This window comes from Lethenteron reissneri, chromosome 21 (genome assembly GCF_015708825.2).
Source record: "Lethenteron reissneri isolate LAM-NWPU_2019-01 chromosome 21, ASM1570882v1, whole genome shotgun sequence".
NCBI lineage: Eukaryota > Metazoa > Chordata > Hyperoartia > Petromyzontiformes > Petromyzontidae > Lethenteron > Lethenteron reissneri.
In genome coordinates, this window is record NC_083799.1 from 9890984 (window position 1) to 10132834 (window position 241851).

At 47.5% G+C, this 241851-nt stretch overlaps 6 protein-coding genes across 7 annotated transcripts; 4 read left to right on the forward strand and 2 right to left on the reverse strand.

Moving 5' to 3' along the window:
• Positions 1-2057: 2057 nt before the first annotated feature.
• LOC133345200 (uncharacterized) lies at positions 2058-27374 on the forward strand. The gene is made up of 6 exons (XM_061555745.1): positions 2058-2309; positions 3048-3246; positions 11951-12085; positions 16782-17270; positions 21541-21704; positions 24648-27374. Exons 2-6 carry the CDS (start codon positions 3213-3215, stop codon positions 24726-24728), a joined length of 903 nt encoding a protein of 300 aa, XP_061411729.1. The 5' UTR covers positions 2058-2309; positions 3048-3212; the 3' UTR covers positions 24729-27374.
• Positions 27375-31280: 3906 nt separating this feature from the next.
• GARS1 (glycyl-tRNA synthetase 1) lies at positions 31281-49419 on the forward strand. Its single transcript, XM_061555747.1, has 17 exons — positions 31281-31613; positions 34550-34651; positions 35612-35714; positions 36077-36218; positions 37225-37313; positions 37844-37920; positions 38697-38842; positions 39600-39749; positions 40443-40605; positions 41308-41472; positions 42096-42202; positions 42557-42703; positions 43676-43761; positions 44419-44528; positions 45132-45225; positions 46131-46321; positions 47992-49419. Exons 1-17 carry the CDS (start codon positions 31296-31298, stop codon positions 48112-48114), a joined length of 2313 nt encoding a protein of 770 aa, XP_061411731.1. The 5' UTR covers positions 31281-31295; the 3' UTR covers positions 48115-49419.
• A 5878-nt stretch (positions 49420-55297) lies between these two features.
• LOC133344979 (uncharacterized protein C21orf58-like) lies at positions 55298-85098 on the reverse strand. Of its 2 annotated transcripts, none has more exons than XM_061555310.1 (10): positions 85018-85098; positions 83958-84102; positions 81018-81090; positions 79973-80043; positions 68881-69132; positions 63398-63518; positions 60736-60857; positions 59181-59422; positions 57978-58054; positions 55298-57358 (listed from the first exon to the last, which is right to left on the reverse strand). In XM_061555310.1, exons 2-10 carry the CDS (start codon positions 84018-84020, stop codon positions 57333-57335), a joined length of 1047 nt encoding a protein of 348 aa, XP_061411294.1. In that variant the 5' UTR covers positions 84021-84102; positions 85018-85098; the 3' UTR covers positions 55298-57332. The 2 variants fall into 2 exon arrangements, with proteins under 2 accessions (XP_061411294.1, XP_061411295.1); XM_061555311.1 differs by having other exon boundaries at positions 57978-58059.
• Positions 85099-92176: 7078 nt separating this feature from the next.
• On the forward strand, positions 92177-157997 carry DNHD1 (dynein heavy chain domain 1). The gene is given in 46 exon segments (XM_061555748.1): positions 92177-92440; positions 95149-95234; positions 96906-97158; positions 97767-97925; positions 98558-98761; positions 99366-99476; positions 100047-100203; positions 100609-100860; positions 102318-102461; positions 103243-103348; positions 104885-105051; positions 106076-106310; positions 106825-106982; positions 107920-108045; positions 108372-108648; positions 108973-109100; positions 109656-109854; positions 110445-110536; positions 111249-111441; positions 112437-112562; positions 113916-114013; positions 114247-117303; positions 117648-117918; positions 119275-119380; positions 120391-120580; positions 121782-121793; positions 121795-122128; positions 122558-123891; positions 123893-124272; positions 124770-124984; positions 127660-127858; positions 128511-128613; positions 130344-130493; positions 130952-131143; positions 133333-134296; positions 134876-134980; positions 135650-135850; positions 136910-137091; positions 137528-138565; positions 143706-143886; positions 144702-144797; positions 145421-145691; positions 146715-146806; positions 150879-151031; positions 151813-152507; positions 154921-157997. Coding segments are annotated over 45 exon segments (14463 nt in total). The 5' UTR covers positions 92177-92440; positions 95149-95152; the 3' UTR covers positions 155596-157997.
• Positions 157998-158369: 372 nt separating this feature from the next.
• ANAPC15 (anaphase promoting complex subunit 15) lies at positions 158370-162370 on the reverse strand. The gene is made up of 4 exons (XM_061555749.1): positions 162111-162370; positions 160518-160577; positions 159919-160053; positions 158370-159014 (listed from the first exon to the last, which is right to left on the reverse strand). The coding sequence occupies exons 1-4, from the start codon at positions 162228-162230 to the stop codon at positions 158970-158972; spliced, it is 360 nt and encodes a 119-aa protein (XP_061411733.1). The 5' UTR covers positions 162231-162370; the 3' UTR covers positions 158370-158969.
• A 50995-nt stretch (positions 162371-213365) lies between these two features.
• BORCS8 (BLOC-1 related complex subunit 8) lies at positions 213366-224157 on the forward strand. The gene is made up of 5 exons (XM_061555750.1): positions 213366-213733; positions 217470-217582; positions 217733-217797; positions 220162-220269; positions 223994-224157. The coding sequence occupies exons 1-5, from the start codon at positions 213697-213699 to the stop codon at positions 224049-224051; spliced, it is 381 nt and encodes a 126-aa protein (XP_061411734.1). The 5' UTR covers positions 213366-213696; the 3' UTR covers positions 224052-224157.
• Positions 224158-241851: the final 17694 nt, after the last annotated feature.

A 241851-nucleotide genomic window follows, 5' to 3' on the forward strand; every position in this document is an offset into this window, starting at 1 on the left:
GGTGATGATACCACCCAGCTGCTGCACGGGTGCACGGTTCGAATCTTGCGGCCACCCTGGTTACTTCTGCGGTGTGTGTAATAACCATTCAACAAAACAAAAACATGCCACCCGTTGCACAGTGGACGTTAAAGATGCCGTGGCGTAATTCGCAAGAGTAGGCCACTGCTGGTGCCATGGTCCGTATTCGAAAATTATCTGCAAATTCTAATTTGAATCTACGCCGCGGCAATTATCGCCCCTTGTTGCCAAAACTTGACAGGATCCACCCCCACCTTGAAAAAGACATGGTGAGGCTTTCTTGGCAAAACAAGTGTTATAATAACGAATCTACTGCTTACTGTTGTGTGACTCAAACTCGGGTCGCCGGGTTCATAGCGCAGTGCGCGCTAACCACTGCGCCACCGCTCTCCACACACTTCACACAAAACTCACGATGCCTCGTGAAAGACCCTACGCATGAGATCTTTCGGCTTTGATCTTCCACGAAGCTCATGGAAGATCAAACTATGGCAGATGCGGAAACATGATGCACAAATGGAAAATAAAATAAAAACTCTAGTATACGACTGTTCATCCAGAGCAGACCGTATACAACATATAACGGTTCAATGCCAGAGCCACAAATACGAAGAAGACAGCGAGGATGCAACTCTGCTGCTCCTGGAAGCGGTTATCTGGGCTCCGCCACCTGAATGTGACATTGTAGTCATTGCACTGCATCTACATCGGCCTAAAGTCCTAAACGAAAGAAGAAGTCGAAGATTGCACACATCCTGCAAAAGCCTTCAAGCACGAACTCAAAAGAAGAAGTGCTCACGTCAACAACCGCGCGCGCCTGTGCCTCGTTTTAAACGAGACACCTTGAAGCTCGGAGATGAGTCACCACTGTCCATAGTTCCAACCCCCCTCTTGTGTTGCTGCTTTACAAGGCTCTGACTGCGGTTTGACCCATGAGTTGTGCCCGGAATGTCTCTTCACAGGCAACACAACACGACGGAGAGACAGAAACACAAATTTATACTGGTAGGAACCTCTTGGCTACACCAGCCCACAGGGGATTATTGTGTCCGTCCGTCCGTCGTGCAGGGAGGGGCTGGGTGGGGAGGGAGGGGCTGGGTGGGGAGGGTGGGGAGGGGCTGGGTGGGGAGGGTGGGGAGGGGCTGGTTGGGGAGGGTGGGGAGGGGCAGGGTGGGGAGGGTGGGGAGGGGCTGGGTGGGGAGGGTGGGGAGGGGCTGGGTGGGGAGGGTGGGGAGGGGCTGGGTGTGGAGGGGCTGGGTGGGGAGAGGCTGGGTGGGGAGGGTGGGGTGGGGCTGGGTGGGGAGGGGCTGGTCACCCCGTGGTGCCCTTGTAAAACTCAACGTTTAACCTACTCACGCCGGCTTGTGCCCGCCCTCAGTCGGGCATATTTGCGGAATACACCACGCCGCCGTTGACCCTGGCCATTGACAGAACCATCCGCAGGAATGTGTTTGGCCCATTATCCCCTAAGCATGACCCCCCCACACACCTACCTCCGCTGAAATTGAGGGGTTCGGCACAAATCGCATTTTCTGAGTAGATAATTATTCTAGAGTTCTGTGGTGTGTGTATTGTGGGGGGTTATACTATGATGTGGTGAGCGCTCTGTGCTACGAGCCCGGCGACCCGAGTTCGATTTCCGCTCACGGTCAACACCAGTGACGGTTATCTAAACCGGTCCTGAGCCCCCCCCACCCCCTAGGTCGACTCAGCCTCAACTCAGTGACCTAATGCGATGCGTAAACATTCGTCACGAGGGAAAAGACAAAGGCGTTCGGACGTGGTTCTGTCCAGCCCCACCCCTTCGTGTGCCGTGCCAAGCCTTCATAGGGCGGCGCTCTCCACGCTCACCCAAGGAGAGTATTTCTCAAGGCTATCCGGGGAGATCTTCGTCTTTTGTGTGGTCCCCGTGTGTGGCGTGAGACAAAACTGAAAACCCGTTCCTCCGCACGGCGTGGGGCTCGGCGTGATTGGCGAAGTGACCGAGATGGATGAATGGATGGAGGTGATGGTGGTGGTGGGGGCGATGGGGAGGGACCGTGAGTCGGAGCGCAGGTGAAGAAGCCCCGACGCTGATCCAATTATCGCAGCGGTCGTGACGAGGAGGAGGAGGGTCCCAAGGGCGGCAGTCAACGAGAGAGCACTCGGGGAAGACGGCACAGCCGAGCGAACGGCGGGGTGGTGGGGGAAGATGGGTAGAACGGCAGCAAAGGCGTCCATGTGACGGCGAGCAGGTGACGTGAACGCGCGAGAGAAGCCTGCACGAGAGAGAGAGAGAGAGCTCAAAGGTGAGAGCGCAAAGTTGAGAAGGCTGCAGGTTGGTTGTGCAGGTGTTTAGCGCGCAGGTAAAGTGTGAGGACACACAGGGTGGAATGTACAGGTGAGAATACACATAGTGTGATGTGCAGGTGTGAACACACAGGGTGTACAGGTGAAAATACACATTGAATGTACAGGTGAGAATACACATGGGCTCACGTACAGGTGAGAATACACAGGTGGAGTGTACAGGTAAAAAAACACACATGGTGCATTGTACAAGTAAAACACAAGTTCGAGTGTATAGATGAAAAAAACACACAGGGTGGAATGTACGGGTGAGAATACACAGATAAGAACCCGCATGTCAAATCAAGCATCGGCCCAGCGTTAGTTGTAGGGTTGCAGTTCCTGGAAGATGTATTCGATCACTGAACATATGAGTGAGTGTGTGTTTGAGTGAGCGTAGTGCTGTCTCAGCGGTTTGCATTGCGTATGCACACCACGCATTGGTTTAGTTGTGAGTTCAGTTCGACGCCACTTGGAGGAAGGAGGCAGGCAGTGAGCTCAGTGCAGACGCCACGAGCTATAGCCGCTGCACACGCAGCCCAGGGCCAACACAGACTCTACTGGAGCCACACACAGGCTACTTTATACATCAACCATTCTGTACAAACAATCGCTACACCCAGGCTATGTGGTAGAGGAGCTGCCGGGCTACTGATGCCAATCATGGGCTAACTTCTCTCCGCATTGCCTTGATACAGATGCAGAACCAGATCCAGCCCAGGTACTGAAGAAACGGACACGGTTCGATTCCAGTTCAAGACTCGGTGCTGGAGGGGGAAGTAACCAGTTGAAGAGCGGGTGCTGGAAAGACGGACCAGGTGCCGGACCATTTGGGAGATAAAGCGACCAGGGGCGGTCCCGTCATGCGCACCGCAAACTCCTTACCACATCCTGCAGGTAATGCCACAACCTCGATGTGGATGAATTTTGACTTTAAACTTTCGTGACTGCAGGAATTAATATTCTTGGTTCTTTCGGTAAAGTCACGTAGATAGAAAAGTATCATTTTCAATTTATTATTTGATATGTAAAATTATTTTTTATTTTTGTATTTTATTTTCTACGTGACTTTACCGAAAGAACCAAGAATATCGATGGCGGATGAGTTCATAGTTTTGTGATAAAGCTAAGTAAACTCTGTGACAGAGAGTCATTTGAGTTCTTGGTGGAAGTGCGCTTGCTTGAGAAGTTTTAACGAATTCCAAAGTGCTCGTTTGATCACCAGACAAGGCGGGACCATATTCGCGGTTGCGAACGCACAGCGGTAATTACATAACGACCTACTTTACTGTACGGTGATGCGTGCCCATCCATGCCTCGAGTCTTTTAGTCACAGCCCACGAATCTGACCTCGATTATAGGAAACATTTGACAGCGCTTTTGTCAATCCACTGTTGGATGAAATGCATTACCCAAGGCCAGGCAAGACCGGTTCTAACTTATAATGTCACTCGCCGCTGCTGCCACTGAGCCGTGGTCGGGAGTTGAACTCGGGCTGGTGGGTTCACGGCGCTGTTGTTTGACCAGGAAACAAAATGTACATCGAGTCTGCGCCGAACTTGTTTTGTGAAACGTGACAATTGGAATGGTGGTGTGCTGCTGCTGCGTGCTGTGTATGTGTGTAAGTCACGTTGTGTTGTTGTGTCTGGAGGAGAGGTGTGCGGAGTGGTAGTCTAGCGGTTAGCCACTGGGGAGACAAAGGCGGCCGGGCGTGGCGCTGGCCACCCACCCCTTGGCCTTAATTGGTTCTCGCTAACAGCACTTGCCCCAACAGTCTGTTAAGGCTATACGGGGCATCTTGGTCTTCGGAGGGGAGATGTGATGCTGTGTTTCGGGATGTGTGGGGGTGTGATGCTGCGTCTGATTCACGGATGAGCCGCAGTGCCCCTCTGTAACGATGGGTGGGGTAGGGTGTCGGGTGGTGGTGGTGGCGTGGGTTGCATTGTGCATTGCGCAGAGACAAGAGTCATCCCGACCAAAACACAACAACCGCCATTCACAACTAAGTGACGGTGACATCACCACGACGCTTGTGCCAGGCCATGTGCACCTTGAGGCCACGTGAAGTGTCGAACGCCCGCTGGCAGGAGGTCACGGGCAGACCCAGCAGGTGCCACGGCTCGACTGACTGAGATGACCTAGATGACTGACTCATGCACCACCTGTGCCCCCCCACCCCTACTGTGCCAACTTGCTGTGCTTTAGCCACCCGGCGCTCCAAACACAGCACACACACACAGAGACACACGCCTTCCCCGGTCACGGCGTGCCGACTTCCCCGGTCACGGCGTTCCGCCACCGTCGGGCTCGCTATTCCCTTTGTGCAACATTGTTCTCAGGAAACGTGTCACCTCCTCTCGCCAGTACTGTTCGCTTCACAGCCGCGACAGTGGAGGCCCCAACGCTGCCAAGCTTTCAAGGGATAGCTGTGTACGTGCGATCTCCGTAGGGCGTGCACAGGGGCATAAAAGGTCCAGCACTGATGCACAAATGGAAAATGGAAACTTTTCAGTTGGTAGCGTGCGACTGTGGTCATCCAGAACAGACCGTACAGCGTTCAATGACGGAACCCCCGATCCTGACGCGGTTCTTGTCTGGCTTGACCGCCTCAATGTGAAATCGTAGTTGTTGCTCTGCATCTCCATCAGCAGCCGTACGAAGTGCAGCCCTGCAATGGCACGCTTCACGCCACCGCTTGTGAAAGGTACTCCACACTCCAGGTAGCTGTAGAGGGTATTTTGGCCAACTCTTCCATGCTGTTCCAGACTTCTCGGAAGAGATGGGAGTACCCATACAGAGGCATTGTGTGTGAACTACCGCTCCGGGAGATCGAATCGAACTGTCGATCTCTGGATTTGCAAGTTTAGAGAGCTCACAATTTCACTCCACCGCGGTAGCGTCGCCGTAAAAAGAGCAAATGTAAATACTGTTCAGGTTTCCCTCGCTTTATGCGATAGTAGTCGTCGTAGTAGATGCATTCAAAGAAGAGGGCGCACAAAACGAAACCAACCGCACGATAAAACAGCTGCCTGCTGAGTAGCGCACACAGTACACACTCATAGTACACATAGTACATACACAGGACACAAAGATCCCCCATATAGCCTGAACCGACTGTAGGGGCAAGTGCTGTTAGCGAGCATCTATGAAGGCTGGAACGGTACACGACGGGGTGGGTGACCAGCACCACGCCCGACGACCTTTGTCTCCCCAGTGGCGATGGTTACACACCGCACCAGGTACTCATTTGAGACTGAGTCGACCTAGGGGAGGCCCAGGACCGGTTCAGATAATCGTCACTGGTGTTGGTGACCGTGAGCGAGAATCGAATCCGTGTCGCCGGGATCGTAGCGCAGCGCGCTAACCGCTACACTACCGCTCCCCACACACACACACACACAGCCGCATCTGAGCGGATTTTGGGTGGAAATAGGTCGAACAGATATATGCGAAATCCCACAAACCCGCATAAAGCGAGGGAAACCTGCTTATTGTTCGTTCATTGTCCACTTCAAAGGCCACACAGTTAAAATGCAGGGTTAATATTAACGTTTCAAGATAAGTGACCGTAAAAAAATTGATTGATCGCTTGCTTCACGTCACGTATTCCCAAAAATTTTGCGGAGGACAGAGTGGCAGCAACATATGGCAAAAAAACACTCGCGCTAACAGCCAGGTCGCGTTGCGCTGGAGAGAGCCGTTCTCTTGCGGCGTTTACGGTCAAGGCAAAGCATCCAATAAAATAGAAATGTTTAACAAGATGTTGGTTGTAAAGAGACTAGGCTCGATACTCTTTGGTTCTTTCGGTAAAGTCACGTAGGTATAAAATTAAATAACTAAAATCACGACGTTTCGGGCGTAACACAAGCGTCCGTCATAAGGTGGGACAACCACAGCAAGAAACAATTGCTGAAGTGGGCAAAAGGGCTGCTTGATGTAGGCCAATCGGTTTCAAATACAATTCCACGTATTATCAAAGCGTGTTCGTTTGCATGTTCACCACAGGTACCGTGTGTGATTAATGCAATACTTTATTTCTTGCAAAAGGTTTCTATTTGGTGTTTGAACATCTTAACACATCCTGTTTTATTGCCAGAAAGGATAAAACGTTATTCTAATTTTACTGGTAGGAACCAACTGGTTCCACCAGCCCACAGGGGATTATTGTGTCCGTCCGTCCGTCGTGAATCCAAAAATTGGAGGGGTGGGGCTGGGTGGAGAGGGGAGGGTGGGGAGGGGCTGGATGGGGAGGGGCTGGGTGGGGAGGGGCTGGGTGGGGAGGGTGGGGCTGGGTGGGGAGGGGCTGGTCACCCCGTGAGTGCCCTTATAAAATTCAACGTTTAACCTGCCGTGTCTCACTGACACTGTGACTCATCACATTACCTACAGGGTGATACTGGTAGGAACCTCCTGGTTACACCAGCCCACAGGGGATTATTGTGTCCGTCCGTCGTGCAGGGAGGGGCTGGGTGGGGAGGGGAGGGTGGGGGGGGGGCTGGGTGGGGAGAGTGGGGCTGGGTGGGGGGGGAGGGGTGGGGCTGGGTGGGGAGGGGCTGGTCACCCCGTGGTGCCCTTATAAAACTCAACGTTTAACCTACTCACGCCGGCTTGTGCCCGCCGTCACAGTCGGGCATACTTGCGGAATACACCACGCCGCCGTTGACCCTGGCCATTGACCGAGCAACCCAACGTTCCTACCAGCTCCCTCCGCAGGAATGTGTTTTTTTACAAGTTCTTGGTTACCTGTCGAGTTTTATGATGCATGTTTGTCACGCACAAGTAACGTATGAGTGTGGCGAGCAGTTAGTTGAACTGGGAATGCGAGTCGCTAATGACAATTTTTAAAAAAATTGTAAGGAAGACGTGCGGGAGAGATGTACGGCATAATATTTGTCGGTATTGTGTGATTCTTTATGTACGTGCATAAACGGACAACACATTTCCCGACCTTATTTAATATATCCTCAAATAACGAAAACATGTTAAACAGCTTAATTAATGTCCTCATTTTATGGACAGCATTCAATAATTTTAAAGAATTACAAGTATTTAGTTTGTTGCACACGTAAAAATAACTAAGAAATTATAGGTTTTATAATCGCGGACACATTAAATCAACAGATATTAAACATGTAAAATCATCAACCATTTTTTATAAACATTCTGCATTTAAATATATTTTCGATTATCAAACACAAATACCGTATGTTGCATTTAGATATAATAGCAACAGATGTCCTAAAATGGCTATGTACAAAGTGGTCCAGATATCTTGTGACTGCCAATCAATTGACCCTTAAAAACATTTCTCTTTGCGTATTTATTTATGTTTTAAATAAATCTTACTTTTAAAAAAAGTTTTAGATGATTAAATACGGGTCACGAGACATCTGGACCAATCTGTTGTACATTTACCTAAAAGGATTATGACTTTCACACCGAGTGCGATAAACGCCTATGCGTAGCACGGCAATCAGGTACGGTTTAATGCGATGCACAAACAGAGGTGAGATTCGTCCAACCGAAGGTACAAGTTAACTGCGGGATTATCCTCGCACGATGCTGATCACGTGCACCAGTGCCAGGTGGTATCTTATTCTGGCCAGCCCTTCATTTCTGTTCCGCTCGGCATTCACGACGTTGCAACGCTTACAATCCCTCTCTCGCACCTGCACACGAGCCGATATCATTGCTCCATCTCCGCTGTGAATGCATTTTCTAACGCGCTCCCTCCACTGGTCGACATTCCATTGTTTGTCTCGACCAGCTGATCAGCGTGCCTTCAGGCGGCACGTCCCGTTGGGCCCAAGCCCACTTACTCTTCTTAACATTCAATTCGAAAGGAATTTGTCTTGAAATCAAGATGGACAGAGCAATGAGGAATCCTGTCCGACCGCCTCATCGGGAGTCGCCATTCCTTTGTTATGCTCTCAAAGATGGCAATGGGTGGATCCCTCGGGTAGTTTTGAAAGTCGAGACTTGCAGTGGCAATCTCTTTCAATCGCCGCCTGGCAATCCAGAACTAGTTTGCTTTGTCCTTGTCCAGGGGCAAGTGGGCCCGCTTCCAACTCCATAGAGAAGCACGTACGTAGTAACCAAGGCACGTAAGAATAACAATAATACAAATGGTATGATTATTATAATTCATATACGTTGGATTTACGTAAGGGGAGCAGAGTGGTGGCGCGTTGGTTAACAAGAATGATTTGTTTTTGATAGAGCGTCCTATACGCTGGGACATCTCGGACCCCTCTGTGGTAGCTGACCCTTTGTGGGACAAGGCGAACACATCACCTATAGACTATTTTTTTTATCCTACCAGGTAAGGCCGACTGAGCTATGTAGCTCTTTTTCAGAAGCGATCTGGCCACAAATAATAGGTCAACGAAGTGGCTTATCACGTGCAAATTTACAGCAGTCATGTACTTTCAACGCATGTTTCTAAATGTGGAGGGAAATCCCGGAGGACCCGGAGAAATTTTGACGCTATTTACGGGGAAAACATGCACACTCCAAATATACAGGCGTCAGGGGAGGGCTCGAACCCACGACCGCCATACCGATGGGTACGAGCAAAGGTGCAGCCCTGAAAATGCTTGATAACGCGACTGTTGGCAGAAGGGTCTCCATGAGAGGAAACTCCATAGAGAACTCCTCTAGAAGAATAGGTTTGCCTACTCTTTCACGCTTGGTGAAACATCACACGTGACCTTCAAATCGACTCCCGCTGCCTCCACTAAATATGTAGTATTCATCTACTGCCCGTGATATCAATGCATGTTAGGGATTGATCATTTATAATTATCAGTGTGCATGTGGTTATATTGTTTCGGAAATGTATGGAGTTCTTTTAAGGATAATACTGTAATTACTATATAACAATTTGCAGGACTCTGTCAATCCACTGCGAGATAAGGGTTTCTCCACACCGTGTCAGTCGTAGGCGTTGTTGTAACCATGCTTGACCACGTTGGTCATTGCGTGTTGATGAAAGGGGTGGTGGGTCCAGGACCAATTCAGGTATCACTCGCCGCTCATGTTAACTGTGGCCGGGAATCTAACTTTAGTCACTCGCTTGTTAGTGCAGCGTGATAACCACTCAGCTGCTGCTCCATCCCCTTTTTGAGGATTAGCGTTTGTATCAGAAGCGTGCTCGACAATTGCACAACACAAGGACTGGATAACAACAATAATAATGGATTTGAGAGAGGGGAAAATACAACGCGTTAAAAATTAACAACACTGGAACTCCGCGCATCATCTTCTCAATCCATGGGAACGAAAGGGCTAGGTCATGATTCAAGTTTCATGTTTGTTTTGTTGAACGTGGTAAGAACTCAGGAGACTAGGATGAGTTGCATGTGGAAGAGTTGTCTCAGAGTCGCCAAAATGGCAAAGTAAAAGCAAATACAAATAAAGTACAGCAAAGAAGAAATGTTTTTTAAACAAATTGGTTTCTCAGAAGAAAAAAGAAGTATCAGAAATGAGATCGTAATGACACATTTTAGGGTCGTACTTTAATCGTTGTGAATGTCTGCATCAATGAGCTGGTTAATATTTAACAGGCGCTGTAGCGTTGTCTCCTAGAACCAAGCTTGTCTGGTCGAGACGACCTCCCCGCCCATCTCTTCTGCACTGATCATTTGTTTTATAATATAATTTACAATGTGAATCTTTATCCTGAAGATAACGCGGCGCGATGCCTCTGTCTAAGTGGCATTTCGTGTTTGGCCGTGTGAGAATTCCGAGAATGCTAAAATGGTTGCACCTCTTATCTCGTATGTGGACACTTGTAATACATCACAACGAGAAACGGGACCCCAATAAATAACTAATCGGAATCGTCAATAATTAAGCGCGAAAAACCAAGCGATCAATAATGACTGTGGGATCTCACGGGACTGTCAATTGAATCACCGATCTCACTTTCAGACACGTCCCGGCATTTCTCACAATGCTCTCAATTGTCGTCCCTCTGTGCTCTTCGCGACGAATCGTTTTGTCCGAAACGCTTTGTAGTGCGGTATCTCGCCACGGGTGCTGTTGGCCTTGGCGTACGAAGGGCACACGAGGGAGGGGGAAGGGACTGGCGCGCGAGTTTGTCTCGGCGTGAGGCTCGCGGAGGAGGGAGGGATGCTGGCTCAGCATTTTCCATCAGAAAAACCAAGGGGAGGTAACGAAGTGCATTTTTTGTACCGAGTGGACCTTTGATCCATCGGGAGGGAGGGGGGAAAGCATTGCTGCCACTGAGATGATCTTTGTGTGGCAATTGGTGAATGAAAATGAGTTTTGCTTACCGATGATGTTGTGTTATTTTCACAGTCGTCAGTTGATATTCTTGGTTCTTTCGGTGAAGTCACGTAGAAGGGAAATAATAAAACAATACAAATATAAAACAATAAAACATTTCTTGCTGTGGATTTCACACCTGATGATGATTGCTTGTGTTGCAGTCGAAGCGTCGTGAGAATTTTTATTGATTTGTATTATGTTATTATTTCCCTTCAACGTGACTTTACCGAAAGAACCAAGAATATGAATCCCTGCAGTCACGAAAGCTTTGAATAAAAATTTAAAGTCGGCAGTTGCTTAAACAATTACACTCATGTAAGTCAATAATTACAGTACTCTATATTTTTTCGTGATAAAATCCAGAGGGGAGGAATAATTGTGGTGGGAATTCCCCTTCACAAAGGAAGGCCGGGCCAGAAATTATATTGTTTTACTTTTTTATTTTTTTATCTGATGGGAATAATTTGCGTTGACAGTGCAATATTTTGAAGGCAATCCCATAAGTGACACTTAACTGCGGCCTATATTGACGGAATCCAGCCCGGGTGGAAGTGTGAGAGCACCTGTCTCACAATGGAAGAGTTACAAAGTTAAAATGATGCTCAACTTGAATCCATCATCCAACCAGTTGTTCAATGAATACACTTGCCCTTGTCCAATTTGAATGTGCAATTGTATTGAGGGACGACTGTGTGTTGTTGTCTTGGTGTGGTCTGGTACCGTTCTTGCTGTTGTTTTGCTGTCTTGATCAAGCTTGGCAATTGGTGTACTTATGCAATATGAACTTATTATATACTTTATCCATTGTACGTATTTATTTTTAGTGATTTCCTTACTTTTTCTATACTTTGCATTCCTAACGTTTATTGTATCATTTGTTGATGTAACGTTCTGACCCCATCCCCCTACTGGACCTCTGTGAAAAAGAGCATCACAGCTCATCGGATTTCTCCAGGATAAATAAAGATTTTGATTCTAAGAATGTGGAAATTCCACCGCTGGTGCAGGATCACCAAACACACGTAACTGTTTTTTTTAAAACAATTACGGTGATTATGTAAGTGACCATCGTTATGTTTCATCAGATATATCCCTTGACCGATTGATCACTGACGTAGCTATCGAGTGCGCAGGCGGTCCAACTACACCGTGGCACCAGAAGTCAGAAGGGGCCCAGGCTCTGAGGCTACGAAGACGTCCGTGGGGGGGATTGGGCCGGGAGCCCCAATTCCTTGTAGCAGGGCCCATGCCAACCGCCACTACGCCACCGCTATCGTCTGTTTGATGTATTGGTTTGCCTGGACCGCAGGATTGCTTGGCGGGACAGAGGGGCTTGTGACCGGCAAGCTGTTTCTGCTGTTGTGCACGTTCCTGCTGGAGGCGATGTACGTGGCGGGGCTGCTGGTGTTCCGCGTCACCAGGCTGCACGGCAAGCACTCGGAGGGTGAGCACAAAATCGTCGGAGGCTAAAACTAGACTCTTTTCTCTTTTACCAGGTAAGGCCCACTGAGCTGTATAGCTCAAACGAAGTGGCTTGTCATCGTGTGGAAATTTACAGCAGCCGAATACTCTAAATGTGTGTTGATTCTGAATGTGGAAGGAAAAACCGAAGGAATTGGAGAAAAATCCATGCAACCACGGGGAGAACATGCAAACTCCAAATATACAGGCACTGTCAGGGTCTGTATCGAACCCCTGACCTCCTGCATACTAGACGAAGTAATTAACATCTCGCCACCATGGAGATTCTCCAAACAAACCAAGCAAATGCATAGAGTCCCAAGCAGCTCAGGACCCCTCCCCAAATTCATGAAAAAATATGGGCACATCAAATATCAACTTAGATACCTCATACACATACCAAGCTAATAACAGTATCATAAATAGCCATTTAATCTTTCTCACACCTCTCTTGCATGATCTGGCTTCTCTCATCTCACCGCATTTCTACATTTGTGTCTACAATTCTCTCATCCAAATCGGTAATAGACGAGCAAAGTAAACAGAACAGTGAGTGCAAGGCCCGAAAATTAAACGTTTCAACAGCACAGACAAACGTGCAGTGAGGCAGCCTTGGCAGCAGTGAGCATTGGTGACTGTGTAGTACTGGTGAGTCCTCATTAGTACGAAACCAGTATACGGGCAATATTTTCGTCTCACTGCTATCTGTTGGTCTGTCACATTTGCTCAATTTGTTGATGGTGACTGAAGACAAGATCACCACAATGCAGTTCTTCAGGAACTGGTGGTTTTGCATAGTAATCGTTAAGATTGTGAGAGCTTTTTTGTTCACAGAGTGCAACGTGTTGTGTCGTTGTGACATGTGGGAGGAGGGAGGGGGGGGGGGTCGGGCAGTTTTGAGAGGAGGGTCCTTCGTTTGATAATCACGGATACAGCTTTCTACCAGGCCTCTGCGAAGAGGGAACAGTTTTGGCAAATACTCTGCGGAAATGTGGAGGAATGAGAACCCTTGACGGGTTCGCCGCAGGGCGGTGTGTTTGGGAGAACCGGTTACCATACTCTTAGGTTTTTTCGGTAAAGTCACGTAGGTAAAAAATATAATTAAAATTAATAAAAGTAATAATAGAAAAAAAAATTACGACGTTTCGGAGGCAACACAAGTCTCCGTCATCAGGTGGGACCCTTAGGGAGCTGGGCCTCAGAATCTAGCTGTGACGGTCCCCCCTGATGACGGAGACTTGTGTTGCCGACGAAACGTCGTGATTTATTATTTTATTTCTATTATTACTTTTATTAATTTTAATTTTACGTGACTTTACCGAAAAAACCTAAGAGTATGAATCCTTGCAGTCACGAAAGCTTCAAATCTGGAAGAACCGGTTACCGCCATCTTGCCACCACGTGACTGCGTCAAGATGTCTGTGTTGCAGTGTCCATGCATGTGTGAATCTGTCAGTTCAACCCGCAACACCTGTGGTCTGTCCAGACACCTCCTCCTGCCAGTGAGTTATCGACACTTTACCTGGCCTCAAAGTGCACCTAGCCTGGCACAACCCACTCTGGCTGACGTCAGCATTACTGGGTGGTGAATGGTAGCTGTTGTTGTTGCGCAGGTGGATTGGTGGCACAATGGTTAAGGAGCTGGGCCTCAGAATCCGGTGGCCTAAGTTTGATTTCTGGCCATAGCTCACATCAGCGGCAAGTTATAACGAATTTTGGGATTCCCCTAGGTTTGCTCGGCCTTAAATAATAAGTGTCCGGTGTGGTGTATTAACATCAGCACTGGGAAGACAAAGGCGGCCGGGCATGGCACTGCCCACAACCACCCCCTCGTGCAATATGTCGACCTTCATAGGTGCTCACCAATTCATTGCTGGATAAGAGTTTCCTCAAGCTTTGCCGGTCATGAGGACTTGTTGACCATACTTCACCATGTTGGTCAGTGCGCGTGGGTTAAGGGTTGGGCGGTCGACCAAGACCGGATCAGATATCACCCGGGAATCAAGCTCACCGGGTTCAGAGTGCATCGTGCTAACCACTGGTGCACCGCTCCAACTCTCGTCAGCACAATCACAATGACACCCACCCTCACTTCTATTCCCCGCACAACAATGAACGTCGATTGATCTTTAAGGGAGGGTCATTTCCAAGATATTTATAATTGCATACACCTTGGTGAATACGTGCCCCTGCCAACAATTTATTCGTCATATTTACTCTTTAAAAAAATATTTAAAAGCCAACACTTATAACTGAGGGGGACATGGCAAACTGGGTTTCTATTTTTACTTGTTTGTGAAAATGTATTTTTGTATAAAATATAATATGGATGATCAGTGGTTTCGTGAACTGCATTAAGCCTTGGCTACCCGAGTTCGATTCCTGCTCGTGGTTGACATCACTGGCGAGCCACATCTGAAACAGTCTTGAAAACTCTCCCCTCCCTTCAGCAACCTTGCACCGACCAGCAAACAACGCTTGTGACACAACATGGCGAGGCCTTCATCCAACAGCGGATTTGCAAAGTGCTGTAAAAATATGAATTAAAATTATTATTAATAATATATATGAATTGCTGCTGGTAGAACAGCTTATTTCTTTAATCTATTTATGGTTCATGGCCTTTACACAAGTGTAGTGAGTCGTTCAGAGACACTATTTAGGAGGCAACAACGTTAATTCTACACTTTACGCAACACCGTTACACACGGGACTAAATACACCTATTTTCACTCTTGTTACGCATAGGACCACAATACACCTATTTGTATGTTCGTGTGTGCCAATCCATGCGTGCGTCACTAAAATTCCACTGGAAACGATAAACGGTTCTCTACTTTGCTACGGTCATTTATCAATAAATACTTTAATACGCAGTCGCTAAGTGTTACTGCGCTAGAGAGCTCATCACGATCAGAAGGTTGTGAATTCAGTGTCTGAGAAACTTAACCCAACACCCATTTGGGGTCAATGATACTAGTACCACTTCATGGGAGTCCAATTGTTGATGATTTGTGGCACTGTAATGTAGACACGGACATCGTCTCTGACCCAATCACCCAGAATGCACCCGATTTAGTCAGATTCCGTCAGCTAAGCAGGATAGGGCCTGGAAATAGTCCTTTGGCGGGTGTCCACAATGCTTAACAGGTGTCGTAGGCTGCTGCTAGACTCTATTATTAACAAAGGGCAGTGCAATAACATCTTATTTGTATCATTATGACATGCTTTTTATTAACTCACTCTCTCTGTCTGTTGTTGTATCCTCAAATCTCCTAACTCAATTTTAACCCACTTCCCAATGTGGTATCGACTGCAAACTTGGTATACTTATATCATACTGATGACAATACTATATTCTATCATAAAAAAACATATATTTTAAAACATTATTTTTCATATGTTATGTTTTGGCTTCGCTATAATTGTCCACGATAAACTGACATTGGCTGTAATTGGCCACGGCCCCCTTACGTTATGGCAAGCTTCGGGGCCATTTCCTAGAGTCGTGGAGTACTTCCATTGCTAGTACGGTACATTTCATTAAAGCGTGTTTAAAAAAAAAAAGGTTTTTTAAATATCCCCACCTTCACCAACCTGCACTGACCGGTGTGGTGAAGTTTTTAAAAAAAAATTATTTTAATCAAATAACCCCAACGACCCGGCGGTGGAATATCAACAAGGGGCTCTGTACGTACCCATGTACAATTAGACTGCCCCACACCATAGAGGAGCGCCACAAACCGGTGTCCACACAGAGCCAGTGAAGTGGAGCCGGTGTACGAGTCAGCTGCCGTGCAGTGACGCCCACGTGGCCCTGGCACGAGCAGGGGGACCCCAGAGATCTCGGCGGTCGGTCACGGTAGAGGTAGAAGCTGAAACACACATTCCTGCGGAAGGAGCTGGTAGGAACGTTGGGTTGCTCGGTCAGTGGCCAGGGTCAACGGCGGCGTGGTGTATTCCGCAAATATGGCCCGACTGTGAGGGCGGGGGCACAAGCCGGCGTGAGTAGGTTAAACGTTGAGTTTTATAAGGGCACCACGGGGTGACCAGCCACTCCCCACCCAGCCAGCCTCACCCCTCCCCCCCCCCACCCAGCCCCTCTCCACCCTCTCCACCCTCTCCACCCTCCCCACCCAGCCCCACCTTCCCCTCCCCACCCAGCCCCTCCCCACCCTCCCCTCTCCACCCAGCCCCACCCCTCCCATTTTTGGATGCACGACGGACGGACGGACACAATAATCGCCTGTGGGCTGGTGGAACCAGGTGGTTCCTACCAGTATAATGTACAGCCCTGCGGTCCCTGGCTGCCCGAAGGGCCCTCCACTCGACGGGGCTCACGACTGGCATGGCACGGACGTAACTTTCACCCAACAGTGCACTGACAAGGGCATTTAATTGAATATCGCCGCTATTATCATTTTGTTTCTTTCATATGGTTGACATAGATGCAGATCGACGACTACAATTTCACGTTCAGGTGGTCAAGCCAGATAGCCGTGTCAGGAGCAGTGGAGTGTATCCCCCGTGATGTCTCCTTCACATTTGTGGAGTGGGCATTGCGTTGTTATGTGCTGTTTGGTCTGTATAATTACACCAACAATTGTCGTCCGCTCCACTCAAGCCCTCCGCCCCGTCTGCCTGCCCGTGTCGCCCGCCCCACCGTGTGTGCACAACAGCGTGGCTGTCTCTGCTCGTGTGGTCCGGCATCTGCTGCGTTTACTGCGGCGCGTGCGGCATCACCGCGCTGGTGGCCGCGCTCGACGCCCCGCTGCCCCCACCCCCGCTCTCCCGGCTACAGCCGCCACCGCCGGCACCACCACTACCGCCACCGTCGTCGCCGCTGCCGCATCCACCGCCAGTGCCGCTGGCCGCCCTCGGAATGCAACCCGGCCTCCCGGAGCCCATGCCGCAGCAGGGCCTCCCTGAGCTCGCACCGCACCGGAGCCTCCCGGAATCCGCGGCACACCCCGGCCACCCGGGTCCCACGCTGGCTCTCGCCCTGCACGTGCTACCCGTGCTGACCAAGACGTTGGCGGCACTGGCCGGGTGCCGCATGTGCGCCGAGTTCTGGTTCGTGCGAACTAAGCTGAGGCTGCCGACGAGGCGAAACAGGGTGCGCTACCCCGGCGAGGACCCCTTTGTCATCGACGCCGCCACCTACACAGGTGTCGCCCCTCACCCCCCACCCGTCACTGAAGTTAGCGAGACTTCGTTAGGCCTCGCGTGTGCCTAGCCCTGCCACATTCCATCGTTTTGCCAAATATGTGCACGCGTGTGTGTTACGGGGAGAAGTAGCACACCGGTTAGCGCGCTACGCTACGAAGCCGGCGACCCGAGTTCGATTCCTGCTCACGGCCAACACCAGTGACGATTATCTGAGCCTCCCATAGGTCGACTCGGCCTCAAATGAGTACCTGCGGCAATGTGTAAACATTACCGGTAGGGAGACAAAGGCGGCCGGGCGTGGTGCTGTGCGGCCTTCATAGGTGCTCGCTAACAGCGCTTGCCCAAACAGTCTGTTCAGGCGATACGGAGGATCTTTGTCTTTGTTGAACTTCTTCCACACTGTACGTAGCCAACCATGCTAATCGGAGGTGTGTGTGTGTGTCCGTCTTGATGTTACGCTTTACAACTAAGGTTGAAAGCGTCCATAACGTCGGGGTTTGGGGGCGCTGTAAAGACGATCCAATATGAATGAAACATGAGTATGACGCAGTGCTGCTAATATGAACTTCCCAGAGAGAGTGGAAACTGGCCAAATCTATCAAAGAGTTTTGCAACCCTTGGAGGGCATTAACCAGAGGCAAAAGATATTTGCAAATATGAAAGCGCGTGTTTCCATGACAGCTACCCTCAGTACTACAAATATAAGGACAAATGCGCCTTGTAAAGTGTTACATAATCCATGCCAATGTTAGATTTTTTTGGTCACTTTTATTCAAACGGCTGTTGCCATAACGTCACGTGACAAAGTGTCCATTTGAAATTTTCACAGCGAGCAGTGCATCAACCCCGTGCCTTTGAGAATGGTCAGCGGAAGGATTTATCACAGAACTACTTTTGAGATTAATGAAATTGGACAAATGTCCCAACGCAGGATCCTTCTGAAAAAGAATCTTCATATTTATTTTGCCTTCCCTCGATTAATAAATCTCACATTTTAACTCTAACCTCCAAACCCCTGTTCACAACCCTAACCCTTATAATAGCTTCCACTTTAATGCCTTACCATTGCACGTTCGCAAAACCACAAGGCAAACCATCACTCCACTGAAAATATAGCAGTAATATTAAATGTAACGTGACCATTCGTTATATCCTTCATGCAAACGCTTGCTCTTAAAATACCAGCCCAAATATGTCGACCCCTGAACTTGCCCTCAAATTCGCCATTAAACTACAAAACTTGAAAGTATTGCTTCATTTTCTCGGAAACACGTAGCAAGCGTGTATTTTTACCTGAGTTTAAAGGCAATGATGCACATGGTCGTAGCATCGGGTCATCGTGTGGCTTTAGGCAAACTTTGGCCTTAAAGCAATTTGCTAAATCTTAAAGACGACATTGGAAATTTAGCTCTGGATGGGCAATTGAGTATGCGACAGCATTCGTGGTGATGTATGGTAATTGAGCTTGGATTGCAATTGATCCAGGGTTGAGCCTGACCGTACTTGGATGGGTGACCATCACAAAACAAATTCCTGTGGAGGGAGCTGCTGGTAGGAACGTTGGGTTGCTCGGTCAATGGCCTGCAGGGTCAACGGCGGCGTGGTGTATTCCGCAAATATGCCCGACTGTGAGGGCGGGCACAAGCCGGCGTGAGTAGGTTAAACGTTGAGTTTTATAAGGGCACCACGGGGTGACCAGCCCCTCCCCACTCAGCCCCACCCTTCCCACCCCCCACCCAGCCCCACCCTCCCCACCCAGCCCCTCCACACCCTCCCCACCCAGCCCCTCCCCACCCAGCCCCACCCTCCCCACCCAGCCCCTCCCCACCCTCCCCTCCCCACCCAGCCCCTCCCTGCACGACGGACACAATAATCCCCTGTGAGCTGGTGTAACCAGGAGGCTCCTACCAGTACTATCAGTACGCTGTAGGCTGTGCAGCTCTCTGGTGGGCAGCAAGAGGGCAGTGCAGTAGAATGTACACATGTATGTATGTCGAACTTCTTTCGCACCGTACGTATCCAACCATGCTCATCGGAGGTGCGGAAAAAACATTGTTATAATGACCATCTGTGCTCCTGCATCTATGCTCCCCACCTTCAACCTGCGCTCACACCACCGTGGTGCGAAACGCAATCAAAATAACTCGCGTGACCCGCACGGCATGGGGAGACCCACGTCCAGCAGTGGATTGGCAATAGGGCTGCACGAGTAGGTGCCTTGTAATTGTCGCATTCGCAAGGCGAGCACAGTCTTCAAGTCAGCATCTTGCCCGTCCAACACCCGCCTGCCCAGAATCCACACGTAAAAATATTAGAGGCTGAACCAAAAGCCGACCGCAACATTGGGCCGTTGTGCACTGACGTACAAACAGGGCTTCTCTCGCCGGAGGGGTACTCCCCGTGCTTGCCCTTGATAAATTACATGGTTACCGACCGGGTGACGTGATGCAGATTTATCGAGAGCTGAATGACTTCTCTGTGACAGGTGTGAGCGATTCCAACCGGTGGTGAAAATGTCAAATGAAGCAGAGTAATTCACACTGGCAAAGAAGGCAAAAGGTCCCCCGTGTAACCTTTAAAGACTGCTGGGGCAAGTGTTGTTAGCATGCACCTATGAAGGCCGGCACGGCATACAAGGGGGTGGGCGGCCATCAATGACAAATAAGACAAAGATCCCCCGTATAGCCTAAACAGACTATTGAGACAAGTGCTGTTAGCAAGCACTTATTCAGGCCGGCACAGCACACAAGGGGGTGTTTGGCCAGCACCACGCCCGGCTGCCTTTATCTCCCAAGTGGCGATGTTTACACAGTGCACCAGGTACTCATTAGAGTTGACCTAGGGGAGGCCCAGAACCATTTCAGATAATCGTCACTTGTATTGACCGTGAGCAGTAATCGAACCCTGGTCGCTGGATTCGTAGCGCAGCGCACTAATTCTGCACTACCACTCGCCATAAATGACACACAAACATACACAAACACACTTAGGCAAATAATTCACACGTAGTTATTTACGGATACACGACAAAATGCACGCTGTTAAACCCGATTCGAGTTTCAACTGTGAACGGTGTCGCCGTGCAGCATCGTGCAGTGTCGTGCGTGGTTCTTGCCTGGACCAGAAAGGTCAAAAATGTTTTTAATTTTTTAATCTCGAAATCGTCCAATTTTTTTTTTCAATCAGTAAAAAAAAAGCAGGCCTATTCAGCAAGAATATTAGTTAGACATTTTATGATTCAATTCATGAATGGGAGAATGTAAACTTCTACGTGAAGATGATTTTAGAATGGCTTCATGAACTTGAATTCAGCGTTTCTCCTGTTCGTGAATACAATAAGAGGAGCCTATTTAGGGATTTAAATGTTTGACTTAACAGCTGTGTGTGTTAAAATAGTTAGCTGTTTATTTACCGATAGGAAGCCTCATTGTGGACTAATCTATGGGAAGTTCCCGATTGAGATTGTTTGGGCAGTTGCATATTGCAGTCCTATTTTTCCACGGTGAGAGAAAACCATAATGCTCAGAGAAAACCCATACATATATTCTTACATACAACAATACAAAGAAAAAATATTACCACCGGTGGCGTAGTGTGGTTGACATGGGTCCGAGTGCATTCCCCCCCCCCCCCCACTCAATGCCTATGCCACCAAAAAACACTCGACGTGAGAACAAACGTAGTATACTTAGAAATATTATGTAATACAACACAGAGAGTCGACTAACATAACAGTCAACACCCTACCTGGTTGATTACGTTCTTCCAAAGATTGCTACATTTGAGAGAGACAAAACACGGACACTATCTGCTTGTGTGTCTGTCTGTGTCTCCGTGTCTGTGTTTTGTCTCTCTCTCTCTCTCAAATGTAGCACTCTTTGGAAGAACGTAATCAACCAGGTGGGGTGTTGACTGTTGTGTTCGCCGACTCTCTGTGTGGTATTGCATAATATTTCTAAGTTAACTATGTTTGTTTTCTCTTTGATTTATACCTGATGATGATTGCTGGTGTTGCAATCGAAACGTCGTATGCTATTATTTAATTTATTATTTTCTCTTTATACGTGACTTTACCGAAAGAACCAAAGAGTAATTCCTGCAGTCATGAAAGCTCCAAATAACACTCGACGTGAGGGCCGGCACCCCATTTGCGCCGCTGCCTTTAACACGAACAGCATCTTGACCTGAACGGTTGAGCTGATCAGTGGCGCCGTGGCGCCGCGCGTGTTGTCGAGACCACTTGTGCATCTCTCGCTGGGTGCCCCGCAGCCGGAATCGCGGGCAGCTGCGGCTACTCGGCGCTGGCCTTCACGGCGTACACGGCCGGCGGGCTGGTGATGGCCGGACGCGGCGCCGGCGACACCGTGTACCTGTGCACCCTCACGCTGCTGCTGCTGTGCCGAGCCATCCTCCTCGTCCAGATATTCATGCAGGTTGGCGCACGCACGCGGACACGCACACACGTTTTCGTACGCACGCGCGCACGAGCGCCACTGACGCTTATGTGCGCACGGGTGCAAAACAAAGGCAACGGTCGCCCTGTATAGTCTTCCACAGCCTGTTGGGGAAAGTGCTGTTAGCAAGCACCAATGAAGGCCAGGATGCTACACGAAGGGATCGGTAGCCAAGACCACTCCCAGCCGGCTTTGCCTCCCCAGTGCTGATGTTTTACACACTGCACCAGGTACTCATTTAAGGTTGAGTCGACCTTGGGGAAGCCCAGGACTGGTTCGGATAATTGTCACTGGTGTTGGCCGTCAGCAGGAATCTAAATCGGGTCACCAGATTCGTAGCGCAGTGCGCTAACCACTGTCCCACCGCCCCGCACATGCACTCACATGCACGCATGTATACACATTTTGACACACACTTATGTGTAAAGGCACATAGGCAAGCATCACTACACACGTGCGCGCACACATGTGTGCCCACGAGCTCACGTGCGTATGCGCTCGCACGTACGCACGCACAATTACAACATCAGCTCCTCTTTTGTAAGAAATAAACATTAAGCCATGGACATGCTAAGGCCAAGTTCAAATTCCAGTTGCCTATAGTCTTCTGCGTGGCCCGAAGTTCAAGCTTGGTCACTGGGATCACAAGTGCGGGTCTACTTTCCCCAGGTAGCTCCCTCACTTCTCCCACCTCACGAGACGACTGATGACGATGGATGTGGCATTGGTTACGCCAGCGGGGCTGCTGCACACTTGCTGACCTGCAAAATTCTTTAAATGTTTTCCATCACGGTCGGCTACATATCTGCTTGTGTTTTTTTGGCCCTGTCGGCATTGTTTTTGTTGAATCGGAGGCTCTGCCCCCTGGAATTATTTCCATGTCTGCTGCAGGAGACCATACTGGAAACCCCCCATGCCCTTCCCCGCTCCGTTTCATTCTACGAAGATGCTTGAAGCACTGCACGACTGTGTTGTTTTTGTACAAAAAAAGTGCTGAAATAAAACACGTACGCGTCAGGGATTTTTCTCACGTTGAGATTAGATTAAGATCTGCAATCTCGTCGTTGTGCGAGCGTGCTGTCTTTCGCGGTACATTACCCGTTTTGTCAGCTGTTCCATTTTTTCTCGTTGCAGAACTGATGGCAAAGCACAATTTAAGCGTGGCTAAAACAAACTCTCTGCCAAGGATGCATTGAATTCATACTTCGAGGCTCTTGTGAACTTGGCATCAACAATCGATATAAGTTGATCGTTTAAATAAATCCCAAGCATGATTTTCGGATTCATATTCTTGGTTCTTTCGGTAAAGTCACATAGAAGGGAAATAATAAAAATAAAACAATAACATTCTCACGACGTTTCGATTGCAACACAAGCAATCATCATTTTCTTGCTGTGGTTTTCACAGCTGATGATGATTGATTGTGTTGCAATCGAAGCGTCGTGAGAATTTTATTGTTTAATTTGTCTTTTTATTATTTTATTATTTCCCTTCGACGTGACTTTACCGAACGAACCAAGAATATGAATCCCTGCAGCCACGAAAGCTTTAAATAAAAAAAATGGTTTTCGGACTTCAACAGGTTTCTGCTCATAAGTATTAACTACTCTGCTTGTTCACCCAGGAAAGCCTCACTGAGCCTCAAGATCCTTGTTCAGGAGGGTCCTGCCAGGTTTTACACAGGAGGGGGCGATGTTGCTGCGTGTAATCCCAATTAAGTAATTTGCAGACATATCATTTTTCAGTATTGGGATGTTTTGGCCAATACCAGTTGCATTGTATGTATATTGTAGCTATGGGATGGCACCGGAGGAAACCCATACAGAACATGGGGGAGCACAAGCTAACGCAGAAAGGCACCGAGTTGGGAATAGAACCCAGGCGCCTCTTCCTGTGAGGCACACACGTTACCACTGCGCCACCTCTGCTCCTGTATTGTGTACAGTGCCGCACAGGCCGTGACACGAACTTATTTCCACGACAAATCGGTTGCACGTGCGCATAGGCCCCAGGCTTAGACTGGTGCGTGGCTATGTACGTATGTTCAACCTTTTTCCGCATCGTACATAGCCAACCGTGCGGGGGAAGGACAACAAACCAAACACAATAAGCAGTTGTAAATAAATTGGCTTCAATGCAGATTATAAAGATTAAAAAGGTTATGGTTGATTTGGCCCACTGATTTGCTAACCCGTCCGTAATAAAGGTTTTTTTGTGTTAGATCGCTTAAATATAAATGTGTCTTCCTGGTTCTTTCGGTAAAGTCACGTAGAAGGAAAATAATAAAATAATAAAAGTAAAACATAATAAAATAATTCTCATGTTTCGGCCACAACGCAAGCAGCCGTCTTCAGGTGGAGAACAGGTCTGTCGAGAAGGCAGAGTCTGACAGACCTGTTCTCCACCGAAAGACGGCTGCTTGCGTTGTGGCCGAAACGTCGTGAGAATTATTTGATTATGTTTTATTTGTATTATTTTCCTTCTACTGTACGTGACTTTACCGAAAGAACCAGGAAGATGAATCCCTGCAGTCACGAAAGCTTTAAATCGAAATATAAATGTGTCGTTCAACCTGCCACCACCTGACACAGCCTATTAGTAAGCTTTGTCACGTAAACAAAACGTGCCAATTAGTTACTACTTCAGCGACCAATATCATTTATTATGGATAATATTGGTCGCGAAAGCCTATGTGTTCAACCTACTACACATGGCTGCGGTGCTGCCCACCCAAACAGCCGTCCACTTTGTTGAGGTCTGCCCCTTGGCGGTGGCGACGGCTCGAAGCTGGACTTGGCAGGTGTGATTGAACTCTACGACGTGCCAATCGAGTGATCGAGTGACATCGGACAGCAAAATGCTGGAATTAAGAGTTGCCCTGTTCACAGAACTCTCCGTCGGCTCTCTGCGCGTGCTCGCAGGCGGCGAGGATACACCACGTGAGGAAAAAACGAGGACTCGACGTCCCCAAGGTGAAGCTCGTAGGGGACTCTGTGCCATAGCGGCGGCCTCTCCGCTGGGGCCGGCTGCCTTGCGGGAGGCGGTGCGGGTGCGGCACCATCAGCCGGGGCGTAGCGGCGCTCCGCTTGTGTGTCTGCGGCGCGTTGCGGCGGCAACAGCTCGCCGGAAACGAACTTTGTGTTGCACTCGAATTCTTGAGTTTTTGTAAATATATATTTTTTCAATCTCAGATCTAATGCGTGTTCAAAGACAGTAAGATGCTGTGGACAGATTCTGCACTGACTTAAAATGGCTCGTTTGTTTGGATTTCTTAAAATATATATATGAATGAGCGTGATGGTTGCACTGCCAGGCGGCTTAGATGTGAAGTTGATGTTGAATTGATCGACCTTCAGTGAGCGATGGCCGCACACCAGCCATCCATAAGGTAACCAATGGTGGAGGGGTTCAACACAATGATTCTGAGTTACAAATGAGATTTTTAGGTGCAATGTTGCCGTGATGAGCGGTAAAGACATGACGTCGCAAAAGGAGGCATGGAGATGACACCGGGAGCTGAACATACGGTACCTCCGTCTAGGGTTGCCATCTCCAGGGCTTCAAAAGAACAATACATATCACGGCAAGAAGAATATTTCACAGTATCGGCAGCGAGGTGATCGACATGTAAGTGTGAGTTGTGTATTTTCTATGCAATTTACAAAACTGGATTTCTCAGGACGGGTAGTTCACAACGAGGACGATACTGGGACAACCGGCACAGGTGGCAAGAGCCTCCTTCCATCCCCTTTGACTGAAATGGTGAAAGGTTCCAGACCTGGGCGTCTGCCTAAGCGAAAACTGGTTTTAAATGTATATGGCGTCATGAACGCCGTGTCTTAATCTACAAAACCGATATCGGCCAGTAACGACCTGAAACAGGAGCACCAAAAGTTCGTGTTATTCTGAGTTTCCAAAATAGTTCACCTCGACAAAACCGGAGTAAGAGTTAGAAAATGCAATGGCCAGCTGTGGGGGATGAGGGTGAACCAGTGGACACTTCACTCCGCATTCGCTCCAGTGGTTTTTGTTGTGAAACTTTCCCGATGAAAGGCATTTAAGTATTCAACAATTAGTGGATGCAGAATATAAACACATCCAGGGCTTGCTTAAGATATCTTTGCCCACAGGACACCAGCGAAGAAACCCCCCCCCCCCCGGCCCCCTCCCTTACACAAATCCCTAACCCTTGCTGCTGGAACACACTCCAATGCAATATGTGGCAGATGGGAAAAAATTGAGGATTCAATTAAAATAGCCTAATCAAGGTAGCATTACGGTAGTATTGTTTGTATTGTTCATCTTAAAATTATAATATTAATAAAGAGTCTGACTTTTTTTATTATTATAATAAATAAAATGTTTTATTTCTCTTTTTGGGCCTCTGGTAATTTGTGCCCTCTACGAATGTATCCCCCCCCCCCCCCCCCCACTAAATCCGGGCTCACTGCCATGTATGGAAAGCTGTGTGCACTGCTAACCCGGTCGGACATATGAATCGCCAATTTGTATGCGGAGGTCAGTGTAATGGGCATTCTGCTAATTGGGATGTGTGGGGCGGTGTGCTCCCCCTGCCCTGTGCACATTGTTTCCCCCTATACTGGTGTGTAAAATGACATTAAAAAATAACGTTCTCAAACGTTGATTTTGCAGTTCAGAGTTTTTTTCAGACATGGTATGCTTTTTGGAGAGATGTAGAGTGCAAAACACTGCATAGCGGTGCTATTGCGGTCAATATAAGTGCTTTGAATAGCACTAATTTACGAAGTATTTTAATACTCAACGCAGAGTCACCCAATTATATTTTTTACTTCTCTGTCTTTGTGAGTGAACCCAGCCCCAGGTGAAAAGCTGCCTTGACAATTAACATGGTTACACCCCACTCGCCAAACCCTGGTCTGACAATTATTCTCATGCGATTCGGGTTCTCATTCTCATGCGATTCGACTTCTAAAATACTCTTTGATTTTTTTCGGTAAAGTCACGTAGGTAAAAATTTTAATGAAAAAACAACTAAATTAAATTGCGAAGTTTCAGAGGCAACACAAGCTTCCGTCTTCAGGTGGAACCGTCACAGCAAAATTACTGTATCAATTTAGTTGTTTTTTCATTAAATGTTTTACCTACATGACTTTACCGAAAAAACCAAAGAGTATGAATCCTTGCAGTCACAAAAACTTCAAATCTAGGCTTCTAAAATGCTTTTCAACGTGCTTCTGTCATTTAAAGTATGAATGAAAGTATAATGATGAATTTTGTACTACCTGCTCTGACATGGATCAGAAACGTTGACATTAATGAAATGTAAAAGTGTGCAAATATTGGAAAGTCGAGAGAGAGAGAGTGCAAGATGTGTGGAGAGGGGTATGCACACTCTTTGGTTCTTTCGGTAAAGTCACCTAGGTATAGCAGCAGGCCATGCTTTCCCACCTGATGACGGACGCTTGTGTTGCGCCCGAAACGTCGTGATTTATTTTATTTTTATACCTACGTGACTTTACCGAAAGATCCAAAGAGTATAGATTCCTGCAGTCACGAAAGCTTCAAATCAAGATCGAGAGGGGTATGGTTGGAATTACATGGCGAAACAGAAAGAGGAACCCATGGATTCGAAGACATACCCAGATTAAAGACATTCTTTTGATTTGTAATAAAGGACTCTCTCTCAGATGTCGATCTCCGTTGTCCTTTATTGGGTTCGTAGAATCTCGATACCACGGCGTCTCGCTCAGGCCCGCGTCCCGCTCGACGACCTCTCCACAGCCTCGGCTGCTCCGATATGCAGTCTCCCTGCTCCTCCAATGTGCAGTCTCCCTGCTCCTCCGATATGCAGTCTCCCTGCGGCTCCGTTAGGCAATCCTTGCAGCCACACCGCTGCGCCGCTATCTAGCGTCACTGCTGCCCTTACACAGCTAGCCTCTCACTGCCCCGCTAGCTCTCCCTCCGTCTGACACCGTTGGCCGACGGTGTCGACGTCTCCCAGCTCGTGGCGACCACGCCACTCTCCCCGTCTTGCCCAGCGTGGCCTCCTCCCGTTTCACTCCGTCTCAACTCCCCCTTCCCCTTCTGGTGCTCTCCCTAAGTCCTCTCGCCCACGTGACCCTAACTCCACCCACTCCCCACGTGACCCAGACTCTGCCCCCCCCTCAATCCTTGCTCGCATTACAGATTGATCAGTAAAATAAGTGGGCTTGTGCAGGACACATCGCTGTAAGAGATGATGAGCGATGGTCGGACATTGACGGAGTGGCAGCCAAGAGATGGAACACATCCAAGAGGGAATTCATGACGGAGACGGAGTGATTAAATGAGTTCATGCAGCTAATCGGTGAATCGTTACATTGCAGAATCCGAGGGGATGGCGGCAGCTTAGAGATGTATTTATACTATTTATATTACTGGAAAGTTCAAGAATGTTCGAGAAGTTACTTCAAGTTACTCAGCACTGAATATATCTGGAATGTTCTAGAAAATAGGTACATTTCTAAATATCATTCTCGTGGTCACAAAAGCAAAGTTTGTGGGGAATAATAGCCATTTCCTGTACTTTTGAGGTCTAAGCAATGAGGAAATAACACTTACTACCAAGGAACAACATTTTTTTTGTTACACAGTGTTTTCAATTTGAACGATAAACTGTATCTTCCCACAGACCTTAATTAGCACACGATTCGAACATCTCTATTGTCAATCCACTGCTGGATGTGGACCTCTCCATGCGGTGTACGTTGAAGTTGAGAAGCATAAATGCAAAATTCGGATCTTGTAATGTTATGCATGAGTAAGGTGTGAAGCGATAGTCCATTCTTTACTGTGCAAAAGGAGATTCTGTCATGTGATCTTTTGTTTTCTCATCATTCCGCATTGATCTGTCCACTGCTGGATGCAGGCCTCTCCAAATCGTCGCCATCTCTTATTTTGTCCTGCGATGTAACGCTCCGTCTAGCTCCTGCACGTGAGCTACGCGAGCTGATGTCAATACTCCATGTCTGCTGTGGACGTCACTCAGACCCATGAGCCCCAGTGCAGTTGCACCGCCTGCACACTCGATAGCCACACCAACTGTTTGATCCTTATCGGCTTTATCGCTCAGGCTCTGCTGCCAGCACCCCCCAATACCCCATACCCAGCAGGCACTCATCTCCACTCTGTAATTGTGCAAAAGATAATTAAATCTAAGGCCCTTCTGAATGCGGCCTCCTCCCTCTACCGCAGGCTCAGATAAGTAAGGAATGCTGCTGCTGAGGAATCTGTGAGCCTCATGCAAAACACCACCAACAATTCCTGAATAACTGCATTGTGGTCTTCTTTGTCTTAGGTCATGAAATACATATATTTCATGGTGACCTTAGACAATAAACAAAAATACTACAATACAATTATTATTCAGGAACTGATGATAGTTTCTGTATAATCCACAGAGGTCGAGTGCGTTATGTACAGTTTAACGAGATGTTAACTACCTCGCCTGGTATCCAGGAGGTCGTGGGTTTGATCCCGACTCTGACGCCTGCTATAAATTTGTAGTTTGCATGTTTTATCCGTCGTCGCATGGATTTTTCTCCAGATTTTTCCTTCTACATTTAGAATCAACGTGAATTTGGCGGCTATACATTTCCACGTGACAAGCCACTTCGTTGAGCTATCATTTGTGGCCAGGTCGTTTCTGAACACGAGCTACACAATAGCTCAGTAGTGGGCCTTACCTGGTAAAATAAAAAAAGTGTTTAGTATGGTTTTCCGGCATGTACCATGACTGCTGCTGCTCTATATAAGAACGGGAGACAGAGCAGAGCCTCACCATTCTGGCGAATTGCCCGATGATGCTGGATGCAATTGCCAGCGAAACGTCGTACTCAAATTGTAAATTGTTGTGGTTTCACGCTTCAACACACCGGTGAGCTAAAGCAGTGAACTAATTGTCCTTTGTCAACGTGACACTTTTTTACTGATTGGCCGTGTCAGGTGGTGGAGGGTTACGACACATTTGTAAATAACGCGATCTAAACCCAAAAACGTTGATTATGAATGTACCACGACTGCTTGGTGATTTTCGAAAAGTTTTTTGGTTTGGCCATGTTTGTTTGTTGTAGTACAGAGTTAGACTGATGGCCTTAATCTAAGTTATCTTGTGGTTGTTGTTGTTGTTTGACTTGCATCCCAATGGGATTTTTGCACATAGCGTTGGTGTACGGTGCTTTTTCTGCAATATTTTGCTGTCTTTTCTTGGATTTTCTGTTTGCACATAGTCACATAGTCACTTTAAGATGTTTTCTTGTTCATGTTTTTTGTTTGTTGTGGTTGCACCCGATTCAAGAGCCGAATGGCTCACAGGGCTCTACCTAATCAATGAAACTTGAGCTGCTGTGATGGGAGATGTCTCGTCATGTCCAGATTTAAATCTTGGGAGTCTATCTTCCCCTTGTGTTCAGCACATAAATAACATCTCCCTGCAGTCGTAAATGTCACTGGCGCCGCCTCGTGGCAACACCATCGGCATCATCAGCTCAATGTCCACTCCCCTGCAAATAAGACACCAGCTCGTACGTCACTTTGCCACGTGCTTTACAATTGTTTTGCACTTTATTCGTTCACTCCCTGGAGCGAAACGTCGGACATCGTGCCGGCACAACCCGAAACGCATAGGAAGAGCCGTACAGGTCAACCGTGGTGCCACCAAAGCAGCTTTATCGATTTATTTGCATTGCAAATAAGAGCGAATTATTCGATTAACCCACTCATTTCAGATGGCAATCACTTAACTATTGGCAACGTAAATGTAAAGTGGGACCACGACAGTTTTGTCGCCTTAGGTGGTGCCGACAATGGAACGAACTCCAGTGGTCGTGCATTTATTCATTTCTAAAGGCGTTTAATGGAACCTCCCACCGCAAATGATATGAAAATAATTAAGGGAATTAAAAAAACGAAATACTGCGCGTACCGCATAGAAGAAAAACATCAATCTCTGCTAATCAACACAAATGTCTGAACGGCATTGTTTAAAACTATCCTTTTTTTTAAACATCACTAAAGACAACACGTGCCAAAGTAATTTAAAGCATCGAGTAAACGCCAACTCATCAATTTCTCATTTCGCAAGCGTGCACATTCGGCCTTTTATAATAATTGACAATTTAAATTCCCCCCACCCGCCCCCTTACAAAAATTATAATCCTATAAAATCACCGACATTTTTTTAAACCAATATGACTTTTATTCATTTGAATCGTAGAATTTTTTTCAAAGATATCTACTTTTTCTACTAAAACCACGATTCACAGTATCCGCCGATAAAATAAAAACAACTGCCGCGTTGACCACGGGGATTTCATCAGCCGCTGCTTCCGCCGAGCGTCTCGTGAGCCGATGCGAAGCTCGCGCCGCCATCTTGCTCAGGGAGGGGGGGGGCGGGGCGAGAAAGCCCCCGGCAACGTTGGAGGGGGGCGCAGGAGAAGGGGCGGGGCGAACGGAGGAGAACTCATTGACACGACCCCCACCAAAGATGGCGGCCGAGTAGCCAAGCCCCGTGACGCGCACAGGCGACCTGGCCATACAGACGAGCGCACATGTTGCTACCCAGGCTGAGCTGCTGCTGCTGCTGCCGCCGCCGCCCTCGGCTGCCGCTGTTGTTGTTGCCGCTGCTGCCGCCACGACCTCCCTCGCTGTCTTCTCTCGCCACTCGCTCGCACGTCAGATTCCGAGCGGCGCAGGCGGCAGGGCGGAGGCTCACGGCGACGCTCGAGGTCAAGCGGTGGTCGTCGTCGTTGTTGTCGGCGTCGTTGTCGGCGGCGAGGGGTGGAGGCGAAGGAGCGGCGCGCGAGATGGGAGACGAAGAGGCGAGGGAAGCCGTGTTGGCCCCGCTCAGGGCGGCGGTGAAGGAGCAGGTGAGGAGGAGGAGAGGGGGGTGGTTAGGTGATGGTGTCTGCTTTGTGTTGAGCTACGAGACTTGTGACTAAAACGTTCTACCGAGGGGCACTGTAATTCGGCTGGCGTATGCACCATGTCAGACTCGTCTGCAGTCTGCACAGGAGACGTGCAGCATCGCACTCTGCATACCGACCACGCCGACATCACATTTGTTTACTTCACCAGCCAGCCATGCCATGCCACGTCGGGTCAAATCACTCGCGTTCGTATTCACCGCACCGGCCATTCCAGATTGCATCAGCCACATCGTATCACGCTCGCCATAGCGTGGTGGGCAGTAGAGGGCAGTGCAGCGAAAGCCATCGTTGGACTGTGCTTCTAATGCCTCCTCCTCTCTTACCTTCACGATTGACCAGTGTGAAGTATGACCAAATAACCCCCCCCCCCCAACTAGCACGGCGTCAAGAGCCCCTCATATATGGGTGGTTTGGAAAATCAGAGGCTGCACATATACACACCAACCACAGCGCCTTAATCGTACCCGCCGAGCTAAATCACTATACAGGGTGTTTCAAAACGATGGATCAAATTTAAAAGCAGTATATTTCACAATGGCAACATGTTACAATTACACGAAAAGTTACAAACGGTTTAATGAGTTATCAAGTTTTACTAACCATTTTATAAATGCTCTATGTGCCCTACACCTGCTGTACGGACAACATCGAGACGATAGTTGAATTCGTCCCAAACGCCTCTCTTCTCACGTTTTCCTCTGAGGTGCGTGGTCGCCCTGTGCTCTTCCCCTTACATAAACAGCAGCCACGCTTCCTCAAATCGTCGGTACCAACGACGAAAGCTCTTTGACATTGGCGGATCAATGCCAAAACGCCGTCGAAACGCACCCTGCACCGCAATTACGGATTCAGTCTTGCTGAACTGCAGAACACACAACGCCCCTTGAGTGTTGAGGGGTCACCGTCTTGCGAATGACTGAGGCAAGGGGCTGTTTGTGCGCTGGGAGAGGCATCTGGCAGTAATCATTTGAAACTCCATGCCACGCCATTTCAAGTGGTTAGAGTTTCATTCATGGGCGGTTCGTGGTGGCAAAGATATAGCGATTTCAAATCGGGTCCATCTTTCTGAAACCTAGGCGGACACCATATGAATCGCCACATCCAATGTACTGTATGGTGGGTGACGAGCTTGTTAACTACTTTCGCTGCCGCCGCGACCCTGACTCCTGCTGTATATTTGGAGTTTGCGAGGTCTCCCCGTCGTCGCGTGGATTTTTCCCCTCCACATTTAGAATCGTGTTGCGTTTTTGGCTGCTGCTGCTGCTATAGCTATACATTTGCACGTGACAAGCCACGTCGTCGAGTTATCATTTGTGATAGCGAGGTCACTTCTTAACTTAGTGGGCCTTACCTGGTAAAATAAAAAATAATGTTTTAGTTTCAGATGGTTTTGTTTTCTGTATAATGACCCACAGCGACCATACTTGCACCGCCCATGCCACATCACCAAACACATCACACACGCACCCTTCTGACCCTGTACTCCCAACTACACTTTCCATGCATATACGGTGTGCCTGGTCGCACAGCGGCCTTGACAACTACGCCCTCTGACCCCACCATCACACGCCGAGGTGACCTTCTTGGTTTCAGTTTTAATGCACGTGTGGACATCGTTGGAATTTAGCACAAACTCGCACAGACCGGCGATGACGCTTGTCAATATCTTTGGAATGTAGCACACCACGTGCACAGACCGGTGAGATCAAATTAGGTCAAATCGGTCCAGTGACCCATACCAGGTGGGTAGGCCCTCATCCAGAACTGGATTGGCAAAGAAGGCTATACGTGTCGTGCATATTTTAGTGGAATAAACTGTTGTTAAATCTCAAACATCAAATTGCGACGATGCAATTATGTAATTAGATGATAAATCAAATTGCCCAAGCCAATTAAAGTTATTTACTGAGATACGTATTGTGTGTGATGTTCATGCCAGTATTTCATACAGTGGAAATAGGACAGTTCCCAAGCGTTTGCTAGACTTGGTGATCCGGGATGAACCATTCGCTTTTTTAAATGACACAGCTTGGGACAAATTAAGACAGAAAGAAGAAAGGAGCGCTTTTGATGTAATCCAGGCCGACTCACTGGCATCTGTGTTTGTCGATAACTGTTGTGTGTGTGTTTTTAGATTATTTTGTTGTGTGGATATCGGCCGCCGCAGCTGTGATTAGGAAATTGCCGTACGAATCTGGCGCCCTGAGTGTGATTCCACGACGTGGCTAACGTCAGTCGAGAGCACCATCAGAACTACCGTAGTCTTAGGTCTTCTCGACCTTAAATGAGTTTCAGCTGCTGTGTTGTAAACAGTGCTGGCGAAATAGATGGCTGGGCGTGGTTCTAGCAGCTCTTGCACCAACGGTCTGTTAAAAGCTACACGGGTTATCATTTTTACATTTTGTGTATGGCGACATAATATACGGTGCTTTCTATGTGAGAGTGCAACGCTTATATGTGGTAATTTAGTCTGGGTTGCATTTTCAGTGATTTATATGCCACTATCTTTGACGTGAAATGTGAATTTAATTACATCGCTGAGCGTGGTCCAAGTAGCTCTGGACCAGATGTAGTTTGCATTTCTCATAGTGTACCTCTGGGAGCCCCATTTCTGCAAGGTCGGTATTGTGACTTCATCAACATTGGCCATTGTCATTCCACTGCTGAATGAAGGTCTCCTAAAGTAAACGCCATCCCTCAAGATTTCCGCGATTTAATAATCCGCCAAGCACCTCAACACAAACTTATTTTATCGCTCCACTCCCGTGGGGGTGGTGGAGAGGCCCTCATTCAGCAGTGGTTTGACAAGAGCGCTGTATATTTCAAATACATAACAGAACATGGTTACTTGTAAACCTACACATTTGTGTGTGCAGGGTGAGCTGGTGAGAAATTTAAAGACGGATGGGGCCCCCAAGGTGGACGTGGATAAAGCCGTGACAGAACTGAAGAATCGCAAGAGGATATTGGAGGCTAAGGTGAGAGAAGGCCATTTTGTCCTGGAACAGTGTTCTTCACTAAATTTCAGACGGAGGGCCACTTTCGCCAATAAGACATTGGTGTGAGATCCGCCATACAGTCTGCAAGGGGTGTTTTCACAGCTGTGTATTATCAGGGGCCGCACGTCAGGGGCCGCACTAAAGGCCACCAGGGGCCGCTAGTGACACGCGGGCCTTGCAATGGAAAACACTGTCCTGGAACATAATCGGTTGAAGGTTTGCAGCGCTCACTATAAATGCATCAAATTTTGCGTGCCATTTTTTTACATTATTATTTTGGTAATTGTATAAAATGTAGAAGCGAATGTGAGATTTTGGCAAATGGAGTGAACAAACTGTACAAATTATACAAATAAGAATGTATTCTTGAATATAAATAAAACATCCCACATAGGACCCACAGAGCTTGGGAAAATGTTTGCACTGTTTCTAGGTGTTCTCCTTGCTGGTCTGTGGTTCCCCCGCCTCCAAATCAATCTCTATTTCTGAGAATGCATGTAACATACTGAATAATAAATTAATTTAATTGTAGGGTTTGAACCAAGATCAAACACATTATAAAGTAGTACACAAGTACTTGAAGTGGTGTCATCTTCCAAGCACATTTTGGCGTGCAGTGCTTCATGGAAAATACAAAAAAACAGTTAACAACCGTGCTTGCGAGGAGTGGTGCACAACCACAAATAAAAAAAAATCAATACATTCATGAATAACACTACCTAAAGAGGAAAAATATATAATGTGATGGTTTCAGTCAATTGCCCTTCTTGATGTGCTGTGAAGAAGGACCATAGCCAAAAATGTTGTCTATTACATATACGCACACACATATAAGTCCTTTTAACGCAGTGTTTTGATGAACATGAGTGTTTTGCCACTTGCGAGCGTATCGCACGTTTTCTCTCTGATGTGCACAATGGTGACGTGGCCTCCACACAGGTTCTTGCCTTGGAGCCAAAGGATGACATCATCGACCGGGCCAAGATGGAGGACACCCTTAAGAGGCGGTTCTTCTACGACCAGGCCTTCGCCATCTATGGAGGTGGGCTCAACTCCGCGGGCCCCGTTTAATTGGTCATTCCGAATTTGGTCTCTCTGTGGGGCTGTATGGTAGTCGGTCTTGGTAGGGGGTGTGGTTTTGCCACTGCTGTTTCACACTGAGGTCGGCAGTGTCAAGCAATTGGTTAGGGACAAGAACGAGAGTTGAGACTCATTTTCCAAGTAAGCCCTTAATCTCAAGAACTGAAACCGAATACAAACGTAATACAAAAGGAAGAGGAACTAATTGAAACATGTGCTTTGAATGACTACATAACCTTGATGTGTGTAGCATTGCCACCATCACAATGGCTCAAATCTGTAGGTACTGAAGACCTGACAGGGCTCCAATCATTTGTGCTGCAGGTGTGAGTGGCCTCTTTGACTTTGGGCCGGTGGGCTGCGCCCTCAAAAACAACATAATCCAGCAGTGGAGGCAGCACTTCATCCAGGAGGAGCAGATCCTGGAGATTGACTGTACCATGCTCACGCCTGAGCCCGTCCTCAAGTAAGTCACAGTGACGAGGAGGTGTTAACTCCCTCGCCTGGTATACAGGAGGTCGTGAGTTCGATCCTGACCCTGACGTGTGTATATTTGGAATTGTGTATAATCTCTCCCCATGGTCGCGTGGATTTTTCTCTGGGTCCTCCGGTTTTTCCGTTCAGATTTAGAATCAACCTGCGTTTTAGAGTATTGGCTGCTATACATTTCCACATGATAAGCCACTTTGTTGAGCTATCATTTGTGGTCAGGTCGCTTCTATAAAAGAGCTGTATAGCTGGGTGAGCTTAATAAAATAAAAAATAGTTTAGTTAGAGAGTGCATGCTGCTCCGAAATCCGTGCTTGCTAAGAAAAATGTGGTGCCATGTCTTAGTGTTTTTATGCTCTCCCAATACGGTTCAAAGCGTTTTTGCGTTAGTTTATTTTTAATCGGGTGAGAACTCAAGAGACCTAGGTTCGTCTCATTTGCAAGCATGATCCTGGGTCACTAAAATGACAAAAAATTACAGCAAAAAAGTGAATAATGAAAAAAATACACAAAAAGCTCCATCACTTAATCAAGCTCATATAAAACATAAATCAATGCTAAATCAATGTGTAAATATAAAATTCCCTGCAGGGCAAATCATGCAAATCGGCTCTGTCCATCAATCTACTCTCGTAAAGATGATTCGGTGTGAATGAACCTGCAGTATAAAGTTGCATTGCTATTCTCGGTACCGTCCAAATTTATCAAAGGATTACCTAGAGCATTGGAGCCGCATCCACTTAAAACAACTGTATGAAAATGCACAAGCGTTTTTTTTTTTTTACTGCCAGCTAGTTATCTGGGGCTTTCATACTGATTAATTATCAATACACTACTTCCGAAGACAATCCCGTGTAGGAGTGTTGCATCTTCCACGCGTATGCAGGATTTTTTCCTCACGCGTTTGATAAAGAATTCGCAGTTCAGCAACATTTAATTTAAATGTGTTGAATACGCTTCGGTTTGTGTGTGTATACCTTTAGAGCATCAGGGCACGTGGACAAGTTTGCTGACTTCATGGTGAAGGACCTCAAAAATGGGGAGTGCTTCCGTGCTGACCACCTACTCAAAGGTGGGTTATCGCATTGCAAACCAGGGCTTAGTTTTTATCAAGTAGTGCTGTGTGTTTGTACACCTTTATTCTAATATGAAGGACCATTGATCCAAAATATATACCAAATCTTTAAAAATATGTTTTATTCTTTTCAAAAAAGTTAATGGTTTCCTGCTCAAATGAGCATTGAGGCTGTGCCCAAATGAGAATTGAGGCAGTGGAAATTCCACATTCCTGTGACAGGAACGTGTATATCCATAAGACAACCACTCTTTGACTTGCCCACAAAAGTGATGCTAATTATGGCACTGTGAACGACTAACGTGTTGAGTTCTTTGCATGCTTGTGCACCATTTCCAACTACAGTATCACACATTATGTTTTGGTTAATTGGGCAACACTTTAGTCCCTGTGAAATCGGTCAATGCACAGTTCAAGTTGATGGAGTCTTCCAGCATCAGCCTTTCAAGACGGAGGAAAGGGAGTGTCTGTAACGTGGTCCTGAATGGTGGTGAGGGTGATGGGGTGGTACTTTGATTGTCCTTTAGCTCATCTGGAGAAGCTCATGTCCGATAAGAAGTGCTCGGAGGAGAAGAAGGCTGAGATGAAGAACGTCATCACACAGGTGTGTGTCCCTCGCGTGCGCAAACAGGGCTCAATTTCACTCCCCGGCGCGTGCCTGTCCGTACCGCTGGCATCGTTCTTAGTATGGGGGCCATGCAGTGGGGGTGTGTAGTGTTGGTTAGCAAGCTTTGACAGAGTTAGGAGCCGGGTGAATTCCTTGAGCACTTGAGTGCATACCGTTAGCATGCTGGGCATATGTATGTATTTTGAACTTCTTTCGCACCGTACGTAGCCAACCGTGATAATCGGAGGTGCGGGAGAAGGGTAGGCTAAAGGTGGAACAGATTTTTACCATTCAGAAAGCTGTTGTCCCCCAAGCAGAAATTTCACTTAGGCCCATGTTCCTCTAGTTGATAAAAGAAACGTAATCCGCTCCTCTAATGATGTGCGCACGCTCAAACGCGGCCCCACTTTTAAATCCACCACCGGATGAGAGCCTCCCCGTGCATTGCCGTCTTTCATAGCAGTTATTTTGCCATACTTCACACTGATCAGTGCGGGTTGGAAAAGGTGGGGAGCATAGATGTTGGAGCAGAGTAGAATAAAATTGATTTTACTGCAATGACCCATACTGGTAAAGTCGCCTTGCAGCAGCCTCTAACACCCGTACAATACATTATGACCTAAACAAATATCGTGTTATTCAATTTTTCACTTTTGATTTTGACTCGGGCCTTTTGACTCAGAAATGGTAGCATCCCATCTGAAAACCCCATGCAATGCAGTATTTAGGATGATTCGTTGACCGCTTCCTACCTTCGACCCTTTGCCCCCTAGATGGACAATTACCAACAGTCGCAGCTGGCAGATCTGTTCACCGACTATGCCGTGAAGTCGCCCGTCACAGGAAACGACCTCTCGCCTCCCCTGGCCTTCAACCTCATGTTCCAGACGTCCATTGGGCCGGGCGGGCAGACTCCCGGGTGAGGCGGCGGGCGGGAGCCCCGGAGTGACCGAGCGTTGCGACGTTGCAAATTTTCCCCCTGCTAGCGCGGCTAAGGATGCTGTTGTGGGCCCGTTACCGATGCGGTAGGCCTTATGTGGCCATGAGCCGTAGGAAATGTCGTGTTGTGAAGTTCTTCATTGTTCATTTTCACTGGGGCCTTTCGACTCGGAAATGTTAGCATCCCATCTGAAAACCCCATGCCATGCAGTATTTAGAATGATTCGCTGACTGCTACCTGGCTTTGACCCTTTGCCCCGAGAAGGACAATTGCCAACGGTCGCAGCTGTTGGTAATACATTCCCAGTTGATAAGCCACTTTGTTGAGCTATCATTTGTTGCCAGGTCGCTTCTGAAAAAGAAATGAATACCTCGTTGAGCTTTACCTGGTAAAATCAAGAATTGTTGAGTTTTATTTGTATATTTTTTAGTGATTCGTTTACCTTTTCTATACGTTGCACTCCTATCGTGTTTTTGTATCGTTTGTTTTTGTAATGTCCTGACCCCATGCCCCTATTGGACACCTGTGACAAAAGAGCTTTATATCTCATCGTATTCCTTCAGTATAAATAAATATTCTGATTCTGAAATGAAGTCGCGCCACCGAGGTTTCCCCGCGACTCGCTCTAACCTGTAAGAGTGACGACCCGTCGACTAATGAGGCACAGCGACGACGAGGGAGACCCCCATTGCACGCCGTGCGAGTGACGCCAACGTGTGGCGCGTTCCACCCATAGGTACCTGCGGCCCGAGACGGCCCAGGGCATCTTCCTCAACTACAAGCGGCTGCTGGAGTTCAACCAGGGCAAGCTGCCCTTCGCTGCCGCGCAGATCGGGAACTCCTTCCGCAACGAGATCTCTCCACGCTCCGGGCTCATCCGTGTCAGGTGCGGTGCCCACGCCACTCTCCGAGCACGCAAACCGCAACCCGACTTGAATGCTGCCATGGTCGCCTAGCAACGCGCGGAGAGATGGTTCTGCAGTTTACCGAGCCCGTTCAGTTTGTCGCCCTGTACCTCCGATGAGCACGGTTGGCTACGTACGGTGTGAAAAGATGTTCAGCATGCGTGCATACATAAGGGGTGAGGGAACCTGTCTTAGAAGACTTTATCGCGGAGATGGGGCTACGAAATCGGATCGTGGGCAGGAGCTAAGTAGATCATTGTGTCACTGGCGACAGCATCGGGAGACCGGCAGTGGATAGGTCATGGCTGATGTAAGGGTTGGTGTTGGGCAACTCGGTGGAGGTTTGTAACTAAAGACGGTTGAACTGAGCATGCATAGAGCTTGGCCAGGGGTGGTCCTAGCCTCTGCTCGCATGGAGGTTTTGTGACACGTGTGTTGTGTAACCTGACAGAGCCATGCTGACGAAAGTAGGGCTGTGTACGAGTTCTTCTAATGCGTCATCGCGACACAACTGTTTCTTTAGGTTGACTTGCAGTCCGATGCTGCGTCTTTCAACTGAGAGCTTCTAGTCAGACCGTGGCCTTCCTTCCCGAACCGCCCCCCCCCTCCCCCTCCCCCTCCCTGAGTTACAATTGCCGCCGCGGCTTCATCGAGAGTCGCTGTGGTTTGCGCAGGGAGTTCACGATGGCAGAGATCGAGCACTTTGTGGACCCCACCGAGAAGCATCACCCCAAGTTTGAGAACATGGCTGACTTGGAGCTGTCCCTCTACTCGGGCCAAGCGCAGACGAGCGGGCGCTCGCCGCAGCGCATGCGCCTCGGCGACGCCGTGCAGCAGGTGCCAATTGTTGTGCCGTAGTGACGAGGAAAATCGCACGCACCGCACCTCATGCACTGTGCTACTCGGTGCGGCGCGAGTACTGAACGGCACTCGTCGCCGGTGTTGTGATTGCCGACGAGAACTGGAACGCGTGCCGGAATCTTTACGTTTTGTCAACGGGAGCTAGAAGGGGAAAGACGTGTGTTTTGGCGGAACTATAGTTGAAGTGGAATGGTGGGAAGTCTACCCATGTGTGGTGAATGGGATGGGAACATAATACAAAATCAGTCCAGAGTCGAGGTTAACTTAACCTTGTACTGTACAAAGTCCTTACAATTTGTCTGACTTTTTTGTATTGGCAAATATTTTTAAAAACGCCTCCATACTGTCTTGCACTAAATTTAGGCCAGGCTTCCTCAACCTTTATTATAAATAAATCTGTTTAGAAATAGGTTGAACTCCTTTTGATTGCTTGCTCAAAGAACTGAACTTGTGATACATTCTTTCATATGAAGAATAGAACACGAACTGGATGTATCCTATTATAATTACGACGCAATTCACGTAAACGCTTGCCCCATCGCCTCCAACGTGCTCCGTCCGAGCACGGCTTGCACGTGACGGCAAGCAAGTGCGGTCGCGTGTCGACACGAGGAGTTGTCGTGCAAATGCAGCTTGATCCCCCTTGACAAGCGTGCGCTCGTGCGTGCACCTGTGCAGGGCATCATAAACAACACGGTGCTCGGGTACTTCATCGGCCGCATCTACCAGTTCCTGGTGAAGGTCGGCGTCAAGGACGAGCACCTCCGCTTCCGCCAGCATATGGACAATGAGATGGCGCACTATGCCTGCGACTGCTGGGACGCTGAGACGAAGACCTCATACGTGCGTGTGCCCAGACTTGCGTAACGCACGCGCTTTCTAAATGACGTGCGGGTGTAGAGCCCCGAATCGGTATGACCAGGGGTGAGGGGTGTCCGGCCTGTGGGCCCGATATGGCCCATGGCTTAATTTCATACTGCCTAAAGCCGCACGAGGTGTTACCGCTTCGAAACGGCCGGCATGCTTTTGTCCATCACTGAAACATTAGCTGCACTAATGGAGTACTAGAGGGGGAACATTTTTTGATCTGACCAGACTCTGTTTCAAGTTTTAACGCACTCAAGTCACTTCTGCCACCGCAAGGAGCTCTTCGCACTTGGTCGACACACCCATTCATTTTTTTTTCATTTTTGGACGACGCTAAGGTGTCAATGCGGTTCCCGCCAAAAGTATTTGAAAGTCCTTTTTAAGCCCACGGTTGGGAAAGGGATTCCCCACCCCTGGTATAAACACTCAACACGGTGACTCCGGATGGACAGGTGGACTGCGGCATAACTCTACGTGTGTCGACACACACTTCTTCGGTGGGTGTTTTAGTAAATGTAATGGCGCGTGTGTGGCTGGCCGATTGACGGCACGCGCTGGCGGTGCGGTGACGCCGCGCGCTGCGTGTGCTGTCTCACCAGGGATGGATCGAGGTGGTGGGCTGCGCCGACCGCTCCTGCTTTGACCTCCAGTGCCACTCCCGTGCTACCAAAGTGCCACTGGTGGCCGAGAAGCCTCTCAAAGAGCCCATATCCTTCACGGCGCTGGTGGTGGGGGGGGGGAGGTGCGGGGGTTGTTATTGTATGAGAGGTCAACTTTACGTTCCATTGGAAAACATCTCTCCGATGCGTTTTTTGGTTCGGCGTGATGTCTGACGTTTAGCTTCATGTGCTGGGAGCGGTAGAGCACAATCGCGACAATCCTATTTAAGGGGGATGTTAACTTTGTGAAGCCGTCCTTGATATGAACGCGTGGTTAGGTCCGCTTTGACAGGCTTACTCGCATTTAACACAGCACGTAGAGTGACCCCCATTGAGAGAAGCCCATGATGGGAGAGGCCGTGTTGAAGGGTAGGAATTGCTGTCCTTGACCGATCAGCTCACAAGGTGGTGGAGGTGGTGCAGCTGGAAGCTAACAAGGGCATCGTTGGAAAGGCCTTCAAGAAAGATGCACGGCTGGTGAACAAGTTTCTGGAAGATTGCGACAGCTTCTATATCGAATCGGTGGAGAAGCAGCTTGCAGAGAAGGGGTAAGAGCAGTTGCTCGGTGAGCAAAGTTCATCAACGGCCAAGTAATGTGTATAACATAGCATTAATAAGTATCGGATGCTAACTAATAACAGGATCACAGAATGCATCGCGAGGTGTGATCATCTTGCGGAGTATACATGTTCTGTTGTCTGGCTGTGCTGCCTATTGATATGTATTGGCGAACACTTGTGATCCAGCGCTTTGGTGGCAAAGGTTAGTGAATCGCCTAAATATGAGAAACATCAAAATCTATTGGGATGAAAAGTGGCCACTGGCAGACCAGCAAAAACCCATCTGCGTGGGCCTTTAAGTGTTACCCCCTTTATAACTCCAAGAATTCCTTTTTGCTCCCACGTTCTAAAAACACGTTCAAGGAATTGGCCAAACATCCTGGTATAGGACAATCCTGAAAAATCGTTGTTGATGCTTTTTAGAACAAATATTGTATAATAATCCAGACAATCCCCTACCACTGGACACAGCACGGGGAGGCTTTCATCCAAACGAATACATTTTAACGTCACACTCATTTTACACAAAGTGCTTGCTACAAATTAACCAAAATACCTCGATGATCTTGTCAAGGAGCATAAACCATCACACAAACTCCGGTCATCCTCGCAGTGGCTTTTGACTTACCATCGAATAAAGACGGTCACTGCATCGAGCGCTTTCAGATGCACTTCTGCGGCCGTCTGGAACGCTCTTCCGATATTAGGAAGTCACTGGAGCTATGCACTTTAAAATCATCTAGTTTTAAAAATAATTTCTCTAGAACTGCTGTTTGTGTTTAGTTTGGTGTCCTTCCCCCGCACCTCCGTTGAGCACGGTTGGCTTTGTACAATGCAATACTATCTTTGTTCGATGGCTAGCCAAAAATAAAAACCGGAAACGCATCGCAGGGCCATACAACAATAACAACCACTTGCATATTAAATAATCGTGAATGCCTGATCTCCCCGTTCTCGCAGAGAGTTCAGCTTTGAGGTGGAAGGGAAGAGCTTCACTCTGTCCAAGGACATGGTGACTGTCAAGCGTTTTCAGAAGACACTCTTCGGTGAGTGGTGGCAGTGAGGTTCTTGTGTGCGTCTCTGGCTGGCGTTGTAATCCGTCCGATGTCAGCGTCCTTGGTTGGGGAAGTGAAGTTGCGGGGTTCTGACGTGAGAGGCATGTTCGGTCACAGTCGCCGTGACGAAATCAGCCAGAATGCTCCTGATGTCATCAGATCCGAAGCCAAGCAGGATTTTGCCTGCATAAATGCTCGGATGGGAGACCACCATGCACCACACCGGGTTGTCATGAGCAGCTGTGTGGCGATCAGCAGAGGGCAGTGCAGTCCATTGTTGTACTGTGCTTCTGTGCTCCCGTATATCTATGCTCCCCACCTTCAATCCAAACTGATAAACATAGTAAAGCATTTCAAAATAACCCCCATAACCCACAAATTTCCTCAGTGGGTGAAGCCACAGGACAATCGTCGCCACCTACTGTGAAACCCCTGCAGACTATAGTGCTTGAAACATGGCACCTTTGTGATCCCGCATCTCCGATTAGCATGGTTGTCTATGTACGGTTTGAAAGAAGTTCAACATACATGACAGGAATGGCACAAATACCAAATGTTCTCATGATTTGATGTTTTGTTGAAAATGCGCCATGGGCAGCGGTTTTTAAAGGGCACGCATCTAACCTCGTTGCTGCTTTCTTCCCCCAGTGGAGGAGGTGGTGCCCAACGTGATTGAGCCATCGTTTGGAATCGGCCGCATCATGTACACCATCCTGGAGCACAGCTTCCGCGTGCGGGAGGGTGACGAACAGAGGACGGTACGCGTCTCCGATTCGCACGGTTGGCTACGTACTGTGGCGAAAGAAGTTAAACATGCATAAGTGTGCATGCATACATCAAATATAACCGGAAATTGCGAAGAGTACAAAGCCTCATAGACCAATGACTGTGACGATAGCTTCGAACCTTATGAAGCTGGAAATGTATCACTTGGTGACGTTGCAGCCAAGAATAGAAGTGCTGAACGAGTTTCCGTTCCACCAGAGCTGCAGACAGAGCTGGGGTGGTACCGCGGTCGGCGAGATGTTAACTTTATCACCTGGTATGCAGTAGGTCGTGGGTTCGATCCTGACCCTGACGCCTGCATAATTGGAGTTTGCTTGTTCTCCCCGTGGTCGCGTGGATTTTTCCCTCCACATTTAGAATCGACGTGCATTAGTATTTGGCTGCTGTCAATTTCTACATGATAAGCCACTTGATTAAGCTATCATTTGTGGCCAGGTCGCTTCTAAATAAGAGCTATTTCGCTCAGTGGGCCTTACCTGGTGAAAAAAATGACGTCGTTTAATAGTTACATTTTGTAATAGTTTGATATTGCCCACCCCCCAACCAACCCCATGTGCCCTCCTTGTTCCTTGCAGTATTTCTCCTTCCCGCCCACCGTCGCTCCCTACAAGTGCTCCGTGCTGCCTCTCAGCCAGAACCCGGAGTTTGCGCCCTTCGTCAAGATGCTGTGTGAGTGGGCGTGTGCCGCGCCGCGCGGGCCTGGTCATGTGGGTGGCCGCCCCGAGCACACAGGCACCATCGCGCTGGATTGCACGCACGCACGCCTGCGCATTTGTGTTGTGAGCGATGCCGCGCCTGCGCATGTGGCGTTGATAGCCTGCAGGTGGCTCTCATGTCCATGTAAACAATTCACTTTGGCATCGTACATACAGAGGAATGAAGTTGTATTAAACCGAATTAATAAACGTCACTAGGGTGGGACGGTGGCGCAGTGTTTTTGCGCACTGCGCTATGAACCTGGTGACCTGAGTTCAGTTCCCAGCCACGGCTAACATCAGTGGCGAGTGATAGCGGGACCGGTCCTTCGCCTCCATCCCGATACCAATTGGCACCGACCAGCCTGGTAAAGTACGAGCAACAAACCCCCGCAACTGACGCCGCGTGGGGAGGCCGTCATCCAGCAGTGGATTGACCAAAGGCTTGTCATTATTATTAAGATACTTGATGGTAATTTGGAAAGAATAAGATCAGAATTTAAATGTTTTTTCATAAAGTAATAACCCTTTACAGGAACCATTATTAGTGGGCCATTCGTAGACCAAACGTTCACTCAAATTGCAGTCCCTTTGCCGCACCTGCAGTGCTTTAATTACAGTCGTTACCTAATGACTGTTTAATCAGCAGGGGGAAAGAGGGGGGGAGGACAGTGTATGTATGTATTTATTTTTAAGTTCAGATCATCGTCACTGGTGTTGGCCGTGAGTGGGAATTAAACTCGGCTCACCGGATTCGTCACACAGCACGCTGTAACTGCTATACTACCGCTCCCCAAACGCGTGACACACCATACGTGACACGCACCATGCGTGACGCACACCCCTTCACGCGTGATGCGCGTGCCGTCTTGCCCGCAGCGGAGGCGCTGACGCGGAACGGAGTGTCGCACAAGGTGGACGACTCGTCGGGGTCGATCGGGCGCCGCTACGCGCGCACCGACGAGATCGGAATCTCGTTCGGCATCACCGTCGACTTCGATACCGTCAACCGGCAGCCCCACACCGCCACGCTGCGCGAGCGGGACTCCATGCGCCAGATTCGCGCCGAGGTGAGTGCGTGGTCAGGGGCTCCTCATTTTGTCAAAGGAAGGCAAGCGATGAAGGATAAATGGTTCTTGTCGTCATTATCTTAAGCCATCGTCGATCGTCGCCGGCTATGGATGAAGAATTCTCCAATTTTTTAATCCTTTATATTAAGTTCGCGTGCTTGCTTGCTTGCGTGCTTGCTTGCTTGCGTGCTTGCTTGCTTAGGACCGTGCAAATCTTTCGGTCGTTTTTTAACCCACTTCCTGTGATCCAATCGAGCTGACATTTTCCACACATACTCGTTGTGCCAGACAATTATTGTTCGTGAAAAAATTCCCAAAATTTTACACTTTTTAGGCAAAAAAAAATTATTTTACATATATTCAAATAGAACGCATTCATGGCTTTGGCTGAACGTCAGAGTGTAAGAGCCCAGAGCGTAACCCCTCCACAGGCCGTGGCGGAGTAGCGCAGTTGGTAGCGCCCTCGCTTCCCATGCCAAAGGTCGCGGGATCGATCCCCGCGTCCTCCACAGGCGAATATATTTTTTAATCCTTTATATTAAGTTCGCTTGCTTGCTTAGGACCGTGCAAATCTTTCGCTCGTTTTTTAACCCACTTCCCGTGATCCAATCGAGCTGACATTTTCCACACAGACTCGTTGTGTGTGACAATTAATTTTCGTGAAAAAAATCCAAAATTTTACACTGTTTCGGGAAAACAAATTAAATATTTAATTACCAATTGCTTAATGGTGGCAGACAATCATCTGACCCATAGGTGGCAGCCATCTCAAGCCAGAGGACGAGAGGACTCGAGCCGCCACGCATATAAAGGATTTATAGTGAAAAACTTTGTTTTTTACGGGTTTACTTGTTTGTCTTTCCGACAGCTCTGTTCTTCACCTGAGGACGGTTGCTTGTGTTGTGGCCGAAACGTCGTGAGAATTTTATTATGGTTTATTTTTATTATTTTATTTCCCTTCTACGTCACTTTACCGAAAGATCCAAGAATAAAATTCTCCAATTTGTTGCCCGCTTTTTTTTTACAGTCTTATAACCCGAGAAGTTATTCACCATCTGAGATTTGCTGATGTCTTGGTCGTTATAGCGTCCACTGGAAATCAACCGCACGAAATGATACTTTGTTCGAAGGCTGCAGAATGAGACAAATTGGTCTACCTTGTACAAAACTAATAATGCGTTGTTGCTGGCAATTACTTAAGCGTGATAAATTAATAGACCAGAGTGTTTCGCCACGTTAAAAAGACATTCACTCCATAGTTCTTGTACATTCCCGGGCTGTGCGACAAGTTTTAGCTTCATTGATACAAATAAGGGTCTTTAAAGTTACTATCGGTCTTTTATTGAACAAGTTGCAATGTTGCGTATGACACAAGTGGGCATTGTATCGGGTCGTCTGGGCCATGTTACTCCACCCGTGCCGCTCACCTCTCCTTGTCCCGTTACACACCCCACTCATGTTGACTTCGCACTTATCTAAACGATGTCGTCAAACTGCCAAACCCTTCACCACCTCATGTCCACCTGTTCCTACTTCCGTGACAAAAAAAAAAAAATACCTACGACTGACCCTGCATCCACCTCCTCTGGAGCTCCACTCACATCTTCCCCCCCACCCCCCCCCCCCCCCCCCCGTCATCTCTGTGTCCTCCTACCCCTCTCCTGGATCAGGTGGACGAGCTGCCGGGCCTGGTTCGGGACCTGTCCAACGGTGTACTCGCGTGGGCCGAGGTGGAGGCCCGCCACCCGCTTTTCGAGGGCCAGGAGACGGGCAAGAAGGACGTGGAGGAGTGAGAGGGCATGGGGAGGGGGGGCACAGCAGAAGCTTCCTCCTCGGGCACCCGCTCGTTGTCACGTTCAGCCACTCCGCCGCCCCCCCCCCCCCCCGCGCTTCCTCTCGCCCCAGCCCCGTAGCGTGACCTTGTTTACAAGGGATGGCCGATAAACAACTCAGGGGGACGCACGACACGGTCAACGTTAAACAAACTTCAAACGATTGAGCGCCGAACGCATTGAGTAATGACGTTTATCTGCCTTTGTCTATCATGCACATTGTGTTCTCTTACTCATGTGTATGAAAAAGTCGACTTTTAATTTTGCTCAATTGCGTCGCCTATTGCAAGCCATCACATCTGCATTGACGACGCAGAATTGTGGTAACGTGCAAACAAATATGCTTCCGTTGTCAGCATTTTTACAGTTGTGGCACCACGGTGGCACAAGGTATGCAGGAGGTGGAACAAGGTATGCAGGAGGTCGTGGATTCGATCCTGACCCTGGCAATGCCTGTTGTGGTATGTTTGGAGTTAGCATGTTTTACCCGTGGCAGCATGTTTCTTTCTCTGGTTCGCCCAGTTTTTCCCTCCACGTTTAGAATGGACGTGCATTTCGAGTGTTTGGCTGCTTCTATGAATTTCCACATGATGAATAGTCACTTTGTTGAGCTATCATTTGTGGCCAGGTCGCTTCTAAAAAGAGCTAATAGCTCAGTGGGCCTTACCTGGTAAAATAAAAAGTGTTAGTAAATGATTGTTCAACTGTGTCCCTGCTGTTGTGCCATCAGCAGGGGGGGGGGTGGGCTTAGTCCGCTCTAGCCCCCACACCCAACGCTTGCGTGGCTGTCTCGCACTTTTGTGGACGTGACCGTGGTTTTCCTGCCAGGACCTTGGCCAACCGCGGGTGCAAAGCGACCTTTCTCGTGTGTTCCGTCGCCACGTGAAATTCCCTTGGTGAAAAAATCCCCCGTCCCGCCTCTCGCGCGAATTTCAAAATAATACTTTTACGTTATTCTTTTTAGTGGAGTGGGGGGGGGGGGGGAATTATGCCATCAACAATTCCCTTCACGTTTGTGCATCGCATTGTTAATTTGCGTTTAAATGACTGTTTTTAGGGAGGAAATTGATTGGTGTCTCGTGGGGAGATGGTTGAAAGTGCAATGTCGACGGGTCTGTGTGCTGCCATTTTTGACCTCCGCCTCTTTGCTCCGTGTATCAAAGCGCTCCGTTTCCTGCTGGTTCAAATCTCGGGCACGCACAATTATTTGGGCTCATTCCATTTTATGCCGATTGTTCATAAATAAACGGCACGTGGTTTGCTCGGGCTGCTGTCGCCGTGTTTGAGAATCGATCGTTTTCGTGAACACAAGTCCTGCCGTCCATGTCAGAAATTCAGTAATTTTGGATCTAATTCTGCACCGGGTTGTCAAACGTCTTGTCAAATAGGGAAACCTTTACATTTGAATGGTAGAAGGCTGATGACCCTCTTTCTTGGCAACTGCCACCCTGTGCATATTCTAACATTGCTGGTTTAGAGGGCCGGTTTGCATGTCCTGTTGTGTAGACTGCTCATGGCTTTTAACACACTGGTCAGAATCGCTGGTGATTGCATTTACTCTGAACTTGAGTTCACTTGGATTTTTCGAAGCGATCGCATCCACAAGCCGAGTGGGACGCTACAGCCGTTTAGGGGTCATGCAACTCGCCCTCAGGTCACAAGGTCCACTGCAGAATCGAGGGTATTTTTTGACGCTTCATGATTAAGATTGTAAACATTAGTTCTGTCTGCCCAGAACAGAGGAACGTAACGCATGAAGATGATGCAATACTATTGAGACGTCGTATAAAGCAGTGTTGCCAATAAGAGCTCTGCAGAAAACTGCCCAAACTAATCAAAGAGATGCCCTCACACTCCCTGGCAGAGGCTCCATTTGAGGCCCGTTAGCTCATGGGGGGGGGGGGGGGGTGTCTGAATGGATTGCGACCTTCACCTGTAGCGTGAGCGCGATCATTCGTATCTGTAAATACTTCTAAGGACAAAGGATGTTGTAAAGCATTGAAGAACCCATGCATATGCATGGTTTTTCTTCACTGTTACAATATTAGTAACTAGGGCTCGGCAAGGTAAATTACCCTTTTCACCGGATAAAAGGGTAAAGGTGTCTACATGCCAAGGGGTAAGGTAAAGGGTAGGTAAAGGTAGCTCGGAAAAATTACCTGGTAGGGTAAAGGTAGTGCGAAGTATTACCCGGTAAATACGGTACCTTGTTTACTGCTAAAAGCTCCGTGGCACAGTCCGTGGCCTCCATTTAATAAGTAATATTAAAACAAACGTTATTAAAAACACGCTTTTATGAAATGTACTAGTAATGGAATTACTCCACGACTCCAGGAAGTGGCCCCGAAACTTGCCATAACGTAAGGGGGTCGTGGCCAATTACAGCCAACGTCAGTTGAGCGTGGACAATTAGACCCAAGCCGAAACAACATTTACAAAAGGATGTTTAAAAATATATATTTTTTTATGATAGAATATAGTATTGCCATCAGTATGACCTAGGTATACCGAGTTTGCAGTCGATACCACATTAGGAAGTGGGTACAAATTGAGTTTTAAGATTTGCGGATATAACAATAATAACGACAACAACAGACAGTGAGTTAAAAGAAAGCATGTAAAATTATAATCATCGAGAGTATTCTCTATGATTAAAGCGCTCTACCTATAGCATTTACCATTATAAACCTTGTTCATGTGTAGTAGTTCCCTAGTAATTACCCTATAATCGGGTAATTTGTATGGGGTAAGGGTAAAAGGTAGGGTAAAGAAGGTAAGCTCGTTGCTTTTTTACCTTACCTGCTAACGGGTAAAAGGTAGGGTAGAGTGATTGTATTGTGGTAAGGTAAAAGGTAGGGTAAAGGTAGGCTCGTCGTTTTTACCTTAACCTTACCTTGCCGAGGCCAATTAGTAACTCACCACACACCCTGCGAGCTTTTGAAGCATGCATCAAAAAACGCTTAAAATGTTAAATATCTCGGCCTCGCTGTGCGCTGCGTTGCACCGCTAGTCGAGTAGATAACCTTGCGTTCAATAAACACTCGGAGCCAGGATGAACGTCCGACTCCAATCATTTATTGATTTTAACAAGGTAAAACTGGTGAGAAAACACAGATACAGCATCTGTTATAACCCGGAAACACCAACACAATGAACACCACAGCATCAGAACATTGTCTTAGATAACAATAGATCCTGGACGGACCAGGCCCCTACATTACCACTGAACAACTACACAAGAGCACGAGCCAGTGCGTTGCATAAAGGCACATCGTGTATTCATCCCACTGCACCCTAAATGTACAGCATTACACATAACACTAAACTGTGGATGAGATACTTCGTCATCTTTGCTCTCAGGATCGCAACATAGCCACCTGGGCACAAGTTTGACTCGACCTACTAAATCACAAGTAACATCCACAATAAGGAAAGTTGCAGGCTTCGTTGCTAACTAGGCCTCGTATTTACCACAACAACTTAACGGCACCATAAAGGCATTTACATCACTATAACGGTCATTCCAACATTACAACAGCATTGCCAATATAAAAATATAAACAAACTTACAGACAATGCTTCTCAAAGTCCCACGATGGACAACTGTGTCTGGCTTCACTAAGACGTGATGTGTGCCGCCATTTTGACTTATCTGTGTAATGGCCGACGCCCGCGTGGTTCAGTGGAAATCTAAAATCGTAACTTCCTGGTCACGTGACCAAAATTAGCAACAAAAACAGGAAATTCCTGTGTAAATACGCCCCCCCCCCCCATCTGCCGTGAGGCAAAACATTTAACCTATTGCCTACAACATTTTCTGCACTCCAATAATTCGAATAATATACCTTCTTGGTTCTTTCGGTAAAGTCACGTAGAAGGGAAATAATAAAGTGATAAAAATACAACAATAAAATTTTCACGACGTTTCGGCCACAACACAAGCAGCCGTCCTCAGGTGAAGAAACAGAGCTGTCGGAAAGACAGCGTCCTAATGAACACTGCTAAGCTTGGCAGCGTATTTAAGCTGGGTGGGAGGAGGAGAGCGGCGCATCTGGAAGCGCGCGATGCAGTGATCATCTTTGTTCGATGGTCAGCAAAAAAACGCTGCTGTGAAGATGACCGGAGTTTGCGTCATGGTTTAGGGGCCGTCCATAAATGACGTCACGCACCTGGGGGAGGGGGGGTCAGACATTTGTGACGAGGGGGGGGATTTGAGAAATGTGACGTCACATCAAAATGCGCAACTTTAAATAAATATCGAATTGCTATAACAACACTAATTGTTATAACAACACTCCTACAACATCAGAGTGCAGCGCTACATTAAATACGCACTACAATAGTTTAAAGCGATTTGAAGCATGTTTTATCCTCAAAATGTAAATATGGTTTGGGGGGGAGCTTTGTGACGTCATATTTGAGGGGGGTGGTCTGACTTTTTGTGACGCCGCGTGACAAGGGGGGGGGGGGAGATCGTCCAAAATCGCGTGATGTCATTTATGGACGGCCCCTTGAGATAGGCAAGGTAGTGTGTGGTTCAATTGTGGCTTGGGAGAATTTAATATGACCATTCCAGTTTTCCTACAGAATGCAAAAGGTAACTAGCGCAAGGCATCTTCTTGGTTCTTTCGGTAAAGTCACGTAGAAGGGAAATAATAAAATAATAAAAATAAAACATAATAAAATACAATTCTCACGACGTTTCGGCCACAACGCAAGCAGCCGTCCTCAGGCGAAGAACAGGGTTGTCGGAAAGACAGCGTCTGAATGAACACCACCAAGCTTGGCAGCGTATATTTAAGCTGGGTTAGGGGAGGAAGGGCGACTTATTATTTCCCTTCTACGTGACTTTACCGAAAGAACCAAGAAGATGAATCCCTGCAGTCACGAAAGCTTTAAATCGAAATTTAGCGCAAGGCAGTAACTTGGAAGTGAGGAATAACGAGGGAGGGGGGGGGGGTCATCGTCACCGTGGAAACGCAGCTTTTTGTTAAGACAATTAGGCTTTGTGAAGATTCCTCATCGATCTCTTTGGCGTTTGTCACTTTCTGTGAAGTAGCACTGCACAATACAAGCGTGCGCGCGTGCGTCGAAATTAAATATCTTGCCAGACTCTTAAATGGCATTCGTGTATCGATGTGTTAATGCTTACACTGGTGGCTGCCCCCCCCCCTTCCCTAATGTAGAACTTGCAGTTAAGCGATTGGTATAAACACATTTCTAAGCCCAACAAGTTTGTAGAAGCTGCATCGGTTGTCCTCCCAACGTTTTGTTTTCTCGGTTGGGCCATAGACGTCATGCGCTTGCAACGTCTGTTGTCAAGGGAGTGGATTATTATATTTCTTTGAATCAACAGCGGTGACTGCTCACGGTGAAAAGACAACGTCTGTGGTGCACGAACATCCCCGGAGCACATCGACTCCTCGTTTCCCGGTGCCGTGACGACGTTTGGAGGGGGGGGCAGTGCGTTTGTCGAGTTGGGGAGGGGGTGAAGTAACTTTAACTTCAATTGTGCCTGGAACATCCGGAAGCTGATAATTGCTGACCTTTAACCCCACAGATCCATACAACCGCCCCGGGTTCCCGCAGCTCCAATGTATGCGTTCACCACCGACTAATGGCGCGTTGAACGTGTGAAACACATTCCTGCGGAGGGAGCTGGAAGGAACGTTGGGTTGCTCGGTCAATGGCCAGGGTCAACGGCGGCGTGGTGTATTCCGCAAATATGGCCCGACTGTGAGGGTGGGCACAAGCCGGCGTGAGTAGGTTAAACGTTGAGTTTTATAAGGGCACCACGGGGTGACCAGCCCCTCCCCACCCAGCTCCACCCCCCACCCAGCCCCACCCTCCCCACCCAGCCCCTCCCTCCCCACCCAGCCCCTCCCTGCACGACGGACGGACACAATAATCCCCTGTGGGCTGGTGGAACCAGTGGGTTCCTACCAGTACACAACCCAGTAGTCATACCTTGTTTTTCACCGACAATATTTGATTCTCGTATATGAATTGCATAACAATTATAATCATACCGCAACACCACTGACGCTTCTTGTTTGATTCTCCCTCTTGAGACCAGTGATAATTCATGATCTTAATCACTCTGCTCATCAATTACAATGGGAGTGATTTCAATAACTGTCTGCATTTGCACAATTGGAACCTCCTTTGCCAGTAGCAAAATATAATAATTGTTTTTTTAATCTTTTATCTGGCAATACAACTGACACCTATTTTTACAAGGAGTCATGTTTGCATTGACCACAATACCTGCGGTCGAAATGCAAAAAAAAACATAACTCTGATCATGTATGTACTGTCCTTGAAATTGATTGGTCCACACCCGAGACAGCTTTTCTTAGAACCTAGTCTCACATGGTGTTGTACCAGATGACGCCAAAAGGCGCATTTGGCCAAGTGGCTCGAGGAGACAGAATCCTGTCTGATAGGTGAACGTAATGGCCACTGCTGCGGTGTCAGTCAAAGAGAAAACGGCAATAAAAATCATAATTATTTTAATGAAAGTGCACACTTTTACATAATGCACACTCGTACAGCGGACACCAGCGAAATACCGGGCCATTCAAATTGAGAGCAGATAACCACTTACCGAAGGGTTGTTGGAGGGTCCCTTGGTGGGGTGGGTCGTGTGCCAAATGAACATGAGGCCACAGCGATCGTGTATTTCACGTGTTAAGCCATAGTAACCGTGCACGAACGTCCTTTATAGTAACCCTGTATGGATGTCGATTAAGTCAGTTTAACACGCAGGCTTTCACGACCAATATCCATAATAAAGGGTTTTTTTTGTTAGATCGCGTAAATATAAATGCGTCGTTAAACCCGCAACCATCCTACACAGACAATTTGTAAGGTGTATCATCTTGGTTCTTTCTGTAAAGTCACGTAGAAGGGAAATAATAAAATAATGAAAATAAAACATAATAAAATACAATTCTCACGACGTTTCGGCCACAACACAAGCAGCCGTCCTCAGGTGAAGAACAGGTCTGTCTGAAAGACAACGTCTGATTTAACAGGTCTGTCTTTCCGACAGACCTGTTCTTCACCGAAGGGCGGCTGCTTGCGTTGTGGCCGAAACGTCGTGAGAATTGTATTTTATTACGTTTAATTTTTATTATTTTATTATCTACGTGACTTTACCGAAAGAACCAAGAAGATGAATCCCTGCAGTCACGAAAGCTTTAAATCGAAAAAGGTGTATCACTTAAACAAAATGTGCCAATTAGTACTTTAGCACTAACTGGTGTGTTGGAGAGCAAACCCGCAACATATACATGCCGATTAAGTGGTTGGGTAATTTCCGGAGCAATTGAAAAGTCAGAGTCGACAATCCACCCTATTGCAAAAAAAGTTCCGTTCCCTGAAGTGATCTTTTTTTTATGGAAAAAGTTGCATCGGTTGGTAACCACACGGTTTTTGAATATTTTCACGATATAAAAACCCGACAAGGGTTATTTTCAGATGCGTTTTTTTCCCAGACGCACCGCGTGCTGTTTGGCATTGTCTGCCATATTGCTGCACGTGCATTAGGAGCGAAACGTCACAGGCACCGTGCTAAACAACACACAGCGCTACAGCCCGGACAACACATTAGAGAGTCGTAACAGCACAACCGAGAAAACGTGCGCAGTCGGTGTGATTCTTGGCAAATGTGTGATGCAGCCGACGCCGCGCGTCACTACCGCCAGACAGCAGCGTTCTGTTCTCAGCTCATCCGAGGTAGGTCGTTAGATATCATGATTATACCGGTAGGAACCACCTGGTTCTACCAGCCCACAGGGGATTATTGTGTCCGTCCGTCGTGCATCCAAAAATGGGAGGGGTGGGTGGAGAGGGGTGGGTGGGGAAGGGCTGGGTGGGGAGGGGCTGGGTGGGGAGAGTGGGGAGGGGCTGGGTGGGGAGGGGCTGGGTGGAGCTGGGTGGGGGGTGGGAGGTGGTGGGGCTGGGTGGGGAGGGGCTGATCACCCCGTGGTGCCCTTATAAAACTCAACGTTTAACCTACTCACGCCGGCTTGTGCCCACCCTCACAGTCGGCCATATTTGCGGAATACACCACGCCGCCGTTGACCCTGGCCATTGCCCGAGCAACCCAACGTTCCTACCAGCTCCCTCTGCAGGAATGTGTTTCGAGCGAGTGAGCCTAGCAAAATTGTGTTCCATACAAATATAGCGACCGATATAATAAGAGGCGAGTGTGAGTAATAAGGGATAACGGGCAGGCGTGTCGGCAAATCACGGAGAGTTGTAGGGCGCGTGGAAGAAAAAAAAGTGTCGAATGTACGCATGTTGAACTTCTTTCGCACCATGCGTAGCCAACCGTGTTAATCGGAGGTGCGTAATGATGGGTGACGGGGATAAATAATAACTGCACGGATGTACGTTGTCAATTAACGGAGAGGTACCAGGTGGGGAAGAACAACAATAATACTGGGGCAAATTGAGGAGGGTTATAAAAATGAGAAGAAAATACAGCTGAACGGGAATGTGTGGAGCCGAGCAGCTGGCGGAAGGCCCAGGGAAGAGCTGCACGTTGTTGGCATGTGTAAAGTCTGCGCACGCGCATGCAGGCGCGCACAGCGCGGGCACGTTTTGACATTGTTTTACTCGCGCCAAGGTGGAATAAAAAAAAAGGTGTCAGTTTTGTTGCCAGATAGAAGGGTCAAAAACAACAATTATCATATTTTTGACTGGCAAATGCGGTTCCAATGGTGTAAATGCTTACCCCGAGCTCTCATACTCTGATGGTGCATTGTCTTTGAGTTGTGCGCCTTTTGGCGTCATCTGGTCCAACACCATGTGAGACTAGGCTCTAAGGAAAGCTGTCTCGGGTGTGGACCAATCAACTTCAAGGACAGTGCATACATTATCAGAGTTATGTTTTTTGTTTGCATTATGACTGCAGGTATTGTGGTCTATGCAAACATGACTCCTTGTAAAAAAGGTGTCGGTTTTGTTGCCAGATAGAAGGGTAAAAAAACTATTATCAAGGTGGAATGTGTGTTTGACAACAAGGGTAAGACGGAGATTATGTTCGGCTGTCGAGTGTCCCGCTGCACGTGGGGCGGCCACTGAGCCAGCGTGCGTCGCTGTTGCATCGTCGCCCTGTCGCAGGCTTGAGGCAACTCTGGGCTTGGTGATTTGGGCTGCTGTTGCTGCTGTCAATCTTGCGAGAAGTCGTAATATTCTGAAATGGCAGAAAAAAAAAGAAAAAAAACAAATCTACGTGTGTGGGTACACATGTGGTCATTTATCTAATCTGGTGTTGTGCATCAGGGGTGTCTCTGCTGCGTGCAGGGGATGTGTGACAGGTTAACATGTGCAGCTTGCATATATTATTTGCCAGATGTATGTCCTCAGGGAGTTCGTTTCCGTTGTATCGCTGGTGGTGTTCGCGATGTATGGCTGTGTGGCCAGGCATTGGTTGTGTATGGCTAAGGCGAGCTAATTGTCTTTGTGTCCACCGGCTGTATATCGCTGCGTGTGGCGGTGGTGCGGTGGTTCGCATACTGCACTAAGAACCCGGTGATCCCCGTTCGAGTCCCGCTCATAAGCACCATCACTGGTTAGAAACTGAGCCAGTCCTGGGCTTCTCCTAGGTCGACTCGGCCTTAACAGGAGTACATGGTGCAGTGTGTAAACATCAGCGGCTGGGCGTGGTGCTGGCCACCGACCCCCCATCGTGTGCAGTACCGGCCTTTATTGGTGCTCGCTACAACACTTTGCCTCAATAGTCTGCTAAGGCTATACGGGGGATCTTTGTCTTGTCTTTATCCTGGCTGTGTTGCTCGTAACTTGTCACTCACCTTGTGCTGGCAAGACGTTGGCGCCTACAGTCCCAGTGGCGCTTGGTGGTGGAGGTGGTGGGATGGCCTGGCGTCTACTACACTTAAAAACAACACACGCACGTGTAAAGCTCTGCCAAGACCAGCCATTGAGCGAACGGTGACTTCTACCGCAGGAGTCCATCCTGTACAGCTGGCTTGTGCCCTCATGGGCACTCGCCAGGGATCGCCACACACCCTGGACGCGTTGGTTTGGAGCATGAAGGGCAAAAGCAAACATTATAAATGTAATGTGTGTACAAATGTTGAACTTATTTTGCACCATAGGTAGCCAACCGTGCTAATCGGAGGTGATGGGGTTGGGGGACGACAACAAACTAAACCCAAAAATAAGCAAATGTGTTTTTAAAGCCCATCAGCCTATTGGCTTTCCAGAGCAATATCCCCGGCAGCATTTGTTTAACAAGCCTGCGTTCTTGTTTGGTTTCTGGGCAGCGAAGGGACTGTAAACACAGCTGACGCTTTGATGCGCTGTGATGGTGAGCTTTGATAAGCGGGTGTCTTGTATAATCACTCGTGACAACACCGGCACTGGCTTGTCAGGGACGTCAACACTTTTGTTCCATGAACCAAATGCCGGTACGTACGGCCACTGGTACAACATAGTACATTCCGTCAAGTCAATGGCACGGTGCGGTTGACATGGGCCCTGGTTCAAATAATAAAATGGGACCCCCTGTCCAATTCCCTCCCCCAGTGTGTAGCCTGGGACCCTCTGGCCCATGAGGGCCCGGTGCAGTTGCACCACGTGCGCACTCGATAGTTACACCACTGGATGCAGTGCAAAGGGCACACAAGGCATACGCATGCATTGCTATCCAATTTGAATCAACCGGATTTGGAATTAATCGTTATCCCTCGTCTACAGCTCTTTCATCTCTATATACCCATGACTCTGCAAGCAATGAGTCGACTGGTCATAGCTCGGCAGCCCAATCCAAGAGCCTTTGGCGGGCCATATTTTAGCCCGTGGGCCACCAGGTCAAGAATCCCGAATTGCGCCATCGCTCCAACAAACGTGCCGACTGTTTGGGCGGCTGTGATGGCCCACACCTGTCGTCTCCAGGCACGAGGGCCAGGGGTCGGGGATGGTCCCCTCCGTCCTCCCCACTCTGGGCTAGCGGGGCTTGTGCGCCCGCGCCCCGGTTGCAGTGCGGTGCTTACGTATGCGTCGGAGCCACATTGCGCGTCGCGCCCATCGTGTGGTGGATTATCGGTGGGAGATTCGCCGACGGAGGCCGGGGCGGTGGCTGCGGTGGCGGCGGTAGTGGGGCCATGGGTGGCGCCGGCCACATGGGCATCGGAGGCATCGCGGGCAGGGGCGGCAGCATCGGCGGCGGGTAGTGGTGGTGGTGGACCGACGACTGCCTCTGCTTGTCGAACCTCATTGCCGGCACGGTGGGCTCCTGCGCATCGATGGCAGAAGGGACGACACGAGGAAGCGATCGCTTATGAATGTCTGTGTCCTGGTGAACGATTGTGCAAATCTACAGCGGCGCAGCATGGGTGGCACGTGCCCTGGTGCACGGAATGAAAAGAGGGCACTCCCCTCTCCAACATCCCATCCCGTCTTTGTAGCCCAACGCCTGTGGCCTGTGTGTCCTGGTGCTGTGCCAAAGCCGGCTCAGTGGATAGCGATGCCACAGCTTTTCTAGTATGTTTAGTGAAATCTGGGATGTCACTGTATGGTGCCGACCTGAGAGGGCCGTGGCGTGCGATGCATCGTCATCGCGTACACCCCGTGAGTGGGTGTGGTACCAGCCCTAGCGGGGCTTGGTGAGCGCTGGGATAGCGCGGGCACCATGCATAGCGTGTAGTGTGGGCTCCCACAGGGGGAGTGGGAGAGTGTCAGCCCAGGGGCAGGGTTGCCCCGGGCCATGGCACTCTAGTTGACCCTGTAGACACGTGATCCGGAGTGTCCACAGAGAGGCCCCCAGGTGGGGGGGGGGGGGGGGGGGGCTAGGGGGTGATCACGTGTCCGGGGAGAGCTCTCGAGGGGGATCGAGAGGAAGCTAGAAGGCTCCAGAAGGTGGGCGGGGCCAAGGGCGGAGCGGCCCCGACCCGGGGGGGATATAAGGTGGGTCCCTGAGAGGGACCGGGACCACTGCATTCTTCAAGCTGGAAGCTCAACATCTACAAGCTGGAAGCTCTATGTCTACAAGCTGGAAGCTCCACGTCTACAAGCTGGAAGCTCCACGTCTACAAGCTGGAAGCTCCACGTCTACAAGCTGGAAACTCTACATCCTACGAGGCATCAACACGTGGTCGGAGACCTGAGTGAGGGTCTGACCCTTCGTAGCTGTAACTCCGACGTATAGAGTAGTTAGCTGGGTGGTCACCACCCTAGGCTGCATCTGGGGAAGGGGCAGTTACCCCCTCGTGTTAGCGGGTTGATGTTACAATAAAAGTGTTGCCTCTAAAGAACAACGCCTGCGACTCAGTTGGACTCACTACATGTGTATGTTTGTTGAACTTTTGCACAGTACGTAGCTAACCGTGCTAATCGGAGGTGCGGGGAAACGATGATAAAAACGAAACACAAAAAGCAGTTCTAAAGAAATACGTTTTCAGCCATGCCAGGGAGGGCGCCATCTCGCAGAGGACCTCTCGCTAGCATGTAAGTTTTTCCCACTCGAGGCGAGCGAGTTTTGAACCTCGCAGACGCGGCAGCACGGTCGGGCGAGCGAGTAGATCCACGTCCGTGCTCCGGCCGTCTTACCTGCGCGGCAGCCGGTGTCGAAGGGGGGCCCAGACCGTGCGGCTGAAAGGCGTTGAGCATCATGTTGTGCATGATTATCTGGTGCATCTGCACGTTCTGGAACATCATCATCTCCACCATGTCTGCGGCACAAGGAGGGAAGAATAAGGAAGTGAAGGAGGAGGTTCACGCTGTGTGTGATTCAGTGGAGCCCCGTGTATCGAGGGCACTTCTTACCATTACACCGCATTCAAGGAATGAACACAGGGGATCTTGGCCATAAACAGACCCAACAGGAATCCCCGATGGGCTTTGTGCTGACGACCACCACAACAAAAGCGCTTAAGCTCCCTTGCAGGGAGAGAGCGATGTGCTTCCTACTGAAGAGCAGAGTTGCGCAAGGCGCCACGACTCCACGCACGTTTTTTTTCTGCTGCTCAGCAACGGAGTGTTTGTGTGCCTCTATGCGCGCGCAGTGCGGCCATCCACGATGATAACGAATAATAATAATATTACCGTAGTGATAATCATCATTGCACGTGATTGTTACGGAACTGGGCTGGGGAACCTTTTCTTTACCCAGGGCCAAAAATTATTTTAGAATATCTATAAATTGCACACGACAAGCCACTTTGTTGAGCCTGGTTGTTTCTAAAAAATAAGTGAATACCTCCAGTGGGCTTTACCTGGTAAAAAAATGTTTTAAAGTTCAGTTTACATTTTTATATATTTTAAAGTGCGTTGTTTACCTTTCCTATACTTTGCACTCATAGCTCATCGAATTCCTTCAGTATAAGTACATATTCTGATTGGTGGACCACACGTTAACATAGTTGCTTATCAGGCATGAGTGGTTAGAAAATACATCTTGCTATTGAGTAACAAGGAAAGTTTTGTTTCTCTCAGTTATGTTTCTTGGTTTGTTCCTATGGCATCATTCCAGAGGCTCTGTTTTTATTCGCAGGAAATGCAGAGATGCTGGCGTGTGCACGATCGTATAAAATACACCCTGCGAGCATTGACTGAATCTCTCCTTTAGTGAAAATATCCACTCCTGTGCACATGTACGTGCATGTAAACATCTACATGTGCATAGGCACAAAACGTATACCTATAAATATAAAAAAAAATGAATCCACTTTACACTCGTCTAGAAATACTGAGTAGACACAATGACCAACTCGAACAAAGATCCCCCGTATAGCCTTAACACATTTTTGGGGCAAGTCCTGTTAGTGAGCACCTATGAAAGCCGGGACGCCCTGCCACCTTCATCTCCCTCATGGCGATGTTTACACTTCGCACCAGGTACTAATTTGAGGCTGAGTCGACCTAGGGATGGCCCAGGACCGGTTACGATAATCGCCACTGGTGTTGGCCGTTTGCGGGAATCGAAATCGGCTCACCTGGTTCGTAGCGCGGCGCACTAACCGCTACCCTACCGATCCCCAGGCACATTTACACACGCGCACACTAACGCCTTGCACAAACATCCCGTTCGTAGTGAGGAACCGCCTGTCTCCACAGCAGTCTCAGTATTTGCAGCCTATTTGCCCTCTTATAAACGAGATGCCTCGCTATTATCCAGACGGGAGGTTTGCCATTCAGAAGCTCAAGAGCGGTGAACACAATAGCCTGAAGGGGAAGCTCTCGTGAGCGCCCATGCGTACAACCGGCATGATTCCTAACAATGCGCGGTGAGTGTCTGCACACGTTTTGGGGTCGAAAAAAAATAATCCGGCATCGTTGTCCGCCTGATCTCACTTGTCTGTACCGCCACCCGAACCGGGAAAAAAACTTCGGTGGTGCCGATTTCTTTTCCGGCCAATGCATGCGAATGGTGCAGTCACCCTCTTCACGCGGATTTGTTGTCACAGAGCTGAAGGTGGAGCCCTGAAATTGCTCGCTCCACACCATTGCTGACGGAAGGGCCTCCGCTATAGGGAGATTTAGAGAACTCCTCTACTGGAGACGATTGTCTAGCCTAGGGGTCGGCAACCAAAATAACAAGAAGATTAAAAAAAAATCTAATTCGGTAAAAAAACCGCAATATTTCAAGAGACACAATGCATGAGAATAACATCACGAAGCAGTCCTTAAAGAGCCACATGCGGCTCCAGAGCCGCAGTTGCCGACCACTGGTATCACCTAACCCTAAATCTGCCACGCTAGCCTGCAAACGTTTTTGGAAGGAGTGCGATTACCTACATATTACCCGACCGCGCGTGACCTGTGGTTTAAACACATTCCTGCGGAGGGAGCTAGTAGGAACGTTGGGTTGCTCCGTCAATAGCCAGGGTCAACGGCGGCGTGGTGTATTCCGCAAATATGGCCGACTGTGAGGGCGGGCACAAGCCGGCGTGAGTAGGTTAAACGTTGAGTTTTATAAGGGCACCACGGGGTGACCAGCCCCTCCCCACCCAGCCCCACCCCTCCCACCCCCCACCCAGCCCCACCCTCCCCACCCAGCCCCACCCTCCCCTCCCCACCCAGACCCTCCCTCCCCACCCAGCCCCTCCCTGCACGACGGACAGACGGACACAATAATCCCCTGTGGGCTGGTGTAACCAGGAGGTTCCTACCAGTATAACCCCCCCTTACATCCTGGGCGAATAGCGGCAGGGGTGGGGGCAGGTGGGGGCAGGGGGTGGAATAACGACGCGATGGTGCTGCTTGCCGCTACCTTCCTTGATGCTGCCGCGCTGTTGTGGCGGGGCCTGTGCCGGCAAGGCGGCTGCGATGTGGTGGATGAGCGGCTGCTGCGGTGGGAGCTGCTGGATGATTGTGGCTGGAGGTCCGGGCATCTGCGGGCATCGACCACAAACGTGCAATGTACAATTACGACAGTGTGTGCGTTAACAAATAGCAGCATCTACATGCGACCACATCTCAAGACGATGTCTAGAAAAGGTAGCAAAAAATCGGTAACTCTTCATGTCTTTCACAAAGAGAGGGGAAGAGAATAGTCACTTTTTTCTTCTTGGTTCCTTCGGTAAAGTCACGTAGAAGGGATATAATAAAATAATAATAAAACATAATTAAATAAAAATTCTAACGACGTTTCGGCCACAACACAAGCAGCCGTCCTCAGGTGAAGAAACAGAGCTGTCGAAAAGACAGCATCCCAATGAACACCCTGCAGTGACGAAAGCTTTATATCGAAAAGAATAGTCACTCTTCCGCTAATGTAGTGCATAGTGTATGCACAGTTTTACACCGGTGCACATGGAATAATTGACAAACCCCTAACAAGTCAAGTTTATCTGTATACGGTATGTCCACACCTGTACTCGTCTCAAACATTTCCTAAACATTTCGTATGTGCCATCGTCTCATCACGCCTCACAAATGTGAAAAACTTTCCCAGCTCTCTCACAGCCCCTCGGTGTGAAGTGCAATCTCCAACTATGAGTCTGTCCCATCTCTCTTTCTCTGCGATGAAGGACGGCCGTTCCCACAAACATCGACCTGATATATTTATCTGTTAAGGGGCGGTGTTTGTAACGATTTAAAATATATATATTGATACCCGTGAGCCCCTTACAACGTTAAAACAAATATTTGCAGTCCTCTGTCAATCCACTGCTGTATGAAGGCCTCCACACAATGTGAGTGGTGAGGACCGTTGGTCCATACTTCACCACCCTGCTCAGCGAGGGTTGATGAAGGTGGAGTGGGGCGCCCAGTTCAAATGTCACCCAGCGTTGATGTTAGCCACGACCAGGTATTGAATTCGGGACGCAAGGTTGGTTGCGCGCAATCCACCTGTCACTACCGTCAGACATGACGTGGTTGTCTGGCTTGACCACCTGAATGTGAAATGTAGTTGTTGCTCTGCATCTATATTCTTAGGTTTTTTCAGTAAAGTCACGTACGTAAAAAATTTAAAACTAAAATTAATAAAAGTAAAATAAAAATACAATAAAAATAAAAATCACGACGTTTCGGAGGCAACACAAGCTTCCATCTTCAGTTGAAACCGTCACAGCACGACTGCTGCATCAAGTGAGAGAAATTCCAAGAAAACAGTCCTGCATCTACTTCAGCCGTAGAAAAGTAGAAGACTACCGTCACTGGCTCACCACCATTCTCTTCAGGTATTGTTTTGACTCCCTAGCACAGTGTAAGTAGGCACCCGCCCACACACAGATATCCACGCATAAAGTCTCGATTAAGCTTCACCGCATGACTAAGTTAACATCTCGTCACCGCGTGGGCACTGGGGTGGCGACATCTTAACTCCCTGGCCTGGTATGCAGGAGGTCGTGGGTTCGATCCGGACTCTGATGATGACTGTATATTTGGTGTTTGCATGTTCTCCCCGTGGTTGCGTGGATTTTTCTCCGGTTCCTCCAGTCTTTCCCTCCACATTTAGAATCAACATGCGTTTAGAGTATTCGGCTGCTATACATTTCCAACGTAATAAGCCACTTAGTTGAGATATAATGTGTGGCCTCTGAAAAACAGCTACATAGCTCAGTGGGCCATTCCTGGTAAAGGTAAAAAAAAAAAGTTAAATTGCACATTCAGTCACACAGCTGAGTGGCTCCAGATCAAAGCCCTTCTCAGCTCTTTGCTGGGCCAAGCAAATACTGGCCACGCACAAGAGCTCTCTCCTTCACAGTGCTCGGGAGTGAATTCCAAGCACTTTCTGAGTACCTTTCTTGACCCAGATCTCTTAAGCAACAGACCGTGAACTCTGTTGCTCTGCGCAGAGCTGGCTCCCCCACACCTAAGCGGACTTGCGTTCTCCAAGGACGAAATGTGGCGGGCGAACGTGAGGAAATGTGGCGGGCGAACGTGAGCGGGTGTGTGTCGGTGCTGCGTGCAAACTGTGGCAGCCTCGGTCAGTTTGGTTGTACATATATGGGAGCCAGCGTTTTTGAGTAACTGTTAAGGGCCAAAGATTTTTGACATTTTATAAACGTGACAATCTTGTTGGGTGCTTGAGGATATTTTTTTCCCATAAAATCACCATGTGGCCTAAATAGAAAAATAATTATACGGATCATGGACCAAGTGGTTTGTCTATAAGTAGAGAACATAAATTGTACTCTTCCCAGCAACACTTTCGCTATTTTACCTCAAATAATGTATCGGGAATGTCTCACTCAGAATGCTTGGCCAATTTTTTTTTACCAAAGACATTTGTTAAATGTATTAGATTCTGCTTTAAAATGTGTATTTATTCTGAGGAAAGACGTTTGGCTCAAAGACAATAAAGTAAAATATTCCTCTGTTCATTCCCAATCTTTCCCCGTGGGGGAGAAAGTCACCTGAGCGGCACTAACAGAATTTAATCATTCCATTTACCGAGAAAATATTAGGACCCAAATATTAAAAATTGCTGATTGACCATAAAACCCATCATTCCCCTTCATCCACTTCTGGATGAAGGCTTTCCCACGCCGCCACCATCTCTCACCATCCCGCGTTGTTACAATCCACCCAGCGCCTGCACACGAGCCGACTTCATCGCTAAAAGCACGAACAATCTAATTTTCAGCCCACGGGGAATAAACCTGACATCTGGGACAAAACACCATTTCCCGCAGGGCTGCGCACCGTCCGGCAGGTTTCATGGGACTATAAGCAAAACCCCCAGGGTAGCTCTCCCATGTGTTTTTGTGTTGGACACCACGTGTTGGACGCCACGTGTTATTCAACAACAAACCCAGAACATCACCCACATTAACATGGCTTCTCTCAACTCCGTGTGCTTATTTTGTTGTCTGGGATTAAACATGACCCAGCTCAGGCCGCTCGGCTTGCGTGCAACTGCCTTCACAAAGGATATCGGTGGGATACATGTCGGTGGGATGGCACAGGTATACGAGCCCCTTCCACCCACCCGTCCCACCCCACACCCTCCGCTCCGCCAAGCGCCGTTCTCCTAGGCAACGCCAGGGTGTGAAAACACCTTTTGAGTGCTGAAGCCACAAGCCGCGGGGAGTTCTTTTTCAAACTGAGCCCCATAACCCACACCCGACTCTGAGTCTGTTCACCAGCACCAAGCCGCTCACTTCACGGAGATTCCGTCGTTGTGTTCCTATCTTAAGGAATGTATATTCATCTTCTTGGTTCTTTCGGTGACTTTACCGAAAGAACCAAGAAGATGAATCCCTGCAGTCACGAAAGCTTTAAATCGGAATGTATATTCCTTTGTGCTGCTTTGTTTAGATGTAAAGCTTTGTATTGTTGAACGCTTTCATGGTACATGCCCCAATTTGTATTCCTTATGAAATTTCTCGCAGCTATTATTTTGGCGTGCAATTATTGTGGACTATGAGATCTGAAAGTGTGTACCTGGAGGGATAGTGTCGTGTCGTGGTTAGCGTGCTGGGCTACGAACCCGGCGCCCTGAGTTTGATTCCCACTCACGGCCGATACCAGTGACGATTATCTGAACCAGTCATGGGCCTCCCCTAGGTCGACTCAACCTCAAATAAATACCTGGTATGGTGTTAAAAAATATATATGTATAAAAATTTTATGAGACCTGTTGCAAACGTGTTTTTAATTTTACAGTTTTCTGTTTTGTTGATGAAACCCGAATCAAGCTTCTTAGCTCACAGGGCAATTCTAAGTAAACTGTTCAAACTGTGTATAAACATCGCCGCTACGGAGACAAAGGCGGCCAGACGTGGTGCTGGCCAGCCCAAAAGTCTGTTACGGCTATACGGGGGATCTCTATCTTTTCACAATACCTGTTGAAGGGGAGCTGGGACAATTGGTCCCTCAAGTCGATTAAATCACAACATTTTAATCGACTACTTTTTGTTCTCGATTACAACACATGCTCTTCCTTCCGATATGAGGAAGTCACTGGAGCTATGCACTTTTAAATAATTTAGATTGAAAAGAATTTCTTCATAACTCCTTTCTTGTGTTGAGTTTGCTGTCCTTCCCTCGCACTTCCGATTAGCACTGTTGGCTATGCACGGTGCGAAAGTTGTTCAACATACACATATACATCCTGCCTTCAAAGGCAAGAACCCTCCCTACAAGCCACGACTGGCATGCCATTGTTGATTATGCCAATGAAGTTGTGAAGCCTGCCAAATGCCTTTTTGTTATACTATCAGTCGAGTGATTGAGCCGACAGAATAAATAAATTGATATCCCAGCTCTACACACGTTTATCAATTCGCCAATTACTTGCTGTGCGTTAGTGTTGGGCACCACGTTGGTGAGATGTTAACTACCTGGCCTGGTATGAAGGAGATCGTGGGTTCGATCCAGACCCTGATGCCTGTATATTTGGAGTTTGCGTGTCTCTTTCCCCGTGGTTACATGGATTTTTCTCTGGGTCCTCTGGTCTCTCCCTCCAAATTGAGAATCAACATGTGTTTTAGAGCATTTGGCTGCTATAAATTTCCACATGATAAGCCACTTCGTTGAGATATCATTTGTGGCCAGGTCGCTTCTGAAAAAGAGCTATATAGCTCAGTGGGCCATACCTGGATGAATAAAAAAAAATTTAGTTTACAGTTAGTAGTGTAAAACGGGCAAATACGCAATGCAAACTGCGAGAAATACAGGAATACAGTAATAGCAACACATCCATTGCTTGCTCAGGAAGGCCTCACTGACTCTTAAGCCTGTTTTGGAGTTTCTACGCCAGGTCTTTGAAGATGTTTTACAAATCGGGATTAGGGAACCAGAGCACCTCACGATAACTGATGCATACGAGCGGATACGCCTCAAACTATCCCACATGTACAGCCCTCTATCAATCCACTTCTCGTGAAGACCTCCCCTACGCCATGCCGGTGGGGTGGATTATTTGACCATACTTCACAACTCTGCTTAGCGTGGGTTGGCAAAGTTGGGAGCATGGTTGCTTTATCGCCCTCTGTTACCCAGCAGCTCACAACACCTGCTTTTTTTATATGTGGCAGTCGCCCATCCAAGCACATATCCAGGCTCAACTCCACTTAGCTTCTGAGATCGAGTGCATCCCAAGTGATTTGCTCAAAGGCCCCATCCCTATTATGTCACTTCTTGTAAGCCTGGTCTTCAATCAAATATATTAGACACAGCTACCACAGGCTCAACTCCACTTAGCTTCTGAGATCGGATGAGATTGTGTGCATTCCAAGTGATTTGGTCAGCCGGGGCACGCTCGCCACCGAGACCGTGGCACAAGCCGGCGGAGGCACTCACCGTTTGGTGGATGATGCGTGGCTGCTGATGCTCAGGAGGCATCGACTCCTGCGTGTGATGGTACAGGATCTGCTGCTGCTGCGGCTGCTGCTGCTGCTGCGGCGGAGGGTGGTAGCCCATATGCTCGTGAGCCTCCATCGGATGGAACTGGGAGTAGGGCATCTCCAGCGGCTCCAGGCTGCGGTAGCGCCGGTAGCCGGAGCCTCCGCCCCACGTGCGTGGCCGGGGCATCTCCCGCAGCATCTCGTGATCCTGTACAGCAAGCGCACGTACAAACAAGCGCACGCACGAACAAACGCGCGCACACACGTGGATTACTTCAAACTCCAGGCCTCGCGCCCAGCTCCACAGAGGGCCTTGGGTCGTGTGCAGGGATCATTGCAGGTTATTTAAGCTCACCAAGTCCTGAGTGATCTCGGGATTGACACGTCTGCTTTTTTGTGTTAAGTTTGTTGTCCTTCCCCCCCGGTTGGCTGGGTACAATGCGAAAGAAGTTCAACAGCATACATACATACGTAGAAGTCAGCGTTTATATATCGTTTATAAAGCCCCTATACTTAGAGACAGGAAAGGGAGACAGTGCCAGCAGAAGGAGGGAACACGCCTGAGCAGATGCCCACCGCGGAGATGACACGATGGATTCGGCTGGTATGCAGGGGCGAGGTGAAAGTGATGTATGGCGAGGCTGTGAGATGGCAATAGCTTGGGGAAACCTTCATCCATCAATTCATAGATTATGACTGGTGAATGAGAAGATGGTGATTTAGACAAACCACTTGGTCTGTGATTCATATTTGTGTTTATCTTAGGTCACGTGGTGGTTTTATGGAGATAAATAAAATCCTGTCATTGAGCCTCAACCACCCTGACAAGATCGTCACGTTTACAGAGATATTAATTAGAGCGTGCCAATGTGTTGATTAAAATCATGACCGGTAAAGTCCACCGGTGACTTAAAACTTTTAATGATCGAGTTTATCATCAGCATACAACATTTCACTCAAACTACGTTCATTACCTGATGAAGGTGGAAGTTTTTGATTATTGTATAAGTTGAATGTGTATTCACAATAGAGACACCGTACTTATTAATTTACGTCAATGTTACGTCGCCACGTGTTTATCAAAATGTCAAGCCGCATTTAGCAAATTGTTTGCCCTCGTTATTTTCACACATTTGAGGACAATCTATGATCCTGTATATAATAAAAACTGGTCTTTATTCACGCATCAAAATGTTTAGTTTGTTGTCCTTCCCCCGCACCTCAGATTAGCACGCTTTGCTACGTACGGTGTGAAAAAAGTTCAACATACATACATCTCTCCATGCTTCGCTGAAAATATTTTATTTTAAATTAACGGTTATTAATCTAAAAAAATATGTATTATTAACACCATGTAAATGAAAAGTCATACTCTTTCTTGATCTAATTATAATATTACGTAGCAGCAAAAAGCAATGGATAAGCACGCGATTGTTTCTTTGCGAGTTCAATGCCAGAGCACTGTTCCTCTATTCGCTGTGATAGAAATTTGACGCAATTTATGTTTTCTTGGGTTGCGAAATTGTGTGAATCTATAACTGTTGACCTTTAGGCCTACGGATTGGATCGTAAGAAGAGCTCACCGTTATCGCAAGTTACATCCATAAACAATGAAAGAGGAAAACACTGCATCGTACAAAATGTTGTTCTTTTCGCGTGCAATTTGCTCTAAATACTTCTCCGTACGCAGCCCAGCCACGCAAAAAACACTGACGCGCATTTCGATTGCCGAGAAAAAAAAAGAACACTGTTTGCATTAAAAGCATATCTTTTAAGAATATTAACGTCAATACGGGCCACACGTAGCCAACGATGGCAATTCGACAAGACAGGGGAAGGCACCCATATCAAAGCCGCAGACATGACAGAGGTGCCGTCAGGATGTACCTGGAATGACGACCTCTCGCGGCGCACGAACGCTTGACTCAACCCCAGGGTCACCGCGAACCCTCTGATCTTTGTGGTCGTGGCTCCACGTCGAGGGAATGTTAATTGATGCGCGCGCGCGCGACCCGGTCCACGCACCGCCTCCACAACGATCGCAGCGTTGATCGGTTACCAGAGGGCACCCGGGTTTGCGTGGAGCAGCAGTGCGACAAAACGACACGCGTGTTTCGTTCGCTCGGCGGTGCGTGTTTCTTTCTTTTTTTCTGGTCGGGCTGTACCGCGTTGTTGTTGTTTAGTGATAATTATTTCATTATGTTTTATTTTTATTATTTTATTATTTCCATTCTACGTGACTTTACCGAAAGAACCAAGAAGATGAATCCCTGCAGTCACGAAAGCTTTAAATCGAAAGTTGTTGTTGTTGTTCGGCAGGAATTTCGCTCCCAAACAAAGCTCCCAGCACGTGGAGCGAAACGTCGGACATCGTACCGAACAACACCACGTAGCGACACAAGCCGAACACACATCGGAGAGCCATACAATCGCGAAAACATACTTAAGGAGTTAAGAGCGTATATGTCCGTCCGTACACAGAAGACGGGCAGTAAAACAACGTGAGAAGGATAAACTAATAAGCGAATGTGCATTAAACCGTGCTTGGCATTCTGCTGCTGGATGAGAGCCTCCCCACGGCGTGTAGGCCATACGCCACGGCGAGTGTGTTGAGTGTTTTGTTGTTGTTGTTGTAAATTGTGCTTCTTTACCGCTAACGCAGCAGCACATAATTAGTTTAGATTTGAAGGCAAAGCTAACCAGTGCGGGTCGGTGAAAGCGGGAAGCGCAGACGTAGGAGCATAGATTTGCAGTACAGCAATGCACTCTGCTGCGCTACGAAGCCCCGACACAGCCGATAACACCTGCTTTATGTGTGGTTTCCAATTCAAGCGCGATTGGAATGGCTCCTCGTACGACGAATAAATTAGCCCCCCACCCCCTGTTCAATTTTCCTACCTTCGTAGCCCCGTGCCAGGGGCCCCCTCCATCCGGTGGGCGCCGGTGCAGTTGCACGGCCTGCGCACTCGATTAGCCACAACGCCACCACGTGCGCCTGCACCATTTCAATCGCAGCCCTTTCGCTTTTCTTTTTCGAGAATTCTTCCAAAAACGACAGCTCCTCTACCGCTTGCTTCGATATCTCCCACTCAGTTGGGGACCCCCTTCCGTCGGATACATTTCTTCACCAGAACACTTCTCCAAAGCCTCAATTAAAAGATGAAAACTAGGACCCTTCGATTTAAAACCGAGTACCGTGGCAGGAACACCCGTCAATAGCAGAAGTGATGCGAGGCGCTGCATTCATGAATCGATGACGGTCGTTTTTTAACGAGCCAGCCGACTTGAGAGGAAAAAGGAGACTTTTGGGGGAGGGGGGAATTTACAGCGAGGTCCTTGCAATCTTCACAAAACTACAGCTGTTCTACTACCCATTCTATAACACTAATTATAATTTAAGTTTTATAGTGTCATTCGTGTTCATTGCATCTCACGAAACGGCTCAATAATTATGAAAGGCGTAATCACTTGAAGGTTTCGATGTGTTTCCTATGTACTCGTTATACACTGCGAGTGTGACCGTAGCGAGTCGCAGTTCGATATCTGTCAGACTCTTGAGTTATTGTTTTATAATGTCCATTACTTGTCATCAAATATCAGAGCCCATCACGACAGCCTGCCGCCACATGGCGCGTTGCATGCCCGATCTTGGAGACTGCGAACCACGAGCAAAAACACGCGTGAACATGTTTCTCTATAAGCCTCATCATCAGCAGCCACGATGAATCCACTGATGTACGAAGACCTCCATAAGTCTTATTAAAAAATTTCATTCCTTGAACTAAACTCAACCGTTTTTTTTTTTACCAGGTAAGGCCCACCTAGCCACAAATTAAAGGTCAACGAAGTGGCTCATCGTGTAGAAATTTAGGGTAGCCAAATGCTCTGAACACATTTTGATTCTACATGTGGAGAGAAAAACCGGAGGACCCGGAGAAAAATCCACGTGACCAAGGGGAGAGAGAATAAGCAAACTCAAAATATACAATGATTATAATTATATAAAAACATGGCTTTTGTAACATTTGCCAGATGAAAGCATTCTGAGATTACGTATTTTGAAAAGAGGGCAGCTTATTCAACCGTAGTTACCATACATATACGTATCCGTTATTCATGTTAAATCGTTGGGAAAGGACTGATTTTATTACGACAGTAAACACGCATGCTGGCCTAGTTTTAAATGTTTAGGTCTCATTAACATGCCGCGTGTTGAATCAAATATAGGAAACTTACTGCAGCCGAAATATTTCGCAGTAAAACACATAGAGTGCTGTACTGCTAATAACAATTTACAATTCTCTCTTGCGTCGCCTCTTGGCCTCGTAACGTCTACATTCCACGTCTCATCTTAAACCTCAAACTCCTCCGGTAGCTCGGCCTTTGAGACTATCTTCACTACTCTTTGGTTTTTTTCAGTAAAACCACGTAGGTAAAAAGGAAAATAAATTAAATTAAATCACGACGTTTCGGAGGCAACACAAGCTTCCTTCTTCAGGTGGAACCGTCACAGCAAAATTACTGTATCAAAAAAACGTCGTGATTAAATTTAATTTATTTATTTTCTTTTTTACCTACGTGACTTTATCGAAAAAATAAAGAGTATGGACCCTTGCAGTCACGAAAACTTCAAATCTAGAACTATCTTCACTATCCTCGCCCCCCCACCCCTCTGCAGAACGTACTTAAAATCACTCCCTCGGAAGGCATCACGAAGGCAGTAGGATCAGCACAAGTAAGGGAGAAACCTCTCTTGCATACTCACCTACTGTGTGGTTCCGCGCGGTTTTGATTGTCCTTGTGCAGTGGTGGAAAAATAATACCGAATAAAAGGGTTTTTAAAGTGATATAAATTAAAGAAAAAAATCGCATGCAAAAATGTTGAGTCGTATTCAATGACTGGAACGCTTCAGTTGAATCATCGGCTCGGTGAAAAATATCATTGGCGATGTGATTGATTAGATAATATGGCGATCGATTGTCTTATCGACAGACCTGACGAAGGGTCGCAGCAACGAATGTGTTGCCTGCCAAGACATGACGACACAAGTGCGACCACCTAGACCCACGCGGAATCCACCCACTCGTACCCTGCGCCCACCTACCCACGCCTACCAATCACCTACCCGCGCCCAGCCACCCACCAATAGACAATACCGAGCCTCCCACCTACACTGACCCTCAATCACCTGTGTACACACTACATACATACATCTGCAGAAAGACAACGATCCCCCCGTATATGCAACCAGCTTGTTTGGGCAAGTGCTGTTAGCAAGTGCCTCTTAACGCCGCGGCGAGAGTACGAGGGAGTGAGGTGGCCAGAATAACTTCGCCCGCGGGCAAACTTTTGACCTTTTCAGTGGTGATGTTTACACACCACACCAAGTATTCGTTCTGATATCGCCACTGATTGTTAACCACCGCTCCACTCTGCCTGTGCAGTGATATCATATACACATATACACCTCAACGCACATCCAGCACCCACTTCAATCAGTCAGCGGCGCGCACACCTACCTACCTATGCACACACAAAATAAAAAATATTCCCTTGTATAGCCTTACCAGACTTATTGTGGAAAGTGTTGTTCGCGAACGCCTAGAGAAGGTCTTTATCTCCCTAGTGGCGATTTTCACACACCACACCAGGTACTCATTTGATGCTGAGTCGACTTCGGGGAAGCCCACCGGACCGTTTCAAATAATCGAACTCGGGTCGCCGGGGATCGTAGCAAAGCGAGCTAATCACTCCGCCACCGCTCTCCACGCGCACGCGCGCACGCGTACACCTCCACCTACGCACGCGTCACCGTGGTGTTTGCACGAGTTGCCAGGCGTTCCGACACAAGCTGGCAAACACATCGCCAACTATTGTCTATGCTTATACATACACGGCGGCTTCAATAGGTACTCGTCAACATCACTTTAACTTTGTCTGATACGTATCGCGTGTGACTGGTGTAACTGGCTATCAATCTGGAATTTGGCCCGCGCTATAAAACACACACACACACACAGTCGTTGCTTTGATTTTGACACGACAAACATAAAGTACTCATGTTCTTGTCTGATATTTACGAGCGTGAGTCAACTGATTGAAATTCGAGCGTTATTTGAGAAGGTATAGAAATCTGGCACAAGTCCATCTATAAAACAGAAATTATTTGAAAACCAGCATTTTGGAAGTTGGGAACGGTTTCACTTATGGGGCAGGCGCATTCAAAAGTTATAATATTACGTAGCTTGATTTTTGTATACTCTAAGCTTACAAAGTCAGTCGACTACGTAATTCGCATCCTGTGGAGTGCGACGCTAAAGCAGTGTTCTCTATTGCAAGGGCCCCTGGTGGGCCCTGGCTGGTGGCCCCTGGCTGGTGGCCCCTGGTGGCCTTTAGCGCGGGCCCCCGACAATACACAAATGTGATAACACACCTTGCAGGCGGTGTGGCGGTGAAAGTGCACTGCGCTAAATGCAGTATAAATCACTATATCATTATATTCTTAGTTTTGGAGCTTTCGTGACTGCAGGAATTATTCTTTGGTTCTTTCGGTAAAGTCACGTATAAAAGATAAAATAATAAATTAAATAATAGCATACGACGTTTCGATTGCAACACAAGCAATCATCATCAGGTATAAATGAAATAGCAACAAAAAATCTGACCAGAAAACTATAGACAGACATATGAGTAGACAGATATCACCAAGATACATAGAGAGAGTAACACAGGTACACAGGTACAGAGAGGGTTATCTGTCTGCTCATATGTCTGTCTATAGTGTTCTGGTTAGATTTTTTTGTTGCTATTTCATTTGTACCTGATGATGATTGCTTGTGTTGCAATCGAAACGTCGTATGCTATTATTTAATTTATTATTTTATCTTTATACGTGACTTTACCGAAAGAACCAAAGAATATCATTATATTATTTGGGTCTTTCGGTAAAGCCACAAGACCCAAAGAATATTAATTCCTGCAGTCATGAAAGCTTTAAGTCAAGATTTATATCATGATACTTGTTTACTCAAGGAAGCCTCATAAAACCTATTCTCGGGAGAGTCCTGCCGAATTTCCGCAGTAGTGGGCGATGTTGCTGCTGTGTAACATCATGTAGTTGAGTGAATTGCTGGTATTTGTTTCAGTATTGGGGGTGGCTTGGCCAATGCCAGTTACGTTGTGTGTATGTGTGTGTGTGCTTTTTGTTAGCTATGGTATGAAACCAGGAGGAAACTCATGCAGAACGTGGGGGAGAATACACAAACTCCACACAGAAATGTATCCGAGTCGGGAATCGAACCGAGGTGGTTCTTGCTATGAGACACACGTTTTATCGCTTTACTAACCTTCTACCCTACAGCGATAAACGCCCAACATCGGATACTAAGTTTTAGCACATTACGGATAGTGTTACCAACTTTTAAAACCACCTGTGTTATTGCATCAAGATTAACATACCACGCACTGTAATATATTTATCCTTCACTTGCTTTGGTAATGTTAGCACCGTACATGCAGTCTTGTAATCCGAGAAACTATCAAGATAACTGATTAGATGTTCGATAACTTCATTTCACATGTAAACTTGATCAAAGACCGCGTAACAAACACCAGTATTAGAGTTTCAGGGTCATTTTGTTGAGCCAGGTGACAACTCAGAGACGCGACATTTTATAGCAAAAGCTTGACACCAACGTAACTGATATAGGATCTGTTCTTTTACAGCAACACGTGGGGGCAGTGAGTGGTTATACTGGTAGGAACCTCCTGGTTACAGCAGCCCACAGGGGATTATTGTGTCCGTCGTGCAGGGAGGGACTGGGTGGGGAGGGTGGGGCTGGGTGGGGGGTGGGAGGGGTGGGGCTGGTTGGGGAGGGGCTGGTCACCCTGTGGTGCCCTTATACAACTCAACGTTTAACCTACTCACGCCGGCTTGTGCCCGCCCTCACAGTCGGGCATATTTGCAGAATACACCACGCCGCCGTTGACCCTGGCCATTGACCGAGCAATCCAACGTTCCTACCAGCTCCCTCCGCAGGAATGTTTTGTGTGAAACCGAGGTTCGATTCCCAGCCATGGCTTAACATCAGTGGTGAGTGATATCTGAACGAGCTTTCTTGCTCTCCTTTATCTTCTACTTTCGTACGGCTGATGTAGATGCAGAGCAACGACAACAATTTCACATTCAAGGCGGTCAAGCCAGATAACCGCGGCAGGAGCAGTGGAGTTGTATCGTCGCTGTGACGTCTCCTTCGTATTTGTGGATCAACCAGCAATGACCACCGTGGTGAAGTATGGTGCAACAAACCCTCCCCCACCATGATCGACACCGCGTGGTAGGGCACTCATCCAGCAGTGGATCGGCAACGGGTCGAATTATTTCACATTTGATGCCAATATCAAACTAATATCGAATGAGATTCAAACACGACATTCACGTATCCGACAGCTGACATTCGACGCACACGGCGAGTGTTTGTGTAACTAATAATTCCACATTTAGACTGGGGGGGGGGGAAACGTCCTGCGTAGAGATGGAAGGATGAAATCGGCTCGTGTACTGTACGGTATCTTCTTGGTTCTTTCGGTAAAGTCACGTAGAAGGGAAAAAAAATAAAACATAATAAAATACAATTCTCCGTGAGAATTGTATTTTATTATCTTTTTATTACTTCCCTTCTACGTAACTTTACCGAAAGAACCAAGAAGATGAATCCCTGCAGTCACGAAAGCTTTAAATCGAAATATGTACGGTATGTTGAACTTCTTTCGCACCGTACGTGACCAACCATGCTGGATCGTGAAGGATGGTGGCAACTCGGGAAGGCGTTCATCCAGCAGTGGATGGATCATTGCTGATTTTGATGATTAGGTGCCGGTGCGCACGTCACGATGAATCGACCGAGGCTGCCATAATGGTTCTGCGAGTATCGTAGACTCCACGCTGCTGCCGCGGCTGGATGTGTGATCAAGAGTCGCCCTCTACCGATCAGCCCCGGGGGTGGGCAGCTGTCGGGGGTACGTGATCAATATACTGGACGTGTCATTCGATGAATTGTCCAGATTCGTGTTGTGGCCATTCCATTTAAAGATCGATTCTGTTTAAAATGTTGTTAAACGTAACGCCGCGAGAGGTTGCAAGGTCCGCGTAAACCCGTTATACTTACATTGTTCGGTGATGCTGCTGCTGCACTGGCAGTTGTGCACACGCACAATGAATAATAACAACAAAAACACTTAAAATAAAAATATATATAATATGCAACGTTTCGGGCAATTACCCTTCTTTATAGTAAATAAGATGGGCCGCTGTGCGAAATGTGTTTTGAGGTAGCGTTATTTAATAATTTGTTGACTTTTTCATTGCATATAATATTTTACAATCACGGTTTGAAGCATGTATCCTGAGCATACGAATTGATTTGAATAAATTCGATTGCTTCATTGCAATTTTTTGCTCAAATCACTAACAGCAGAACGGGTGAAATCAAAGTGCCGTACCATACTACGAGAAATGGGTGGCACAGCGATGAGCGCACCGTTAACCCGGTGATGACTTGAGTTCGATTTCTTATCAAGGCTAGAACACCAGCGATGGGTATCCTAACCAGTTCTGTCCCCCCTCCCCAGCCCCTTAACCAAGCTGCCCTGACCAGTGTGGTGAAGTATGCTCAATCAACCCCCATGGCCGACACCAGCGTGGGGAGGACCTTCATCCAACAGTGGATTGATTCATTTACAAATACATATTTCTAGATTTGAAGCTTTCGTGAGTGCAGGAATCCATATTCTCTGGTTCTTTCAGTAAAGTCACGTAGGTATAAAATAAAAATAAATCACGACGTTTCGATTGCAACACAAGCATTCATCATCAGGTGGGAAAACCACAGCAAGATTTTTTTTTTTGCTGAAGTGGGAGAGAGATGCCGTAAAATTGTTCTTGCTGTGGTTTTCCCACCTGATGATGATTGCTTGTGTTGCAATCGAAACATCGTGATTTATTTTTAATTTATTTTATACCTACGTGACTTTACCGAAAGAACCAGAGAGTATGAAATACATATTTTTTTATTACACAACATGCGTTGCGACGTGATGTAGCGGTGAATTGTAACTAATACAGTAAAATCATTGACAATGGTCTATTTCTCCACGTAAAACGAAAATAACATTGAATCCATCAGCCAACATGCCTTCCAGATCGATTGCTTTCCAGTGGAGTTGGCTCAAGCATGCAAACTCGGGTTTAATCTAAACTTTGTGAGCCTCATCAGCAGCGTGTGACCAGTTTACATAAATATTCTGCCCGGCTGCCCGATGCTTAGTGTGTTGTCCTTCCCCCGTGCCTCCGATTAGTACGGTTGGCTACGTATGGTGCAAAAGAAGTTCAACATACGGTACATACATACACGTAAAAGTAATAGCTTCCCCAGGATAACATGGGGCACGGTGAGTGGTGAACGCATTACAGTACAGAAATATTAATGCCAACTCTTCCGCTGACCAGTCGAACCCATTTGCATGATACTCACATTTGGTCCTGAGTGACAGCACACTTACAACCTGTGTTACATTCACAAGCTCGTTAAAGTCTAAGCATTGTTCCCAGTGTCCCTGCGTGCTATGTGTGTATGTAGTAAAGTAGTATTGGCATTGGATCTGAGTAGCATTCTAGTTGTGCACGGGGCCTACTGCGTGACATGATTTTGTATTGTATGGGTAGCAGAGACGAATGTGAGATGGCATGTATGTATGGTCTGTCTTGTTTTGTGGAATTGTGTGCGAGGTTTTGAGTGATGTGATGTTTAAAGGAAGTTGCAGCTGTAATTGTATATAAGGTTTGCGTGCTATTGTATTGTGTATAAAATGTCCGGGTGCTATTGTGTTGTGCCTGTAACATGTGGTGTGATAGTGTAAGGTCTGGATAGTAATGCGTTTCGTATTCAAGGTCTGTGGAGCATTGTATTGCATGCGTAACGTCTGCGTGGTGTTGTGTTGCATGTGTAAAGTCTGGCTGGCATGCCAGTGGGGATGCACATGGGCTTACTCGCAAGTCACGGAGGAGCTCGGAGCGCCGCTGTAGTGCACTGTGCAGTGCCCTTCGTGCCACCGGAGCTCCTGCCCGAGTCATGGGCAACAACAGCACAAACCACATTGTCCTCATCGATAATAATCATTGCCACAAATCATCATCATCATCCTGCACCTCCGATTAGCACGGTTGGCTACGTACGGTGCGAAAGAAGTTCAACATACATACATAATCCTTTTCCTCTCCACTGCTATATCCAAGATTTTCACGGCATATTTTACAGACTGCTGGTAAACTTTAGAGTAGGCACGATACTAGTGTAGTGACTGACTTGGAGACATTAAGATCTTGGAGGCAATTATTTAATTAAACACCGAGTACCCTACACTGTTACACACTCTCTGTCTCTCGCTTTCCGCAACTCTACACTGGTTGCTAGCCTACAACACAACGCTAGCCGTCTGACACTGACAGCGCTGAACTAAGACAGCCAACTACGTCTAGCAGCGCAATTATCAAGTGAAGACGACAGCGGCGATGGCGACGATCTTCAGCAGCAACGATGACGACGAGGATCCCACTCCAAACGACAGCCCCGAGCTCCCGCTCGGAGTCCCCTTTTATCCTACCAGCGTGGCCTCGCTCCGCCCCAGCCACGCCCCCCTTCTGGAACCTACTAGTGGGCTCTCGACCTTTCCCCTAGATCCCTCTGGGGTCTATCACGTGGGCTGCTGTCAGTCAAGGCTGCTTCAAGCTGCAGATCTCCTTCCCTGCCAGCAGCCAGCGCTATGCAACATAGTGACCAATTCTATGTCACTACACTAGTCAGCCACAGTCATCTCGAGAGGTATACTGAACGTTGGAAATGTTTTCAGGGTCACCGGACCGGACATACTCAACTGAAAATAGGCCCTGACTTGTATCAAGGGCTATCACTCCTCTCTGACAGAACTTAACTCTGCTTCTGTTCAGCGACAATGACTCCAATGCCAAATAAGAAGTGCGGGATGTCTCTTGCACACATCGGCTCCGTTCATTGTCACAGGACAGACGTCAGTACCTGGCTCTGGGCTTTCGGGTCGACTTGAATCATCAGGAACATCGTCCTCATCTTGTGCTTCTTGCTCCAACCTCTTTACACACAGACATATACAAGAAATCCTCCATTTAGCCTTATAGGCCATTGGTGAAGATGATGTTATATTCTTGGTTCTTTCGGTAAAGTCACGTAGAAGGGAAATAATAAAATAATACAAATATAAAACAATAAAATTCTCACGACGTTTCGACTGCAACACGAGCAATCATCATCAGGTGTGAAATCCACAGCAAGAAATAGAAAAAACCGCCACTTTTTAAAAAAATTATTGCTGTGGATTTCACACCTGATGATGATTGCTTGTGTTGCAGTCGAAACGTCGTGATAATATTATTGTTTTATATTTTTATTATTTTATTATTTCCCTTCTACGTGACTTTACCTAAAGGACCAAGACTATTAATCCCTGCAGTCACGAAAGCTTTAAATCAAAATTGAAGATGATGTTATTTAGAACAATAATAGTTGTGTTATTTACACCAATAATTTACAGCTATTCGCGTAATACACTGCTGGATTAAGGTATCCCCACACAGTGCTGATCGTGAAAGCTACCTGGCCACACTGCACGTTGGTCAGTGTGGGCTGGTGCATTGGTGAAGAGGAACAGATAGGGTCAGGGAGCAGAACCAGTTCATGTAAAATGTTGAACTTCTTTCGCACCGTGCATAGCCAACCGTGTTAGTCGGAGTTCAGATATCACTCTTGCCACTGATGTGGGACGTGGGCCGGGTTCGAATCCAGCTGGTCAAGTTTTATTGCAGAATGTAAATTTTCATAATCGATCATATATTCGTAAAGGTAGTCATATTCTTTAGGTTCCGTCATGGAAAGCCTTCGTGTGTTCTGTGTGTTTGTATAGACCAAGACCAAATGGCAACACGCACAGCCCTCAACTATTTTCCATGATGTCAGAGAAGGGAGGGGCATGACTTGCATGGCTACAACTGACGTTGCAGTTTCGTGATTAACTTTCAAAATTGATGTCTGGATACGGACTGAAATAAAGTTGAGCATTGTTGGTTACTGTCATTTAAAGCCAGAACTAAGTTTTAGGTTCAATATTCAATCCTGCAATCTTGCCTTGACAACTGAATATCCTGCAAGGTACCTCGCCAAGAGTTGTCTCTGACTGCTGGGTAGCTGGGCTCTGACCAATAGGGCTCAGTCTGGCTCCCGGAGTTATCCTCATCCACCTTCTCCACCTCCTTACCTTCCTCCTCATCATAATCATCACCATTATCATCGTTATCACCGTTGTACCATCATTATGGTGAGAAATGGAGGGTAAGCTTGACCATGTTTTTTTCCTTTTCAGAAATTCGATTTCACGTCAGTTTCAGTTGACCGGTGGGGGGGGGGGGTGTTCAGATCTGTTCATTCAGGTCGAGTTAGGCAGACAGAGGAGTTTCGTAATTGGGTGAGGCTCTCGGGCTGAGCAGCCCTAAGTGTGCACCCACAAGGCCATGGATTTCCTGTGATCACAGTTACCGTGGTCACGCGCGACGACATCAATGGACGGAGCTGAGAGCAAACCATTGATCATAGCTCGAATTAGATGTTTGCTTTGATCGTGAGCCATTAGCCGCCAGGATTCGTAGGACTGAGAATGTGCGAACCAAAGGTCAACCATGCGACGATGGTTGCACTGGTCGATATGGCATGGCGCACTCCCTCAGGACCTCATTGAACTAATGACAAGTTATGTCAAACATTTTTCCCTCCTCCCTATCTCAGCTGGAGTAGCTCATATTAGTATCTTACCGATGCACTGCTGAGACCATTGGTTCGATCTGGGATGTGGCAGGTGACTCATCCACATTCTCGCTGTAGGAGCCGTGATGCATTTGTTAGCGCACCGCATGACGAACCTTGTTCGAGTTCGATCCCTAGCCATGGCTAACATCAGCGGTGAGTGACATCTTAACTCTACCAGGTCCACCCTGCCCTTCACCAACCCCCAATAACCAGTGAAGTATGGTCAAATAACCATCACGCCGTGCACGGCATGGGGAGGCCTGCATCTAGCAGTATATTGACTCAGGGCTGCATGTTTACTAACTATGGACTATGGTACTAGTACACGATGACTTTACTCTTGCACATGATCCTGTTTTGCAACAGTGTGTTCAATGTAAAGGATGAATCAATGGGTAATTATATAGAGTGTGTACGCAGTCATTTTCATTATCGATGCCAGCCTCTTGTTGCTAATGTCTGTACATTGTGTATTTCTCTACACCAGTACCTATGGACGGACCGCCCGGTCAAACCAGGAGAGGTAGCAACCCTAGTAGAGTATCCGCTGCCCCTATGCTTTTCGACAGTAAGTGGAAGCCACATGCTTGTATCTTTGAAAAATCCCGCAAGGGCCCACTTGGTTACGCAACATAGACCCACATTGGCTACATATCCTGCCAGTTTCAATATCATTCCCAATGACCTAGCCATACATGTGTGTGTGTGTGTCATGGAGGCTCAGTCAGGGCCATAGAGAGGAGGGCTGGTGGGGCATTTTGTTTCGGGCCTCAGGTCCAAGGGGACTTCAAAAATGGCCGGAAAGGCCGAGGATCGGGCCTCATCTGGCATTACCCCCGGGTCTCCAAAAACCTTTCGGCAGCTGTGACAAACGGTGCTCTTAAGACCGGACTAAAAACATTTATTTTATCTCCTGTTGTTTAGTCAAAAATGTATCTGTGCCACCCGCGTTTCCATCTCAGATTTTTTTTAAATATTTACGTGTTACAAATCTTGGATTGATTTATTGATGGGCAGCCCTGCTATCACATTAGACTCCTGATATTGATCTGTATTATTGTTGGTATGGCACCTACTTGACATTGGGAAACGCGAGGTAAGGTGAGGGTCTCCCTCACCTTACCTCGCGTTTCCCTCCCTCACCTTCTCGAGGAATCGGAGCTGCAGCCTCGCCATGTCGTCCAGCATCGAGCTTCCCACCTCCATGTCTCCCCTCAGCTTCAGCGTGCTTCCCAGGTCAGAGTGATGCCAGCTTTCCACAGGTGTGCCACCAACCAGGTGTATATACCTTTGCGACAGGTGTTTAACATGTAAGTGAGTAACGTTTTAATACAGTAATAATCGTTTACATAATAATGCCATGTATTTATCAAGGAAAGCCTGTGACTGAAAACTGTTATTCAGGAGCATCGTCCACATTGGATTGTTTGAGTGTTTAGTGTTTTCCATGTGTAAGGAAAGTTGAGCGGCTGAAGAAAATACATGCAAACGAAGACAACTGTCAAAGGTCCACACAGATGGGATCATTAATTCATTGTCTGTACTGCCATCTCCTGGTCAACTCATTTGCAATTGAATGTATGATCTGCAGCCAATTAACATGTCCACCAATGCGCTAGGTTTGCCGTGTGCAATTCATTATGGGATGTCCAGTAATTTAGCCAGAATTTCTATGCTCGTATAGGTGTGTTTAGATGTACACTAGGTTGAGCGCCATGTTTTTAAGACAGGTAAACATACCTATACACTGGTTGTAGTATATGCAATTTACCCAGGTGTACTGTAAGCCAGATATGACCACTAGTACATTGAGTAAGCCAGATGTGACCACTAGTACATTGACTGTGCCTTACATAGTTAGGCCAAGATTGTATGAGCCAGATGTACTGTAACATCACGTGTGTATTCCTGTACACTGGCTGAGTTATAAGTAATTGAGTCAGCCGTATTTTAAGTCAGGTGTGTTGTGATCCATGTCTACTGTGATAACTAGATGTGTGGTCAGCCAGGTGTGCTATGAACCAAATGTGATCACCTGGACACTGTGTGTTCCTCATGTAGTTTAGCCAGGTGTACTTGTAACAAGAGGTGTGCCTACCTGTACGATATACTAGGTGTATATAGGTTTACGTGCTTTAATCCACGTGTGCTGTGACCAGGTGTACTTCGAAAATCAGGTGTGCTGTAAGCCAGGTGTGCTTACCTGTACACTGGGTGTGTTGTATGCTGTTGAGCTGGGTGTGCTGTAAGCCAGGTGAGCGTGGTGTGTGTGTGTGGTAGCTGCTGGCAGAGCCGCTATGTTTTTCCTGGAGACGGTTGTTACCTGTGCGGCTGAAAATGGGGCGGGGGGGGGCATACCTGATCACGTGTCACATCTCATCTAGACCGGCCCCTATAATGTTCGGATGTTTCTGTTAAGCAACAAAACCACGGTTCGAACCATGGCACAGTCCAGTAGAGTATTTTGTGCTTGCTATTATAACTTTTATTTAACTTTGCAGTATTAGAGCATTAGCTGTAAATCTGAGTTTAAATCCGAGTCAGGCGTTTACTCAGCCCATCTGCCGTCGATAAAATGAGTATAATCTTGGGGGATAGACTTGGCTTAGGACTATAACGGAGATGAGCAAGCATTCTGCCTGCTATATAATAATGGACCTTTGCTGAAGATCATGTGTGTAATGATGTAATCATTATTATTCGTAAGAGTGTAATTGTGTACTGTACAAGTATCGTAACTTCCTCCAAATCACAAATATTTACTCACCTGGGAAATTGTAAACTTAACAGATGGGCTCAGAATTCTCTACCGTTATGGAATATAATCAATGAGCTTTCAGCTGGTCAGGTAAAGCTAGGTTAATGAACCCAATTTTTTTTATCATGAATAATATTGGTTGCGACAGCCTACGTGTTTAATAGTTTAATTGAAGCTTCAAAAATCCAGATTTTCACTTAGGCACTGAATTCAATCAACAACTATGGTATCACGTAGAAACCAATCGTCATGATTTAATTTATCAATTTCTGTTTTAAGTAAACCTTTGTTCAAAAATATAACGTTTCAAATCATGAAATGTGAGTCACAAGATATCTGGACTACCCTGTAAAATCCACTGCTTGATATGAAGCCCTACCCATGGCATGCGATGGGTTGGGGACGACGTAGCTGTCAACCCATACGGTTTACCCGTGTTCTTGTACAGGGAAATTCAGTTTTCAGGTCCATACGGCGTACAGCCGTTTCAATACGGGCAAAAAAAAATGTTCGTCTATTTGTGTTTCTCCCTTGTGATGGGGCTTTGTAGGATGTACGTTGTGATTTATAAGGGCACTGGGTGACCAAAAAGGTCTGAATTGGTCTGTAATAAGGTAGGCACTGATAAGGGGTTGACAACTATGGGATTAACCGACCATACTTCACCACGCTGATCAGTGTGGCTTGGTGATGACAAGGAGCTTAGACGCACAGTACAATGATGGATTTTGCTTCACGTTACTCTCTGATAACTACCGCTTAACATTATTACGCAGCACTAAAATCCTAAAACAAATAGCCTCTAATGAACCATGAACTCGCTTAGGGGTGAAACTTTAAGGCGGCTTATAGGGTTTACTGACTTTATTGACAAGAGTTGCAGGTGTATACTGTGTGCTGTCGGGGTGTTGCTGTGTGTTGTTAAAAAAAAGGCACATGACTTGGGAACTACGTCATTGTGTGATTTTATCAATCTAGATTATTCTAAAGCAGTAGTGCTTCTTCTTCTTCACCTGTGGTGCACGTTGCACCCCCTGGGGGTGCGAGACGTGGCCAGATTTGTTGTTTCGAAGGTAAATCATTGAAACACAAATTAAGCACGGGCAACGGAAATACAACTACTTTGTATCATCAAACCTTTATCTATTTATTCACATGTGTTTTTTACGATTGAGAACCAAAGGAGTGCAAGGGTGCAGTAAAGGTTAAGAATCACTGTTCTAGAACATGTGTGTGTGTACTATGTGCTATAGGTGTGTACTGTAGACTCGTGATGTATATTGCGTTGGTGTGTGATGTACGTGTGTGCTGTATACTGTAGCTGTGTACTGTGTAGTCTGTGTGTGCTGTGTGTATTCTGTGTATGTGCTGTGTAGTCTGTGTCAAGTGCTGCGTGTGCTGTGCTGTATAGACTGTATCAAGTGCTTTGTGTGGTCTGTGTGTGTGTGCTGTGTAGTCTGTGTGTGTGCTGTGTGTGTGTATGTGTGTATGTGTGTGTGCTGTGTGTGTGTAGTCTGTGGGTGTGTATGTGTGTGTGCTGTGTGTACTGTGTATGTGTGTGCTGTGTGTGCTGTGTGTGTGTGCTATGTGTATGTGTACTGTGTATGTGTGCTGTGTGTATGTGCTGTGTGTATGTGTGTGCTGTGTGTGTGTGCTGTGTATGTGTACTGTGTGTGTATGTGTGTGTGCTGTGTGTGTGCACTGTGTATGAGCTGTGTGTGTATGTGTATGTATGTGTGTGTATGTGTGTGTGTATGTGTATTTCCGTTGCCCGTGTGTTGTCCGGCAAAACAACCTCCTACCTCCTCGCGGTGCCGGACGGGCAACACTGTCGTGGGCAGTGCTGTGGGGGGAGGGCCAATGCCCATTGGCCTCTCCCCTCATGGCGTCTGTGACCACCACAGTGGCTAAACGGGGGCTCTGGACGGGTGTGAGGGGCTGGTAACCCCTCCACCTTCAATTCATTACCACTAAACCACGAATTAAACATAAACCTGTAACAAATAAGCTTGTGCCGGAGGCCCCGGGGGGTCAGGCTTTTATGACGTCTCCTGGCCAAACCCCATTTGGCGGAGCCAGGAGATTGAATTTTCACCCTCGGGGCTCCTCCAGAAACAACAAAAAACCATTGCGGATGGCCACGTGGAATGTTCGAACGCTCACTGCGGAGGAGAGGCTGCCACTCCTCTGTCGGGAGCTGGACCGGTACCGCCTGGATCTCTGTGGCATTCAGGAGGTCCGGTGGACCGGTTCTGGCTCCTGCCACCATGAGGGGTGGACAGTCCTCTACTCGGGGCAGGAGACTGCCAAACAACAGGGTGTGGCTCTTCTTCTGAACAAAAGAATGAAGGGGGCGTGGGAGCGTGGCGGTGAGGTGTGGGAAGCTGTAAGCCCCAGGCTACTTTGGGCTCGCCTTCCCATCAACCAGAGGCGAGGAGTGGTGGTCGTGGTTACTTATGCCCCCACCGAAGACGAACATCCGTGGAGGGATGCAAGCAAAGCCGATGAGTCAGACGCTTTCTATGACCTCCTGTCACAGGTGCTGGCTAAAGTGGCCACTCGGGACAGAGTCATCTTGTTGGGTGACTTCAATGCCCGAGTTGGTCATGATGCTGACACCTGGTCTGGAGTGATTGGAAGGCATGGGCCAGATCAGCTCAATAATAACGGTAGGAGGCTGCTAGATTTTTGTGCAGCCCATGGGCTTGTAATTACCAACACGCTCTTCCGGCATCGGCGCATCCACACAACATCATGGATACATGCCGGGTCCAAGCAAGAACATCTGCTGGACTACATAGTGACGGACCAGCGGATGCGAACCCATGTCCTTGACACCAGGACCTACCGTGGAGCTGATCTCTCCTCTGACCATCGACTAGTCATCTGTAAGATGCGCCTGCCTTTCTTCCACTCCGGTGGTGGGTGTACACCCAGGATCCCATTCCAACCAAAAGTGGCCTGGTCTCAGTTAGCTGATGAAAGTTGCAAGCGAGAATTTCATCATCGCTTGCAGCTGGGGTTGGCATCGTCCCCCACTCCACCTGATGTCGAGGGGAAATGGGCGAGGTTTAAGACTGTGACTCATGCAGCTGCAATGGCTGCTTTGGGTACGCGGTCCAGACCTCCCCAGAAACCCTGGCTGACAGAGGAGGTGTTCAGGTTAATTGAGAAAAAGCGTCAGGCCCACTCTCATCGCCTACAGCATCCCACGTCAGAGAATGAGGAGGTTTACCGCAGCCTTCGCTCAGAAGTTCGGAGAGCCGTAAGGCGCTGTAAGGATGGGTGGTGGTCGCGAGTTGCTGAGGAGATGGAGTCTGCCTCAGTGGCCCGTGATCACAAATCACTATTTAACTCCATCAAAAAAGTAACCTGCAGCGCCACACCTATTACCATCATTAGAGGAAAAAACGGTGATCCAATCTCCGACCCACAGGAACAGGTTTGCAGATTTGCTGAGCATTTCTGTGAGGTCCTGGGGGAGGGAAATTCTCTCAGCCAGGAAAACATCATGGCACAAAGTGGTGATAACCCTGCTGAGGCTGCGGTGCCTCAAATATTGGAAGAGGTCACCCCCTGTGAGTGGCTGGCTGAGGTGCCAGCTGTTGAGGAAGTACTGAGGGCGATCCGGAGTCTGAGACCAGGGAAGGCATCGGGCAGAGATGATCTCCCAAGCGAAATGCTGAGGGAGGGTGGCGTTTGTGCACAGACTGCCCTATATGACATCATAACAACAGTCTGGACCACTGGACGGGTTCCGCAGGACTGGAAGGATGCCCTGGTGGTTCCCCTCTTTAAGAAGGGGGACCGTACCGACTGTAACAACTACAGGGGCATCTCACTCCTCAGTGTGCCGGGTAAGGTCCTGGCAAGGATTATTCAACATCGCCTTGCTAGGCACGCTGAGGAGAGGCTTGCGGAGCCCCAATGCGGTTTCAGGAAAGGGCGGTCCTGCACAGATGCCATATTTTCTGTCCGTCTGCTACAGCAGAGGTGTAGGGAATTCCAAAAAGACCTACATCTCTGCTTTATTGACCTGGTCAAGGCCTATGATACCATCAGTAGGCCTGGGCTCTGGGTTGTTCTTCGTGCTTTCGGAGTCCCTGACCCTCTGCTCACGATCATTAAGGACCTTCATGATGGTGAGCGGGCCCGGGTAAAACTACGTGGCCGGGAGTCGGAGCCTTTCCCTGTACACCTTGGGGTGCGACAGGGATGTCCTCTGGCTCCCACATTATTTAACATCTATTTTGACCGCGTAGTTCGTGAAGCCTTCAATAGCTGTACCGGGGGAATTTCCATTTGGTACAGATATAATGGGAGGCTGATCGACGCCCGGGTGCGATCAAGGGATGGCTCCCTATTGGTCAACCACGTTATGTATGCCGATGATTTGGTAATAGCTGCTCACTCAGAGGAGGAGTTGGAGACGCTGCTGCTGAGACTGGAGCGTGCCACTAAGAGGTGGGGCCTTACCATCAGCCCCACCAAAACTAAGCACCTGCCTGGGTATTTTGTACCATCGGACACTCCACCCCCACAACTCCCAATTGGTGATGGGGCAGTTGTGGAGAGAGTGGAGAGTTTCCCATACCTGGGCAGTGTGCTTATGACCGGCTCCAGTCTATCAGCAGAGGTCTCACTCCGAATCAGTCGAGCGGCAATATCTTTTCATCGGTTGCGTAACGCTGTGTGGAAGCTACCTGGTCTGTCGCTCCGCACGAAGCTTCAGGTCTTCTCGGCCACGGTCATTCCCTCCCTTCTCTACGCTTGCGAGACGTGGACCCCCCTGGTGGAGCATCTTCGCCGGTTGGAAACATTTAGGCTGGCCTGCCTACGATCCATCCTGGGTTTAACCAGGCTGGATTGTGTGAGGAGCTCACAAATCCTTGAAAGATCTGGGCAAAGTCCCATCAGTGAGCTCCTCCGGCAGGCAAGGCTGCGTTGGCTGGGTCATGTAGCCCGCATGCCCAGCCACCGCATGCCTAAACAGCTTTTGTTCGGCCGGATCGAGGGGGCTAGACGGGCGCGGCACGGGCTGGAGAAGAGATGGAGTGATGTGGTACAGGAGGACGTGGAGCTGAGTGGACTTGCCGATGACTGGTACCAGCGGTGTCAAGATCGGCCTCAGTGGAGGAGGCTCGTGAAGGACGCTACTGGGCAGTTGGAGGCAGTCGCCCTCCAACAACAACGGAGGGCGGAGGAGCGACGCTCACAACAACGAGCGGAGCGCCGGGTGGCTAAAGCACAGCAAGTTGGCACAGTAGGGGGCACAGGTGGTGCATCAGCCAGTCATCTCGGTCATCTCGGTCAGTCGACCCGTGGCACCTGCTGGGTCTGCCCCGTGACCTCCTGCCAGCGGGCTTTCGACACTTCACGTGGCCTCAAGGTGCACTTGGCCTGGCACAAGCATCGTGGTGACGTCACCGCCACTTAGTGGCGAATGGCGGTTGTTGTTGTTGTTGTATGTGTGTGTGTGTATGTGTGTGTGTGCTGTGTGTGTGCTGTGTGTGTAGTCTGTGTATGTGCTGTGTGTGTGCAGTCTGTGTGTGTGCAGTCTGTGTGTGTGTGTGCTGTGTAGTCTGTGTGTGTGCTGTGTGTGTGTAGTGTCCCGCTCACGGCAAACACCAGTGACGATTATCTGAACCGGTCCCGGACCTCCCCTAGGTCGACTCAGCCTCAAATGAGTACCTGGTGCGGTGTGTAAACATCGCCACTAGGGAGACAAAGGCGGTCGGGCGTGGTGCTGGCCACCCACCCCCTCGTGTACCGTTCCGGCCTTCATAGGTGCTCGCTAACAGCACTTGCCCCTACAGTCTGTTCAGGCTATACGGGGGATCTTTGTCTTTGTCTTTGTATGTGTGTGTGTATGTGTGTGTATGTGTGTGTATGTGTGTGCTGTGTATGTATGTGTGTGTGCTGTGTGTGTGCACTGTGTATGAGCTGTGTGTGTGTGTGTATGTGTACTGTGTGTGTATGTGTGCACTGTGTATGAGCTGTGTGTGTATGTATGTGTATGTGTGTGTATGTGTGTATATGTGTATGTGTGCACTGTGTATGAGCTGTGTATGAGCTGTGTGTATGTGTGTGTATGTATATGTGTGTATGTATATGTGTGTATGTATGTGTGTGTATGTGTGTGTATGTGTGTGTATATGTGTGTGTGTGTATGTATATGTGTGTATGTATATGTGTGTATATGTATGTGTGTGTATGTGTGTATGTGTGTGTATGTGTGTGTATGTATGTGTGTGTATGTGTGTGTATGTATATGTGTGTATGTATATGTGTGTATATGTATGTGTGTATGTATATGTGTGTGTGTATGTGTGTGTGTGTATGTGTGTGTATGTATATGTGTGTATGTATATGTGTGTATATGTATGTGTGTATGTATATGTGTGTGTGTATGTGTGTGTGTGTATGTGTGTGTGTGTATATGTGTGTGTGTGTATATGTGTGTGTGTATGTATATGTGTGTATGTATATGTGTGTGTGTATGTGTGTATATGTGTGTGTGTATGTGTGTATGTGTGTGTGTGTATATGTGTGTGTGTATGTGTGTGTGTGCTCTGTGCTGTCACTCCGCGTCGCCTAGCAACGAAACGCGCGGAATCCATTGACCAGCGACTCGGCGTCTCCAGCCCTTCACCCTCTACCACACACAACATGCGACTCGCACACTGTAGCTTAAACACACTCGTACCGTGTGACACCGTACTACCAATGTACTCGTGACTCGTAGATTGAAGACTTTAATCTCCCTACATATCCTTTAACAGCGAATCGCAGCGGACGGAGACCACTTTCGTCGTCACCGTTGCGGTGTGCGTACGGCATTATACTTGGACGGACAGCAATTGCCAGAGTAAGTCGGTCTAATTACTCAGTACGATATAGGACAGCCCGTTGTGTGTTATAGTACAGCGTGTTCCGTGTGTACAAAGTCAATTGCGAGTGGCTTGTGCCTTACGGACACGTTGGCCCGTGTTGTGATGCACGCACCTATGGGCACTAACGCAGTGCCTCGTTGCATAATAAAAGGAATTTTTATTTATTTTATTATTTCCCTTCTACGTGAAAAATATTTTTTTTTATTTTATTTCCCTTCTACGTGACTTTACCGAAAGAACCACGATTTTTAATCCCTGCAGTCACGAAAGCTTTAAATCAAAATGTAATGATGTACAGAGGGCATGTGGCAGGGATACATCCAATTGTTGGTGACAGCAAAAATCCATTGTTGTGTTGTACGGTACTAATATGCTTCGCGATAGAGTGGGGTGGTGTTAGAACGCGTAAATATAGATGTGTCACTCTTTGGTTCTTTCGGTAAAGTCGCTGAGAAAATAAAATGTTATAATAATAGAATACGAGTGTTTCGATTGCAACACAAGCAAATCGTCATCGCGCTCATCATTGTGTTGCAATCGAAACGTTGTAATTCGATTATCATTTAATTGTATTTTCTACGTGACTTTACCGAAGGAACCAAAGTAGTAATTCATGCAGTCAAGATCTAGTTTATAGATGTGTCGTTAAACCCCGCCACCACCCGACACGGCCAATTGGTAAGGGGGGTTTTTGTCTCGTAAACAAAACGTGGCCATCTTCTTGGTTCTTTCGGTAAAGTCACGTCGAATGGAAATAAAAAGAAAAATAATAAAACATAATAAAATAATTCTCACGACGTTTCGGCCACAACGCAAGCAGCCTTCCTCAGGTGAAGAACAGGTCTGTCGGGGAGACAGCGTCTGAATGAAACACCCCAGACTTGGAGCGTCTATTTAAGCTGGGTTGGAGGGGGGAGAGCGCCTTGACAAAAGAATTTGCATATCAATAAGAATTTAGCATATTTATGGGAAATGCAGATATGCGATTAGTACTACTTGTGAAATGCATAGGAGGTGGGCGGGAGGTTTAAAGTCATATTATGCCCGTGCATTATGCAGGATTAGCAGCATCAAACGCTGCTAAATGGCCAGTTCGTTTACCAGCACAGCACACCGGTTGTGTGTTGGGAGAGTAAACACACAGCAGCCAGCATCATCAGGTAGGGCAGCCACAGAGTTGTGGACGAGAAATCCTCCTCCTGTTTCGTTCTTAAATAGATGGGGGGGGGGGGATGGGGGTAAATGTGATATCGTCAGTTGTGGGTCAATCAGGTGCGAAGTTCCAAACGGGGGGGGGGGGGGGGGGTTGAGGATGAAGTTAATGTGAGCAAATAAATTATATAAATTACACTTCTATGCTGCCAGATGCATTAGGTACACAGCCTCTCCTTCACCAACCGGCGCTCACCAGCTGTTTGAGGAGTGCACTACTACACGCCACGTAATGGGACCTCTTTGCCAGCATCAAAGTAAAATGTCCCCATTTTGTAGCTGCTCACCCCGAGCTATAAATGCTCTGTGATACGTGTGGCATTGTCCTTGTCCTGTTCGCCTTTTAGCGTTGTTCTCTGGTCTGCTGACACTGGCGGTGTGACTAGGTCATGAAGAAGGCTCTGGTGTAGGCCAATCAGTTTCAAAGACAATTCATCATTTTTTCAGAGCATGCTTTGTTTGCATGTTCACCACAATAAGTACGTGTGCTTAATGCAGACTTGATTCCTTGCGAAATGTTTCTCTGTTTGGCGCGTGAACATCTTAACACCTGTTATATTACCAAAAAGGGTAAAACCTATTTTTGTTATACACGCCACGTGTTGACACTGGACACAAAAGCGACTCACATCATTTCCGATCACGGCCACGAGTGCCTTGCAAGCTCTGCAAATGCCCACATTCGGCACAACAGCAACCAAGGGCAGCATTCGGGCATCGGGTACAGCTCTGAGTATAACCACAGTACACTAGGACTGCAGTTTAATGGCAATGTATGGTAGCGATTCAGCATGCAACATGTGCAAATGTACAACCACGAGTATGGTATCTTACCCTACATACACATCCAAAGAGTACTGCATTTGCTCTGTGTGTACATTCACCACAGTATTTCCGTACTGCACGTACAGGACTCTGTGCGATATGTATCTGCACACAGCATCCCCCACCTGTATCATAGGCTTGTATATGCTGTCGTGTATGTGCTGATTCCAGTATAGTCATGAGGTGTGTAACGTGGCCATGATTTCGCCATAAACATTCCCAATAAAGAGGCTTTACTGCATGCAGACGGCCGTCGTGAATGTGTAATCGTGTAGAGATCACTTCCTTTATTACTCACACTGGGCACAACACAGGCCAACACTTATTATTATTATTCTTCCTCCCACTGAGTACAACACTCGATATTAACGTCTCTCCTGGCTGCACACAGCCAATCACTGTGCTATGAATGTAAATATCGTACAACTTATTGGTCCACCTTTGTTGCATGGCTTTTGTGAACTAGACATTTCCCAAAAAATAATTTGTTTGGACGTACTCTTAACGTACACATTAAAAATTCACACACACACTGTTTAAGTTGGCTTTGTATTGTGACAAAATGTGTTTGCTTATGTACATTGTTGATGTCCGTATAAGTTGCACATTTGTGTTATTAAGTTGCACACTTGATATATCTTTGTAGGAAAATGAGCAGAGTGGAAAAGGAGGAGGCTTCTACGAAATATGACAGTCCATCTCACGGCAAAGTGGATTTGCGCCCAACAAAAGGTAATGCAGTATTTTATGTGGTATGCAAGTATTTTGAAAAAAGAATAGTATTCACAAAGTGACACTGCTGAAAACCTCACTTGCACAAAGTGCGTCTTGGCCCTGGTAAGTCAGAGGTTAAGGACAGATAGTGATGTGGTGGCATTTATTTAAATTAGGTTGTGGAGTTACTGTACCTACAGTGTGCAAGACTGCGTCGGCAAGACACGAGTTGTCATTTTAGAATTTGTTCTCTTTTTTCACGAAAATTGTTTTGCCTTTTCCCCTCGTTCTATCCCTATTGTGCCATGAGACAATGCATCCATTTGGATCTCTGGCAGAGAGCAGTGCAACCCTCTGTGTTAGAGAACAGCCCACAGGAGTGGATTTAATAACTACTTTTGAAATCCCTTCAAAGTGACCTTTTGTCCACCACACATGAGTGGGGAGCACTTTCCCACCCATCCTGCTACAGAGATTAATGTGTATCATACGAGTGTTAAAAATGCAATTTTTTATTCTCATTGCCAGAATTTTGCCAAATCAAGTGCACATAAAATGTAATAATTTATTTTTTGCTATCGTTCGTAAGTGGCGCTGTTATTATTCAACTTACCGCCCTGGAGAATCACACAGGCGCCTGCCTGGATTATTAGAACAAAGTCTTCAGTGGTGCTCAGCATTCTGACCTTTATGCCATCCAGTCTTTTCGTTTGAAGTCTGTTGTGATGCATGCATTGAATAACACTGGTCAACAAAAAAAACATTTTTTTCTGGCCTGGATTTTTGCAGCTGTTTTAGACTAATTTCAGGGTGCTGATTCCAAATTTGATCTCAGATTTGCTCTATCACATCTCATTTTTATGCTATCGGCATACCCCATTTTCATTGATGTTACCCGAAATTAACTCTGTCACTTATGATTGCAAGTTGTGGCGAGTCAGTGACTGCTTTAGTGTTAAAATATGATGCTGTATTTTTAGGATAGTGTGTTTATAATATCATTTTATGTAGGTATCCACATTTATTTAATATTTTTCTTCTGCAGTTTTTATTGAAAATGCAATATTTGATATCTCAAAAACCTGATGTGATATCAGCACCCCAAAATTACCTTAAAACCGTTGGAATACCTTATGCCAGAAAAAGTGTGTTGACCAGTGTAATCTGTGAAATATTCCATTTGACCGATATGGGTCTGTGTTTATGCCACGATTTTCTTACATCCCTTTGCCAATCCACTGCTTAAGGAGAGTCTCGTCATGTCATGTTGGTCATTGGTGTTGTTTGACCATACTTCACCACTCTGATCATTGTGGATTGGTGAAGGAGGACCAAGAGACTAATTCAGATATCACTTGCCACTTACGTTAGTCATAACTGGGAATCAAACTTAGGTCACCGGGTTTATACTACGGTGTGCTAACCACTGCACAATTGCTCCCTGATATACTGCAATACATTATATACAGTACACTCTTACCACAAAATATGATGAATACGCAACGAAGGCAAACATAATATTTCTCAATATAATGGTGATTATTGATCAAATTGTGTAAGGAGTGAATTGTTACGTCCCTAATGATTCTAGACTCTGCCTACGTGACTTTACCGAAAGAACCAAGAGTATGGTCCCTAATGATGATTGTGGGTACTCTTCTCGAATGACTGTTGTGTTTTTGTCACCAGGTGGTGATGTTTTGGCAAAGCGGTTTGCGGTGGAGTGTGCGGCTGACGATCCTGACAGCTGGTTCAACCCGCGGCCCGTCACGCTCGGTTCACTGCAGACCTCCGTGGGCGTGGTGGGCATGGAGGCCGCTCGTGCCGAGGCTGTGTGGCAGGGCAGCCCGGGGCTCATGGCGGCCGCCTTCAATGTGCAGCTGCCTCCGCCGCCAAAGGCTCCTCCTGTGACTGTGGATGTGCCCGAACCTTCGGCTGAGAGGTTCTTATGAGACGGGGCTAGCATCCTACACACAATGGTGGACTTGTTAACAGGATGGATTTTTTTAAATGAGAAAAGGAGGAATTAGAAATGCCAAAATATTCATCATATGAAGGTAAAAAAGTTACACATTTGTAGTTCTTTAGCTTCAGTGTCGCAGGAAGGCAGCCAGAATCGAAATCGATAATTGCACAATCTTTGTAGCCCTAAATTGAGATGTTTGCTAACTCAATTCATAAGCGATTTTACATGCGGGAGGAAACCAGGGTACCCAGAGAAAACTCACATGTGCGAGGGGGCAATACTCAATCTCAATACAGATGGAAACAGATGGAGATTAAGACATCTGCTTTACTACCATCTGTGAGTGAGCTAGTGTATTGAGAAGAACACTAATTATTAAGTCGCAGCCAAAGGTAGGGACCATATGCAGGTGCTAGATGGTTTGTTACAGCACAAGACTGTGAGTGATGGTGATGGCTTGATCATGGCTGATAATGATGTACCGTATCATACATATTGGAGTTGTGGACATGAGCATCGGATTCATTGTACTTGTGCCAGAGTGCTCGTATGTCTGTTTGCGTGGTATGTGTGTACATGTGCAGCTCACCTATTCTAGCAGACGGAGCCAAGCGTTCCAATACGCGTACAACTAAGCGGTTGGATCGGGAACATCTCTCTGGTACTGAAGCTGCAGAGATCCTGGCCAGAGACGGCCACATGGGCTTGCTCAAGTTTGTTCGCTTCACTACCTCCCCCGACAGGTGTGGCCTTGTCTGGATGCTATACCCTTAAAGAGCTCCTGATCATCACATTCGTTAGAAATGTCTTTCCCATACAAGCTATGCACAGCTGGACTTTGTACCAAAGCATACCTGACATAGGCAATACAACAAAAATAATTATGGATAAATGACATGTAGAACATAGCTTACGTCTATATAAGCTCGCCTATGAACAAATCACCCAGAATGCACATGATATCGTATCGTACTATAATCCAGTGTTTATGTTCCCTGCCTTCACCAACCCACATTGACCAGCATGGTGAAGTATGATCAAATAATCCCCATGTACCCACACATTGTGGGGAGGCCCTCATGTCGCAGTGGAATGACGAAAGGTCCATACATTTACATATTATTTCAGACTGGTGTAGTTTGTCAGAGCCACCACTGGGAAGACAAAGGTGGCTGGGCTTGGTTGCACCCTCTTCAGTCATATACTGACCTAATGAAGTTCGCTAATGGCATTTGTCTAACAAGTACGTTCAGGTTAAAAATATCATTTTTGCATGTGCACGTGTCTTACCTGTCATCAATGGTCTTGCTCATGAGCAGCACTTTCTCAAGCAGTCCTTGTCACTGTGCTGCGGGGTGTCTGTGACTACGCTCAGGCCTTACGAGCTGCAGCCTGCGCGCGCTGGGCAAAGCCACCAGGAGCACTGGGTGCTGTCGCCGCTGGGTGCTCTGCACGTGCAGGCGGATGGAATCGCTGAGAGCCAGCCTCTGGCTGAGTGGCGTGAGCATGCTGATCTCTGCAGAGCCGTCCAATCCATCCCTTTCTTTCGCCATTTCCTATTGCGCAAGGCCTTTCACAGGTAGAACACATTTGACAGAGTCGATCGTATTCTTTACAGCAGTATTTTTAACAAGCACTGGCCCTCGCTAATTCCAATCGGTGCAAATTTCTCTGATTACTGATGTCATCCGTACCATACCATACAGCACTTTGTCAATCCACTACTAGATGAAGGCCACCCCATGCCATGTACTTCACCGCACTGATCAGTATGGATTGCTGACCGGTGGAGTGAAGTTTTTATTCAGTTGAATACTCTACCTTTAAGTGTATTAAGTTCCGAAACATATTAAAGGTAAAGTCATGTAGTAGGGAAGTAATACAATAATAAAAATAAAACATAATAAAACAATTCTCACGACGCTTTCGGCCACAACGCAAGCAGCCGTCCTCAGGTGAAGAACATGTCTGTCGATAAGACAGACTCTGTCGTGAGAATTGTTTTATTATGTTTTATTTTTATTATTTTATTACTTCCCTACTACGTAACTTTACCGAAAGAACCAAGAAGATGAATCCCTGCAGTCACGAAAGCTTTAAATCGAAATATTAAAGGTACTTTAGCTAAACAATGATTCGATATTGTTTGTCATACAAGTGATTGTTGACCTTTTACTTTCCAGGTGGTACAGAAATGTGCGATGGGTGCGGTTTCACCGGAGGAAGGAGCACCTGGAGTGTACTCTGCTGCATGCAGTTGGTCACTTTAGCACTGCGCTGCTGCAGATTTCCAGGTGGAGGATCCTTCCCCCTCACGCTGTGTCACACACATCTTATAGCGCATTGACGTCGAACTCTAACCTTTTGGGAATCGTATTAGACATCTCAACCTGTTCATTATCTGTGCAGAAAATGGGACAATTAGGCCAGAGTGTGAACAGTGACATAAATCATTGTGATCTATAGAACGTAGAACATGGTACTTATTAGTGCTCACCAAAGCCTTAACTGATATGGAATTTTTAAAAGTGCTGAATGTTAATTTGTCAGTGACCAAGTCACTCGAAATGCACCCAATCTCATCAGGTCTCGGAAGCTAAGCAATTTGGGCTTGCATACTGCTCAGCTCGGTGAATACCGTGCATAACAGATGTTACAAGTTGAATAGGCATCAGGGCAGTGCAGAAAAATCATTGTTATATTGTACTTCTATGCTCCTGAGTATGTGGTCCCCACCTTCACCTGACCGTACTTCACCACTTTGACCAATGTGGTTAAATTGCATTGAAAATGCATTGCAAATGCAATTTGCTGTGTTATATGCTGGTTCTGTGTGGTGCCCCGTGGTTCTCTTGCTTTGTTAGGCTGTTGGAGGAGCTGGACCAGGTCCCATTTTTGCCATGGGACCTGCACCGGTCGTACACTCTGACTCAGTTCCAGCAGACGCTTGCAGACACCGTGGCTGAGGCTCGAGAGAGAGTCATCCAGTTCTTCCACTGCCGTGAAGTCATCTTCCGTATGGTGAGGCCCAGAATATCAGCCGTTGAGATATTAACAACTGCCGCAGAACTGGTATTTAGGAGAAAGCATGCCACAATCAAGCAGCAACCTTTGAAACCCTTTTACAAATTAAAGTTTGCTTCCCGGCCACGGCTACCATCAGTGGCGAGTGATCAGAGCTGGTTCTGGGCGGCTCCCCCTTCAGCAGCCTGCACGGACCAGCGTGGTGAAGTATGGTCAAACAACCCCCATGACCGCAACAGATTCCCAATTTATTTCCCAAAGAAACTCCCAGCACGTGCGTTGATACATCAGATATTATGCGGAGCAACACGCGGTACGACGCAAAGACACATCAGAGAGAGATATATTACGAGTTGCTTGATTGTTCCAAGCATCTCACGCTTTGGGCCGCGCGCACGACAGGTGCATGCAGAGACATACCGCCAACTGGAGGTGTGCGAGGTGCGCTGTGCCGAGGCGGAGCGGTCGGATCCTCGGGAGGGTCTGGCCGAGCGGCGTGAGTTTCTGCGCCTCGCGGCGCACGATCGGAGCACAGCTGAGGGGGCGGTGCGCCGCCTAGGCCGTCTCGCTCACCTGATGGATGCCCTCGTTCTGCAGCGACTGCGCGGCAAGATGCAGTGCGACGCGACACGTTTCACCCGCGGCGTCGTGCAGGCGAGTACGAGAGGTGGCCGTAACGAAAATAAACTATGATGCACTTTTTTCAAGGACCAGCACTGGGAGGCAGTGCTTGCCAGTACGTTACGCGTGTGTAGAGGAGTAGTGGGATGACGTGATGTCACGGGGGCTGTCAGGGGGTACACCTTCGGGAACAAGGGCAGGTCCGAGCTAAGGGGAGGAGCCGCCAAGGGGTATTTAAGGGGGACCCCTGTGACGACGGCGAGGTCGCCTTGGGGAGAGTGAGGTGGGAGTGAGAGAGAGAGGAACGAGAGCCTGCGTGGAAGACATCCCAGCCGCCGCCGAAGAAGGGCTAGAGATGTAGAGGTCTCACCTCGTCGCCGGGCGGTGATGGGTGAGCCCCCGCCCGTGGCAGACGAGGGGGTAGACATAAGGGAAGCTGTACCGGGGCGTAGATAGCCGAGGGATGTCCGCGTAAAGGACAGAGTTTTGACGTGTGCCATGACGGGCGTAAGCGTCGAGTGTAGAGAGGGTAACAGAGTGTATAAGAGTGTGTAACAGATGTGAATAAACGGCGTAAGCCCTGACATGAGTTTCGTCTCCGTCTGGCTCTACAAGTCTCCTGGGTGTCGAGAAGTACTATCCAACACATGCATGCCACGGTGGCCAGATGTTAACTACCTCGCCTGGTATACAGGAGGTTGTGGGTTTGATCCAGACCCTTACACCTACATATTTTTAATTTGTTCTCCCCCATGGTCGCGTGGATTTTTGACTGGGTCATCTGATTTTTCCTTCCACATTTAGAATCAACGTGCGTTTAGAGTATTTGGCTGATAGAAATTTCCACGTGATGAGGCACTTCATTTGGCTATTATTTGTGGCCAGATCGCTTCTGAAAAAGAGCTTTATAGTTCAGTGAGCCTTACCTGAATGCATGCCTTTTTATCCCAAGTAGGCCTGTAATGTGAAATATTTCATAAAATCTGTGAAATACTATGAAACTAAAACTTATACTATTTTTTATTTTAGCAGGTACGGCTCACTGAGCTATATTGTTCTTTTTCAGAAGCGACCTGGCCACAAACAACAGCACAGCAAAGTGGCTTATCATGTGGAAATTTATAGCAGCCAAATTTATATCCACCATTTGCCATTTAATTTCTGTTACTGCAATGCGTGCCTTTTCTTACTTACGCGAAAAGACCATAATATTTACAATTTCAATTTTGATTTGAAGCTTTCGTGACTGCAGGAATCCATACTCTTTGGTTCTTCGGTAAAGTCACGTAAGAACTAAAGAGTATTTACAGTTTCCTTTGATATTAAATCTCGCTGTAATCATGCAGCAGCAGCGGTTACTATCGTTTTGCAATCGAGTTGTGGAGCAGTTTTCAAACTTTGCGTTTGGCCTATGTTTAATGTATTGGGCTATGTCACAGCATACATATTTGCAGGGAGTGTTATGAAGATAGTCCCTGTGTCCCATCCAGGGAAGAGCCTCAGGACAGACTCCCTTATTCCACGCCGTGCTGGAGTTTGATGCGGAGGGGCGCTTACAGCTCACACCTACAGGGGGGCTCTTCGTGGACGCACTGGAGACCGCCGTGGAGAACATGACCCAAACTGTGCTGCAGGTACAAAAGGGGTTTCAGAATCTGTATTAATCCCGGAGGGATCCAATGAGCTATAAAGTTATTTTTCACAGATGTCCACTAGGGTTTGGGTCAGATAGTTACAACCACAAACAATATGAAAACACGATAGGAGTGCAAAGAATAGGAAAAGTAAGCAAATCACTCAAATACATGTATTTATCTCTGCTTATTTTACCAGGTGAAGCCGACTGAGCTGTTCGCTTATTTTTTAGAAGCGACTTGGCCACAAATGATAGCTCAATGAAGTGGCTTATGTGGAAATTTATAGCAATTAAACAATTTAAATAATCTAAACGCATGTTTTTAAATGTTTAGGGAATGCTCACGCCTCTCTAACGGCATTCTTCATATTGGTGCCTCCTTTTATCAGGGCCCAGTGTCTCACGGTCAAGGGTTATGTTACTATTTGCAAGTGTGCGAACAGCTGATCTGTTAGATGGAGTCCATAGCCAATCCAAGCCTGTTCGACAAAGGAGGGCATTGAGTGCATAACACTTGCAAAGTTTCATAGATTTAATTTTACAATTGTGCTTTCTTCGTGTGACTACATTTTTTTTCCAAGGAATCGCTTAAATAGTGCCGTTTGAGCATCGGGAGAATTACGTGAAACGTGTGTATTATTCATATACATAATATGTTCTAACTATCTGAAGGTAAAATTTCAATGTCTAGTTCACCTGGTTAGTGCGTCTTGGTAGCATAAATGGGTTTAATATTACATGGACAAAAAATCGAACTTGCGTGTCAATTCTCAACGTAGGTGGCCACTTGCATGACCAAAGACACCGAGTCACCTGACTCCACGGGCAATGCTGATGAGATGGGGGAAGATGAACTTGCCAACCTGTCAGTCACCGGCCACTTGGGTGAGTCAGCAGAGATACCAGGAGTGTCTCTGCTAATGATAGTTACCATGAATTTGATTTTCTTTGAAATATATTGATACAATTTATTTTGAGGAAACACCAAAAGTATCATTAGAATGAGCCTCTGCCTGTGCAGTTTGCCTAGGGATACAATTGTAATGTGAGGATATATCCGGCTCACTGACGTATCACAACTCGTCATGATGATTGGCTCTGCCGGTCCTGGTCTATAGCCAATGGGGGGAAGCCTAGGGGTGTGGCCCTGACGTAATGGAAAGGGGACAGCTGTAAGTAGAGGATTGGTTCTGCTGGCTTTGGCCACAGCCAATGGGGAGATGAGTCAGGGGCGTGGTCCCGGGAGCTTACGAGGGAGCCTGGAATATTCCATGGAGGCTAACCAGGATTGGTGGAAACGTACCACGTGACCCGGGTATTAAATAGGGGTGGAGACGAACGACACGTGGTCAGAACGGGAACGAACGGAGGAAGGGGCCACGCGTGAGCGGGGCTCCGGGTTGCCACGTTGCAGTGCGTCTCTCTCTCTGTCTATCCCTCTCACGCTGCCTGTCAGCAGCGTGAAGGAAAGCTGTAATGCAAGTTGAATAAAAGACGGATTCCAGAAGTCACCTCAACGACCTTTATTACACAATGTAGTGATGGAGAGCTATGAGGAGAGTAAAGGAGAGCTTTGAGAAAATAGATTGTTTATTGCTATAGGGGCTCTTGAGTCTCACCAATGTCCTTCGATGAATACGAAGTTCACATAGCATTGGTTTATCTGAAGCAAATAGTAATATTCCTCTGTTGCTTCTTTCTGATTGTGCTCATGGAAGTGAACATGACTCGATTATTGCAAATCCCAGTTTGTGTGTGATTTTCATTTTTTATATTCACTTTCAACCAATCAAACTTGGTATTTTAATCGAAACACATAGGGACAACTGATGTGTTATAATGGTCAGGACATTCGGCTTGCAATCAAGAGGTTGTTGGTATGATCTCCTGGCGCAGCAGTTGAAACAATGGTGCAAGTTTCTTTAATATCCCCTCCTCTGCCCGTCCAGTCATATCTTCTTCTTTAGTGCTGCCTAACGGCGTGCGCGACTTCACGATGATATTGGTCCCGGTCTAGCACGGCGTGTAGAGTTTGTGCTGTTGTTAATTGTAGCCATGTTTTGATGTTACTGAGCCATGTCGTTTTTGGCCGTCCTGGTCGTTTTTTCCCTTTGATTTTTCCTTCCAGGATTTGCTTTAATAGCTGGTATTTGTGGTCGTTTCGTCCAGTCATATAAATGGGTTCAACACTACAGTCGATCGGCAGGACGTCTGTCATGGCGCAAAGTGTGTGTATTCCCACCTCTTCCAAGACATCTGGCCAGCGTGGAAGTGTAGGCCAAATACCTTTAGAGGGGCTATTTTCTAGCTTCCTCGACTGGAGGTCCTTCCATCAGCAGTGACATGAGCAAGCAATTGCAGGGCTGCACTTTTACCTTCATGTTTTTTATATATATATTTTGCTATGTGATTGGTTTCCAGGAGGTAGTGCGGCACTGTTAACCCTGGCTGAGACGAGCGAGCTGTCAGTGCGAGGAACGCGCGTCAGGGCTCGTTTCTGCCCCCTCTCCCCGCACCGCCTGCAAGGCTCGCTGCAGGGCGACGGAACCGTGTCCCGGGCTCGTAGCGAGCAGATGGACTTCGTGCACGTGAGCATTCAGGCCACCCATGCACTGCAACGGCTCGTCAATTATTCCGTCCATTTGTGATGCAGCGTGTGTCTCAGTGGACGCTGCGGTGACAGTTCAGATGTTGCACCGAGATGTACGAGTGTTGTTGCTGTTTACTGGTCCTACCAACCGGAGATGATGAAATTGTTCTGAGAACAATCCTTTACAAAAATAAAGTCGAACAAGTGTAAAGTTTGACTCATCTTAAAGCTGCATTTTAATGTATCATCTTAGCATCAACAAATACGTGAATTGATGTTTAACGTTCATATATTGTGAGACAATGATGATTGTATTTCATATCTCATTCCCAAACCCTTTGATTTCCTCTTATTCATCTTAAAGCAGCATCCACCATGTCAATGAATAATCACGTTTGATGTTAGAAATTACCATATTGTGAGACAAAGTGCCCTACTGAGTACATTTCACAACCCATTCTCAATACCCTTTGATTTCTTCTTTTGTGAGGACACATAGGGGATGTCATATTGTTGAGCCTTACATTGATACTCATGAAGTAATGTGTGTTCATTTTGTTAGCTGAGAGCCAACAGCTTTGAGAGTCAGTGGGAATGCAACTTGAGCTATGACCAAGGCTGTGTGTCACGTTAATACAAAGCTCCTGTAACGATCCACACCTCGACACAAGGACATTCAGGCACAGACACAGCAGAGAGCATTAATCCTTGTGCTATTATAAAGACAGACATGAGTGGCCACCACATTCAATTTCTCTGCAGAATAGGACGGCATGTGCATTGTGAAAGTATCTTTGACAGTTAACGCTCAGAAACCGGTGGACTGACAGGAATTAAAAGTCTCATGATTGCCTGTTGAGGTGTCTTAAGATGAAATTACCCCAGTTGGAGTTGCATCTTCTTGGGGGAATTTTTTCCTTACCTAGAGTTGTTTAGATGCAACAAGCACGTTAGTTTTACTCGCTTCGATGGAAAAATCATCACACCAGGCAATTCCTCTCCTCCCTCTTTTGCCTCAGCAGTGGTGTCTGAGCCACGTGACAGAGTTTTGCCGGGAGCACCGTTGGTTGTGTGAGCCGCACCATGTGGCCCAGGCCTGGGACGGTGCAGCCCTGGCAGGAGCCACTCCTGAGCAGCTTTGTGGGCATGTGGAAGAGTTGCGGGCCTGGGTCCAGAAGGCTTCCCTTGTTCCGGGCTCCTTCCTCACCCCGGAGAACACCTTCCACGTCGACTGCTCCGTCGTACGGCGTGAAATAGGTGTGCTTGTGTGGGCAGTAGCAGCCGTGTGGCGATGGATTTGGGAGGCCTTTCAACCAGCAGTGGATTGATCGTGGCTGATGATGATGAGTGGCCAGTGCCCGTGATGTCACACTGCCGGGCAGTACATGTGGTTATCGTCTTATCCGTAGCCCACGATACCAGGATTGGTGAAACTTATAGGTATTGTGATACCAGCATCATTATCTCAGAAGTGTTGCAAACATAATATTATTCGAGTAAAAATACCTTGATATGAAGCAAACTTGTAAAGGTTGTTAATTATGTGCAATGTAATAGCGTCGTTTTAAATATTAAAACCATTCCAAATCTTCAAGGTAGTGTCATCACTGCATAGCTCTGTGTACACCAAAAAATATGTTTTCGGGTAGTCACCTCCAATTAGCACAGTTGGCTACGTACGGTGCGAAAGAAGTTCAACATACACACATACAGGTTGCTAAGTGTGTGCAATGAACGCTGTAGGTGCGTGCTCGCTGTCCGACGGGTGCAGTATTCCCACTGAGGCGAGCGGAGCAGGAGGTGCTGGTGTGGCTGGAGGAGAGGTGCAGAGATGGCGCTGAGCGTTCACTGGGTGATCTTCAGCGAGCCACACACTCGCTCCTCTGCAGGGACACGGACTGCGTTGCGTTTGCTAGATATGTGGAACAGGTGCTCGACGCACGCATTTTCCATGTGCCTATAACTTTCTACACGTACAGTTTTACATGCACTACGTTATATTCTCTTTAGAAAGGCTACGGAGATGGTGGTGCAGGGCAGAACTGCTTTTTGTGTTTCGTTTGTTGTCCTTCCCGTGCACCTCCGTTTAGCACGGTTGGCTACGTATGGTGCGAAATATGTTCAACATACATACATAAGGAGTAGTGAGATGGAAGGATGTGGTGGAACCAGATATGAGGATATTGGAGATGACTATAGAAGAGACACAGAACAAACACCCGAGCGGCCAACTCCAATGCAATCATGGGAGTTTGGGCTTAATAGAAGTCATCTCTAAATCAGTGCCCCCGCCGTAGGAATGTGGAATTCTCAACCACTACCTAAGTCTTCTTGGTTCTTTCGGTAAAGTCACGTAAAAAATAATAAAATAATAAAAAAGAAAACATAATAAAATACAATTCTCTAGTGAGAATTGTATTTTATTATGTTTTATTTTTATTATTTTATTATTTCCCTTCTACGTGACTTTGCCGAAAGAACCAAGAAGATGAATATCCGCAGTCACGAAAGCTTTAAATCGAAATTTTACACTACCTAAGTGTTGCAAACAGGAGATGAACACTACCTCGATGCTCATTTGAGCAGGAAATCGCTTTTAATATTTTTTACCTTTCCCGGTACCACTTTCCTCCCTTCTCTGTGTGTTTTGCACACGCTTTCCATATGTTTACAGTTTTGCTTGTGCTTAAATTGATATTATAATCTCATCATAAACATACCGTGTGTGTAGTGAGTTACTTTCAACTACACATACCATTTTCCTTCCCTTCCTGCAATGTTACAATGCGACGAGCTGCTTTGGTCGTGAATAACAAACCCTGATTACAGCCCTCGACAACAATGCCCCCGTTGAACTCTTTTACAGTTGCATGAGTTCAAGAAGTGCTCAGGAGGCTTTAAGGCGCAGCTGCAGAACGTGAACGCCCTGCATGAAGTCTTGAGAAATACCTTCCGGCCTCTGTCTAATGAAGAGGAGGAACGGGAGAGGCAGGTGAGATAAGGGAAATGCAGCTGAATGAGCAACTCTGCCTCAAATTCAAAGCTTGGTCAGGAGGTTTTGACGCAAATTAGCTTTCCAATGTGTTTTTGGGTTGTACCGCGGGTTGTTTATCATGATGTACGACTCTTCGCTTCACTCGCTGGGAGTTTCTTCAGAGGCTAAATTGAATATATCAGCACATCTGGTCAAACAACACAGAGTATACAAATTGAAGTACCACTCAGCCTCAAAACTGACACAACAACATACACTCCTCCACGCCTCTCTTCACTGCCCTGCTGCTTCTGTAACACCTGCATTCCCACTCTGGCAACCAGACAACGACCGCATGGGAGGCTTTCCTGCGTGTACTTGAGGATGGCGAAAACTTCGTCCTGGCGATGAGGGCGGCCGCCGTGCGGGATGCGGACACGTCCTTGTCCCGTCTGATGGCCCGTGCGGAGGCAGTGGCAGCTGAGGCATCCACTCCTCCGTACACAGTGCCCGCGGCTCTGTTAGCGGCCGAGCTCGCGCGCTTGAGCTCGCTCGGCTCTGAGATTGACTCCATCGCCAACACCGTGGATGAGCTAAGCCGGGCAAAAGCCTTCATTACCGGTTTGTTTTATTATCGCAGAGCAGGGCGTGTATTAACGTTAGTGCTCATGCATGAACGTCAGAACCATTAAAATACATCCATTATACCTCTCGCTATGGCTGTAACTACTAATCACGTGCGTACTCTATTCTACCAATAACCTGGAAAATATTCAGTAAGAAATTAAGCTCTGGGCAGTTCCTTTTACTTTCTGTGAGTGTACAAGACAATTTACGTAAGTTTATTTTGTAATAAAGATTGTTTCCACATGCATTTTTTTGTATCCAAATAAGCATTTAACATGAATGCAGCTGTTTTTTTGTCATTTATATGTTCCATTACAGGGGAGCCAGTGAGTTTTTTTGCAGTAAAAACCCACCAGAAGGTGGTCAGTGCGAGGCTTCTTCTGTGGAAAGTGTTTCACCACAGCTCTGAGTCCATCAGGGACTGGACAGCCCAGCCGTTTTCCCAGGTTGGTTTGGTCACCTTGATAAATCACTGCTCTCCAAAGAGCTGTGAAGTATGGATGTATTTGTAGTGACGCAGATCGGAGACAGTCATACTTGGAGGCACCTCTTTATTCTTTGCACACTCTACGTGTTTGCACACTTTTATATAAATCTATACACACACAACAGTCTATTGTCGGCGGCACTATCTAACTAAACAGTTGGCAGGCTGTCGAGCTAGCGGCGCCCATTGATGGTGAAGACGGCGACAAGGGGATCCACTTCCAGCAACGGCCTTGAGCTCTGGTCAGGGTCCCCTCTTATCATCCCGGCGTGGCCTTGATCCGCCCTTACCACGCCCCCCTTCTGGAACCTATTAGCAGGCCCCCGGGGCTTCCAGATGGCCCCCTCCATGAACTCTACCTAGATGTTTTATTCCCCGTATGTACTGTCGTCTCTTGACGTGTGTACTGCCGTATCTTGTCGTTACACTTTGTACAGTTTATATATTGACGAAGAAGGCACATTTTTGAAAACCATATTAACAGTTATAATAACATATCACCTATCCTTCCCAGTTTTCTGTTGGCTCTGCAAAGGTCGAAGTTGAGCGCTGGGAGGCTGCACTGCTGCACGTCGAAGGCTCTCTGGTGTCGGACGACGCGGTGTTAATTGCATGCCAAAGCCTCCTTGGAGAACTCACTCCCAACCTGCAGCTTCTGGAGAAACTCGGCAGCACTTTCTTCAAGGACCGGCACTGGGAGGCAGTGCTTGCCAGTACGCTACACATGCACGCCACGGTGGCGAGATGTTAACCACCTCGCCTGGTATACAGCAGGTCGTGGGTTCGATCTCGATCCTGACGCCTGTATATTTGGAGTTTGCATGCTCTTCCCGTGGTCGCGTGGATATTTCTTCGGGTCCTTGGGTTTTTCCCTCTGTTTTGGCTATCTTCTATGGTGTGTCTGATTTATTCCATATTGTTTATTATCCTAAATGTATTTTTTATGTCACTTTCATATGTTTTGCATAAATCATACATAGCGTCATCAATTCTTACAGGATTCTCGGTGCATATATTGTGAGAGCAAGAATCAGTACAATGGATTAATTTTCCATCTATGAGGTTATTCCAGCAGTGGCTGGAATTTTTGTATTTTTCATTCTGTAAAAACACATCAATTAAAAACACGCAATTGTATGCTTTGTTACCTAAACAAATGTGATGTATATCATTTGTATGATTTACAACTCTCTCCTTTTACGATGTGATGTACATGTAGTATGTTTGGCAAAGGCTAGGGTAAGATCTACAAAGGCAAATTATCCAAGGTCATTTGCGTGCACACGCGCGCATGTTTTTGCAGGAATGGGACACCGCGGTGATTTTGCCGCAGAGTTCACCATCGCACAACTTCTTTCCCTTAACCTGGTTCACCATCATAATTCTATTGTGCAGGTGAGTTGCTTAACAAAAGTATGTGTGCAGACATGATTTACTGTCAAATCATCAATTGAAGTGCTTCACACATGGAAACAATTTTGTCTTAGTGCTTCAGCCGATGCCAGGCGATGATAACAAGCCACGCAATTCAGAAACGTTGAAATTCAATGATGAGCAATTTGTAACGTGGATCATAAGGCCCGCACAAAATTTTCTTTTAAATCTTACTCTGTTATGGGCGGAAGGCGTTTGATATCGGCATGCTGATAACTATTTTGTAAAAGAGGGATCTTAACTTTGTAACAGTGGGGGAATAGTCCAGGGATTGCTGTGAAGCATTTTCCAATTCCTGACAAGAACTCTGCAATTTTTATTGTGATTTAGGGTTTCCAGTAATTATTTATCAAATTTAATATTGTTTCAAAAAGCCATGATATCGATACTCGAGTTCAATTAACTTTTAGTGACAATCGAAGGTTTAAATCGCATGGCACATTCAACTGCGATTGGTCATGTGACAAGCCACTGCACACAAACGACATCTAAATAAAAATGTACTTTTCAGTCCAGTGCTGGATGAAGGCCTCCCCACGCTGGTGTCAGTCATCAGGGTTGTTAGATCATACTTTCACCACGCTGGTCAGTGCCGGTTGGTGATGTTGGTAACCGAAAAACGCAAAAAAATAATAAGTTAACAATGGGATTGTTTTTTTTCTTTCCGTTCCAGGTGTGGCAGATGGCGCGTGCGGAGCATGCCCTGGACATGGAGCTGAGACGGCAGCACGCCGCCTGGGCCCAGCGAGATCTGGTGCTTGCCGCGCACATGTGGTTCCTGCCACCGACGGAACCGCACGGCAACTCTCCTGGAGGGCAACAATACCAGCGCTTGGCCACCCCCAGTGGCACATTCATTTTCGCCGGTTTGTCTTTACTAATTTAAAATATAATGCGATACATCTGGAGTGACTAACTCGGAGACAGTAAGACTTGGAGGCACTTCTTCATTTAGCAAGCTCCATCAGGATAACAGGCTATTATTAAGACCGTCAATTGTCGGCGGCACTACCTAGTTAGAACAGTTGGTAGGCTGTCTGACTAGCCCCGGGTTGGTGATGACGGAGACGACGACGAGAAGAATGGTGACGATGGACTTGAGCAGCACGACGGAGATCCCACTTCCAGCAACAGCCACAAGGTCCCCCAATCTCAGCGTGGCCTTGCTCCGCCCCGGCCACGCCCCCTTTCTGGAACCTACTAGCATGTTCCCGAGGCTTCCCGATGGGCCCCTTCTGTGACCTTTCCCCTAGATCCCCCTCTCGTTGTGTATCATGGCCTGCTGACGTCAGTATTGCCGTACACCGCATATCCCCTTTTTCGCCAGCAGCCAGCGCTATGGCACTACACATCCCTTTCCTCTCAGCTGTCGGTGCCATTCATGGGGGTTGTTTACTATTCTTCATGGTGAACAGTGCGGAGGGGTGAAGATGAGGGACACAGATGTGAACATAGTGCAATACAACAATATATTTTGCTGCACTGCCCTCTGCCACAAAGCAGTTTCTGCAGAAAATTACAATGCTTGTACTGTGTTATGCATATCGGTGATTCATTGAAGTGCTATCCGGGCTCAAACCTGCTTATTTCCCGAGATATGACGAGGTCAGACACATCTCTATATACTAATTGTAATTTAATGCATGGTTTTTCCCTTGTCATCAGCATGCCTATAGGTCATGAGAATATATGTCCGTGTATATGGGATCTTGAGTCAATAGTCTGAGGTCACACGTTCCCCAGTGCCTCTAGCATTTCACTCATCTTCACGGGGCCAAGCCATTTGTTACTCATTATCTCGCATTCGTTAGCAGCTTCTTGAGTGCTGACGGTGAGTTTGTTGCCGCGATGGTGTCCACAGGCATAGACGACTTGAGGGCTCTGATTGAGGACGACACGATGGCACTGCGTGTGCTGACACCACCTGTGCACGAAGAGGAGCTGCAAGGGCGGGCGGAAACCTGGATCGACGTGCTTCACCACCTGGGTAACGGGGTGGGTTTACTCAGGGTGTAATAATGCGTCGCTTAATATTTATTCTTAAGCTCGCTGTACCTGTGTTGAATCACGCGTGTGTAAGATAAGGTGTTTTTCGATGTTTGTATTTTGTATGCAATGACGTGACATGACCCCTGCAGCCGCCGGAGACTGCTACATGCATTGCATTGTTAAAATATAGATGATCTTTAATCGAATTGAACCGTGAATTATGCCAATTCATGAAGTCTCTGCAGGGGGTGAATATATTCCCAGTGTGTGCACAGCCTTCCACGCTACATACCCACACGTGACCATAGCAGCAGAACTCACGTGAATTGGGTTCTCTTGTGACACGACGTCTCCGTATCCGGCGACACCGTAGGGCCAAGGCACATGGTCTCTGAGCTCCAGAAAGACATTTTTATTGACTAAAAGGTGACCTCGTCCAATGAAGAGACTTCCCCCAGTCTATTGTATTGTGGTGTTCCATCGAACAAAGACGGTTACTGCATCACGCACTTTCAGATGCGCTTCTGCGGCCGTCAGCAACACTCAACCTGGAGCTATGCACTTTTACTTCTAGATTGAAAACTAATTTCTTTAGAACTGCTTTTTGTGTTTAGTTTTTTGTCCTACCCCCGCACCTACGATTAGCACGTTTGGCTATGTACAGTGTGAAACAAGTTCAACCTACATACATACAGCTATGATGCACAAGCACAACTAAAAAGAAAGGCCTGATACGTTACCTATTCATGTATTTCTTTACTTTTAAGGCAGTGTTATTGGTGAACTTATTGTTATTTTTTGTTATTTGAACGTGGAATTTTCACCGATGGCTTGGGGCTACCAATGGAGATGAGTATCTCCCCACTGCTCGTTTGAGCAAATTAACACTTTGACTCTTAAAGGAGCTGAAAGATACGTGGTGTGGTGTGTACCACTGTCGCTTGACTCTCACTGCAGCTTGTAAGGTGTTGGTTAGCTGATAACCTGTAGTACGTTTTTTCAGTAAGGCACTCTTGGTTGGAAAGAGTCTGCGAATTATTCTCTGTCCTAAGCGTTGTTTTGTTAAACTGAGGAAGGATCTGTACATGATCTTTTAAGTGTCCTGTAGATTGAAAGATCGCATTTGATGGTTGACATTGCAGTGTGACCTCACATCCCTGCTGTTACAAAGGGATGCCAGGCTGCCTCCCAGATGACAAAAATAACGAGGAACATTACTTACAATGTTTATCTGTGAAATCAGTTGGTTTTGTAATTGAATGAGGCTATATTTTTTCAGTTGTATATAAGTTATTTAACCAGTAATGGAAGAATATGCATATTTACCTTTGAATGTCGTGCTATTTGGCAGATGATATGCTGGATCTGTGGGTCACTCTTCAGTCCAAGTGGCTCTTTCTCAGCAAGGTCTTCAATGAGATGGGCCTTCAGAGCGATCATCCTCAACTCGTAAGTTTCGAATTAAGTTAAATTACGAATGCACATTACCCGTGTACGTTTAAACTGCAGTTCATGTTAACGAGCCCATATAGATGCTGACGTCATACAAATATAATCAAGAAGATGTGTGCTATCGTTATCTCACAGTTTCTTGTTTGTATACAAATCTACAGCTTTTCATCTGCCCCCTTTGCTCAGTGTATGAAACACCTCTGGCTATGTTGTGTTTTTGATTCTTGCAGGCGCAGAAGTTTCACAGCGAGGTGGACAAAGTTTACCGGGACGTGGTGCAGGCCGCTCTGGACGACCCCTCCGTGCTGTCGGTGCTGGGCCACCGGCGAGAATACGCGACTGGGCGCGACCAGTGGGGACTCGCGCTCCGCACGATGCTCACGAGCAGCATATCCACCGCAGAGCAAGTCTTCGGCGAGTTGACGCGGCTGACCGACTCTTCCCGGGAGCGGTTCGCTCGGCTGTTCCTCCTCCCAGACGAAGACATCATGGGTCTGCTCTCCTGCGCTTTTGATGCTCACAGGCTGCTGCCGTTTGTGACGCGGTGTTTTCCCGGCGTGGTTGGCTTGGGCTTTGACGCGTGTCCACCACCCAGCGCTGGCGATGGCTCTGAGGCTGCTGACCCAGCGTTACGCGCCTGTGCAGATCCTCTCTCCATTGTCGCGGCTCACGGGGAGGTGGGGGAAGTCTTACGCTTGCGAGAAGACGTTCGGCCACGGTACTGCCCAATTGCTTGGCTGCAGGACTTTGAAAGGTCCCTCGCATCCACTGGCTGCCATCAGTTGGCTGAATGTGTTGCGTTCATGTCAGGCGAGCCCTTTCTCGACCCATCAGAGATAGCAAACAGTTGCATTGTCAGGCGATGTAATTTTGGCATTTGGAATGGACCGGAGGAGGACATCACGGAGTTTTTGATTAAATGGAATGCTTTGTTGGCAAAATTTTCAGTGCAGTACATAGTTGTAGCATCTGAGGTCTTGTGGACCAAATTTATCGTCCTTACCTTGAGGGAAAATGGAAACCAAATTCAAAAAACAAAAGACGTCTGTAACACACAACTCGGTCGCCTGGTTTTTGCTCTGAGATGGCACATGAGCCAAGGTTCAACATCAAAAGATGCTACCAGGCTGCACCTCCTTTTGAGTTGCCTCATTACAAGGACCTGCAACCAGAGGGACAGCCTTGCCTCCATCCGTTCAGAGGGCAGCTTTGAGTGGCAGAAGCTGATGAAGTATTACCTTGGCTCCGACGTTGACGCCGATGTCAAGCACGTTAGAGGAGGCTACGGTGGCGGATCGGAGGGGCCGGGGTGCCGCCCGTCTTCAACCATGTCTTCTGAGTCACAGTGGAGCTGCTGGGTGGAGCAGCTGGGATTCCGCTTCTCGTACGAGCACGAATACCTGGGGCCGTGCGCCACTCGCCTCGTCATGACCCCCATGACGGAGCGCTGCCTCCTCGGCCTGGTGCTGGCCCTCAGTGACTGCGCGACTGCCGCTCTCTTTGGGCGCCCAGGGGTGGGGAAGTCAGCGATCGCCTCGGAGCTAGCGTTCGCCTTTGGCAGGCTCCTGGTGAGCACACAGTGCTCCCAGCAGCTTCTCCCCGGTGATGTCTTGCGCCTTGTTCGTGGAGCGGCGAGGTGCGGCGCCCTGCTCATGTTGGAACATGCCGACCAGCTACCGGCCGGCACTCTGTCCATCCTATCGCAGCAGATCCTGGAGCTGCAGGCAGCTCTGAAGCAGGCATGGCCTTTTAAGCGTGACAACAGCAGCGCACACTCACACACAAGCCACTGTGTAGACAAGAATACCGTACCAAGCAACGGTGACCATGATTCAGTGAGGCTTCCTTTACGAAACTGCGCTTATGGAACTCATGATGCACAAAACAAAAGTTCAATTTCTGAGTCATTCAAACGAGTGAACTTTGAGGACACCTGTCTTCATGTAAATCCAAGCTTTGGTTTTTTCCTCACGTTCATTGAAAGCCCCGCTAACTCTCGGTTCCCTGGGAGCCTCATGAGCTCAGCTTTCCGGTCGGTTTCCGTACTGACGCCCAGCATCCACGTAATTGTCGAGGTCCTCCTCCTGGCGGAAGGATTTTGCGACTCGTTCTCACTCGCGGCCAAAGTTTCGTCTTTTTGTCAGGCTGCAGATCGGTGTGGGTTCCTGCGCCCTGTGGGTAAAATGTGCCACTTGCTAGCCATTAAGTGCATTCTTAAGGAAGCCTCCAAAATTTATCACGCCAGAATTCTTGCCGATAATATCGAGGATGGCAACGGGAGCGCAACCAAAGGTGACAGCACAGATTCCTACCCCTGCAGCCCTCGGCATCCCCCGCTGTCGACCAACCCAGGGCTCTCCTACAGGAAGAGCCTGCACGAGGAGCGTGCCGTGTGCGCTGCATTCCACGGAATGAACGTGCTCTTCAGGGCAGACTCCCTGCGGGAGGCGCAGGACCTGCTCGGGGAGTTCATGCCGTCGTTCATTAATGCACGTGAAGAGCGTTCCTCCGAGTCATGCCTAGAGTTTCAAAGCGCGATCCATAACCAAATCCGCGAGGACAACTTGCAGGTGACGGCGAGCGGTGTTCTGAGCGTGCAACAGCTGTATCAGTCGCTGCAGGCGGCCCCCGGGGTCATCTTACTGGGACGTCCGGGGAGTGGCAAGACCACGGCGTACCAGACACTCGCAAAAGTGATCAACCGACTGCACGGTTCTGGACTTAAAACAGCGGGGTGCTCTTCTGCTGGCTTTCGGGGTGACAGTGATGAGCTTGAGAATGCTGGCGGTCATGGCATGGACGATGTTGAAAGTCCTTCTGACAGTATTTTGGTCAGAACTTCAGTGATTTTCCCAAATTGTCTGTCACTTGAAGACCTCGTAGGCAGCGATTATAACAACAAAACTGGGCGGCAGGGAATTGTGCAAAAACTATTACGAAGTGCAGGTGTAGAGGAAGAATCTGATGCAGGCTTAGCTGCTCCAGGAAACACCTTGAATATATCGTTGGCCAACAAGCCCATGCCTAACAAAGCCAGGAGCTTCAGACAGACGTGGATCGTGTTCGATGGAAACTTTCGTCAGGACCTGATGGAAGCACTGGCCACGTATTTTAAGCTAGCTTGTGGCTCTTCCTCCACCCTGAGTGACTGGCCAAAGGCTCAAGGCTTCAACAAGGTCTCATTCATCTTTGAGACGAGCGACTTGGCCCACGCGTCCCCTGCGGCTCTCGCTTGGCTGCCTCTTGTCAGCTGCTGCGGGGAAGACCAGTGGAGGAACATCCTGGAGGTGAGCACAAGCTTTCTCTTGATGCAATTCCTGGCCAATTTTAATTCTCGCATCATTCTTCAATTGACAGCCGTATAACACAGTCAACATTTCACATATTCCATGGTTCGCATTATGATTTTTTTTAAGTTGTTGCACTGTACTATCTGTGCCCCCATGTCTATGCTCGCCGCCTTCACCAACTCGCAATGACTCGAATGGTGAAGTACGCTCCAATAACCTCCAAGACCTACAAGGTGTGGGGAGGCCCTCATCCAGCAGTGGACTGACAAAAAGGGCTGTAAATGCACGTGTAGAATTCACTCTACTGATGTGTTTTATAAGTCGTGAATGTCTCCTCCCAGTCATGGCTGGAGGGGGAGTCCATTAAGCTCGGTGTGACTCACGGAGAGGCGCAAGCCTGGAGGTCTCTGGCTGAGGACGTGTTCCCACCGACGCTCGCGTTCTTGCGGCGGAACCCGTTGGCCCTGGCTCCGTGTGGTGGCAGCGCTGCGCCGGACGGCGTGCAGGAGGTCGCGTCGTTCCTCGGCTTCATCACCGCCCTCTTGGAGACGTTTCCAATCGCACCGCGGCAAGAGGAGTGTGGCACCAAGGATGGGCAGGGCCTTGCTGGAGGTGAGGCGGACGCCTCGGCCGTTAGTGAAATTACTTGCCCAGAAATGTTTAATTGTTTAATGTTTACTTCGGTGGAATGGTGGTGCATTGGTTAGTGCATTGCGCATTGAACCTGGCGGCCTGAGTTTGATTTCCATCGACGCTTAAAATCAGTGGTGAGTGATATCTTAAACAGTACTGGGAGTACCCCCACCACTCCTTCACCACCTCCACTAATCAGTGTGCTGAAGTACGGTCAAACAACACATTCATTTTAAGGGGAGTCAAACTGACAAAGGCGTGTAAATAATAAAGCAATTTACTTTTCAGCAAAGCATCCATTACTTTTACAACTCTGATTTCTGATTGGAATGATAGGCTTATTCCATGTGTTATTCCTTTTGAATATGGGTAGGCACTAGAATGCCAGGAGACACCCAGCATATGAGTGGAGAATACGCAAACCTTACACGGGTCAAATTTCACACTGCACATCATCTCTACGTGATCCACAAACCCTTCCTCCAGATCATTAGATGACAAGCACGCATCGCTTCTCTTCAAGCCCATTAATTTTAATCGATGAAGTGGAGGCATCTCCCTATGATGCACCAGCTAGATTTTCAATCCTGACGAAGAGGTCACATCATGTTATGCTGAGTAGAGAAGACACGGCTGAATTTATATGAGTGAACATGATTTATTTGATGTGCTCCCATCTATGTCAGATTACTAACTCGATATACACCAACAGCTCCATTATCGAATTACCACACATGCTGTAGGATGGGCACGTGAACTGCATTTAGCTGTGATGTCCAATCAGTCACAGTAGAATATCCTGCCATCGATCTTTAATGGTCATTTCAGCCAAGGTGATGGTAAAATGTTTGTGATATCTGTGTGTAATTGGCAGTTAATTGCAAATGTATTTTTTTATTTTAATATGTTCGTGGATGAGATTCAGCCTCTTAAAAGTGGTTTTATATAAACATATATAGAACTTAAAATGTGTCTTTTTTTTTTTCCTGGAAAAATTGCATGGTGCTCTCTTTAAATGGGGGGTGAAATGGAGGGTTACAACAGTTGACCTCCATCTAAAATGACACAATATTTTGATGGGTCGTTTTCTTTTTTTATTTTACATCAATAACTTCCATGCTAATTGTTATATTTGCATCTTCTGCACCAGTAAACATGGGTTGCTATCCTTGCTAGCTGAATAAAAAAAATGCTAAATGTAACAAATTTAATTAAATCTTGCACATTGATCACTAAGTTTAAAGACATCGATCTTTCGTAATTTGCTCTGTTTCATTAGCTTGTGTTTTTTTTGGGCGGTGGTCGGGGGTGGAAATGACTTCCTTATGTAATTAGCTTCACCGCCACAAGACGTTCCTGGGTGGTCATGCGGCGCAGAACGGGCCGTCGCGCTGTTCCTCTTCTCCTACGTGTGGGGCTTCGGAGGACGCCTCGAGAAAAGGTCAGCAGGAAGCTTTGTCTCTAACAGAGCATTCATCACCAGAGGCACTGCAGCTCACCGATTCCGCACGCAGGAGTGGAACCACACAATGACGCTCGCCCCTTTGGAAAGGAAATTGTGTTCTTCTGTGAATCCGAGCTCTTGGAACACATTGCACTCCCTCCTGCATGGAAATAAAGACCCAGTTGTTTACGCGTTGAGTCCATTCGTTGTGTAACCGGGAGCGGCGTGTGTTTTGTTAAGGTGCCATTACATGCCAGGAATATGATTGGCTGATACAATATTTCAGCTGATGAGCTTTTTTGTTGCCTTTGTTGCTTGGCCACTACCGTTTGCAACAGCCTATCATGTGAAGTGAGTAATGTTCAAAGTCTTACAGCAGATGGGCACATGTCTTTGTGTGGGGGGGGCAATGGGGGGGCTGGCATGGGGGTGGGGGGGCAGGGGTGACGAAATACACTCACAATAATATAACTTATTCACATTGAATCTCATGAGCATGTTAATTAATTACGTAAAAAAAGCATCCGTTTCTGTCAATTAGGTTCCATTTGAGTATTTGACCACAGGTTACTTTTCCCTTGCATAGAATACGGGCTTGTTTAATTGAATCAATTATGTATATTTCATTTATTTAATATATTTTTATAATAAACCTTTACCAAAAAACTATTGAAAAAATATCTATTTTTGATGTAGAATAAATCCACATTTATCCAACCACAAAGCCCTCTTGCCTGCTTCTCTCCTCGCACTGCATTTATATGTTCACTCGCCTGTATTGTGTGCACGAATCTGTTATTGTTGCATGTGATTGCATAACAACCCAATTCGTTTACCATTCATTTGTATCAAAACAACAATTTTTATCTTTAAACAAATATAGATAGAATTGCTTAGTTTCATCGCTGTTAGCGATCCAGGCGTGATGTTAACTTTAAAAGTGGCCTTAATTTAAACCCAAAAAACAAAATGTCCTGTGTGTGTGTGCGTGCGTCATGCGGTGGCAGACACTGGGGCGAGTTTGACTCGGTGGCCCGGCGTGTTTTGAGCACGAGCCGGCACGGAGTCACGCTACCGGAATGTGGCACGGTGTTTGAGCTGTGGCCTGAACCACCCGAGGGTCGCCTTGTCGTTTGGGAAGTCTCGCAGGCGTCGGCCACAAGCAACCCCAGGGATGGATTCGCTCCCTTTCCACAGGTACAGTGATACTCCTCCAGTGCCGATGTGAAAATCCATCCCGAGGTTTCCAGCTTCTCCACATTATTTGGTTTATTGATTTCAACTTATTTCAGCCGCTCTGTTAAGTAGCGTAATGCCACCTTTGGGGCTAATTTACGCTTCTTAAAGATCTTGGGCTGCCTACAAACTTTTAAAACGCACAGTAATTAATGGCTATTTGGATACGGCACAGAATGACTCCGGATCACGAACCAGAGCTCTTTCAAACTAAATTTAGGACACTCATTGTTAAACTAGGACTTGAATATGAGTGCATGTCTCTCATCGCAGTGTGTTTCTTCTGATGTTCACAAAGTCTAAAATGTGCTTGTGGTAGTGATCGAGTTAATCAATATGCTGCTAACCATGGAATAAAATAAAAAAAGTGTTCACATGCGTACTCATTATGAAGCATGACATGTACTTTCTGTGCATCACAGCATCTTGCTATGGTAGGCTCTTCGTAAATAAAGATGACGATTACAGTAACAGTCATGCACAGTGCTATGTTGCATGATTGTCTCTTAGTTGCGTGATAAATCACCTCCCCCAAAGCAATTCAACAAAATGTCACTGTTTGGGGTTGTGATTTAAATCAATACTATTTAAATTTCGATTTAAAGCTTTCGTGACTGCAGGGATTCATCTTCTTGGTTCTTTCGGTAAAGTCACGTAGAAGGGAAATAATAAAATAATAAAAATGAAACATAATAAAATAATTCTCACGACGTTTCGGCCACAACGCAAGCAGCCGTCCTCAGGTGAAGACCAGGTCTGTCGGGGAGACAGCGTCTGAATGAAACACCACCACGCTGTTGATTGCTCTTTCTCCACTGCTATCCCCATAGTCTTGAACTCCCTTTCCCCAGCCATCTGTGCTATTGACGCTTCCCCAATTTAAGTTCCGACTCAAGAACATTTTTTCCCTGCCTACAAAACAAATATGCCCACTGTTTCTATACAGCGTCTTGACATGTGAGCACATTCATACGCTACGTAAAATCTAATTTTATTTCATAAGTAACATGGTCATGCCATTGCCATTACATTTGCTTATATCTAAATCAATTGCCTTTACACACACACACATATCAATGCATGTACCCTGAGCATAGGAATTTGTTTAAATGAACAGCGCGATGCACTGTTACATGCTACTATCTTATTCCACCTCCCACAGCACAAGCGGTACTGCGCGACTCGTGGAGATGCTGGCATCGGCAGGTTCCCCGTGCCTCCTGCTGTCTCAGGCGGGCAGCCTCAACAAGGAGCCGGCTGCCACATGGCTCTTCCGGTCACTCTGCACTCCAGGGAGGGCCTTGTTTGGCCAAGGCGGCGAGCAGCACCGTGTGGCCGTGTCGCCCTGCCTGGAGGCGTCGCGCCTCCGTCAGGTTCTCCGGGAGAAATTGTCCCTCAGCCGCGTGGTGAATTTGAGCGCTAAAGGAGAAAACGTTTTGGGCTCTGGATCTAGAGCAGAGCGAGCACCCTTTCTGGTTTTTCTGGATGATCTCCACCTGGCTGAAGTTGGTACGTAATTATGTTCTGTTTTGAAATCATTGTAGAATTTCCACGGGATTTGTGGTTATAAAGATAAGAAGTGTATTCCTAAATTGGCTGTGGTAGGAGTCTGAGCAGAGCAGAAAACAATGACTAAATCTTAACATAGAATATGTCCAACAAAGACCATTTGGCTGGAATTACGTTCGTCTTCAGTTGAATGATTCTTGGAGCTTTTCACTTCTGGCAAATTGATTACTCGTTACATCTATTTTGCAAAAAATGTTTCGTCATGAAAAACATGCGATATTATCTGGTTTGTTCCCGAGTCAATATTCGCCAAGGTACAAACACGGTGCCCCATGATCACAATATTGTTTACTGAGTGGTGCTCATCCTCAGTGTATTGCGATGCATAACTGTGTACATCGTGGGAGTCAAATATTTGATGTTCTGCAGATGTCAAGTCTAGCAGCCAGCCTCTGGTAGAAGTTACCCGGCAGCTGCTGTCAATGAAATCTGTGTACGACCCTGAACGTATGCAGTCTGCGAGTTTCTATTCAGCTCCTTTAAATATCCTGGCGTCGTGGGTGAACAATGAGGAGCAGAGCCGGACTGTGCCAGCACGTCTCGCCCGCCTCTTCACAACACTCACCTTGCCGGCGGTGACAGAGGAGCACATTTTCACGGTCTGCGTTCCATCGCTACTAGTCTGGCTGCAGGAACTTCCGACCAATACTTTGGTTCACCCCGAGCGCCTGGCCGATGCCCTGGTCAGAGCTACATGGGAGGTGATTTCGCAGATGAGGGAATGGCTAAAGCTCTCCCAAGCTGAAGTGTGCAGTCCATTCTCTCTGAGCTCCGTTGGGGAGGTTTTGAGCAGCCTGCTCTCGGTGTCGCCAAAGTCGTGCGTGCGAGGTTCAGAGAGCCCCTCTGCAGTTGCCTGTCGCCTCGTCCGCCTGTGGAGCCACGAGGCATGGCGCACACTCGGAGACGGCCTCTGCACGGCAGAGGGGGAGGATTCTTTCCAGGGCATCCTGCTCGGAGCAGTGCAGAAACATGTAATTGTTGGGCTTTCATCAATGAGTGGGGAGTTCTCAACTGAGTCTCCGAACCAGCGACCCCAACACCACAGAAGAGTAGCGCTGAGTTTAGATACTGGGCTTGCATTTTCTGCAGCGGCTTCTTCCAGCACTCTGCAAGCCAACATGTCCACATATTTTCATCTTTCTTCTATGTCTGGCAGTGAAGCTGCAGATGATGATTATAATGACGATGGGAGGAGCCATTTGTTCCGGGCTGGCCACTCTTTGGCCGCTCAAGATGAACCAGCAAAACCAGCGTCGGTTGATGCGCAGCATGCTGAAAGAACAACCGCCACGGTGACAACTTCACGTTTAACAGGGTGGTCCGTGCGGAGCAGTTACGACTCCTGTACAAGCAGCAACAAATCAGGCGTGAAGATGGCCCACTCACGATCAGGCAAGAGAAGCGGTAAAAAAAAGACGGCCGACAAGCCACCGACCGGCAGCAAAGAGTTGCCACTAACGATGGGAGACATCCTCCACCACGGTGAGCAGTTCAGAGACATCCTCTACTGCGACAGCAGCGTCCTTGCACCCACCTTCACGGGGTTGCTGCCGTACAGGGGAAGAGCTCGTCACAGAGAGGTTGGGTGGCAGGAGCTGGCCCACGTGCTGGAGAAGCGTTCCGGCGACGACGTGATGACGGAGGAGAGCACCCGCCGTGCGGCCGCGTTGTGCCGCGCGCTCTGCCGCCCAGCCTCTCACGCTTCTGCTGATCGGCCTCGGCCCCTGCACCGGCCGTCGGGCGCTGGTGAGGCTAGCCGCCGGCGCTTGCCAGGCCAGCATATTTGAACTCGCGGAGGGCACGAGCGCTGGGGGTGGTGCGACCATAGATGAATCTCTGAGGCAGCAAATCAAGGTAGCCTGCTGGCATGCTGGTGCCGAGGCTAAACCAGCCGTCTTGTTGGCGACAAACTGGGTGGTTCGGCAGTGGCACGCACAGCTTGTCGCGCTGGCAAGGGAAGGGGTGTTCCCGGAGTTATACTCGAGTGCCGACCTGAAGGAGATTTCGGAAAAGCTGTCTGGCAGCTCTGTGAGCAAAGACCGGCTGGCGAAGGTCGATAGAAGATCGCAGGGCCCTGTGGAAAGGTGAGCTGACCGTGCGTGCAACTCAGACTCATTCTAGCACACACTATCTAGCATCCATATGACAAAAATTGTCTGATCTCGGAGAGCACATACATAGTCATCGTCGTCATCTGCAATGATCATTCCACTGCCTATGAGGAATGCCTTCCTAAGCTGTCACCATCAATTCATCTAGGACATGCACACGAGCTGATTTCATTTCTCCATCTCCGTGGTTGATGTACTCTCAGGCGTGTTCCCTATTTTGGCTGCCACTCCATCGTTAGTTTCGACCACCGGTCATCATCCCTTGTAGCGTCTTGGGCTGCTCAAGCCCACTTACCTTCTGAACGGGCAATATGATGTCTTTAACTTGCGTATGCTCTCAAACTCCAGTGTTCCTATTCGGTTTCAGTGTAATTCCAAGCATGCATCTCTCCACGCTTTGCACACTTTTCAAACTTTCACTTCATTGTTTTAGTCAATGCCCACATTGAACCGTTGTCTCACCCCGCAAGGTTCTTTCGGCGTGTGAGAAACCACCTGCACGTCGTGACCCTGGTGGACGCGTGGCAGAGCGGGGACGAGGAGGAGGCTGAGCTCACGCGGGGACGCAACTTCGCGTCCCTCGTGACGATGGCGACCTCTGTGAGCGTGCATTCTCGCTGGGGGCGCCGCACGCTCGTTCACGTGGCGCGCCGCCGACTTGAATTCCTGCACGCGACCGTCAAAGGTGGGTCGCCACTTTGTTTAAAATCACTGCCATGAATGATACTGAACGTCCATTCCAAACTCTATATATATTTTACTATTGTAGAGTAATCGTGCTGGCTGCTGACATAGAGTGATAACTGCAGTGTACGGCAGTACGCACGTCAGCAGGTGACAGTATACACAGGGGGAAGATAACTAGGGCAGACTTCAGGGAGGGGTCCATCTGGAAGCCCCAGGAACCTGCTAGTAGGTTCCAGAAGGGGGCGTGGCCAGGGCGGAGCAGGGCCACACTGGGAGCATAAGAGGGAGTTCTGAGCGAGAGCTCGGGGATTTTGCTGGAAGTGGGTCCCCGCGCCGTGCTGTTGTTTCGCCACCATCGTCGCCGTCGTCTTCACCATCACTGGGCGCCGCTAGCTAGACAGCCTGCCAACTGTTCTAGCTAGATAGTGCCGCCAACGATAGATGGTTGTGTGTGTAAAATATAGAGTGTACACCCACGTATAGTCGCCATTGTATGCAAGAATAAAAGAAGGTGCCTCCCGCTACTACTGTCTCCGAACTACGTCACTACACAATTTTTAACTAAACTATATTTTTTATTTTACCAGGTAAGGCCCACTGAGCAGTATAGCTCTTTTTCAGAACCACAAATGATAGCTAAATGAAGTGGCTTATCACGTGGAAATTTATAGCAGCCAAATACTCTACACGCATTTTTATAAATGTGGAGGGAAATACCAGAGGACCCGGAGAAATATCCACGTGATCACAGGGGGAACATGCAAACTCCATACATACAGGCGTCAGGGTCGGGATTGAACCCACGACCTCCTGTATACCAGGCAAGGTAGTTAACATCTCGCCACCGTGCTACCATTCAGCCATCCAGCCATCTGTCGGTGTCAACTCCCAAGTTCGGAGGTCGACGTTCAATTTAGGCCAATATTTTATCTCAGTGCTCACGATGTTCCTTCCCCATGCTGAACTTGTCGTTCCACCCTTGTTCATCTTTGTCTTTTGCCCTTCTACCTTCAATGCTTCCACGGAGATGACGAGGCAATAGGGCCCCCTGTGAGACTCGCACGACATGACCGCAGTCCGTGATGTCTTTCTCTGTCTGACTAAATCCATTCTTTGGCATCCCTGAACACAGATCCCGAATAACTATCGTCAGAGTCAATTGTACTGCACAGAAGGCTGCAGGCATGTAACAATGCGTTGCCTCGTGGATAAAAATTGATTCTTATGCTTCGCATTCACTTATCAAATTGTGGGAGAATCTACTATTTACATTTGATCTAATTATCAAGGAAAGTATATGCTAATGTTAGATTTAGACTAATGGTGGAGACAGTGATACTTGACATAATGTATTTATTTTATTTATTCTTGAATGGAATTGCAACCCCCAATTCTTTAATTTAATCATAAGAGATGAATTGCTATATGCCTGAAAGACACGGTGACAATTTTTATTTGTCGCTGACATTGGGCTCTCTGCCGTGCCATATAATTTCCTTATTAAGCACCCCTCATAACATTCTATATGTGCATGTGCAGAGAAGTATTGTAGTGGTTAGCGTACTGTGTTGCAGTGTTGCAGTTTTTTGTAATCGAGGCTTGATTGTTAGAACACATAGCAGTTAGCATCTGGAAGCTGACTCAGTCTAACGTGAGTACCTCGTACGGTTTGGTCATCATCAGTGCTGCAGATCTAAAGGCTGGCCACACCTCCCACTCGGTGCTTCGGCTGCCTTGATGTAAATACTCACTGACATCACTTGCCCCTGCATCCAGTAATGTTAAATGGGGAGCCTTTGTGCACGTATGTCATCGTCATCTTCTGCCATGATCTATCCGCTGTTGGATGAAGGTCTCCCCAAGCCGTCACCAGCTCATGGTCTCCCAATGTAATTATCCATCTAGCTTCTGCACGCAAGTTTATTTCATTGCTCCGTCTCCATGGTGGTTGGCCACTTGGCCGTGTTTCCCTCCTTCGGTTGCCACTCAGTAGTTCGTCTCTACGACATCTCTTCCAACGATGCGTCCTACCAGAGCGCACTTAGCAGTCAGATGGCTCCAACTTGCGTACGTTCTCTAATCCACATGTCCTGCTTCCTGTCTCAGTCTAATTACAAGCATGCACCTTTCCACGCATCCTTGTGCACTCTTCAGATTTTTGTTCAGTTTCCTTTGTCAGTATCCACATCACCATTGGAACCTCATTTGCCAGTAAAAAATATGATAATTGGTTTTTTACCCTTCTATCTGGCAACAAAACTGACACCAGATATGTTGCCAGATAGAAGGGTAAAAAACCAATTATCATATTTTTTACTGGCAAATGAGATTCCAATGGTGTAAATGCTTGCCCCGAGCTCTCATACTCTGATGGTGCATTGTCTTTGAGTTGTGCGCCTTTTGGCGTCATCTGGTCCAACCCATGTGAGACTAGGCTCTAAGGAAAGCTGTCTCGGGTGTGGACCAATCAACTTCAAGGACAGTGCATACATTTTCAGAGTTGTGTTTTTTGTTTGCATTATGGCTGCAGGTATTGTGGTCTATGCAAACATGACTCCTTGTAAAAAAGGTGTCAGTTTTGTTGCCAGATAGAAGGGTAAAAAACCTATTATCAGTGTCCACATCGTCAGTGTCCACACCCGTATGGTAATCACCGTTTATGTGTGCGTGCAGTACACGTCCCCGCGTATGATCAGCACAGAATTTGCACCGTGCTGGCGAGCGTTCACCAGTCGGCAGAGACTCTTGCGTCGGAGTCGCTCGGAAACTGGGCTCAGGCCCTCTTCCCGCCCGAGGCATTTTTGGACGCGGTCGACCTCTTCTTCTCTCTGCACAACCAAATCGGCAGGCACCGGCACGAGCGCATTCATCGGTAACTTCTGCTTTTTAGTAAAAACAAAACTTAAAATATGCATGCTTCCAAATGATGATCTTAAAAGTTCAAATATAAACTGCAAACCACTCAGGAATTGGTATTTGCTTTGAAAATGCATGCGATTTACCACTGAGCAAACGATGCTTCCCATTTGTCGCTTATCCTTGGTTGTCTTTTTTTCTTTCATATACATTAATTTATTGAAACATGAAAAAAGTCGTACAGTACATCCAACATCACAATTGCTGAGCTGTGTATTGGTGGTTGAAATGTCGTAATATTCTACAAGTCAGTATTAACAGAAAGCCGTTTCAAAGTAGTCACTGAAAAAAACTGGTATAATTGGCAAGAAGAGAAAGAGAGTAGAGGGGACGGTCCTGATGACAGTTACTGATAAAGACGCTCCCAGGTCATCATGTTTGTTATCGAAGGGGACTCGCCATCGGAGCCCAGATCTGCCGATATTAGGAAGCCATTCAAGCTATGCATTTTAAAATCTCGATTGAAAACTAAATTCTTTAGAACTGCTTTTTGTGTTTCGTTTATTGTCCTTCCCCAGCGCCTCCGATTAGCACGGTTGGTTACGTACGGTGCGATAGGAGTTCAACGTACATACGTACGTCCATATCACCGCTTGTTTTATCCACAGGCTCGGCACTGCCTTGAGCCGAGTACAGGAGGTGGAGCGGACTGTCGAGGAGTGGGAGGAGCAGATGGTCGAGCTGAAGTCCGAGCTGGAATCATCTCAGGAGGTGACACACGTCCCACAGGACACCTACTTGTATTGACTGTTGTTGAAGCTGATTTTCAAATTTATAATTTGTGTTATGGCACTGTTGGTATGCAACTACCGACTACAAATGGTGATGCCGCATAGTCTATAATCTTTATTTGGTAACAAGCGTGCTTTGTTCATTTTCTGGAGAAGTCAGTGGGTGACTGAAACCGAACATGAATTCTGCGAAAACTGACTTATCATCCAGTGCACCGACCTCTGCACTGTGTTATGCCGGATGCACATTTAAACTGGAACAAACGACATGACCTTGTCCTGTATGCACGATTTTCTTTTCTTTACAAGCGTTGTTAGTGAGCAGCTCTAATTTGGTGATTCCAGACAAAAGAGGTCAGTGATGAACACCCCACCTCATTGCTCAAATTGCCCGTGTCCTCCCCAGCACTGACTCATATGCATTAAGTCATACCAGTTTGTTCCAGTCACGAAGGCCAAATCAATTCTACAAAATGTTACGTATGGATTTATGATTGCCATTAACAGTTAATTGTCTATTACATCTCAGCAGGCTCTCCCCATGTTTCAACAAAGGAACACATTCATTATTTGGTCCCTCATACCTACACCATAGGTTGTGCGTAGTTGTTAAAGTTAATGTATGTGTATGCATACTCTTAAGTTTTTTCGGTAAAGTCACGTAGGTAAAAAATGTTTTTATAATAATAAATGAAAAATAACTCAATTAAATCACGACGTTTTGTGATTTAATTTAGTTATTTTTCATTTATTATTATTATTTTTTACCTACGTGACTTTACCGAAAAAACCTAAGAGTATGAATCCTTGCAGTCACGAAAGCTTCAAATCTAGAATATGTGTATGCAGTATTTATATGCTTTAGCAATGTATTAATGTATGTGCAAAATATTTCTGCAGAGATTGGAGTGCATTTTTACGCGAACGCATTGAATAGCATTGACAAACCAGTGGAAACTTCTGCAAGCAATGCTTCTGCTGATTTAGTTGTTTTCAGATTTTACACATGAAAAATCCCGTTTGGTCAGCTGGATTGACTGTCATCTCGGCGATTTTAAGTAGCACACCCGCAGCCTTTGTCTCCTGGGTGCTGGTTTCTTTACGCAACAAAATACATTCATGAAAACAAATCAATGATCATCGATGGAACCTTTACAGACTAAAGAGCCCTTATATGGGACGGAACAGTGTAAAAGGTCATGTGTGGCCAGGACCACGCCCGACCCCCTTTGTCTTCCCAGTGCCGAATTTTTAAAACCACACGAGGTTCTGAAAATGTGCTCGCCACTGATGTTGATGTTAGCCATAGTCAGGACACGCGCAGGACACAAAACTACTGCGTCACCACTCTCCACAAAATCTCACATGCGCATACTGTACATGAAAAAGACAAAGATCCCTTCTTATAGCCTGAACAAACTGTTGCGGAAAGTGCTGTTAGCGAGCACCTATGAAGGCCGGCACGGCACACGAGGGAGAGGATGGCCAGCTTCACACCCGGCCGCCTTTGTCTCCCAAGTGGCGATGTTTACACACCGCACCAGGTACTCATTTGGAGCTGAGTCGACCTAGGGAAGGCCCAGGACAGATTCAGATAATCGTCACTGGTGTTGACCATGAGCGGGAATCGAATTCGGGTCGCCAGGTTCATAGCGCAGCACGCTAACCACTGCACTCCCGCTCCCCATACGTGCACCTGCATACACACAGCTGGTGCAGCAGCTGCAGAGCACCTCGGACTGCAAGCACCGTGAGCTAGAGGAGGCGCTGGAGCGATGCCGGCAGACAGAGGAGCACATCTCAGCACTTCACGAGCAGCTGAAGGCACTGCGCAGGAAGATGCGAGCTCAACTCAACCAGGTTGGCCACGTAGCATCACACAGGCTGACCCGCATGCTCATGCCTCTTTGATCACACACATAAGATACATTTAGCGACAGTTTCATCCCCTCTGGCTTGGTGTGTGCTAGATTTCACTGGTCCAGCTGCTGCTCTTGGGTGAGTGTGGTTTGTTCCCGAGTGAGCCAGTGAATCAGAATCTTTATTTATCCTGGAGAAATCTGATTAGCTCTGAAGTTCTCTTTTTACAAATGTCCAGTAGGGGCAGTTCAGAAAGTTACAATAACATACAACAGTGTTTTGTTCCCAGGTGAGCCCATTTTGCCTGCAGATGAGCCAAATTTCCAATCTACCCCACGTGAGTCCCGTCGCCGATTTGCCTCCAGGTGATACTGCCATATGAGGCAGTTAGAGGCATGTGTCGCTCCCAGTTGAGCCGTGTAATGTTGTGTCCATCCTTCCCCCTTATTCCTTTCCAGGTGAGCCCGGTGTACGAGGCGGCCCTGCGGGCCCTGCGCACACTGCGTCCGCGCGACATAGAGGAACTGCGCTCGTACCGCGCTCCGCCGCCCCCTGTAGTTGCTGTGGCGGACGCCGTGGGCCTCCTCTTTGGATGCCACGCCGGCTGGGAGGACACGCGCATACTCATGCTGCGCCCAAACTTCCTGCAGGTGCGTGCCCATGGTAGCTTGCGTGAGTGCGCCCGTGTGTGCGAGTGGGGAGCGGTATTATATAAGAAGTAATGTAGCGGTTAGCGCGCTGCGCTATGAACCCGGCGACCCGAGTTCAATTCCCACTCACGGCCAACACCAGTGACGAAAATCTGAACTGGTCGTGGGCCTCCCCTAAGTCGACTCAGCCTCAAATGAGTACCTGGTGCAGTGTGTAAAAACATCGCCACCAGGAAGACAAAGGCGGTCGGGCGTGGTGCTGGCCACCCACCCCTCATGTGCTGCGCCGGCCTTCATAGGTGCTCGCTAACAGCACTTGTGCCAACAGTCTGTTCAGGTTATACGGGGGATCTTTGTCTTTGTTCGTGTGCACATGTGTGGGAGTGCGCTCCTGAGCGAGGACTTGAGTGAGTAAGGAGGTGAGTGCTTGCATGAAAGCACCTCTCGTCCTCTGCTCCACCTTTCTCTCCCATTGTTCCTTCTGTTGACATTTTCCTCTTGCCATGTTGAGGTGTTGTGTTTGGCAATATTAATTTTAGTTTAAGATTCATCATTTCTTTCAATGTTCCAATCAGACACTTAAAATGTTGTTTCCCTGCAGAGAATCTATTAATTTCATTATCTGCGGTGACAATTCAATCCAATAATGTTTTTTTGTCTTGGTTTTACTGCATCATTTGTATTGTTTCTCATTTTTGTCTGTCAGGTTTATGCAGTTTTGTTCACTCTATGAGCACAAACCTAACCCAAGAGTGTGCCTATCATGTCATTTGCATAAAATACTCAATTTATCAACTCTCACACGATTCTATTCATGTGTCATTAATCGATTATATAAGAAGTAATTTTAATTCATGAAGTAGGAACCAGAGTTTCCATAGGATCACCAATACTCGCCACCAGCAAAGTGATGCAGTCTTAACAAATAGTGCTCTTATTACTGACTTTCAGGGTATAATCAAGAAGATGATGACGATGATAATGACGATGATGACAATGATGGGAGGCTTGCAGCTTAACTTGTTGTGTTATTTTATTTACAAATGCTGAGAGATAGAGATTTTATTTTCTTGGCTAATTCATTACTCCGATGTATTTCTTCATCATTTAACTGCCCATTATATTTATAGAATAAAACATAGATACAATGAACGTGGAATCTTTCCTTCATGAATTAGGTCCAATTATTGGAGTTATACAACATTTAAACCGTGTTTTGCATGATGCGTATGCATACATTACGTTATAACTCTTAACCTGAACGTAATATCTACGAGCCCACTATCGAAACGTCATACCCCATGCCTCTTTTTAAATACCTAAACCCGTGTAAATTACAATATGAAAGCCAACTGATGGGTTTTAAAGAAAAGTTTAGAGCATAAGGAAATAGCCACCGATTTAATAACGAAATTAGCATGGAGTCATGAACCCAGAGACCTGAGCCAATTCCCGGCCCCTTTTCACATCAGTGGCGAGTGATACCTAACCCGGTCCTGGGGCCCCTCCTTCACCAACCAGCACTTACCAGCGTGGTCAGGTACTGTCAAACAACTTCCTGACCACCAAGGCCCACGGAGCACTGGCGGAGCCAGTGGGGGGTGGAATGGCACGTGCCCCCCCCCCCAATAATCCGATCGAAATCCCTAATTTCGATCGGATCATTGAGGTTTATTAGTAATAAATCGGCATTTTGCGACCCCCACTGCCACTGTGTAGCATCTTATTACTTGCCAGGGACTCTGTGAGAGGATAGGACAATAGTCTGAGTCCATAATTGGCAATAAGTAACGGCAAAGCAGTTATAAGTAACTCAGAATTGTGCGCAGTTGCGTAGACAGCACACGACTTCCTTGAAGGCAAACACCTTCAGCGAGCGCGATGCCGATCACACACGGCTCGAATTCGACCCTCGATCGTTGGCTGCGCCATCCGCGCACACACGTCGAATAAAAAGCAAGGGACAAGTCCTTACTTACTAATAACTCCTCTATAATTTTTCATTGCTGGAGGGGATGCCCCCCCCCCTACCTGAAAATCCTGGCTCCGCCATTGGTGGGGAGGCCACCATACAGCAGTGGATTCACAAAGGGTTGGTAGTATATAAAAGGCACCGATAATCATGAAAATTGGTGAGTTTTTTTCACTGAATGTTTTTTTGAAAGATGTCTATTTTGCAATCACCCAAGGACCTGGAGTTCTTAGACAAGGACGGCATCACAGACGAGACATTCGAGCGGCTGGAGGCGGCAGTGCTCGACCCGGGCCTCTCGCCGGCGCTAGTGCGGGAGTCGAGCCGTGCCGCCGACTCGCTGTGCTCGTGGCTCCGCGCCGTCTACGCCTACGGCCGCACGCGCCGCCTCCTACGCCCGGCCGAGCTGGAGGCCGCTGCCCTCGAGGCCGCGCTGGCCACGGCCCGGCGCTCGCTGGGCCGCCAGCGCCTCCACGCCGAGCAGTTGAGCGGCGAGCGGCGGCACGCAGTCGAGGAGCTGGAAGGCGCCACGCTGGCACGGGATGGGCTGCTTGCCCGCGTCCACGATGCTTGGTCGCGCCTGCAAGAGGGCGCGCACCTGCGGGTTGCGCTGTTGAGGCACAAGGGCGGCTGGGAGTCGCTGAACCGAGAGGCGCGGGCGCTGTTGAGCACCGCTGCCGGGGACGCCCTCTTGGCGTCGGCCAGCGCGGTGTATGCGGCGCCCTTCGACGGTGCTTCCCGCCAGCGGCTCCTGGTGGCGTGGCTTCGACTTTGCCTCGATAGCGATGGCAAGGATGGAGACTTCACGCCGGCTCCTCCCAGCAGAGCCCAGCAGGTGACATGTGACGGCGACCCAAAAGAAAACGTCACGTCAAACGTGGGCGAGGGAGGTTCGACGACGGGACCGGGCGCTGTCATCCCCGTGCGGACGCCGTTCTCACTGCGAGACGTACTGGGTTCGGAGGAGGAGGATGAGAGATGGCATCAGGAAGATCTGCCGTCATATGCTGGCGCCAGGGAGGCGTTCCTGATGGCACAGGTGTGCGCGCGACATGTGAGACGGCGGCGATGCCTGTTCTTTCTGGACCCTGACGGGCAGGCGGCGACCTGGGTGCGGCTCATCGAGCGAAAAGTGGCCTCGAAGAGAAACGCAGCAGATCAACAGCGGGGTGCAAGCGCAGGTAAATTTGTCTATGTCTATGTACGTATGTTGCATTTCTTTCGACTGTGCTAATCAGAGGTGCGGGGGAAGGACGACAAACTAAACACAAAAAGTATTGTAAAAAAATTAGTTTTCAATCTAGATTTAAAAGTGCATAGTTACAGTGGCTTCCTAATATTACTAAGACAGAATATCTCCTGGGGAAGTCATAATTATCACTCAGTGCACTAGAAGTAATTTCTGTTAATACGGCATTGTTTTTAATCTCCACTAAAAATAGGAGTGGGTGAACCTTACAACACACAAAAGTCTAAGATATTTTGATTAGGACATATGTCTCTATTATACACAACTCGCTGTGGAATGGCAGCCAAAAACAGGAAAATGCATGATGGTATAACTAAATATTAGATAGATGAATTAAATTGGAGCAAGAATAACATCTATAATAAACCCACAGAAGCAGACCTGATGCGTTGCTTTCAGACATGAGGCCGCACATGGTTAATAATGATGATATTGTTGCTGTGATATGTGATTTGAAGCTTAGCCACTTCTCTTAATTGGGTGCTTATGTACACTTTGTACATATGCACAGCAGCTACCAGTGTGAACGGTGAGGAGCAGCAAGGCAGTGATCTGCAGGTGCTCATGGTTACAGATCCAGCACTGGAGCAGAGGCTTGTGGGAGCTGCAGAGAGAGGTGATCTTGTGTGCATGCGTGTGGATGTGCATCTACATTTAGAGATGAACATTGTGTCTGCTCTCTGTCCACCAAAATATAATTATTGTCGCACTTTACTAAGTCCTCTGATAATATGACCAAATCACCGAGAGTGCACCCGATCTCATACAATTTTAGAACATAAGAAGGGGTGCCTGAATTGAGTTTTCATGGGTGACCACCATGCGTAAGACAGGTGCTATAATCGGCTGTGGCGCTACATTGTGGGCAGCAGAGGGCAGTGCAGCAGAAACCATTATTTTACTCTACTATGTCCCGATTTCTATGCTCCCCGCCTTCACTAACCTGCACTGACCAGCGTATTTCAGTGTAGTCAAAAAACCTGCATGATCCGCATGGCGTAGGGAGGCCCTATCCACCAGTGGATTGACCAAATAGTTGTACCATGTACACTTAAGTCATTTCGCACACTGTTCATGGGTTCGCATCCATTTTGGCAGGGCATAGTTTGCCAGCAAAGTGGTTTACATCACCTTGAATGCGTGCATAGTACAGCCTGCCCATTATGACTTTGGATCGTAAAAGATGTAAACGATTGACGTGCAACTTCACAGGGCTTCTCTTATAAATTGCCACTTTATTCAGTTACCAATTACATTGTATGTTTTGTGTACCCATGCACTCCAGGAGCTACTGTGCTGATAACCCACGTGGAGAGAGAGGACATCACGTCCTGGCTGAGAGACCTCCTGTCGCAAGAGAGGCCGTGGGGCGTGACCGAGGGCGAGCGCAGCCTTACACTCGGGGGCCAGGTGGTCACAGCCCGCCATGGTTTTAGACTCTACTTAGCCACGTCGCTGCCGTTGGCACTGCATGCTGCTCGTGGAGGTAAGCCTGGGCATTTTGTTACTGTCATCGTTTTCATCCCATCGTAATAATAATTATTATTATTTATGATCTATCCATTACTGAATGAGGGCCTCCACAAGCCGTCACCATCCATTATAGACTTGCAATACAACAATCTGTCGAGCACCTGCACACAAGCGTGATTGCATCCCTTCACTTGCGTGGGGAACGGGTTCTTGGGCATGTTCCCTCCTTTGCCTGCCACTCTGTGATTAGTCTCGACCACCGGCCATTATCCCTTCTCGCAATGTGTCAGGTCCCAAGCTCACTTTTCTTAACAGTCAGTACGTTTTGATTTAAAGCTTTTGTGACTGCAGGGATTCATATTCTTGGTTCTTTCGGTAAAGTCACGTAGAAGGGAAATAATAAAATAATACAAATATAAAACAATCAAATTCTCACGTTTCGACTGCAAAATGTTATTGCTGTGGATTTCACACCTGATGATGATGATGATGATTGCTTGTGTTGCAGTCGAAACGTCGTGAGGATTTTATTGTTTTATATCTTTATTATTTTATTATTTCCCTTCTACGTGACTTTACCGAAAGAACCAAGAATATAGTCAGTACGTTGTCTCTGACTCACTGCCAGCGCCAGTGACCTTGCTTCTGGACCCGGCAGCGTTGAATGGAGAAACATTGAGATGGGCTGGTGTTTAACAAGGCCGCAGACCTAGTCCCCTTTAAAAAAATGCAGGGGACTGCATTAGCAGTCAGAGTTGGCAGACGGGCCAATTGCCTGAAACATTAGCCGATTATATATTATTCTGTTATAAGGCATTGTTAATGATGACCGGGGGGAGTGCCATGTTGTATTGGCTAGTGCATAGGTCGACTATCCCTTAATTGAGTACCTGGTGTGGTGTGTAAACATCCACACTGGGAAGACAAAGGCGGCCCGGACACGGTGCAGGCCACACCACCCCTTTCGTACGCCATGCCGTACTTCATGAGCGCTCACGAACAGCACTCGCCCCAACCGTCTATTAAACGCTATACGGGGGATCTCTGTCTTTCTGTGTGTGTGTGTCTGCAGCGGGATTCCTGGAGCCGCTGCTGGAGGTGACGAGCGTGCTGGACGTGTCTGTGGAGGCCGAGGGGCTGCACGACCTCGTCCTGCAGGAGCTACTCCGCGCTGAGCGGCCACGCTACTCTGGGGAGCAACACACTCTCACGCGCGACCTCCTCTTCCTGGACAAGCAGGCGCGCGTTCAGCAGGTGACCACTGCATGCGCTCGAGCATTCTCGATCCGCCGCTAAGTGATGGCCTGTTGTCAACATCGCTGTCAGATATTCTCCAGAGAGTAACTTTGCCTTGTTGGTGTAACCAGGCCAACTTCTTGCTGCAATGCTGGTTTGTCCGGTATTTGTAAAATGTTTTCATGCGGCTTATGAGCTTCTTTTATTAATTCCATAATTGTTTGTTGTTTTCAATAAATAGAGAGAAAGTAAGCTAGAAAGCAACAGGCATATTTAGAACTGCTTTTAGAGTTCAGTTTGTTGTCCTTCTCCCACACCTCTGATGAGCACGGTTGGCTACATACAGTCTGCATACATACATATATACCAGTGCAAACTGAAAGTATCTTAAACTTAATTTTTATAGTAGTAGAATGGTGTATACTTTCAAGTTTTGTTTCCCTTTGCATTTCAGGACAATTTGATCGGAAAAATAGCAGATTCGCCAACGAGCCTCATCGAGAACAAATCGCTTGTGCCATTTATAGAATCAACAGAGAAAAACTCGGCTCAGACTCGCAACGATCGGTCCGACACGGAGTTGCTTTGCGCGAGGCACGAGGCGACGCGTCGCCCATACCAGCCGGTCGCCCGGCGATGCGTTGCCATTTTCACGGCGCTTCGTCGCACCGCCCACTTGAACGCGCTGTACTTCATGCCGGCAGCGGAGTTTTTGAGCTCCGTGAAGCGGGCGTTACCGGCGTGCGATTCACTCGTGTTCGCCGACGGCACCGCGCTGTCGGTGCCTGAAGTGAGAGCGCTGGAGCTCATCCACACGCTAACAGAGAAGCTGTACGCGCGGATCGCGCCTGGCATGCTGCACGCGCACGCCAGAATGCTCGCGTTCCTGATCGCAGCTGAAGACTTGAATGTGAGCGCTGCAGAGCTGACGTTATTCGCTCGAATGTTGGCCGATGAGGATCGCAGTGAAGTAGAGGGCGATGAGAAGGAAGAGGGCTCTGGAATGGAGGGCGAGGAAGGGACGGTGCCATCGGACCACAGGGAGCGGCCAGGATGGATTCCCCGTGAGCTGTGGCAGACGTGCCGTGAGTTGGAGACACGCCTGCCACATTTCCACGATCTCCGACGGTGCCTGGCCCAGGACGAGCGAGCGTGGCGTGAGTATTTCGGCCACGGCGGTGGCGTTCGACGGGGTGGCTGCACGACCTTCCTGGGCCCCGTCCCTTCCCGTGAGCTTGAGCATCTTGACATCTTCCAGAGAGCCGTACTGTGGACAGCGTTCCGCCCCGACAGTGTCGCCGACGTGATTTCGGCCGTGGCCGTGAGCCGGCTGGGCGGGGACGTTGCAGAGCGGAATGTGCCAAGTCTGGCAGAGATGCTGGCTGCGGCACCGTCGAACCGTTCCCGCGCTGTTCTACTGCTGGTGGAGGAGGTGGAAACCGCGGACGTTGGGCCGATGCAGCTCCTTCAGGAACTTAGTGGCAGTGCGCAGGTGAGGAGCAGAATGACGCATGGGAAGGCGACAATTTTGAGGCGAGCTTTTACTTAATTAGCATTTTTTACACTAGTATAGGTTTACTCTGCGTTTTTGTTTTTTATTCAAAAAAATAATTGTGTATAACACCTGCATCCAGAAGAGAGCCATGTGGCTAAACTATCAACTTCTTCTCTCTCAGAAAATATTCATCTGTGTTTGTCTTATTTCAAATATTGTCTCTGGGGCAGCAACAGTTTCACTTTAAAAATAATTTACATGTGTAAGGCCCATTTCATCCTTAGATCCCAATGTGCCCTGTGTATGGAAAGCAGTGAATAAAGAGAACCAGGGTATAGGGCCAGGACTAGGGGTAAAGGCTAATTTAAAGAGGTGAGTTTTCAAGACAGACTTTAATATGCGCAGTGTACTTGATTTGGTAAAAACACAGCAGTCTGTATTGATGAGCCACAGAATGTTGATGACATTGGTATCACACATAATGCGGTTGAAATTGAAAATCTAATAGAACAAGTGTAAAGGCATTGAGGTGAGCTCTCCATGCCGCTTGAGGGCAGCCTGTCCAATTAAGAAGGAGTGAAACCACATCATCAGCCACCTCTGAACACCCCTTGAAAAAAACCTCACCCTCGATTGTAACGTTGGTTCAGTATTGCCCCTTCAAAAATAATCATATATATCCAACTGATCCCATGCCCCATCTCCAGCACGCAACTCCATGCCTCATCTACGTGTCTTGAACCAGAATTAGAGAGGGATAGTTTTACATTAATTGTTGCTCCCTTCCTCAACAGTATTTTTGAGGTGGCACCATTACTGCATATGGTTTAACATCACACGCAAGGCATCCTAACACAATTTAAATTAACGCGTACTTAATCGCTGAGGCAGCAATATATAAGTTTGTTGTGGTGATGATTCATAGGCTGGTGCGTATACGTACCTTCACCAATCAGGCAGTGTTGCAGTGGCCTAGTGGTGTGAATCCTGTCGTCTGAACACATTCCTGCGGAGGGAGCTGGTAGGAACGTTGGGTTGCTCGGTCAATGGCCAGGGTCAACGGCGGCGTGTGTGTATTCTGCCAATATGCCCGACTGTGAGGGCGGACACAAGCCGGCGTGAGTAGGTTAAACGTTGAGTTTTATAAGGGCACCACGGGGTGACCAGCCCCTCCCCACCCAGCCCCACCCCCACCCTCCCCACCCAGCCCCTCCCTCCCCACCCAGCCCCTCCCTGCATGACGAACGGACGGACACAATAATCCCCTGTGGGCTGGTGTAACCAGGAGGTTCCTACCAGTATTACGTTGCTGAGCTTTGACAGTGTGTCCTTTTCTGCTGAACAGATGTAAAGATCCTGGGATGTCATTTACAAAGGCGACCATTTGTTCAAACCCCGAGTCGGAAAATTTTCCACAACTATTGTGCTTTCCCTTGCACACTTCCCTGTTGGTAGAAGCTACTGCACCGATATAATATTTTTTTATTTAAAGCTTTCGTGACTGCAGGGATTCATATTCTTGGTTCTTTCGGTAAAGTCACGTAGAAGGGAAATTATAAAATAATAAAAATATAAAACAATATAAATTCTCACGACGTTTCGACTGCAACACAAGCAATCGTCATCAGGTGTGAAATCCACAGCAAGAAAATTAGAAGAAAAAAATAAACTTTGAAGGGAAAAAAATTCTATTTATTATTATTTTCCTTCTACGTGACTTTACCGAAAGAACCAAGAATATGATTTAATATTATGATTTCCCACAAGTCACAATAGTATTTGTCTATTTTTTTTCATGATAGCCAAATAATACCAACGCCTCTAATCCAGTTTAACACCAAATGAAATAACACGAGCATTGAAACTGCCCAAGTAATTAAAACGACCAAAATACCGTACATTGCGGGAGTAACTGATAAACTAGCCAGATGTTTGGGGAAAAACATCCGAGTCAGATTTGCCACGGTACATAGAATACAGAAATTAATATCTGATACAAAAGATGTATTACCGAAGCTATCAACAGAAATCATCAAATAATACATTGTTTAAATGCACGCCGATACAGGCCACCATACTTCAATAGGGATTACCGTTGGTACGGCTATTTTAATAAACACAATAGACAGGAAGGACAAGTTCAAAGGGCTCGCACAATGCGCATGCATAACGTACGTTGACTCATTAATCTCCCCCCCCCCCCCCCCCCCCACTTTGCACAAGAGCGCAGAACTGTAGTTACCACATCTATGCCTCTATATAAGGAACGAAACAGGTGGACTTCAACACAAATCTGGCTGTCGCCTAATGAAGCTAGTTATAATTACTGGCGAAACGTCATACTCAGATTGTAAATGTTGTGGCTTAGTTCTCCAACACACCGGTGTGCTGTACTATTGACGAATTGGCCACGTTCTGTTTACATGACAATCCTTACTAGTTGGCTGTGTCGGGTGGTGGCGGGTTTAAATGACACATTTATATATTTACGCGATCTAACCCAAAAACACATTCCTGCGGAGAGAGCTGGTAGGAACGTTGGGTTGCTCGGTCAATGGCCAGGGTCAATGGCGGCGTGGTGTATTCCGCAAATATGCTCGACTGTGAGGGCAGGCACAAGCCGGCGTGAGTAGGTTAAACGTTGAGTTTTATGAGGGCACCACGGGGTGACCAGCCCCTCCCCACCCAGCCCCACCCCTCCCACTCCCCACCCAGCCCCACCCTCCCCACCCAGCCCCTCCCCACCCTCCCCACCCAGCCCCTCCCCACCCTCCCCACTCAGCCCCTCCCCACCCTCTCCCCACCCAGCCATACCCCTCCCACTCCCCACCCAGCTCTCCCCACCCTCCCCACCCAGCCCCTCCCCACCCTCCCCACTCAGCCCCTCCCCACCCTCCTCTCCCCACCCAGCCCCACACTCCCCTCCCCACCCAGCCCCTCCCTCCCCACCAGCCCCTCCCTGCACTACGGACGGACACAATCATCCCCTGGGGGCTGGTGTAACCAGGAGGTTCCTACCAGTAAAACCTCTATTATGGCCTCTAATCCAGCTTGATAGTGGAGTGGTTTGGTGGAACGGTCATAGGTGGGAGTCTTATATGTGAAACATCCATCTACGGCACAAGGAGGTGGTAATTACAGAAGGCAGTACAAGGAAGTAGGTTTCTGACTGTCTACAGGCGCTGAGTTTTTATATCTCAATTTTATTGATATATATTTCACTTGGGAAATCCATTCAGATGGAATATCTTATTTTCAAGGGTGTCCAGGGTGTCGATGGTCCACATATATAATAACAAATTAGGCTTGGATAAATTTCGATTTAAAGCTTTCGTGACTGCAGGGATTCATCTTCTTGGTTCTTTCGGTAAAGTCACGTAGAAGGGAAGTAATAAAATAATAAAAATAAAACATAATAAAACAATTCTCACGACGTTTCGGCCACAACGCAAGCAGCCGTCCTCAGGTGAAAACCAGGTCCGTCGAGGCGACAGAGTCTGAATGAAACAGCACACGAGCTTGGAGCATATATATAAGCTGGGCGCATTGACAAAGGAATTTGCATATCAAAAGGAATTTAGCATATTTATGGGAAATGCAGGAATGTGATTAGTACTGCATATGCATGTGCATTATGCAGGATTAACAGCATCAAAGGGAGCTGCAGTTACTGCTGCTGCAGCAGTTGCTGCTGCTGCAGTTTCTGCTGCACTTGCTGCTGCTGCTGCACTTGCTGCTGCTGCTGCACTTGCTGCTGCTGCTGCACTTGCTGCTGCTGCTGCACTTGCTGCTGCTGCTGCACTTGCTGCTGCTGCTGCAGTTGCTGCCTTATCCATTTTAATATAACACTATGTATTATTCTACCCACCCTAATGTGTATCATACTGCTATATGTTTACTGTACAATTACGAGTAATGTATGGTGTCGTAATTGTACAGTAAACATATAGCAGTATGATACACATTAGGGTGGGTAGAATAATACATAGTGTTATATTAAAATGGATAAGGCAGCAACTGCAGCAGCAGCAGCAAGTGCAGCAGCAGCAGCAAGTGCAGCAGCAGCAGCAAGTGCAGCAGCAGCAGCAAGTGCAGCAGAAACTGCAGCAGCAGCAACTGCTGCAGCAGCAGTAACTGCAGCTCCCTTTGATGCTGTTAATCCTGCATAATGCACATGCATATGCAGTACTAATCACATTCCTGCATTTCCCATAAATATGCTAAATTCCGTTTGATATGCAAATTCCTTTGTCAATGCGCCCAGCTTATATATATGCTCCAAGCTCGTGTGCTGTTTCATTCAGACTCTGTCGCCTCGACGGACCTGGTTTTCACCTGAGGACGGCTGCTTGCGTTGTGGCCGAAACGTCGTGAGAATTGTTTTATTATGTTTTATTTTTATTATTTTATTACTTCCCTTCTACGTGACTTTACCGAAAGAACCAAGAAGATAGGCTTGGATAGTGCCCTTCATCCATGGAACGCAGAGCCATGTACACAATATGCATAAAACAAACAGTAAGCATACAAATATATCAATTACATTTACAAATGGCAATAGTAAAAAGGAGGGAAAGAGCCTGAAGATAAAATTAGGTGCAAGTTTTCTGAAATAGGAATGTTTTAAGTTGAGACTTAAAAATCTCAATTTAAGCCAATTCCTGAATGTCTTTTTAACAAAGCGCACAATGACCCGAGTACAAACAACAACTTTACTCTCGTTACATTATATGTGGCGGAATTCTCAGAGCCATTCCGGCTTTTTTCCACGTGATGAAAAAAATCTAAATACTAATTGCCAAAAAAAAATCTATATCGTGTCAAAATGTATTGATATGACTTAGACATCTAACAGCGTCGTACAAAGGCAGGGGGAAAAATACATAATAGCATTGTTGGAGCCACAGCAGATGCCTGGGAGAGTATAGTATTAGGTTTTCATAGGATCTCTTAGGGCCTATAACTGTCCTCACCAATGTAATATCCCATGCCCCTAACCGCTACCCACTTACCTTAAACCCTTGTGCATAACCATGAACCGCACACCCTTAACCGAACCCTAACTCCTCACCCTAACCGCGGGGCTACAACTAAGTAGCAGGGAGGAAAGCAAACGATGCTTTTGAATGGTGCGCAGGGCACGGTGAGGATGCTGTCGCTGGGGTGGAGAGGTGAGCGGCTCGCTGAGCGGCTGGCAGAGGAGGTGAACCTCTGCGCCGAGCGGGGCCTGTGGCTCGTTCTGCACGGCCTGTGCCACGCACCGCGGGACTGGCCGCCGCGCGCCGCGTCGCTGCTGCAGCGAGTGCTCACCCACGGAGGTGCGGTGCACGGCGATGCCAGCGGTAACGTGCAATTACGGCCGCGATATTCACAGCCAGCGCTGAGCGGTACGATTAGCGATGTGAGAGTGATCACATCGGTACACGTTAGTCCCCACGACGTACAGGTTGGAAACACGGTCGCCGACAAAGAAAATGGAACAATGTGAAACGTGCTCAAAGAAGCGTGGAGAGGTACGCTTGTGTCGAGTTGCATTAGAGACGGGGAGAGAAGCGCATGGATTGGCGCGCAAACACATTTGAGAGACGTATTGACCGTGAAGAAAATGAAGTGGGCTTGGGCAGGACACGTCGCTAGAAGGCATGATGGCCAGCGCTCAAGGCTAATGTCGAGTAGTAGCCAAAGAAAGGAACACGCCGGAGAGGACGACCACCAAGGAGATGGAGAAGAGGATCAGCTGATATGCAGGAGCTAGACAGATTTTGTTGTATCACGAAACGACTTGGGGAGACCTTCATCCAGCGGTGGAGTAGATAGATCGGAGCTCGTGATAATTGTTTAACCTGCAGGTGGCTCACGACTGTGAATGGCTGGCGTGAAAGGATGAAGCGATTCATAAATTAAAACAAATATTTACACCCAAGGTGCATGCATAGAATTACATGTATAAGAATACATCATTTATGCAAATGATGTCAGAATGATATTCTAATATTACATTTAGGCGAATGGGGGGGGGGGGGGTACAAAACTATAGTAATGAGCCAGGAACTGCTATAAACAATACAGGTGACTGGTTAAAATGAGGCAAACGAAAACAGCTGATGCGTGAGCCGTGTGTTTATGTTGGCAGAAGACGAGACTGTGCTGGGACAGGAAGATGCTCGTGTCCACCCTGATTTCAGGCTGTGGCTCGTTGCCACAACGGACAGCGCCGCACGTCTGCCAGGTGCTTGGTATCTCTGCGCACTTCCTTGACAGCCCTGGAATATTACAGTTTGATCCATGTATAGATACCCCATTAATTTATAATGGCTCTTTTTAGTTTTTAGTCTCAATAGGCCATTGAATACTGTGAAAGTGACAGCTCCATATTTTACAGCATAGAGTATGTTCAAAGATTTAACAAGTGAATTGTGATTGGTGGGGGACACACATAGAGGCTTAGAAATAAACGTCTTCTTTCTCAAATGTTTATTTTATTGAATTAATTGGCGATTGGTCTGAGCCCATAAACTTGCTATGCTTTAGAACCAGTTTTAACTATGGGTAACTGAAATCATATCCAGGATCTCAGCAGTGCTGGCTTAGCACTCTGACCTCTTAGCCACTTGGCCACTTCAAACGACTTGTTAATCAATGGAATGTTAGCAACATACTGGCTTGCTCTATGTATGTTGAACGTCTTTCACTCCGTACGTAGTCAACCGTGCTCATCGGAGGCGCAGACCAAAAGTCACCCCTCACACTGGTAGTGATTGACATGCCATATTTTTGACACCTTTGGAAAATGTTGCATATTTGCCTGGAACATTGCTTTGCTTTTCCTTGGAACACATTTCACCGCCACAGGCATCGTTTTGGAGCGAGCGCTGAGGTTCGTGTGCCGTGCGCAGCCACGTTTTGCGAACAAGCTGGCAAGCTGCCTTTCTTGCGTCGAGACCAGCGAGCCGAGCAACATAGGCGTCTCGAGTGCGGTCAGCTGGGAGGGACGGAGGGCGACAGGAGGGACCGGGCATGCTCTGCACCCTCGTGACTGGTCAACGGCACTGGCCCGCCTGCACGCCGTGCTACTGCACAGGCGAGGCTACGGACGCCCGGCGTTCGTGTGCCCGTATTCGTGGTGCGTCTCTCACTCCATGCGTATCAAGTAACGCACAAACCCGTGTACAATAAGCTCAGCCTCTTGCATTATGCAAAAACCATTAACATCGTTCCTGAAGCATTGCACTGTGGTTCTCTTGTCTGAGGTCACCATAAAATACATTTGGCTAAATTTGACTCAATGACAGACAGCAGTGACAGAGAGAGAGAGAGAACTGCAGACTAGTTTTGTCATGAGTATAGTATAGTTGCTGATGCTCACTGAGATCAGTGTTTTTTAGTTTTAAAACACCAAACTCTGGAACATAGGACATTTTTTCAACCAGATATTCTGAATTTTTCACCAAATCCCAGGGATAAGGGTGTTGAATGTTGGAGTGGTGAAATTGTATAATTTTAGTTGGCTGTGTCGGGTGGTGGTGGGTTTTAACGACACATAAACCTCTATTATGGGTGATATTGGTCGCGAAAGCCTATGTGTTAAATTGTTTTTAAATGTCATCTGAAAAACCTTGGGAAATCTTGTAAAGCTACATTTATCTATACCTGCTCTCTAAATATGCATTATATTTGCATTGGGATTTCATATACCTGTGTATTTTATATGTAGGTATGATTTTATGTGTTTTAAATTGTTATGCATGTTTGTAATAATGTGCAATTCTGCGTACTGTTGTGTGTATTTATTGTGGGTGGGGTGAGTGGTGGCGCAGTGGTTATTGCACTGCGCTAATAACCCATTGATTCAGGATCATGGCTAACATCAGTGGCGAGTGATATCTGAACTGGGTCTGGGCCTCCCCCTTAAACAACGCACACTGACCAACACGTATGGTCAAACCATCACCATGACCAACACGGCATTAGGAGACTTTCATCCAAGCAGTGTATTCACAAAGGGCTCTTATGGAACGATATATTAGGCCTTCTCTTCCACATTTCACTAATAAGGTTTCAAATGTATTGGCACCTAATGCACATACCAATTCTCCTTTTCTAGTAATACTATTTGTTAATAACTTGTATTTTGTCTCCAACTAAGGTCACGGTCAGATCTGATCATGGCGCTGAATCTATTCACTCACCTTAACGAAACGTGTCAGGATTTTTCTGCAGCACTGGAGTATCTCTTGGGTAAGTGGTCATCATTGCCGAAATATACGTGAGCCTCAGCTGGAGAAATCTGACTTTATTCAACCGAGTTTCTCTTTCACTATTGAAGGACGTTTGTATATGTGTACTTGCATGCTCGCGAATGTGTTCTATGCTCTTTAAAACCATTTTCAAATATCCAGGCTTTTAAAGAATACCCACAATGACCATTACTATCTCGGCCCACCTTCCTATTAACCTCGGTCGATTCAAACCAATATGAGTATATTGTGCGGTGTGGTCAACAGCGTATGCAATGGAGAGGAAAAAAAAGACTGCTGGGTGTGGTGATGGACACTTCAACCCTTTGTGTACCATACTCTTTGGTTCTTTCGGTAAAGTCGCGTAAGGTAGAAAAATAAATAATTTAGACCAATACACGAATGGTTCGTAAATTTAGTTCGTGAAACGTTAAAATAAAAGCAAACAATGCATGTATGTATGTTGAACTTCTTTCGCGTCGTATGTAGCCAACCGTGCTAATCGGAGGTGTAGGGGGAAGGAAAAAAGAGAGCAAAATTATACAAAAAAAAGACAAAAACCAACACACATGAAACAAAGCACAGACATTCCAAATGCTTAACAGCACACTAACATGTTTGAGCCGGATTGTGGCATGAAATAACATTTACCCCCAAAACGTTAAATAAACAATTGCGTTGTTAAAGATAATTAATGCAGGCTCCGCAATGTCTCGCTCACGCCACAGCTGGCAGAAGGAACTCGAGGGAGCTCCCGAAAGGCCCTCGAGAGAGCGGCATTACAACGCGGGGCAGCAGAACGCGACAATGAACACACAACACGACACGCGACTCACAACCCCCCCACCCCACTCCCGTGTACACAGCCCGCCCCCGCCTCCACCACGCGCATTAAAGCCACAATACATGACAATAAATATCCTGACTTAAAGCTTTCGTGACTGCAGGAATTCATATTCTTTGGGTCTTTCGGTAAAGCCACGTAGATATAAAAAATAATAATAAAAATAATAACGATATCACGACGTTTCGATCGCAACACAAGCAATCGTCATCAGGTGGAAAGATAGAGCAGTAGAACTGCTGAACAGGAAAGGACTGCTGCAACAAGAGGTGATATTTAGGTTTGAGGTGGGTGTCACCCAAGGGTAAGTAGGCGGGGTCAGAGATGGAAAGGAGTCCCGTCGCCGCACGCACGCACAGCAGCTGCGTTAAAGGGAGAGATTGGCATGTCAATGTAAACGAGTTTAATGGGAAGATAGCGTGTCTGTGTCAGAGGACCGGGCATAGCGCCACCTCGTGGGCAACACAAGCTGCGGCGTTGGCTGCTGCACAGTAAGAGGCCAGCGTATCAACGCAAGAGAACCACCGTAACGGTGGCCATGTCAGTGAGAAATACAGCCTATTATACAGCGAGAGCTACCGTTACATCGAGGCAAAAGGGAGCAGCGGTGGCTATGTTAGTGAGACCTTAGTCTGTTATTGTAAAGACATTTAATAAGGTGATGTAATTCAGAGAGTCGGAAATAACTGCTAAACAACGGCAGGAAGGATGGAAACATCACAGCAAGTTATGACTTTACCTGGTTAATAACATCCTTCCAATGATTGCTCAGTTTGTACCCATCTTCTCGGTTGAAATTGTGTCTGTGTTTATATATCTGGATGGCTTGATGGACAAATCTTTGATGGCTGCTCAAAGGTTTGCAGAGTACCTTGGTCTCGGAAAAAAGCAATATCGTGTGAACCCACCGCGTTAAAACAGTGATCAGCCACGGCAGAGGTATTGGTTCTGCAGTGTTTCAAGTCTGCCTTGTGTTCGCGAACACGGTTCGAGACATGTCGTTTCGTTTCCCCAAAGTAACTGCTACCGCAGACACAACTTAGTCTGTAGACACCAGGGTATTGCATGTCAGGAATCACATCCTTCACAGATGGGATCAAATCACGGATTTTGTGTACTGTGTTGAATCGAATTTGGATCTTGTGTTTGTTCAAGATTTTGGAAATCTTTTTGGTAACACCTGCTATGTATGGCAAGGTGATGGTTTTGATTGGGTCTTCAGATGGTTCTCTCCCCATGGTTGGGGAGACAGCTTTGCGTATTGTGCGGTTTGAATATCCATTCATCTTGAGGGCTTGGTGTACGTGCTCCAGCTCACTGGCTAGGTGTTGCTGGTCGGAGATGCAACGTGCCCTATGGTGTAGTGTTTTGATGAGGGAGTTCTTCTGGGCTGGATGGTAGTGGGAATCGGCTTTAAATAGGAATCCGTGTGGGTGGCTTTCCTGTAGACAGAATGTCCCAACGAGCCATCAGGTCACTTTTCAATTAAAACATCCAGGAATGGTAGCTTGCCATCATTTTCTACTTCCATGGTGAATTTGATGGATGGCTGTATGGAATTGATGTGTACTGTGATGGCCTAAATAGGTGTTCTCTCTTAATATTTGCCCCAATGTGACAAAATATACACAAACCGGTGAAATAATAATAATAAACGCGATTCATAACTCGCACATTTTTCTGGAATCGTACGGAATGTTCATTTAAGAACTCAGAGGTACGGCGCCATGGCTCAAAAGTCCCTCATTCGGTAGCCTGGAGACTGCCTGAACAGGTGATGGCCTGAACAGGTGACAGGCTGAACAGGTGAGAGCCGTGAGTTGCTGTTTGAAAGTGGATGGTGATTGAATGCTGCACTTGTGCAGTGGGAGAGAGTTCAAAATGATCGGTTCGGCCACGTAGAAACGATGCTCAGCTATAACAGTACAGGAATACCTTGCACCTTCGTCTGGTTAGGAACCATAGCTTAGACGAAAGTCAAAAATGGACGAATGACAAAGCAGAGCCTTTATTTAGCCTGCAAATTTATTTTGGCCGGTGAAAAAAGTACATGCAAATAACTACAGTAAATATAAAAACGGACATGCAAATAACTACAGTAACTATATAACACAAATGCGTGCGAAACCTAAATAAACAGAAATTAAAGAAAAATAAACATAAGAATAAATATTGACTTATAGCTTTCGTGACTGCAGGAATTCATATTCTTTGGATCTTTCGGTAAAGTCACGTAGATAGGTTCAAAGAAAATAACATGAAACTACGACGTTTCAATCACAATACAAGCGGTCGACTTCAGGAAAAGGGGGGTTAGCTTCCAAAGGCAAACTGTTTATAAGGGTTTGAAATGGGCGTAGCCTAAATGTCAGTAGCCAATGTTAATGCAAGTGATGGGCAGCCACCCTGACAGTGGTTGGTTTTCCACCAAAGGGCTGCCAGGTGAAAATTAGCATGTTAATGAGAGATTAGCATGTTAACAGAACATCGCAGAGCCGCAACCGAGGGGTAGTCGGCGCGCAAAGTGGCTGTGTTGGCGTGAAGCTTGTGAAATGGGCGTAAAGCACAACTAACATCGGATGGTGGTAGGATGGGATCATTGTTTTAATGCGGTGGACTCACACGAAATGTATTTCTCTAAGACGAAGGTACTTTGCAAGCCCACTGGCTATCAACAAAGTTTCGTTCATGAAGCCATCCATATATATACACACAGACACAATATCAACCAAGAAGATGGGTACAAACTGAGCAATCATTCGGAAGGATGTTATCAACCAGTTTAAATCATAACTGGCTATGATGTTCCCCGTAGAACGCGGCGATTTGTTGTCGTGAGTAGAGTAAATATGGTGGAGAGGTATGAAGGGAGATCTTGAAAGAGAGTTCAGTGGCACAGGATGGCGATTGGTTACTGTATTTGTGTCTATGTAGGGAGTGGCAGTGTAGTAGTTGACTCACTGTGCTATGAATTTGGCCATCATCAGTGGCGAATATCTGAACCAGGCCTGGACCTCCCCAGATCCTCAAATTGGTACCTGGTGCAGTGTAGAAACATAAGCACTGGGGAGACAAACGTGGTCACCGCACCACTCCTTCTTCTACTGTGTCGGCCTTCATAAAGATTTTGATTATGATTGGTGCTCACTTACAGTAGTTGCCCAAAAAGCCTGTTAAATCTATACGGGGGATCTTTGTTGTCTGTTCATTCATATCTTGCTGTGCCCAGGCTCGGTCGTGTATGGAGGGTACATCACACGCCGGCAGGACTTGGAGGTGGTTGAGAGCATCGTAAAGCACTGCCTGCCAAGCCACAGACCGGGCGGTGCCTTGCATGCCGGTGGGGTGTACGCGTTCGTCCGTGCACTCACGGCCGCAGCAGGTAGCTCTTGACAGAGACACCCATGTCAAACTCGTATATATGTCACGTTTTCCAAATTTGAATATATTCCACAACGAGATTACAAGACAAAGTCTAATTATAGGATCCTAGGTCTGCACATAAGGATAATGAATATCAAGCCCTCACCTGGCGAGAGGGCATCAGTCAATGGATGTCATTATTATTATTGTTTTCATCAGTCTTCACCATTATCATCATCCAGATAAAATGTTTTCTTTTATTAGTTTTTTGCCCAGAGAACACCCTCCATTTACTATAGGAGAATTTTTTTCTGAAGCTAGTTGTAATTACTGGCGAAACGTCGTACTTAGTTTGTAAATGACGTGGCTTGGCTCTCCAACACACCGGTGTGCTGTACTAGTGACGAATTGCCATGTTCTTGGCTGTGTCGGGTGGTGACGGGTTTAAACGACACATATTTACGCGATCTAACCTAAAAACCTCTATTATGGAGAATTGTCGTGTTTAGATGAAGGACCAATTTGCTAATTGAAGCACAGCAAAATACACAATGCCCTCATCTGGTGAACAATCCTGATCAATGTACAATAATAAAATTAACGTGAACTACCAGACATAAAGCTAAACATTTATTGTGTTGGTGATATCAAATATATTAACTCGTTCCAGATAAAAAAATTACACTGAATTGGCTTAAATTTGTCTTAAGTGACAGCGTGGATCAAGTCAGTGGACAGGCATTGATTTTATGGTGTACTACAGTTAACAATTGTTATTTTTCTTTCTCCGTCACTCCCAGGATCATCGTCGTTCTCTCCCTCTGAGCTGGGCTTCTTTACTGAGCCAGAGCCGTCCAATTTCGGACTGTGTGACGGCGCAAAAGAGAAGGATGCCAGGCACCGCAGCCACCAAGCAGCGGAACAACTCCGCATGTGCACTTCTGACAACTGGCCCATGCCAGCCTCCCACCCGGGGCCGAAACGTCGGTGGCTACCGAGACTGGCCGTGGACAGCCACTCAGAGTATTTAGGAGGCTACGCGTGCATGGCCGAAGAACCTGGGCAAACCGAGGACGAAACGCACACAGGCCTTGGTTCCTCTGTGGAGGGAACTCGGCCTTCGTTGAAGTCATTCTTCCGATCGGAGCTCAAAGATTTTCGTTTGCACGCGATGGCGCCGTTCGAAGGAGCGTGGTCACTGCGGTCAGAAGATGGATGGAAACGGTCAGTGTGTCCGCTTGTGGAAGAAGACAATGAGGAGGATGAGGCGGCTCCATCCTGGGCCCTGGGTGGTTGTCGCGAGCCGGAAACAGAGCCTGTGGTGCGGCTGCTCAGCCGGCAGTCGGAATTGCTGAGCGCGTACACAGCCACGGACCACGTGGTCTCGTACAACCTTGCCGCGCTCTCCAGACCGGAGACGTTCCTGATCTCCTTGATGAGAATTGCTGTGTACAAGGAGAAAACACTTCCGCATCGATGCGTGCTTCATGCACAGGTGAGACTAAATACAGTAGTAGTAATAGTTGTAGTCCACTACTTAATGAGGACCTCCCAACATGGAGCAGGTTATCGAGGTTGTTTTGAGCATTATTTACCATGCTGGTCAGTGTGGGTTGTTGAAGCCGAGGAGCATAGATATGGGAGCATAGAAGTTGAGTATAATAATGGATTGTGCTGCACTGTCACTCTGCTGTCCACAATTTAGCCCTACATTGTGTAACACCTGCTGTGCATGAGGCTCCCCTATCCTCGCACCGTCCAGGCTCAACCCTGTGGAAGTTCCAAAATCTGACGATTTTGATTGATTTGTTCAGTCACTTCAGACATGCATGCAAATGATCTCATGTCATTCTTTTATTTAACTTAGCTGAAAAGATTAGACAAACAGCGATGAAATGTGGTTGTCACTGATTAAATCTGCTCATAAACTGAAAACTATGTTTCGGAAAGTGGACCCGTTTCCATACCACATCCAAAAAAGGTATCTTCAATTTTTATTGTATGTAGAACTGTATTTAGAATTTCTTTCGCACCATATGTAATCAACCGTGCTCATGAGGTGCAGGGGAAGGACAACAAACTAAACACAACAAAGCAGCGCTTTGACCGGTTTCACATAAGCTCACTTAGTTATTTTTTTTAAAAGACCGAGATGTCTTGGAGAACTCGTTCATAGCGGTTGCAGAGTGGATCTTGGTGATTGTGCGTTGGCTTGTGATTTACCGTGACGTGCGTCTTTGAAATAAAAGTGGTCAACTAAGAAATCATTCGTTGTAAATTGCACGCGTATGATGTCACGCTAAAAGCTTTCACATGACCGCGGTTATTTGTACGTTGATTCGAAACAGTGAACTTGTTTTTTGCCAAATGAATGATAATGTACGATTTTTTTTGATGCTGTATTGTTGGTCGTGCACAAACGCAAATAACAAAAAATTAACCCGTAAAAACAAAGTTTTTCACTCTAAATCCTTTATATGCGTGGCGGCTAGAGTCCTCTCGTCCTCTGGCTTGAGATGGCTGCCACCTATGGGTCAGATGATTGTCTGCCACCATTAAGCAATTGGTAATTAAATATTTAATTTGTTTTCCCTAAACAGTGTAAAATTTTGGATTTTTTTTCACGAAAATTAATTGTCACACACAACGAGTCTGTGTGGAAAATGTCAGCTCGATTGGATCACGGGAAGTGGGTTAAAAAACGAGCGAAAGATTTGCACGGTCCTAAGCAAGCAAGCGAACTTAATATAAAGGATTTAAAAATATATTCGCCTGTGGAGGACGCGGGGATCGATCCCGCGACCTTTGGCATGGGAAGCGAGGGCGCTACCAACTGCGCTACTCCGCCACGGCCTGTGGAGGGGTTACGCTCTGGGCTCTTACACTCTGACGTTCAGCCAAAGCCATGAATGCGTTCTATTTGAATATATGTAAAATAAATTTTTTTTGCCTAAAAAGTGTAAAATTTTGGGAATTTTTTTTCACGAACAATAATTGTCTGGCACAATGAGTCTGTGTGGAAAATGTCAGCTCGCTTGGATCACGGGAAGTGGGTTAAAAAACGACCGAAAGATTTGCACGGTCCTAAGCAAGCAAGCACGCAAGCAAGCAAGCACGCGAACTTAATATAAAGGATTTAAAAATAGCTCTGTCTCCCCTTTCTCTGATGTGTTATTGACGTTTATTGTTGAAGTTTATTTTAATTCAATTTACTGGTAAGTGCTATGCAGTTGTACCTGTATTTTCGTTCATGACGTGAGGATACAATTTTTTGGGATAAAAAACACCCAAGTTCTCAGTGGTGTACCTCAGCTGACTTAATGCATTATCCTTAATATGTACAAAAATTTTAACTTATTATTTGTACTATGGGATGTGTGCATCATCTGAGTGTTAAGCTGCCCCAGTGTTGCCCATTAAACCGTATCTGCTTTTTTAGACATTCCCTATACTTTGCATCACAGTGCATCAAAACAGGTGGTTAACCCAATTGTTAACAATCTATACACAAATGGACCACAGCATTGCTTTATTTTATCTCCTGAACAGAAGCCAGGCCTGTGGGCCAATAATGAAGTGTCTACCAAGGTCACAATGCAATATGCCAGTACTTTTCATAAATTACGATTATTTTAGATACTGCACTTACATTCTAACAAATGTTTCTTGAATGCATAGGCCTGATAATCAATTTAAAGACCTCAACACATTTATCATTAAGTCTTTTACCTGTGAGGCCAACACTGGATGTGGTCCTTCCCTTGTGCTCTGCAGGAGGGTCATTTGCCATTACTTTAGCTATAAGGCAGCGATAATGAATAATCGCTTTGTTTTCTTTCATTTGTGCACCACTTGATGTAGTCCCTTTGTTGATAATTGATGCGATTTGTTTTTCCTGTTCGGTACAGGTTCTGAGTGGGTTTGTTGCACCAGACGCTGCCCCTGCAGAAGGAGTTTACCTGACGGGGCTGCACCTGCACAACGCTCTGTGGGATACACGACTTGGTGCGCTTCAAGAGACCGTTTCCGCACAACCCTGTGCCATGCCCCTTGTATGGCTACGCTGCGCCACGCTCATACAAGCGAAAAGCAACAGCAGTGGTGGCAGCTGGACAGTAGGAGCAGCGTGGAAAACAAGGGCGGAGGTAGACGCACTGATCGTTAAGGTCTGGTCGGATGGGACCCGAGAATCGCGCCACCATCAAGACCCCTGGGCGGGTACACTGCACGCGACGACGGCCACAGCCTCCGACACGAGCAGTGAACTGCCGGAGGGAAGGCGCGCACAGTCAACCAAATGCCACAGGCAAAGGATGGAAGGCAGGTTCCAGAATAACCAACGGCCGATGGAGAGGACGACCTCCAGAAGCGCAGGTTCACTCGGGAGGAAGGGAACTGCTTGCAGCGGGGAAGCGGCCACGGCTCGTCTCTTCCCGGTCTACGGCTGCCCTCTGCACGTGCTCTCGCCGTGCCGAGGCAGCGCTGCGAGGTCTCACGTCGTCGCCTATGTTGAGCTGCCGTCGATGGTCGATCCCACAGTGTGCGCCCAGAGGAGGGTTCATCTTACCTGCTCCCTTGAGTGAACCCGCGGCGCTTGGTGAACGTGCAGCGCTGCATGCATTTACAGCTTTAATGCAGCAAATTGCAGCCATCAGAGCAGGTGCTGTACCGCTTGTCAATCTGCCTCAGGCTAGGCTGGCTGGCTAATACTATTTGAAGAGGTTGACTTAAGAGCCAAACCGAGGCCATCAGAATTTATATTTAAACCTGTTTAAAAGAGTGACGAAGGTGCCCACCAGCTAGTATTGCGAGAGCTGTAATACGAGTAATTAGTGTAATCTTTACCCCTAAGTGCTGTCTGTAATTTAAAAGTAACAGGTGGTTTTCATTCCTACATGTCAGGCAAGCCTTGGGGATTAATGTCTTGGGAAGCCAGAGATGGCTTTAAAAAACCTCCAATATAAAAATATATTTGCAATAACCAGCTCCTTGAGTTTTCAGAATGTTTCATATTAGTATTGTTGTGTTGCTCTGAAGGAAGACCAACTATGAGCAGTCAACAACCTATAATTGCCCGAGAACAAATGGACTTATTTTATCCCTGTAAGGCTGTGTTTCTCAAACGTTTTTGGCCCGCGGACCACTCAGCCAATGCAAACATTTCTGTGGACCACCCAGCCCCCCTCACCCCTGGTGACAAAACGCAATCACTTCTGTCTTAAAATACCAGTAATACAAAATTATTCATATCACCGGAACATAAAAAAATATGTTTAACACAGTTATACAGGTTTTTTAGTGGGGGGGGGGGGGGGGGGCATTTAAAACTTAGAGTAGTTTAATCATGGTAGCTTACCTAACTTAAATAAGTAAAATTTTGACTTAAAGCTTTCGTGACTGCAGGAATTCATATTCTCTGGGTCTTTCGGTAAAGCCCCGTAGATAGAAAAAAAATTATCAAAATAATATCACGACGTTTCGATCGCAACATAAGCAATCGTCTTCAGGTGAAATAAGTATAACCCGTAAAAACAAAGTTTTTCACTATAAATCCTGTATATGCGTGGCAGCGAACTTAATATAAAGGATTTTAAAATATATTCGCCTGTGGAGGACGCAGGGATCGATCCCGCGACCTTTGGCATGGGAAGCGAGGGCGCTACCAACTGCGCTACTCCGCCACGGCCTGTGGAGGGGTTACGCTCTGGGCTCTTATACTGTGACGTTCAGCCAAAGCCAAGAATGAGTTCTTTTGAATATATGTAAAATATTTTTTTTTTGCCTAAAAAGTGTAAAATTTTGGGAATTTTTTTTCACGAACATTAATTGTCTGGCACAACGAGTCTGTGTGGAAAATGTCAGCTCGATTGGATCACGGGAAGTGGGTTAAAAAACGACCGAATGATTTGCACGGTCGTAAGCAAGCACGCAAGCACGCAAGCAAGCAAGAAAGCACGCAAGCAAGCATGCGAACTTAATATAAAGGATTTAAAAAGAGGAGGAAATCTGCCGAGGCAGGCTGTTTATAGAGTTTTAGAGATGGGCAGAGCAGCTGTTAATGTAGGAGAGGTCTCCGTAACCTGCAGGAGGTCTACACCAATCAAAGAGCTGTTTACAAATGGTTTAGAGATGGGCGGGGCAGCTAGGGGGTGGCCATTGTATTGTGAGAGATTAGCATGTCAATGTAACACAGCCACCGTTAGCTGTGTTAGTAAATGGCGGCTTGCCATTCTTTTCCACCTCCATGTGGCCACTGCGCTGTCCGAGCTCTCGCCGAGCTTCAAATTACTTATGTCGACATGCTAATCTCTCAATACAATGGCCACCCCCCCACAGCTCCGTTTAAGTACCTCTCCCACATTAACATTAGCTGCCCCGTCCATCTCTAAACCTCTATAAACAGCCTGCCTCGGCAGATTTTCCTTTTTTTTTACCTGAAGATGATTGCTTGTGTTGCGATCGAAACGTTGTGGTATTATTTTTAGATCATTTTTTCTATCTACGTGGCTTTACCAAAAGACCCAAAGAATATAAGTAAAATATTGTCATCAATTCTTAGACCAGCCTGCATTTGCATCACAGCCTGTGGGCCACATGGAGGCCATCGGAGACGACTCACTGGTGGTTCAGGGATCACGCTTAGTGAATCACAGCTCTCGGGCTGTTCTCAGCCAAAATGCATTGCTTTTCTCTCATTCAATAGCCTGTAAATCAACAGCAGCGGTAACCAAAATGTAATGTATTATTGTACTAATAGACTACAATGATTCAATTACATCAATGCAGACCAATTAAAACGTATAATCAGTTAATTTGCTGTGTGCACCAATTAATTAGACAGCCATTTTGTATTGCTCATGTGGCTGTTTTCCAATGTGCCATGTAGTGGGAACATTTGAATGTGGAGTTTAGAATGCTCATTGTGATTATCAGGGCCAATCAAAAAGAACACCAACACAAATAAATCACGTTGTGTGTGAATTCATCCACACTACCGCTCTCCATTTGGCGTTGTCTTTTGTGTGCTCATAAATTATTTCATGACCCCTTTTTTTCATTGCTTCATACAAATCTACGACTGACACTCAGTATTAATGTACTTAGATATTAACAGTTCATTGTTGGTAATGCACAAAGCATGTACCAGCACTTTGGCATTGAGGCAATTTGTGCCATTGTTGCCACTGAATGGTCTTTATTTAGAAAATCAAATGTGTTTGATGATCCATTTTCCCAGTGCTCGAAGTGTTGGTCAATGTCTACTATAATTGTGCTGTAAACAGTTTGGAGAGAAATTCGTCTCCACTTGAGTGGTATAGTGTTGGTAATATGCACAGAAAATGTGTAAACTCTTACATTGCAATAAAATAACATTTATTTATAGTTTACATATCAAACGGGCTCAACAAAATACCACGTATGTGTGTAACATACTGTAATACAAAATACAAATAAATATATGAACTGTTATCAGCGTTATTAAAACTTGTAATCCCTCTGGGCAATATATTCACTTTTGCAAAGAAACATTTTTGGGACAATACTTGGCTGATTCACACACTTGTTCATATTTTTTCTATTGTGAATTGCACAGTTCTGAAGGGTGACATTTTTTCCAGAGATAACAAAAAAGCTCTTGACCTCTTTTACTCTTGTCACAGTCCACTCATTGCACAAAGATAAAATTTCATGGAGACGTAGCAGTAATCGACACATGATAAAGAGCTTCACTCATCACGCACTGTTGCATGGCAAGCCACTGGAAAAAAACACAGGCTTACATCACCACGCTAACCCATAAGTTACATCTACTCCCCAGGTAACGGCTTGGCCAGTAGTATTAGGAAGTGGACATGTGGCGTAAGAGGTTACCAGAGATTGAGAAACTATCAATTTGACCCAGAGGACCCGGAGCAGTGCAGCACAATGCACTGACTCCATATGTCGGAGGATGCTTTCATATCATCCACTGATCCTGGTCTTCATTCCCTTCCATGTCGACCTTTGGACAACAAAATATTACGTTAAAGGCCATGTGACGTAACTTTGGTGTATAGTAATGCATAACATTGGTGTATAGCAATGCAGTATATAATTTAATGTTGGGTTTGTCTATGGCAGTATATAGTACGGGGTAGACCCGTGTGATGTAAGAGAAAAAAGTTTAACTGGAGGCATATTATATTTTTTGCGACATAGAATTGTAATGTATGACTTACTGTTAGTAGCTCAGCTTATTGGAGAGTATATTTAGTATATTGATGATACTGATGTAGTTTATATTTTAGTTTTTTACATGGTGGTTTAGCTGCTGCAGCTCCTTACTATTAAAATTCCTTCCCTCTATTACTGCTAACCCTACTCCCTCCCTTTGATGCTGCTAATCCTGCATACTGCGTAATGCACGGGCATAATATGACTTTGAAACCCCCCCCCCCACCTCCTACGAATTCCACAAGTAGTGACTAATCCCATATCTGCATTTCCCATACATATGCTAAATTCCTCTTGATATGCAAATTCCTTTGTCAAGGCACCCCTTCCCCCCTCCAACCCAGCTTAAATATACGCTGCCAAGCCTGGTGGTGCCCATTCAGACGCTATCTTTCTGACAGACCTGTTCTTCACCTGAGGACGGCTGCTTGCGCTGTGGCCGAAACGTGAGAATTATTTTATTATGTTTAATTTTTATTATTTTATTATTTCCCTTCTACGTGACTTTACCGAAAGAACCAAGAAGACAAACTACATTTCCCTTGCAAATAATTATCAATGGGCTCTTTTAAAAACACTGAATTGATGTGCAACAGTAAATTAATTAACTTTGTACAGCCAGGTTTTGTTTATATTTATGCTGTGATGATGAAGAAAATCCAACATTCAAAAACACATCCCATTCTCCGCACCTCGTTGATCTCTGCATCATCTGGGGAGTCTGTGTAGCCGTTGACTTCGTCCATGTCGTCTATCTCCGCCTCCTCGTCAGAGTCTTCCTCACTGTCTTCATCCTCCTCCTCCTCTTCTTCCTCTTCCTCGTAATGCTTTTGCACACATGGCCAGGTATCAAAGTTGTTCAGATTAAACCCATCCCCGTGCTGTCTGTAGTATAACGAGGGGAAAATCCACCTCGGCGTTACTACTTATGGCCAAATCACCTTGAATGCATCCAATCTCATCAGATCCCGGGAACTAAGCAGAGTTACGCCTGGTTATTAAGAAGAGAGGAGGCTGCATGGGAATATAAAGTGTTAGAGTGTGAGTTGGACAATAAATGTAAAGTGATAAGATTATTTAAACTATTTGTGAAGATTTGCATGTTACCCTCTCACATGCATGGGATTTTTATTTACATTACCCCTGTTTCTTCCCAGAAGCCAAAAACTCATTCATGAAATTGGTCAAACATAAAACTACCCATACATGGGACACTTATATAAATGTTTTTGTTTGATCAAATCTTGAACACAATTCAGTACGATGTGTGCAAACATGCAGCGTAGAGTACCTCCGAGGCTGTTTTACCAATCGGCACCAAATTGCTGTTACATTCCGCGATGCCACGGAGCTGCGAACACAAAAACCAGCCTTTCAGAATATTGTGGAAAAATTCTGTAATAAATAGGAGATTGAGAGATATAAATGTTGACACTAACACTCAAAGTAACCTTCCATTCTTCATTTATGGTATCCACTGTCCAGGTCTGCATATGCATATGCTGTGGGCATCAGATGGCAGCGAGTGAAATTTATTGTTGTAAAGTACATGTAGGCGACAAAATGGGACCTTTTTGCCAGTATCAAAGTATAAAAAAATAAGAATAGGTTTTACCCTTTCTGGCAATAAACAGGTGTTAAGATGTTCAAACACCGAACAGAAAACCTGTTTTATTTCCATAAATGGTCAAACCTATTCTTATTTTTTCATACTTTGATACAGGCAAAAGGGTCCCATTTCGTAGCTGCTCACCCCAAGCTATAAATGCTCTGACAGTGACATTGTCTTTGTACTGTTCGCCTTTTGGCGTTCTCTGGTCTGAAACTGGTGAGACTAGGCCCTAGAGAAGACTCTCTGGTGTAGGCCAATCAGTTTAAAAAACAATGCATTTTATATCAGATCATGTTTGTTTGCATGTTCACCACGAGTACGTGTGATTAATGCAGACTTAATTCCTTGCAAAATGTTTATATTTGGTGTTTCAATATCTTAACACCTGTTTTATTGGCATAAAGGGTAAAACCTATTATTTTTTCATACATGTATGCTCTCCGCCTTTACCAACCTGCACGGACCAGCGTGATGAAATGTGGCCAAATCAACCCGCGAGAATGGCACGTCGTGGAGAGGTCATCATCCAGTGTTTGACAAAACGGTTGTCTGTCTGTACGACTATGACTAGAGACATGTCCTGGGGTACCCGGACCTACTCCTTGCCACACAGGGCCATGCCCCCCCCCCCCCCCCCTGCTGGTTATCTCTATGCCTAACCCCGTTACCCATGCCCTCTAGATACCCTATCTCCCATGATTTTTCTGAGTAAGCCACCCCAGACACCCAATGCCACTGATTGCCCCACCCACCGATTCCCCCTCCAGTTACCCATGCCCCCTGAATGCCATGCCCCAGTCACCCATTGCCCTCTGCCCATGCTCCTGGTGCTCGTGGCCCCTGATTTCCCTACCCATGCTCCTGGTATCCATGCATCCTAAATGTCTTGCCCATGGCCCCGGGAACAATGCCCCCTGATTTATCTGCCTATACCCCCGGTACCCATGCCTCCTGAATGCACTGCCTATACCCCCGGTACCCATGCCTCCTGAATGCTCTGCCTATACCCCCGGTACCCATGCCTCCTGAATGCTCTGCCTATACCCCCGGTACCCATGCCTCCTGAATGCTCTGCATATACCCCCGGTACCCATGCCTCCTGAATGCCCTGCCTATACCCCCGGTACCCATGCCTCCTGAATGCCCTGTCAATGCCTCCTGAATGTCTTGCCCATGGCCCCGGGACCAATGCCCCACGATTTATCTGCCCATGCCCCATGAATGCCCCGTGCCCCCCCCACCCCCCCCCCCCCACCACCCCGCCCCGGGTACCCATGCGTGGTGCTGCGCCTCTCGCTTGAGGAGGTCGCTCTCGTCCTCGCAGAGCGCGTCCGTGGAGAATCCCAGCGCCTCCACCAGGCGCGGCTCCAGCGACGGGAACAGGGTGGACATTGCCCGACCTATAACCGATAAATAAACCCCTAACAATGATTCGCCTACCCCAAGTCAAACAATAAAACCAACCCCAGCCCTAAGGCGGCTCCACAACGCGCGCTGCTCAACGCGAAATTCAAACAGCGCCGGACGTCGATGGGCGAACTTTTGGCCACGCAATGCGCCTCCGGGGCGGCTACGACGGTCGACTCGGATCGCCGCAACGGGGAAGTTTGCCCCCAGGGCGTCTCGACGAATCCACAACGTTTCTCTCGTACGGAAAGCCGATTGCGCAAAAATCGTCGGTTTAAAACAAATAACCCCGCCCCCCTCCCCCCGAAATGAGAAAACGCGATTTGTAAATAGGCAAGCGGCTTCGGCTGTCAAACAACGTTCACTTTAACGCGTAAGTCGTTCGGACTTTCACGATCCATTATTATCCTCAATAGAGCTTTGTTTATTTTGTTGGGGTTAGATCGCGTTAATATAAATCAACAAGATTTCGTCATCTTCTTGGTTCTTTCGGTAAAGTCACGTAGAAGGGAAGTATTAAAATAATAAAAATAAAACAACAAAATAATTCTCACGACGTTTCGGCCACAATGCAAGCAGCCATCTTCAGGTGTAGAACAGGTCCGTCAAGTAGATAGAGTCTGAATGGCACGCTCCAGGCTTGGAGCGACTATTTATGCTGGGATGGCGGAGCGAAGAGCACCTTGACAAAATTATTTGCATATCAAGAGGAATTTAGCATATTTATGGGAAATGCAGATATGCGATTAGTACTACTTGTGAAATGCGTAGGAGGTTTGGCGAGGGGTTTAAAGTCATTATGCCCGTGCGTTGTGCAGGATTAGCAGCATCAAAGGGAGACTCTTTCAGGTGCGACGGCCAATGGGCTCACAAGTGACGTCATCACATCTACACCCCTGCGTCGACATCTGGCTCTCGCCTGATGATGCTGGTTGTTGTGTTTACTGGCGAAACGTCGGGCTTAGATTTCACAATGTTGTGGATTTATTCGCACCGGTGTGCTGTACTAGTAACGAATTGGCACGTTCTGTTTACTTGACAAAACAATAACTAAATTGACTCTTGATTTAAAGCTTTCGTGACCGCAGGAATTCATATTATTGGTTCTTTCGATAAAGTCACGTAGAAGGGAAATAATAAAGTAATAGAAATATAAAATATGTTATTTCCCTTCTACGTGACTTTACCGAAAGAACCAAGAATATGAATTGGCGGGTTAAAGCTTTTGTGACTGCTGGAATTCATACTCTTTGGGTCTTTCGATAAAGTCACGCAGATAGAAAAATAATGAAAGAAAATAAAATCACGACGTTTCGATCGCAACACAAGCAATGGTCTTCAGGTGAAAAATACAGCAGGCGGACTGCTGAGGCAGGAACAAATATAGCGCTCTAAGAAATATGTCCTTATTACATCTGACAGTTCACCGGTATTGATTCAAGTTAGCCTCACTCTGCTGATGAGACACTGAAGTTGGAAACCAGCCCACAGTTGTTCTTGTGTATTTGAATCGATGGCGGTGAGATGTTACACCCTCCCAGGAGGCGGAATCTTGATTTCGACTCCAGGAGGAATCCGAACAACCATGAAGCTCTTTTTGTATCTCAGATGTCCCAGTATGGGCAGGGTCAGCTTAAAGGCACTTTTGTATGCCGCTTGGCAACAGATTCGCAAGATCGAGTTATACAAATGTCATCTCTTTCCATCGAGTTCTGTGTTTGAAAACCAACAAAAAACAACACCGATTAGTCCTAATAATAACGAAACCGGTCTCAAGTCAATCTAATTTATTTGATAGTGACAAGACGATCACAGTGCAGCTCTTCAGGAAGTGTTCGTGGCTTTTGAATAATAATGTACACGAGAGTTGAGTGTGTGTTGGTATACACGTGTGTGTGTGTAAGTCGGGGGGGGGGGGTGGGGAGCGGTGTACGGAAAAAAAATTCAAACAAATTTACTCTGTATTCTCCCTTGCAAAATAAAGTACTGAATAAATATAATTTTAAGACCATTTGTCAACACACTGCTGGATTAATGCATCTTCACACGACACCGGGAGTGAGCATTGACCGTGCCTTACTAGTCTGGCTTGTCATTGGGGGCTGGTGAAGACGGCGCTTGCAATATACTTTTTCTTCTGTTGATCCATCCGTCACTTGGTTCTATTCTAAGTAAGGTTCATTGATTGAGACAGGCTAGCTGTCATTGTGTGTGCGTGTTGACCCAAGTGCACAAACACACCGGCGCCCAGGCGAAATCTTGTCAATTCACACTTTGGCACGTAGAGGCGTGAGCACAGCAACAGTTTATGTAACACCTGAGATTAGCAGTGGTTATTGGTGTTGTCGTAGATATATGCTGCGTGGTGGGTAGCAGAGGGCAGTGCATCAAAGTCCATTCATTTTGCTGTACTTCTTTCCTCCCTACCTTCACCAACCAGTGCGGTGAAATATGGTTAAAAAAATAACCACGGAGTAACGAGGCCATCATCCAGGAGTGGATTGCAGAAGGGGCTGCTCGTGTACGTATTAGACCAGGGGTCAGCAACCAAAACAACAAGAAGAGATTTTTTTTTTCGAATTCAGTAAAACAAATATTTCAAGAGCCACAATGCATGTGAATACAAGCCACATGCGGCTTCGGAGCTGCTAGTTGCCGACCTCTGTCTATGGTAAAACTGGACTTCCATGCTCCATACCTGTCAACCCCTTCGCAGTTCCTACCATATTACAGACAAATTCAGACCTTAGTGATCACCCCGTGCCCTTATACATCTCAACGTTCATCCTAAAAAGTCGCATCACAAGGGAGAAACACACAAAACAAGTGTTTTACTCAATTTCCCTGTACAAGAATACGGGTAAATCGTATGAGTTGACAGGTATGACGGCCAGGGTTCGGCAACCAAAATAACAAGGAGAGCATTTTCTTTCGAATATCAAGAGCCGCACTCCAGTCCTTAAAGAGCCGCATGCGGCTCCTGAGATACAGGTTGCCGACCTCTGTATTAGACGATCAGAGAGAAGGTCCCTATTATGTGCACGTCATTGCGGTTAGAGGAGTTGTACTCTGTGTAATGCGTGCGTGTACTCAGGCCCATTCTGCGAGCGCACTGAGAAATGCAGTCACGTACATGATCAGATGCAAGAAGACACTGCATTTACCGTTAATCGTGGAACGTTGCTCACCAAAGAATGTATTGTGTGCCTCTACTTTTAATTATGAGTGACGAAGTGACTACCAATTCGATTGCACGTGTAGTCCCACACACACCTGTACTCATGTGCTTTGGAGGCACGGCTGTGGTGGCCAGTGAACAACAAGTTAGGTTGTTGATCCGTCTCTTCAATATATTTTAAAGTTAATCCCTCACACGAGTTGCCATTCTGCGGATACTCTGATTTCACTCCAGATACAAATCATCCAATGAGGAATCGGTCAAACTTCCGAACCATGATCCTCTTGAAAAATAATTTCGGACACTCGGGTCAGGCTTTCGTGAGCAAATTAATGACATTACTATTGTACTCGGGGGATGGAGATGAGGCGCGGTGGATAGCCCACTGCGCTAAGAGCCCAGCCGACCTGAGTGCGATGATTGCAGGCCACAGCTAACACCATGATCATGGGCACTAGATCTAATGTGCGCAGGAGTATTTTTTTTTGAGAATTCCACCCACAACGTGAGGTCACATGGCCCTAATTGATGCTTACAACCTATCAGCTGGACTTTAATACCTCGATTACAGCGTGGCTCCGATTTCACCCCAATAACGTCTGTTTGATCATGCAAATTTCCCACTTGACCTCTGAGCACGAAGTAAACATGACAGTGTGTTGTCCCCTCCTAATAGGTCAAACTGAGGACAGTTCTTTGTTAGGGATATCATGTAGCCTCCAGTGAAAAAATAAAATGGGTATACGTTGCATCATGAAATACGTGCGGGTGAAACGTAATACGGTGTCGTGTGTCAGCGATGTTAGATGCATAAACGGTTCATTTTTAATGCCTCTCTTTGGGTTGTGACTTCAAGGTATCACGTCTTGTTTTTTGTTCTGTAACATCAGGAGGGGGTCAGTGAGTTCACCATGGCTCACATATTGTCAGGGATAGGATCGAGGGACCACGATGTACCTCAATGGCAGTTGCATCCCTGAATAATACAAAGGAGTTATTAAGCCCAATATGTGCACAGATGATTCATATTTGCTTTTGAGTCAGGTCACGAAGTAGCAGGCCAGGCAATGTGCATAGAAGTTTTATGTATGTATGTTGAACTTCTTTCGCACAGTAGTTCTAAAAAAATACGTTTTCAATCTAGATTTGTTTGTTTTAAGTTGCTGTAGAAATGACCTATTAGAATAATTTCTATAATTGATAACGCTACCGATTATTGGTACGGTTACTCGACTAATCGGATAATACGAAAATCTTTGTTTTCAAAGTCTCACCTCTATTCCCACGTGTGATGTTGGTCGTGAGGACTTGACGATGTTCTCACCGGCATCATCATCCGAATCTCGCTGGCTTATAGGGACAGCCACAATTTTTAAAGGAGCCCGAATCGATGAATTGATACTCTTTGTCCCAGCCCTTTATCGTTTCGCTGTACAGTATGTAATTGTACTTCTGTTGTGCATTTCAGACATTGCGTTGTATGAAATACGTATCGCCGTTTGTTGAACGCGCCTTCAACGAAATGAATTAAATAATCGTGTTGGGCAACTGTTTGCATTCATTAATCTGAAAAATAGATGCTTTATATGCACACAGATGAAAGGAAAACCCGTGTCAAACAATGAACAGCAAAACAAAGGCCACTCAAAATTCAACATGCAGACTCGCAACCCAGTGAAATGAACCATTACAAATATTAACTCAAATTCACACGTTAAACATCGCTTACACAATGTTCTTTCCCCCCCATCCATCCACCTAACCTCCACTCACCACATTTCTAGATTTGTTTAGACAACTCGAGTTGGCAGCAGCCCAAAAAATATCATCTCGGGTTGGTTTGAATCCGACGTCGGAACTGAATTTGGGCTGACGGGAAACGCATCACCAAACTTGTCGATCTAAAATGTTGTAGGTTGCAGACACGTTTAATTTTAAACTCGCACAAATTCAATTCTAGAGTAACTCGTGCAATCACTAGCAACTCAAAGTTGTGAGAGACATCAGGCCCACGCAGGTGCACTCAGTTGGACTCGAGTTGCTTGACGATGAAAAACGAGTTATTATCGCTCCGATTAACGCTGCCGTGGGGATGCAGGAAAATGCAATCTTTATTGTCCACGAGGAAAGCACACTTATGGATAATGCACCTGGCTTGCAGCACATTATCACAGACAGAGAGAGAGCGTAAGTGATGACCCCGAATGGAGGAATAGCAATATTGTTTCGGTATGACGTTGAATTTCCGTGCCCGGTTAAGTGTTTCAGATGTGCGGAGTGATTTCAGAGATGTTTCCGGAGAATGAGTACAGGAGACACTTGTTCACCATAAGAGCGTACGCGTAAGCGCTGCAAGATAATCTGTAAAATCTTGGGCCTACACATCCAGTAGCAATTCCGAGGTTGCCTGGGAAACCTGCAATGTCACTACACTTTGCACGCATGGGCACACAGGGCATTGGCTATTATTGATCCGTTTATTCGGTGCATCGGACGCATTTGCCGGTGTAATAACCGTTCACTTGAGTGCGTGTGTTTTCCCGCAATTGGATTCGAGCCGGAACAAACAGATGAGGATATTGTCAGCTTTGTGGTGATTCTGAGTGAGTGAGTAATTGGAAGGGAGAGAGAGAGACGTAAAAGGAGAAAGAAGGATCGGGGAAACGCTGGAGTCAGGAAATGGGAGAGAAGAGTTTGGTGGGAAAAGGGTAATTTTCAGCGAGAGAGCAGAATGATAGACAGTGGATTTGGCTACATACATATCTGACACACGTGTTTTCCCAGTGATGTGGCTACGTAACTTGTTATGAAAACACCAAAGAGATCTCAATGGTTGCCTACAACTCAATCACACTTCATGTGCCTGGATCTCAGAAGCTAAGCAGGTTGACACTGAATTTTTTTATTTAAAGCTTTCGTGACTGCAGGGATTCATATTCTTGGTTCTTTCGGTAAAGTCACAATTTGGACAGGTGAGCACTAGGGCTTGCCAGGTGTTATGGGAGAAGCTGGCCCGTCCTGTCTCCTCCCATGGGCCCCACTCACACGCGTGCGTTTTATTTGGTTACTCCGATTTACTCCCACATGCCAACCACTCATTAATGATATATTGGAGAACTGCTTATAGCGTGCCATGAGACTCTGTGATTCCAGTGGTTGGTATCGTTCTTAGTTATGTGGCACGGACCAATGGAAGAGTCTCTGTGAGATGCAACGGCTTTTCATACTCACAGTGACTTTTCGCTGACCATCGAACAAAGACGGTCACTGAATCGCGCGCTTTCAGATGCGCTTTTGCGGCCGTCTGGAACGCTCTTCCTTTTGATATTAGGAAGCCACTGGAGCTACGTACTTTTAAATCGAGATTGAAAACTCATTTCTTTCTAACTGCTTTTTGTGTTTAAATTCTTGTCCTTCCCCTGAACCTCCCGATTAGTGTGGTACGGTGCGAAATAAGTTCAATATACAAGCACATCTGTGTTGTTCAATGTGTGTGCACAATATAAGCTACATTTGCGGATATGGAAAATCATGCCCACCAACACCCACTGTACCCTCAGCAATTATATTTGGGGGAAACTTCTGCTCCTGTGGTGCATTGCAGGACCGTCAGAGACGGCGATTTCATGAGGAGGCCTGCATTGAACAGTGGAGTGTGTGTTGCTGCTGATGATGTTGATGCTGCTCGTACTATATTAAGTTTTATAGATCGCTACTTTTAGAATTGGTCAAATATAACCGTCAGGCGTGTCTCAGTTATCTCTGAATAGCAAATCCACACCCACTATCCAGAGAAAGGCAATAGGTTATTTGTATTTAAGATGTAATGTGCATGTGGTCACTGAGCCTGCTGATGCATTTGTTTAGAGATGGTTACAGGGACGACCTCAAGATGTGGATGTGCGTTCTCCCTGATAGATTGCATTTAATATATATGGGACTCCAGAGCTTAGACTAATGTTGGCACCGGCTCACATTGTAGCTGCTACCTTTCAGCTTGTCTGTGGGTTTTCAGCGATTTGTGAAATGCAATTTTCATGAACGATGCTGCTCATATGAAATGTAACTTTTTTTAAATTCATCATTAATTTCTGACAATTGGGATACAAATTGACACTGTCTTTGCGAATATAATCTACCGTTTGGGGGAAAAACCCACAAAACAGCTTTTCCATTAGAATGCATATCTCTGCACCCATCAGGGCTATTGTAAATTACTGGCGGTATCGTGCATTCATGGAATAGGATCACAAGTGCGGGAAGCGACTGTGGCATGGCCAAGATGGAATGCGCTCAACTTACTGCAGTGGGGTGGTCCTATCACTGGAAGGCACAAGAGACTTGACACCAGAGCTGAACAGTTTTATTATTTTAGTTTTTCAGTTTCATTTATTTGGTATAGCCCTGTGAGCCATTCGGCTCTTGAATCGGGTGCAACCGCAACTAACAAAAAACTAAAACATGAAGAAGAAAACATCTTAAAGTGACTATGTGGCTATGTGCAAACAGAAAATCCAGGAAAAGACAGCAAAATACTTGTATGTAATGTGTGTATGTTGAACTTCTTTCGCACCGTATGTATCAAATCATGCTAACCGAAGGTGCGGGAGAAGGAGAACAAAAACAGTAATCCGTAGCTCTTGGTATGATTATTAATTATGACGGCGATGTCTCTTACGCTATCGGTAAGAGCATCACTACCAGCCAGCTTCTAGTCCCGAAGGGCGGTGTGAGTTTAGCAGTGAAGCAGTTTGGTTGGCATGAGTCCTGGCCTACAGGCTTTAGTGGGGCCCCCCGTCCAATTTGCGCTCTCTTCATAGCGTGGCACTTGGTGCAGTTGCACCGCCTGCACACTCGATAGCTACGCCGTCGGAGGTTCGGAGTGTCGCATAAAAAAACACGTTTTCTCTGAGTAAACGTGTCAAGTTATTTTTGCAGCACTTGCATGTAATGCCTGCAGCCCCTTTGAATAATGTCCATTCACTACACTCCGGGTGCACTTTCACACTTAGACCTTGCACTGTGATTCCCTTTGTTGTTTTTAACATTATTTTGTCATACGCACGGGCGAACGGTTGTGGAGTGTTTAGCACAATTCTCTATACCTCAGTTATATTCACAGCCACGGCAAACTGCCCCAATGGCCTTCCTCCGGCAATAGATTGACAAAGGACTGTAAACTAAACTAATTGCTAATCCCATCGCCGAACTTGGGGATTGGCATCTGTAGCCACTCGCAGACGATCTCTGCTGGCGGCCAGCACCCCTGCCCTCCCTCCCTGTCCATCTCTCGATCCCCTGCGTCATATTCTGAGAAACCGTGCCATCGGATACGCTTGGGGTGGTTTTGTGATGACAAAGGACACCGGCCTTCGGCTGCCGTCATCCCTCTGAGCATGGGCTGTTGTCCTTACCTCCCGCACCTCCGATTAGCACGGTTGGCTACGTGCGGTGTGAAAGAAGTTCAACGTACGTATGCATATCGCATCTCAGTGTGCGCTGCGCGCGGATTATCGGGAGGATACGGTCTCTGCCATATGGGCAAAGCAGGCACTTTGCAGCGCGACCCCAATGTCAGGAGAGAACGCATTGTTACCACTCATTGGGTGATTGCATCGCTTTACTTAATGGATCATTTCGAGATACATTCCCGGTTGCAAGAGAACAGCACTTATTAAACAAAACCGCTATAATCCAGACTCGATTCTTAATTATGGCCCATCCGCTCGCTCACGTGTCACGCGCGCAATTTGCACGGCGATCCCGGGTTTTAGTGGCTGGGATAATCATCCAAGCTGCAGTCGTCATCATGCCCCCCCCTACCCCTCCCTGTGTGGGATTTAAATGTTGTTCTACGTTTCGTTGTTTACTGCAAAGGAGCCGCGAGTGAATGCCCTGGCGAGCGAGTCGGGAACAACAAAAACATCGAGTGCTTCATTCTAACGATAATTAATTTGAAAACAGTTAATTAACGTCGGTCATAACCCACGAGAAGAGCGCTCTACCCCCACCCTCCCAAATCACGCGCCGCCTCTCGCCGATTGCCGATCGCTCCCATCCACCCACACCCATGTATACAAGCAAATGATTTACTGGGTGATGCTGCTGCGTTGGTAGTTGGTCCACGAGCACAAATAACAAAATAAACAAAAACAGACAACTCAACGCATGCGTCGGTAACACCGCGACCTTAAAATGAAAATAAGAATGTATATGATAGGCGGCGTTTCGGGCAATGACCCTTCTTTATAGCACATCGAGAAGCCAGAGGGACAGAGAGTCTGTCTCTCTCTCGGGAGGATCTGCCCTACCAGTACTTACACTGCCAGCGGCTCAAACCAATGTTCTGCCTTTTGGGGGACATCTTCAGGAAACTGGGGGTACCCTTCTACAACAGCAGCTTCGTATATGGGGGGTGCTTTACCTGGCTAATAAGCGCCATGACCTCGCCAACTTCGCCTGTGCTCAGGCGAAGATGGCGATGTACAGAATGAGAAAAAAGATGCTGGAAGGTGACACTGACGGCTGCTCTGTGCTTCCAGTGTTCAAAGGCCTGCTTAAGGCGCGGCTCTGGCTGGAGCACGCGTACCACACACGTGTCGGTGATGTGCACGTCTTCTTCGAACGCTGGCAAGCCGGAAAAGCCCCTCTCTGTACCAGCGTGCACGGCACCCTCGTGTTCACCTTCTGAAGCGCTCGCTCATCACCGTGGCGTGCGCGATGACCACCACGTGGCTTTTCTTTCGTGTTGTACGCGGTGCTTTTAGCGCCACAGCGCATGGATTTGTAGCGTTTATTTTCATTTGTTTGGTGGTGACTGTGCATTTCATATCGAAATCGCCTCCAGTGCTGTTGCTGCTGGCGGCAATAAAAGTTGTTTAAAAGTCAAAGTCTCGAGAGAGGCCAGAGACGGAAATGTGACTCTACTACCTCTCTGGCCTGTGTGCTGTGAAGAAGGACCATTTCCCGAAATATCGCCTATAATGTACACGTATCAGCAGATGGCTTTCAAATTGTATCCTTGATAGATATACATACGTACATGTGCGCATGTGGGGCGAGTTGTAGCGAGTGACCCTTGAGTTTTTTTTTAAGCTAGACAAGTAGATTGGAAAGACAGGACCAATTCCTGCTGCCTTTGTCTCCACACTACCAACGTTGGACACGCTGTCTTGTCGGGTACTCATCTTTGTCTGGGGCGATCTTGGTAGCGGTCTCTTCCATCTCTTCCACGGTCGCACGTCAGTTGCCAGTGACCAGGAGTCAAACCCGGGGATGGTTGCGAATCCTGGAGAGAAGTCCACACCCCCCCCCCCTCTCTATCTCTCCTCCCTGGCACCTCCTCCCTCTCTTACCTATATAGCCTCTTGTTACAGCAGCCCTTTTGCCCACTTCAGCAATTATTTATTGCTGTGGTTGTCCCACCTGATGACGGACGCTTGTGTTGCGCCCGAAACGTCGTTATTTAATTTATTTTATTTTATACCTACGTGACTTTACCGAAAGAACCAAAGAGTATAGAAGTACAAGAATCGCATGACAGCAACCACTGCCCATGCATACTCCGCCATACGAGGCGTACCAGATACGCCACTGCTCAGCGATGGAATAGCCACCCATTTATATTTTCCTACACATCAACATCAGAATATTTATACTGGAGGAATCCGATGAGCTATGAAGCTTTTTTTCACAGATATCAACCATTACATACACCTAGTTGCCCATCATCACCTACATCTCACTATCCGGTCGGTGACCCAAGAAAATATTTCCACACACCACATCCAGTATACCTTTCGCTATGGCTGTGCGTGGCTACAGCGCCCCCCGTCTACACCTCAATAATCACCACCACTTCCACCTCAACAACAACAGCGGATACGATCTACGTAGACCTCAGTCTCTCACGGTCACCTCTACCTCCTCGTCCTCCACCTCCAGCGCGCGTCACACCCGCGGCTTACCGAGCGTCATCCGCCCGCGTCACCGAAGCGTCGATGACGGCTACCGCACGCAAGCCCCATTCATTATTCGAGATGGGTATTCAATTAAATCAATCACCGGTGATTTTGTTGAAAAAAACTAAAAGGAAGAATAACAATTGCAAAAAGGCCATGGAAATAACCCCACCCCACACCACTACCAATTATGCCACACCGATCATTATTACACGATTTAATTTCTCTTCCACGCACAGAAACACAAACAAGCTGAGGATGCGTTGTTTGGGATATAATAAAAGCATGACGGTTCTACTGTCGTCATCACAGACGTGATGAACATGAGCCTGGCCGTGGTGGCTACGCACGTGGCCTGTAATCCAGCACTTGTGGAGGCAGCAGCGAGAGTTGGTGGATTGCACAAAGGTTGCGAAACTACCTCCTCCCACCGCCCCCAGCGTGGGTCGTCCAGGAGGTGCCATTCCATGGGGTCGAAAGGAGACACAGGCGATACAGAAAAGTGCGGGCTCATATCTTAAGTCCCTTCTGTGCGGGACAAGTGCTGCCCCCTCGAACGCGTGGGGTTTTCTCCAGCTGCTCCGGTTTCCTCCCACGTTTATGAACACTCATTAATTGGCTAAAAACATCTTAATATTATCTAAAGGACAGCAGAGCTTGGGTAATTGTTGGCGCCGGCTCACTGCCTAGCTGCTGCCTTTCATCTTGTCTGTAGTTCCTCAGCAAATGTGAGAAGCAATTAACATGAATGACATCCCTGTATAACAATACAATAGCGTATATTTAAGCTGGGTTACGCTGCCAAGCTTGGTGGTGTTCATTCAGACGCTGTCTTTCCGACAGACCTGTTCTTCACCTGTGAACGGCTGCTTGCGTTGTGGCCGAAACGTCGTGAGAATTGTATTTTATTAAGTTTTATTTTTATTATTTTACTATTTCCCTTCTACGTGACTTTACCAAAAAACCAAGAAGATGAATCCCTGCAGTGACGAAAGCTTTAAATCGAAATTTAATACAATAATATTTTTTAAATACAGGGTGCTTCAAAAAATGTGAACATTTCTGAGAATTTGCAACAAAACCACAAGAAATTTGCCTCCGGGCTCTGGAGACCACCTGGAGAAGATTCCAGGCACGTGTTGACAACGATGGCGAACACGTGGAGACTCTTTGACCTTTTGAAGCTGTTAACATCACATTTGTTATCATGTTAGAGTGTATTATCCATTCTTTTCCATTTAAGTGTTAAAACAATTGTGACGCATCCTTTACTATTATTTTTGTGAAGCCGTGGAACAGGAATGGATGATGGGAATGTGTTGCTGTTGTTGTTTTAAACGAATTGATACAAACATTGGCGCTGTTAGGAGAACATCTGCAGAAACCATACACGCTTCTCTCACTTCATCTTCATTTCCTCCAATACAACCCATTCAAGTGGCCCATGTTTCCTTTTATGGAAGTCACTTTGCAGTCAAAGCAACCCACGTACGGTTGTGCTCCAATGCTGTTCGGGTTACTGCATCTTAAGGATTTCTTAGAAGTGTATGGCAATCGGTGGCTTAAAATAGCCACAACTGAATTCGTGAAGCTAGATTTATTGGCACGTGCAGAGTACATTTTACAATAAGTTTCCAAAGCGAAACAGATAATGAGGGCTAAAGGACCCCCCCAACTGAACAATAAAAGGAGACATTGCCCCAATGGTTACGAGCTTGTTTTATGACATGTTGTGAGCACGGGGCCTATGCCATCTGGGATGTGCGGATTTTAATTTGACGCCACCGTGGCGAGATGCAGGAGTTCGTGGAGTATATTTGGAGTTTGCATGTTCTCCCCGTGGTCGCGTGGATTTTCCTCCGGGTCATCTGGTTTTTCCCTCCACATTTAGAATCATGCGTTTAGAGTATTTGGCCGCTATACACTTTCACGTGATAATCCATTTCGTTGGGCTATCATTTGTGGCCAGGTCGCTTCTGAAAAAGAGCTATATAGCTCAGTGGGCCTTATCTGGTAAAATAAAAAAAGTTTAGTTTGTTTATAGTTTTATGTTGAATCCCCCTGTCTTCGCGTGCATGTCAATCAAAATCGTACGATGCAATGTCAACATTACAGTTTACGTTCACAGTTGCCTAGGAAAGCAATGCGGGTTTACATGGTTACAACAATAACGATCCCAAACATGCAGCGGGCAATGAACATGATGAAAGCATTATTAATGGACGTTTGAAATTAATAACATGTGTTTGGCTGGCCATTTTTTTCCCAGACAGGCGCTTAGTGTGGTGACTGTAGTGTTTTGGCTAACATTTCGCTTCTATAATGAAACTCATGCCTTGTTGTTGTCCAAAATAACAAGGCGTTTTAGGAGCTCCTGTAGTGACCTTTGTTGAACCTCTGCCGAAGCCAATAGCCAGGACGTCTGCGGCTCACGCCAGTAGTCGGAGAAAGCAAAATTGTTGGCCGCTGAGCCCATTTAGGAGACACAGTGCTGCCCCTTTTGAGCGTTTGCAATTCTCGTGACGTCGGTCCATAATGCGGCGACTTTGAATGCAGGGTTTATGGATCACGCAGAGATTGGCCGTGTATGAGATGCACATTTGCCGGGCTACGTGTTGTTCGTGTGAAAGAGAACACAGCCACACTATGAGACCTCCTTTACCAGTGGCAAAATATAGTAATAGGTTTTTACCCTTTCAACTAGTACAAAAACTGACACCTTTATACAAGGCATCATGTTTGCAATAACCACAACACAAGCAGTCAAAATGCAAACAAAAACAAACAACTCTGATGATGATAATGATATGCACTGTCCTTGAAGTTGATTGGTCCACACCCGAGACAGCTTTTCTTAGAGCCTAGTCATCTGGTCCAACACCATGTGAGACTAGGCTCTAAGGAAAGCTGTCTCGGGTGTGGTCCAATCAATTTCAAAGACAGTGCATACATTATCAGAGTTATGTTTTTTGTTTGCATTTCGACTGCAGGTATTGTGACCAATGCAAACATGACTCCTTGTAAAAAAGGTGTCAGTTTTGTTGCCAGATAAAATGGTAAAAAAAACAATTATCATATTTTGCTATTGGCAAATGAGGTTCAAATGGTGTAAACAGCCAATTATGTTTGTGAGCTCTAACTGCTGCACCCGTAGGGGGGGGGGGGTCCTTCCACGCACAACGTTACCCACAAAAAAGGAATTGGATAAAAATGCAAACATTAACATTCTTAAAAATGAGGAATGACACTCAACGATATAATATTTTGGTAAACAAATATATTGTTTTACCCCGGAAAGCTTCATGTCTATGCAGTGCAAGGGTCATGTGGACTTGGCGTGTGGCACGAAAACAAGTTGTTTTGGGGTGTTATTTCAAACACAAGAGTTTATTAAACATCAGATTGCCCACCGCAAAAATACATCAATATACGACAATACAATTTGGAATCATAGAGTATCTTAATACGACCGCGTCTGAAGACGGTGTACAGAAACAGTGGGCATGTTTAATTTATAGACAGAGGCTTAAAGGAAGGTGATTTGTATACCTTTCCTAGACAGTACTTTGCATCCCTATCGCGTTTTTGTATTGTTTGTTGGTGAAAAATAGCTGTATAGCTCATCTGATTCCTCCAGAATAAATATTCTGATGAAACAAGGACAGGAAATGGACAGCACCGATGGCTGGGGGAACAGGAGTTCCAGAGGAGAATTGAGCGACCTCTCACTGAGCAAAGGTTGACTGGGGGCTTCGACAGAAATTCTTGGTTGCTGGAGTTCAGAGTACGTGGAGGGGAGTAGAGTGAGATGAGAGGGGAGAGGTAAGCAGGGGCGAGTTCATGAGGACAATCGTGGCATTAATCTGAGATTAGATTGGGAGTCAGTGGAGGGAATATTGCAGTGTTGAGGTATAATGTGTGTGTGGGTAATGGATATGGCAACGGCATTTTTGATCACCTGCATTTTAGAGATGAATGCTTTTTTTCAGAAGAGGTAGAAGAGGGAGTTGCAATGTGATGACGGCATGGAGGGGGGTCTCAGCAGCAGCAGTTAGCGTAAGGACATCGTGGATGCAGATGTTGTGCAGATTGAAGGTTGAGGTCTTGCAGAATTGAGATGTGGACAAAGCACGAGAGCTCAGGATCAATGACATTTCCAAGATTTTCCAAATTTTAAAAAAGGTTGATCCTTTAACGCATTGGCTCCCGTGGATTGTTGAAGTCACACGGTCGTATGTACGTAGCCAACCGTGCTAATCGGTGGCGTAATACTACAGCAGAACATGCAATGTCGACAAAGCCGTGGCCACATCTCCCTCAATTGCTCTCTAACTATGCGGGCTCATCCACTCATTAACAAATATAATCGCTTCTCACTGGGTCTTCGAGTGGCTTGGCCACCTGGTAACAGGCGCAGGGAAGGTCAATCGAGACACGGATAGTTTGACTGCAAAGAAGTGAGAGTCGTCGACTCGTATTTTACAATAAAAACCTGCTTCATCCATCTAATCAGAGATCGGTTGCAGCCCCGTACACCGTGTGGATTTTTTCTACGTGTCCTCCGGGTTTTCTCCCCAACTGTTGGGATCAACATGCGTTTTGAAGATTTGGTTGTTATGAATTTCCACGTGTTTGATAAAGCCACTTCGTTGAGCTATCGTTTGTGATGGCCAGTCGAGCTCCTATATATAGCTCAGTGAGCCTTACCTGGTGAATACAAAAATTGCAGTGACAGTGAATGTATTTTCTCATGACCAACAAGGGCATTGGAACACGTTCACAGAGATGCGAGTAAAATCCCAGTGTATTCGCGGGTGGCCAGGGCCCCCACACGGTCAGCAGTGCACCTGATCGCAGCAACACGACAGGTAACTTCTCGCCGGGGGCAGCGGTGAACCAGGAATTAAGCGTTACATTCTCGTTGTGAATAGTACACGGATTAGATAAGATGTTGTATTCAAGACAACTCTACGGTGGGTGGGTGGGGGGGAGCATAATGCCACGGTATTACTTGATAATTGTTTGTCTCCCGTTATACACTAATTCACCTTCATTTTCGTGTGACTTTGGAGTGAATGGTTTGAACAATCGCGGTCCACCATTGGAACCTCATTTGCCAGTAAAAAATATGATAATTGTTTTTTTACCCTTCTATCTGGCAACAAACCTGACACCTTTTTTTACAAGGAGTCATGTTTGCATAGACCACAATACCTGCAGCCATAATGCAAACAAAAAATATAACTCTGATAATGTATGCACTGTCCTTGAAGTTGATTGGTCCACACCCGAGACAGGCGCCTTTTGGCATCATCTGGTCCAACCCATGTGAGAAAAGGCTCTAAGGAAAGCTGTCTCAACTTCAAGGACAGTGCATACATTATCAGAGTTATGTCATCAACTTCAAGGACACTGCATACATTATCAGAGTTATGTTTTTTGTTTGCATTATGCTGCAGGTATTGTGGTCTATGCAAACATGACTCCTTGTAAAAAAGGTGTCAGTTTTGTTTCCAGATAGAAGGGTAAAAAACCAATTATCAATCGCGGTCCAGTTTTGCGGGCAATGGTTTGAGACGACTGAACTCGGTCACGAACGCTGAGCTGTGTTACGACAAGTGTAACACTTGGGTTACGGTCAGCGTTTGTGCACTCCTATCACGTGTTTGTACTGTTTGTTGTTGTAACGTTCTTCCCCGCCCCGGCTGGACATCTGTGAAAAAGAGCTTCATAGCTCATCGGATTCCTCCAGTTTCAATAAATATTGATTTTGAATCTGACTTCATCATTATCGCCTTTCGCCGCAGCAGCGGGGACTCTAGGATCTGTGCGGTACTGCCACAGTCGCAGCAGGCGCGCACGCAAACCACGAAACCTGCATTGTCAGATTTGTTGATGAAGCAAAAAAAAATGACTTACAAATACACGCAGGTATCTCTATTTATTTTAAACGAAGTGAAATTACAAATACAACAAAAAACGTATTGACACTGGACAAAAAAGGAGGGACATCTCACGATATTTCAAGAACAATCTCTCATAGAAATGCACAAAACTCAGACAATACATTAACAAAAAATTGTTGCGTGCAGACGCAAATGTGATGGAGCCTCACCCCCACACGCCCAGGATTGAAGCACACTTCTTGAGCCACGTTGCAATCCCGACTCAGAGATAACAGCCGCCTACATTTAGAGCCCACGTGCTTTATTGTTCCAGAGTAAAACACAATGATAAGAGCACTGCGGGATTTTGGCGAACACACGTGTAGATTAGAGTTACGTTATCGCGTAAAAACTGTCGAAATTTCCACGAATGCTTTTAAAAACTGAAAACACGTAGATGCGATTTGGCCACAGATTATCACTTACACGTGTGCAGTTCTCGGATATGTCTCATCCAAATTCTGTACTGAATGAACCAAATGGTAATAAACCACTGTCCCGCATATTGTGACTGGGAGAAATCTGGGAGTGTTTGGTTGTGACAACTGTGATTTCTGCTAAGCATTCAAGAGCTTCATATTCTTGGTTCTTTCGGTAAAGTCACAAGCAATCATCATCAGGTGTGAAAACCACAGCAATATTTTTATTTTATTTTAAATTTTCTTGCTGTGGGTTTCACACCTGATGATGATTGCTTGTGTTGCAATCGAAACGTCGTGAGAAATGTTTTTTTTTTTGCCCTTCTACGTGACTTTACCGAAAGAACAAAGAATATGAATCCCTGTAGTCACGAAAGCTTTAAATCAAAACATTCAAGAGCTGTTTAAAAGTGCCCTGACCCTTCCTGTGTTGACCCGGGGGAAACCACCAGTTGCGCCCCATACATCGATCTAATATGCACACACCCAGCGTGCAATGCAAAGTTTGTAACCTCATCCCTTCCTACTCCATCCCACCCCTCCCCCATCTGTCTGTTGACCGAAAAGGATGCGTTGCCACTGGGCATACACCTCGGTTAGGTCAGAGGAAGAGTTGGTCAGTAAGTAAATGTAAGCAATGTTGTTAATAAATACATAAATCCGCGCAACTTTGATGAAAGAAAAATGTTAAGGGAAAGTGATTTAAGACTATCGTTATCATCAGCCATGATGTATCCACTTCTGGATGAAGGCTTCCCAAATGTAGTTGCCATGCCTCATCACCTCGTGATCCATCGCGCTTTTGAACTCAGGAGTTTGAATGGTAATCTTGCTCCATAATATATGTTTTTTGGGTTAGATCGCGTAAATATATAAATGTGTCGTTAAAACCCGCCACCACCCGACACAGCCAACTAGTAAGGGTTGTCACGTAAACAGAACATGCCAATTTGTCACTAGTACAGCACACCGGTGCGTTGGAGAGCCAAGCCACAACATTTACAAACTTAGTACGACGTTTCGCCAGTAATTACAACTAGCTTCATAATCAACGTTTATGGGTTTAGATCGCGTTATTTATAAATGTGTCATAACCCTCCACCACCCGACACGGCCAATCAGTAAAAAAGTGTCACGTTGACAAAAGACAATTAGTTCACTGCTTTAGCCCACCAGTGTGTTGAAGCGTGAAACCACAACAATTTACAATTTGAGTACGACGTTTCGCTGGTAATTGCATCCAGCATCATCGGGCAATTCGCCAGAATGGTGAGGCTCAGCTGTGTGCTATATAAGAACGGGATATGTCCACCTGTTTCGTTCCTTATATAGAGGCGTAGATGTGGTAACCACGCTTCTGCGCTCTTGCACCACGTTTCGGGGGGGGGGAGATTAATGAGTCAACGTACGTTATGCATGCGCATTGTGCAAGCCATTTCATCTTGTTCTTCCTGTCCATTGTGTGTATTAAAATAGCCGTACCAACGGTAATCCTTATTGAAGTATGGTGCCCTTCATAGACATGCATTTAAACAATGTATTATTTGATTAATCGCTTCCACATTTATATATTTACGCGATTTAACCCAAAAACGTTTGGATGGTATTGGTCGCGAAAGCCTATGTAGTAATTTTGCTGTTTGCTATTAAAACCTGCGCAGCCTATTGTGTATGAGCAAGGCGAGTTATGTCAGCTGGTTCCAGTCATTGGTTATTCTACCACCATGTTGGTCAGTGTCGGTTGCTGAATACATGGAAGCATAGAAGTACAGTAACGTATATTCTGCTCCAATGCCCTTTGCTATCAACCACGTGTCTCTGCAGCCACTGCCTGTAACGCCTGCTGAACATTGGCAGTCACTCAACCAAACGCTATCCAGGCTCAACCTGCTTAACTTTCGAGATCTGCGATTTGTCGCATTCCAGATGATATGTTCATAGGCGTTGGTGGTCAGTCAAATGAATGGCAGAGTTTCTAATCGCGCGGATGAGTGCATGCGCCCGTTACAGACTGTTCATGATTCAACACGTCCTGACATTACGATGTACCCCCGATATGCACCCAAGTGACCCTCGCTCTGCACGGATTCGCAGCTGCACGACATTTATTTTACGATCATATTTTTTTGCGGGGGGAAACGCCGCAGGTGTGGGTCGCAGCCGCACTGGCTTGAGGAGCGGGGGTTGCGGGTAAGGCAGTGGCGGCGTGGTCACGGCCCGGGCACCGGGGTTGTCCCGCACTACGCACGCCGCGCCGCAAGCTCCACGCTCTCCCCTCCACGTGGGCTCTGCGCGGAACGTGCCTCGCGCTGATTGGCTGTGAACGCGGAGTCGTCGACGCGTGGGAAGCAGCGTCACGTGCTCTCGTACTCAACAATGGCCGCCTCGCTTCTCGAACCTTCATTCCGTTTGTCTCGGAAACGTTTCGGTTTACGCAACATTCTGCCTGAAACAAGATTTGCAGCGCACAGTCTGCTCGAGCCACTGGGAGAAATGCTTGCTGGCGTCTTGACCACACGAAAGTGAAATGAACGTACGCGTAAGATAAATCGAAACCAAAACGTTTTCGAGATGAAGGCGGGGAGCACGTGGCATTGTTTCCCACGCTCGGCCTACACCTACGTCGTATTGTTCCTAACTAGCAGGCCATATTGGTGAGTACAATGCTCGTGTATAGTTTTACGATGCATAACTTTACAGTAATTAATGTCCTTGTTTGAGTTTTGTACGTGCATTAGTGAGAGCGGGGGTTGAAAATACTGGGTCGAGGGAGAGGGTCTAGAACATAGGGACCGTCCATAAATGACGTCGCGCGATTTTGGACAATTTTTGACCCCCCCCCCCCTTCGTCACACGGCGTCACAAAAAATCAGGCCCCCCTTTAAATATGACGTCACAAAGCTCTCTCCCCCCCCCCCCCCAAAAAAAATCATGCTTCAAATCGCTTTAAACTATTGTCATTGTAGTGCGCATTTAATGTGGCGGTGCACTCTGATGTTGTAGGAGAAAATATTTATTCAAAAGTCTAATTAAGTAGAACGTGTTGTCTATATTTATTTAAAATTGCGCATTTTGATGTGACATCACATTTCTCAACCACCCCCCCCCCCCCCACTCGTCACACTTTGTCACAAATGTCTGACCCCCCCCCCCCCCCCAGGTGCGTGACATCATTTATGGACGGCCCCATAACCAACAACGGGGCCAGGATTTTCAGGTAGGGGGGGCAACTCCTCCAACAATGAAAAATGATAGAGGAGTTGTTAGTAAGAAAGGACTTGTCCCTTGCTTTTCATTCGACGCGTGTGGGGCGATGGCGCAGCCATTGATCGAGGGTCGCATTCGAACCGCGTTGTGTGATCGGCATCGCACTCGCTGAAGTGAATGCCTTCAGCGAAGTCGTGTCTTGTATACACAACTGCGCACAATTCTGTGAATCACTTATAACTGCTTTGCCGTTACTTATTGCCAATTATGGACTCAGAATATTGTCCTATAATCTCATAGAGTCCCTGGAACGTAATAATATGCTGCACAGTGGCAGTGGGGGTCGCAAAATGCCGATTTATTACTAATAAACCCCAATGATCCGATCGAAATTAGGGATTTTGATCGGATCATTGGGGGGGCACGTGCCACCCCACCCCCCACTGGCTCTGCCAGTGAACACAGCCACCCTTGCACTCTCTAAAACTGGGTTCACACAGCACGGCCATTTCCCAGAACACATCCCCCGTGCAGAGCTAGGGTCAGGTGTACATTACAATACACTGCGCATTGCAATATGTAGTGTGGTGTGAGTGGGTGGGTGGTGTTTGGCTAAGGTGGAGGGCTGAAAGGCTACCATGAGATTAAGACAAAGGGTGGCCAAACCGTGGCTCGCAAGCTACATCCAGCTACGGTGAGAGAAGGGGTGGCGGCGAGTTGGGACACACGCAGCTCGTGTTGAATTTTTAGATATAAACTTCAGTTGAAAGACAAGCGGGGGAGCGGCACGGTTTAGTCGGGGCCCCGGCGGCGGTGCCAGAGACACGAGTGGAGTGCTCCTGGAGCGCTCCCCGTACGATTCCAAATACGCGACTCCACAGCACAGCCCAGTGTGAGTGAACGGGGCCGCGTGTCCCGTGGCTCTGGGCCGTGTGGCTCGTGGGGTCAGGAAGTTTGGCCACCCCGTGCCTCTAAGGGGTCACGTTCGTTTTAATTTATCTCTCTCCTCTGCTCCGGAGGGATCCGCTATGTACTAAAAACGCAGGCACATGTTAAAGCGGCGTCTACTGCCTCCCGGACTGTCAATTGAATTATAATAATAAAATAAAAATTGTAATTATATTTATGAAGCCTATATTATATAGGACGTTAATGACGCATTGGTTGCGCCGACAAAGGTTGTTAGAATGCGTTGGTGCGCTGATGTCGCTGAAGTCTGCTGGGCTTCGAGAGCTGCCGCCACTTGCTGGTCAACGCACCTGCGTGGCGAGAACATCGGCCCTGGTTAACTCAACGCAATCACCACGACGGTTTCAAAATCGACAGAGTAAAGGTGTCAAATCTTACAGTGTTTACAGAGCACCGAAGCTCACGTCGCTTTACATAGGTTAGAAGCGATCGCAAAATTCGAGTGATTTAGATGGCAAAGGGGCATGCAAGGTAACGGAGGGAATGAAAGTGACCGTGGCAGAGGGGCACGTGGGGATCATGAAAGCATACTTGTCAACCCCTTCTCAGTGCCAACCTTATTACAGACCAAATCAGACTTTATTGGTCCCCCCGTGCCTTTATAAATCTCAACATTCATCCAAGAAAGTCCCATCATAAGGCAGACACAAACAAATAAGACAAAACAAATGTTGCACGTATTGAAACGGCTGTACGCCATATGGACCTGAAAACGCAATTTCCTTGTGCAAGAATACAGGTAAACCATATGGATTGACAGGTATGCAAAAGTTCTATAAGGAGGGACGGGACGGAGTGGAGGGGCGAGGGGAGGGAGAAGGAAGGAAAGTAGCCTAGCTACAGAGTGTGCAGGTGGTGCAATTACACCAGGGCCCCCAGTGGACCACGTGACCCTGATCATCGAGCTATGAAGAGGCAGGGACGATTGGACAGGAGGTGGCTCCATTTCATTCTGTGCACCAGGGCCCATGCCAGTCAAGCTGTTGTTAGGACCCTTACTCATTCTCCAGTCCTTGCATCTTCCCAGAGGCACATGGGGCCACCACATTTTTTTAACAACGTGCCGAACATCAGGCAAGGACTAGGTTACGTCCGATCAGGCCAAATAAACCCACTTGTGCCTGCCAAAAAAAATCAAACAAAAAAGATCCCAAATTTGTTGACAAAATAGCCGTTCTGAAAAACCATGCCTCCCAGCATCTCATGTTTCTCCAAGTTTATCACCTTCTCTCCCAAGGACAGCCACGGTTTATTTACAATAAAGTATTACATTGAGTCAATGACTTACGAACACTCGACTTACGAACTTTCAGAGATACGAACAAACCTGTCCAATTGCCTGTTCGGACCGAGAGTCGTAAGTTCAACTGCCGTGCAATAGATGGTGGTGGCGGCATCTACATCTGCTTAATATGAAGAACCAGTGGCATCTACAGGAGATTATACAACTTTTAAAGCCATTCCCCGTGTTTAGTGTACATGTCGTTCAACATGTTTGTAATGGACAGGAGTAAAGTTGGACTCACGAACAAATTGACTTACGAACAGACATCTGGAACCTAACTCGTTCATAAGTAGAGGATCTCATTGACCCTCATGCAAAGTTTTATCTCACAACTTTTCAAATTCGGATCGCAGGGCTTTTAGCACAGCACCAATCAACTGAATAAACATTTTAAATATATATAAATAACATGCAATATTTTGTCAAAGGCCTCCCCATGCCAGGTCAATCATGGGCAGTTGTTGACCATACTTCACCACACTGGTGGGTGTGGATTCGTGAAAGGAGCATACCAGGATTGATTCAGATATCAGTCTTGCTGCACTCTCATTTTTGTTTTTGTTATTTTGGTGACCCTTGACACCCTTGCAAATCAGACTACACACTGGCCTCTTTAAACTTTAACCTGAACTTGAGCTTCCTTGAGCTCATGTTAGCCATGGCCGAGAATTAAACTCAGGTCGCCGGGTCAGAGCATTGTACACTCAACACTGCACCTCTTTAGACTAAGTAATGCTTTTAAAATACAGACAGCACTATGTTAATTGGTTTACGTGCTATAAAAAGGGCTGATAATTGGTTTTTTACCCTTTTATCTGGCAACTAAACTGACACCTTTTTTACAAGGAGTCATGTTTGCATAGACCACAATACCTGCAGTCGTAATGTAAACATTAAAACATAACTCTGATAATGTATGCAATGTCCTTGAAGTTGATTGGTCCACACCCGAGACAGCTCTCCTTAGAGCCTAGTCTCACATGGTGTTGGACCAGATGAAGTGCGCCTTTTGGCGTCATCTGGTCGAACACCATGTGAGACTAGGCTCTAAGGAAAGCTGTCTCGGGTGTGGACCAATCAACTTCACGGACACTGCATATCAGGTCGCTTATGAAAAATAGCTCTATCGCTCAGTGGGTCCTTACCTGGTAAAATAACAAGTTTAATAAATGTGAAGATATGAGTCCTTGTGCGAAATAAGGCTGAGCTTACCAGTTTTATCAGACAAGCACATTAGCCTCTTATGAGATTGAAGATATATAGAGTTTATTATTTCATTGATTTGAGATGCGTACGACTTCGGTCAGGGATCATCGGTTGGGCAACTCTGAACTTCAGAACCCAAATATAACCTCGGTGGAGCGCTGGGCTGCATCCCTTTCAGTGGAAAGGGAAACCGATCGGTGCTTAGAGCCCGCTTCGGTCGGACACAAGGGAACATCGACTGCACTCACTGTCATTGGAGAGATGAGCCGTGGGTTTGCCGGGACCTAACATTATTATTATTAATGCCGTCATACAAACATCAGCGTGTTAGACAGGATTATTTTAAAGGCCTTTGAAACAAATGCACAAACACACACTACGACACTGTGAGAGTGACTAAGGAATCGGTGCTGTTGTTTGGTCCGTGCTTGCGTTCACAGTTAACATCCACTCACACCCGCTTTCTTTTCTCTTTCTCATGGACTGCGATACTACGTTCACCTGGGGGAAAAGATGTGGTCCATAGTCTCATTCCTCATCCATTCACTCGTAAATTTGCCAGTTGCTTGACAGAGATTGACTGGTGGTTGATGGGATAGCAGAGGCAAGAAGTACAAACCTCGAGTTTGAGATCTCTGTTACAGCGGAAGTCCGTGTGAACAAGGCTTAATTTCTCACTGATTGTATAATTAGTTTCCCCGTCACTAAAATTCTGGGAGGTGACACGTGACTAGGAGCCACGGCAAGAGCGTGAGGCATACTGGATGTGTGGTGTTGCTGGATTCACGAACCCATTGTGTGGAAGTTCAAGTGTTACCCTCTGGTGTGCCTGTGTGGGTTGTTATCTGAATTCTCCAGTTTGCGCTTCCTCCGTGAAGTTAAAACACTAAAATACAGAATCGACCAGATGTCCAGAGGTAACAAAGCCACGATGATTCGGTAAACGAGGCTTTCCTGGGTAAAATTAAGTTCGCTCATTGAGTGATCGATTTACATTGATGTACAGTATGTGTGTGTAGTGTATGTTTAACTTATTTCGTACCGTATGTAGCCAACCGTGCTAATGGGAGGTGTTGCTCATTGATCATCGTTCCCGTTGTGTCATTTTTCCGAAGTTCCCTCGGACTCTCGGTTGCCGTTAGCCCTGCTGTGTGGGCAGTCAGTAAGGTCCCTCTGCCGTTGGTCTTTCGTTTATTTGCATTTCCTTTTTCTTTCCCTCCCTCTCTTCCTCTATCCCCCCCCCCCCCCACCAATGTGTTTTGTATTTTCCGTGCAATTTGAAAGTTCCTTTGAGATACCGCGGAATTCCAATGATTGAAATAAGTTCTCGCTAAATACTTTCAAGGTACGTGGCATGTGACTAAGTAGCCACAGCCATAGGTAGAGGTATGATGGATGTGGTGTACCATATTCTTTGGGTCTTTCGGTAAAGCCACGTAGATAGAAAGAAAAATAATAACAATATCACGACGTTTTGATCGCAACACAAGCAATCGTCATCAGGTGAAAAAGAGGGGGAAAGCTGCTGAGGCAGGCTGTTTATAAAGGTTTAGAGATGGGCGGGGCAGCTAATGTTAATGTAGGAGAGGTCTCCGTACCCGGCAGTAGGTTTACCCCAATCAAAGAGCCGTTTACAAAGGTTTAGAGATGGGCAGAGCAGCTAATGTTAATGTAGGAGAGGTCTCCGTACCCGGCAGTAGGTCTACCCCAATCAAAGAGCTATTTTCAAAGGTTTAGAGATGCTTGTAAATGTAAGCTCGGATGGAGATAGGAAAGAGCCATCGCCACATGGAGGTGGAAAAGGATGGCAAGCCGCCATTTACTAACACAGCTAACGGTGACTGCCTCTTCAGCTGCCGCTATGTCGACTAAATGTAAGGACAACTTGACAACTTGATTTCCAAATTCCAAATTCAATCGCCTCTCAAACAAGAAACCGGACCCACACATTGAAAAGCTAGATATTAACAAAGTCGTAATTAATCGCAGTAACAGTCCTATTTCTGAAGGTTTGAAATCCGTTTTAGCTAAAGGACTAAACTTTGCAGTCACACCTAGACACATACCAGTTAATGATATAATTGCTCGAGTAGATGTAGCTCTCAAGGGCTTGAGTCACATCGCTGCAGACGTAGCAAGATCCGAAATCTCTGTAACCCTCAAAAACGCTAAGATGCCAGCTAGCAACATCAGCAAAGAGGAGCGTTTTGAATTAGCTCAATTAAAAAAGAGGGATGACATTGTCATCCTCTCAGCCGACAAAGGCAATGCCACTGTCATCATGGACAAAATAGAATACAACAACAAAATTCAAGAACTACTAAACGATGGCAGCTATACAAAAATAAAAAGAGACCCCACCAACAGCCTCGTCTCCAAAACCAACAACATCATTTCTGCTTCAACCGCATTAATTGATCAGACCAAACAGTTCTCGTTGAAACCTTCTGCAGCCAGACCACCAAGATTGTACGGCTTGCCAAAGATACATAAAGAAGATACACCTCTTCGTCCCATTGTCTCTACTATCAACTCCCCCACTTACAAACTGGCTCGTTTTTTGTCCGAAATCCTACGGCCTTTCACTGGAAAAACCACCTCTGCAGTACTAAACTCTACTGACCTGGTATCGACAATCAAGGGGATTGCCCTGTCCCCAGACGACCTGCTTGTCAGTTTTGATGTGGTTTCCTTGTTCACCAAGGTACCTGTGCCTGACACCATCGCAATCATTGAAGACTTGGTTCATCAAGGACTGAATGCTGGGGTACCCCCCCTGGTGAGACACTGCTTAACCAATACATACTTCACCTGGAATGGAACCTTCTACAAGCAAATTGAGGGCACCCCAATGGGCTCCCCCCTATCTCCGGTTGTAGCCAACATCTTCATGGAGAAATTTGAGACGGACGCCATCCAGACTGCCACTCTACGCCCGACCTTATGGAAGAGGTACGTAGACGACACTTTTGTCATCTGGCCACATGGCCGGCCTGCTCTAGACCAATTTCTCGACCACATCAATTCCATACACCCAGCCATCAGATTCACCATGGAAGTCGAAAATGATGGCAAGCTACCCTTTTTGGATGTCCTAATCAAAAGGAGACTTGATGGTTCAATGAGCCACTCTGTCTACAGGAAAGCCACCCACACGGATGCTTATCTAAAACCGGATTCCCACCACCATCCATCTCAGAAGAATTCCCTCATCAAGACTCTATATCATAGAGCCCAATGCATCTCCGACCATGAACACATTTCCAGTGAACTCAAACACGTACGCCAAGCTCTTAAGGCAAATGGTTACTCCGACTATACAATCCGCAAAGCCATCACTCCAACCATCAAGAAGGATCCTGTTGAGGAGCCTTTCAAGACCATCACCTTACCCTACATTGCTGGGGTCACAAAAAAGATCTCCAAAATCCTGATTAAACACAAGATCCAGGTCCGATTCAACACAGTACATAAAATCCGTGATCTGGTACCGTCTGTAAAAGATGTGGTTCCAGACATACAGTACCCTGGCGTCTACAAACTAAGTTGCCTCTGTGGTAGCAGTTACATTGGGGAAACCAAACGACATGTCTCGGACCGCATCCGTGAACATAAAGCTGACCTGAAACACGGTAGGACTAACACCTCAGCCGTGGCAGATCACTGTTACAACTCAGTGGGCTCACATGATATTGACTTCTCCAAGACAGAGGTTCTCTGCAAGCCATCTGGCTATCATGAGAGATTCGTTCATGAGGCGATCCACATATACAAACACAGAGACAACTTTAACCGAGAAGATGGATTCTGGCTCAGCAATCATTGGAAGGACGTAATAAACCATTTCGATACACATTAGGGTGTGTAGAATAATACATAGTGTGATATTAAATGTATAAGATATAGGTTGGTTTACAGCAATACAGTATATAATTTAATGTTGGGTTTATCTATGGCAGTATATAGTACGGTATATGCTCGTGTGATGTAAGAGAATAAGGTTTAGATGGAAGCATATTATAGAATTTTTACGAGGTAAAATTGTAATGTATTACTTGCTGTTAGTAACTCAGCTTATTATAGAGTATAGTAAGTATACTGATGGTGCGATGCAGTTTATACTTTAGTTTTTTATGTAGTTTATACTTTAGTTTTCTACGTGGTTGTTGAGTAACTGCAGCTACATATCATTAACATTCCTTTCCTTTGTTACTGCTAATCCCTGCACCCCCCTTGGTTGCTGCTGATCCTGCATAATGCATGGGCATAATATGACTTTGACACCCCCCCGCCCAACGCCTACGCATTTTCCATGAATATGCTAAATCCCTCTTCACATGCACATTCTTTTTGTTAAGGCGCTCTTCAACCCCCAATGCAGCTTATATATAAGCTCCTAGTTTGGTAGTGTCTCATTCTTCACCTGAAGACGGCTGCTTGCGTTGTAGCCGAAACGTCGTGAGAATTGTTTTATTATGTTTTATTTTTATTATTTTATTACTTCCCTTCTACGTGACTTTACCGAAAGAAACAAGAAGATGAATCCCTGCAGTCACGAAAGCTTTAAATCGAAATGTAACTCAGAGAGTCGAAAATAACTGCTCACATTGGTAGGTAGGAAGGGAACATCACAGCCAGTTATGACTTTAAACTGGTTAATAACGTCCTTCCAATGATTTCTCAGTTTGTGCCCATCTTCTCGGTTGAAATTGTGTCTGTGTTTATTTTTCTGGATGGCTTCATGAACGAATCTTTGCTGATAGCCAGTGGGTTTTCAGAGTACCTTTCGTCTTGGCAAAATCAATTTCGTTTGTGCCCGCCGCGTTAAAATAATGTTCAGCCACGGCTGAGGTATTGGTCCTACCGTGTTTCAGATCTGCCTTATGTTCACGAACGCGGTCCGAGACATGTCGCTTAGTTTCCCCAGTGTAACTGCTGCCGCAGACACAGCTTAGTTTGAAGACGCCAAGGTATTGCATGTCAGGAATCACATCCTTCACAGATGGGATCAAATCACGAATTTTATGTACTGTGTTAAATCGTACCTGGATCTTGTGTTTGTTCATGATTTTGGAAATCTTTTTGGTGACCCCTGCTATGTATGTCAAGGTGATAGTTTTGATTGGGTTCTCAGATGGTTCTTTCCCAATGGTTGGGGTGATAGCTTTACGGATTGTGTAGTCTAAATATCCATTCTTCTTGAGGGCTTGGTGTACGTGCTCCAGTTCACTGGCTATGTGGTGATGGTCGGAAATATAACGAGCTCTGTGGTGTAGAGTTTTGATGAGGGAATTCTTCTGGGATGGGTGGTGGTGGGAATCAGGTTTTAGGTAGGCATCTGTATGGGTGGCTTTCCTGTAGATAGAGTGTCCCATTGAGCCATCAAGTCTCTTTTCGATTAAAACATCCAAGAATGGTAACTTGCCATCCTTTTCCACCTCCATTGTGAATTTGATAGCTGGGTGTATGGAATTGATGTGGTTAAAGAATTTCCACCTCCATGTGGCGATGGCTCTTTTCGAGCTCTCTCCGAGCTTACATTTACAAGCAAATTTCTTACATTGACATGCTAATCTCTCACAATACAATGGCCACCCCCACAGCTTCATTTCTGAGTCACCGTTAGCTATGTTAGTAAATGGCGGCTTGCCATCCTTTTCCACCTCCATGTGGTGATGGCTCTTTCTTAGCTCTCTCCGAGCTTAGATTTATAAGCATCTAGAAACATTTGTAAACAGCTCTTTGATTGGGGTAGACCTACTGCCGGTTACGGAGACCTCTCCTACATTAACATTAGATGCCCCGCCCATCTATAAACCTTTATAAATAGCCTGCCTCAGCAGCTTTCCCCCTCTTTTTTACCTGATAACGATTGCTTGTGTTACAATCGAAACTTCATGATATTTTTTTTTTCTATCTACGTAGCTTTACCGAAAGACCCAAAGAATATTAATTCTTGTGGTGTACCAGTTACAAATATATTGTCTGGCAGCCAGATCTGGACAAACCCGTCTAAACATCATCCTTGGTTATAGAGCATCATAGTGGATGTCAGCGATGGTAACCGTTGAGCTTTAAGTGAATAGTGGATGTTGACTGCTGTGGTATAGGTGATGGTAGGTCATTAGATGTATGTATGTTGAACTTCTTTCAAAACTCTGCACAGACGGATCCAAGAATAAATGGCTTTACTACCCACCTTCACCTGGCCACCTCGCAGCACCTGACATTTACATGTAGTCATCCCCCCACCCCGTGTATGTATGTTGAACACTCGTATGTATTTGATGTATGTTGAACTTCTTTCGTACCATATGGAGCCAACCGCGCTAATCGGAGGTGCGAGGGAAGGACAACAAACTAAACACAAAAAGCAGTTCTAGAAAAATTAGTTTTCAATCCAGATTTAAAAGTGCATAGCTGCAGTGGCTTCCTAATATCGGCAGAGCGTTCCAGAGAGCCTCAGAATGCACATCTGAAAGCGCGCGATCCAGTGAGCGTCTTTGTTCGATAGGTAGCCAAATGCCACTGCGAGGATGAAAATCGCAGGTGCGGAGATGAGGGAAAGTGCACTGTACATGACGGTGGATATTGAAGTATAGACCACGACGAAGGCATCATTACGATCATTACTGTCTTCATAATAATCATCAACATCAGACTCTCACCCGTGATGGCCCCGGGCACGGAAGGCTGCTTGGTGGTGAAATCGTCGCTGATCCTCCGGCGCCTGCCAAGGCCATGCGACTGCGACAGCACGCAGTCCACATACACGTCCCAGAACAGCTGCGCCAGCTCCCAGAACATGCTGGCCTGCTGTGGGTCGCCGGACAGACGCAGGCGCACCATGGCATCCCACAGGCCCCCGCCCCCGGGCGCCGGGCGCAGCGCAGCCACCCGAGCACCCCCCAGCTCGCGCATGGCCAGCGACGACAGCTCCCAGCAGCGGGGGTCCAACTTGCCGAGCTGCGACAGCAGATCCGAGCCGAACGGCTCCGCGCGCGCGCCGCTCGCGTCCCCGGCCCCCACGCCGGGCCGGACTTTGGCGCCGCACGGCAGCGCGACGAGCGCCAAGAGCAGCAGCGGTGGCAAGAGCAGCAGCAGCCGCGGGCAGTGGGGAACCGTTACGGGCATCTTCTTGCGATACACCTGCCGGCTTGGATGGCAGGGACGGCGAGCGGACCTGAGGTCAACCTCGCCCGGGGTGTTTGTGTGGTGGAGTTCGGATGCGTGGGTGGGGGTGTGTTGGTTCGGTAGGTGAGCGGGTAGTTAGGTGAGTGGGTTGTTACATTGGTGAGTGAGTTGGTGGGTGTGTGAGTGGATGGTTGGGTAGGTGAGTGGCTGAGATGGTGGCTAAGTGGGTATCGGGTTGAGTGAAGAAGGTATCGTGGTAAAACGGTGGAGAAGCTAAATTTAAGATATGCAGTTGTTGAATATTATGGAGTTGATACATATGGCAAGTGAGATTAAAGAGGCTCAAAGTGAGTGCTGCAGAAGAAATATTGGAGGGGAGAGAAAACAGAGGGAGAGACGTTAACATTGCACCCAACTGAGCTACAAGGTCACGTGCCGTGGATAACACGAGCTAAAGACAAGTGTAAAACAACACGTCCGTGAATAATGTTCATGGTGAAGGCACATGTCTGTAACATCGGACGTTGAAGAAAGAAGGACAATATCATTAAGACCCAACCACACTTGTAAAGTCACCAGCAGCTGCATCAACAATCTGACTCTCGTACCATCTGCACTGTCCGAGACACGGTGTGCGAGCGACGACTTCACATTCGTCGCACACACACTGACTCAGAAGATTCCGACGCGTCCACCGTGTCACCTCAACGCGAACGTGAGAGACTGTCTGCTACAGATTGTGCCGGAAATCAATACGAGCTCAAAATTATCACTCCTTGACATTCCTAACCATCTCATAAGGATAATATCATCATCACGCATTATACTGATACCATAACATAAGATAACGGGTCTTAGAGTCTGTAGTGCCAATTGTATTCTGAATATAATGAATGCACCCAATATTAACCGTGCTTCACATCTCGAAAGCTGGTACTGATTTTTTTTATATATAAATAAGAGACTTGTTTGTATGAAAATCTCTCTCGGTGTGTGTCGCTGAACAATGTGTCAAATCCATCCATTACACGCGAGATATGAAAGAATCTGGAAAATAGGTTTGGCTTCTGTCACTGTGTACAATGAATCGATCATACCCTGGACAAACGACAGATACCTTCCAGAACGATGTGGGTTCTGGGCGTGCACCGTGGTGAGTGGGTGGTGGTGGTGATGATGAATGGCAGGGCATGAGACACGAGTGGGGTTGGTCGTAGATCAGATGGTTGCCCCAACAAACAACAAAATAACCGAGGAATGAGATACACTCTACGGGTGCAAAGTTTAGCTAAATAAACTGACGATAACACAACTACCTCCCCACATGGCCTCTGAGTGTGTACTCAGCGTGGCGCAGGTGATGGCGTATACATGGAATGGCTTTTTCTTCAGAGGAGGTGCGGATGTGAAGTTTCGAGCTGCAGATAATGAGTGCCATGAACGCCAAAACTGGAAAGCAAATCACGTGAGTTAAGAGGAGTGGCATGGCAGGTTTAGTTGGGCAGGGGTCGTGTCTCGTGGGACGGCTTCGTTTAGCAATGGGTTGAAGCAGAATGAAAGTAGCTGTTTCCTTCAAAACAACTTCATGCAAGTTTAACACGGAGAAGGAGGCTTTTGCGACCAATATTATCTATAATAGAGGTTTTTTGGGTTAGATCGGGTAAATATGATGTGTCATTAAAACCCACCATCACCCGACACAGACAATTAGTAAGGGGTTGTCACGTAAACAAAACGTGCCAATTCGTTAGTCGTTCAGCACACCGGTTGTGTATTTGTAGTGGGTTTGTATGGAGACAGAGTCTTCTTAGGAGGCAACACGTATTTATTTATAACGATAACAGTAACACTAGGTCCCTAACACGAAGGGGTAATGGCCTCTTCTACCCACAACCTAAGGAGGTACGGCCTCCGGGCTCACGTGCCCTAACTATTGGGGCTAACCACTCTTTAGCCCTCCGGCTAGTGGGACCTAGGGGAGGCTGATCCGACCCAGCCCACACAGACCCGGCCCTGAGAAGGTCGTCGGGTCGGGGGATCCTCAGGGTCCTAGCCTATTGACCCCTGGCCTCACTGAGCCCCGGCCCTTATAAGAACGGCGGGGCTTGGGGTCCAGAGTTCTATCTTTAGGTGGGCTTCTGGGTCTTCGGCTTGAGGCGGACTGACTCCAGCAGCTCTGGGATCCGGCTTTTATGGGGCTCCCAGGGTCACCCCGCCCCTGGTCACGCCCACCATCTGGAACCTTCTGGAGGGACCTGGATTGTTGCGCAATCCTCCGCAGCCCCCCACCCAGGGGCAGGGGGTGTTCCCCTCCGGTTCCCAACCGTCCCCCAAGGATGCCTGACCCACAAGTCCTGCTTGGCACAGGCCGGACTCGCTCTTGTCCCCTGTTGGCCCCTGACTGGAAGTACCTGCTCAACCAAAGTGGTGGCGCCGTAATATGCCCAACAATTACCCACCACATATTGGAGAGTGAACCCGACTACAACATTTACAATTCGAGTACCGTGACGTTTTGCCGGTAATTACAACAACAACCAGCAGCATCATCAGGCAACTGTCACAGCACTCTCTATTATGGATAATTTCGTGCAACTCCATTCTCCGATGGCAATTAGACTTGTTGTTAACTCTTTATCTTTGACAGCGTTGGTGGTGCCGTTTGCTTCTGGCCGCTTGACGTTTTGGGCCTATACTCAGCAACTGTGTTGATACGAAACAACATCACACACACACACTCGTCCCGTCAACTACAAGGCAGAGACCTACAGGCTCGCATAAAGACCCGGAGACTGACGCAGTAGTCCCAGGTGCTAACGTAGAAGCCCTAGAGACCCACGTGGAGACCCGTAGACTTACGCAGGGTGTTCTGCCTCACGGCAGGTATGGGGGTGTGCGTACACAGGAATTTCCTAATATGGTGTTGAGTTTGGTCACGTGACCAGGAAGTGACCATTTAAGATTCTCTAAGCCATAAGGCAGGGTGTCAGCCATTACACAGAGTACAAAATGGAGACACAAATAGCGTCTCAGTGAAGACAGGGGCATCTGTTCATTGTTGGACTTTAAGAAGCATTGTCTGTAAGTTCGTTTATGTTCTTATAATACTGGAAATGCTGTCATAATGTTAGGATTGCCGTTATAATGCTGTAAAAGCCTTTATAATGCTGTTCAATTGTTATGATAAATATGAGGCCTAGTTAACAATGAAGCCTGCCACTTGATTTGTACCCATGTAACTTTAATGCGATCTTGAGAGCAATGATGAAGAAGTATCTAATCCACAGTTCAGTGTTATGTCCAGCGCTGTACATTTAGGCTGCAGTATGGTAATTACACGAAGTGACCTTATTTAACACAGTAACTTATTCTCTTGTATAGCTATTCAGTGCTAATGTAGGTGCCTGGTCCATTCAGGACCTATTGTTGAGTTTCATGTTATCTAAGACAATGTTATAATGCTCCTTGATTTCATTCATTGTATCGATATTGCAAATATTAACAGATGCTGTATTTTGCTGTGTTTTTCCATCAGATTTACCTCGTTAAATTTATTAAATACATCGGAGTCGGATGTTCACCCTGGCTCTGAAAGTTTATTGAATGCGAGGTTAACTACTCGGATAGTGGTACAATGCAGCGCAGAGCGAGGCCGAGACACAGGCACTCATAGACTCCTCAAACGTAGATCCAACGAGAAACTGGAACAGCCTGCCAGTAACGTCATAGTCAGTGCTTTCTCACATCCAGAACAGTACGCTCACACGGATACCTATAAACTCACATAGAGACCCACAGACTCGCATGAAAACCCATACTGCTTTTTTGTGTTTAGTTCCCCTGCACCTCCACTTCACATGGTTGGCTACGTACGGTGCGAAAGAAGTTAAATATACAGTGCATACATACTCTCACATAGAGACACATAGCCACTGAGAAACTGGAATTCAATGGCAGTGCCGTCATCATCAGCGCAGGAGACCCGTCGACTCGCCCACATAGCTATAGACTCGCACAGAGACCCATAGACGCACAGACACACCCACTGAGAAACTGGAATGCTCTGGCAGTGGCGTCATCATCATCATCAGCGCTTCCTCCAGCACGCGGGCCGCACGCATCTCCCCAGGAGAACTGGCCTGGTGGGATGCCAGCGATGGTGGTGGTGCATCGTCGACACACGCTACCTTTGCGTTGCAATCACCTATTGGTCCACCTTCGCTCATTACATTACACACTCTAACCTACGCAGGTTTAAATAACGGGACTCGAAAAGTACTAGGCATGAAACGATGTGCATCGCTTAATCAATTAAATATTTCCTTACGTTCTCAATTTATACACAGGTTATTGCACGGAACAACCGATGGCTTACAAATTATGGAAGCGATATGCGCACGAATATGCTAATGACACATGAAGGCTGATGGGGCGAACACAACGGTACAAACGAGACAGAACAAACGAGGAATGATACAAGCGAGACGGAAAAAAACAATAGACGGTTGAACCTAATCACGATCCTGAAATACGACCTCAACACAGCTGGAATAGGATGGAGGTGGCGATCGTTACCTGCCTAATAAATAGCAACTTTGTTTCACCAACACCACTCTGTGGAATGCCCAGTGATTGTCATAGCAGACCGGGCCCTGTCATAGAAATGTGGAATTTCCATAACTGGCTCGAAGCCACCAACAGAGATGCGCACCACCTTCTCGGTCGCTTGAGCAAGGGGATAGTTTGACTTCTTGTAAATACTTCTTGCGTAATTACAGTGTACGTAAGGCAACTTGTGAATGCACCTTAATAGGAGGATGTGCAATCGGTGCACATCACCTGTTGCGACGTGGATCATATGCGTGGGAAAATGACAGCGAAAACGAAAAACGCAGAAGAGTGCGCGAACACCAATGGAGAAAATGATGCAGGGAATTACCCTCATGTGGACTGAAGAACATACGCAGGTTAGAGGCGTCCTCCTGTCGACTGTTCGTGAAAGTAATTGGGTTAGGACACGTCACAGGAATGGATGATGGTCGGTGGTCGAGGCTGACTACGGAGTGGCAGCCAAAGGCGACATCTGAGCAATGTGTGCACGCCAAACTTCCTTCACACCTTACATAGCCAACCGTGCCAATCGGAGGTGTGTGCAGGTGCTTGTCGCAGGACCGTGACAGACAGTGAGGATTTGGTGAAGCCTTCCTTCCACCAGTGGGCTGATCATGGCTGATGATGATAATCAGAATAACGATGGCCGAGGAGGGTATACTCTGAGATGAACGCAGCGTCAACGTTGGACTGCGCAGCGACACGGAACACGCCTCGGCTCACGTTCTCCTGCACGTGTGGACGAAAACGGTCGGGACATCGTAGTGCCGCTTCCGCCCTTAACCTTAGTGGTGGGGACGGGAACAGCGGCACTGGTGTCGCCATGAAACTCAGTCGAAGGGGAGCAATTCGGCGATCACGCGTGAATCTGAACCCCGTGAATTGTTGTGAGCCTACAGTGTAGTGGTATTTTCTTAGCCTCTCCTCTTGAGCCACGCACCGCAAGCAACTGGGTTCGGATCTGGGATTACAGGCTTGAGAATTTTGGTGAAACGAGGTTCTAAAGCTGTTGCGAGTTCATAGGTTTCATGTTGGTCACAAAATGACTGCACACACACATCACACTATCTGCGCGGACTTTCGCCGAAGTTGACGAAATTCTTGCGCTGAGAAAAAAAATCTCGGTTTAAATTCAATATGCTTGTATGTGCGTGGAGAAAGGGGTCTCAATGAAGGGATCTAAGTAGTTCTGTGATGTCTCCTTCTGCGGGCCGTTTTCTCTGACACGGCGCGTGGCACCGCTTTGCGGCAGTTCCGAGACAAAGTTTATGTTTAAACATAAGGTCGCACTATGGAAAGCAGAATGCGATGCTGCTGCTACTGAAGACCACAATGATAATAATGATAATCACCATCATCATCTTTCTAAGCGCTTAATGTTTAAGCAACGCATTGCAGATAATGACTTATTTAAATTCAAGGCGTTTTAAAAATGATCATTCAAAATCGAATTTCACGATGCCTGCGACCTATCAATCAATCACATTATTGTGCAATGGTATTAAGCTGTATATCGTGGTTTTTTTTTACTCGTAATTAATAATAACTTTATTGTGCAATTAATTTGCCGTTCAAACTGCGGTGATGAAAACAAATCAAACGGCCAGTAAAGCTGTCAGATGTGTTTTTGTGTCGAACCGCGTGTTGTTTGGCGTGATGTCCGACGTTTCAGTACCTGAAACGTGCCACCAGCACGAGGAGCGAGAAGGCCGAGCATCGTTTCGAACAACACGCGGCACAGCCCAAACACATCGGAGAGCCATCGCAGCACCACCGCAACAACAAAAAACCCCTTCAAGGTGGTGCCAGAAATACCCTGTCTCGCGTGGAGCTCAGGGTTGCGATTTCCGCATGGAAAATGCGGAAGGAGGGTTCAAATTTTTCCGCATTTTTGCTAAAGTCAACCGCAAACGGTGGAAAGACTACTCCTATGACCGCGCGCTTTTAACAACACGTTAATGCGTTCTATTGGAAATGATACATCATGTACATGTGCTCGTAATCACGGCTCCGCATTTGAATAAAGTATGTGGTTCTTGTGCGGAAATGCGGAAATCATATATTCATTCCAATCAGTAACTCAAAGCCCTACGTGATGCTGGGCCTTGCATGTATCCTTTCCAATAGAACGCATTAACGTGTTGTTAAAAGCGCGCGGTCATAGGAGTTGTCTTTCCACCGTTTGCGGTTGACTTTAGCAAAAATGCGGGAAAATTTGAACCCTCCTTCCGCATTTTCCATGCGGAAATCGCAACCCTGCCACTGGAGCTGCATTCCATAGTCCCTTGCACAGCCGGAACTCCACGTTCCTATGGCGATGCCGAGTGTATCTACAAGACAACCACTTTCGACTGGCAATAAGAGTAGCACTTTATTGTCTTGTCCCCCCGTAAAGGATGAAACGGACTGTGTGGATCCCGCTGCGCGCTCTGACCAAAGCGACAAACAGTGGTCTCGAGACTAATTTTCAGTAGGGTTATTGCTGCTGTAGTGTTATTCCTATTGTTTTCCATAATATAGGTTTTTTTGGGGAGAGTTAGATCGCGTAAATATAAATGTGTCGTTAAACCCGCCACAGCCAATTATAAAGGTGTTTCACGTAAACAGAACACCAATTCATTACTAGTACAGCACAACGGTGTGTTGGAAAGCAAATCCACAACATTCACAATCGGCGGGTTAAACGACACATATTTACGCGATCTAACACAAAAAAAACGATATTATGGATCATATTGGTCTCGAAAGCCGAAGTGTTATGCTACTATTGTTTTGTTTTTGTTTACTTGTAACTTTTTTCGTACATCTATAATGTGATCGTGGTGATCTATGCATTTGACAAAGACTAACCACAAGCGTCTATGACTCATATTTGACGTCGTGTGGGAGGGCATCAGAGAGAATCTGGAGAAACCCCAAACGAATACGCCAGGATGGGTTTGGGGGTGAGCATTCAAATTTATGCACAGATGGATTCAATAAGAAATTGCTCTACTATCCATCTTCACCTGGCCACCTCGCAACACCTGACATTCCCATATAGTCACACCCCCCACCCCCGTGTATGTATGTTAAACATTCGGATGTATGATGAACACTCGCTATGTATCTACGCACGTTGCACTTCTTTCACATCGTACGGAGCCAACCGCGCTAATCGGAGGTGCGAGGTGAAGGACAACAAATAAACACAAACAGCACTTCTAAATAAATTAGTTTTCAATCTGGATTTAAAAGTGCGTCGCTCCGGTGGCTTCTTAATATCGGAAGAGCGATCCAAATGGCCGCAGAAGAGCGTCTGAAAGCGCGCGATGTGGTGACCCGTCTTTGTTGTTCGATGGCTAACCAAAGGCAACTGCGAGGAGTTCGCGTGATGTTCTGAGTTCGCGTGATGTTCTATACTCCTCGACGGGTTTCAGCAAGGCATTGTGGTTCATTTGCGGCGAGTACGTACAAAGCTACCCGGGACTGAACTGCGCTTTAGCTTGCGAGATGCGACGAGGTAGGGGCGCGTTCGCTGTGCGTGCTCGCACATGAACCCTGGCTTCGATCTTCCCCGAAGCTCATGGGGCCAGAAACCCTAAACCGCATCCACTGCGCCAACAATGACAGCAGCAGCAGTAGCTGATGATGACGATTATGATGATGATGCACAAATGGACATTTTAAAAACTATCTCCGGACATTGCGCCATGACCGTGGTTATCAACCCAGAACACAGAACCACGGCGCCCGATGCGACTCAATGCCCCGTTCATAAACACGAAGGGGGAGGCATCATCGCATCAGCGATTCACCCCACTCCGCTACTACTTACTCTGCAATCATCTGACCCATCAACCAACTGCATGTACGTTTAATTTCTTTCGCACCGTACGGAGCCAACCGTGCTAACCGGAGGGGCAGCAAACTTAACACCACACACACAACACACACAAATGAATGAAACACGGCAGCTGTTGCTCTACATCAACATCAGCCACGCGCAGCAGAAGTGTGCGAACCTCAGGAAAGCCACGCTTCGCTCTCTTTCTCTCTAACTGTGGTGGTGGTGGTGTTGGTGGCGGTGGTGGTGGCGGCGCTTGTGTGGGGGGTGTGCGAGGCGAGGCAGGTGGTTACCGTGGCTCGAGTCGTAGAGGCTGCTGCCGTTCCTCGACTCCACGAGGTGCCCCTGTGTGGATGTGCGCGCGCGTCGGAAATCGCCTTCATTTATTTCGACACGGGGGTGGGTGGGTGGGGGGGTGCATCACCAGAACTGGGCCGGTGGGTGGGGTGGGGGTCAGTGTGTTGACGTGGGTGGTGTTTGCGCACATGTCACGGGCATGTGGGGGGAGCGGTCGTGCAGCGGTTAGCGCGCTGCGCTGCAAACCTGGAGACCCGAGTTCGATTCACGCTCACGGCCAATACCTACCTACAGTGACGAATATTTGAACAGGTTCTGGGCCTCCGCAAGGTCGACTCAGCCTCAATTGAGTGCCGGGTGCGGTGTCTAAACATCACCACTTAGGGAAACAAAGGCGGCCTGGGTTTGGTGCTGACCACCCACTCCCTCGTGTCGCATGCCCGCCTTCATCATAGTTTCTCGCTAACAGCACTTCCCCCAAAAGTTATGTGAAGGCGATACGGGGCGGGGGGGGGGGTCTTTGTATCTGTGTATATGTCTCTGTGTGACACGGTGTTATTGTATGACAGTACACTTGGGGAGAAACGTGTGGCTGGGAGTGGCCCAGACGCACCACAGGTACGTTGCCGTGGTACTCGCTCACACCAATCATCACAATTCTCTCTGTTTGAAAGGCTCACGCGGGATATGTTTTTTTTTTCTCTCCCCCTTCCTTTGTAATAAACATGACAGGGCGGTGGCGTCGTCGTTCGCGCACTGCGCGACGAGCCCGACCACCCTGAGCTCGATTCTCAGCCACAAGAATAGCAAGATATATCCGAACCGGTCTCTGGCTTCCCGTAGGTCAACTCCATCTTCAACGAGTACCTGGTGGTCATTGAGGGCAGCCGTGTGGCTGACCACAACATCCCCTGGAGTGCAGTCCCGGCATGAATATGTACTCACTAATCGCACTAGCCCCCAACAGTCTATTTAAAAGGCCACACGGCAGATATGTGTCCGTGTGATACACACCCACACACTACATCTTCCCATGCATGCTACTGGCGGTGTGGCGTAGTCTTGTGGTTCCTTGCCAAAGCTTCGGGTTCTGTTCGCCTCAGCCATGATCATTCACTGCTGGACGAAGTCATCCCCAAGTCGTCGTCATTTCGCACGTGTTCTACGATGCAGCAATCCACCCAGCACCTGCACACGAGCTGATTTCACCATCGCTCCATCTCCGAGGGGGAAGGGACAACCTCTCGACCTCCCGTCTCCCCGCTTTGCCTGCCACCCCGACGTTATTCTCGACCCACCGGCCATCATCATCATCATCCGTTCTGGAGACGTCTCCTGCTCAGCATCCACGTGCTTTCCTCCAACAGTCAGCATGACGCCTATAACACCACGCAGTGTGCGCTCTCACGCACCAGTTCCTCTTTCGGGTCTTCCACGGCATTCCAAGCATGCATCCTCTTGAGATGTTGCCCCATTCGTATTCGTCATTGTCCAATAAGCCCGACCCGTATCATAGCAGGTAATGTCCACATGGCCCACGGCAATTCGGTGTATGCTCTGTGTGCGTGTGTGTGTACGTTGGACTTCTTTCGCACCGTACGGAGTCAACCGTGCTAATCGGAGGTGCGGTATATAGGAGGTCCGGGAAGGGCACTGCTGGGCAGTTGAAGACAGTCGCCCTTCAATTACAACAGCGGTGGACTGAGAAGCGACGCTCACAACCGGGAGAACAGAGCGCCGGGATGCGCATAAAACGCAGCAAGTTGGCACGGGTGGGGGGGGACACATCAAAGTTCATTTAAGTTCAAAGTTCATTTATTAGGTATAGCCCTGTGAGCCATTCGGCTCTTGAATCGGGTGCAACCGCAACAAATAAAAAACAAACATGAACAAGAAAACATCTTAAAGTGACTATGTGCAAACAGAAAATCCAAGAAAAGACAGCAAAATATTGCAGAAAAAATCACCGTACACCAACCCTGTGCAAATATCCAAGTGGGATGCAAGTCAAACAACAACAACCACAAGACAACTTAGATTAAGGCCATCAGTCTAACTCTGTACTGCAACAAACAAACATGGCCAAACCAACATTTTTTTCGAAAATCACCAAAATAAAGCCATAAAAGCAATTAAACAGTGGTCATAGGAACTGTGACCGAATTTTCACAAACGACGTAAACAACATGTATTACCAAACTCTGCAGCCATAGCTGGCTGCATGAGTCACTCCACAACAGTAGGAGCATCAGTCGGAGTATCAACATTTTTCAATGCACCTTTAGATCAGCACACTAAATCAAAACACAGATCATACTTTGCATACTTTGCATACTTTGCAGCGATCATCCGGAGCGAAACATTGTATTTTAGGCCACTAAATTGCAGTGGCAGCTAGGGGTGTACAACTCCATGAGTTGCATCTGTCAGTCATCTCAGTCACGTAATCAGAATCTTTATTTAGACTACAAGACGGATCCGATGAGGCTCTTTTTTCACAGATGTCCAGCATTGGCACGGGGTCAGCAAGTTACAACGGCAAACAATAATAGAAACAACGATAGGAGTACAACACACGAAACATGGTAAGCAAGTAACTAAATATAAATTATTGCATTCATTGCATAGTCCTATTTATCAAGATTGGGCAAGGCAGCGAAAAAACCCACAAAACAGTCCCAGACCACACCAAGATAACACACAGATGGGACTCTATAAAATAGCACACTGACATTGAACTATCACACCTGGGAATATCTCGATACCTCCTACCAGTGAACCTTCCACACTTCACGTGAAGGCCTCAAAGAGCGGATAGCCTGGCACGAAGCGGTGTGGTAACGTCGCCGCCAATTAGTGGCGAATTGGCGGTCGTTGTCGTCAGATATGGCAAGATAAAGTATTGGTGGAACATACTCTTAGGTTTTTTTCGGTAAAGTCACGTAGGTAAAAAATTAAATAAAAATTTACTAAAAGTAATGATAGAAATAAAATGATAAATCACGACGTTTTGGAGGCAACACAAGTCTCCGTCATCAAAAGGAACGCCACCTCGTTTGTTAATGTTGTGTGACTCAGCACACTTTACGTGATATGAGATTAAACATTTACATTTGTTTAAAAAAAAGTGTGTGGTTGAAACACGTGGTGGGTGGCGGAGCCAACAAATCCCGCCTCTGGATTTCCAGTTTCAGGTCACAATGCGTGCAGGTGAATTGAGAGACCTTGAAATGTTGTACCAAAACGCAGATAGAGATCCACACAACCACATGGAGACCCATCGAGTCATAAAGAGGCACATCGAGTAACAGTGACATGATCAGCACGAGAAGCGCATAGACTCACCCAGAGACCCACAGAGACTCGCAGACTCAAAACAGAGACACATACACTCACACAGAGACCCATAGACTCACAGAGAGACCCATAAACTCACACAGTCACCCACGGACGCACACAGAGGCCATAAGACTCACAGACACACCCACTGAGAAACTGGAATGTTCTGGCAATATCATCATCGGCGCTTCCTTCAGCAGGCGGGCCGCACATAGCCCACACAGTTCTCCAGGAGAACTGGTCTGGTGGGAGCTCAGCACTAATGGTGGTGGTGCATCGTCACCCCACCTTACGTTTGCGCTCCATTCATCAATGAATTCGCCTGTGACTTTGGTGAATGACCGCCAGGGTTTGACAGGTTATGAATGCGTGGGACTGCAAGGTGGCCAGGAGATGGCAGTGCTGAGCGTTACCTCCTCGCATGGGCGGTGGGGTTTTCTCCGGTTTCGTTCCACATGGAAGCCCACCGCGCATTAACGGAGCATCCCCAATGCAGGACCCACCTCGAAAATATTATTGAAACCCATTGAGAACGCAAGAGGGCTTTATCATAACGGTCCGTATGTGCCATAATCTATTTCACAGCAACACGATATTGTGGCATTTTGTTCCTCGCTGCAGCACGTCAAATATTTGCTCGATCCAGGCTGTCGTGCAAACCGCGTCAACTCGAAAATTAAAAATCGTTGTAAGAGTCGATATTAGAGCGCCTTGGTTTGGATGTCTGAGCCCCTGGGCATTATGAACCAGTCTTGAGCGTCCAGTAGGTTGAGTCGGCCTCATTGCATTAGTAAATCAGGAAATGGGGAGACAAAGGCGGCCGCGCGTGGTGCCGGATACATCAACGTCGCGCATCATAGGTGCAACTTGGCTCTACGGCTTGTGAAAGACAAAGAGGGGAGTTTCGATTTAAAGCTTTCGTGACTGCAGGGATTCATCTTCTTGGTTCTTTCGGTAAAGTCACGTAGAAGGGATATAATAAAACAATAAAAATAAAACATAATAAAATACAATTCTCACGACGTTTCGGCCACAACGCAAGCAGCCGTCCTCAGGTGAAGAACAGGGCTGTCGGAAAGACAGCGTCATTCTACGTGACTTTACCGAGGGTAGTGTTCTTGTATGCGCGCTATGAACCCAGCCACCCGAGTTCAATTCCCGCTCACGGGCAACAGCAGTGACGAGTATCTGAACCAGTCCTGGGCTTCCGCAAGGTCGACTCAGCCTCAAATGAGTACCAAGGTGCGGTGTGTAAACATCGTCACTCGGAGATAAAGGCGGCCGGGCGTGATGCTGGCCACCCACCCCTCTCGTGTTTCTATGCCGGCCTTCAAAAGGTCTGTCAATGCTATACGGGGACCTTTTGTTTTGTACGTACGTGTCTACGCGTATTCTCGTTTTTCAGACTTGGACAATCATTTGCGGAGCAGCATTGCACTCGATTGCGAAGTGTGTTTTCACCACCGGCAATTAGATTGCGAATTATACGAGTGTAAATGTTGCTCAATCCCGAACGCATCACCGCCACCAATGCACTCCGCGTATTGTGTGGCACGCTCGTGTCCGTACCGAGCGAGGGATGATTGTCTCCTGGGGCTGGCTGACACGCGTTTGAAACTTCATGAATGGGAATAAAACTCGCTTCACCCCCAGCCCGTGAAAATGACTTCCATGCGCGCTCTAGTGGCGTCTTTGCGACGTGACCGCCACATGTTGAACAGCACGGAACATCGACGTCGCGTCAACCTTCGTCGCCGACTCAAGCCCCGATCTCCCTTCTGAGATCTCGCTGATGTCCCCATCCTAGAATCTCACCACCCAGATCCGGAAGAACGCTGCTGCTGTGCGAACAGAGTGGAACAATGGGGTCCATCCAGAAAAAAACTCCTCATTCGAGACCCAAACATCACCGCATCCCATGACTTTGACATACCTCGGGCACAGGTGTAACGATCAACCAAATCAGAACATCAACAGCCAAATGTATGTTAAACTTCTTTCGCACCGTACGTAGCCAACCGTGTTAATCGAATGTGCGGCGGACGGACAACACACTGAACACAAAAAGCACTTCTAAAGGAATACATTTTCATTTTAAGTTAAAGACACAATCTTGATTTAAAGCTTTCGTGACTGCAGGGATCCATATACTCTTTGGTTCTGTGTGGCAATGCCAACCCAAACTATAGACTATATCGTACATCACTGCAGTCTGCGAGCCTTCAAAGGCGGAGGAGGAGGAACAGCAAATATGCACCAACTCTCCTCTCGTCGTGGCATTTGAGCTCTTGGACATAATCACTGCCATACGCAAGCACAGCAGAGTGAATGTACCGTTGGCCATTATTTAAAATGAACGTATATTAGTTGTCATTCATGAATCTGCAAACTTAAGTTTGTTAGCCGGTGGCAATGCACCCGATGTGTGTCACTGTGCCAGGGACATATTCGTGTCTCGAAACTCAGCCCACGTTCTACAAACCGCTGCTCGGCTCAGCCACCACGCAGCTCACCGACAGCAACGTTCGTGGGACAAGATTGACACCGAGATACCTTCACGAAAACATGTTTTTTGTTGTTTTAATTAAATATAAAAGTACGCAGGAATTCATATTCTATGGTTCTTTAATAATAAAACAATATTTCCTTTAATTTTATTATTGGGCGTAAGCGCCCGGGGAGCCTAAGACGTGCGTCCTTTAGCGAGGCGCACAGGAATGTGTACGTGAGTCATTGTGTCTCTTTGAGAGTCTATGGCTCTCTATGTGAGTCTATGGATATGTATATTAGTCTATGGGATCTGTGTAAGTCTATGGGTCTCTATGAGAGTTTATGGGTCTTTATGAGAGTCTATGGATATGTATATTAGTCTATGGGTTCTGTGTAAGTCTATGGGTCTCTATGTGAGTCTGTGGGTCTATGTGAGTCTATGGGTCTCTATGAGAGTCTATAGATATTTATTTTAGTCTATAGGATCTGTGTAAGTCTATGGATATTTATATTAGTCTATGGGATCTGTGCGAGTCTATGAGTCTGCGTGTGTCTATGGCTTTATGTGTAAGTCTACGGGTCTCTATGTAAAGCAATGGGGAGGGTCTTCGCGAAAGGAAGTCCACGCAAGTCGCTCTGCTTCGGGAACTTAAATGTTCCGTTTTGACTTAAAACTTTCGTGACTGCAGGAATTCATATTATTTGGTTCTTTAATAATAAAATAATATTTCCTTTAATTTTATTATTGTTCTTAATTTTTTCTATCTACGTGACTTTACCGAAAGAACCATAGAATATGTCAATGTTCCCGTTCAACACGAACACCTGTAGGGCAGGACAGGCGCTGCGTGGACGCTTGTTGTTGACTCCAACCTGATCTTCCCCGGAGCCCCAAGCCTGTCTCACATCCCCTTATACCCCCCTCCCTCCCGCCTCTCATCTTTCCCGGCAATCTTTATCGTTCCGGGGATCCCCCCCCCACCCAAATCCCCTTTCAGGGGCATTCCTTGCCCATGACTCTGGTTATTTGGGCGTCACGGTTGCGAGATGTTAACTCTCTCGAGATGTTAACTCCCACCGCGCTCCGTTCCGGGGTATGAGTGCGTGCGTGTTTGGATGGGTGACGATTGTCCAGAACTGATGCTTCCCCTAGGTCGACTCAGCCTCAAATCAGTACACGGTGCGGTGCGTCAACATCGCCACTGGGGAGACGAAGGCGGGCCGGGCGTGGTGCTCGCCACCCACCCCTTCGTGTGCCGTGCCGGCCCTCACAGGTGCTCGCTAACAGCACTTGCCCCAACAGTCTGTTCAGACTATACGGGGGATCTTTGTCTTTGTGTGTGTTTATGGAGGAGCGGTTGTTTAGTGGTGAGCGCACTGCGTTACAAACATGACGACCCGAGGTCGATCACCGCCCACGATCAAAAACAGTGGCGAATAATTGCATCGGCACTGAGCCTCCCTTAGAACGACTTAGCCTGAAATAAGAGCAGTACCTGGTGCAATGTGTAAACATCGCCACTCGGGAGACAAAGGCGGGCCGAGCGTGGTTGCGACCAGTACTTGCCCCAGCAGTCTGTTAAAAGGCTACACGGGGGTATATTTGCCTTGTATATGGGGGGGGGGGGTGTGTTTGGGGGGGGGGGTGTGAGCGCTCGGCCAATGAGCGTCCAGGGAGATTCATCTGCTGCAACTGCTGCTGCACGTGCGCGGCGGGGTCGCGGAGCGGACAAAAGCCCCCGATGCACTGGAGGGGTCTCACACGGACTCTGACTTGTTGACGTGGCAAAGGCGGGGCGCGCCTTCATCCAGCGGTGGTTGCATAAGAGGGCGGTAAATTATCAATTGATATACACGTACGCACTGATTTCCACTTTTTTGGTTTAACTCACTTTAATAACTTTGAAAAATAATAATAATACAATATTGATGAGCGGCGACATCCATCACGACACAGGTCCCGGGTCCCGCCCGAGATGTTTACACGGGAAAAATTACACATTGCACTATGTTGTATGCATGTCGAACTTCTTTCGCACCGTACGTAGCCAACCGTGCTTAATTGGCGGATGCACATTGTCGTATTGATGAGACAGGGACCATGGCGATGGTCGAGAGAGAGTTGTCGTCTAACGTTCCTATTGCTGACTGGTTCCGTGTGTGTGCTGGGAAGGTCTGCACCACGGCAGAATCGATCCAGATCAGCGATGTCTCCCCCGGGGTGCCCGTGTCCTCCGGCTGGGAGAGGCCGTGAAAAAGTCTCAATATTTAAAATGTTCTTTGGATTATAAGACGCACTCCCTACCCCCTGTATTTAAAAACAAACTAGCAGGCCGCGCGTATTGTGGACGTGTCCGTTCGTTCCTCCAGCCAGCCAGCTAAACTATTTGATTTTGATTTAAAGCTTTCGTGACTGCAGGGATTCATCTTCTTGGTTCTTTCGGTAAAGTCACGTAGAATTACAAAAAAATACCTACGTGACTTTACCGAAAGAACCAAGAAGATACACGATTTGATATTGAGTATCCGTCCCCATCTACCCATCCCTGGGTGCCCCCGTCCCGGGCCTGACAGCCCCCCCTCCACCCACTTATCCCCAAAGTTGCCCCCCACGTCACCCCACCATGCACCCCCCCCCCCACCCGCGCTTTCCCTCTGTGCCCACCATCGAAATCGCCCCCCTCCGCAAACCGTGCCCCCAACCACTTCCGCTCGCTGGGCAAGACATGGCCTCCAGCGCGGTGCCAGCCAGCCAGAAACACTTTTTCTCTCTCTTGTAGTATGATAGCGAACGGTGGTCAGGATTAATCCCGGCTATTTCTTGCTCACTCACGCCAGTGCTGGCGAAGGGCATCCATTCAGAATACGCTCCAATGTACTCTTTGGTTTTTTCGGTAAAGTCACGTAGGTAAAAAAATGTATTAAATAAATTGAATCACGTGACTTTACCGAAAAAACCAAAAAGTATGAATCCTTGCAGTCACGAAAGCTTCAAATCTAGAAGCTCCAATGGTTTATACTCAAGTGGACCTCCTATCCTATGTTATGTAATATATTAATCACTCCGCTAAGCAGTGGGTTTGCCAAGTTAACAATGCTGGACATATACCCCGTTACTCGCTATGTTGTCTGCCACGACTAACACGCGTGTGTGTGTGAGTGCCTGGCTTCCACAAGATTATCTGAGCCAGTCCCAGGCCTGCTTAGGTTGTCTCTTGGGATACATTTCGATTTAAAGCTTGTGGTTTTCACACCTGGTGATGATTTGCTTGTGTTGCAATCGAAACGTGAGAATTTTATTGTTTTATTTTTATTATTTTATTATTTCTCTTGGGATACAATGGCGGCCTGGTGTGGTACTGCCTCCGCTACCCGCTCGTGCGCTTTAACAGACGCTCGCCAATATGAGAACTCGTCCCAACAATCTGCGTATGCTACACGGGTGATCTTTGTCTTTGTATGAGATGACGTTACAGAGACGGTACGCGTGTATGGCTAACCCATACTCGTTGCGCTCTGAATCCGGGTAGCTGAATTCGAATCCCGGTCACGGCTAAAAACTTTGGTGAATTATATCTGAAACGCTCAAAGGTAACCCCCCTTCACCAACCCGAAGTAGAGTCAAGCAATCCCCCTGACCGAAAGACACGTGGAGATCATCTCGGGTTCTAGAATAATACCAGGTAAATGAAGAATGATCAGGTGTTAGATGTTTTTTTTTTAATATTTATTTTACTGCCGTAAAATATAATTTGCGTTTTTGGTTGCAGGACAATCTTGATAGACAATTCCCTTTCCTGCATCACGCGGTGGGCCCTGCGTGGTGCAGGCAATGCAACGGGGACCCTTGCCCCCCCCCCCACCCCTGCTCCATAGTCAGGCGTATCGGTCCCTGTGCAGTTGCACCGCCTACACAGACGACAGCTATAGCACTGCCAGAGAAAGCGCCGTGCGAAAGATCCTGCTTTGTATTATTACACGCTTTGATTTAACTGACTCGGTCTGGTGTATCCTGAAAACAGAAATCTTGTAACTAAATTTTTACCCACTTCCCAGTGTGCTATCGACTGCAAACTTGAAAGAGCTATGTCATACTGATGACAAGACTATATTCTATCATACAATTTAAAACATATATTTTAAAACATTTTACACGCTTTTATTTAACTTACTTTGTGTGTTGTCGTATACTAACATCTTGCAACTCAATTTCAACCGTATTTCCAATGTCGTATCGACTGCAAACTTGGTATAGGTATGTCATACTGATGACAATACTATATTCTATCATTGAAAATTAAACATATGTATGTTTAAACAATCTTTTTATAGCTCTAATTGTCGACGCTCAACTCACGTTGCCTCTAAATCACCATGGTCCCTGACGTCACGTCAAGCCTCTAGGAGCCACGCCGAGGGGCGGGGGATGTGGAAGGAGGGGAGGGGCGATGGGGGAAGGGGGCAGGGGGAGGGGCAGCTCGGACAGGACATTTCATTAAAGCGTGGTTTAAAAATAAAGAATTTTTACACGCTTTTATTGAGACACCTGTGGCATTGAGTGGATAAACTTTGGGATGGGCAGTTGCAGCTCACGGCCACTAGGCGACGCACGTGCGAGGAGTCAACGCGGTCCTTCCAAACAATACACGCAAAGGAATTGCACTTGCGGCTAGAGTAGGCACAAGGGCCGTCGGCCGAAACGTTAGCTTATTGTATGCTAGTCTGGTTATAAGACGTGATAAGCGCATTACGCAATGACAACCGGAAACCTGAGTTCCATTCTCGGGCACGGCGAACATCGGTAGCAAATAATATCTGAACCGGCTCTGGAGATCACCCTGTTAGGTTTGCCGGAATCGATATCTTTATTCTGTTGGCACGATTGATTGTACCGAGATCTGATAGTGTCGTGTTGAACTTCATGAGAGTAGACCTAGGCTGACTGAGAAAGATATTCGGGTTTGATTTACGGTGCAAAAGGCGGTTCGCGTCCTGTGCTGCGAACCCGGCGACCCGAGTTCGATTGCCGCTCATGCCTAACATCAGTGACGAATATCTGAACCAGATCCTGGTCCTCCCCTAGGTCGACTCAGACTCAAACAAGTAACTGGTGTGCTGTGTAAACATCGCCACTGGGGAGCCAAACGCCCCCGGGGCGTGGTGGTGGCCACCCTCTCCCCCTCGTGTGGCCGTGTCGCCCATCCACAGATGCTACTCGCAAGCCGCAGTTTGTTAACAGCTATACGGGGGGATGGGGTGGATCTCTGACTTTGCGTAACACTTAGGCGGACTGCCTCGCGCGTGCTGTGTGTGTGTGAGATGGATTTGTGTGACGGCTCCCGCGTGGCGAGGAGCGGGGGTTAATTTTTTTTCCCCTAACGCGGGTCGCTATGTTTGCGTGAATACGGTACTGCGGTACACGGCCGGGCACCCGCTCGCCGGCGATATCCCGGGCCTCTCCACGAGGCCACCCGGCGATGTAGCCTCGCAGCCTCGCTCGCCATCCACCCCCCCTCCTCCTCCCTTTCTCCCCTTCACGAGGCTCAGCCAGCGCCTGCTCCATCCGACCTCTGTTGGGGAAGCCATGGAAGAGGTGGACATGGAGAACAAAGCAAAGAGAGGTCCGTATCACCCCCACCACCATCAACCCCCACCCCATCTCTGGCTGACGAGCGCAAGATGGCTGGGCTTAGGTTGGGGGTATTGTAAGATGGACGTCGCCACGGCATTGCGTGCTTTGTCTCCATGCCGTCGTGCCCGGCCCTGCGCTGTTTCTCCCTTCTCCGTCTCTCCCCGCGACTCTTGTGTGTGCGACGCGGCGACGAGATGAACCGGGGGTTGTGTGCGAGGCGCGGCCCCTCCGGGAGAAACCCGATACCCGATTCGTTTTGTAAACTTGGCACAACGGCAGTGAAATGGAATAAAATCAGAGGGAATATAATTCGGGAAGCACAAAATGCACGGAGATGAGCCCCCCCCCCCGTCCCACCTCATCCAGCATTGGATTGATAAAAGGGCTGTACACGTACAGTCACGGATTAGCTTGCTCTTTATATGTATGTTGAACTTCTTTCGTACCGTACGTATACAACCGTGCTCATCGGTTGCTTTGTTAACAGAACAAAGTGGACGCGTTGGAGAATCGATGGCGCCCATTGAAGGCGTTACGAAATGCTACCACCTAACCATGACCCAGCATCTGACCTACTCCAACCATGCACGCTTCGTAAGAGTGAATACATGATTGACCAAATAAATGAGTTGACTTAATGCGTTAGTTTCGGGGTTTAGTGCCGTCGTTAAAATTTGATACAACTGGAAGTATCCAGTGCAAAAAGTTTTTGATTAGCGTATCATCGACAGAGCTAAATGGAAGGTGACTGTCGCCGGAATCTCTGAGAAAGGACATGGTACACACAGAGAGAGAGGTTAGCTGTGGCTAGACACAATATGAAAAACAAAGAATCGGTGGCACATCATCATCATCATCAGCGGGTGGCACCGGCAGTTCGGTAGCAGCCACAGGTCCTGTACTGGTCTCGCAGAGTCGAGGTGACATCGCCGCCCCGTGTGAAGTTGGTTCAGTACCAAGGACAGCGCCGGCACTCAATCGGCCCGTGGATCGGCATCACTGAGTGACCACTCCAATCCCAAACGACGCGATGATTTCCCGAGATGCTGGGTCACGTTTCCGTTCAAGAACATTAATTAATTTTGCGTTGGGGTTTTTTAAAATAAAATTTCGCTTTGTATTATTTGTCGGAGTTTTTCCTGTCTCGTTTGTAGAACATTCACTCCGCTTGCGTGAATGTGACGGCAAATCGCTGTTCATCCGGTTTGCATGAGTTGTAAGTAATCGATTCTTACACTCACCATACGAGCCATGTTCTCAGCCTAATGATCTATTTAAAGAGCACCACATGGACCAAGGAGCGAACGCAAGTTAGCGACAGACTAAAAAAACTAAATACGACTCAATATTGACTTTTAATTTACAATTTTAAAAAAATCTAACTCACACGTTGGTTTGTATAACTCGGCCAAGCGCGACGCCTGTGATCTTACAGACGACGTGGATGCTTTGTTTAAATTCACATTTCAACCACACCACGCCAATTCCCGACATTATTGCCAAATCGCAGTCAATCGACGGCAGTGAATCCCAAGAACCCGACACTGCCCACAGCGGGCGTTGTGAGACTTTGTTCACAATGCATGACACAAAGCAGCCAGAAGCCGCTCGCGTCTCCAGTGTACTACAACAACAATAACCGCCATTCGCCACTAAGTGGTGGTGACGTCACCACGACGCTTGTGCCAGGCTATGTGCGCCTTGAGGCCACGTAAAGTGTCGAACGCCCGCTGGCAGGAGGTCATGGGGCAGACCCAGATGCCACAGGTCGACTGACTGAGACGACTGGCTGATGCACCACCTGTGCCCCTACTGTGCCAACTTGCTGTGCTTTAGCCACCCGGCAATTACCAGCGTGGTGACGATACGTCACCACGCTGGTAATTGCAGGTAATTTTTTGTTGTGGTGGGGAGCCATAGATGTGAAGTTGCAACAAGCATTTTTTGTTGGGCTGCCTCTCTGCTGTCTACAAATGACAAGGGTGGTACGCAGTTGTACAGGGGCGGTGTGGCGTTTAGGGACGTTGTGAAACAAACCACTCGCTCTGCTAATAAATTCGATTCTTGCGTATGGCAGCAATGTAGTTCAGGAGCCAGATGCCAATGTCGAGGTCTTCTCGCCACGACGAGAGGGCTTCAGGAGAGTTGCTGTAGTCTTGCTACTCCTCCGTTGTTGAGGGAGTGCAGTCTACATTGGTTTACTGTATGGTCCATGCTTTTGGTTGCATGGTCACAATTGCACTGTGGCTTAGTCTTTCATGTTGCCCAGACGACGGTAGTTTGGTCCTTTCGGTAAAGTCACGTAGGTATAAAATAAAATAAATAAAATCACGCCGTTTCGGGCACAACTCAAGCGTCCGTCATCAGGTGGGACAACCACAGCAAGAAACAATTGCTGAAGTGGGCAAAAGAGCTGCTGTGACAAGAGGCTATATAGGTAAGAGAGGGGGGAGGAGCCTGGGAGGAGAGATAGAGAGGGGGGGGGGGTAACGAGAAAGCATGCACCAGGGTGGGCCGCGAAAAGGCATCTCTCACCCTCCTAGTCCATCACACACAGAGGCGCACACGGACGATGGTCACTCCTTACACGCTCGTGCTCGCTTTATAGATGCGATTGATATCAACTCATCCATTCACATCGATCAGCGCTCCAGGTAAGGTAGAGTAATTAACCCACCAATTGTTGCGAGTAAAATGTATTTTCAGAGGGTAAAATACCACATTCGTTTGCGGTCATGATTAAGTTAGATAAATACGTGAAACACGTCCATGCTAAGCCCACAGGGCATGCATTCACTTGAGACTTGCATTTGAACTGCAGCGGTGCTGTGAACTTATTTAGCTTGATTGTCTCACATTGATTTGCTGTCTTGCTAACATTGGATAGGAGACACAGAGGGATAGGAGTATACATGCAGAAAATGTGATCGGTATCAGATTGTCTGATGACATAGCCATTGCTAATGACCAATATGAATGAACTGCAAGGAAACGATTGACGAACTTAATAAAGAAGGCTAAAAAGTTGGGCAACAACATTGGCTAAACTATTGTAAATATTTGTCGGTTGCTTCACAACTGGAAAACACATTACTGACAACAACTGTTTCTGCAGTGTATTACTCATTTATTGCACTTGTTTACCTAGGAAAGCGTCACCGAGTATCGTGACGTTGTCAGGAGAGTCCTGCTGAGTTTTCATAATGCTGTGTATATTCCAAAAATGAATAATCTGCGGGTAATTCTTTTCAGCAAATTTGGAATTCATGACGACGGCCAACGGCCTGCTCTTGCGAATTACGTCAGGTGATATGTAACGTCCCACTGTGATGCATGTCCCGTGTATTTATACGGATTAGTACGTCCGCAGTAATAACCAGAGCGGCCCGCTGGATTCGAAACCGTGACTCTCTGCAACAGTCGTGTGAACGCGCTGCCGCCCGACCATGTCACCACCGCCCCGAATATTTGCAAAGATTTTTGTGAAGATGACCGCAGCTACGGCCACCTGGCTCGTATTTTATTGAGCGTGTCCGTTCGCGCCGAACTGAGGCAACAGCTTCATCATTTGCAGAATGCAGGAGGCGTCGTTCGTCCACTGACCACCGCTAGGCTCGGTTAGCGGACAACAATATGCGACATCGTTTGTCTTGCACCACAGCCACCTGGTTATCGGCTCTCTCCGACAGTGCGTACGTGCGTGCGTGCGCGCGTGTGCGTGGCAGTGTCGGACAAGCTGACGGACAGCATGTACATCCTCGCCAACGAGCCCTCGGTCGCGCTCTTCCGACTGCAGGAACACGTGCGCAAGTCCCTGCCGGAGCTGGTGGAGCACAAGGCATGGGGTTCCCCGCAGCCCCCACACCAGCCCATGTCCCCCCCCCCCCTGCCCCCCTTCCTCGGTGGTGTACGCAAACATTTGTAAGAGCGCGGTTTCACCGTCCGAGTCGAATCCTGACTGCGTGCGTTGCACTGCACTGTGCTGCAGGTCGACATGCAGAGCCGCGAGCAGCAGGGCCAGGGCTTGATCTACGACGTCGACTATGCCATCGGGTAATGGGACTCTCCTCCTTACCTCCTCATCCCCCCCCCCCCATCCTCCTTCTCCCCCTCCTCCTCCTCTCCTCCTTCCCCATCTTCCTCCCTCCTCCCTCGTTCTCCTCCCTCATCCTCCTCCTGATCATCATCGCTGTACGAGTGCTGTGGCCGTCACGTCGTCACCGTAATGAACGCATTACGGGTTTTTTTTCTGTCGTCGAAGAGACATCGAGATAGTGTTGGGTAGCCCGGCACGCACAGCCTTGGGGTGTAGCTACAAGATGATTTTGTTTGATACCTACGTGACTTTACCGAAAGAACCAAAGAGTAAGGTAAAACCCGTTTAGACCAATGGTTAAATTTACCGTAAATGACGAGAAACTCTAGGAGAGCCCATCAGACAGGTTTGTGTGCGTTACACACTCAGTGTGGTGATGTCAGGTGACATTTTTGTTGTCCTTCCCCTGCACCTCCGATTAGCGCGTTGGTTGGCTACGTACGGTGCTAAAGAAGTTCAACACACATGCGTGCGACGTGCAAAAGACGACGGGACGACCGTTCTGATGGCCACAATCACCCCTTTTCGCTGTCAGAAAAAAAATCATCACTTTTTGTTTTGCGTGTTGTATTATCGTTATTGTTAAGTTCCATGAGCTGTTTTTTAAATCCTTTCTATTAAGTTCGCTTGCTTGCTTGCTTACGACCGTGCAAACCTTTCGGTCGTTTTTTAACCCACTTCCCGTGATCCAATCGAGCTGACATTTTGCACGCAGACTCGTTGTGCGAGACAATTAATGTTCGTGAAATTTTTTCCAAAATTTTACACTGTTTAGGGAAAACAAATTAAATATTTAATTACCAATTGCTTAATACTGCAGACAATCATCTGACCCATAGGGGGCAGCCATCTCAAGCCAGAGGACGAGAGGACTCTAGCCGCCACGCATATAAAGGATTTAGAGTGAAAAACTTTGTTTTTACGGGTTATGCTTATTATTAGTCGCGTCTTCCATTAACAGTTTGAGCATGAACCCGTGGTCACCCGTGGTGTACACACACAGGCAGTTGGACTTGGCAAGACGAAGTAGAGAAATTAAAAGCGAGGGGTGAAAACGTTTCCGTCACTCGCCGCGTGAACACGCAGTCGGCGTTTAACAAACGCGTGCACTCGGTTATTTGACAAACTTTTCAATGGGAGCAGTACCGCCACTGTGCCACGCACGCCTAGTAGGCTCTCAGTGGCCACCTGGTCTGTCGTTTGTCGCTGCCAAGGAGTTTTGCGTTGCAGCGAATCGATCAATTTCAAGAGCGTTTTCAAATGCGCTGGCATTGAGGTGCTAAATAAAAATATCCATCCACATCGTGTATTGTGGTGTGCTTTAATTTAGCCACTGTGTGTCGTCCAAAAACTTCACAGGAATTGTGAGCGTTGCAGCAAAGCTAATTTCAAGAGAAGGAAAAAAACACCCCATTTATTTCTTCAGATTCACGCAAATCTATCGACAATTGTCGCCAAATGCTGCGCGATTCTACGCCGGCAGTGGTGCACATCCACACGTAATAACAACTCAACACATTCATCGATAACACAGCCCTAGAGAGAAGGAAAAAAAAACACGATTGGTAAGTACTCTTTGTTTTTTTTCCGGTAAAGTCACGTAGGTAAAAAAATTAATTAAATCAATGAAAACTAAATTAAATCACGACGTTTCGGGCGCAACACAAGCGTCCGTGTGTTGCGCCCGAAACGTCGTGATTTAATTGATTCATTTTCATTGTTTTACGTACGTGACTTTACCGAAAAAACCAAAGAGTATGCATCCTTGCAGTCACGAAAGCTTCAAATCTAGAATGATTGTTAAGGTTTTGGCGAATTGCCCTTCTGCAAACGTGTTGAATTTATTATTATTATTTGTGAAAGAGGCTTTGCACCTCATTTAAAGCCCTTTAGTCAGCAAACCAACCGTAAAGCCCGACTGCCAATAGCGGCACGCTCTGCCAAGCCATGCCAACCAGCCAGGGGGAGGCACCGAGCATGGGATTTAAATGAACTTGGGAGTCCGAGATTAGAAGCTTTCGTGACTGCAAGGATTCATATTCTTAGATTTTTTCGGTAAAAAAATCACTTGATACAGCTATCGTGCTGTGACGGTTCCACCTGAAGACGGAAGCTTGTGTTGCCTCCGAAACGTCGTGATTTTAATTTTTTATTTTATTTTTATTTTACTTTTATTCATTTTATTTTTTTACCTACGTGATTTTACCGAAATAAACCTAAGAACTTGGGAGTCAGCAAAACATCCCGGAGCGGGGTGAGAAAGCGCGAGCAAACGGCGAGCAAACGGCGGACGGCACGTGTCTTGTGTGTTTCTCCTCCAGGGCAGTCAATAACATATCGAGAAGCGCCACCACATTCTCCAACGTCGAAGGCCTCCTGAGGAAGGCCGTGGCCATCAAGCAGCAGCTCAACAAGGCCAGCTCGCGCACGTGAGTGGCCCGATAGGGGCCCGCCTTGCTTTGCACATCGCCGTTAATGCCTCACTTTGTATGCAGGCCGTGGGTTCTATCCCGACCCTGACGCCTGTATATTCGGAGTTTGCATGTTCTCCCTGTCGTCGTGTGGCTTTTTTTCTCCACATCTTCCAGGTTTTCCCCTGCACATTTAGAATCAACATCACGCGTTTGCAGTATTGGCTGTGAGCTATCATTTGTGGCCAGGTTGCTTCTGAAAAAGAGCGATTTTCAGTAGCTCATTGGACCTTACCTGGTATAATAGAAAAAATAGTTCAAATAGTTTAGTTTAATGTCACAAAATGGGAGAGAAACCGTCCCAACGACAGACGGTAACAAAAGCAGAGAGACAACATTTGATCAACTCTCGATAATCATATTTTGACCTCGGTTCTCAACAATTCGTCGAAACCACCAGGTGTGAGGGAACCTCTTTATCACAGAGGGCGAGTGAAGCCATTGACGTGAGCTGAGATTTAGGCCATGCCAAAGGTTCATCTCTCACCTCCCATTGATTCGACGAATTGTTGAGATTCGAGGTCAAAATACGATCACCGCGTGTTGATTATTTTTTGGTTTCTCTTCTTCTTTCCGTCTCATTGCAATGCTTTCTCACTCTTTGGTTCTTTCGGTAAAGTCACGTAGGTAGAAGATAATAGATCACGACGTTTTGATCGCAACACAAGCGACCGTCATCAGGTGAGACAATTACAGCAGGGAAACTGCTGAAAAATTATCACCTGATGACGGTTGCTTGTGTTGCGATCGAAACGTCGTGATCTATTAATTTTCTACCTACGTGACTTTACCGAAAGAACCAAAGAGTATGGATTCCTGCAGTCACGAAAGCTTTAAATCCAGATTGCAATGCTTTCTCTCATATTTCGTGTCATTTGCGGTTATGCACCGCTGCATGTTATAAAAGTGCGTTTATCTTATCTTATACATTTGTAATAACGACTTGACACACTTCTCTTGAGATGATACTTTATTGAAGACACGTTCACTTGACATCGACGGAGACCCCCACTGCAACAGCCCCAAGTCTCCCGCGCATCTCCCTTTTATACAAACCGAGGCCACGCCCCCCTTCTCGATCATTCTCGGTGATTCTGTACGCTCGCTCCACCGGCAGACTCTACCATGCTTTTCTGCCACCTAACCACGCTCCCTTCTCGATCATTCCTATAGCCACCAGTCCCTTCGCGCTTACAATGGATACCCCTGTCATTACCTCCCGTGCCACTAGTACTCACAGCGCATGTAGGCTCTACTGTGATTATCATTTATATAGCGCCTTAACTAAGGTGCTGTACAGTATAAACTAAGGTAAGGAATTTAAAGAGGCAACGATAATAAACAGGAAGCCGGTGCAGCTGAATGAGGAGAGGCGATGTGTAGGAAAGGAAGGGAAGACTAAAGATTATTTGGCTGCTACACATTTCTACTTGATAAATGACTTCGTTGAGCTATGATTGTGGCCAGGTCACTTCTGGAAAAGAGCTACATAGCTCAGTGGGCATTTTCTGCTAAAATAAAAAAAACTACGAGTAAATCGTTTTAATAGCGTGTCACATTAGCATATGATTTGCATAAAGCATAAATGTCACATTCTTACCGGGACGATTTGATGCGTGTACCGGGAGTACGCAAGTGTAGGAATCGATTTAACGGATACAAACCTGTTGTTCCATTCGATTCGTAGATTGTGTTGCATGTGATTGGTTCATGTGACCCCTGCAGCCACTAGCGGTGCTACAGTTCAAAATCGTAAAATAAAAAAATTAGAATCAAATCTTGCATTGAATTGCGACCCCCAAATCTTGACAATTAATCGAATTGCAAGGGGGGGAAGGGGGGAGGCGATCATCACAACCCTGCGTAATATACCAGGGCCTAGATTGTCCACTTAGTCATGGCACCAACTCTCTACAGAACCCAGCTTGGAGGAGCCCTCAGCATGCTTTGCCACAATGAACCAGTCTGTGTACAAGCCTTGCACGTGTGTGTGTCTCCCTCTCCAGCTCCCTTCATACGCCTTGTTTCCCAGACCCCTCACTTTCGTGATAACAGAACAGAGTTACTCTGAGCTGAGCACGCAGGCATAAGTCCAGCAGTAGTATCGCCCGCGACACTCCGAACTAACTGGGTTTTGATGACTCTAGAGAAAACAGCAGTAGAGTGGTGGGGTGTTGTAGGGGCATGGCAGGTTAGACAATCATCTTGGAATGACATCAGTGCTACGTTTATAACACCACACATTCTAGTCGCTGGTAGACTAAAGTAAGCTTGTAACTTAGAAGTCATCGCCACAGTGAGAGGTATGATGGATGTGGTATCCTGGGTGTGGAGATATTTCCTATGTCACAGACCTGGACAGACTTGACTGAGATTAAATCCAAATCCCATGACATTTCACGGCCTCAGAAACCTCCCACACTTCCAAATCTCAAATCCCCGGCAGCAGCATCATTATCAGCCAGGGTCTAGCCACTGCTGGATAAAGGCCATCATCACTCACGATCTTGCGTTGCAAAAATCCCTCCAGCACTTGCGTACGAGCTGGTTTCATCACTCAGTCTCCGTGGCAGATTACTTATCAGGCATACTCCCTTCTTTGAGTTGTCACTCTCTTGTTAGTATTGACCACCGGGCTTCATCATTTCTATTGACCTGTTCTGCCTAGGCCCACTTACGTTAAAGTTAATATGATGTCTCTAACTTGTGTATGTCCGCCAAATTCCTCTTTGTAAGTTGAATCCCAACCGTACGCCTCTCCATGCATATGTAGTGGCATAAGAGGGGAAGGGCTGCTGGGGGCTCTGGGATCCTAGGCAGATAAGCCTTGGCGCCAGGCGCTAGGATCTCAGGCACCCCAGACGCTTAAACCCCTTGGCGCCACCAACGGGGGGGCTGTGTGTGCTCTGTGGGATATCTGGGGGCGCACACAACCCCACCCCTAGTTGGGCACGAGGCATAAAAGGGCAGCTCCCTGGCCGATCAGGACCAGTTGTAGCTCAAGACCCAAGACCCAAGACCAGCCAGCTTAGGACCCTGGACCCCCTCGTCCCGCTTGTCCTTGTAAGGGCCGGGACGCTGGGAGGGCCAGTAGCGGGACTCTGGGACTCCCGGGTCTATGCCCTTGTAAGGGCGAGTTCCGAGGAAGCCAGAGTCCAGATCCGCACCTTGGCTGGGTCGGGTCAGATTAGCCTCCCCTAGGGTAATTGTAGCCGGAGGACCCCAGAGCGTAGCCAGAGTAGTGTATCTAGGCTGTCTACCTAGGTTGTGTACCTAGGCTATAACAGAGTATCAGGACTGAATGGAGTGTTGTATTGTAATAAAAAAGTTACCTCTACAAGTGTCTCTGGAACCCATTACACATACGAACTCTATTTTTCAAAAAATAATTCTTTGCATCTCCTTTTTTCGTCACGGCAGGGTAATCTGTACTGGCTAAAAACGAGCAGAGGTGCTGGCTGGATTGACTTTGTTACAAATTGGTCGAGGCAGATTAATGGAGACGTTGCTCGAGCCCCCCACACTTGGAAACCTGCAGAAAGAGTGCTGGTCCTTCATGCAACTGGCGTAGGCGGCGTGAGATGGCATCGCCTGGGCAGAGCCACTGAGCCATCTGCCCCCCCCCCCCTCCGCCTGTTATGAAAACACCGCTGACCTGCACCTTTGTTGTTGTCGTCCGCAGACTCGCAGACACGGCGTGCAATACGGGGGCGATGCTGCGACCGACGGGAACATTCTAACGGCCTGTGTTTGGCTTTCAATATGAGGGTGGAGCACACGACGCAGTGACAGGAAAAGTTTTTTCTCTTCCCCTCCACCACAACCTCCCGTGCGGATTGCGTGAGGAGCCGCCGTTGTCGAAGAGCACAAAAGACGCTGCCGGCACTTTGTTGGCTCGGACTTGTGGTGGTGTCGCAGCGACAATACGTGTCCAGCGTTAGGTCATCCCCAGACGATTTTTGTTTTAGCTGCAGCAGCATGAATAGGAAAATAAACAATTGATGTAACTACAGGTGCTTTGAAATGTGTGCCTTGGTTTAAGAATTTTACAATTTGAATTGACGCTTGTTATTTGGTGAAATGCAAATTTACATCGCAACTTTACTTGAATGGAGCGTTTGGAGACTCTCGAACGGCCACAAGCAGGGGAAGTCTTAGCTGCTGGCACGTCCTCAGTACAATACCTTAACCAACACCTGCCAGTCTTTACCACGCGCTCCCCATCTGTGCAGCGTCGTCCAGGGCAATCATTCAGACTCAACACACAAAGCGGACCGCTTCCCGCCTTGCACTGAAATTTATGCACCCGACGAGAGATGATGGAGTTCTACGTGGACGATTTCGAAAACTACGAACACTTGGGCCACTTCTACATGGAGGGGGACGTCGAGGGACCGGAGGAGGACCAAGCGGCCGAGGGTGCGGACCGCAGGGATGGCCAGGACAGCGAATCGGAAAGCGACATCGACGTGCTCGACCCCGACCCAGTGGCTGGCGAGGGCGACGACGACGACATTGTCGTCCAGGAAGAGGTGGCGGCGGCCTTAGATATGTCCCAGGAGGGCTGCTGCGTCGAAGCCGAGAACCAGCAGAACCTGCGGTGGAGCCAGGGTTTGTCCGATGTCCGCATCAGGGAGTTCTCCCAGAGCAGCGGGCCCCAGCACAGCCTGCCACTCGACGCCACGCCACTTGACTACTTCTCGCTGCTGTGGCCCGAGTCGCTGTTTGAGACAATCACCGAGGAGACGAACCGCTACGCCGAGCAGCGCATGGCCGCGGCGAAGAAGAAGGATCCCTACTGGGTGCCGACGGCCGTCAATGAGATCAAGGCGTTTTTCGCGCTCGCCATCATGATGGGCATCAAGAACCTGCCACGACTCTACTGCTACTGGGCGGGCAACGTCGGCATTGCGCTGCGACTGGATTTCGGGCACGATGTCTCACTCGCGCTACGTAAAAATCAACCAGTACCTGCACGTGCGCGACAACATGAGCATGCCGCGCATCGACCGCCGCGATTACGACCCCATCTTCAAGGTGCGCAATGTGGTAGAGACAGTGCGGGAGAACTTCGGCAGGTACTACTACCCGCACTGCGAGGTCGCCGTGGATGAGGGCATGATTCCCTTCAAGGGGCGCCTCTTCTTCAAGCAGCACATGCCCGCCAAGCCCACCAAGTGGGGCGTCAAGGTGTGGGAGCTGTGCGAGTCCGAGACCGGCTACTGCCTCAACTTCGACATCTACACGGGCCGTAACCGCAAGGCAGGACCGACCCACGGGCTGGGCCACCAGGTGGTGATGAGCCTCACCCAGCCGTACTGGCACCGCAACCACCACGTCTACTTCGACCGCTTCTTCTCCTCGCCCCGGCTGCTCGAGGACATGCTCAAGTGCAGCCTCTACGGGTGCTCTACCATCAACATGAACCGCGTGGGCCTGCCCGACGAGGCCAAGCAGCTCAAGCTGAGGAACAAGGGGGACGTGGAGTTCTTTCAGAAGGGCAACCTGGTGCTGACCGTGTGGAGGGACAAGCGTGTGGTGGTGATGCTCACGAGCAATTCGGAGGGCAAGATGCTCACGCTGCCTGACGGGCGCCTCAAGCCCGACGCCATCATGAAGTACAACAAGTACATGGGCGGCGTGGACCGTTCCGACCAGTACCGCAGCTACTACCACGTGGGACGCACCTCCAAGAAGTGGTGGCGCTACATCATCTGGTTCCTCATGAACCTGAGCATCGTGAACGCGTGGCTCCTCTACCGCGAGTCCAAGCACGACCCGCCGCCTCCCAAGGGCTACGACCACTTCCAGTTCCGCATCGAGCTTGCCGAGCAGCTCCGCGCCGGCTTCTCGGGCCGCTGCCAGACGAAGGGGCGCAAGCCGAAGCACGGACCGTTCCGAGTGCTACGCTGAGGCCATTGGGGCGCACAAGCTGGTGAGGATCCCCAACAGGAAGCGCGTGTGCCGCGAGTGCTCGCAAAACGGCAGGAAGACGCGCTCGGGCAGGCAGATCCAGACGTCGTTCCGGTGTGGCATCTGTGACCTGCCGCTGTGCCGTGCGCGCTGCTTCAGGGAGTACCACAAGAGCATCGCCGCTGACTGCCGCCATCGTGGTGGACGTAGGGGGAGAAGACAAGGAGGATGAGGAGGAGGAAGAACGGGAGGAGGGGGGTGAAGGGGAGGTGGAGGTAGAGGAAGCCGATGTCGAAATCGTGTCGGTCAATGGGCCGAATGTGGCAAGCGCGGGTAGCCTGGGAGACCAAGAGGTGAACAAATCTCCTGCGCCAAGGGAACCGAGTTTTAACACAGAGGCGAGCAGCACCAGCGAAGCAGCGGAGGTGGCAGGCGACAGGAGGGAGGCGGGTGTGGGGACTCAGGAGCCATCGCTGGTGGATTCTCAAAGCCAGGCCAGTGCTCAGCCAGCTAAGCCGGTGTGCAGCAGCTCCACGGAGGGGGTCTCGGGAGTGGCGGTCTGCGGCACCAGCACGGAGGACGACGACTTGGTGATCATCGTGGGGTCCAGCACGGCACCGCCCGTCACGCCAAACTTCCAAGAAAAGCGGGCCATAGTCAAAATCAAAACGAGGAAGAGGCAAAGGAAGGCCAAATCGAAATCTGGCCCAATGAGCAAGAAGGACGTGTCTACGAGTACGTCGGTGGATGCGTCAGAGGGCATCCTCACGCAAGGTACCGTGCAAGCAACGTCGGCGCCGGCAGGTCCAGACGGCAGAGACGGCAGTGCAGAGGCAGCCGCCAGGGCCAACGAGATCATCGTGATTGACCTCACGGATGAAGAGGACGAGAGCGCTTCACTTCAACAACAACTGCTTCCGCCGCCGCCACCAGCTCCCCCGCTGGTGGCTGCTTCCAAACGCAAGAAGAAGAAGCGCCCCAAAAAGCGACGATCCAAAAACAGAAACGCCGGGCAACACAAAAAAAACGCCACAGACTCGTCAACAAAAAAGAGAAAAACAGCCATGAAGGAAAAGGTTGCTGTCAGCAGTCAGAGGAAAGGCGCTCACCGAGCCTGCAAGGCGGCGGGCATTGGCGTCTATCAGGACAAGGTGAACTGTTCTGGTAGGGGCACACCCAGGGCCCGCAAGCAAGCGCCCGAGGCTGTGATAATCGACCTCACTGGTGAAGATGAAGTCGCGCCAGAGAGCTCGGTGGACATGGCAGACTCCACACTCCCTTTGGCTCAGTCTGGGAGACACGGATGGCGCGGAGGTCATGATGGAGGCGGCAGACAGAAGAAAGGAGAACAACACCCGAGTGGCGGTGGATGGGGACGTGTTGCCGAAGGCGGAACCGGCGGATCAATCACTGAGCAAAGGCGTCCCGAGCGCAGTTTGCCATCAGCCTCAGGAGGACATCACTCGTGGTGAAGACGAGAGCGAGGCCGTGGTCTCTTTGCTCAGCGACGACGCGATCCTATTGGGTGGTGCTGGTCACGTGTATCCACAGCAAAGACGCGTGACATCTACTGCTGCTGATGATGATGATGCTCTGAGAGCTGATTTGGACCCCACGAGGCAGGCAGAAGGAACCGCGGCCACCGACTTCAACATAAAAGCGGAAAGAGGAGACGTGGACACGGCAACAGCAGTGCATCCTGAAAATGCCGCCGCTGAAATGGAGAGGACAAAGATGGTGCTGCGTGAAGGCTCGGGCGATAAAAGCGCAGATGAAGACGTGGACACTCATCGCCCCGAAGAAGCCGTTGCGAAAGATGTTGCGAAAGATGGGGCTCCACAGAAGTCTGGTGAAGAAATCACGGTGCCTCGACTGACTGTAAAACTTGAAAAGACTGACGCACGCACACCGGCCAGTGACCTCCTGCATAGTCCACCGACTGTCCTCGTCCCAGGGGTTGACATCACTGGGACTGTCGCCATCAATCCAACAGAGGAGTCGGTGTTGATGAGCATTGGCGGCACCCTCTTGTCCGTAGCGGGAAGCAGACGTGGCATCTCCAAAGACACAACCCAAGAGCACGCGGAACAGAGCCAAATGGCCCGCCCCACAGAGAGCAATAATCCTCATCGAGGTGCTGACCCTAAAGGTGCGACGGATGAAAGCGACATTGTGGACAGATGCCGGCTGATGACGTCCAAGCAGTGCGAAGCTTCAGCCCGAGCTGACGTCGGCGATGGGTGCGTGCGTGATGCAAGACTCTGTGAAATGCAAAGTCGGCAAGGAAAGCACGCACCGCGCAATGCCGCTGAAGAAACTGCAAGTGCCAAGGACGTTGGCAATATCGGTGACCTAACGTCATCGTCATGCTCAACGTCATCATCATCATTGCTACCATCATCGTCCTCGTTCATTGATGTTATCAGCACAACCACGACGTGGACACCATCAGGCATCCAAAAAATTAGCGATCGAATGGGCATCGCTAATCTTTGGCGAACCACCCAAACGCGCACGCAGAACTGCGTCTGCTTTAACCTGAGGGCCTTGGATGACTCGGTCGAAGTGGCCACAGATTCAAACCAGGAGGAGCACAAAATCGCAGGGGTCTCGGAAAGTGATGCAATGACTGATGCAGACCAACCGAAGAAACCCACTGCTTCTGAGAAAGATAAAACCCACTATATCGATGAATATATTGAAACATTAAGCCCCATGAAAATTGACAATGAAGTGATATTGTCACCTATCGAAACGATGCATAGTACAAATGCAACTGTATCGTCAGGACAATGGACTAAAACCACACATTTAAATCAATCCCACGGTGAATGGAAAGAGCACAGTAATGTCACAGTTGATGACATTTTCAGCAACTTGAAGGGCAAGGGAAACAAGACCGGCAATGCGTCAGATACAAATGACACAGCTCACACAGGGAACGGCTTCCGTTGGTAACTGGTCACGTGGAGGTGACGCCAATGTAAGTTCACAGGTTTCTGACAAGGAGGAAATACGGCGGATCGATAAACAACACATTGACAATAAAGTGAGCTCGTCACAGGGCAGTAATGTTGATCTCGTCAAAACCGTGCATACATTGAAACCACTGCACGATGAAACCAAACTTGATATGACTCCCATAGAAATTGATGATGATGACGACGAGACCGTGTCATCGTCATTTACTGACACGAGTGTAATACCCATGAATAAAGGACATGCGAAAGACGCGGCCAACACCACTGGCAGTGCTGCCCGCCAAGGCTGCGCAACAGATGCTGGAGAATCTGAGAAGCACAAATGTCCTCAGTGTAACATCCCTGGATATCAGGAATCGGCCACTGACGGTCAAGACCCCAACACCCGGGAAGCAGAGCTCTCTTACAACGTACGCAAGGAAGACCTGGGCGTGATCTATATCGACGACGACGATGATGATGACGACGATAATTCACCTGTATCGTTTGCTGAAGTGAGCTCTTCAAAAAGGATTGACAATGCCACAACAGGTGAAACGGGTCAGGATGAATCTCGGGAACTCTTCTATGCGCACAACGGAGACACTGACTGCCAGAACCGGAAAGGTCGAGAAATAAATGTAGACAAATTAGCGAACACGAGCAAAGGTATCAATCCACAGATAGAGGTCATTGACCGTGCCGAGTCATGTCACATTCGAAGAGAAAAACACCGACGTCTTGATGACACAATTCAAATCGGTGAAACCGGTAAAGATTCTCAGGTAGCACAGAACAGGGCTGATGATGATGCACTTGCCCCAGACATGGGTAACCATGATGATGCACCACCTGATTCACCATCGGCCAGTTACGTTAACATCGCACCCAGTGCAGAATTGAGACGTGTCAGTGAGACTGCAGATGGGATGGGTGCTGGCGATGTTCAGAGATTTGACAACACAATCACCATTGAGGGTGTTATAGATGCAGGAGATGCAAATTCTAAAAGTCCTGATGAAGGTGACGCTGGAGAACACCGACTAGTGGACAATAACGCTCAAAGAGTTGGAACGCAGGAAGAAAATCATGGACTTTTTGATGAAGCTTCCGTTATTATTTTTTCATCATCATCAGTTATCAACATTAGCACCATGCCCACGACTACATCAAGTATTGCTCCCAGTGTAGCGGATGATAAGGGCTCTGAAAAGGTTAGAAAGTCCCCCAACGCCGACACAACGAACATCTGTAATGCACACAACAAGACAAACGCCACTCGTGCAGGAGCATACCAGAAGGACCAAGCATCATCAGGGATCGTGGAAGACACACAAAGATCCATCGCCCGTTACAGTGCAGGACGTCCACAGCCCAAGAGTGCTGTTTTATCACCGTCATCGTTATCATCGTCGCTTATCGATATTAGTTCCACTTCCGCTATCGATTCAACGACGATGACGCGAATGACGGATGACAGGGGTGCTGGCTATTTTCGTAAAACTGGAAGTGCTGCGACAGAAGGCACGTGTCACGATGCGAAGGACGCGCAAAACACGACGGCGAGAGCTGCACACAGCACTGGGCAGGACCGTGCGAGTTCCGGACTCGCCGATGCCACGACGCGACCAGAAAGTGACATTGATGGCGTTCAGGTGAGTACAACCAGAGAGGAACATTCGCATCACCGTAGAGACGAGGAGACGGCTGTCAGACCCACGGAGGGCAATAGGGACGAAGATTCCTCACTACTTTCCGCAACTGAGATCAGTGTTGACTCCGCTAATAAATCAAAACATGCCCGCGGCCGTGCCTTCCAGGAGGACGTTGGTGACAAATGGAAGAAGACCAGCGCAATCACGGAAAGTGCCATCAGTGCACTAAATGCGTGCGATCTTGGATCACCAGATACAGGAGCGATATCCACCCAGTGGGAAGGGCACGAACAGGAAATTTCCCACAAGCTACTCAGCATACAAGACGACAGCCGTGGTCTTGAACAAGACTCCAACTCCGCACCTACCAGCGGATGCCATACCCATGTTGTCGGTGAGCCAATGGACACAAACGAGGGCATCTGCTGCAGGAAGGACACACCAGCGACCAGCATGCTCAACCGGAGTCACAAGAGTAGATTTCAACAACAACGTGGCATCAAGCGACCAGCGACTGAGAACGAATCCATGGACCCGTGTGAAACACAGAGTGACGCGACTACAGTGGCGGAAGCGGCATGGCCAGGCGAGGCCGCCTTCACAGTGCCGAGCGACGCTAAGAGGGCCTGTATCAGAGATGAGCAGCCGCTGCCTGACCAAGAGGTCCAAGACGCCGGGTCTCTCGCAGGATGCGGTGACGATGAAGCCATCTCTCCATTAAAAATCATCGCACCACAAGCGGACCCAGACCTCTGCGCTTTTAATTCACCGCCGAGCCGTTTTGTCTTGTCCTCCAAACTCGACTTTCCGGCAGAGGCAACATTGGCGCAACTGATCGGCCAACAGCGTTCGTCACAGTCCAGGTACAAGTGTGGACGAGCGGCTGTGTTTGACATTGAGTGGCGTCGCAACGCGGTCACTTACGGACGATTTGGAGATGGACGCCGATGCCAAGCCAAGCATAGGCAGCCAGGACTCTCTCTTGGCTGCAAGCAGCTTTGCAAGTTGTGGAATCGACCAGCATCAGCCCGCGAGCCGAGACGAGCGGCGGCGGGATATTCCCCTGGGGCGGCAGGAGAGGCCGTTTAGTGGCGGAGAGTGTGGACAGCTGCGTGGGCTCGTCTCAAGGCAGCGCTTTCTGCTTGGCCCTGGTCACGGGCTCCACGAAAGACGAGGTCTCCCCATCACAAGAACGCGACTATCCTGAGCCGTCCGTGAACAGCAGCCCGAGTGAAGGAACCAGAGGATACAATGAAACACTTTACGCGTGTATGGCGGAGGACAATGCAGGCGATGTTGAAGCACCAGTAAGCAACGATGAAGGGCTAGGAGGTAATGATGAAGCACCAGAAAGCAATTATGAAACACCCCGAATAAATTATGAAGTGCTTAGAGATAATGACGAAGCAACTCGAAGCAATTGTGAAACACCGAGACGCAATGATGACGCATTGGGAGACAATGTTGAAGTACCAGGAAGCAACAATGAACTGCTAGAAAGTAATAACGAAGCATTAGGAAGCAATGATGAAGCACTCGGATGTAATGATGAAGTGCTTAGAGATAATGACGAAGCAACTCGAAGCAATTATGAAACACCCAGACGCAAGAATGAAGCACCAGGAAGCAACAATGCAGCGCGAGGATGTAATGATGAAGCAATAGGAAGCAATGATGAAGTGTTTGAAGGTAACGATGAAACTCCAGGTAGCGGCGAAGAAGCGCCAGGAGGTAGTGACGAAGCACTGGGAAGCGACGAAGAAGCGCCACGAGGTAGTGACAGAGCACTGGGAAGCGACGAAGAAGCGCCACAAGGTAGTGACGGAGCACTGGGAAGCAATGAAGAAGCGCCACGAGGTAGTGACGGAGCACTGGGAAGCAACGAAGAAGCGCCACGAGGTAGTGACGGAGCACTGGGAAGCAACGAAGAAGCGCCAGGAGGTAGTGACGGAGCACTGGGAAGCAACGAAGAAGCGCCACGAGGTAGTGACGGAGCACTGGGAAGCAACGAAGAAGCGCCAGGAGGTAGTGACGAAGCACTGGGAAGCAACGAAGAAGCGCCACGAGGTAGTGACGGAGCACTGGGAAGCGACGAAGAAGCGCCACGAGGTAGTCACGGAGCACTGGGAAGCAACGAAGAAGCGCCACGAGGTAGTGACGGAGCACTGGGAAGCAACGAAGAAGCGCTAAGAGGTAGTGACGGAGCACTGGGAAGCAACGAAGAAGCGCCACGAGGTAGTGACGGAGCACTGGGAAGCAACGAAGAAGCACCAGGGGGTAGTGACGAAGCACTGGGAAGCAACGAAGAAGCGCCACGAGGTAGTGACGGAGCACTGGGAAGCAACGAAAAAGCGCCAGGAGGTAGTGACGGAGCACTGGGAAGCAACAACGAAGCGCCAGGAGGTAGTGACGAAGCACTGGGAAGCAACGAAGAAGCGCCAGGAGGTAGTGACGGAGCACTGGGAAGCAACGAAGAAGCACCAGGAGGTAGTGACGAAGCACTGGGAAGCAACGAAGAAGCGCCACGAGGTAGTGACGAAGCACTGGGAAGCAACGAAGAAGCGCCACGAGGTAGTGACGGAGCACTGGGAAGCAACGAAGAAGCGCCACGAGGTAGTGACGAAGCACTGGGAAGCGACGAAGAAGCGCCACGAGGTAGTGACGAAGCACTGGGAAGCAACGAAGAAGCGCCACGAGGTAGTGACGAAGCACTGGGAAGCAACGAAGAAGCGCCAGGAGGTAGTGACGAAGCACTGGGAAGCAACGAAGAAGCGCCAGGAGGTAGTGACGAAGCACTGGGAAGCAACGAAGAAGCGCCAGGAGGTAGTGACGGAGCACTGGGAAGCAACGAAGAAGCGCCACGAGGTAGTGACGGAGCACTGGGAAGCAACGAAGAAGCGCCAGGAGGTAGTGACGAAGCACTGGGAAGCAACGAAGAAGCGCCAGGAGGTAGTGACGGAGCACTGGGAAGCAACGAAGAAGCGCTAAGAGGTAGTGACGAAGCACTGGGAAACAACGAAGAAGCGCCACGAGGTAGTGACGGAGCACTGGGAAGCAACGAAGAAGCGCCACGAGGTAGTGACGGAGCACTGGGAAGCAACGAAGAAGCGCTAAGAGGTAGTGACGAAGCACTGGGAAGCAACAAAGAAGCGCCACGAGGTAGTGAAGGAGCACTGGGAAGCAACAAAGAAGCGCCACGAGGTAGTGACGGAGCACTGGGAAGCAACGAAGAAGCGCCAGGAGGTAGTGACGAAGCACTGGGAAGCAACGAAGAAGCGCCAGGAGGTAGTGACGGAGCACTGGGAAGCAACGAAGAAGCGCTAAGAGGTAGTGACGAAGCACTGGGAAGCAACGAAGAAGCGCCACGAGGTAGTGACGGAGCACTGGGAAGCAACGAAGAAGCGCCACGAGGTAGTGACGGAGCACTGGGAAGCAACGAAGAAGCGCTAAGAGGTAGTGACGAAGCACTGGGAAGCAACGAAGAAGCGCCACGAGGTAGTGACGGAGCACTGGGAAGCAACGAAGAAGCGCCACGAGGTAGTGACGAAACACTGGGAAGCGACAAAGAAGCGCCAGGAGGTAGTGACGGAGCACTGGGAAGCAACAACGAAGCGCCAGGAGGTAGTGACGAAACACTGGGAAGCGACAAAGAAGCGCGAGGAGGTAGTGACGGAGCACTGGGAAGCAACAAAGAAGCGCCACGAGGTAGTGACGAAGCACTGGGAAGCGACGAAGAAGCGCCAGGAGGTAGTGACGAAGCACTGGGAAGCAACAACGAAGCGCCACGAGGTAGTGACGTAGCACTGGGAAGCAACGAAGAAGCGCCAGGAGGTAGTGACGTAGCACTGGGAAGCAACAACGAAGCGCCACGAGGTAGTGACGGAGCACTGGGAAGCAACGAAGAAGCGCCAGGAGGTAGTGACGAAGCACTGGGAAGCAACAACGAAGCGCCACGAGGTAGTGACGAAGCACTGGGAAGCGACGAAGAAGCGCCAGGAGGTAGTGACGAAGCACTGGGAAGCAACAACGAAGCGCCACGAGGTAGTGACGGAGCACTGGGAAGCAACGAAGAAGCGCCAGGAGGTATTGACGGAGCACTGGGAAGCAACAACGAAGCGCCACGAGGTAATGACGGAGCACTGGGAAGCAACGAAGAAGCGCCAGGAGGTAGTGACGGAGCACTGGGAAGCAACAACGAAGAAGCGCCACGAGGTAGTGACGAAGCACTGGGAAGCGACGAAGAAGCGCCAGGAGGTAGTGACGGAGCACTGGGAAGCAACGAAGAAGCACCAGGAGCTAGTGACGAAGCACTAGGAAGCGACGAAGAAGCGACGAATGCCACTTCCAAAGCGAGGGTCGCCAGCGAGGGAACGGACACGAAGAGCCTCAGGACATCGACCACCACCACGACACCAGCGGACGAGCTCGCTTGTGCGGATGAGGACACCGCTGAGACATCTCGGTGCGAGGCCACGAGCCGCGACGTTCGGGAAACTGCGAATTCTGCGATTGCAGCGGCTCGCGCCAGAGGGTTCCTCGAGAGAAACTCGGAGCCGTGCGCGGACGCCGAAGGAGAAGTTCGCTCCGTCGAAGACAGCGAAAGGCAGCCATCATCGACGCGTCCACCGCTGGCACGTGGCGGCACTAGAAAAAGGGCGCTCGAGGAAGGGATGATCCTGTCGAGATTTCCCAACGTGGCCAAAGATGCGCGGTCAGGAAGGACGTGCTGCGTCTCGACCGAGGAGGGCGCAGCACCACTCGGGAGCCCGGCGAGGAAGCTGCGGGTGTTGGAGGCAGCCGTGGGTGCTGGGGTGAGGCTCCAGGCGAGGGCAGCAGGGCAGGAGGGGCAGTAAAAGGGAAGCGCCACTCACTCAGCCTCCCCACCGCAGGCCGAGACGGCGGTGGATTTGTTACCAAGGGGCTTTGAGAATATTAAATAATTTGCCCGAGTTACTCGAAAACGTGGATAATGTTGGTTGGGGTAGAATGAAGGATCAAATTTGGGGCTTCGGACATTTGACAAGATTGAGGAATAGGGTTGGAGTCAAGGATAAGTTAAGGATCAGAAAGTTGGTCATGGTTCGGATTAGGGTTGAAATTTGGGATTTTATTTGGATTCATGCTTTAAGTTTAGCACACACGTTTGTATGTTTACCGTTGACATCACAGCTGCACCTTTCAATGATACGTCGACATTTCGGGTATGGGACATTCAGCTGGAGAAACTAGTCTTGATACGTGGGTGTGTGGTGAGGACAGACCCATCAGACTTGAGCAAACACAATCCCGACGGCTTGCAGGAAGAGGTGGAGTCCGTCTCGAGCATCATCCCTTGGACGAGCTTGCAATGTTTACCAATCCCCCACCAGTCTTCACGTACACATCGAAGGCACGGCGCTCGAGACGCAGCCATGCGGTGTCTTCTTCAGGTTCACGCACGGCCCTTGGCTGAAACTCTCACCCATCTCCGCCGCATGCGGTTTCCATGCGGAAACAGCGTAGGTGACATTTGAGTCACTGGCTCACCCCCGAGAAAAAAATCAGCCATGGCAGCGTCTCAATGTGCACGTGACGCATCCTGGGAAACGTGTCCTTGGACACGCTGCGACGGTTTCCATTGCTGTTGTCCGTCGCTTAAAATGACCTTTTGGGTACCAGCGTCAAATAAACTCGATTGCAGTGACACAGCAGGACGGAATAGTGAAATGTGTATTGCACTAAGCTTGCACCACACAAACTCCTTGCTGCGAGAAGTTGCAACATGCAATACTTACACGTTCGGTAGTGCCACGATGTATAACGCAAACTCATTCCTTGTTACATATTGTGAACGATATTTTTGGAAAAGTACGTGTGAAACTTGAGAAACATTTGTTTGTTTTTTACTGTAGCCTGTATGGTGAGTGCAGTCAGTGCTAAGCATTGGTGTTTTGGAAAATCTTAATCCACTCATCCTCCCAGGCCCTCTCCATTCTATGCCATGCGAGTCAAATATTCCGCTGTTACACGGTCAATATACTGGGCTCAGTCCATACAAAATCTACCACAATGTTATTGCTTCCATTAACCTTCGCTCTTAAAGTTATTGCAACCTTTTTCAAAAGCTTTTCATATCTACCAACATTACTTCCCCCTTCGACGATCGAGGCCAGACATCAAATCTACAAATAATAGGAATTGGTACTGCACACTGTTGTATATCCTTTCTGAAGTGTTTTCAGGTTGTGCCACGTAAATGTCCGCAATGTTGCACCACGTACTCAAGCTACCAGTTCCTGAAGCTCCTAGCTTGTGGGAGCCAAACGTTGGCACACCATGCCAAACACGCGGCACAAGAAAATGCAGCGGAGAAATATACAGACATTAGTGACTTGCACCGGGTCGTTGTGACCTTGGGACGTATTGGCGTGTAATGGAGGGGGGCCTTGAGGTTTGGAGTTGAAAACTTGTGTCAAGTGGTCGAAATCTTGTCGTCTTATGACTCGTCTCCAATCCCTGTGGTTTTGGTCGGAGCAATAGAATTAACGAAGTGACCGCGTTGTTAACGTTATAGAAAGCAGTTTTTGTGATCGTGCGAAAATGTGGCCGTGGTTCATGGAGGGAATCACGAGATGTCCAACGGCGGCTGCTGCTGCTCGCGGTGTCTTCTAGAACCTCGTGGTGCCAGCCTGGTCGCGGATGTTTGGAATAAAATGGGTGCGGGAGGCGTCAACGAACGTGCACTTGAGTTGGTGTTCATAACGCACTTTAAACATACTTACAATTAGCCACCCAAATGGGTTTCTGTGCAGTGGCAGATGTGGCCTCGGCAGGGGCTTTTTGAAACGACTGTAAACCCCAGGGTGCTTGGGAGTGAGTGGTGGTGACATGGAGATAAACCAGATAAGGATTAACCACAATTGTTTCAAAGCGGGGGATTTGTTAGTCTGTTAATAGCCATTTCGTATATATAAAATAATTTAATAGCTTAATTACTAAATATTGTAGCAACATAAGACAAGCGAGTTATGATGGTATGCATTTGATTTGTGACGTGGGATGTTTATACATTTTACTTGGTAATCTTGGGCCACATGTCCCAAGAAAACAACAAAAACAGTTGCTTCTGTTGAACAACGCGCACAATAAACCCAACTGGGTGAGACCGATGGCACGCTGTTTGCAGGAACTCGGATACTTGATGTTTTAGACAGATGGGCGATATAAGCGTCTTAAGAGCCGGATCTTAAGAGGTGAAACGATGCGCTTATTAATTATTCAACACATAGGAAAATGCACTTAAAAATAGAATGGCCTTTAAATTGGCCCAAATGAAAGTTGCTGACATTGAAGCATCTCGCTTTCAAGTGTTTTATTTTGCTCCTTGTCAGCCTCTCACCAAAGCAGGTGAGCCCACCAGTCAACCACAGTATCTTACCAAGTTGTCCATCCATCAGCTCGTGCGTACTGTACACGATCCGATGATGCTCGGAGCAAGGCTGCTCAAACTCCAGCCCTCGTGTTGATCAATTAACGGTTGGACCACTGCATCATTGTCGTCATCATTCACAACCGAGCGGCGATAAGCAAACGATTTATACAACTGTATTTGATCACAAATGGTATTCCAACTGCTATGCAAGTCATCAAGAACAAAGTGAAACACGATTAATTGTAGAGGAAACTGCTCAATCGACACCATGTTCCAGATAGTATGATTTGCAGGGCATTTACCAATAAACAGCAAATAGCCCAAAAGCAACCGATATTCGGACGGCGATTCCCTACACATTTCAGTTTCATTTATTAGGTATAAACCCTGTGAGCCATACGGCTCTTGACATGTTCAGGAAGTAGCGAGATGTTAACTACCTCGCCTGGTATAGAGGATTGTGGGTTCGATCCTAACCCCAACGCCTGTATATTTGGAGTTTGCATGTTCTCCACGTGGTGGAGTGGATTTTTCTCCGGGTCCCCTGGTTTTTCTCTCCACATTTAGAAACACGTGTATTTGGCTGCTATACATTTCCACATAAGCCACTTTGTAGAGCTATCATTTGTGGCAAGGTAGCTTCTGAAAAAAGACATCGCTCTGTGTGGACCTTACCTGGTAAAATAAAAATGGTAAAAGTAAAATAGTAATCTTACGGGAAATGCAACAAATCCACATCCTCTTACTGGCAACCGAGAAGGCACGTACGGTCAGGCTAACAAGACATTTTATGAAATTCCATGCTCCGGGGTCGTGATTTGATTTAATAATCAATGTCTTTGTCTCATGTTGACTGTGGTATTTGCACCATTGGTCTCTTTGGTACGAATTTGCTTGCTCCTTTCGTCTACATGTAACGGCAGATAATTTTAATATAATAGCATACACCGTAAACAATCAATTCTTACACCCGCGATTTGAATAATTTCAGTCAATCGTTACATGCCTACATCAGCATCTTCGCGGGCAGAAATTATGGAGGATGGTGACGATACCTCGGTATGATTTCGTATGACCTATGACGGGCTTCAGTTCTAAGACATTTATCAATTCAATTGCTTTCAGAGTTTGTGAATTGCAGACACACCACCTTCACATTTTTATTTGTGGACGTTCAAAGTTGTATGGTACGTGGTTTGGTGTTCGTAGCCGTAGTCGCACAAAGGAGTCTTTTCCACGGTTATAATTTCCTGTGTCCCATTAGTGGCTTTCCCTGATCCAGGTACCATCATTACACTTTATGCTCTTTTAAAGTGACGATTTGCCATGAGCCATATGTCCGAGTAAGGCCCTCGGAGCTGAGCCAAGACAAATTCGACACAGAACCTTTATTCGAGCAAATTACTGCACGAGACGTGTTGTACAAGCACAGACTGAAAACACCTCATGACCGATGTTAACACTGCCTAAATCCACGCAAGCTAACCGATTAACTTTTATACAGAGCATAAAGGGCCCATGTAATATTTTGACTTGTACTTGAAAAGACATTTTACATTGTGGTGCCTTGAAAGTCAAAATATTCTAGACATCCTTTGTTATTGCGGTGTCGCGCAGTAATCGGTGACCAGGGAAAACCATCGCCTTTAGAGAACCTGGTCTGTCTCGGCGGATGAATTAACAAAGTAGCCAGTGCTAGCTCAGTGTTCTTCACGGTCCTGAGGCATCCAGCGAGCACCGAGGCCACTCCAGGACTGCCATTTGAGAAGCCCCCGTTTCATCACCTGTAGTATTCAAGGCATGTTTCACGTCAATGCCAGCGCGTACTGTTAACAGTGCAAGCCGTGTCGTGTGTAGTGTTGGTGTGAAGTACAACGTGTGTTAATGTTACTCCACGAGCGTATTGTGCACAAAAAACCCTGAGCCAATGTGAGGCGATTTACAAGAGTCGAGTAGATCTGTGTTTGTCTTGATACAATAAAAAAAACTTTCATTCATTCACTTTCCGTCAATTTAAAATGCATAAGCTTTGTTGAGTATTTATAAATGTTTTTTTATGTCAAAGCTTACGATTTAATCCATGTGCAGGCATACAATAGAAAGCAGTAGCTCTTCAGCTCAAACAAAATGCCATGAGCAAAAAGCTACGTGGGATGCACACAATGTAGTGGCGATAAACATTTACCTGAAGAGCTATAGACATCGTGACACTTTACATTCCACCACCAGCGCAACTCAACCATCTCCACTGTTATTATAGCTCGCAGTGTATGGGCATCGTAGCTCAGCCAATCAGAACCCGATGGATGTCCTCAGTGCAGGTCAAAACCACGGAGGGTTTCCAGTCGCTGTCAAGCTGCACGCATTTGCTGCACGTTTTTCTGCTTAAGGTAATGTTGATGCAGACTGGCCTATAGTTTTGTAAAGCTACAGTATATTTAGGGCAACAAAGAGAAACATCGAAGTAGTTATTACGACCAGTCATCATTACTAGTCATCGGTCTATCCACTGCTGGATACAAGACTCGCCGCACACCGTTGTCATCCCACAAGTTTGCGAAGCCACAATCCATCTGCACGAGCTGCTCTTATCACCCCATCCCTGTGGTGGTCATCTGCCACGTAAGTAGTCGTAGTAGATTCTCCGCAGTGAGTAAATAACATGTTCGTGGGGCCTTCTCAAAATCCAGTCGCTTGCACACCACCATGGTCCACCTTTCCACGTTCACCAATCTACTCCATTCAAATACTTGTTAAAAGCTTTGCACACTGCACACATCTCGGGATTTGTAAAAGTTAAAATCTGGAAATCCCCGGGACGAGAGGTTCCACGAACCAAACACGATGGGGGTGAGCAGCGCAATCGGAATAGGACAAAGTGGAGTAGTAAGCTGCCTCTTCACATTCGCTCCGCTCAGCACCACTGAGCTCCGAGTCGTCTAAACATTGGGCAGTTGCAATGCACTTGCTGACAATAGTTCAGGATATTAAACTGGCACCGTGAAAATTGGTCGGCCACCAGTGAAGGATTTTTTTGGTCAGAAATTAAAAAAATGCATCCGTGCGTTGAAATAGCATCCTCTGCAAATGTTGACAATTCTGTCGAGTAGCGAATGATTAATTTGAATGTTGGCGTAAAACTACATCGCAAAACTAATAAACAAATATGGATCGTTGATTTGGCTACAAAAAAAAACCTACTTTTAAGTTACCCCAGGATAAAGTAAACATTTTTGGAGGTGCATTACTTGACCAGAATTTTTTTTAGATCCGCACAAGCTGCACAACTAAATTTGGTGTTAATCTCAAATGAAATTGCTAAATGTAATCGGTTCCATGTTGGCCAATGAGTTTGTGGTCATGTGCAACAGAACAAATTTGAAATATGTAATGCAAGCACTAAATATCGAAGGGGGGGGGGGGGGCAATGCACCGGCACAGCATGCATGTCACGGTAAAAATGGTAGTGATGTTTAGATTCGGAGATGCGTTTAAATTTCCACATTGACCTTTTATTTATATTTTTATTGTTACAACATATGGAAGGGGGAAAAACCACGTAGGTACTTATTTTGCACAATTTGGCAAACAGAGAAATAAG

Coding starts and splice junctions, on each gene's coding strand:
- LOC133345200 (XM_061555745.1), top strand. CDS start 3,213: ATGCGCACCGCAAACTCCTTACCACATCCTGCAG. Junction 12,086..16,781: donor GCACGGCAAGCACTCGGAGG/GTGAGCACAAAA, acceptor TGTGCACAACAG/CGTGGCTGTCTCTGCTCGTG. Junction 17,271..21,540: donor CGACGCCGCCACCTACACAG/GTGTCGCCCCTC, acceptor GGTGCCCCGCAG/CCGGAATCGCGGGCAGCTGC.
- GARS1 (XM_061555747.1), top strand. CDS start 31,296: ATGTTGCTACCCAGGCTGAGCTGCTGCTGCTGCTGCCGCCGCCGCCCT. Junction 37,921..38,696: donor TGAAGAACGTCATCACACAG/GTGTGTGTCCCT, acceptor TTTGCCCCCTAG/ATGGACAATTACCAACAGTC. Junction 40,606..41,307: donor TCGGCGACGCCGTGCAGCAG/GTGCCAATTGTT, acceptor GCACCTGTGCAG/GGCATCATAAACAACACGGT.
- LOC133344979 (XM_061555310.1), bottom strand. CDS start 84,020: ATGGAGGTGGGAAGCTCGATGCTGGACGACATGGCGAGGCTGCAGCTC. Junction 80,044..81,017: donor ACCCGAAAGCCCAGAGCCAG/GTACTGACGTCT, acceptor TGACTCGGGCAG/GAGCTCCGGTGGCACGAAGG. Junction 63,519..68,880: donor CACGCATCATCCACCAAACG/GTGAGTGCCTCC, acceptor CGATGCCCGCAG/ATGCCCGGACCTCCAGCCAC.
- ANAPC15 (XM_061555749.1), bottom strand. CDS start 162,230: ATGTCCACCCTGTTCCCGTCGCTGGAGCCGCGCCTGGTGGAGGCGCTG. Junction 160,578..162,110: donor AGGCGCAGCACCACGCATGG/GTACCCGGGGCG, acceptor TTGTGTTCGCAG/CTCCGTGGCATCGCGGAATG. Junction 159,015..159,918: donor ATGATGCAGAGATCAACGAG/GTGCGGAGAATG, acceptor TGTTGTCCAAAG/GTCGACATGGAAGGGAATGA.
- BORCS8 (XM_061555750.1), top strand. CDS start 213,697: ATGGAAGAGGTGGACATGGAGAACAAAGCAAAGAGAG. Junction 213,734..217,469: donor GGAGAACAAAGCAAAGAGAG/GTCCGTATCACC, acceptor TGTGCGTGGCAG/TGTCGGACAAGCTGACGGAC. Junction 217,583..217,732: donor CGGAGCTGGTGGAGCACAAG/GCATGGGGTTCC, acceptor ACTGTGCTGCAG/GTCGACATGCAGAGCCGCGA.